Source organism: Lingula anatina, chromosome 1, assembly GCF_051362555.1.
Source record: "Lingula anatina isolate TDL-2025a chromosome 1, LinAna3.0, whole genome shotgun sequence".
NCBI lineage: Eukaryota > Metazoa > Brachiopoda > Lingulata > Lingulida > Lingulidae > Lingula > Lingula anatina.
The window spans coordinates 7800070-8088427 of record NC_141767.1 but is presented as its reverse complement, the minus strand read 5'-3'; the positions used below and the strand labels follow the sequence as shown (position 1 = coordinate 8088427).

General features: G+C 35.8%; 21 protein-coding genes, 1 long non-coding RNA gene and 1 pseudogene across 43 annotated transcripts; 10 read left to right on the top strand and 13 right to left on the bottom strand.

The window, feature by feature from the left end:
- Nucleotides 1-10636: 10636 nt before the first annotated feature.
- Nucleotides 10637-15386, bottom strand: LOC106150477 (uncharacterized). 4 transcript variants are annotated; one of them, XM_087002868.1, is made up of 6 exons: nucleotides 14767-14853; nucleotides 14184-14536; nucleotides 12829-12966; nucleotides 12087-12290; nucleotides 11667-11818; nucleotides 10637-11177 (listed from the first exon to the last, which is right to left on the bottom strand). In XM_087002868.1, the coding sequence occupies exons 1-6, from the start codon at nucleotides 14771-14773 to the stop codon at nucleotides 11174-11176; spliced, it is 858 nt and encodes a 285-aa protein (XP_086858994.1). In that variant the 5' UTR covers nucleotides 14774-14853; the 3' UTR covers nucleotides 10637-11173. The 4 variants fall into 4 exon arrangements, with proteins under 4 accessions (XP_086858994.1, XP_013378785.1, XP_013378784.2 ...); XM_013523331.2 differs by having other exon boundaries at nucleotides 10637-11818; nucleotides 14845-15386; XM_013523330.2 differs by having other exon boundaries at nucleotides 10637-11818.
- Nucleotides 15387-21896: 6510 nt separating this feature from the next.
- On the top strand, nucleotides 21897-25598 carry LOC106168694 (MAM and LDL-receptor class A domain-containing protein 1). The gene is made up of 6 exons (XM_087000049.1): nucleotides 21897-22062; nucleotides 22674-22808; nucleotides 23043-23320; nucleotides 23531-23612; nucleotides 24108-24233; nucleotides 25369-25598. The coding sequence occupies exons 1-6, from the start codon at nucleotides 21990-21992 to the stop codon at nucleotides 25581-25583; spliced, it is 909 nt and encodes a 302-aa protein (XP_086856175.1). The 5' UTR covers nucleotides 21897-21989; the 3' UTR covers nucleotides 25584-25598.
- Nucleotides 25599-26770: 1172 nt separating this feature from the next.
- LOC106168692 (uncharacterized) lies at nucleotides 26771-28458 on the top strand. The gene is made up of 3 exons (XM_087000047.1): nucleotides 26771-27006; nucleotides 27216-27297; nucleotides 27586-28458. Exons 1-3 carry the CDS (start codon nucleotides 26773-26775, stop codon nucleotides 27639-27641), a joined length of 372 nt encoding a protein of 123 aa, XP_086856173.1. The 5' UTR covers nucleotides 26771-26772; the 3' UTR covers nucleotides 27642-28458.
- An 8935-nt stretch (nucleotides 28459-37393) lies between these two features.
- Nucleotides 37394-38051, top strand: LOC147763951 (uncharacterized; annotated as a pseudogene).
- A 3726-nt stretch (nucleotides 38052-41777) lies between these two features.
- Nucleotides 41778-60259, top strand: LOC106150471 (MAM and LDL-receptor class A domain-containing protein 2). The gene is made up of 26 exons (XM_087000046.1): nucleotides 41778-41949; nucleotides 42591-42725; nucleotides 42957-43234; nucleotides 43447-43528; nucleotides 43716-43850; nucleotides 44962-45099; nucleotides 46810-47087; nucleotides 47255-47360; nucleotides 47576-47692; nucleotides 47903-48043; nucleotides 48350-48633; nucleotides 48936-49041; nucleotides 49262-49345; nucleotides 49612-49755; nucleotides 50780-51063; nucleotides 52228-52333; nucleotides 53614-53730; nucleotides 53942-54082; nucleotides 54387-54670; nucleotides 55041-55146; nucleotides 55387-55470; nucleotides 55750-55893; nucleotides 56951-57234; nucleotides 58243-58348; nucleotides 58529-58633; nucleotides 59104-60259. Exons 1-26 carry the CDS (start codon nucleotides 41889-41891, stop codon nucleotides 59499-59501), a joined length of 4248 nt encoding a protein of 1415 aa, XP_086856172.1. The 5' UTR covers nucleotides 41778-41888; the 3' UTR covers nucleotides 59502-60259.
- Nucleotides 60260-63115: 2856 nt separating this feature from the next.
- LOC106173057 (rhodopsin, GQ-coupled-like) lies at nucleotides 63116-69488 on the bottom strand. The gene is made up of 4 exons (XM_013554035.2): nucleotides 69090-69488; nucleotides 66256-66448; nucleotides 64836-64966; nucleotides 63116-64467 (listed from the first exon to the last, which is right to left on the bottom strand). Exons 2-4 carry the CDS (start codon nucleotides 66441-66443, stop codon nucleotides 63683-63685), a joined length of 1104 nt encoding a protein of 367 aa, XP_013409489.1. The 5' UTR covers nucleotides 66444-66448; nucleotides 69090-69488; the 3' UTR covers nucleotides 63116-63682.
- Nucleotides 69489-94224: 24736 nt separating this feature from the next.
- Nucleotides 94225-98040, bottom strand: LOC106173033 (uncharacterized). Of its 2 annotated transcripts, none has more exons than XM_087001734.1 (3): nucleotides 97850-98040; nucleotides 95288-95474; nucleotides 94225-95005 (listed from the first exon to the last, which is right to left on the bottom strand). In XM_087001734.1, exons 1-3 carry the CDS (start codon nucleotides 98023-98025, stop codon nucleotides 94811-94813), a joined length of 558 nt encoding a protein of 185 aa, XP_086857860.1. In that variant the 5' UTR covers nucleotides 98026-98040; the 3' UTR covers nucleotides 94225-94810. The 2 variants fall into 2 exon arrangements, with proteins under 2 accessions (XP_086857860.1, XP_013409467.1); XM_013554013.2 differs by having other exon boundaries at nucleotides 97840-98015.
- A 633-nt stretch (nucleotides 98041-98673) lies between these two features.
- On the bottom strand, nucleotides 98674-106150 carry LOC106173066 (ubiquitin-conjugating enzyme E2 Q2). The gene is made up of 12 exons (XM_087001730.1): nucleotides 105853-106150; nucleotides 105066-105170; nucleotides 104830-104931; nucleotides 104504-104610; nucleotides 104015-104111; nucleotides 103685-103769; nucleotides 103408-103468; nucleotides 102874-102964; nucleotides 102464-102571; nucleotides 102229-102324; nucleotides 100096-100162; nucleotides 98674-99717 (listed from the first exon to the last, which is right to left on the bottom strand). Exons 1-12 carry the CDS (start codon nucleotides 106012-106014, stop codon nucleotides 99686-99688), a joined length of 1113 nt encoding a protein of 370 aa, XP_086857856.1. The 5' UTR covers nucleotides 106015-106150; the 3' UTR covers nucleotides 98674-99685.
- Nucleotides 106151-107790: 1640 nt separating this feature from the next.
- On the bottom strand, nucleotides 107791-109904 carry LOC106173065 (uncharacterized). Its single transcript, XR_001239480.2, has 3 exons — nucleotides 109774-109904; nucleotides 108592-108718; nucleotides 107791-108279 (listed from the first exon to the last, which is right to left on the bottom strand). It is a non-coding gene; the product is annotated as an uncharacterized LOC106173065 (long non-coding RNA).
- On the top strand, nucleotides 109820-127615 carry LOC106173061 (protein RRP5 homolog). 2 transcript variants are annotated; one of them, XM_087001729.1, is made up of 43 exons: nucleotides 109820-109903; nucleotides 110937-111036; nucleotides 111227-111355; nucleotides 111644-111817; nucleotides 112092-112256; nucleotides 112869-112983; nucleotides 113118-113245; nucleotides 113531-113596; nucleotides 113812-113913; nucleotides 114229-114435; nucleotides 114616-114683; nucleotides 114871-114927; nucleotides 115172-115232; nucleotides 115772-115918; nucleotides 116385-116564; nucleotides 116823-116957; nucleotides 117168-117233; nucleotides 117354-117545; nucleotides 117656-117730; nucleotides 118184-118279; nucleotides 118541-118760; nucleotides 118991-119125; nucleotides 119374-119510; nucleotides 119869-119982; nucleotides 120211-120278; nucleotides 120407-120541; nucleotides 120970-121063; nucleotides 121319-121401; nucleotides 121578-121640; nucleotides 121801-121891; nucleotides 122109-122192; nucleotides 122453-122546; nucleotides 122662-122908; nucleotides 123104-123232; nucleotides 123596-123709; nucleotides 123923-124223; nucleotides 124511-124645; nucleotides 124864-124932; nucleotides 125148-125332; nucleotides 125440-125608; nucleotides 126042-126195; nucleotides 126502-126667; nucleotides 126878-127615. In XM_087001729.1, the coding sequence occupies exons 2-43, from the start codon at nucleotides 110947-110949 to the stop codon at nucleotides 127044-127046; spliced, it is 5409 nt and encodes a 1802-aa protein (XP_086857855.1). In that variant the 5' UTR covers nucleotides 109820-109903; nucleotides 110937-110946; the 3' UTR covers nucleotides 127047-127615. The 2 variants fall into 2 exon arrangements, with proteins under 2 accessions (XP_086857855.1, XP_086857854.1); XM_087001728.1 differs by having other exon boundaries at nucleotides 109827-109911.
- Nucleotides 127616-129553: 1938 nt separating this feature from the next.
- On the top strand, nucleotides 129554-134522 carry LOC106173063 (uncharacterized). 2 transcript variants are annotated; one of them, XM_013554050.2, is made up of 5 exons: nucleotides 129554-129718; nucleotides 130377-130462; nucleotides 130864-131117; nucleotides 131450-131585; nucleotides 132177-134522. In XM_013554050.2, the coding sequence occupies exons 1-5, from the start codon at nucleotides 129699-129701 to the stop codon at nucleotides 132302-132304; spliced, it is 624 nt and encodes a 207-aa protein (XP_013409504.2). In that variant the 5' UTR covers nucleotides 129554-129698; the 3' UTR covers nucleotides 132305-134522. The 2 variants fall into 2 exon arrangements, with proteins under 2 accessions (XP_013409504.2, XP_086857861.1); XM_087001735.1 differs by lacking the exon at nucleotides 129554-129718 and adding an exon at nucleotides 130073-130169.
- A 1673-nt stretch (nucleotides 134523-136195) lies between these two features.
- LOC106173060 (uncharacterized) lies at nucleotides 136196-139995 on the bottom strand. Of its 5 annotated transcripts, none has more exons than XM_087001731.1 (3): nucleotides 138884-139141; nucleotides 138345-138574; nucleotides 136196-137530 (listed from the first exon to the last, which is right to left on the bottom strand). In XM_087001731.1, the coding sequence occupies exon 3, from the start codon at nucleotides 137376-137378 to the stop codon at nucleotides 136425-136427; it is 954 nt and encodes a 317-aa protein (XP_086857857.1). In that variant the 5' UTR covers nucleotides 137379-137530; nucleotides 138345-138574; nucleotides 138884-139141; the 3' UTR covers nucleotides 136196-136424. The 5 variants fall into 5 exon arrangements, with proteins under 5 accessions (XP_086857857.1, XP_013409493.1, XP_013409492.1 ...); XM_013554039.2 differs by having other exon boundaries at nucleotides 138345-138487; XM_013554038.2 differs by lacking the exons at nucleotides 138345-138574; nucleotides 138884-139141 and adding an exon at nucleotides 139730-139995.
- A 907-nt stretch (nucleotides 139996-140902) lies between these two features.
- Nucleotides 140903-144216, top strand: LOC106173072 (charged multivesicular body protein 3). Its single transcript, XM_013554058.2, has 6 exons — nucleotides 140903-141064; nucleotides 141189-141249; nucleotides 141497-141676; nucleotides 142053-142174; nucleotides 142538-142649; nucleotides 142955-144216. Exons 1-6 carry the CDS (start codon nucleotides 141020-141022, stop codon nucleotides 143077-143079), a joined length of 645 nt encoding a protein of 214 aa, XP_013409512.1. The 5' UTR covers nucleotides 140903-141019; the 3' UTR covers nucleotides 143080-144216.
- A 667-nt stretch (nucleotides 144217-144883) lies between these two features.
- LOC106173056 (ras-related and estrogen-regulated growth inhibitor) lies at nucleotides 144884-150019 on the bottom strand. Its single transcript, XM_087001733.1, has 5 exons — nucleotides 149644-150019; nucleotides 146819-146875; nucleotides 146016-146095; nucleotides 145658-145865; nucleotides 144884-145440 (listed from the first exon to the last, which is right to left on the bottom strand). Exons 1-5 carry the CDS (start codon nucleotides 149774-149776, stop codon nucleotides 145262-145264), a joined length of 657 nt encoding a protein of 218 aa, XP_086857859.1. The 5' UTR covers nucleotides 149777-150019; the 3' UTR covers nucleotides 144884-145261.
- A 1674-nt stretch (nucleotides 150020-151693) lies between these two features.
- On the bottom strand, nucleotides 151694-157864 carry LOC106173071 (tubulin--tyrosine ligase-like protein 12). Of its 2 annotated transcripts, none has more exons than XM_013554057.2 (13): nucleotides 157694-157864; nucleotides 157278-157411; nucleotides 156826-157027; nucleotides 156188-156347; nucleotides 155836-155969; nucleotides 155336-155526; nucleotides 154887-155105; nucleotides 154383-154494; nucleotides 153998-154149; nucleotides 153534-153615; nucleotides 153174-153242; nucleotides 152515-152653; nucleotides 151694-152123 (listed from the first exon to the last, which is right to left on the bottom strand). In XM_013554057.2, the coding sequence occupies exons 1-13, from the start codon at nucleotides 157826-157828 to the stop codon at nucleotides 151966-151968; spliced, it is 1887 nt and encodes a 628-aa protein (XP_013409511.2). In that variant the 5' UTR covers nucleotides 157829-157864; the 3' UTR covers nucleotides 151694-151965. The 2 variants fall into 2 exon arrangements, with proteins under 2 accessions (XP_013409511.2, XP_086857992.1); XM_087001866.1 differs by having other exon boundaries at nucleotides 157731-157858.
- Nucleotides 157865-158055: 191 nt separating this feature from the next.
- LOC106173067 (CUE domain-containing protein 2) lies at nucleotides 158056-165782 on the top strand. Of its 2 annotated transcripts, none has more exons than XM_013554055.2 (9): nucleotides 158056-158268; nucleotides 158458-158581; nucleotides 159057-159200; nucleotides 159559-159620; nucleotides 159805-160022; nucleotides 160175-160336; nucleotides 161261-161337; nucleotides 161597-161657; nucleotides 161944-165782. In XM_013554055.2, exons 2-9 carry the CDS (start codon nucleotides 158508-158510, stop codon nucleotides 162088-162090), a joined length of 945 nt encoding a protein of 314 aa, XP_013409509.2. In that variant the 5' UTR covers nucleotides 158056-158268; nucleotides 158458-158507; the 3' UTR covers nucleotides 162091-165782. The 2 variants fall into 2 exon arrangements, with proteins under 2 accessions (XP_013409509.2, XP_013409508.2); XM_013554054.3 differs by lacking the exon at nucleotides 158056-158268 and adding an exon at nucleotides 158333-158349.
- Nucleotides 165675-174147, bottom strand: LOC106173070 (isobutyryl-CoA dehydrogenase, mitochondrial-like). Its single transcript, XM_086999773.1, has 11 exons — nucleotides 174015-174147; nucleotides 173428-173528; nucleotides 173017-173186; nucleotides 172551-172660; nucleotides 169190-169266; nucleotides 168820-168957; nucleotides 168458-168593; nucleotides 167874-167971; nucleotides 167550-167702; nucleotides 166789-166891; nucleotides 165675-166429 (listed from the first exon to the last, which is right to left on the bottom strand). Exons 1-11 carry the CDS (start codon nucleotides 174130-174132, stop codon nucleotides 166377-166379), a joined length of 1257 nt encoding a protein of 418 aa, XP_086855899.1. The 5' UTR covers nucleotides 174133-174147; the 3' UTR covers nucleotides 165675-166376.
- A 4089-nt stretch (nucleotides 174148-178236) lies between these two features.
- LOC106181598 (transcription cofactor vestigial-like protein 2) lies at nucleotides 178237-186031 on the bottom strand. Of its 2 annotated transcripts, none has more exons than XM_013566041.2 (4): nucleotides 184611-186031; nucleotides 183886-184183; nucleotides 181321-181812; nucleotides 178237-179623 (listed from the first exon to the last, which is right to left on the bottom strand). In XM_013566041.2, exons 1-4 carry the CDS (start codon nucleotides 184695-184697, stop codon nucleotides 179574-179576), a joined length of 927 nt encoding a protein of 308 aa, XP_013421495.2. In that variant the 5' UTR covers nucleotides 184698-186031; the 3' UTR covers nucleotides 178237-179573. The 2 variants fall into 2 exon arrangements, with proteins under 2 accessions (XP_013421495.2, XP_013421496.2); XM_013566042.2 differs by lacking the exon at nucleotides 184611-186031 and adding an exon at nucleotides 184277-184529.
- Nucleotides 186032-186166: 135 nt separating this feature from the next.
- Nucleotides 186167-206922, bottom strand: LOC106181608 (uncharacterized). Its single transcript, XM_086998657.1, has 10 exons — nucleotides 206609-206922; nucleotides 205619-205788; nucleotides 204632-205259; nucleotides 204230-204432; nucleotides 203675-203841; nucleotides 203364-203460; nucleotides 202018-202107; nucleotides 200683-200949; nucleotides 192938-193000; nucleotides 186167-187004 (listed from the first exon to the last, which is right to left on the bottom strand). Exons 2-10 carry the CDS (start codon nucleotides 205775-205777, stop codon nucleotides 186975-186977), a joined length of 1704 nt encoding a protein of 567 aa, XP_086854783.1. The 5' UTR covers nucleotides 205778-205788; nucleotides 206609-206922; the 3' UTR covers nucleotides 186167-186974.
- A 1384-nt stretch (nucleotides 206923-208306) lies between these two features.
- LOC147763950 (uncharacterized) lies at nucleotides 208307-210551 on the bottom strand. The gene is made up of 4 exons (XM_087001555.1): nucleotides 210523-210551; nucleotides 209848-210041; nucleotides 209423-209615; nucleotides 208307-208983 (listed from the first exon to the last, which is right to left on the bottom strand). Exons 1-4 carry the CDS (start codon nucleotides 210549-210551, stop codon nucleotides 208698-208700), a joined length of 702 nt encoding a protein of 233 aa, XP_086857681.1. The 3' UTR covers nucleotides 208307-208697.
- LOC147763949 (lactadherin-like) lies at nucleotides 210271-216664 on the bottom strand. The gene is made up of 12 exons (XM_087001553.1): nucleotides 216631-216664; nucleotides 216163-216362; nucleotides 215584-215734; nucleotides 215302-215397; nucleotides 214853-215004; nucleotides 214188-214404; nucleotides 213464-213745; nucleotides 212923-213134; nucleotides 212410-212508; nucleotides 211861-212002; nucleotides 211130-211359; nucleotides 210271-210691 (listed from the first exon to the last, which is right to left on the bottom strand). Exons 1-12 carry the CDS (start codon nucleotides 216662-216664, stop codon nucleotides 210566-210568), a joined length of 1941 nt encoding a protein of 646 aa, XP_086857679.1. The 3' UTR covers nucleotides 210271-210565.
- An 8012-nt stretch (nucleotides 216665-224676) lies between these two features.
- Nucleotides 224677-278617, top strand: LOC106181601 (calcium-transporting ATPase sarcoplasmic/endoplasmic reticulum type). 9 transcript variants are annotated; one of them, XM_087002597.1, is made up of 28 exons: nucleotides 225028-225379; nucleotides 225627-225644; nucleotides 225870-225952; nucleotides 234035-234139; nucleotides 239181-239319; nucleotides 240849-240929; nucleotides 241265-241350; nucleotides 241605-241671; nucleotides 244362-244450; nucleotides 248978-249061; nucleotides 250709-250802; nucleotides 253072-253202; nucleotides 253528-253616; nucleotides 254681-254783; nucleotides 255021-255278; nucleotides 255569-255686; nucleotides 260254-260354; nucleotides 260615-260737; nucleotides 260995-261207; nucleotides 261360-261580; nucleotides 261828-262030; nucleotides 262501-262586; nucleotides 267692-267825; nucleotides 270336-270453; nucleotides 270794-270911; nucleotides 274116-274184; nucleotides 274747-274786; nucleotides 276176-278617. In XM_087002597.1, the coding sequence occupies exons 1-26, from the start codon at nucleotides 225262-225264 to the stop codon at nucleotides 274181-274183; spliced, it is 3048 nt and encodes a 1015-aa protein (XP_086858723.1). In that variant the 5' UTR covers nucleotides 225028-225261; the 3' UTR covers nucleotide 274184; nucleotides 274747-274786; nucleotides 276176-278617. The 9 variants fall into 9 exon arrangements, with proteins under 9 accessions (XP_086858721.1, XP_013421500.1, XP_086858722.1 ...); XM_087002598.1 differs by lacking the exon at nucleotides 274747-274786; XM_087002600.1 differs by lacking the exon at nucleotides 274116-274184 and having other exon boundaries at nucleotides 225029-225379.
- A 1153-nt stretch (nucleotides 278618-279770) lies between these two features.
- On the top strand, nucleotides 279771-287939 carry LOC106181603 (uncharacterized). Its single transcript, XM_013566053.2, has 17 exons — nucleotides 279771-280158; nucleotides 281812-281960; nucleotides 282325-282420; nucleotides 282702-282861; nucleotides 283030-283075; nucleotides 283227-283385; nucleotides 283581-283636; nucleotides 283864-284001; nucleotides 284262-284439; nucleotides 284608-284715; nucleotides 284908-285132; nucleotides 285383-285485; nucleotides 285644-285867; nucleotides 286075-286303; nucleotides 286681-286776; nucleotides 287037-287213; nucleotides 287430-287939. The coding sequence occupies exons 1-17, from the start codon at nucleotides 279953-279955 to the stop codon at nucleotides 287549-287551; spliced, it is 2472 nt and encodes an 823-aa protein (XP_013421507.2). The 5' UTR covers nucleotides 279771-279952; the 3' UTR covers nucleotides 287552-287939.
- The last annotated feature ends 419 nt before the right edge of the window (nucleotides 287940-288358 follow it).

The window sequence follows — 288358 nt, the reverse complement described above, 5'->3', positions numbered from 1 at the left end:
AAATCTTGAGGGAGAGATTAGGAGGAGAGAGGTATGGCGTGAAGCTTGGATTTGACCACGCTTTTAGCTTAGTAAAATATATATTCTGTTGAAGTTACACCATGGAGTCTTTTCCGTGTGCAGAGTTTAGGATAAAAAGTACCTGGGAATTTCCGTAGCAGTTTAACAGACCGCGTTATCCGAAGATGGGAGTCCATTTTTCATGTACCCAACTCCTGGGGTTTTATTATAAAGGGTTGTTTTATGTAGTGTGGGGTCGGGGTGGTCATAAAATAGGTCTCTCACAAGTAAGGGAGGACCCTTACAATAGGCTACAGGTCTTCGAGTGGACATGCAGCACATACAGACAATAACTGCTGTAGATAGTTAATACCTGTTTGCGTAAAGAATGTCAGCAAATTGCCTATTGCCCTGATAAATGCGACATAAAATAAGTCAGCAATCAGTTGGAGTGAAATGATTAGACTAGTAAATTGCAGTGACTTACTTATAAGACGTGATTTATGATGTCTCCATGGAATATAGGCCAAATGCCAGTTGCTACCTTGTCTATGATAGAATAACTTGAAAAGCTATCTGGATAGGCAAATTCAACCAAACATTCAGTATATGTGACAATGTCGGTAGCCTCGTGGTTATATTATAAAATTAAAACATAAAGAAGTCAATGAGCAATGTCCAACGCCCCTAAAAATTTGGAAGGAACTCCTGAAATACGTGATGCAGTTGTTCGTATTCACGGATTTGCAGCAGACACGTTATTTGAAAGCAACAACGTAAGAGTAATTCTAAAATCCAGTTAGAATCACAAGTACATATTTGATGGTTCTTTACATAAATAAAGACTGCATCCTTCATATTTCAATCATACTGGTGCTAAGGTGCCTTTTTTTTACACTGCTTAATTGTTAGCCTATGTGATTAGTTTACACTGCGCCGATTGCACCGTATTGGATTGTGCTAGCTGTGCTCTAAAGAGCCCTGACTGCATTTTAGCTTTGTTTACGCTGCCATTTTCTATGTTGTATTTAGTTGTCAAATTGTCCCATGTGATAGAGGACAATTGTCATAACTATTTCTTAATTTAATTAATCATTTAATGTGTTCACTACCGTAGACATTTTAACTGCCTGAATAGATGCAGCTTTGGTTTCTGGCTATTGCAGTTGTTCATGATGATATTTGCCAATTCAACTTTCATGGCGCATGCACCTAAATCAGACAGATTTCTTAGATGGGTCTTCCCGAGAGGAAGTGTTGCAGCTTAATGTTTAAACGCACCTACAGTCTTGTCCTGGGTGTAGGTATTGCCGTCAGACCAACAGATATGAAAATCAATTTGGAATCACATAATGTTTGTTTACCTGATTATACAGATGTCGCCACCGTTCCAGATATCCCCCATCTAAGACAATTTCATTTGATCACTTTGGCGGTGGTCTCTGATTTAATACTACATAATGGTCTCTTATCTGTATGCGTTGTTAGGACAACAGCGATTTAGGTTCATAGTGAAAGTGACTATTTTCCCTTCGAAACATGCCGAAGACGTACCATTTCTTTGTACATGCATGGTGGATATATTTGCTGGCCTTCAGCAAAATTCTGTCAAATAGCATACAGAAAAATTGTTTATACTGTGCACCCATACATACTCGTACTTATACAAGGCATGATATACAACTGATGGTAAATGAAATGGCATCTGGTGGAGAAATGTCCAGCAACTTTAGGAAGATGTCCAGAAATTCGTCAGAAGTTTGTCATGTTTTTACAGGAAGCATGTCACATTTTATATTCCGATTCAATATTAGAATAAAAAAGTTTATAAATGGCCAGAGCTTAATCACATTTTTTAAAAAATTGTTGTCTTTTTATATCATCATCATTATTATCATCATCATCATATCCGTCACTACTTCGTAGATTGAATGCCCGAGGTTCAAATTGCCATTTAATAATTATCATGATAACGTGAAATTGGCTTCAAAAGTATTTAAGTTTAATTTACGGGATACGAGTAAACATCGATGATAATGTGTATATTCATCCACATTTTATTGCTTGCAAAATATATTTGTATGACAAATAAAATAATCGTAAAGATATTCTATATCAGAAAATATCCAATTATGTTATAAATGCAAAATAGTACAAAAATAAAGGATAAAAAGTATAATATTAAATATGAGGTCGTTTGGCAATATAATGTCCCATTTGCAGGTAGTCAGCTTTCCACTAAAGAGTATTCATGAACATGATATCATGGAAGCGTGAAACTATTTGCGTTTTTACACTTAAATGTCAGATAAGACACCTAGATTAAAAATCCACGTTGGCATAATCATCCGACAATTGGAGGCAAAGTGAAACACTTCAGGTGACTCCTTGTGACATGTTGCAGTGCAGTGACAGCTTGAGATAAGGCCACGACCCTCGTGGCAACAGTTTTGCTAAAGACCCCGGCAAGGCTGGTACAACTGGAACGCAGACGTTGTGGCGATATGGTGTTTCTACTAAGACTCTGAAAGAACAACAGTTCTGCTGCTGAGTTGAAATGCACAACTATTTTTTCTTAATTTACCAAAATACAAAATAAAACAGAAGAATATTTTATTAACACCTGCCTTTGCCAGGATAAATGAATCAGCACATCAGTTTATCAACTGAATACTTTGATAAACAATATGCTTAACTCAAGAGTTCCTAAATTAGAAGACAATCAAGGTGATGGATCGCTTAGAATAAAAGAATGCACACAGAACTGAGTAAAAAAATCTGTCACTTCCTTGACCAGTGTGTGCTAACTTAAGATGGAAAAGGGGAAAGTAGAAGCAGGTTGGCGGTTTACAATTTTCCTAACCGAATGTGTGTAGTACCACATGGGACAAACCAATATGTGAATAGAAAAAGTAAGATTGCAAGGAAAAAGAGGAATATCTTAAGAAAAAAAAAAAAAAACAGAAAAAGTTGTGTAACACATTTTAATGTTTTTTAATTAAAATAACAAAAACTGATAGAAAGGTACCGATTTTTTATAGAAACGGATGAAATGAGATCCAAAAATTGATTGAACTGACTAAAATAGTATAATAATGAAAGAAAAGATTGGATGACAAGACACATAATAATTAAATGAGAGGAAAAGAAATGAGATACACACTGTGAACAGGATTATTCATAAAACACTAACACTAAACTCTAAATAAAATTGGGTGATAAGCCTATAGCTATTAGGTCAGTTGTTCAGCCGTGTAGTCACTAGGGACGGAAAGCTAGGGATAAGGACGGGAGGAAGAACAGGAGCGGGTTATTTATAAACTGACCGTTAACAGAGACTGTCAAGGTGATCAAGGAGATTAATGTCAATGAAAGATAGATTGAAGAATGGGAGCAAGGGACTGTGAGAGACCAGAAACAATAAAGTGGAGAAACACAGGATCACACTGGCCTGATGTAATAAATAATCTTATAAATAATCTTCATGTATGAGGATTTCTTTTACCATTATCATTATCATTATTATCACGAAATGTGAATGCACAAGTCCAACAATTAATCTTTTAAATGGTTTTTAAATCAAGCATTACCAAAGGCACAACGAGAGAATAAACCAACTCACTTGTATTTGGTTTTTGTAATTCAACAAGTCGTTCACGACTGTACTGCAAATCCCTACCCGGCAGATCAAACACACGGGGTTTTCTGAACTCGATGCACAGGAGGCATTGTTGAGTGTCATCAATATTGACTGGTAGCACCCTATGTCGTTTACTACGTGCTAAACAGACCGAAAAACATTAATTTTGGTTTGAGTTAACAAATGGCTATGGTAGGTAGTTTAATAGTTCTTGAGCAATTTATTGAACATTTCTTTAAAAAAAATACTGAAAGACATCATGCACAAGTAAAAGGTTATAAAATAGCGCAACTTAAGATTGCGTAGTCATAAAAATATCTGCATTAAACCCATTTCTGGAAATGATGATAGAATTTTTTATCCTGATACATGGAAAAGTCACGTAGTTATTGCAAATACCTGCAACATAACGTCTCCTGATTGGTAGTTACTGCACGATGAAGTTGGAAATCCCACATTGAAATGGTTGTAATTCTCTATCAACTGGAAAAAAGTAGTTAATCAAACACAAGTACATAGTAAATAACTTAAATACACAATAACCATGAAATTGACGTAAAACACAATTACGATAAGTGAGTCGTTTGTCTACGCCATAAAAATGAATTACGTGAAACATTTCGCTAGCGGTCCAACAGGTGCTTTTCACCGCTGTTGCTTGCGGGTTATAGGCACACTGTGTTTCCAGGTAGTGACGGTGACTCGTTTTAACCCATTTATTTTTTCCGTGATTCTGTACGTGATTTCTGAGAATCGCACATTTGTGTCGGCTCAGACAGATTCTGTTGATTAAGGTTAGAATATATTAATAAATCAAGATAATGACAGGGGGAAACTTAGATACGTCCTTACCATTTTGAATTTGTTATCGAGCAACATAGTGTCAATACTATCAATCAAACCTGTTGCCGCTGATCGTATATCTACGATTATATCTTTCTGAACGCTGGATCCCGTTGTTATACTTGCTGGTTTGATTGTCGGTGCCTGGTGTAGCAGTACGCATATAATTGTTAAAAGATCTGGAATAAAGAAAAACATTGAGGTGAAACAATGCACTGAATTAGTCATGGTACAAAACGTTATGGAATAATTGATATATCCACCTTACATGTAGCACTGCACTGATTTGACCTACCTTTGAATCCCATTATGCCTAATGAGTTGCTTGTCAATATCAGTTTTTTTGATTTTTGAATTTGAGAAAAGTGAATATATATATATATATATATATATGGGATTGACTGTATTTTTAGATATGTTTAATTAACATTAATTACCTAATATTCGGACCCATGACCGCTGAGGTATATTTCCTCATTTTTCTAAAACAATTTTATTGGGAATATCCCGTTTCGTTCTTGCAGTATACATACCTCTTCGTCACTGACAATGGATAACAGGTAACTTTACTGTACATTCCAAAATAAACTATTCATAGTAGAAGTAGCTCATTCCATATACGTTCATATCCTGGTATTTCCATTGATAAATGGTTCGAGCATTGATACTGAAATGAACGTATATTTAACTTTACCTATACATGTGGTCAGGATATAATAAGATATCATATGATTACCTATCAAGATTCCTATAATATGGGACCCATGACTTCATGCTGCAATTTGATTACGTTGCGCAATCAAATGTATCACGTTATGCAGGGAATATTCGAAATCGAAACCACAAGGCATGAGATATGACGGTTCTATATTTATGGTTTATATATATTTTATGTATGACTTTCTTGAGTGAACGAATATTCTGTTTACAGTTTACAAACTGAATTAAGAATCTGCACAGCCTGTCCATTCTGATTTAGATTTTGATATAGATGTTTACAAAAGGGAAGGGGAGAGGTTCACGCAGGAGTAGATACCATTCGCCCCAAACCTCCACTAAGATTAGCATTTGTTAATTACGGTGAACTTCTGTCACCTTTCATAGCCTACATTTTGTCACACCGACATATGAGTTCCTTTTGAATAAGAAATGATCATTCTTACACGTTACTACGCGGTACTACCTTACTTTTACTTCCCGTGGGACCTGTTGGTTGCAAATTGAGCCGTCACCGACATACATGGATCCTCTCCACGTTATATCCATACGTGGTTCAGTACCTTGACACCTTAGGTCTCGTGGTGTTTTTTAGGTAAAGGACACACAAAAACGGCGGTTAGAGTGAAATTGAAATTTCTCTAGTGATGCTAAAAGAAAGGTCTTCCTCTTCCTCTCATCAAATTCAGAACCAGTGCAATATACCCAATTTTTGGCCTTTTTTTCTGTCAGGGTTCCTTCTGTGCATAAGTGTGAACCCTTTGGATCTGTTTGAATACCGTCTGTGAGAAATACTTTTTAATTCTTCTAGGTTACAAACCCTGAAATAAATCAAGGTGTGGCCTAATTTGAGTTATTTTCTTTATTTTTTTAGTTATGTAGCAATGTATTATATCTCGCATATTTTAAGTGACTATGCTGATCAACATATCGATTACAGGTAGAAGAGGGCTGTCATTGTACCAAGGTGTTGCCTGAACAGGTACCTGGAAGAATTTTTTTTAACCATAACCCATTTATCCTAATTGGTTGTAGATATATACATGTATCTGTTCGGTGGTTAACTCCATAAACGATTCAGATAATTCGCCAATAAAAGCGTAGTTATGTCAAAGGTGTGAAGAACAATTGGGTAACACCACGCTAGATTATGGATGGCATTTGTTAATGCGGTCTTGTTGACAATGGTCTGTTGAACCTCAGGTACTCATACGAGCTTTTATTATTATTATTATTATTTTTTTATTATTTATGCCCATTCATCTCAAAACCGCTAATATGACATCATCAGCAAAATGACGATAATTTTTCTGAGTACAATTGACGTTCACGAAAATGATCAAAAACCGGGATTTTCTGTTAAATTTGTTCACGAACTATTGTTTTTTCCTCTCAAGCAGTGAAAGGGGACTCAAATAATGTTTTCAGTTTTTGGTTTTTTAAAAAAGAAATGACTCATTTCACTAAACCATCGTTGTCGGCGTTATAACTTATCGACTTATAACTTATCAACTATTAAAATGTGTTATCACAAAGTCCAGCAGAAGTTGCTTGCTTTGCTAATAGTAGTGACCTTTAGTGACATGCAATTTCCGGTTACACAAATGACTCAGCTCCTTGCCTGCTTACCGTTATAACGTTGCCCGTAACAAATAACACAACGAAGGAAAACATATTCTTGTACCAGTACAAATAATATTGTAGATTCACATTACACAATGACGTCAAAAGTTCCTTATATAATATATCAGCCCAAAAGGTTGCAAGAAGCAAGCGCTCCTAGTTGACAGGATATAACCTGTGCTGAGGTGCACAAGACAAATTAGTTGTTGAACGAAACATGACTTAGCATTTTAGTAAACCATGACAAGACATCTGTTTAACTGTTATAACTTTTTTTACATAGCATATTGCAAACCCCGTAGTTCCTGCACTTTTGTAAATCAGAAACAATTCAAACACCATCTTAATCGTTTTCTAAACCTCGGGAGGAAAGCATTCAAAGTTGCACATTTATCTGACAGTAAAAGTACAGAAAATCCTTTCAGGGTTCCTAATCTTATGATTATGTTCTGTGTCAGAGGCAATCGAAAAGCAGAAAGAATTTGTCTTTTTGGCGGTTTCGAAAACGCCTGCACAGTAATGGTATGTGCTAAACAGATAATAGAATTAAAGGACAGCGAATATGCTAGAACCTTTGGGCTGCATTAAAAGTGACATATACCTTTATCTTGAATGTTTTATCACTCATAACCACAGACAGAACAGGTTATTCAATGGAAACAAACATGGTAACAATTATCAAAAGTTTATCAGGTTTATTTTTCGATATCCTTTACCTCTACCTTTAATGTAACGTTAAAGAGGAACCCGTTCGATTCCGATTCGTTTCAGAGAATGTGAGTGACTGGGTGTCGCCGATAATGTCGCAGTGATCGGAAATTGGCAATAAGCATGATAAAAGAAAAGTGTAAATGCATTCTGAAACATCTATTCAGAAACTCCGGTATCACCTCGTAGTAACCCTCTTAGATGGCATGTCAATTCAGGTTGAAGATGTACACAGGAACTTTTATTAGGTCACTGGTACCTTAAAATGGCGAACCTTCCGTCGAACACACACACACACACGCACACTCACACACACACACACACACACACACACTTTATTTTCCGTCCCCGGTGAAGATATGCTTATTACTGCACCTATATTTTTTGTACGACACTTTAAATTATCCAACCTGTAGTATGTTTTATTATCTAGCTCAGGTAGCTAAGCGTTACATGCAACGCACTTTACTTTCATGATATCGTATAGATCATTCAGTTAACGAGGCAGTTTTTCAATGGCCAAGAACTCTGATTAAGTGACCCTATTGCAACATGCACCTATGCTATTGACAATAGAATAGGGACTGAAGTAAAATCACAATCAATAGTCAGTAACACTAGTACATGAGGAGATTTGATGTGGTTTGTTTTCTGATATCTTGTGTTTGTTTTGTAAATACAACCGTAAGGGAGCCTCCGAAATACACTAAGTACCGTTACGTTGTGTCCTTTTTCCTGATTAAAATACTTCTTGCAACTCAGACGCACACGTACTACTTATAAAAATGATGTTGTGAACTCAAAAAGAAGAAAAATAAGAGAAAGTAAAGAGAAAATAAAAAAGAATTAACGAACATCAAGTCATCTCCCCAAGCCATTACATTCCTTTCTCATCTTTACTTGTGCCCATGCAGTCAATTAAAAGCACATCATTAGTGCCAACTTAAAATATTGCGATGCCACATGTAATATGTCGCAGAGTTTCATTGTGATAATTTGCAAGATCATATCTAGAAGCGATACAGGGGTTAGATATGATCGCTTCCTCTTTTATTATCCAGGACCAATTGCACTGGTATCGATTTTGAAACGAGGGTGTGAGTGAGAGAGGATGTTTTGTACGACCCCTTTGCCGTCTTTTCCCTACCGCAGGCGTACAGACGGTACTCCAGATTTATGGTGTGACTGAAACAATTACAAAGATTAGGAAGGGCAATATTTACAGAAACTATGGGAGAGTGAATTCAGCTCAATTTATCGACTGTTTGTTGAATACTATGATTATAAATGCAGGCCGACCAATCATTAGCCACTCCGTATCATTTAAAATATTCAACACAACGAAATTTAAAAGGGAGCCGAGCCAACGTCTACTTCCGTTTCCTCTCCTTAAGTTTCATTGAGGGATATTTCGTCAGACGACAATGAGGAACAGAACTTTTCGTCACGCGTCAGTATACGAAATACTGACCGCCAGTGTTTATTTCCTCTGATTTTAGGCCAACTAAGGAGTGTTTCTGTGTCTCATCTGTTTCTGTGCGCGACGATTTTGCACATGTAATAGACAGCTTTCACTACATTAAAGAACATTTTACTATTAGCCGGAAACTTTGTCATGGCTGTATTGAAATATATATATTTTAATAATTCTAGAAAAATATATATCCACGTATAAAGCTAGTGTAGTTCACAACAAGCTGAACTGTCCTTAGGATACTCATATAAATCACATCTATAGTATTTCTCTATATTTAGACTTCAACATTATAAATAATATACAGTTATCGCCGGTGTTCAACTGGGTATTAGCAGGTATGTCCATTCCAAGCAGACTGTGGTTGATCTTCAGACCGCTGTTCTAAACACTGACCGACCAGTCATAGTGACCTGTAGTGACTTTTTGTGGTTAAGTTTACAGTGAAAACACCATATGTTAAACATATCCACTCTGCTCTGTTCTTCAGTACGTTCTATTTCTTAAGATTAGTGTATTGCTCCTTGTGTAAATCCCCTAAAATTGGTTGGAAATAGACTGAAGTTTCTCAGTGTTAACCTGCGTGTGCTCTTCGGAAATTACGAACTGAGAAAGTTGTTTGATGTGCTCTTTATCTTTCTGTTTTAATTGGTGCTGATGTGGACAATTACAGGTCAATTTTTTGCATATGAATGAATACCTTAACATAAAACACTACATATTTATACAGAAGTGCCAACTTCGAGTTAGATATGTTGATTACGTTTATTTGATCCAGCCGCAATTTCATTGTTAATTTGACAATTTTATCATATGAGACACGAAGTGATCGGACAAAAACCGAATATCCAGTCCCCTTATTTTCGCAGTCAAGCGCATGATTAATATAGAGAATTAGCAGGGCTCATTTTCAGACAGGTGCTTCTTGTATATTGACAACCTCTGCGAAATGGCCATCTCTGTAATTGGTATTTTGCTGTAGATTATGTGCCTAGTGTCCTAAGTGCTCCGCCATACATCAAAAAGAAATGTTGATGTGGTTAGACACGCCAGACATTTAACGGATGGATGCAGTAAAAAAACAGAAAGTCGACAATAGATAAGAAACAATCACTAGAAGCTTTCAGTGGACGTATAATATACTGCAAATACTTGCATAAAAAGCGATCAAAACGTTTATCATTATCATATCACCGAATAAATTTGAACTGATATAAATTGAGCAGAAAACCCGTTAAAATATAGTAGATATAAAAATACAATTATACGCGGTTAACTACTCCCTAAAATTAAACCAGAAAAACAATGTGTCAATGTCCAATAGATTAGGGTAATCAATTATTTATCACCAGTGCAAACACGTGTCAAATGCTCTTGTGGCACCTGGACCTCGCGAAGAAAGTATTGCATTAGTATTGCAAGTGTTGATATAAACACATTTACACCGCTTGTCACGATCATGTAGTAGACCAAATCGTAATCGAGATTTCCCAAGTGTGGTCCCGTAAAATGACATCTTACTGATTAGGGATTTACGGTAAAATGTGCTGGGAGTGTCTCATGTGATTCAATCTATCACAGCTCTCCTGGAGATAAGCCAGATGGCTCAATGACAAGTTTTACACAATCTGTAACATTTTCAACACTTTATTATTGTATTCTCCAGTCAAATTCATAACTTAAATGATACAATATACAGTAAATAAATTAGAATAAATTAGACACAATAAATTACTTATATCATATGAAATCTACTCTAACTATCGCCGCTTTCACTAAAAACACATAAAGAATGATGCAATTAAGTTAAGGAGATTTAAGAGCATGCTTTACACGTTTATCCCTACTCCATGTGAATGAAAGCACGTACTTTGTGATGCCGTCAATACAATATGGCAAGGCATATTACAAAAAAGTGCCTGGTTTTACTTAGTAACCTCTAAACATCCAAGTTAACATTGTTGGCACGCTTGCAAACAGCAGTTGTGGCCGGTTGTATACGATTATTCATATTCAATCAGTAGGAAATGTGTAATTGCATCTGTAAAAGTGGGATCAACCTTGGAAGGGAGGGCCACACGCGAACTTCCTACGACTTCAGTGCCTACCCGCTCGGTAGGAGGTTCCTAATTCATAACTGAATTGCACTTTGTAGGAATTCTCTCTTTTCAGCTAAACCCAACAAGAAGCGAAATGCATTTGGTCAATACAGGTGCAACGAAAGCCATCAACAACAACAAAATAATAATAATAATAATAATAATAATAATAATAATAACACATAGGTTATAGTGTAGAGAACGCAATTTGCATCGAGATCATTACGATATCTAACCAAAATTTCGACAAACACAGTCCTCTCCATAATGTCTTCGTTCTCATATATTAAACAGCGGCAGTCTAAGTGATATACTGTGGTTGTGCGTACCTTCCATAGATATCTAGTTAGAGTAATGGGCATTTGTGCAAATTTGTAAGAATCGCTTCCAGCAATTCTTTCTTTTTTCTCGTATCAGGGGCACTGGCATCTCTCCAACCAATTTTGAATGGCTAACCACTATACTCTCTCAAGCTTAAGTACACCGGTATTATCACATAATGCTGTTTTAAAAATATTTTTAGAATTTGAAGCATTAAACAAGATTGTACAGGTATACAAACATTTCTTGCATTTCCGAAGAGAGCTTCGAGTATTGGTGCAAAGATGCTAGTGTATATTCTTGTCTCGGCGTTGTGGTAACAGGAGATAAAGAGTAACTGTCTAATGTCACTGTATTTCGCTGCTGTTCCACTGGAATCTGCAATGTTGCCATCTGAAACAATAAAAAATACGCATTGAATAAACTTATTCTCTGAATTCTGTATCATAATTGCTGACAAGCACGTATAATAGAGATGGTGAAAGTGGGGCACCTTTTGCATGTACAAGGACTCATTTCATCTCCTACAGAGCTTAGTGCACACTTCATAGCTAGCTAACCATCACAAATATATTACCAATAAATGCTCGAATACAAACAGAAGAGTATATCGTTAAAACGTAATAATTTTCACGCAAAATTCAAAAAGAGAACGACTTACATCATCTTTTAAGTTCGTTATCAGATTGGAAGTGGCATCCATTAAGTCCTCCATGTGGCAATAGAAGGTGTATGCTCCGGAACATTCAAGCTGCGGACAGAACCCACGGTTTCCAGGGCACAGTGCTTCCTGCTCCATCTTGCTGACGTTTGCCATCACAAATCTGTAGCGGGAAACATCCTTGAGCACGCTGTTGAGAGCCACCTAAAAATAAAAAAAAAAATACATGGCAGTCATTAGAATAATAACTGGGAATCTTTAACCTATACCATTGTAGCTAGAACACAGGGTACACGCTTTAAAGTAAACGAATTTTGCATTTTTAAAGAAATCAGTTGTTCAGGAATACATCGATATGTTCAATTGTATATGTCTTGTATTTCTTCCTCTTTAAGCGGATATTTCGGCACATGATGAAGTATAGAACATTTTCACAATCATTAATCAATGACAAAATGTAATATTTTGACCTGTAGTGCATCATAGTATTTTATCTTTTGCAATTTGTTAATCTAACATGTTATTATTACTGTTTCAGATAAGGCAACGTTTATAAAAGTACATTACTGCATGATAAAAGTACATTACTGCCGTCAATTAATAGAGCGACGATGGCATATTTGAGATATATTTGTCCTTGCTTTCTTGTGAGACCATTCAGAAAACATATTTATGGCATACATGATATTCAGTCTGTACATCCTCTCTTACAATCATAAACAGTAAAAAGAGATAAGCTTACCGTAAATGCGTCCTCCTCTTGCATTGGTTCAACGCTGACAGAACCTAGTCTGGGTAGTCCATACTTTCCAACTAAAGTTGATGAAAACTCTGAACAGCTTCTGAAAACCCCTGGGATGCTTTCCCTCACCTTACTACACTGAAAAATATCCAATTTGTATCTGTCTATAACAGTCACTTTCGAAATATACTGTCTCTGTGTTAGGGTTTATGGTAAGGTAATTAGGAATAGCTGAAATCGTTGAAACTGGCCGTACAGTCTCATGGAAGGCACGTGCTCCGTGCCCTTTTGAACGAGAGTAATTTATTCAAGTTTGTAAATTATAGGTACATACGTCTACCAAAATCTGTACCAGAAAGTTTAAATACTAGGGGTGATAAATTAACACTGGTGTCTGAATTCTCTTCGCTTCGATTTATTTTATTTGCCAAGCTGGTTTTGGGACAGCGTTTTAAGCAACGTCCCAAAGGTCTTGGAAACAGCGTAACACATCAACCAAAATGCTTCTATTAAACTTAGGGGATAATGCATCTGTCTGTCCTTTTGTCTGATGACCTACTAATAGTGATACAAATATTTTATACATTACTCAGATTTATTAAATAAATGGTCATTTACACTAAAGTAGCACGTTTTCAAACTGGCCACTTAAAGAATCCTGTCACAGGAACTATATAATGAAGATTAATCATGTGATCAAATTGATTTTTTATATAAACTATGTAATCGAGTTTTACTTTGCTTTACGGGTTTGTAAATTGTTCGTAATATTTCATACAATAACCAAAACTATTATATCATATCAACTTTATCATCACTCGTGCCTATTGGCATGTGCTTACTCACGAAAAAAGAAGAAAAGACCACAGAGATTAACTGGGTGATCATCGGAAGCATTAGCATATATCTCCAACGAATTGACTCTCACCTAACGTCTCTCTTAAAGTCCAAATTGCACGAAGGTAATGCATTTCCAGCAAACATAGAATACCTATTAGCGTCATCTACATTCGGTTTGGATACTTCAAATTAATACAATGTCACAAACGCACATTTCATACTCTACGGAATTAACCTGATATTGTTTTTTTGAAATCAGGCATTTCTTTCAATCTGAAAAGTTTTATCAGCCGTTAAAGTTGAGCTCCACTTAATAATTCTTAACGGCGTGCTGATATAAATAAAGACCCACCCTGGATAGTTTACCTGTTGTTTAATTTTGTAGGGGGTGAGCACCTCTCTAGTAAGTAAAATGAATTATTCATTAACGTATCAAGCTTTCATGATGGATAGCTTATCTTTGTACCATTACTTATATTTATTCCTTAGGTTTTTAAGTGTAAGGACATACTCACGTAATAACTGAATGATTCCTTGCACAACGAACGGACCTCATGTGCCATTTGAGCTAGGTTCTTGATCTTTAACTTCTTCATTTGACGTGCTGTTGGAGCTCTTCGCACCCTAGCTGCCCATGAATCCAGCACAGACTCGCCAACATTATTTGGCCTACTTGCTCCAAAGCTTTGAGAACGAGCTTGAACCCGTTTTAATCTGTCTATCAAATTTCTGAAAGCGTCCCTCTTTGGTAAATTTTCGCTAGGAAACCAAGGGAATGGATTAGTTGAAACCGGGCTTGTTGCACCGGTATCCAACATGAACAGTACAATAAACAAACCACTTAACGCGACAGCATATAACCTTGGCGCTGAAATGGAAAGGTTGAATGTGCTTATATTAGGATACTAGAAAAAACATGGAAGAAGCTGGACTAAAATGAATAATTGTTATATGAAATTTACGGCAAGCAAACCCATTATGTAACAATTACCAACGTGACGCTAAGCGAAATGAAGCAGTGATATCTACTTGAAAATAGTCGACAGAAGCATCCAGATGACAATTTACTTTGTTTTAACAAAAAGTAGAGATATTTACCACACATCCTTTGGTCAACCTTAATAATTCCTTTCCACTGCAAATATACGCTTCAAATTGACAAAGAGCAAAACTCACCTATCTACCATATCATTCTGCATTTTATACCTCCAGAACAGCCACTGGCTTCCGACCATTATCCTCTGATATACGACACGCGCAAAACACATCAAAATAATTAATTAGGATGAAAACGTAAATTCGTTCATTCAGTTTGTCGCTGCTGGACGGCACTTGGAAGTGTTAAAAGAAGGCGTGAGAGAAAGCATGGCCGATCAAAATCGTCTAGGTCAAAGGAGAACACAGATGCCAATGCCTGATTGGATGCTGGCACCACATATTTCGGTTGCGTCACACGAAATAACCAATGGCAGCGGGTCTCCGGAAGGCATACTAATGAATGGGTCTGCGATTTCTAAGAAGGGTTGACCCCAACCTTGACTGTTGACGGGAATAACCACAAACCACCAAGAAAACCAAGTTCATAGGAAAAGTAACGTTATATTTACATGGTTTATAAATGGATTTGAAAAGTGGTATTAAGAAAACCTTAATGTTCCATCGCACAATAAATAAAGATCAATGGTTTTGGGGGAACAACCCACTTGGTACTATTATTTACTCACTTGCCTGGTGGCTGAAAAATTGCGCGATGTAAGATTATTACATATGGATATTTTTGCATAGAAACTCTCCAAATTATTGTTTTCTGTAAATGGCGCGTTATCTTTCATCATTTATCACTATTCACCGCGTCAAAAAATAGATAGTTAAAAATAGTTAATTCAAACTGCCACCCACATGTACAATTATTACTCTATTGTACTCTGTGACGGACATGAAGATTAATATCGTAGGCCAAGATGAATCGTATGGATTATGCACCAAATTACAGCATAGATTAACAATTGTCTTTGCAAGGACCTATGTATGACGCAAAAACGCCGACTTATCAGGAGACACTAATTTCTGGAATAGGCCTACTATGAAGACTGCATGTCCGTCTTGAATACTCTTCTAGCAATTGGACTAAAAGAAGTGTACCAAAAACCCTCTGTATACTATGCCAATGCCCATTATCTAACCGTCAAATGTTTCTTTAAAACACTGTAAATTATTACAATGTTGGTCGAGAAAGGTCACTCCGAACACAAAACAGGTGACGGCAGTATGTAATCTGCAGCCATTCATGTTTCATTTTGAGTTATCTTTGGTCTCTGCTACAGTTTTAACAATGTAAGAAGTAACTATTAAAGTTCATAATATGAAGCGAGTGCATTGGCTAATGGCATATCACGTACAATGTTAAATACTGTAAGTGAGTTGGCAGTTGTACATACATGTGCACTGTAAGAGGAAAAAATGCCATTTTATCATGATCTTGACCCTGATATATATTTACGTAAAGCCTCATGGTTTAACTGGTAGTTTAATGTTTGCATACCGTTAACACTCTGCAGATATCTGTTTAAACCGTGTCTGAAGTCTTACTTTTTATAAGCTGGCGATATTTGGCAGTTTTGTATTGTTGGCCTTTAATTTCCAGTTATCAATTTCAGTTCACGAAGATGCCTTTGGAAACAACACTAATACATATTTCTTTTTTTATTTTACTTGATTTCGATCCTCTTCAGAAATGATCATTGAAAATACTTATAATGCAAGATAATTATTTAGTTTCAATACGAAGCGATTTGTGTGAATTGGAGCAGAAAATGCAAAGAGAAATAACTGGGAAATAAATAAGCATGAGTCTGTGGCAAATGAAGCATTTATAATTTCTAGAATAATAATAATAATAATAATAATAATAATAATAATAATAATAATAATAATAATAATAACAGGTGTCTTTATCCTTAACGGTAAATATTTTGGGCACCATATTTAATTAATTATTATTTTTTTTTTTTTGGGGGGGGGGAGATAATGTCTTTCCTTTTATGACGTATTAATCATTTGTGATAAAACACCTATAAGTGCTTGCCAAGCATCTAATGAAAGCAAGTATACTGGAGCACAGGAAATAGTGGATCAGGACTGATGATTAATATCTATTAGCAAGCACACTGTAAATGTCTCCATCCCATGTAAGAAATTCTCAGTCAACGAACCCCAAGATTACGTAAGTGAATGCGATTCTTGGCAATTAGTTAATTAAAACTGAGTATCCCGGATTTCCTGCCGGTGTGAAACGGGCGACCCTGGGTGAGTACGAGGTGTGCTAGACTATTAATGGTCTGAACAACTTGGGTATGCTGTGATTCTGGGGTGTTTCCGTGCAAAAAACTAATAACCATGCCCATTTTGATAGGTGGATATTATCTATGCGGTTTTCAGACCAATGCTTGGTGGGGAAAGGAGCACGCCGCCTTTGTGGTTTGAAGTCTTTGGTTCGAAACAAGTGTTTTTACAGCAAACGGAGACATAATGTCACAAATGGATTAATGCCACACAAACCATAGTTTGAAGCTTTCGAATCTTTCTTAGGTTACCCTATTGGTCCACCATTCTTCAAAACTTCAAAGAAACCCCTAATCCGCCCACTTTTGGCCCAACCTTAGCTATGGGTTTGGTTCCCAACCAAAATGTTTCTTTAGAATATATGTAAAGTAATTTATTAGTATTTAGGGAAAACATCACACGGCAACACATGTGAAGTTCCTAGAAACATTTGAACAATCTTGTTGTTCCGTTAATGATGCATCTAGAACTCTAGATCTAGTGAGGCAACAGTGCAGTGAATTGGTAATACCCTACTGATAGAAGTGCAAACTGCACGACCAAATGCCCAAGACGAAAAAGCAACTCACTGAATAATAATTAATCATGAAAATACAATTCAAACTCAGTCTAACACATTTGAAAGTACTGCATACATAGTGTATGCTGACACGACTCTTACGACTTTGTTCCAGTGCAAGAGATCCTATTCATCAATGTTAAAGCATTCCAATCATAATTAATGACCCCATTAATCAAGTAAAAGTGATTGCTGCTCAATCTACTATGCATTGACAGAGAGTATACCGCATTGACTAACGTCAATCAGCCACGTGACTCGAATGCACCGGTTCCGTCAAAACAAATAGTTCATTACAATATCTTACTTAACTTTAATTATTGAAGGAACATTTCACTGAGAGAATTTAAAGCACGCCAAGAAATACTTACGGTATGCCTGCGATTTGCGTTTCAAATGATTTATGCAAGTCTGTTAAACCAATTACGTGCTGAATTGACGCGAATGTCAAAAACAGAACAACAGTGTAAAATCAGTCTTTGTATGTATGACTAGAAAGCTAAAAAAATAGAATGATAATAAGCGTTAAGTCGCCTGTCTGTCAAAACTTTACAGGAGTATGAAATTAAGATACGTATTTCTGTCTTTTTAAATGATAACTTTATCATCTTTTACCATAGTCAGTTTTAAATAACAGACATAACAGGCCCGTAGCCAGGGGGGTTCGGGGGGTTCGAAAGAACCGCCCTTTTTGTCAGGAAAATGTCCATTTTGGGTAAAATTTGATCTAGCATAAGGCTGGGTGCCAATTCAAAATTTAGATATGAGTCTTTGAATTTTTCCTGAGATCTGGTTTGCATTACTATTTTATCTGGTTTTGTGAAGTTTTAAATCTGAATATTACATTGTCGGTATAGCTAATTAAGTCCCCGTCAATGTACTCGACAGATGCATAATTTTCACTATATTAATATAACAAAAATACAATGAAGACTTTTCATTGCTTTTTTTCTCATTAAAATCACAGTTAATTAAGGCAAACTCCACGTAAGTACTGTTTCCATTAAAAAAGATTTTTGTAGGTGTTCAGCTATTTCCTTCAGTGCACCACGACTTAGAATGTGACTCTATGCAGGTTACCATGGCACATTTTGTGTGCTGTCTGTCTCACTCTAGAATATCTGGCAAATTAATTGTGGTTCTTAATATACGACAGCACGTGATTTTTTTTACTCACCCCCGGGGGTTCTAATCCGACGGCAGACCTTAGGGTCCTTTATTTTCTCTGTCTTTATCTACATAGGCCTACATGTAGAATTGCAATTGAAAAATAAATAAATAAATAATACTATGTAATACTATGTTATAGAGTTTCTTAGTTGAAATATTTTAGAAATTGCCTCCGATGACTGTAAAGTTTACAAATTTACATGTACATATAAGTCAACACTGGCTACCATAAAGATTAAAAAAACTCAGTTAAATTAAAAGTAACATGTACTTTTAACTAGTAAACCCACTTCCAAAATATTTATAATCACTAAACTAAAATATAAAATTCATCTTTAATAGGTATACCACCGGGAGAACAACACACAGTCGGGATATAGATCTGTAACAAGGTTAAGGTACATGTAGATGAAGAGGAGAGGTCACAGCGGAATACGTGCCCCCGGTCCCCCGACCCATCCTTCCCAGGCATCCCCCTTTTCCCCTCAAGACACAACGCCAAACTGAGCAATTTTAATTCCCTGTGTCCTAGAAGGAGCCCTCGTCAGCTGTGTTCTATTTGCTATTGACTCTGCCCCCTTTCCCTTTACTCAAATTATGGATCCACAAGTGCTTTAGACCGTTATCCTATTGGAGCCGATGGAGCTGTGACAACGAATGCGTTCACGCAATGGAATATACGACTGTGCGAGGAAAAGAAGTGAAAATCGTATCATTTAGTATTGGCTCTCACCTAACACATTGCAGGAGACCATTCTTACTATTTCAGCTTTAGGCGAAGGGGGGATTATATGAAAATATGAAAAATATAGACTCTTCCGTTCTTTCATTTCATTATCTATTATTTCTTTTAAAAATCCGATGAAAATCTGAAAGCTGAAAAGCTGCAGAGTTTGAGCATATTTTCTAAGTACTCCATCATCACCATGCGACGCCATAACTCCGAACGTTGGTGATCGCTTTCGTCCACCTATTCTATATATTTCCAGTCTTTCTTTTCTGGCCACCGACAACTCACACACCTCATCCGCCAACCCCTCTCTGACCTTTCATTTCATTTGTCATTTCCCTTTTCTCACTAGGCCTTCTCACGACATGAACACTCGGTTCCGTTTTCTGTCTTTTTGCTCTCCAAAACGCCTCTGCCCTTCATTCTTCACTTTCCCAACACTTCTCTTTATTATTAATATCATCCCAACTGATCCTGGTCATTGTCCTTTATGTCTCAAAGTACTTAATCATTTACATATATTCTGCTTCCCGGAACCAACCCCTCGCCTTATCTGGAAACTGTCATTATAGAATGTAATAAAATTAGTAAAAGAAACAAAATAATAGATGGTGCGCTCATGCCTGGAAAATGTATATAGAGTATGAAACATACCTGTATAGCACGTGGTTGATGATGTTCAGACACGTGGCGAAGCCATGACAAGCGCGTCAAGTCATGCAACTGCTATATCTATCGTTTGGCGTGGGCTATTTTTTGTGCTATTAATCTGCTCCAAAGAACAAGAAGGAATTAACCAAACACCACACATCTACAAAAATGGAGAATTAACAAATCGCTAAGAAACGGGAGCGGCTTGCAAATATACAGAAAAAAATATCAAAACACATTTAAACTGTTCTACATACAGCAGTTGTGATATGTAGATCATTAATTGTATTACATGTATCTTTTGAGTGACTAAGGTACCGTGGCGTCTTTATTACCACTGCCCCCAGTATATTAAAGGGATAACAACTCTTCACATGAGATTCAAAAGTCCACGATAAATACATTATAAACAACACATAGAAGTATAATAAATTCCATTTTACAACCAAAACCGCGGTTATCGCAAGCATTCTAGAATCTGAGCTTGCCAATGGACCACGTGGACCTTCATAGATGGCAACCTTCCGTAAAATTCTCCAAAATGGTTATTACCACTAACCACACTTAATCGATTCACTTTGAATGTCGAACGGATTCATTAACCCTTGGAAAGTATGGTAAATTGTCTTTACTCCCAGAAATCCGTTTTATGGCACTTTTTCCGCCAAAGTGAAGAGTTGTCATCTCTTTATGTTAAGCATACACCTGTTATCCGCGGGGGTTTGGGGGGACTGGTAGAACACTAGGGGATCCAGGTTATGAGACATTAGGGAAATATATGGACATTTGGGGTATTTAACAGTATTTTTGTGGGTCTCAGACCAGTAGGTCTACTCTTTCGGTAAGGGACACACCCAATTCCGGTATTTGAATGGGAAAAGGGAGTGGGTGGGCTACCCACCCCCTGAATCTTTCAGAAAACAGTGTAGCATCTACTGTTATCGTAAATGACATAGTGTCTTATTGTATGATCACCTTATACACACGCGTTATCATATTGTGCAAGGACAGTGTCTAGGTGGTAGCGCCTAGCACCAACGAGCCCTGCTTTGGCGATAACGACATGGAGATTAGAGCATGAATGCGGTTAGGAGATTATTTGGTGCATTTGAATCCTAGTATAGTAACTTGAATGTATCAACCGCTCCTTCGTAGCTGTCATTATGATGATGGCTTAGTGTATTACAAAATATGGCTTTTAGATCATAATGTTTCTTTCAACACAGGTAAACTACACTACCGGTAGCTGTACATCTGGGTAGAGATTATTCTAACAACCACAGCCTCATTTTGATGATGTCTTGCGAGACCCTGATATAATGAGTGGTCATAACTTTTGTTGAAAAAAACAAAAAATCAAACGCTTATGTTCAGTGCTGGATGGATTTAAAGGGCCTTAGTTACATATATCCTCAAGGTCGCAGTTCCCATTATTTACTGAGACGATGTGTAGGTTTGATCTTTTGAAGTGCACTGATGCTTACTTTATATTAATAATTGACAAACCAGCTAGCCCCCAGATTTAAAAAAAAGCAAGCAAAGTTCCTTTCAAGGATTAAACATATGTGTTGAAATAACACCTTTTCCATAATATCCTGTCAGATTCGCCCTCTCTGAGATTATATTGCTTATAATTTAATAACAAAACACGATATGACATCTCATGAAAAACGATATTTGAGTCCAGTTAGGAAATCTTATAAAATCCCGCCTCTTTATCGTGAAGGTCAACAAAATAAAATATGTACTGCTGAGATAGCTGAGAACCGGGCTCCCCGTGCCACCCCTTGTTGTGTCTAAACTGGGACACTTCGGCAGACCACCACTCCCCTCTGTTCTGGTCTGACAGAGACTGCGCGAGGGAGAATAATGGGGATCAAGATGATTAACACGCTGCTAATAAGCGCTGCGATGGTGCTTTCCTGTGCAAAAAACGCTCTTGGTAAGTATGAGCACTATCGGGGACGATTTGTGACAAGGGCATTTGGACTGATCTCTTAAAATATCGAAGAGATTAGTTGGTTTCGTTCTCTTCGGTGTATTTCACATTTTATATCCCCTTTGCTCACTATGTTATAGCCATCTCTGGTATAATGTCTCTGATGGAAATTATGTGACTTAGCAGTCGTACCGGTCACTCCTTCAGCCTCGCCCTTGCCGTACGCTCGAGTATATGTTTGTTGTCAGTGCGTCTGTTTGTTAATTGTGCTCTATGTCGGATATCTATCTGAACCTATGATTGTGGAGATGCAGTGCATGTGTAACAAGCATTGCTCCTTTGTCTTTAATTGCCAAAAGGTGAATACGTATCAGAAAGAAAGAGTCTAAAGTTTCTTACACATTTTTAAACTGTAATGTTTTCTACATCTGTTTCATAAACGCGTGTTAACAATTGCGTATTTATATTTAAGGCAATACAGTGGGATTCGTCAAAGTCCGCCCACACCCAACCATGCACATGAAATGGTCAAGTTTGATATAGAGGTTAACACAAACGATATACATGTACACACGTAGCTTCAGTCGACGTGAGACCTTTCTTGTAATTTTCAGGTAAAGGAGCCACATGTAATTTTGATGGATCCTTTTGTGGGTACTCGTTGTCTGCAGATGAAGATAGATTTAAATGGCAACAGATTGGAAGAAATAAGGGATTACCAACTGAAGACCACACAGTTGGCACAAAAGGTATTTTTTCTCCCCCTCTCTTTGTGTGTGTGTGTGGGGGGGGGGGGGGGCGCGTCTGTGTGACTGTATGTGAAAAGGTTTAGTGCAAATGTTCTGATACCCTTAGAAATCTGCTCTGTCTATTGGAAACTGCATTGAAATCAAAGGCTGGCTCGAAAGGGTTATTATATAATTTTTCCACACTCCATTGCACGACAACGTTTTATGGATAACATTTTTGTTTTCGTACCCAAGGTCCTAATGGTCAGTTCCTTACAGTCAAGTGGACAAGTGGTGCTGCTGGAAACCAGAAAGCAATTATAACATCACCACGTATTTCTCAGGCAAATGCTCCATGTAGCATAGGATTTTATTATTACATGAACAGTGACCAAATATCATTAACCGCACACTTGAAAACAGCGACAATGCAAGAGACAAAACAAATATGGGCCCACCAAGTAAAAAGGAATATGTGGACATACAGTGGACCAATTAACATCACTTCTTTCTCCAACCTAGGGGACTTTCAGGTATGTGAAAGCGGCCGTATCCGTTTCAGGCTAGCTTTTTATTGTTAATCTTTTTTTCCTTTTTCGGTATCCCTTACTTTCAAAGGACACAAAAGATTTTGATTTCGAAGTATCTCATGAAGTTAATGCAACTTGGAAATCTATAGTCAATCGGGTTATATCTACTGTTGTATACGAGTAGTTTTATGCATCATTATATTTACTATTCAGGTACTGATTCAAGCCCAAATAAAGCCTGGTAATGCTTTTAGTACGATCGTATCCATCGACGATGTAACATTCACTGGCTGTGGTACGTTTTCTTTCTTTGAAATATACACACACTATGATCGCATCCACAACGAGTTGAGCCAGGCTTTACAAATCCTGGGGACTAAATATGGCGGTCGTACATGAAAGAAAAACCGCCTAATCTTTTAATAGTCTCTCCGCCTCTCAACACGCCTCCCCACACGTCCTCCCTGCGGGGGGACAGTCATTATATCTCGGCTCCATTGGGACGACACATGGGGAGGCGTGTACTTAAAATGGGCAGATGTAGAGTAGTGGATATTAATATGAAAAAGGATTATTCTCTGCTGCACAAGTAGAACGGTTTGAATCATATTGATATTTTAACAGAACACGTCAATGCATTACATGGAATTGGTCATCCTTAGGTCGATTCTTTTATATTGGAAAATAAAAGTGTATCTGCTAATAATGATATCACACATTACTAGTACATGTAGTTCCCTAGTCGAGTTCAGTTTATTTGCATTTCATCATCCTGTTGTTGTTTTCCTAGGCAATGGCGCAGGCCCTGTTAATCCAACCTCATCAACAACTCTTAAAACTACGACCACGCCTTCCACCACATCTAGTACGACAAATTCGATGAAAATTACTACCTCGACGCCAACTTCTTTTTCAGGTAATATACTTGTTTCCGATTATGAGTAAATATTAATTTGCTTTCTTTGTTTGACGTAAGTTTTTATGCAAATATCTGCGCTTCTGCTGAATTATGTTTGAAATAAATTGGATTGTAGAACACCCCTTATCTATAAAAAATGAAAAAGTTTAATTATTCTGCGGTTAACGCTATTTTTTTAAGGCCGGATAAGTAGTTAAGGAATCTTCCAGTCCCAACTGTTTAGAGAATCATATTTATAGCAATAAACCTGTTTTTATTACATATCCTCATAGCTTTTTTATCTATGAAGTCAACTGATGTAAAATGTCTCTGTTGGAAATTATCAAAGATATAGCAATTGTACCGGCTACCTATATGGGTCCTGACGCCCCGTCCTTGCTGTCTTGCTAGGTTGTCTGTTTGTGAGCTACAAGTGTGCGTCCATTCGTTAATTGTGCTCTCAATTGAGATATGACAAGCATGTATTAGCCCTTTGTGTTTAACTGCTAAAAGATGAATAGACATCATAAAAAGAGTCTTATCAACATGTTTTAAAGCACTCTCCTGTCAAAAGACAATGGGACGCGCCGTGCTTTATTTCGTGTAAAGTCACGTCATCCACGAATGCATTCCACGCACCAGTGCACAGGGTTAATTACTCGTGCTTTAAGCCAGATAAGGCACTCGGCGCTGAGCTTTACGCTTCGCCTCGCCAATTATCTGCTCTATTTCGCGTAAAGCTCAGCGCCTCGTACTTTATCTATACCTTCTTACCCATTCTAATTGCAATGATTTCTACATTTGTATTACAAACACATATTTTATACATATATGGCCGCATTCTGAACTGGACTAACTAGTCTGCGGGTCAAATATGGCGACCCAATAAATAGCTTGCCGTCTAATCCGCTTATAGACACTGCCCTTTAAATAGATTCCCGTGCGGAAGCATTCAAGTGGGTCGGCCATACACATGTATTTGACTGCGCACACCTCTACCATGCAAATGAAATGGTTAATATTTGAAATGCTTAGTCGTATAGAAGTAATACTTTCCTCCAGATGAATAATAATTTTTACACCTCTCCGAGTAGCATTTTAATGCAAACGATATAGCCTGATCATGGAAGTGAAACTATTGACTTATTTTCAGGTGATGGAGTTACGTGTAATTTTGATGGATCCTTTTGTGGGTACTTGTTGTCTTCAGATGAAGACAGATTTAAATGGCAACAGATTGGATGGAATCAAGGATTACCAACTAAAGATCACACATTTGGCTCAAAAGGTGTTTTTTTTTCTCTACCCCTCTCTCTGTTTGTGTGTGTGTGTGTGTCTGTCTGTCTGCTTGCGTGCGTGTGTGTGTGACTGTATGTGAAATAATACATACCTAGGGATGTTATATGACCGTGGCGATATGATGATCACTGAAGCCTGTCCATTTAGCCAAGCTTCAGTGAAGATCGAAGGCAACCTCGAGCCGCTACCCAAAAAGATCTCGCTTCACTCGACATTTCTGCGTAGCGTCTCTCGGAAAACTCGGATTTAACCTCGATGTAGTCTAGAATTCCACGACTACATCTTGGTTATATCAGTCGAGGTCTCTTAAATGCTGAAAGCCAAATACAGAGTGATCATGCGACCTTCTTGGCATCAAGAGAATAGTTACATTGTACGTTGCTTGCGTTATATAACTACCAGTAGACAAATGTAAAATCTCTCACACTCTTAAAAAATTAGCATAAACTTTTCATGTTTAACAATTATTATTTATAATTTTATTACTAAGTCATATCATATGGGTATGGTTCGAAAACGGGAATTCGTTTACATTTAAGCCACACGTGCATACAAATTATTTGTAAATCTATAACTTTTTAACGAGGGTTGTGTTATTTACCTTTTGTTTTTAAGCTGTTCTTCTTCCTCTTTATCAGATATATCGGTAAAAATCAAATATATTCCCCCTTTGAACTTGCAATTACATGTAGCACATGAATGCTCTGAAAACTAGCACATGCATATTCCGAAACCGGCTCGTAGTAAAAAATGTCACCAAAACGTAAAATTGTTACTCTTGTGGACTCGAAATAAACATCCATTTGATTTTGACTATATACTGTAACCGCCTCGTCGTCAGAAATAACAATAAAAACTAGAATTATTACTCCCGTGAACTTGTAATAAACATCCGTCTGATTTTGACTATATTCCGGAACTGCATCGTTGTCAGAAATATCACCAAAAAGTAAATTTCTTTCTCCTTTGCACTTGTGAAAAATTATAGTCCGGTCCGACGCTCCTTGTTTATTAAATACCTTTCAAGCCAGTTGAACGTCCACGACAAGTATTTAGCAAAAATTGGCCAAATTGGTCAGACATTACCTAAGAATTTGGCGGGAGGTGACCAGAACACGTGGACGAGTTTATTCGTATAACATCTCTAGAGCGTGATATAGGGTCACTTTATTCGATTTTAGGGGTGTTTTAGGATGAAATGACTGTATTTTTTCTCGGTATGTATGTCAAATAATACACTCTCACCCTCTCGCGATATATGCCATTATGGCATGTCATTATAACATCACCACGTATTCCTCAGACAAATGTTCCATGTAGCATAGGATTTTATTATTACATGAACAGTGACCAAATATCATTAACCGCACACTTGAAAACAGGGTCAATGCAACAGACAAAACAAATATGGGCCCACCAAGTAAAAGGAAAAGGTTGGACATACAGTGGGCCAATTGATATCACTTCTCTCTCAAACCTAGGGTACTTTCAGGTTTGTGAAAGCGGCCGTATCCGTTTCAGGCTAGCTTTTTATTGTTCATCATTTTTTTCCTTTTTCGATATCCTTTACTTTCAAAGGACACAAAACATTTTGATTTCGAAGTATCTGATGAAGTTAATGTAACTTTGAAATCTAGTCACTCGGGCTATATCTACTGTTGTATGCGAGTAGTTTTATACATACTTCAATTCATTATTCAGGTTCTGATTCAAGCTCAAATAAAGCCTGGTTTTGCTTTTGGTAAAGTCGTATCCATCGACGATGTAACATTCACTGGCTGTGGTATGTTTTCTTTCTTTTGAAATATACACACACTAAAATTGGTAAATGTAGAGTAGTAGATACGAATATGACTCAGAATTATTATCTGCTGCACAAGTAGAACGGTTTGAATCATATTGATATTTTAACAGAACACGTCAATGCATTACATGTAATTGGTCATCCTTAGATCATTTATTTTTTGGAAAATAAAAGTGTATATGCTAAAAATGATATTACACATTACTAGTAGTTCGCTAGTCGAGTTCAGTTTATTTGCATTTCATCTTCATGTTGTTTTTTCCTCAGGTAATGGCGCAGGCCCTGTTAATCCAACCTCATCAACAACCCAGCAGGCAGAGTGACATTGGATCAACGTTGAAAACAGGTTGGGACGTTGAATCGCCGTTGATCTACCTAATTTCAACGTCAATCAATGTTGATCCAGTCACATCAAAACGCCGTCATAATTTGACGTTGACTCAACGTTGTATATTGGTCATTGACTCAACGTTGTTGTTTGGTCGTCGTAATACAAGACATGGATCGTACTTTATAATATTAATTATTGAAAACGTGATTCTATGTTTATCAATACTGTAACGAACTTTATCAAAATATTAAAAACGGTGCATCCCCAGAAATGCACTGCATGACGTCACGCTTAGCCCACTGCGCATGCGTGCACTTTTAATGAGTTGCTAGATTGCCATAGGAAAATGAATGGGTTCGCGATTCGTGGGTTGTTCGTGATAATTGACAAACTAACGGCCTGATGCCGATCGACAGCAACGCTGTGCTTTGCTTCAAGCAACTCCTGACCAAATATCGCTAGGGTATTAAAAAAAATTCTGTTGTACACACGTACTAAGAAGTTTGCCGTGTATTGCCAAGCCTACCCTCAGCAAAACGCACATATTTTCAGAAATAGTGATTTTAGACGGTAGATTCACTCAGAAACAAAGGCAAAACAATTCGTTGCCGATAGCACCAGCAGATAGCAGCACCATACAGAGTCTGATTAAAAACCTTCATGGCAATTGAAGAACTTTTACCACTGTACAATGGAGTCCAAAAAAAAGCACTTAGCACAAATGTGAAACTGCCCAGTGCAAGGCCAAGAATTCAATCAGTATTTTCAATCATATTATCAGATTCTACATAAATTGACTGACAATATCACTACTCAGTATTTAACTAATCCAAAATTCCTATCATAATTCAATAATAATGCAAAATTCTTCTTTCAGATTGCTATTTATTTTAAATTTTTATGCTGCAACTGTTCCAAAATAATTTTGTTATAAAGGAAAAATGCAAATAACAAGTGGAAGACCAATTTTACCCACATTATTCAATTATTTGAATATAAAAAGAATAAGATCACGATATAACAAATTAAAATAATATTTCATGAACTCTTTCATGAATAACATATTAAACAAAATTAAAGTTATAAATTAGTGGTAATGGCTTATTCTGGAATATGTGACCTCTGCACATCATCAGTACCTGACTTGGTGCAGTATAGTTACTACTTAGATACAGAGTTAGATTTAATAATGTAACAATAAGAACAATATATATTACAATAAACTTCTCTGCACATGTCAGACACTTGTTACCATGAACTAACACTACTTGACAATGGGCTGAGCACTTATCACAGAGTCTGTGTGCGATGCCATTGTTGTGCTGTGATTGGCTAGTTGAGTCACGTGAAGCCCTACTGTAGAGCCCTCGCGTATCGTGTGAATGCTGCGCATTTCTGGCCATGGACAGTTGTTTTGTGTCTTTAGTGAACTAGTGAATTTTCTTATCTTGTTATTCAGAAATACATTCCAATAAACTCCCTTGCAAGGTCAGCTAACACTAGGATGACTAAGTCGCTGTAAATGTGAGGGAGTGAAGTTAACGATGTTGACAGTTCACGGTACCCTGTCATAGACAGACAGGTTGAGGTGACCGTGACTTTCTTATAAATATATATAAAAACCTTGGAAACCCTAACTTAAAGGCCATACATATACACCCTACATATATTTAGCCATAAAGAGCGTCCTACTGCTAAACACATCCAGGCTAAAAGCGTGTAACATGCAAAACATGCTTAGGAGCTAAATGCGTTGAAAAATGAGACAAAGCAGGCACTTATATGTTTTCACAGTGTAAGTTATAATTGTGTACATGTGTTTTGTACCAAAAATAAAAAACATTTCAGGTCATTTTAATGTCTTTTCATACAAGAATTTTGTCTAACAACTGGGGTTGATACAATGTTGTTATCTGACGTTGATACAACGTTGTTATTTGACGTTGATCCAACTTTCCAATCCAATGTTAATCCAACGTCTTGTCAACGTTATAGTTCAACATTGTTTTAACGTTGAAACAACATGATTTTCCCGCTGGGAACTCTTAAAACTACGACCACGCCCTCCACCACATCTAGTACGACAATTTCGATGAAAATTACTACCTCGACGCCAACTTCTTTTTCAGGTAATATACTTGTTTCCGATTATTAGTAAAGATTAATTAGCTTTCTTTGTTTGACGTAAGCTTTTATGCAAATATCTCCGCTTCTGTGAATAATGTTTCAAATAAATTGGATTGTAGAACACCCCTTATCTATAAAAAATGAAAAAGTTTTATTATTCTGCGGTTAACGTTATTTTTCTTAAGGCCGAATCAGTACTTAAGGAATCTTCCAGTCCCGACTGTTAAGATAATCAAATTTATACAACCAAAACACACAAAATTAGTGATTTGTTCTAGGTCAACACGCCATCAACATAATTGAACATAATTGGATTCAAACCTATTTGAATTTTCTGTATGGAAAATCAACACTGCCTCAGTCTCCACATATTAAACCACATCTGTTTAGATGAATCGATCCTTATAAATCGTCAAGTTTGTTAGCTCAAAGATCTCGCATAGCCCGACACTCTTATTTTTTCAGTTTAGGCTTAGGTTGGTAATAGCATATGAGAATTAGACTGTTTGAAATGATTATCATAAGTGTAATTGGTTTAATGTACAGTTGTAAGCTGTTTTTATCTAGAATCTTAATCTTTTTAAAAAGTTATCATTTTAAAAAATTCTATATATTTTGGTAATTTTTTTCTCAGGTACTTGTTTTTATGCAAAGTTTACTGAAAATGTTTAATGGATTTAGACCCTAAATAAAATATAATATCATTATTAATGCATAAGACGTCAAGAGATATTCGGAGAGAGGTGGGATAATTTGGACTAAAAACTACAATTAAGATAATCGATTGTATTTATGTAGGAAATGGTTTGTTTTTAGTGATGGTAATATCTTTGTTAATAATACATCAACATTTTGTTTATAGGAAATTGTCTTAGTTTGGATCTTGTGTCTACACATTTTGACCTTAAGCAGTTGACCAAGACAAGGTGATAACAGATGTCCAGGGTTATAAAATGTCTTAGCTGCTGTGTATCTAGGCACAATCATTTATTTTTAAGATAAGATAAGACTTTATTTAGCCAATTATAAAAATCGGAAATCATTTTCCATTTGGAGCAAGTTTGGTAATTTACATAGCAAAAGTAATACAGTAGATAAATTAAGAATTTGGTTTTGAGATCCAATTAAGCGTTTACTGCCTTAAAAAGTTAAAAGTCTACTATTGCTTGGTAAAAACGTAAAAAGTGATGATTTTTTACGAAAAAGTGATGATGCAGGATGAGAAGTCTTCCATGGTGTTGACGGTTCTTTTTCCCATTCTCTCTTTAAAAATATCATCCAGCTTGGATAGATCCTGCCCGATAATCTTGCTTGCAGCTTTTACAACGTTGGTTAGTTTATTTCTTTCCTTCCCAGTTGTTCCACTATACCATATTATAATTCCGTAAGCCAGGATGCTTTCAATTACACACCTGTAAAAATTGACTAAAATAGGCACGCTATCAGTAAAAGTTTTCGATGATCTTAAAAAATGCATTCTTTGCCGTGCCTTAATTCTTTACACTCTTCGCGGTGTTATCTTTCCAATTCAATTTACTCTTCAGGGCCCGGTTGCACCAACAGGGCATAAATTTACTCGGCTACGACTGTCGTAAACCGCAACGCCTTGCGTCCGTGCGCCACCCAGCAGGCATAGTTGCGTTGGATCAACGTTGAAAACAGGTTGATACGTTGATCTACCTAAATTCAAAGTAAAATCAACGTTGATCCAGCCACGTCGAAACACCGTCATAATGTGACGTTGACTCAACGTTGTATTTTGGTCAATGACACAACCTTGCAGTTATGGATTGTAATTTAAAATATTAATTATTGAAAACGTGATGCTTTGTTTATCAATACTGTAACTAAATTTATCAAAATAATAACAAAAGGGGTTTAAAGTAAAAGTGACAGTTGTTTTGTGTCTTTAGTTAACTAGTGAATTTTCTTAACTTGTTATTCAGAAATACATTCCAATAAACTGAATTCCTTGCAAGGTCAGCTAACACTAGGATGAATAAGTTGCTGTAAATGTGATGGAGTTAACAGTTCTTGGTAACCTGTTATAGATAGGTTGAGGTGACTGTGACTTTGTTGTATATATAAGAAGATAACTACAACCATATATATATATATATATATATATATATATATATATATATATATATATATAAGAAAAGAACTTTATATTTTAATCTAAACCTTGGAAACTTTAACTTAAAGGCCATACATTTATACCCTACATATATATAGCCATCAAACATGTCCTACTGCTAAACACATCCAGGCTAATTTGCCGCTGGGTGGGGTTGATATAACATTGTTTTCTGACGTTGATACAACGTTGTTATCCGAGGTTGACACAACTTTCAAATCCAACGTTTATCCAATGTCTTCTCAACGTTATGGTTTAACGTTGTTTCAACGTTAAAACAACACAATTTGTCCGCTGGGCAGGTTTACTCTCCCTGCTTACGCCCGTTGCACCAAGACAAAAACTGATCGTCTTAACTACGCTCGAGTAACGCCCTGTTGCGTCACTGGCCAACAATACGTGGATGGTATAATTGGGCAAATGAGGAGTTCTCAGCTGCAGTCATAATGAAATGATGACATAAATAAACACAAAAGGAACATTTCAGTGACGGAGAAATTCATAAGCTACATTATTCCATTTTCATTTAGAAATAAGAACGTTAAAATATGTTAACATTGCTGTGGCCTTGGATATATAGCAATAAAATAGTAAATATATTCCGAATCAAAATATTATTATAGTATGCTATTATAGTATGCTGTTGTAAATGAGAAAAAACGCGATGGAGGCAGTACGTATTCCTGTTAATGGATTTGAACACCTTCACATTTGTTACTGAAACTTTTGAGTCTGAAAATAATGCAAAAATTGCACCTTTAACCCCAACATTGCTTTCTTTTCATAATTTTATAACAGTGTCGACAATTTATATATAGTTTTTTAAAAACCAAATTGTCATCAAACTCTCTCTGTGACAGCCTAGCCATAGTGGAAAACGAGCTACGACCGACTTACACCACCTAGCTGACAGGCGTAAATTTACGACTAAGTTAAGACCGACGTAAACACTATTCCAGTATGGTGCAACTGGCTTTTCTCGGGCGTAGAATTTTGCGCCCGGTTTACACCGGTGTGAACGGAATGCAGGTCCGCCCGGAACCGAGGTCCTACGGATCTCGGTTCCTAGGAACGGTGGTCCTACGGACCACCGTTCCTGAGGAATGATAGTCCTAATGGGACCTGCATTCCTGATATAATAAAGGATAGGACTTCTATTCCTGGCGGACCTGCATTACGTTTACATTAGTCAACGGAATGGAGGTCCGCCCTATAACTATGTCCGACCATTTAAAATAGCAACTAGTGGATAATGACTATTGGCAGTAATATTATGCTTTAGTGAGCACATATAAGTGCTCCGTAAAATCGGCGGTTTGCCAGTTCGTCTCCCTGGTGTAGTGGTAGGGCCGTGCAGTATAATGGATACTGTATAGAGTAGTTGTGTAAGTGGATGGTGGTTCGAATTTCGTTTACAGAAATTAAATTGTTTACTTTTCGTGTGAGTTTTTTTCTTTTGTTTTATCCTAGTCGTCATTTTTGCCACGTAGCAAATTTTTTGATTGGTTACAGACATAGCCAGATGTCACACGCTACCTTGTTCTACTATAAATACCGCTCATATATGAATACCACACCCTCACTAGACGTTTGATATGGAAGGGACAAGCAGCATACCGACCAGGCCCGAAGTTGAAGTTATTTTCGAATATCTTCAGGAGGGCACGTATCCTATCGAGACAACACCAACAAAGAAAAGAGTTATTCGGAGAACAAGCAAGTCTAATCATAAAGTAAACTTTCAATTTTAATGATGTTAAATATGCAATATTATTAGAGGTCACACTTCGTTATACGCAGATATACAATTCCAGGGATGTGTGTCCAATGGACCTATGTACCCTGTATAAATGTCCTGCAGGGGGTTACTATTTCATGGGTATTTATGCCCGGGGGACTACCATTTCTGGGATTTTAGGTCCGGGGGACTACCATTTCTAGGATTTTAGGTCCGGGGGACTACCATTTCTAGGATTTTAGGTCCGGGGGACTACCATTTCTAGGATTTTAGGTCCGGGGACTACCATTTCTGGGATTTTAGGTCCAGGGGACTACCATTTCTGGGATTTTAGGTCCTGGGACAGCTGCTTACGATTCCTTTTCTCAGTTTTAAACTCGAACAAAATAACAGTAGTCTAGGTCAATAATTCCTTTAACATCATGAGTACACATATATGCAGATTGAACAAGGCAAGCTCTATTACAGAGTTAGCAAGAGGAAAGTGAGGGACGTAGCAGATGAAGGGCATAATGATAATAATGATAATGATGTTGGTGGAGTATGGCGAAAAGTTGTAAGAAACAGGGAAGATGTGAAAAAAATTTTGGATACACTGCATAAATCACCGCTTGGTAAGTATGTATTAAAAGAATTCCGTATTCACAATACCGCGTATACATACGTTGCTTTATTTAATTGTGTGACGTAATTCTAGACATTAAAAACGTGAAGTGTCTATAAAATGCGATGCATTAATTTCCTTGTTTTTAAATTTAAGGTGGTCACCTAGGACGAGATAAGACACTGGCCAAGGTTGAACAGATATATTATTGGCCAAACATGGTAGAGGACATTATAAAATTAATTTTAAAATGAAGACAAATGTCAGCGTGTCAACAAAAAAAGCAACTACGGCTCTCCACTGCTTAACCCTATTCCCGTGAACAAGCCTGAGGCGTGGAGGATGGTAATCAAGACAACTTATGGTATCTAAATTAATTTTACAGGTACTTACCGTGGGAATAAAAGTGTTGAAAAGAAATTTACGAAGGAGTGACAGAAAGGGGGGCAAACAAGAAAACCCCTGGCTGGGGCCCTACGTTGTGAAGGGACATCCAAATCTGGAGCTTACATCCTCCAGATTGAAGGCGGGTGCATACTGAAAGGCGCCGTAAACAGGGCAAATTTGAAAGTTTATGTTGCAGATGAATAAATAAAATAACTGAAATAAATATATGAAAATGTAACAAGTGTTATTCTTCATATACCTTTTTTATTCCATTGTATTTGTTTAGGTGAAAATTTTTAAAAGTAATTTTAATATTATATTATATTATATTATATTATATTATATTATTTATCCATCTATCTATCTATCACTCACTCACTTTAAGTGCGAGAGAAGAATGGGAGCGGACTTATATTCCTAGTGTTAATCAGGATAACAGGTCCCATCCGGACTTAGATTCCTGGCGGTGGGACATGCATTCCTTGGTAACTGTTGTCCTACGGACGTTAAATCCTAGTAAAGTATGTCCTAGGACCTCCATTCCTAGCAACGCTAGACCTAGGACTTGCGTTCCCAGGACTTAGTGTCCGGTCGGACTTGCGTTACTAGGACTACCATTCCGTTCACACCGGCGCAACTGCTACGCCTCACTTACTACCGGTTGGTGCAACCGGCCCAGGTGCATACCAAGTAGTTTAAATTCTTCTACCCTACTAACTTCAACATTACCAATGGTAAGTGGTGCCTTTACGTTCTGATTCCACTATCATTTATTTGGTTTTAGCTACATTCAAAATAAGATCATTACTCTCGCACCACCTCACCACCGACTCAACAGATTCTCTGTATGTACTCTCCTCATTATCAGTAACTAGCCCCACAAGCGTAGTATCATCCGCAAATTTCAAAAGAAAAGTCCCGTCGCTTACACTAGTACAATCATAGGTTAAAAGGGAGTAAAGACAAGGTGAAAGGACGCATCCCTGTGGTGCACCGGTATTTAAAGCTATTGTTTTTTAGATAAAAGAGCCGACTTTAACAGATTGTTTTCTATCTAAAAGAAAGTCTAAAATCCAGTCACAAATAAAAACGAGTAGCTTAAGATGGTTTAAAAGTTTCAAATATAGTTTTTTTAGCACAATTTATGAAAGATATTTTTGGGAACTATTTCTATCGAGCTTCATTAGTGAGAAGTCATTCAGCCTTTTAGCTGCGGAGATATTTACCCGCAGTTTTAGCAGCTACCCTGTATTATTACTTACGTTTCTTTATTTTTATTTGTACATTGGTTACCAGCCATCAAACTTTTGTGGCTTCAAGATTTGGGGACGGCCATTTTTCTTGTTACTTGGTGACTTTATTTTCTTCTGATATATTCAGTTTTCATCACCAGTTTTGTTATTCAAGTTTCGTTTCCTTTTATTGGGTGACTTCAAGTTCTTGGATCACACACAGGCTAGTATTTCTATATTGTCTTCATTTTTTCCCTTATACATGTGTTCTTATCAACAAATTTATAATTTATTGTGTGTTGCAACTGCAGTTGTTAACTATTTTGTTAAGGTGTCACTTCATCGTGGTATTCTTGATTTTTTTCTTCTTTTGTGTACAGCTATTATATTAATATTGATATTCCTACCGGGCCAGGTGTTTCGCAGTTTTCATATTTCCGATTTTCCGAGCTGTCATTGACATGCCGTAATCTATTTATTTCCATCTCCCATCTCCCGATTGTCTCGATGTCTGCATTACCAGGTGAAGTATTATAATGGGTTTCTGGTCGACTAGGTTATATGTATTTTTGAGTTGTTATGCTCTTTGTTCTGGGTGTACTTCCCAGGTGTTTACCTGCTTGCATAGTAGTGAGAACCCTGTGGTGGTATCTGGTACACTAGGTTCTGGGTGTACTTCCCAGGTGTTTACCTGTTTGCCTAGTAGTGAGAACCCTGTGGTGGTATCTGGTACACTAGGTTCTGGGTGTACTTCCCAGGTGTTTACCTGTTTGCCTAGTAGTGAGAACCCTGTGGTGGTATCTGGTACACTAGGTTCTGGGTGTACTTCCCAGGTGTTTACCTGTTTGCCTAGTAATGAGAACCCTGTGATGCTATCTGGTATACTAGGTTTATATTTTGAGGATTTGTTATGCTCCTATCCTGGGGAGTCACCCAGCTGTTTGTGTGTTTGCCTTGTCGGTTTTACCAGATATCCCTGTGTTTTACGTGCACGGCTAAGCGTAGGCTGTTGCCTGCATGGATTTTCTCTGGCGGCGGACTGGGAGATGTTTTTACACTTTTAATATTAATATGGCTCGTGGCATATCCACCCAGGCTATTCGTAGGGTCTATGCCGGGTGTATATGTTCTCTGTACAAGTGTATATTTTTATTCACATCTCTTATTCCGTTTACTTACTTGAATTACCTGGTCCGAAAAAAATGTATTACTGAATTGTGTTATATGTACATTCAGCTGCCTTTGTGTGGTCTTATTTGTTTCCTTTGTCTTTAAGTTACCGTGCCTCCCAAGACCACTCCGGGAGTAGTAGGCGGTCCAGAAATTCGGGTGTCTCCAATGCGCAGTCATTATCCAACACAAGACGATCGGCTACTGCATCACTGCTACTGGTGGCAAGAAGCCGAGACACACCGCCGCACTTTCTTCTGAGACGGAATCAACCTCCACTTCTCCTGTTATCGACTACGATTTGTTGGCACAGCGTATTATTGCTCATCAAACTGCATCAAACACAGAGATGCCGAGCGCTTCTCCTTCCCCCGACTACTTTCTGCACGAGACCAAAGTTCAACAGCAGATACCCAGTATCAGCAGTCTGGTTGACGATGTTTTCACAGGGGAGAGTCATGTTACTTTAGCTCTACCTTTAGATTTAACCGACGACATTCCTTTATGAGCTTTAATTTCACCCAAACTGAAACAAAAAATTTGGAACAATGAGTTTATAGACTTCCGGCTCCTTCTTCCCTCCAACCATACTGATGATTTCGCCATCAAGGTCCAGCCAATGAAATTTGAAGTGATCCACACGGCCCTCTAAGGGTGCATTCCAAGAGATTTAGATTTAGATCGACCTAACTCCCTGGGGGTTCACGCTAAATTGCAGTCAGCCGAGCGCGCACCATAGTTAATTACCCCCTTACAGCTTTTAGTAGGCGGGACAGACGCTTAAGCCGGCTAAGCTGACAGTAATCTAGTGAGACTCCCCACAGGGATAGATCGATCTAAAATCTATGGGAATGGGGTCTCAGAAATCGCCGATTACCCTTTACCAATGGACTGATGCCTTTTTTGTTTTTTCAGCGATTTTCTTACAAAAATTTCCAAATGATTCTGTTAACTTACTTAAGTACGGTTCAACTATTAGAGAATTAAGTAAACTACCCAATGCTTAGTGTATTTATGATGACGCCTTTCGCAAATTACGAGCAATAACACTGGTCCCGTGGAAAATTATTTTACAGCGACTGATTTATAAGTAAAGTCGGGTCCGTGGACGCTGATGGATCATGAGATTTAATCTTTATCTCGGTATCTCACCCTGAGCATTTAAATGGATACGGACGCACAGACTGATTTTAATGAGGGTCCTAATCCGACGGCAGACCTTGGTGTCTTTTTATCTTCTCAGTCTTTATCTACATACATGTAGAATTTCAATGGATAAATAAATAAATAAATTATTGATGAATAAATAAAACAAAATAAAGTGTCAATAAAATGAAGAACAAAATACCCCAATAAAAATTAATTCTATTGCATTGTATAGTATTGCATTGTATTCGTAGTGAACAATAACGAAGAATGGAGAATGATAGTAAATGATGCAATCATAAAACTCTCGCATCTTATGTCTTAATTTAAGTGCCTGGACATAAAAGGAGCTTAGGGTTATAGTCAATTATAATTTTTCCAAAGATCTCCATGCAACCAATCTGAAGTTCTGAAAGCTGACACTCTAAAAGAACCCAGGGATATATTCTGAAATGGCTATAATGAATACAATTGGTCTCAACCAAGTAATACTATGTTAAAGAGTTTCTTAGTTGAAATACTTTAGAAATTGCCTCTGATGACTGTAAATATAAATCAAAACATGTACTTCTAACTAGTAAACCCCCTTCCAAAATATTTATAATCACTAAAGTTAAATTCATCTTTAATAGTTATACCACCGGGAGAACAACACAGTCGGGACGTAGATCTATAACAAGGTAAAGGTACATGTAGATGAAGGGGAGAGGTTACAGTGGACTAGCTGCCCCCCCCCCCCCCGCCCCATCTTTCCCAGGCACCCCCTTTTTCCCTCAAGACACAACGCCAAACTGAGCAATTTTAATTCCCTGTGTCCTAGAAGGAGCCCTCGTCAGATGTGTTCTATTTGCTATTGACTCTGCCCCCTTTCCCTTTACTCAAATTATGGATCCACAAGTGCTTTAGACCGTTATCCTATTGGAGCCGATGGAGCTGTGACAACGAATGCGTTCACGCATTGGAATATACGACTGTGCGAGGAAAAGAAGTGAAAATCGTATCATTTAGTATTGGCTCTCACCTAACACATTGCAAGAGACCATTTCAGCTTTAGGCGAAGGGGAGATTATATGTAAATATGAATAATAAAGACCATTCCGTTCTTTCTTTTCTTTTTTTTATTTCTTTATTTCTTAAAGAATGAAAGCTGAAAAGCTGCAGAGTTCTAAGTGCTCCATCATCATGCGACGCCTCATCTCCAAACATTGGCGACCGTTTTCCGTTTTCCTCCACCGATTCTATTTCCAATCTACCTTTCCTGGCGACCGACAACTCACACAGCTCATCTGGCTTTTTACTTCATTTGTCATTTCCCTTTTCTCACAAGGCCTGCTCACGAAATAAACACTCGGTTTCATTTTCTGTCTTTTTGCTCTCCAAAACGCCTCTGCCCTTCATTCTTAATTCACTTTCCCAACACTTCTCTTTATTATTAATATCATCCCAAGTGATCATGGTCATTGTCCTTCATGTCTCAAAATACTTAATCATTTCCATATATTCTGCTTCCCGGAACCCACGCCCTCACCTTATCTAGAAACTGCCGTGACACCTCCACTAAGAGCAACCTTATATTTCCTACTGAATACGATAAGATCGATTGCTGAACAAGCTGTATATTATAGTGTTTGACATGCTGGTGCTGATATTGGTTTGAGACAGAATGTAAAAAAATTAGTAAAAGAAACAAAATAATAGATGGGGCGCTCATGCCTGGAAAATTTATATATATATATATATATATATATATATATATATATATAGAGAGAGAGAGAGAGAGAGAGAGAGAGAGAGAGAGAGAGAATGAAACATACCTGTATAGCACGTGGTCGATGATGTTTAGACACGTGGCGAAGCCATGACAAGCGCTTCACGCAACTGCTATTTCTCGTTTGGCGTGGGTTATTTTGTTGTGCTATTAATCTGGTGTGTCAGCTCCAAAGAACAAGAAATTAACCATAAACCACACATCGACAAAAATGGAGAATTTACAAATCGCTAAGAAACGGGATCGACTTGCAAATATACAGAAAACAAATAACAAAACACATTTAAACTGTTCTACATACAGCAGATGTGATATGTAGATCATTAATTGTATTATCTTTCGAGTGACTAAGGTACCGTGGCGTCTTCATTACCACTGTATATTAAAGGGATAACATCTCTTCAAATAAGATTCAAAAGTCCAAGATAAATACATTATAAACAACACATAGAAGTATAATAAATTCCATTTTACCACCAAAACCGCGGCTATCGCAAGCATTCTGGAATCTGTGCTTGCCAATGGACCACGTGGACCTTCATAGATGGCAACCTTCCGTAATATTCTCTAAAATGGTTATTCCCACTAACCACACTTAAAATAATTAATCGATTCACTTTGAATGCCGAACCGGATTCATTAACCCTTGGAAAGTATGATAAATTGTCTTTACCCCCAGAAAATCCGTTTTATGACACTTTTCCCGCCAAAGTGAAGAGTTGTCATCTCTTTATGTTAAGCATACACCTGTTATCCACGGGAGTCTGGGGGGACTGGTAGAACACTAGGGGATCCAGGTTATGAGACATTAGGGAAATATATGGACATTTGAGGTATTTAACAGTATTTTTGTGGGTCTCAGACCAGTGGGTCTACTCTTTCGGTAAGGGACACACCCAAAGGCCGAGTCCGATATTTGAATGGGAAAAGGGGGTGGGTGGGCTACCCACCCCCTGAATCTTTCAGAAAACAGTGTAGCATCTACTGTTATCGTAAATGACATAGTGTCCTATTGTACGATCACCTTATACACACGCGTTATCATATTGTGCAAGGACAGTGTCTAACTGGTAGCACCTAGCACCAACGAGCCCTGCTTTGGCGATAACGACATGGAGATTAGAGCATGAATGCGGTTAGGAGATTATTTGGTGCATTTGAATCTAAGTATAGTAACTTGAATGCATCAACCGCTCCTTCGTAGCCGTCATTATGATGATGGCTTAGTGTATTACAAAATATGGGTTCTAGATCATAATGTTTCTTTCAACACAGGTAAACTACACTACCGGTAGCTGTACATCTGGGTAGAGATTATTCTAACAACCACAGCCTCAATTTGATGATGTCTTGCGAGACCCTGACATAATGAGTGGTCATAACTTTTGTTGAAAAAACATATCATATCAAACGCTGATGTTCAATGCTGGATGGATTTAAAGGGCCTTAGTTACATGTATCCCTCAAGGTCGCAGTTCCCATTATTTACTGAGACGATGTGTAGTTTTGATCTTTTGAAGTGCACTGATGCTTACTTTATATTAATAATTGACAAACCAGTTAGCCCCCAGATTTAAAGAAGCAAGCAAAGTTCCTTTTAAGGATTAAACATAGGTGTTGAAATAACACGTTTTCTATAATCTCCTGTCAGATTCGCCCTCTCTGAGATTATATTGCTTATGATTTAAAAACAAAACACCATATGACGTCTTAAGAAAAACGATATTTGAATCCGGTTAGGAAATCTTATACAACCCCGCCTCTTTATCGTGAAGGTCAACAAAATCAAATATGTACTGCTGAGATAGCTGAGAAGCGGGCTCCCCGTGCCACCCCTTGTTGTGTCTAAACTGGGACACTTCGGCAGGCCACCACTCCCCTCTGTTCCGGTCTGACAGAGACTGCGCGAGGGAGAATAGTGGGGATCAAGATGATTAACACGCTGCTAATAAGTGTTGCGGTGGTGCTTTTCTGTGCAAAAAACGCTCTTGGTAAGTTTCAGCACTATTGGGGACTATTTTTGACTGGAAGATTTAGACTGATCGAAGAGATTAGTTGGTTTCGTTCTCTTCTGTGTGTTTCATATTTTTATATCCCCATAGCTAATTATGTTATAGTCATCTACGGTTAAAATTCCCTGACGGAAATTATGTGAGTTAGCAGTCGTACCGGTCACCCCTTCAGCTTCGTCCTTGCCGTACGCTCGGGTATCTGTTTGTTGTCAGTGCGTCTATTTGTTAATTTTTCTCTATGTCTGATATCTATCTGAACCTATGATTGTGGAGATGCAGTACATGTGGAACAAGCATTGCTCCTTTGTCTTTAATTGCCAAAAGATGAATATGTATCACCTTAACGTTTATTACACATTTTTAAAACTGTAATGTTTTCTAAACGCGTGTTAACAATCACATATTTTATATTTAAGGCAATACAGTGGGATTCTTCAAGGTCCGCCCACACCCAACCATGCACATAAAATGATTAAGATCTGAGATGCTCAGTTCGTAGAGAGGTTATAGGCCTATTTTACTCCAAATGGATGATATTTCTTACCCTTTCGAATCGCATTCTGACACAAACGATATACATGTAGATTCGATCGACGTGAGACCGTTTTTGTTATTTTCAGGGTCTGGAGTCACGTGTAATTTTGATGGACCCTTATGTGGGTACTCGTTGTCTTCAGGTGAAGATAGATTTAAATGGCAACAGATTGGAAAAAATCAAGGATTTCCATATGCAGACCACACAGTTGGCCCAAAAGGTATTTTTTTCTCTCCCCTCTCTCTGTGTGTGTGTGTGTGTGTGTGTGTGTGTGTGTGACTGTATGTGAGAAGGTATAGTGGAAATGTTCCGATACCCTTTGAAATCTGCTCTGGCTATTGCAAAACTGCATTGAAATGAAAGGCTGACTCGAAAGGGTTATTATATAATTTTTCCACACTCCATTGCACGACAACGTTTGGTGGATAACATTTTTGTTTTCGTACCCAAGGTTCTAATGGTCAGTTCCTTACAGTCAAGTGGGGAAGTGGTACTGCAGGAAACCAGAAAGCAATTATAACATCACCACGTATTCCTCAGACAAATGTTCCATGCAGCATAGGATTTTATTATTACATGAACAGTGACAGAATATCATTAACTGCACATGTGAAAACAGTATCAACGCAACAGACAAAACAAATATGGGCCCACCAAGTAAAAGGGACTGATTGGACATACAGCGGACCAATTGACATCACTTCTTTCTCCAACTTAGGAGACTTTCAGGTTTGTGATAGCAAGGATATCAATTTCAGACTAGTATTTTTATTGTGTATCAAGACTTTTTTTCATTTTTCGGTATCCATTACTTTCAGGAAAGAAAACATTTTGATCTTCATGAATCTGATGTAGTTAATGCAACTGAAAAACCCATACATTCCAGTTTTATCTACTGTTGTATACGAGATGTTTAATGCATATTTCCATTCATTATTCAGGTTCTGATTCAAGCCCAAATAAAGCCTGGTTATGCTTTTAGTAAGACTGTATCCATCGACGATGTAACATTCACTGGCTGTGGTACGTTTTCTTACTTTATAATACTTACAATGGGTAGATATAGAGTAGTAGATGTGAATATGAAGCAGTATTATTATCTGTTGTATAAGAAGAACGCCTTGAATCAAATTGATTTGATTTAACAGAACACGTCAATGCATGGTATTGGTCATCCTTAGCTGTACATTTTCGATTTTTATTTCTCTAGGCAATGGCGCAGGCCCTGTAAATCCAACCTCATCAACAACTGTGTCTACTCTCAAAACTACGACCACGTCTTCCACCACATCTAGTACGACAACTTCGATGAAAATTACTACCTCGATGCCAACTTCTCTTTCGGGTAACATACTTATTTTCGATTATTATTAAAGGTTGATTAGCTTTCTTTATTTCTCCTGAGTATTTTTTTTTTCAAATATATGTATCTTCGCTTCTGTTGAATTATGTTTGAAATGAATCAGATTCTGGAATATCCGTTATCTATAAATAATGAAACTATTTTATTCTTCTGCGGTCAACGCTTTTTTTTCTTTTGGTCGAATCATTACTTAAGGAATCTTCCAGTCCCGACTGTTTAGATAACCAAATTTATACCACCAAAACACAAAAAATTAGTGATTTGTCGTACGTCAACTCGCCATCAACATAATTGAACATAATTGGATTCAAACTTATTTGAATTTTCTGTATGGAAAATCAACACTGCCTCAGTCTCCACATATTAGACCACATCTGTGTAAATGAATCGATCCTCATCAAACGTCAAGTTTGTTACAATGTAGCTCAAAGATCTCACATAGCCCGAGTCTCTTATTTTTCCAGTTTAGGCTTAGGTTGGCAATAGCATATGAGAATAAGGCTTTTTTTTTAAAAAAAGGATTATCTTAATTGAAATTGGTTTAATGTAAGAGTTAGGAATCTTAATATTTTTAATTTTTTTTTTTTTTACATATTTTGGTAATTTTTCTTAAGTACTTGTTTTTATGCAAAGTTTACTGAACATTTGAGATTGATTTAGACCTTAAATAAAATATATCATTGTTAATGCATAAGATGCCAAGAGACACTCGGCAAGAGGTGGGATAATTTGGACCAAAATTATTTTACAGCGACTGATTTATATGTAAAGTCGGGTCCGTGGACGCTGATGGATCATGAGATTTAATCTTTATCTCGGTATCTCACCCTGAGCATTTAAATGGATACGGACGCACAGACAGATTTTAATGATAAGTCAGGGAATGAAATGAGCAACTTGATTAAAGGTGTTACTTAGACACGTCTGTTAAAGAAACAATACTTGGACAAAAAACGAACCAATGACACACTTATGCAGTCCTGTACGCAAACGATAACATCAAATGCTTCTAGTTTACTGATTGATATAATTTATTATCTCCTTGGACGTACCCATTGTGTACAACGAATAACACCATGCCAACTTTTTACAGATTATGGGTCACCGTGCAACTTTGATGGCAGCCTGTGTGGTTATTCTTTAACTTCCGATGAAGACAGATTTAAATGGCAGAAGATAGGAAATAACAAAGGATTGCCACACAAAGAACACACACATGGTCTTATATTCGGTATGATTTTGAATAATGAAAAATATGCGTTTGACGCGTTGAATACTTTATGCCTCATAAGGTTGGGGGTATCTTACTTTCACCGAAAATTATGCCTTGGTGTTTTTTTTTCACTCTTTTTGTGTTTAATTAAGAATTATTTGTCATTTGATGATATTTTTATCAAATGAACAAATCAATATTTTTTTCATGACAGTGTATGAAGTCTGCTGCAAATTTAAAGAGAAATTGTACTCTTATCTTTGCAAATGACAAAAATGTACATGATAATTGTCAACATCTGGTTAACGTTAAAAAATATTAATTAACATAACTTAATTGTTTAAGCAAGTTCTGCACCCAAGCAGTGTAAAATTTCTGTTTTCAACGTTTGGAGGGGTGGGGATATCACATTTGTTTCAAGCGTATATCCTTTGTCCCTTGATGTACAAACCTGAACTTGCACTGATTATGTTGAAAAACATGGACTCGTCCCACAGATTTAACCCCTGGAAGAAAAAAAAAATCATTGAAAAATAATTCATTTTACGTTGTAGTTATGCTGCGCGATTAAATATGTGAAAAAAATTCTGGCTCTCTAAAATTGAAATTTGAAATACAGCAAACTCAAGTACACTATGCGTTCAGCGTTCCCGAAAACCTAAGTTCATGCCTATATGATAACTTTATTAACCCGAAACCTGTGTAATAAGCAATAAAAAATTTAAAATAATACATGTACAATCTGACTGAGAGTTATGTCACTGGGACACGGTGATAGTAACAACGATGACACGATATATATAATCCTGAATGACAGGGTTATTTAATAGAAAATGAGAAGCCATTATAAACAATCTTTGGCAGGTCTTTAGAGTTGACTTAGCACTTTTGCACTGAGACTGACATTTACAGCATGTTTTTTCTTATATTACTGCGTGATACACGTGATTTGAAATCCTTAGAAAGCTTTAGTGAGGGGGTAATAAATCCAATAAAGGCCACTCTATAAGTAAATCCGAAAGAAGCCATTAACTAGCAATCTTTGACAAGAGGTCTTTAGAGCTGACTAATAACATTTGCACTGAGAATTAAATGTAGACTGACAACTGTGTTTTGCTTATATCAGTGGAAGTTATACAATCTCGCGTGCATCTCAAAACGATGTCACGATTTATATAATCCTGAAAGACAGGGCAATTTAATAGAAAATGAGAATTAATTCAAAAGAGTCCACTTTAAGAAAACCTGAAAGATGTCATTAACTAGCAATCTTTGACAAGAGGTGTTTAGAGTTGACTAAGTGCGTTTGCATTGACTAACAATTAGACTGACAACTGTGTTTTGCTTATATCACTGCGTGATAGTTATAAAATCTCGGGTGCACCTCAAAAGAAGTTCTTAAAAGCTATAGATACCAACATTTTGCTATAACAATTGCAAGATGATGTCGTAAGAGAGGTTTAAACAGCTGCTCTGGGAACCGAGAAATCTCCAAAAAGCTTATGTCACGTGTTCCAAGTTACTGCAGATAGTGACTGTAATAAAATTCGCCATATTCTGTTAAGTCGTTTGTGTCTCGTAACAGTGGATTTGTAAATGCTTGTAAAGGTATCCTACGTCTTAAACTGCTGTGAAAAATGTCTTGTTTCATACACTACACCACCTTTATTGATTAACCATTGTATAAATCACGTTTAATGCTTAAATCGATATATTTGTCTCACATAGGGTCAAAGGGAGAATTTCTCACAGCCAAATGGACAAGTGGTAATGCTAACGGCCAGAAAGCAACCATATTATCACCGGTTATTTCACAAACCATTACTCCGTGTAGCATGGAGTTTTATTATTACCTTAACAACGACCAAATAACACTAACAGTTTTTGTAAAAACGCTATCAACAAATCAGCAAAACCAGATGTGGGTCAATAAAGGCATGGCGCAATCTTGGACAAGTAGTGGATCTATTGATATCAGTTCTCTTTCTAATAAAGGGGACTTCCAGGTAAGTAAAACCTGGATTATTTATGCTCAAAACATTTTTGTTTGTCTTCCAATTATTTTGACTAACAATTTCTTGAAAAATATCACTTACATTCTCTAAATAAGACAAGCCGACATCGTACATGTATGAAGACTTTTTCTTGAATGGTGTCTTACATTTCTATTTAGGTAATGATTCAAGCCCAACTGGAATCCAAGTATTTGTTTTCCAAGGTTGTATCCATTGACGACGTTTCATTCAGTGGATGCAATTGTGCTATTCCTCCATGTAAAGGTACCATTAATATTTTACTTCTAAGCCTATAGCACATGATGTGGCTTTCTCCCGTTCAAAAGGATGTAGTCAGTGTGAATAAATCCGCAGGCTCTTTATACACCCTTCACCGTACATAACATGAATTGAGTTAAAATACTTATTTAAAAAATGATTGTTTGATGGTTTAGCTACAGGTATATACGCGAACAAACACATCTTGTCTCGTACTATAGGTCCAGTAACTGGTACTTTTTCAACATCTACCACCCCGCCAACACTGACTCCATCAACGACTCCATCAACGGTGCAGCGTATCACTTCATCGACAGGGGCAACTCCTGCGGTAAAAGGTGAGATGGTCTTCTTTTATATTTATATCGCAATGGCAAAAAGACAATTAGCTATACTAGTGCTTTCTTGGTAAAGTTCATTATGCTGTAAATTTTATTTGATGTATGAGAAGATTTAACTTGTCACTTTACGTCATTTGAAATATACTATACAACATGGAAAATATTCGCTAATTTTTGTATTGATTCCAAAATTATCTTGAGCCCCAGGGTTTGGAGCTCCATGTACATTCGATGGAGCCATGTGCGATTACACCGTCACTGCGGACATGCCAGACAGTTTCAAGTGGCTGATGGTCGGTATGAATAAAGGTCTCCCAACAGAAGATCATACCATAGGGAGAGTATTTGGTAAGGACGATTGTCAGTTATTTGCGAATAGTTGCAGATGTGTCAGCATATAGGGAAGTCTTGTCTAGTAGAAAATTTAATTTCGTATGTTTGTTATACCTCATTTCACAAAAAAAAATATAGATTGATTATACGCTTGAAACCTTGTTACCCCTCATACTCAACTTATTTCCTCGTTCTTTGCGACGAATTCCCCTTTGTTTTTAGCTGTAATTATTTTAAAGTTATGCGTTTTAGCATGACTTTTTTCTTGGCACATTGGCATATTGTTAACATTCAAGAAACTTTCACCCTTTTGTACTCCAGGTTCTAAAGGACAATTCATGATGGCAAAGTGGTCGAGGGGAACATCCGGCCAACAAACAACAAGTATGACGTCACCGGTAGTATCTCAGACAAATCGACCTTGTTCCATGTCGTTCTTCTACTATTTCAACAGTGACGACATAAGTCTAGCTGTGTATGTACTAACTTTGAATCTAGTTCAACAAAACAGGATTTGGTACAAACCAGGCAATGGAGCCACCAATGGTTGGGAATCCAGTGGTGTTTTAGATCTTAGTCAGTTCTCTTCTGGGGGACGATTCCAGGTACTCAGCTATTCAGCCGGGTTTTTGTTGTCAAATACATGCTTATAGAATGTATTAAAAATGCATCCAAGTTCAGGTTTAACTGACTAAAATCGTCATTATAATTCAATAAAATGCTGATCTATACAATCCCAAGGGCATTCCTGTGGAAGAACAAAATTTTAAGCTGACAGGTTTTGTAATATCTTTCAGTAAAAAAACACTTCTAAAGAGGATAAGTCTTGTCTTGCCCTGTTGCAATTCGTTAAGCTCCTTAAAGTAATTTATCTAAGTTAAGAAGTCTTTATTTTTTGTCTTAATAGGTCCAGATTCGGGCACAAATGAAACCAGGTTTTACCTTTGGCAAGGTCGTCTCTGTTGATGACGTACTTTTCTACGGATGCGATTGTTCTACTCCACCCTGCACAGGTAACAACAAGACAAATAAATAAATAAATGAATAAAAACAAAGAAACTGAGTATTCAAATGTTTACGTACATGAATTCATATTTGATACTTTTTGCTTTTACCACAGTTAGGGGCTATCAAGCTTACTTTGTGTATCTTGTTCTGTTTACCCTCAAAAATTGAAAAAAGGAATAAGTTTCTCATTTGGTACTTAATTGGTAAAGCTTACATATGTTCCAGTACCAGCAGTGATTAACACGCCCTCCCCAAGCTCTTCAGTGTCCACGACCGTCACATCTGCTGTGCCCGTAGTATCAGAGCCAGGTACGATGTCACTGTTATGCTATATGTATCCCCTGACAACATTAAAATATTATCGACATTTACACTTTAATAATCAAACACACGTCTGAAAATCGGGGACATTGTTCAGAAATTACAGTTTAATAATCGAAGACACGTGTCCTCCAGTGCAAATACCATTCTTTGTTATTCCCGTCGGCAAGTAAACCAATATCTCACTTATGACTGAAACGAAAACCCGATGCCTACAAACGTGCTTAACAACACGCGTTTGTACTTTTTTTTAGATTTAGGATTGGGGGCTCCATGTACATTCGATGGCTTTGATTGTGGTTATTCAGTGGCATGGTCCAGTGCAAATTACAAGTGGCAGAGGACCGGTGCTAATAAAGGCATGCCTAACTATGACCACACAGTTGGGAGTATTGTAGGTATGGCGAAGTGGCCTGTAATTTTGTATTATTATTATTATTATTATTATTATTATTATCAGCGATGAAAGAAAGTATTGTCTATTTCAGTGAAAGAAAACCATTTCTCATCGAGGTTTCCATTTGTTATCACATAAACTGATGCAAGCAGCCATGTTTAGAATCCGTGTTTACGTAATGTTTGCACAGAACAGTTACCTAAAAAAATTTGCGGTATGCTTTTTGCCATGCTATTCGAAAGGTCAGTCCCTAGGGACGCTGTCTGTATTTGCACCATGTATGAAATGTCACTTTTCAGTTGAATGACTTTGCGACTACCATCTGATCTTTCTTTCCATATACGTTTTGCACTCTGTCTCCCTGAAGACCACGTCACGCTTGTCTTTTGTGGTTTCTCATCAAGTGTGATTAATCTTTTAGTCTGTCCAGACAGCATTTCCTTAGAAAAAAAAACCGTTTGAGGGAAATTTTTATAAAAATTTGTCATATATGTTATAAGAAAAGAAAAACCTGAAACTTCGTCAATTTTCTTATAATTATCAATGTAGACAAGTCAGTTGTGAAGATAAATAATAATGATATATTGACAAAATCAACTTCGTAAAAATCCTTTTTTTTTCTTTTCGATGTCTTGCCATTTCTATGTTACAAGAGTTCATTCATTGCATGAATTCAGTCATTAAAGATGCATTTGAAGTCAGATTTTCCTCACAAAACTTCATATGGTTTCAATTAGTATAACATCGAGAAATACTGAAGGACATCATTCCATATTTTCCTATACAGGCAGATTTTGCCTAACATTTTGTCCCATACAGAAAAATTGAAAACGCATATCAAATCATAGGAAGGATATCCTTTAACTCGTGACACATAGACAGTTGTGCTGAACAGATCTTTAAATACATTGTATTCATATTTTTTTTCGAAGCCCATTGAATGATCAATTTTCAGTCCAATGAAGCCTTTTCTTAACCAATTTAGAGAACTTCATGTGCATTATTTTATATTGAACACTTTGCAGGATCACAGGGCCAGTTTATGTATGCTTACTGGGCAAACGGCATGCCAAACAGTGAAAGGACAACCATTCAGTCACCGACTATATCAAGAACCACTGGCCCATGTTATATGAAATTCTACTATTACTTCAATAACGCCGACGGAGTTCAACTGTCAGTATCATTAACAACAATTCCGGTAGGACAGGTGTACCAAGTTTGGTCTTCTACCTCGACTCGTTTCGATACGTGGAAAAGTTCTAATGCGATCGACATTAGTCAATATTCCAGTTTAGGAGATTTTACGGTACGTTTTTTCCACTGAAGTATTGATGTAGTATTGTTATCATTTTATTGAGAATTATGTAAGTAATCTTCTCATAAATATCAAAACATTTTGATTAAGTTTGATTGAGTCGTCCATAAGGCCCCATTCAGAATATGGGACTAACTAGTCCGAGGAACAAATATGGCCGACCCACTTGAATATTTCCCCATGAGCTATCTTTTCAGTGACTATTAGTGGATAAGACGGCAAGCTTTGTAGAGGGTTGCCATATTTGACCCTATTCTGAATGGGGCCTTAGATAAGAATGGACATCATTGTGTCATCATTTAGTGCGCAATTAAACCTTGCAAGTAACCTGTATGCAAGACTTGCTTTAGGACTGTCACATCTAGCGTAAAGAGGTACGATCCAGTATCGTATGTGACGTCGATAATACGCACAACATTGAGTGTAAGAATTCACACTGTTTCCAGCGTACTGAAACGAAGATATAAGCAGGGTATGGAATTCTTTATGAACGCGTGCTCAAAACATTTGATTTCTCTCCGAGCGTCGCTTGCTTGGGTACTCGAGACGTGTACGACGTTAAGTTTATCGAACCTCTTGTCATCGCATGGGCAATTTTTCCCAAACGGTAGCACTATACGCTATATGTGACTTTGCATTTACGTTAATATATTTAAATGTGTGAGACGAACCTTACTATAATTAAACTCACCCAGTTCACTTATTCCAGCTAATTTGGTTCATAATTTCCTACTGCAACATGCATTTCATTTATTCACTTGATTGAACTTCATTCCTATAGTCGAATCAAACTGAACAGTTTGAAATCAATTATATGGTTCATAACAATAATACCACTGACAAGATTTTATTTGTCCTACAATATATTATTTGTGAAATTACAATTTCTCAAAATCAACGCTTGCACATCGTTAGCTTTGAGCCATATCAAAGTGATTGCCCTTCATCAAGCTGATGTAAAGACGCCTTAATGCTAGGTGATTAACATGGGTGTCCAACACTCTAAAAAACATTTACAGTGATGGTTTCAAGTTAACGTTGTGCAAGATTTGTCATCACTGTTTGCTTGTTTTAAGATCATATCTTGTGTTATACAGAACACTTATGATAAGCCTTTTTGTTCAAGCTATTATTTGCACGTTATGTTATCTCTAGGTAACAATAGAAACGACATTACCAGACGTATTTTTACACGGAAAGGCTGTTTCAATTGACGACATTGTCTTTTTGGGATGTCGGTGTAGTTCTCCAGTATGTATTGGTAAGTATTCCATCGCATTACATATGTAACCAGGGCCGTAGCCTCCGGGGGGGCAGGGGGGGCAGCTGCCCCCCCCTGGGATTTAGAAGTTTCTACACTGGTAGGGGGACACCCCCTCCCCCCTCGGGGGCTTCGCCCCCTCGTGTCCGCTTACTGCCCCCCCTGGCATTTTGCTCAGGCTACGGCCCTGGTAACAAATAGTTAGACACCTGGGCCCGGTTGCACCAACAGGGCGTAAATTTACTCGGCTACGACTGTCGTAAACCGCAACGCCTGGCGTTCGTGCGCCAGGTTTACTCTCAAAAGGAGCATTTCAGTGACGGAGAAATTAATGAGCTACATTATTCCATTTTGATTTAGAAATAAGAACGTTAAAATACGTTAACTTTGCTGTTGTCTTGGATATATAGCAATAAAATCGTAAATATATTCCGAATCAAAATATTATTATAGTATGCTATGTATGCTATTATAGTATGCTGTTGTAAATGAGAAAAACGCGTTGGAGGCAGTACATATTTCTATTAATGGATTTGAACACTTTCACATTTGTTATTGGAACATTTGAGTCTGAAAATAATAAAAAAAGCCAGCATTGTTTTCTTTTTATAATTTTACTACAATTTCATGACCTTTTTATCTATGGTTACACCGCGAGGTATCATTTAATTCAATCGAGCTTATATCTCGGAGATTGAGAAATACAAGAGACCTAATACATATTATATGAGCCTTAAAATGTTGATATTTTAAGCTTTCGTCTCTATGTTTATATATAGTAAAATATGAATGATATAAAATGTGAATAAAAAATGTCTATGGTTAGTTATGGTTTGTCAAAAATTGTGAAAAGAATTATAGAAACCGTACTGCTGAGAGCCAAGGCGTGTCGAAACAAACAAATAACAACCCACATAATCTACGTTAACTACGGTAATTGTCATCAAACTCTCTCTGTGCCAGCCTAGCCATAGTGCAAAACGAGCTACGACCGACTTACTCCACCTAGCTAGCAGGCGTAAATTTACGACAAAGTTAAGACCGACGTAAACACTATTCCAGTTTGGTGCAACTGGCTTTTCTCGGGCGTAGCATTTTGCGCCCTGTTTACGCCGGCGCAACTGCTACGCCTCACTTACGACCGGATGGTGCAACCGGGCCCTGGTCATTACAATCTGTATTGACGATCTCACCTCCCTGCTGAGGACACAGCATGATGGTTTTTATGGTTTAGCTACAGGTATTTACGCGTACAAAACACATCTTGTCTCGTACTATAGGTCCAGTAACTGGTACTTTTTCATCATCTACCACCCCGCCAACACTGACTCCATCAACGACGCCATCAACGGTGCAGCGTATCACTTCATCGACAGCAGCAACTCCTGCGGTAAAAGGTGAGATGGTCTTCTTTTATATTTATATCGCAATGGCAAAAAGACAATAAGCTATATTAGTGATTTCTTGGTAAAGTTCAATATGCTGTAAAGTTCATTTGATGTATGAGAAGATTTAACTTGTCATTTTACGTTATTTGAAATATACCATACAATATGAGAAAAAATTCCCTAATTTTTGTATTGATTCCATAATTATCTTGATTTCCAGGGTTTGGAGCTCCATGTACATTCGATGGAGCCATGTGCGATTACACCGTCACTGCGGACATGCCAGACAGTTTCAAGTGGCTGATGGTCGGTATGAATAAAGGTCTCCCAACAGAAGATCATACCATAGGAAGAGTATTTGGTAAAGACGATTGTCAGTTTGCGAATAGTTGCATACATGTCAACATATAAGGAAGTCTTGTCTAGTAGAAAAAATAATTTGGCATGTTTGTTATACCTCATTTCACAAAAAAATATAGATTGGTTATACGCTTGAAACCTTGTTACACCTCATACTCAACTTATTTCCTCGTTCTTTGCGACGAATTCCCCTTTGTTTTTAGCTGTAATTATTTTAAAGTTATGCGTTTTAGCATGACTTGTTTTTTTTTAAAAAAATGGCATATTGTTAACATTCAAGAAACTTACACCCTTTTGTACTCCAGGTTCTAAAGGACAATTCATGATGGCAAAGTGGTCGAGGGGAACATCCGGCCAACAAACCACAAGTATGATGTCACCGGTAGTATCTCAGACAAATCGACCTTGTTCCATGTCGTTCTTCTACTATTTCAACAGTGACGACATAAGTCTGGCTGTGTTTGTACTAACTTTGAATCTAGTTCAAACAAACAGGATTTGGTACAAACCAGGCAATGGAGCCACCAATGGTTGGAAGTCCAGTGGTGTTTTAGATCTTAGTCAGTTCTCTTCTGGGGGACCATTCCAGGTACTCAGCTACTCAGTCGATTTTTTTGTTGTCAAATACATGCTTATGGGGCTTATTAAAATGCATCCAAGTTCAGGTTTAACTGACTAAAATCGTCATTATAATTCAATGAAATGCTGATCTATACAATCCCAAGGGCATTCCTCTGGTAGAAAAAAAATTTAAGCTGACAGATATTTGTAATATCTTTGAGCGATAAAAAAAAAAAAAAAAAAATATATATATATATATATATATATATATATATATATCTTTGAGTAAAAAAAAAACACTTCAAAAGAGGATAAGCTTGCCTTGCCCTGTTGCAATTCGTTAAGCTCCTTAAAGTAATTTATCTAAGTTTAGAAGTCTTTATTTTTTGTCTTAATAGGTCCAGATTCGGGCACAAATGAAACCAGGTTTTGCCTTTGGCAAGGTCGCCTCTGTTGATGACGTACTTTTCTACGGATGCGATTGTTCTACTCCACCCTGCACAGGTAACAACAAGACAATAAATAAATAAATAAATAAATAAATAAATAAATAAATAAATAAAAACAAACACTGAAACTGAGTATTCAAATGTTCACGTACATAAATTCATATTTGATACTTTTACCACAGTTTGGGGCTCTCAAGCTTACTTTGTGTATCTTGTTCTGTTTTTCCTCAAAAATTGAAAAAAGGAATAAGTTTCTCATTTGGTACTTAATTGGTAAAGCTTACATATGTTCCAGTACCAGCAGTAATCAACACGCCCTCCCCAAGCTCTTCAGTGTCCACGACCGTCACATCTGCTGTGCCCGTAGTATCAGAGCCAGGTACGATGTCACTGTTATTCTTTATGTATCCTTGACAACATTAAAATATTATCGATATTTACATTTTAATAATCGAACACACGTCTGATAATCGGAGACATTGTTGAAAGTCACAAACAGAGATTATAGTTCACTAATCGAAGACACGCGCCTTCCAGTGCAAATACCATTCTTTGTTACTCCCGTCGGCAAGTAAACCAATATCTCACTTATGACTGAAACGAAAAACCGATATTGCTTCAAACGTGCCTAACAACACGTGTTTGTACTTTATTTTAGATTTAGGATTGGGGGCTCCATGTACATTCGATGGCTTTGATTGTGGTTATTCAGTGGCATGGTCCAGTGCAAATTACAAGTGGCAGAGGACCGGTGCTAATAAAGGCATGCCTAACTATGACCACACAGTTGGGAGTGTTGTAGGTATGGCGAAGTGGCCTGTAATTTTGTATTATTATTATTATTATTATTATTATCAGCGATGAAAGAAAGTACTGTCTCTTTCAGTGAAAGAAAACCATTTCTCATCGAGGTTTCCATTTGTCATCACATAAACTGATGAAAGCAGCATTGTTCAGAATCCGTGTTTACGTAATGTTTGCACAGTAGCCTACAGTTACCTAAGAAATTTTGCGGCATGCTATTTGAAAATTCAGTCCCTAGGGATGCTGTCTGTATTTGCACCATGTATGAAATGTCACCTTTCAGTTGAATGACTTTGCGACTGCCATCTGATCTTTCCTTCCATATACGTTTTGCACTCTGTCTCCCTGAAGACCACGGCGCGTTTGTCTTGTATGGTTTCTCATCAAATGCGATTAATCTTTTAGTCTGTTCAGACAGCATTTACTTAGAACAAGAAAAAAAACGCTTGAGGGAAATTGTTATAAAAAGTTGGTCATATATGTTATAAGAAATACCTAAACCTTCGTCGATTTTGTTATAAATATCAATGTATACAAATCAGTTGTGAAGATAAATATCAATAAATGATATATTGACAAAATCAACTTCGTAAAAAACGCAGGATCTTTTATCTTCTCAGTGTCTCGCCACTTCTATGTTAAAAGTGTTCATTCATTGCAGGAATTCAGTCATTACAGATGCACTTGAAGTCAGAATTTCCTCACAAAACTCAACCAAATGCCACCATATAGGTTCAATTAGTATAACATCGAGAAATGCCTAAGGGCGCCGTTCCATATTTTCCTACAGGCATTTTGGCCTTACATTTAACATTTAAAAAATGTCTGCATGTCGAATTGTAGGAAAGATATCCTTTAACTCGTGACACACATAGAGAGAGAGACAGTTGCTGAACAGATCTTAAAATGCACTTTACATTGTATTTATCTTTTTCTATTTCATTAAAGGTCGTCGAATGAAAACACGAATTTGATCAATTTTCAGTATAATGAAGCCTTTTCTTAACCAATTTAGATGACCTTTTGTGCATTATTTTATATTGAACACTTTGCAGGATCAAAGGGCCAGTTTATGTATGCTTACTGGGCAAACGGCATGCCAAACAGTGAAAGGACAACCATTCAGTCACCGGCTATATCAGGAACCACTGGCCCATGTTATATGAAATTCTACTATTACTTCAATAACGCCGACGGAGTTCAACTGTCAGTATCATTAACAACAATTCCGGTAGGACAGGTGTACCAAGTTTGGTCTTCTACCTCGACTCGTTTCGATACGTGGAAAAGTTCTAATGCGATCGACATTAGTCAATATTCCAGTTTAGGAGATTTTACGGTACGTTTTTTTTCCCACTGAGGTATTGATGCAGTATTTTTTATCATTTAAGTTAGAATTGTGTAAGTAATTATCTCATAAATATCAAAACATTTTGATTAAGTTTGATTGAGTTGTCAATTAGATAAGAATATAGAGCAGTGTGCAGTTAGTGAGCAATTAAACCTTGCAAGTTATGCAAGACTTGCTTTAAGACTGTCACACCTAGCGTAAAGAAGTACGTATGAGTATCGTATGTGTCATCGATAATACGCACAACATAGAGTGCATGAATTCACACTGTTTCCAGCGTGTTGAAACGAAGATATTAGCATAGCATGGAATTGTTTATGGACGTGCTCAAAACATTTTATTTCTCCCCACCAACGCTTGCTTGCGTACTCGAGACGTCGGTATACGATGTTAAGTTTATCGAACCTCTTGTCATCACATGGGCACTTTTTCTCAAACGGTAACACTATACGTTATATGTGACATTGTATTTATATTAATAGATTTAAATGTGTGAGACGAACATTACTATAATTAAACTCACCCAGGTCACTAATTCTAGCTAATGCGGTTCCTAAATTCCAACCGCAATATGCATTTCATTCATTCACTTGATTGAACATCATACCTACTGTCGAATCAAACTGAACAGTTTGAAATCAATTATATAATAACACTGAAAACATTAATACCGTTGACAAGATTTTATTTGTCCCACAATATCGTATTTGTAAAATTACAATTTCTGAAATACAACGCTTGCAACTTGGAATCATCGCAGTGATTGCCCTTCATCAAATAGACATATATAAAGATGCCTTAAAGCTAGGTGATTAACATGGGTGTCCAACACTCTAAAGAAACCATTTACAGTGATGGTTTCAAGTTAACGTTGTGTACAATCTGTCATCACTGTTTCACTGTTTGATTGTTTTAAGATCCTATCTTGTTTTATACAGAACACTTATGATAAGCCTTTTTGTTCAAGCTATTATTTGCACGTTATGTTATCTCTAGGTAACAATAGAAACGACATTACCAGACGTATTTTTACACGGAAAGGCTGTTTCAATTGACGACATTGTCTTTTTGGGATGTCGGTGTAGTTCTCCAGTATGTATTGGTAAGTATTCCATCGCAAAAATTCATCAAAACATGTATAAGATTACTTCTTTTGTCAGCTTTATGCAATAGACATGCATTCTTTGCGTGACATTGTCGATCAGCTTTGTGTTGGTTTGGATTGTGTATGTAAGGTAGTCTTATTTCTTCTAAAAAAGGAAGAATTTTTTATATGTTACAGGGAAAGTGACACCTACAGTAGATGTTCCAACTACCACACCTAAGGAGACTCTGGTAAAAACCAATTCAACACAAGTGGCTTCGCCCACATTAACAAGCAGCGCAGGTTTGTCCAATGTGCCAAAATATCGCAATTAAATCAAATTTAAGTATAGCAAATAAGAGAAGAACAAACAAATGGAGGGATATCATATATGCATATAAAACAGAATTGTGTCTTTTAGTGATATACAGTAGAACATTTTTTGTTGATTTACAGCCCCCTCATTTGGATCACCTTGACCGCAACACATTTCATCAGCGCATCAGGGCTCCGTATCTCGAAAGGTTCGCTATGTTGCGCACGTGCGCAAGCGTCTCGATTCCATGCCCCGTATCTCGAAAGAATCGGTTATGGAATCGAGACACTTGCACACGTGCGCAACATAGCGAACATTTCGAGATACGTAGCCCAGGTCTGTGTACAAATAACAAACCGATATCGATGATACATGTATATTTATATATTTCTGTGTATCTTACTCATTTTGGAAATCGAATAATTTTCATTGAAATATGACCTTTTTTTCAATTCAGACAAAACACATCGCTCCACAAAGGCACCCGTTCACATAGTCATCAAACCAGGTGCTCGTAGGACTGAAGAAAATGTGGGTCAGGCCCTAGACGTTCCTGTTCCTGCCATAGTTGGAATCGTAATGGGCACTTTGCTATTTGTGATACTCGTTCTAGTAATCGTGATCATCGTTATTAGAAGTAGACTTGTGTTTTACAGCAAAGAAGAACCAATTGTGCATTACAGCAGAGAGGGTGACGACTACGAAAATAATGGAAGGGTGTATGGTGGATTAAATGAACCTCACTTAAATCTGCAAATTGGCAAAGATTATGACCAAGAGAATGGACACGCACCAAAGACCATTGAAAACCAGTTGTATTTTGATGTAAATCTTGCAGATCAATCAATATCGTGAATGTATAGGCCTACTTAATTTAATGCATACAGTAGGATACCCATTTAAAGAATTCAATAAGATAAATTCGCCATTTGCACAAAGATAAGTAAACTTTGCCTTGTATTTACTCATATTTTGTATAATTTGACCAAAACCGGACCAAACAGTTTAAGTTTTAGCAAAAGAACATGACTTGTTAAGATATTATAGACTGTATCACTATTACAGCTCAGCAATGCAAATGTGCTATACACGTTGCTTTTTTTAAAACCGTTATATGTGTATAGCTGTTGCCCAGGAGACAACCTTGAATGTTTTAGTCCCAGGAGTGCACTTGGCTGAGTGTAATAGCTCTTTTCAAATCACCAATTGTTGGCTTGCTCCTCAGAAAGCATTCTTGGATTTGGAATAACACGTTTCACTGGAAATATATGCTATATCTGACATTTGCAAAAGGGTGCTTACATAATTAGAGCATATATCAAGTGACCATAGAAATATGCCATTGCTTTGGACAAGAGCAAAACTCAGTTAGGGTTACTTGAAAGATTCAAAAATAATTCAGACGGATCTGACGAATATAAGCCTGTCCTTAATTCTGTGCTATTGAGCTCTTTCGACTTGCAGGGTAAATTGTCAGCGTGACACACAATATGTTATAACCAGAAATACCGAATGCCGTACGAAGGGTTTTGAAGACTTTGAGAACATCTCTCAGTACTATATTTGTAGAAGTTTTAACAATCTGAGCAAATAAGAGAATAAACTTTATCACGAAAACGCCAGCTCCTGTACAATTTAAGGAATTCTAATAAACACGTGAGGTCTAAAGTGGCACGAGCAGTACTTGTAGTCCATTTATAGGTCCTTTTTAAATCCTTTAAACCACTCTTATTATGTTTACGTAAATTTGGTGTTTGTTGATTACATTTCTTTTTTCATTTGAACATCTTAGTTGTTCTCAACACGCTATACTGATATGTCACTTCCTTTCTGTACGTGCGTTACACATTTGAGACAACGTGTTCATAATATCAGACAAACAAAAAATGATAAATGGCGTTCAGTGATTCTTCGTTGACGTGACAACCCACCATTTGCTAGAAACAACAAACCAGAATAAAAGCTGATATATGGACAGTTAACCTTTTTACACTGTAAATATAAAAGGTTGACAGAACACAGTAATACTTTTATCCGTTTCTAGCCTCCCATTCCCATGCTTTTCCTGAAAATACAGGCCAAAACTAATGAAAGAAATGTTGAAACAAAGGAAAATCTCATCAGGTTGATTTTTGAACTCGAGCGGCATTTTAGTCCTGAGAATCATTCCCGTAAATAATTGTATTAAGTAGCATGGTTTTCCTTTGATGGTATTCACGATACCAGTGCACAAAATGTGTTTTTGTCAACCTGATGCATTATTATATAATGCCTGACACCACCATTTTTATGTACTTTAACTGTAGACATTTAGAACATGTTTACATACGTTTTCATACCCAAGGGACTTCAAGTCCCACCTTGAATACGCAAATTCTCGGAAATTGAATAAATCACTAGAAACTAAATGATTTCAAGAAGAAAGTCATAGAATCTTAGTTCTGATGATCGTTCCAGTAAGTTTTAAAATGATAAGTAAACAATTTTACATTTTTTCTGTGTTATCGAGGAAAATGCACGGGGACGACACAGGCATGTGTTGGCTTTATGTCTAGATACATAAAGTGTCTGCCCAAAACCATTATATTTCATTTTCATGAGGATTTGAGACACGTAAGGACACTTGATTTAAACTGAAATACTAAATATTTTCTTTATATAAAAAAACCCATATTGCTTCATAGTATTATTGGCTATTGTCTCTGGGCAATGCAAAATAAATAAATAAATAAATAAATAAATAAATAAATAAATAAATAAATGAAAATAAAAACATAAAATAAGGAATGACGTACAAAGCCCAGTCGTTGGTTTAAGTTAACAAGTAGGTCCAAGGCAAGGATTTAACACATCTTGGTTGACGATTCATCACAAGCGACAGATGAACAATGTGTGCCAGTGATAAATGCCATTACAGGATGACAAGCTACACGTAGGCTCTTCTGCAGCAAAAACTAAAGCAAGGCGTTAACAAAGTGGTCTGCTCTTCGACACGTGTAACCGTGAGGACATATCCTCGATGATTACCCAGTGCTTCAGACAAATGTCATGACTTATACACATTAACCTTTCTGCAACAGATCAGGTTACAAGTGAGAGGCGCTTTAAAAGAAACCATGACAAAAACATAGAAAACAGAATAGCTAAAAGAAAACAAAGTTATGACTGGTACTAATTCACCAAGATGTAAAGATAGTGTTTTTACTTTTTACGCAGTTATTTGGTTTGGTACGATGTCTCTTGAAAAAAGTATTAATAAGAGCAGCAGAAATATATAAAGGGTTAAAAGTAGGCCTTCTTGACGGCAAAGACTGGAAAACAATATAGGGCTAAGGCTTTATTTCGTTTTCGAGGAATTCCCTTACACTTTTAAACCCGTCTCTTCTAATCAACTTTACCTTTGCAATGTTTTCATTTGTTGATAAATTTATCACTTTTTGCATAACGTATGCGCTTGAAGCATAGGGGAGACCGGGGCTAGTTGGACCCCGGGGTAAGTTGGCCCCCCGTCAATTTATGAAAAAGTAACTACGAGGTAAAAAAATTGGCCACATACTCTTGCAAAGTGACCGTAGCCTACAATGCTAAGGAAGTGTAAGACGTTAAAAAGTTTTACTAAAGCGGTGAGTCGAAATAAACGATTTTTGCACCTAAAAGTAATTTTGTTTAAGAGATTTCAAAATCTATTGTCATAGGCTTTTGATCGAATATAAGATATGTATAGGGCATCAAACTGAAGCTAATCGTTTTAAGTTTCACAGAGATGTATCATCGTTTCTCATTCTAGCACCATAAATGGCTACCATCCTTTAAAATAAATAATGTGCGACCGGGGCTAGTTGGCCCCCTTGACTCGGGGCAAGTTGGACCCTCATATTACCCACAAACCTTTGCGCGCAACGCTGTTTGAAATAAACAAGTTGGTGAAATTGACAAAGCTTGCCGGTGTCTATTACCGTCTGATTGATTTTTTAGAATTTTCTCTCTGGTGTCTTTTTGAAAATTTATATTAGAAATATTCTGTTGATTGTAAGTATTAAAAAGCAAATCCATTGGACTTTCCGTAGAAAAACATTTATTTTGCCTTAATTCATTGTAAGGGGATTCCCTTTGTATTTATAGTGTTATATGTGGCCCCAAGGGGATTTTCAACCCCTCCCTAGCTAGAGACCATTGTTGTAACAAACTCAATGGTTTAAAACTGAATTTGTTACTTTCTTTTAAAAAGAAAATTTATTATTTGTTTTCATTCATTAAAAATCTTCTTTATACCGTTATTTATTTATTCTTAATTCAAACAAAACACATTTTATTGATAGATATTTTGGTTCTTGCAACACATACCCCCCCAACAACGTGACATACGGAAACCTCAATAAATCTGCCTCATTTGAACTGTTTATTCATCAAAGACTCTCAAAAATCAATTAAATACATTAGAAATTCATAAAAATGTATTTCAAGGCGTTTACATGGGATATATACTTCATTTTCGTATAGGGGGGCCAACTTGCCCCGACCCTGGGGCCAACTTGCCCCATGGCGGGGCAAGTTGGCCCCCCTGACGTCAACTGCGTTTTTTGTCAAATTGTGAGCCACCTGGCATTATATTTGAAAAATAATGACGTTGCATACGTAGCTTAGTTCATGGGGCTTACTTTGAAACCGGTTTTGTTACTCTAACCCACTCCTAGTTGGCTCTACAAGGCCAAAAGTGTCTAACTGGGCCAACTAGCCCCGGTCTCCCCTAATCTCTCTTTAAAGTTTATGTCCTACCCGCTGCAATTCCTGTATATACTATTCATGTTGTATTTTTTTATCATGAAGGCTCACGCCTTGCGCACTGTATTTACATCTGCCACGTTAAGATTTGAATAGCTTCACTTAACAAAACTTTTGAAAAGTATTCGAACATAACTCACTTCCAGGTCATTGAAGAAATTGTTTATTTAAACACAATGTTTACCATATCAAATAGATGTGACTTATAAAACAAACAATCTGAATTAACAGGCGATGAATGATTAATCTGCATACTAAACATAGTGATGAGCGGAAGTTTGTTTTGCCAAAGCAGACTGTCTAATCCAGCTTTTTGAGTCACTTTTAGAGCCATAGGACGAATTTTGCGCCGAACTATGTGACGCTGAACTACAAGGGAATATTCCTCTTCTCCTCAGCTCTCCACGAAATCTCCGGTGGTAGTGAATATAAACCAAGGGGTTGTAAATTGCAGATGCCTTGGCCACCATGGCAGGAATAGTGGAGGTTACGCGATCCAGCTGATTAGCTTTTCCAAATATTCCCATAAGAGAAACAACCGCGTAAGGCGTCCAAGCTCCGATATATATCATCAACACCACTAAAATCATTTTCACTATTTTCAGCTCAGATCTTGAAATTCGTTTCTTCCGTTGAGAAGACATCCTATACGTTTTCATGGCATGAGAATTGTTGTGAACGTGAGCAAAGATCCAGATATAACAAACCACGATAACAGAGAGAGGACAGATAAATCCCGCTGCAAATAACGTAACAACAAAGGCTCTGTTTGTAATTGTCTCCGTTATGTAGTCAAAGCAACAAGCTGTTCCCAGTCCTTCTAAAATATATCGACCCCAGCCGAATAAAGGTGGTAGGACCCAGATGATTGAGTTTACCCAAACTATTGCGAGATACTTAAGTGCCAAACGCCATGACACGCGACTGACGACAGTCTGGGACTTCACTATACTGTGGTGTTTCTCCACCGCGATTGCTGCCATTGTATTAATAGTCATCAGTCCGAACCCTCCCATCATCACAGCGTGTAGGTTACAACCTGAAAAGACCAGTGATTTAAGTAACTGAGGACAATAGTATTGATGATGTGTACCTATATGGCGTCCTTAGGTTAAGCAAAGCAATGTGATATATAAACTTTGCGAGGTTTTAGTGTCGCTGTACAGTGTATTATTTGGATAACCAAGCCAAAAAATTATAAAAATGACAGTAGAAATGTACTTTTCGTAAAAAAATTAGCTAAATGCAAGTTTGTAACAGAAGAATTACGTAATGAATCCAAAATACACTTACAAAACTATTATTTGAGACATTGGAATCTCATTTTACATTCTCATGCTGTACCCTCTGTCTTTGACAAAATATATCCTGGGAGGGAAAGTTGCATTCGAGATAGAAAAAACTCACCTATTTCTCCAAATGGCCATTCGCCAAGATAAGAAGCTACTGTAACCATTGGAACAGACACAGACATCAAAACGTTACTTAAAGACAGATTCATAAGAAGAAAGTTAGCTGGAGTCCTAAGGGATTTACACCTAAAATAGCAAAAAAAAAAAGAGAACATTTTAGATATAGGATTTTTTGTTGTTACTAAAGCAAGTTGTAAGATAACAGCATTTCGCCGTATAAAATTAAAAAATGCACATGTTCTCTTTCTATAGCTACCATCGGAATAGCCAGGATTTTTTTCAAATCTTATAGCCGATCAAGGCGATTGCTGCATAAATTGTTCAAATAACAGTTATACCAAAAGTTAGTATATCATTTCAAAAGTGCTACTCTTACTCTCACAGCATACACATTTAAATAAATAACGATTAAGTGGAACTATGAAGATAAAAAATCAATTCCCAAATGCAATCATAATGCTCGAAATCAAGGCATCATTGTTTCAGATAACAACATTGTCCGGGCTTTTTAACAAAACAGTGACGGGTCCTTTGAAAGGTTCATCATTATTCGATATATTCCCACTTAAAACAAGAAAATGGATTGGTATTACACTTTGAAATAAATGTGCTTAGGCGCATTTCCTTGATAACCCGCAAAATCATATTCAGTACATTTACATGCGGCATCTTGGCATCTTATCGATTAAATTCCTGGCGTGTCATTTAAGTATTGAAATATTTCGGGAAGTTTGTCTGATCCCTTTCTTTTTGAACAAATTACGCTAAAACGCAAACTTGACCTTACAAATGTGTGTGGAGTAAAATCTCTTAACAGGTAGGCCTATCTGGGGATACTAGGTGATCTGTTCGAGCAGTTTGATAGAATGTTTACATTATACGGAAGATAAATAAAAGAACAGACGCGATACTGGATAATTTGGACTTACTTTTTCATTGTCGATTACATTTTTACAAGCTATCGTTAGTGGTTTTGGAACTGCTGGGATCTAAACTACTGATTCACAAACCGGGGTTTCCGATGTTACATACAGTGTAACCCCCCTGTGCCAACTGTGTTTCAACTCCAAATACAAAATGGACAACACTGTGCACTCCGTTTAAGGCACAGTGAGTGTGAGACCCTAAGATAGTAGAAAGTTAATTTTCCTGGAAATTCTAACACTTGTTCCCCTAATCACCAAGGTCTGGCTGTCACATCCAAAACCGCTGAAAAATTCCCTTCTGTTACCTTCGTTTTCGAGATCTGATATTTAAATTCTTGAGTTATAATGCAGAAAGAAAAAGGTGAATTGATAGGTAGCGGTAAAAACAGAAATCTAGAACCAATAGATTTGGGTCCACCGACTTAGTGAGGGACTGCTATGTAAACAAAAATAAGTGTCAGTTTTACCATTAAAATGTGTAGTACTCACCTACAGAAGAAACCAATTACGAACGAATTGCCAGCTATGGTGATGAGAGATACTGCTAACACAAATGTCCCCACTATGACATTGACTTCACGAGGTGGCGGAGGATAAGTAGACCAGAACGGATGTTCATAAGGCAACAGTGCCGAGCCATTCAGTTGAAATGTACCATTCCCCCGCATGTTTTCCATGGATTCTAAAATGCATATCACATTTCTCATGTAACTTAAAACAAGACAGATAAAGTATGCAGAGGGAGCAGTACGACAGATGTAAATGTTCCATAAGTATTTGAAATGAAATACAGGTTTACAAATCTCAAAAAAATTCCGTCAGTATAAAGAGACTTACATGTGGGCATACAAATACATCTTTATGTGCGAAGGGAATCTTTAAGAAAGAATTTGTATTCCGGAAAATGAAAGATCTCTATTGTGCTAAAAAAATCGGAAGTTACTTTTGCACGAAATAGGAACTCCCAAATAGAATAAAAAAATTTTCGACACTGTCGAAATTGTGCTTGTACACATATACTATAAACAGCAATTATGCATACAGAATTGTGTTTTAACAAATTTCATTTGTCATTTATATACTCAGTTACATATGTGTAGAAGCAGATAAATAGAGAAGAAACCCTGAAAACTATAAGAAACCAGACACAATAGGAATACGTAACTACCTATAGAGCCTACTTGTGCATCTATCAACTGAATTAACTAAATCAATTATATCCATTCAGATTCTTGACAGCCTTTATCTATTACGTCTATTTCTAGAGCATGAGCGTGTTTTCCTGCTCTTCAAATATCAAGGCAACAAAACCTGTGTTTGCAAATAGGAAAATAACACTTAAAGGCCTTTCGAATTACCGGGGTTTTAAATCCATTATCACTATTATTACCATGATTATTCCTTATTCTCTTTTTTTTTCTTAGACAAACAACAACATTAAACCATCGTTATTCACGTCCAGGGATCACTGTAGTTGTGTGTTTCCAAAAGTTTAGGAACCTCACATTCACATTCACTCATATTCTTTATAGGCGACTTTTTTCCTTTGGACAATTTTGTGCTCCCTCTCGATACTTAAATGGGCGAAATAAGTGCACTGCCTATTGAAATTGCTGTTGATGTTCTAATTTGAGAATACAATATGTAGATCCAATTGAATGAACAATCATACAACATGAATAGACAAATATGAAATAGTCTAACAAAAAGGCATGACTGAACATGTCAAGTTCTTACTATGAGCACATAAGCACAAAAAATCAAGGTTTGAATTACGAATTATTTCCAAACCAAGATATACATGTATGTATCTATAAGCAACTATTAAAATTGCTTTAACAAGCCTTGAATGGTTTTTTTTTCTTAAGTGTTGCGAAGTTTATCGCGTGACTTTCTTTTGATGTTACTTCCATTTCAGGTAAGACACTGAGTTTCAACAGCAATTGTTGGTTTGATGTCAATTGTGCAAAAATGTGGTGGGTGCCGTTGGTAATGACTACAAAGGTTCCTATAAATGCCATACGGTGCTTCAAGAACAATAGCCCAATATGAAACTTTTTAATGCTAGCTGCTTTTGAACACGTAAGAAATTAGTAAGAATGATGTGATGTGAATACCGTTTAGGTCGACTATCATATAACCCTAATAGGTTTTAAGGTTTCAAGGCAAGCCATTCCTTGCAGGATGAAGGGGAGTTGGTTGTATAAGGCCTTTTCTTCAGTCACTTCCGGTAAAAATCTTCCCAGTGTTGATTCGGGGACACCCATTGTTTTTATGCGTTGTCAAGCATTTATAAGATATTAAAATTTGAAAGCAACGGAGAAACGAACCACTGACATACTTGCCTATCGAATATTTTTTCACAGGAAAATTTCCTTGCAGTTTAAAAACTTCCATGCTTATGTAAAGATATATTTAATAACAACACGAACAGAGGATCAAGTAAAGATTGGCATCCATATGTGAAACATATCTGCTTTCATTCCAACCAACAATTGTGGTTTAACTGCTTGATGATAGTATCCATTCCTCCTTAAATGGTTTATGTTTGAACATTGTCCTTTGATACGGCTTTTAAGTCTCTGTTCATGCAAATGATCGCTGAAAGGTTGTACATTACATATCGAATATCCGTCATAAGGGAAGCAATAGAAAGATAGGACAATGGTATTAAACAGAATTGTTACATCATCTAATATGCCTTCATTTGCGAAAGAATACTCATTTGATAACTGATGCGCTGTTCGTTTTGTATATAGACATGCAATATGTTGCTCGAAACAAATAATACTTTTTGTGTGTGTGTTCGAACGCGCGCGTGCGTTTAATTGAACTCAACATTTTGTTACACACGTCAAGGACTCTTAATTAATCTCGCCTTTCTCTATTATTCACTGAAAGTATGTTAATAGTCATTGAAGAAGTCAAATTAAAATTACCATGTATTCAAATCACTAAAACAACAACAAAAAATAGTTCTTGATGTCTGTCGTATGAATTTCTACGACATTTTTTTCAAGTTTATGTTCAGTATCTTCAATTTTTTGCGGACAAATATCCCTGAGTACCACTTCCATCTCTTCGAACGATAGGCTTATGTTGTACATGATATAAATGGTATTGACATAGCAAACAACACACATACACAAACAAGCAAGCAGTTAGACCAACAACACACACACACACACACACACACACACACACACACGCAGCAAAATAGAACGATTAGATATGAGCACGATTTAAAATTAGGATTGATTAATCCTATTTATTTTAATGTCAAAAAATTTCGAATTTTTTTTTTTACGTCAAAAAGAACTTACCGTTTTAACACAGTGCCGAGAGGTGCTGTGTTTCAGAATTTACCGATGTGTATCTCTTCATTGGTTCCCCGCTGCTCTGCAAAGACGACACAGCATGCTGATTAAGGAGTGTTTAACAGAGTAGGCTACGTAACTCAGAATATCTTGGATATCACTTAACAATACCACTGATCGTTCCTCATTATGCAGTGCAGTTTAAGTAGCACTGGTGGCGCCCCTACAACCACTGCACTTAAGTTGTATACAGTCATGCAATGTCATCAAATAGACTGCTCAAAAGAATTGAGGGAACACTTAGAAAGGCAGACATTAAAAAAAGAACTTTTGCTCTTCAATAAATAAAAACGTAAAAATAATACCTGCCACCATCGCTTTATTGAATCTCGCATTATGGTTGGACTTTCCTATCAGGCATCATTATGCAAATGAGCATAAAAGGAAGGGGTGGTATTAAATTATTAAATAAATTTCTCAACTCTAACACTTTTTAGTATAATGCATATCAGCCACTGAAAGCTTCATATGCCTTAAATCCCCTCTCCATCGAGTAACCGAAGTCTGAAACGTGGAATGCAATTTCCTTCTTGGATGAGCCATTGAACTAGATTATTGAGATCTACTGGCATGGGCGTAACTAGGCATACGCACGGAGGCACTGTGCGTACAATTTTTTGGCCAACCATGATATTATTTTATATAAATTTAGTGTATTTTTCGCGGAATATAAAAGAAAATCCTCTGCTTATTAAAGTCACCTGTAAGTAGAAATCCTCTGTATCAATTGTATAGGCACATTGATTGTTCTGACCCCCCCCCCCCCCCCCCCCCCCGTCTTGCATACTTTTATTGAACTGAGGTAAACAATGCCTGTAACCTTAACAAGTCCTATCTTAATCGTCCATCTAACTGGAACTTCCTTTACCTCTTAATTGGAGGGTTCAGTGGCCCTCAACTCTCCTGTAGCCTCTTTCTTGAGAATATCGAAATCATTCTGGCTGGCGATATTAATCTCAGGTAAAAATCTGCCCGAGTGTTATTTTCAAAGAGCAGCTCCCGCAACCCTGGGGGCACTAGATAAAATCTGGACACCAGGTTTAATAACGAGCTAGAGAAAAAAAGGAAGAATTTTTCCTGCAAAGCTTCAAAGAATTTTGACACGGATTTGACCCAGCTTACCCCTCCAAACTAACAGGGTGACATGGGCAATTTTTACAGACAAATAATTAAACTTAGATGTATCACAGATCTGTCGTGTCGTACAATTGGTTGTTTTTGGGAGCCATGCATCCACATTTAAGGTGAATGAAACCGTATGTTAGTTCAACTCAGAGGTGGATCCAGGATTCTTCGAAGGGGGTTCCACATGTGCGAAACTAGCCTCCTTTAAATAAATATACCGTTCTGGGTAATAAGAATATTGAAACTTTTTTAATTGCAAGAATATTTCTGACTAAATGATGATTTTATTATTAATGGAAATTAGGCTGCGATGTGTGGTACATATGCTGTGATTACGCTGTCCTTCATCTGTTGCGTTAGTCTACATTTTGCTGGGAATTTTAAAAATCTGTGCGTACAATTTTTAAAGGTCTGGTTACGCCCCTGACTGGTGTGAGTGATTTTGCTGAAATAGTAGCGCTAAGTGGTCCAATAATGTAGCATAACGGGCAAATAGGCAGACCAGTCCTTTCTGTGCATTTTTGGCATTTCTTGCACGATGAAAACGCCCCAGCAAACACAAAACCGTTAACCGCTCAATCAGACTATGGATTACTGAAAGACTTACATCTTGTCTTCTAGCAGTGTTTTGAATACCAAAACCTGCGTTTTATAAGCTTATATCCCTCCCTCTTTTCTCCAGTGAGAAATAACGGTCTTGAGACACGGCTAGAAAATGTTAGTCAAAGCTTTTGCAGTGTGATTCTCACGGTGGATATTTATATGCAGCATAGCCCCTAGGAGTTTTGAGTCCAAATAATTTTACCTACTTTTTTTGCGAATTTCACTAGCATAAAACCATAATTATTACTTTTAACGAGTGCAAAATCTATTTTATTGCAGCACAGTTTAAGTAGAAATAAAGGATGAGTTTGTCTAAAAGTGGCTAAATGGAATAGTTCAAACTTTTGCATTTTAAATGTCGGGTGCTGCCTAACTTTTTTTGAATAGTATAGGTTGTATTAGTGCTATAATATATATCAAAAGAGGTCAAGTATCCTAATTATCTTAAGGTTATACACCCTTTCACTATTAGCCAAAATCAGGCAAAAAACTACTTTGTATAAAACTAGTTGTTAAAACTACTTTGTATAATGCTAGTCGTTATAATACTATCTTATAATGTTTATGGACACCATTCGTCTTCAAAAAGAGTATGGCAACTTGCTGACGCATCATATCAGCGTTTCAGATGTGAAAGTGCTATTGTCGGTTTCTAAGTATTCCCTACTACCTAGGCTTGTATCAGAAAGTGTTCAGCGTCAAATAGGAGCAGTTCGTGGATGCTGTAGGGCGGTACGACCGCTTTTCTTAAAAACACTGTGTTTAGATTTTATCACTCATAACTTTAAGTTACACCAAGACGGCATAACATCGGATGGAAATATTTTCTCAAAACACTTTTGTCAAGAACTACAACAATCTAGGCCAACATATTTCTAACTACACCCTCTAAAGGTTATTTGATTGTTTTCGAAAAATGCACCCAGGTACCTCTGGTAAAAATGGTACCTTAGTACAACGAAAGTTCTACCAATTATCGATATACATTATGATCAGCATAGTCGCTTGAGATAAGTCAGATATGATAGATTGATTCAAAACTAGCAAAAGAAAGAATTCAAGTCAGGTCATATGGTGATAAATTTCAGGTATATAAATCGGAAATACCTTACCTTAACATACGCATATCTAAATACGAATATGAAAGTAATAGTAACATTGTAAAAAAAAAAAGAAACACAGACGTCTCACATGTAAGAAAACACGACTACGTTCTTTTTGAGCCACCAGCTCTGCATCTTTCATTGTTTATCCTCACTTAAAGTGCGGTATCAAAATAATTGCCAACTTCTGATTTTAGTTACTTTGTGAACAAAACGAATAAAGTCGAAAGCTGACTCCAGCTGTCCCTGCTGTCAGGGCAGAAAACTACAAATCCTTGTTTCAAAAATAATCTAAAAAAGCCACTTACCTTTTGTTTCACTCTTAACACCTTAGAGCAAAATTTATAGTAGCCTAGACGATGATTTAGTCAATTTGGTGACGATAGAGCCTATTAAGCGACTTTGCATTGCTGGTTTTTTTATTTCTCAAACGGTTTGTCTGCTAAACATTGGTTGTCTTCACTTATTGTGCTATGTTACTATAGTTACAAGTTTTCCATTGGCTAATACTTTGCCAGTCATATACACATCTTTTGCAATTATGCTACGGTTTTTCCGCCAGGCCATAGCAGGTTAAACCATTAATAACTTAATCACCTTTAAAAAGTATAGTGTAAGTGGATATTTATCTATTTTTATATTGACACGGCAACTTTATTGGGAATTATAAAAGGGGCTGTACGTAATGATAACGTCACGCGGTTTAATATATGAAAAAAAAATTGTTCTGGTTCTCTACCAGCTTTATTTCTTCAAATACAGAAAACCCAGTTACAAGACTAAGTAACGTCCCCGGACGTCTCGAATGTGTATCAATATGTCTCCCTGAACAGTGATCTTAAAGCTGTACATATACTGTATATATATACTGTTTAGAGAGCCTTTCTATTCAAAACAGTGATTGCATTATTCTAATCATACAACCTTAATTCATTCGTACTCTAATATATAAATGCGGGCCAACAAGTAAACTACTGTGATATCCACTACTGAATACTAAACATTAGCTTTTATTAGGAAAACTAAGTACCTGCCTAAGTACCTGATAACTTCATTAGCCCTAAACCTGTGTAATAAGTAATGGAAAATTAAAAATAAAAAAATGTAAAAACTGACTAGGCGTAAAGAGAGTTCGTCACTGGGAGACAGTGCATATGAAATATCTGTTGAAAGTAACAGCGATGACACGTGATATGTTGTCCTGAATGACAGGGTAATTTAAAAGAGGTTACTTCATGTAATACCAAAAGAAGTCATTAACTAGTAATCTTAGACAAGAGGTCTTTGCAGTTGACTGCGTTCTTTTGCACTGATACTGACAATTGTGTTTTTGCTCATATCACTGCGTGCTACACGTGATCTGTAACCTGTGAATGAGAGGATAATTATTTAAATAGAGGTCTTTTTAAGTAACAGATAGCCTGAAATGACACTATTCTTCTAACCCTTAAAAACAATAGATCATTCTCGAGTCCAGTAGGGGGAGTGGAGTCTCCGCCAATTAGTGATACATCAGCTTCCCATTATACACTTCAATCTGACCCCCAAATCCTATGAAACGATCACATGAAAAATGCGCAATTATGCTTTGCACTGGATTAACTGTCGAATCCACCTGTTGTGGAGCTTATATCATAATTTTGCTTTTAAGGCAATGCACAAATATGGGCTCCGCTGCTTATTTTCAGAGACAGAATGCTAACTACCCAACACAGTGTCAGAGAGGACACGTTATCTACTGTTCGAAGCGTTTATGGATGTCAAACGCTTTTGTATGCACGCATGCTGTAGGTTTTATGATGGCATTACGTCCTTGTTTATTAAATTCAATTTTTTTCAATTCAATTCAATTTATTTCTGTACTGGTACATAGATTGTCATGACCTTGTACAATATGATATACAAATGATGATACAATACAGTTAGTGTGTACATTAAATGTTCTTACGTTTCTTTCACACAGCTAGCCTCAGAATGATATTATATAGTCTAATTCTGTATCACTTTCTACAAATAATAGTGCAAAGACTTTCAATGTTTATAAAAGACGTAGATGAACCTGTTTTGGCTTATATTCTAATACATATGGTGCACTCTGCATTATCCAGGTGTCAAACCAGCTTGTTCTTATTGTTTATTGAGAAAATGCACATTCTGTAGTATTCTGTCAGTATCTGAGGTAGTATGGAGTTCAAGTTTTCCAAGGCAACTTGTTATTCACAAACCACGATAATTTGTGTTCATCTCTTTTGTCGATAGGTAAACTGATGCCTGGATTGCGAGGTTTCAGGGATTTTAAAGTCTTTAAGACAATGTTATAGATATCAATGATCACACCTGATAGGATCCTTCTTTTTAAATATTATTTAGCATATCATACTTCAGGAATTGTTACTGCACAGTTTTCCGTGTACCTTTGTTAATATACAGTATGAACAATTTTATTGTTTTCATTTGGTGATCCTTCAGTTTTAGCCAAATATCATTGTGTAGCCTACACTGCGTGATTGAATTCCAAAGTTTTAACATGTAGAGAGACTTTATTCACAGTAAATTCTCTTTTCTGCTTTCTAACACTTTATTGACCCAATATGTTTCTTAACATGCTGTCATTGTACGTTTCAACTGAAAATACAAGACTGAGGAACCATTTAACCTTAAATCTTTCTTCCTTCCTTTCCTGTCTGTTAAAGGGGAGAGGCTACCAGTATCATCTGAAAAATGATCGTTACTATAGGGATAAGCAAAACTTAATTTTGAATCAATTTTATGAAAATGTCTTTGGGCATTTCCTAGGTTAACTAACCATAAATAAGCATCTTACCTTAAATATCTTAATATCTTCCTATGTGATGCATGTAGTTCCAACTTCGGCCATTTCCGACTCCGAATTTGTACAGGCCCTTAACATGAAGATAAGCCAGCCATATTATTGGACTTTCATGAATTTGTAACATTTGCCGTCAAAATATGGATTTTTTTTAAGCATGGGCACCCTTCAAACTTGAATCGGAACCAAATCATTTGGTTCGTTAAAAGGCTTCTACATTCATTATTCACTTGAAAGGTTTTGTCATATAAAGACATTAATGCCAATGCCTTTGTATTTGCTAAATCACTCACGGGAAACATTAGAGAATAGGTTAAGGCAAATTGGTTTTGCATGGCACTTGCCACATTTAATGGGGTCTAGAGAATATGGTAAGAGAAAGATGTATCTATGTAATACACAACGACCCCGCGAGATATATGTGAGACACTCGAGCTACATATATTTTACTGCTGTCTCGTGGGGTCTCTCACATTTACGGCGGTGGATTAAGAAGACAATAGACAGTGTGATCTATGTGTATGGGAGATACACGAAGTTTGGATATTTTGTTCTCGCCATTCACCGTAAATCAGACTATTTTGTGAGATTTATTGAAAAAAAGAATAAGGTCATTGGTGATTGCCCAATACTGTAAAAGAACTTAATAAAACATGCTTGCATAATTAGGGTTATTTTATATGAAAGATAAAGTAGTAAAATGCCCGATCGTTTGAAACAAATATGATGAAAGCCATAGTTTCACCCTGTTGAATCAAAGTGTACCGCGAATCTAACGCAGTTGACAGACGGGCGTAGGCATACATGTACCTGTATGTGGCACCTGCATATTAGCGTAAGTATTTTGTATAAAAGAAATGGGGAAAAAGGATATTTCCCAATTGCAGACCTTTATAACACATCAAAATCCCTAAAGGTGATTAAGTGTACCATTTAGTACACAAGGGTTTGGCTCTCAGTGGGAGTTTAGGGCTTCGTTCACATGGAAAGTCTATTTTCTAAAAATCTATTTTCTATTCGCGGTATATCTTATGATCACGGTCTGTGCCCTGAATATCCCGCGGCGTAATTACTGGCAGCGCGAGCCAGTTACTTATAGTAACTTATAGTAACTGGCTTTTAGATTTTTAGAAAATAGACTTTCCATGTGAACGAAGCCTAGGACCAAACAAGATCTACCACAGGAGTAAAAGAGTTTGTTGCTTTTGAGCTGTGTCAAGCTTCTTATTAAAACAATTTACAGACATTTGATATTTAGCATAACAAGTGTCTCTATTTTCAACCTAAAGATTATTGTTAAATAAAACAGTCTTTGCACCTGTCCTGAAAACATACAGCAAGTTGGCTAATGTGACCCCCCCCCCTCCATTTCTTTTGTAAAGTATCTTGCATAATGAAATTTACACGTCTTTCCAATGTTTCGTTTTATTCTCTCTCCAAATCTCTCTCCAAATTTATTGACGAAAACCATGTTCTAAAGTCATTAGTTTTAACGTATGATTTAACTTTCACTTTCTTCAGACAGATTTTATTTTACGCAGGCAGATTTCTTGTGAAAACTAATTTTACCTGACATGAATGGTGTTCTTAATGCACGTGTACGGGAAGCGCACATCACTTTGCCTGTGCTAAGACAGGTGGCTACTCCGCTTAATGTTCGTCTACGGTACACCAAGTTTTCGATTATAAATATTTATGTAATCACATGTTCAAGTAAAAATAGAAAGAAAAAAAAAGATTTTCAGATTGTAATTTAAATAAAGGGAATATGGCTTTGAATCGTGAATGTTCGTGGTACTTTACAAAGTGTGTGTTTTTATATGTGAGGTAGAAAAAAATCCACATAGCGCTTATTATGGATGTCAACGATGCCATTAATATTCGTTGATGATATAACGGAAAGGCATGATACTTAACGATCGATTCCCCGTAGTTGTTTTGATCAACGGCTAGGACACAGAGGTCGTAATTAGCGATTCTTACCTCTTAAAGGACAAGATAGCGTCTCGTGAATACTTGCAGGTGACAATAGAAAAGAAATGTGCGTCATTGTCTTCTCAGCTGACGACAGTTTCTATCTGAATATTTTGGGAATCGGAAACGATACGCTAACTGATGAATTAAGCAAGACCTTTCAAATCGTTAACCTTCGCACAAAAAAATTGCAATTTTACGTCGTTTCGAACATAGTAGTGCATATTCGCTGCCTTTTACGCCACGTTTTAATTACAAAGAGTCGCTTTTGCGTGGGGCATAATTCCTTGGCCATCTATTGAGGTCTAGCTCATCAGAAGTCTTTCATGCTTCATTTATACCTGATTCACAGGCTCTCAATATTCCAGCATATTCAAACGGTCACTTCATACCAAACACGTACAAAGCTCTCATAGCTATCTCCATATCTACTCTCATATAAAGAGAAACTTAGAAAGTTAATATGTCTCTCAGTAACCACCCCAACCCGGAAAAAAACATCCCTACCCATCCACCAGTTTTGGCCGATCCATCTCTGTCGATAAGAAGTCTGCACCATCCTATTAAATTAAGTCATCGCCAGCTTATCTTACCTAACATATGACATACTTAAAATATGAAGTCTCACCTGAATTTAAATTATTGTCCATGAAAGGTCGGAACTGTTCTGTAAAAGTTATTCTGAAGAGACTGTATCAAAGCTTATTTTTGTTCGAAATGCTTCAAATGTTCTATTTTCTCGATCCTGTGGTTGATAAAAAAAACGGATTCATCCAAGATGTCGGCATTGTGTGTCGTCATACGAGACTAGCATTATCTATAAAAAATTGGAAATTGGTTTGTATTTCTTTTTTATTTTAGAAACGTAGAACATGTGAAAATGCCTCGCTTCACTTTTTTTAAGTGCGTGATATGCCTATACCTATTTACATGTTTAGAACAGTTTCCAGAGGAGTGGAAGTTGTTTGACATTTGGTATTCATACTGGCAACCTAACTGTATGACTAGATGACAAAACTAACGTGGTAAACAAGTTACATGAAAGGACATTTTGCAGCCCTTCAATATCATTGCCAACAGAGAAAACGATCCTTTCAGAGAGTTATGACAAGCAAATCGATATCATGGGTTTGCGAATCCCACTGCCTTGTTCAATGTTCGTGACATAGATAATCATGACTTTTAAATAGAATTGTTGGGGGTTTGACACCAGAAAGCCTTTTTAAGATATCTTTACTTCTCATTTTTCTGCATATAATTTTCACAATTATCTTAAAACAGGATTCTTCCCACGTCATTAGTCACCTTTCGAAGATCGGTATCATTAGAATGGCAACACAACGATCTATTCCGTGGATATTTTTCATGTTACATTTGTCCTTTTCAGACCAAACAAGAGTAAACCGCCCATGATAAAAATGACAGTAACGAAAAATGGACAAACTCAATCTGCGCAGTGAATTAGCTCGTGAGTAATCACCTCTATTAACTACCATATTATGGTAAAACATCCCTACATACATCTATCACTAACGCCTAGGCATCATCTCACACCAGCCACTGAACTGATTAATCAAGTGTAATCGCTTCATGCCCCCGAGGAATGTACTTTGTGGTCACTAACATATCAAAAATATCTAAAAAAATAGTTTATCATAAAAAGGGATATGGAAGGATATAAAATCCCTGACGAAAGAGAGAGGGGGAAATCACCAATTTGTTTGCAATCTTTAACGAAATTTGCCGAGAACACTACATATCTTTCCTATTTCGACAGAGATGAGAGAAATTAGATATTGAAAGTTTTATTGCCACGAGTAAGTGATCTTAAAAATCCGTCTAGATAGCGTCGGACAGACATTGGCCGTGTTCGGGTTGGCGGGTTAAAAATTTTGGAAACCCATCGAACTTCCCCCCAACTTCAAGAGAGATTATGGTATTGATGTTGACATAAAAAAGCATGACCAATATCAAAGAGGCAAATCGTGAGACCTCAGCAGTGCACGTGCTGGTGCATGTGCCCCCTGTATATTCTTTGAACATGATGAGCATTTTGTAGTGATTATCCGTAAATGTTTTTATGTCACAGAAACGAGATTGTTTTGTAGATTGGGAGATAATAAGCACGAACTTAACACCATAGAGATGGATTCCGTGCCGGTTTCCTGATTCTATGTACAGTCAGGAAACACTCCAGCAATCTTGCAAGGATAAGCTTCGTGAGGGCTTGAATACCAAAGCTAACGATACCATAATATGATTATCACCATAATATAAGAAGACCTTAAATTAATAAAAATTGCTATATCACAAGAATAGTCTGAATGGTTGCCAATTCGGGTAACGGATATTGAAGTGGTGTAAGAAATCAGATTAGGAATCACAAGCAAAAATGTATTTATGAAGTAGCGAGTGAATACAGCTCTGGAATATGGTGATAAGACGCTGAATGTATGACGACATTTCGCTATCTGTCCTCCCGAAGATAGATCAGACAGATTAAATGCAAGGGTAGGGGGCTGTTGTCGTTAAATGTACTGAAACTGACAAGGACGTGAAAGACACACATTTGGCCAATACCTGTGGACTAAAATTATGAACACATTCTTTTCTGTGGTCAGTGATCAGGTGATCTGATTTTACCAGTTAGCATTCCTATTGTAACACTGTATCTGGGTTCAGGCAGACCAGACAAATGCTTTGTCTGGGGTTTCTCTGAATATGTTTTACTTTTAAGGCTGTTCGGGGTATAGGGGTTATTAGAACCACCACCCCACCCCCTCCGTGGCACCGGGTAGTTAGACTCGTCGATTGTCAGCATTTTGTTGCAGGCCAGAATATCTGTTGCCTTCTACCGGTAGTGTATTATGTGATCAAGGAAAGATGTTTGGTTTATTCCACAAAAACGTATGCATTTGAGGCACTTCAGTGCTTCAAAATGTTTTGTAATATTTGAATAATTCGGAGTTTCCCCATTTTTTTCTACACTATAGTACCCTCTAATATTGTAAGAAAAATGACAGTTATTAAAACGAAATTTAAAACGGTTATCTGCAGATATTACATAAAATGTGTGCTCCACTGACGAGACTCGAATGTCCACTTCTTTTTTTGCTTTTTCACGATACCAGTGCGATACATACCAGATAGTAGTGGGAAACAAAGCACAGATGTATCATTAATACAATCGTACAACCAGTTAACAGTATTAATAGGACAATGCCCTGCAGCGTCGATATACTTTAATTTTGTAGAACTTCCATCTTCTAAAATACATGGCGTATAATCTAGAGGGGATATTGGGTCATTTAGTATTGTGCAAATCAAAGGACAGATATTTCAGTAAATAAGGTTTGTACTCCATGAGTTTTTTTCTGTCATCTATTGGCCTGTATGATTAACCTATGCGTTTTATTCATTAGCCAACAGTGGCAATGTTCAATTTGGAATCTCTCGAAGGAAATGTCCAATTTTGCCTTCGAAATTGCCAGTCTGCTCTGTCTGTCTTTTCCATAAGGCGTAAAATAATAAAAAGAAAGGCGGAGGGAGTCCCAACTGACAAATTGCTGTGGCAGGACGTTGCTTTAAATTGCATGTCTGAGCGGGAACACAATTAAAATCACATTGTGTGTATAATGCATATTAGTTCTGGTGTCTGTAGATAGGGATGAGTTGAAAAACAGCCATTAAGAGAATTGGGCCGTAAAACGTGAACATGTAGTTTAACTGTATAGTTTACGGGCACATAAAAAAGTAAACAAAAATATTGGGCTGTAGTTTAAAGTTAAGACCATTGGTTATACAGTGACAACTATAGAGTCTATGTACAACCACCGTTGTTAGAAAAATATATTTCCCTTTGCCAAAATTTGACAACAAAGTTGAATAGAAAACTCCCCAAAGTGAGGCTGTCAGCATTGCGTGACGTCATGCGAGACAAGAAAAACGTGCTACAATCTTTTTGAGGTGTGGTTAACTTTTCAGCGATTAAAGTGAAATCCTATGCGCCAGAAATGTCGTCGTCAAAGGCAATACAAAAGTGACACGCAAATCATTCGTACTGCTGTTCAATAAATAGTTATATTCGACAGAACTATAGAGAAAACAACTAGCAAAATATCCGTAGGACTGTCATCTTTTATTCGTCGCCACACCGCACTCGATAATCTCTCATTATTTCTGATCTTTCTCTCTTCCAAATTCCGCTAAATCTTACTTGATTTGTATTACGTCTTGGGACTCGGGTTTCTTGGATGATTCCCATTAGCGGAGATTACAAAATCCACAAAATGCGACAAAACTAAATGTTATCATCCAGTAACAACAAAAGAGTCTTCACTTACATGCACTACAAAAATTTATCAGTACATTAACTGGTAAACAAATACGTAAAAAATGTACCCCTAACACAAACATGCTTTTTTCATTTCAATACCACTAACACCTACCTATCTTGCTTGTTTGATAAGACACTGCGCAACAATACACCTGATTAAGAAAATTTGCATTTCATTTCACATCCGACCACACAATCTGCGGGATCAGCTCACACTGAGAAAAAATGTTTACCACATGCAATTTGAGTTATTCAACGGTTGACCTTCGAGACATTTTTCGAGAATGCCTTCCTGGCTTGCACTGGTAAACATCGCTAAACCGGCAGTAGGCACGTGGCTGCATCATGTCTTTTAACAGTCGATTCAATTAGTATTTCCAATAACCGGCATTTGATTCAAATAGGGTGCACGTTTCTACTGCCAGTAAAATTTTAGTTTAAAAGTATAAATAAAACCGATACGTTGACAAAATTATTTTTCTGTGCATATGTTAAATCTGTTAATTAATACTCAAGGTAGCAGCTGATATTTTTTCCTTTACCTTTTTCCATCCCTGTGGTTTGTCTTATTTACACCTGGGTACCTCCGTTGGAAAAGTGCACGTTTTAAAGGCCTACAATACATGCAAGCAGGTTATTTGCACCACCTGTGGGACCCGAGTTGCTACTCGTCTAGACGACTGAAGAAAAAGTAAAAGACTTCTGATAAATTAGGAAAGGAAAAGGGCTTACAAACTGTGAATATCCTCTGAAAAATCTATTTATCAATATCCTGGCGTTTCTGGCCCAAATAACACTGATTCAAAGCCGCGGTTACGTCTGGGCTAATCTCCTTGAGTCAGTTAATTAAACACGCACGCAAACAAGCGTTCTGCAGCAAAAAAGACTTGACAAACGCTGTCCACGTTCCTATTAACAAATCAATTCCCAATCCTACAGATCTTTCTCGGAATAACGGAGAATTGCAATTGGTTTTCTCTATCTGTGGTTCCTCAAATTTCAAAACAAGGCAGCAAAGCTGTCAAATGTACAGACAAAAAACAGAAAAAAAAAAGATGCAAAATAGGTCATTATGTCAATTTTGATGCAATAATAAATGCTTATAATAGCACAGTCAGTCAACACTGATTTTTAATCATGCACAACAGGTAACATGGTCAATAACAGGAGCAGATTCAGAGATATTTTCTGACAGTATTCCAAAGTATCTTTGTTGATCCATCCTCCATTTTGATAGTCTTCCAACAGAATAATGCACAAAAACAGGAGACTGCCCAATTCTGATGCAATAATACATTATGTTTAACTGCACAGTCAACATAAAATTTTAATTATGCACAACAGGTAACGCTGATGAAAGTAAAAGCATAAGGCTCCAGGCCCATCAGAGTTCAAGTTTTCAATTAGAAAGTGCCAGAATGAGAAAAATGAAAATTTCACAAAAAATGCATAAATTTAATAAAAATGATGACCCAACTGACCTGGCTTTCTAATTTGAACTGCATGCCAATCCTAAAAATCGTACTTATAAGTTAAATATAATAATAAGTAACACAGTTTTCTTTTCATAATGTTTGCAGTAGCAGTGCAAAAAGATTATTGTCAATTTTGATGTAACATTACATAATAAATTATAGAATAATTATCACCAATTTTTGATTATTGACTATAAATAGCATGGACATGTAGAAAATTTGATTACCATTAGGCTTCATGTCCATGGGAGCTCTCAGTCCCACAATGAATATGCCAAAAAGATAATGAATATTTCACTAAGTGTATAACTTCCAGAAAAAGAAGCCAATTAGACTGCTTTTCCAACTCGGGCTGCATTTTAGTCCTGTGTTTCTTTTTTGAAAGTTTGACAGTAATAAGTAACACCGTTTTCCCATAATGGTCATCATGGCAGCAGCACCAAATATTGTGTTTTCTTCTATTTTGATGCAACATTACATAATGCTTAACAGCATAATGACCATCAATTTTAAATGATAAAATATACGTGTCATGGATTTTCAGAAAATGTGACTAGCAAGGGTCTTCAAGCCCATGGAGGTTCTAAGTCGCACCTTGAAAATGTCAATAAGTGAAAAATTAAATTTTCACAAAAAACTGTTAAATTGCCAGAAAAATTTACCAAACAGACTGCATTGCCTACTGAGGCTGTATGTTAGACCCATGTTTCTTTCTTGTAAGTTTGAGAACAGCAAGTGACATGTTTTCCCTTAAATGGTCATCATAGGAGCAGTGCCCTAAATAGGGGTTTCTTCAAATTTTGATGCAACGTTACATAATGTTTAACAGCATGATAACCATCAAATGTTATTAATAAAATATTAGTAACATGGACATTCAGAAAACATGACAAGCAAAGGTCTTCAGGCCCATGGAACTTCAAAGTCACATCTTGAAAATGCCAAAATGTAAACAAGACAGCACTGTCCTGAAATGGGTTTATTTCCATTTTTAACACTTTTTTAACATAAAACAAAATAAACATTTTACTGCCATTTTTATATGACCAACTAAGAAAATTGATGAGATGGGAAAAGTATCAATAGAACAGTGTTAAATGTCCAATTTCCTCCATTCTGAGATTCTGAACATAGTGGATGATTGAATCTGACAAACTGCAATGATATGAGTTTATTTCCATTTTTGACACTTTATTACACAATACATGATAACAAGTTTACCATGTTTTTTTACATAATCAACTAACAATGTTGTAAAGATGCAGGAAATATCAAACAAATACTTTTACGCATCTAATTAGTTCAATAATGAGACTGTTAACATGCCTAATAATTGAATCTGAGGAAATGTGAAAAAACAGTATAACTTCTAAAATAATGGCCCGATTATGCTGATTTTCGAACTCAACCTGCATTTTAGTAAGATTGACCACTCCTGTGAATATAATGCCAATTGGCCAATCCGTTTTTCTTATATTGTGTTATCAGTGTTGCATTTATATTGAAAAGTGAAAAAACAGCATAAATTCCCTAAAAATGGCCCAATCATGCTGATTTTCGAACTTGACCTGCGTATTAAGAATTTTCATCAGTTCTGTAAGTTTCAAGCCAAAAGGTAAAATGGTTTTCCACTTACTGTGTTATCGGTGCTGCATATATGCTGAAAAAGTGAAAAAACAGCATAAATTCCCTAAAAATGGCCCAATCATGCCAGTTTTCGAACTTGACCTGCATATTATGAATATTCATCAGTTCTGTAAGTTTCAAGTCAAAAGGTACAATGGTTTTCCATTTATCGTGTTATCGGTGCTGCATATATGTTGAAAAAAGTGAAAAAACAGCATAAATTCCCTAAGAGTGACCCGATCATGCTGATTTTCGAACTTGACCTGCGTATTATGAATATTCATCAGTTCTGCAAGTTTCAAATCAAAATGCAAAATGGTTTTCCACTTATCGTGTTATCGGTAAAAGTGCACGGCGACGGCGACGGCGACGACAGCGACGACGGCGACGGCGACGACAGACGCAGATGATGGCTATATGTACAGACACATCTGTGTCTGTACATAAAAAGTCGAACTCTCAAGCAATATCAGACAGAAACAAAACGCCACCCACCGTTCTCTCGTCTCTCCTTTGAGCTCGCATCGACGTTTATCGACACACATTTCGGGTCAATATGAACTTGGACCGATTTTCAATGTCTTTTCAAGATTTTTTCCAAATTTTTGAATATGTCAAAAACCACAATTATTCAATGAAATTTCATTTTATACTGCTGAATAGTAATGTTCCTTGTAACTTCGTTGCGGTACCCAACACAGCATTATGAAAAACAATGGCATTGGCCCATCTCAACTTGATCGCAGAACACAACTATTTTTCAGTGACCTGGACATTGAGCAACTACACTGGTCGTTTTTCCTGCTTTGAATCCCATTGAGCACTGTTGGGATGCTCTAGACCCACTGTGAGATGAGCTGAGGCAGGGGTGGATTAATCTGTGCCAACTAGATCCAGAAACTAGTTAAATCAGTACCAAAAAAAAAAAAAAAAAAAGATGACGGCATCCGGGTTTGGGGCAGCTACATGTACCCGAGATAATGACTCTTTGATCAAATTCTTAATGCTACAGAAATGCCTCCTAACCCATTTTCCTTGAGCATAACACTTGTTTTTCTCTATAAATTACCGATATCAGATGTTTCAGCAAATTTACAATTGCTCACGAGATGATACCCAAACAAATAAATAATCTGAAATATACTGTAACTTTAAGGTAGTGCAAGGAATTATAATAAAACACCAATGATCTGGTTGTAAGTTACATTTTGTCTTCGTTTGAAGTTTAATCGTAGGTGCAATACGCTTTTGGAATATTCCATTAGTTTTAGCTAGGGTGTAGGTGAAAAAGCAGCGTTCATTCAGTTAGAATGACAGTAAAATACTACAGATATTAGACAAAGGTAAAGCACGCATGCATGCGCTCGGGACACACTCTGCATACAATTTTCCCCAAAAAATTGTTTATTTGTGATAGATTTCTCTCAAGATTTTATGTTAAAATAACACTGGGAAACGTCATCTTGACACTGGGTACTGACAGAGACACCTCGGGCGCTGTCAAACCTAGTGTAAAAGAGGAACGCGTGGGTATCGTATGTGAAATCGATTACACGCAAAATTAAGAGCATAAGAAATCGCCCTTTCATTTTTCCATTGTATGAGAAAGAACGAATAAGCAGCGTAGAAATAGCGTATTTATCGATAGCGTATTTAAACCGTATAACTTGTGTTTGAATATCGTATGAATAATCAAGGTGTGCCATCGCAAGTGGTATACTTTACCACAAATGGGTAGGTGATCTGGGGAGAGAACACTAGGGCGTCATCTTCTGCATCCGATGCTGAGGCTACAATATCTGCCCAGATGAACTTGTAATCAGCGGTTACCAGGACCAGGACGACTATGTAGTAAAGCCCCCTAGTTGTAGAAGAGAGAAACACTTTTGGGAAGACACCTGCAGGAAATGAGCTTCCCGTTTATTGCACCACATATTGGGGGAGTTCCACTTCTTCAGGAATCTGTCTGGTATGGCACGCCACCCACCTGGAGTAGTAGGACAGTCCATCACTTCTGGCAAATACTCTTCGACTTGGGCTTGGCAGACTTCTTACACGGCTACTGACTGGGTGTTGCAGAGCACCCCCACCCATACATACATAGATTAAGAACCTCAGTGGTAAGGTGCCTCAAAGTTGTTGCGAGCTTGGGGCCAGGCTCAAGGGGGCTGTATTTAGTATGTTATTTTGTTACCAAAAATCCCCAATTTGTGTAAAATCTCACCAAACATCTCAGTTGGTATCCGCAAAAAGTTCTTGAAGAAACTTTGGTCCTCGTTTCTTAGCTCCACCATCAACTGATCATACAGGCCAAGCTTGCATCGCCTTCAAATTCACGGTGTCACTCAGTTTTGACGTCTTCTCCTACTTTTATTTTGTTGATAATAGTGCAGTGCCGAATGGATCAGGTTCAATTGGTGCTGTAATAGAGCTACATCCACCCTCTCCAACTGGTAGACTAATGATGATAATGTTAAAATGGCACTATACAGCAGATCACGGAGTGTTGGGATACTTTTTCCGAACGTTTATCAAGCGTTAGGTATACTTAAAATACGCTAATAGACCGTTACAGATACGTTATTCGTGAGGTCATTAACAAATTACTGATCGGTCAAATTTGCTGCCATTTCAAACATTGTAAAGGCACCCACGTACTGTAGGACCGAGATGGTGTTCAGATGTCAAGATCGCGAATGCAATTCTCTTTTCCGTTCTCAACATTACCTATACGTTCCCATACTCCGCCGTACCGTTACTCCCCAGCGCAGACACTCCCCCACAGCATAGATTCCCTTAGCTTTGGTAAAAATGTGATATCCATATAAAAAATCTTGATTAAAAACTTTCTGTAATAAGATTTTTTTGTAAAAGTGCACCTTTGTGGAACGAAAAAAGACATTTTATTCGAAATTGTTATTAGGAAACCAACAACGAACATCACTTATCTTTTGTCTTGTACAACCTTGATGTAACTGTCATGTTCCAGAAAACAAATCAAAAGAAGCTGTATACTGGTACTTGTAGACCTTTTGTTAACAAAAACGATGTTTGATAACGGTATAAAAGCTAAAATTTACAATCACTGGTGCGGGACAGAGCACTACTACTTCAGTGGAGGTAATGTACATTAGTACGTAAGAGGAGATAATGATGGTTTCTAAGGCCCTGAAAAATTCATACGTAGCCTGAATAATTGAACACACCCACGAATCTATAGTCAGTTGGAAGTTTAAAAAATATATTTATTCAAAGGAGTTTGCCAAATCCAAAGTTTAAGCGATTTAAAAGCATAAAAGCTACACCATTAAGGGTTTTCCTGTGATAATTTTACAAGGGATCTATAGGTGTGGGATTGTATCGATGCGCATAGAGTAAAAATTTACAAGGGGAGTATCAGTGTGGCCGAGTACCGGTGCGGAAGAGTATCGTTACGGGGACGTATCGGTGAGAGGGCGTATAGACATGACCCCTTGGACACGGGGAAACAGTATCCAATTTAAACTTGGTAGCAACGGGAATGAAACAGGGCCTCGCAACGTCTTTTCAGGGCTTAAATACGACGTGCAAGTTTAGCTAGTAGAATAACAGGTCGATTATATGATATAGGTAGACAAATACCGGTACATGCCCTTTAATCCTGCAAGTGCCCTACTGCAATCAAATAAGTTTGCTGAGTATGAAGGTGTCTATATTATGCTCCAACTCTCAGGCTTTGGGCGCATGGACGATACAAAACGATAACACCACATTTCATAACTCAAAGCAGAAGGCGGAGCGTCGGAGAGGGTTAATATTTCCGTTTGCACAAAGTAAAATCCTCGTAAGTGTGACGATGCTCATCAGGTATTACAACTTAAAGTAATAATAAATAGAAAAACAAGGCAGCAAAGCTGTCAAATGTACAGACAAAAAACAGAAAAAAAAGATGCAAAAGAGGTCATTTTGTCAATTTTGATGCAACAATAAATAATGCTTATAATAGCAGTCAGTCAACACTGATTTTTCATTATGCACAACAGGTAACATGGTCAATAACAGGAGCAGATCCAGAAATATTTTTGACAGTATTCTAAAGTATCTTTATTGATCCATCTTCCATTTTGATGGTCTTCCAAAAGAAAAAAATAGATACCCATCAATATAAAAAATCTAACTGTCTTCCAGGAGACCCAGAAGATGGTCTCAATCCACCCCTTCAATAAGATTATAGTTTCATGACCATGAGAGCTAAAATTCACATGATGAAAGTCCCAATATAAGAAAAATGTTGACAGTGCATAAAATAATATTACTAGTGTTTAAAGACATGAATACCAATACAACTGCTTACGTGGAAATACAGAAATTGTGCAGAGCCTCGGGTGGATGGGAAAGTCACATCTTAAAAATGCCAGTGTTGGAGAAGAAATTAAAAAGAAAACAACAAAAATATAATCTAATGAAGCTGCTATTCAGTGCTTCCTTATTATGGACACTGTTATCTAGCAGAGAGCTTAACCTTTGGGAGTTTACAGGGAAATATCAACAAGTGTGATTTATGAAATCTCATTTAATGGCCACTTAATCAGGCAAATGAGTTTATAGCACTAAACTTAGCCTAGTGAATACCCAAGGGGAATTTACAGACTGACCACACAAATTTGTCCCATAAGACACAGCTTAAGAAAAGCACAAAACAATAATGCACAAAAATAGGAGACTGCCAATTCTGATGCAATAGTACATTATGTTTAACTGCACAGTCAATATCAAATTTTAATTATGCAGAACAGGTACATGTAACAACGACGAAAGTAAAAGCATAAGGCTTCAGGTCCATCAAAGTTCAAATTTACAATTAGAAAGAGCCAGAATGAGAAAAATGAAAATTTAACACAAAATTGCATAAATTCAATAATAAATGATAACCCAATTGAGCTGGCTTTCTAATTTGAACTGCATGCCAATCCTAAAAATCATACTTGTAAGTTAAACATAATAATAAGTAACACAGTTTTCTTTCCATAATGTTTGCAGAAGCAGTACAAAAATATTTTTGTCAATTGTGATGTAACATTACATAATAATTTATAGAATAATGATCACCAATTTTTTATTATTGACTATGAATAGCAAGGACATGTAGAAAATTTGATTACCATTCGGCTTCATGTCCATGGGAGTTCTGAGTCCCACAATGAATATGCCAAAAAGATAATAATGAATATTTCACTAAAATGTATAAATTCCAGAAAAAGAAGCCAATTAGACTGCTTTTCCAACTTTTTTTGAAAGATTGAGTCGTAAGTAACATGATTTTCCCATAATGGTCATCATGGCAGCAACACCAAAAATTATGTTTTCTTCTATTTTGATGCAACATTACATAATGTTTAACAGCATAATGACCATCAATTTTTAATAATAAAATATTAGTATCATGGATATTCAGAAAATGTGACTAGCAAAGGTCTTCAAGCCCGTGGAGGTTCTAAGTCACACCTTGAAAATGCCAATAAATGAATAATTAAATTTTCACAAAAAACTGTTTAATTGCCAGAAAAATTTACCAAACAGACTGCATTGCCTACTGAAGCTATATTTTAGTCCCATGTTTCTTTCCTGTAAGTTTGAGAACAGTGAGTGATATGATTTTCCTTAAATGATCATCATGGGAACAGTGCCCAAAATGGGGGTTTCTTCAAATTTTGATGCAATATTACATAATGTTTAACAGCAAAATGACCATCAATTTTTAATAATAAAATATTAGTATCATGGATATTCAGAAAATGTGACCAGCAAAGGTCTTCAGGACCATGGAACTTCAAAGTCACATCTTGAAAATGCCAAAATGTAAACAAGACAGCACTTTTCTGAAATGGGTTTATTTCCATTTTTAACACTTTTTTAACATAAAACAAAATTAACAATTAACTGCCATTTTTATATGACCAACTAATAAAATTGATGAGATGGGGAAAATATCAATAGAACAGTGTTAAATGTCCAATTTCCTCCATCTAAGATTCTGAACATAGTGGATGATTGAATATGACAAATTGCAATGATATGTGTTTATTTCCAGTTTTGACACTTCATTACACAATACATGATAACAAATTTACCATCATTTTTACATAATCAACTGACAATGTTGTAAAGATGCAGGAAATGTCAAACAAACACTTTTATGTATCTTATTAGTTCAATAATGAGACTATTAACATGCCTAAGAATTGAATCTGAGGAAATGTAAAAAAAAAAAAAAAGAATAACTTCTAAAATAATGGACCGATTATGCTGATTTTCATACTCAACCTATGTTTTAGTAAGATTAAACACTCTTCTGAGTAAAATGACAATTTGCCTATCTGTTTTTCTTATATTGTATTATTAGTGTTGTATATATGCTAAAAAAATGAAAAAACAGCATAACTTCTATAAAAGTGGCTCTATCATGCTGTTTTTCAAACTTGACCTGCGTATTATGAATATTCATCAGTTCTGTAAGTTTCAAGCCAAAAGGTAAAATGGTATTTCACATATCGTGTTATCGGTGCTGCATATATGCTGAGAAGTGAAATAAAGTTGCAAATAAGTGAAAAATTAAATTTTCACAAAAAACTGTTAAATTGCCAGAAAATTTTACCAAACAGACTGCGTTGCCTATTGAAGCTGTATGTTAGACCCATGTTTCTTTCCTGTAAGTTTGAGAACAGTAAGTGACATGATTTCCCTTAAATGGTCATCATAGGAGCAGTGCCCAAAATAGGGGTTTCTTCAAATTTTGATGCAACATTACATAATGTTTAACAGCATAATGACAATCAAATGTTATTAATAAAATATTAGTAACATAGACATTCAGAAAATGTGACAAGCAAAAGTCTTCAGTATCATGGAACTTTAAAGTCACACCTTGAAAATGCCAATATGTGAAAAATTAAATTTTCACAAAAAACTGTTTAACTGCCAAAAAAAAAAAAAAAAAAAAAAAAAAAAAAAAAAAAAAAAAAAAACAGACTGCATTGCCTACTGAAGCTGTATTTTAGTCCCATGTTTCTATCCTGTAAGTTTGAGAACAGTAAGTGACATGATTTTCCTTAAATGGTCATCATGGAAGCAGTGCCCAAAATGGGGGTTTCTTCAAATTTTGATGCAATATTACATAATGTTTAACAGCTTAATGACCATCAATTTTTAATTATAAAATATTTGTATCACAGATATTCAGGAAATGTGACTAGCAAAGGTCTTCAGGCCCATGGAACTTCAAAGTCACGCCTTGATTATGCCAAAATGTAAACAAGACAGCACTGTTCTGAAATGGGTTTATTTCCATTTTTAACACTTTTTTAACATAAAACAAAATAAACATTTTACTGCCATTTTTATATGTCCAACTAAGAAAATTGATGAGATGGGAAAAGTATCAATAGAACAGTGTTAAATGTCCAATTTCCTCCATTCTGAGATTCTGAACATAGTGGATGATTGAATCTGACAAACTGCAATGATATGAGTTTATGTCCATTTTTGACACTTTATTACACAATACATGATAACAAGTTTACCATGTTTTTTACATAATCAACTAACAATGTTGTAAAGATGCAGGAAATATCAAACAAACACTTTTAGGCATCTTATTAGTTAAATAATGAGACTGTTAACATGCCTAATAATTGAATCTGAGGAAATGTGAAAAAACAGTATAACTTCTTATGTAATGGCCCGATTATGCTTATTTTCGAACTCAACCTGCGTTTTAGTAAGATTGACCACTCCTGTGAGTATAATTACAATTGGCCAATCCGTTTTTCTTATATTGTGTTATCAGTGTTGCATTTATACTGAAAATAGTGAAAAAACAGCATAAATTACCTAAAAGTGACCCAATCATGCTGATTTTCGAACTTGACCTGCGTATTATGAATATGCATCAGTTCTGTAAGTTTCAAGTCAAAAGGTAAAATGGTTTTCCACTTATCGTGTTATCGGTGCTGCATATATGCTGAAAAAAGTGAAAAAACTGCATAAATTCTCTAAAAGTGACCCGATCATGCTGATTTTCGAACTTGACCTGCGTATTATGAATATTCATCAGTTCTGTAAGTTTCAAGTCAAAAGGTAAAATGGTTTTCCACTTATCATGTTATCGGTGCTGCATTCATGCTGAAAAAAGTGAAAAAACAGCATAAATTCCCTAAAAGTGACCCGATCATGCTGATTTTCGAACTTGACCTGCGTATTATGAATATTCATCAGTTCTGTAAGTTTCAAGTCAAAAGGTAAAATGGTTTTCCACTTATCGTGTAATCAGTGCTGCATATATGCTGAAAAAAGTGAAAAAACAGCATAAATTCCCTAAAAGTGACCCGATCATGCTGATTTTCAAACTTGACCTGCGTATTATGAATATTCATCAGTTCTGCAAGTTTCAAGTCAAAAGGTAAAATGGTTTTCCACTTATCGTGTTATCGGTAAAAGTGCACGGCGACGGCGACGGCGACGACGGCGACGACAGACGCAGATGATGGCTATATGTACAGACACATCTGTGTCTGTACATAAAAAAGGAAGGACCACGGGTTCTTTGCATTTAATATTATACATAATTTATCCCAAACTGTTTATTCATCCAAGTCCCAACATAATAAATTTCGTTACTTCTGTCGATTTACAAGAGCCAATTCCAGGAATGGAATTTACATGTAAAGGATATTGGACTTAACTTATACGGTTACTTCACTATTCAGTCGTGTTCACCTCGTTTCTCTCTCAATGTCACTTTCGTGTTGAACTTGTTACACGAGTCAAGCGCAGAGAGGGGCAATGCACGCTTGAGGTTACCACTGCCAAGATATTGACTGTGTACAAGGCGGCTTTGGCGTATTCCGCCTGTATAACACACAATGTTGTTGTCCTTAAGAAGAGGAATTAATTGAATTTATCCTTTTTCTTTTTAAATCCAATTTGGAAAATATATTCATTTGATTAAATAATTCGAAGAACAAACGGGTATTATTTGCACTTTTTCAGTTTATGATACACTTTTAATAACAAATTAACTTGAGCTTAAATAGATTTTAGCTATCAATAACAAAATAAGTCCCTTGATGCATGCAATAAGAACAAGCCAGCAAAACTGTCAAATATCCCTTTCGACATAAAGCAGATAGCTATGACAGTGCACAAAATAGGTTGCCAATTTTTATGCAGTATATCAGCATAACCACCACCTGCTTGAACTATGTACCACTGTTAATGAGGACATTCAGAAACAGTTTTCACAAACTGAAGCTGCATTTCTGCCCTCAGAAACAGTTTGGCAATAATAAGTACGGTTTTTCCTTTTGGTCTTCATGATGGTAGTGTACCAGTGAGTATTTTGATGCAGTTATACATAGCAGTTAATACCACCAATTTCAATTGCGGACTACTGTAAATGTGGACATTCAGAAAATAGGTTTTATGCCCAAGTAGGGAGTTCAAAGTGATATCTTAAACATGCCAATGTGTGAAAAAAAGATAACTTCTAGAAAAACGGCTCACTAAAGCTACTTTTGGAACCTGATCCGTAATTTAGTGCTATGAATATTTGAGGAAAATCGGGCACATGGTTACCCACTTATTGTGTAAACAGTGGAAAGCAAAAGGCCATGACAACAGACAGGCGATGGCTATATGTAAATATAGACAGTGCATGTTCATAATTAACATGTACCACTTTCTCTTTTGCACCAGTATATATGCAACATTTGACACATTTAACTTGAAAGATAAACGGGCTTGTGGCACAAAAAATTACTGCAGTTCCAAACAACCAATAAACAAGGTTGGCATACCGATTATCCCCCACCCCTCTTCCTCCCCAAGCTCTAGTGCTTATAAAGGGGGCCTGTTTTGAAGGTCTTTAGGCTATCAAGTGTGCCTTAATTAAGGTGCTGAAGGGCATCTCAGAAAATCCTTGAAATCCAGAAAGGTATGGGAGACTGCGTATGTGGAAAAGACTTGAATTAGGTTATTAAAGAGCAATAAACAAAAAGTTTATTGTTTGGAAGACAATGTCCGAGACACCCAACCCATCATTTTTCTGACACAACAGACCTTTACTTGACTATGTACAAATAGCAGTTGTCTCATTAATTTCAAGTGATACGAAAGTCAGATAGAGTGTAAACAATGTTTTTATAATTCATATGCACCTACTTTAAATCACAATTCCAAAATGATAAGCCATCATTTTCAAAAATAAATAAATAAATAAATCATAAGCCGTCTAGCCGTCTTTGAAAACACTGGCTGCCCAGTGATGCTGGCAGCTGTCCAAATGACAGCTGGACTGTTAACTGTGAAAAGACTTGCTTTTGGTACAATGTTGCCACACCCTTTTTCCAACAAAACTGAATCTGAATAAGTGAACTGTGACCATACTCCCAAATGTGCCATTTTTTAAAAAATCCACTCCAATGACTGTGAAAAAGAGAGATATCCATGGCAAGACATGTAATATTAGGATTATAACTGTCATACATATACAGTAACAAAGGAACAGCTTAAATTAAATGTCTTAAAACATCTTCCAAATTGAACTAATTTAAGAACAGTTATTTTTTTTCTTGTAGCTGCTTTAGTGAGGCCTGTTGGTCTATTGCTAGTTTCCTTTCATGCTGTGATATAACCTGTACAGCCCATGCCAACTTCTCTTGTTCTTTTTTGTCTTCAACAACTGTTTTGCTTCTTTTCTTCATTTGCTTAAAAATTTGGTATCCAATAAAAAGTGCAATAACAGTATATCCCAGCTGAAATAAACAAATAAAAGATGTAATATGTGTTGCACGCCAGTAATGTTATTTGCCAAAAAGAAAAAAATAGTTAATAGTTACTGTAGTAAAGACAAAAACAATGATATCGAAAGTGAAATATTGGATATGGTTAAAAGAAATAATATAAATATAACTTTCTTATCCTTAAATGAAAAAGAAATATTACATACACTTTCTCACAATATTAATATATTTTAAAAAATGAAAGGTCTTTTACAATTAAAATAGTAAAAACAAATTTATTCACATTGGACTTACTCTCAGTTTGCCCTGGTCGCTTTTTGTGTTAATATACGGAGAAAGAATACCACTAATTTTTGCACCAAATGCATAAGTTTGTTGTCCAAGTTTTCCCGCAGACTGCTTTATCCTAGAGGCAGCCTGCTCTCCTTCTGGTCCAGTCAATTTTTCATAGACTTTTGTGCCTTTTTCTGTTACCTTAGCCCTTAAGACAGAAATGACATATTAAATATCTACAAATGAAGCTGAAAAAAATAATCACATAACTGTATGCTTCAGACTGATAACTTCATAAATATATACAAGTTAGTGAGACATTTCTGGTCTTGTTCTTTCTACAGAAATGCTGAATATAGTCATTTTCCAGCAGGACTGATACTTATTCAGTGGTGTCTGGTTTTAACTAGATGGAGGTATGTTCTGCACCTTTTTTTTTTTTTTTTTTTTTTTTTTTTTTTTGAAGAAGTTTTCAAGGAATAAACTCTTCAAGCCCATTTTGTTGCCTTCAATGACCAGGCTAACTTCCCTTTTTTAACATCACTTAATTTTTTCATCCATAATTCTGGATAAAACAGCTTTACAGAATTATTGGTGGTCTTATTTTATATCTCATAATAATTTATTTGGGTGGGGGTGAATAAAAAAAACTTGCCCTGTTGCATGTTTAAATCTAATGATTACACTAGCCATTGGTTATTATGAATATGCCCCCCACTCCCCTGCAAACCTTGAATTTTTGATCGTTTTCTTTTTTGAAATTGAGTTAAATGGTAACTTTGATCCCTGCTGTTCAAATAAATTCCTTTTGCAATCTACTTTCTAGTCTTTGGCTTGTTATTAAGGGAGGCATACTGCTTAAGTCCACATCATTTGGTGTGACTTCATGCCACTTTACATGTCACCCCCTAGTCCTTTAGAAATTAGGATATGCTTATCTGCCTCAATGAGTCTGACGCAAATGCTAATTTACTACTGCTAGTGCTACACTTATTAGTATGCAGTGTTTCCCCTGCACTTAAATGAGCGAGGCGCCCGCCTCGCTGATATTTGCAAGCGCCTCGCTGAAATTTGTCAAAAGCACCGCCTCGCTGGGCTATATGGAACAACAAAGTATATTTTCACTCATGCTAACTGAAAATTATATTTATTTCTAAGCAAATATGGCATTTTCTGTTTACATACGTAATCCCATGCTTCTGAGCACTTGGTTTAGTAGTATCGGAAATACGCATGCGCGTATGCCTAAAAATAACCAGCAGTTACTATCACCCTGTGAGTGCCTCGTTTTCGCAGTTCTGTGCCTTATTTGAAGTATAAGAGACAAAGTGAAACGAGGCAACTGTTCTTGACACCATTTAATCACGTGTCAAGAATGCACTTTCTCTATCACTTCATGTTCCGAAATTCAGACCGCCTGTTGTTTGTTTTTATAGTTTACGAATATTCACTGATAAAAAAGGAGCAAATAAAGTGGACTTCGTTGATTTTATAAACTTGGAGAAGATTTTCTATTGATTTACGGGTGAGTTTTGTGAAAGCAGCAGCGTTGTAAAACTGGGTCACGTCAGTATTTCGCGTGGAAACCTATGCATTGAATATGAATTTCCATGACTGAATAGAACCATAAACATGAATAAATGAAGAACTAAAATTGATGATAAGTGTGATTTTCATCTCCTTAATTCCGAAGAATTCATTTAACGGTGTTTGAAGTTGTTGATTATAAATTACATCTCAAACTACGTATAACTAGTAGCGGGAGTCGCTTTGCGCTGAACGACAAGAGAGAACTTTTTGCGGCAGTTTTATATTAGGATGAAGCGCTCCCACACGCAAAGTCAATTGACCAGTTACTTTCACAAGAATGTGAAAACGGTAAAAACAACATATTTTATCAACTTTTTGGTCAATTTAAAAATAATTCAATGTAGTAAGCCCTTTTTCTCGTTTCTTGTAAGTATTAAAGTAGTTAACTTTTTTTTTTTTTGAAAGTATTAACTTTTTTTTTTTTTTTGAAAGAGTATGTTCTATAAACTGAAAAGGACTAAACTGAGTGAATGCTCAGACTGGAAAATAAATTTTGTCCAAACCTTTGTTATGTTATTACTGAATTTACTCCTCAAAACATCTAAAACAAGACAATGCAGTGCGACATAAAATGTAAAAAAAATCAGTTCTAAATACCCTAAAATGCACCAAATTGCACCTCGGTTTAAAAAATTTTCCGGGGGGGCATGCCCCCGGACCCCCCTAGTATTGCTGGGATCGCGGACTGCCTACCACCTCGCAGAGCTTGAAAGCCAGGGGAAACACTGAGTATGTGTACAGAAATAGTCCGTTTCCTTTTATGGGTTCCTGCACTAATCAATATTTTGTCAAGATGCTTCACCATTGATGATGACGCAAAAAAAGAAGAGTGCACTGTGAAATCGAACAAGTGTCATCAGATTCTATTCGAGGAATCGAGATTTGTGATCACGTTGGCTTTGATCGGTTAGACTTGGATAATTTAATAATATTAAGACCCTTCGACTCAAGACACAGCTCATTTTCATTTAAGTCAGACTTACGTTACATCACCTAGCATCTCCTTTCCTTTGTTGAATTTGTCCATGCCGCAAAATGTTTGCCCTTAGCAGGGAACTTCGACTCCTCTCACGTTTTCTCCTCTTCACTCTTGTAAAGTAAAGTGGGCAATGTTGTGCGTCGATATTATGCAGCCCCAAGAGGCAACCCAATATCGGTAATGAGGGCATTTTCAAGATTTTTAAGATTATTGCTATCGTGCTTTCTTGTAATAAGGTTTTGTCAAGGACACATAACATTCTTAATGCAAATATTTGCACAAACATTCAAAACAAAATAGAAATGGGGAACGTGTTCTTTTTTTTTTTTTACAATCTATGGGGCCATTCAGAATAGAAGATCCGAGTATCAACTGGTCCAAGGTTCAAATATGGCAGACCCTACATGAAAGGAAGACCGTTTAATCCTGTAATGGTCTCTCGGCCATCTGAGAAAATCAACAGGCATTGATAAAATTTTGGGGCAGGTGATTTCAGTTGTAATTTATCTTCAGTGCCGTTTGCTGTATTTTTTTCGAGTTGTACAGGTAATAGTGCTTTGTACATAAAGGTGTTTGCAGCACAGACCTCTTGCTAATAATGGTACAGCAAAATTAAACTTAAATCACATGAAGTTGCCTACTTTATTATTTAAAGATTATGGCGATAACAAGAAATGTACATAGGATCCAGCACCTGCTCCCACTGTGGCTTCAGTAAGATCTGGACATGCACACAATATAATGCATCTTCATTAAAGGGCGAGGTATAATTTCTTCTGCAAGATAAGTGTGCAGGCAGTCATTTTACATGTTGATTATTAAGAAACAAAAGGTTGAATCAGGTTTTAATAAATACACAAATACATTTATTTCACACTAACGTCTACATGAAAGTGGTGGTGGTATCAAAAACTTTGTTGCAAAAATCAAGGGTCATTTTAACTGAATAAAAACTATTAATAACCATTGCTAAATACTAAAATAATGCCATCCCCAATTCAACTATCCGTTGAATGTGTGGACACCTCTTCAGGGTAACATGCAAAGTGTTAAAAAACCACCATTTACCATGACCGATGAAAAAAATCTGCAAAGTCGTTTTAAAGAATATGTATTGTGTTTTTTAACCAAATTACAACTAGAACCCATTCACTTTTAATTTTCTTTACACATCTTATGCTTACTTGATACACTGAAAAATTAATGGACAGAAGATGTGTGTTTAAAGTATATTACACCACCTATTTGTCTGTGATAAAAACAAATAGTCCACTTATATAAAATATTAACCCAAACGTAACATTACTAAAACAGAATTATCCCTTCCTGCTTGATGTGGCTGATGATACTATAGCAAAAATGGGTACAGCATGATGCAAAATGTCTAGGCATTATAAAGGTCAATATTCTGTTAATCAAGCCAACTCATGATACAGCAACAGTATTTGTCATATCATGCATGCAGAAGTCATAGAGGAATTACTGCTGGAAAGCACATTGCAGTTATTCAAGTTACAAGTATTAATTATATCAAAATAATTTCATTTTCAATCAGCGTGGCGACTGCATCAAGCAGTTATCAATAATAAATGGAAGTCCTTCGAATATTTTTCTAAAGTAATACGTAAACAAGGACAAATGTTTCCTGGCCAATTTCACAAAATTTCTGTTCCTTTCCAATGCTGCTCAACAGCCAACTGGTGCAAAATTAGCCATTAGTTCTGCTTATCTTTCTCTTTAGTTTTGAGATCATGAGTTTATCTCATTAAAATGCCTCGAGCTTCAATATTGCTTGATAGGTGTGTTGAATTAAGTTGAAGAATCCCTAGATTTCTATTTTATGGAGAACCTCAACCGTCTTCTTTTGGGGGAGTAAACCAACCTGAAAAGTAACACAAATCATGTGTATTAATGGACATTGATAACAGTCATAGCTGTAACATCATCTTGCAGTCAGTCATCTTACTATCAGTCTGAGGAAGGCTGATTAAAAAAAAAAGAGAAAAAAAAACACAAGTTAACAAAGCCAGATCTAAAACGAACTGTTCAGACAGCATCAGTAACTTACTTTCTGAGATATTTAAATCATAAAATATCTCAGAAAGTAATATTTAAATTAGTTAAATTAGTTTATATATAACTTGATACTGAAAGTCAATGATTACCAACGATATCTGAATATCGTCTTTTGTCTTGTTGTAAAACATTTAAACAATGTTAATTACTAGATACAAAAAGACTATTACGAAAAGGCACCAACCATTTTTTTCATGAATCTTCACTAAAGATTTAAAAGACTGTTGAGCTCTTGCTAAACTGTACTGATTCTGCAAATAAAAATATTGATGTATATCAAATGAATTGCCCTTTGACAGAACTTTCTCCAATTTGTATAATGTCTAAGATAGTATTTAACACATCCATAAAGTACTAATGATAAAATATCCTTTGCAATAACATACTATTACATAACAAGGCAGCAAAGCTGTCAAATGTACAGACAAAAAGCAGGAAATAACAAAATAGGCTACTGTCAATTCTGATGCAAAAGTACATTATGTTAAACTGCAAATTCAACATCAAATTTTAATTATGCTCAACAGGTAATACCAATTTAAGTAAAATGTGAAACAAGCATAAGGCTTCAGGCCCATGGGAGTTCAAGTTCACACTTTGAAAATGTAAAACTTCCAGAAAAAGAAGTCAATTAGACTGCTTTTCCAACTCAGGCTGCATTTTAGTCCTGTATTTCTTTTTTGAAAGTTTGGCAATCATAAGTAACATGGTTTTCCCATAATGGTCATCATGGCAGCAGCACCCAAAATTGTGTTTTCTTCTATTCTGATGCAATATTACATAATGGTTAACAGCAAAATGACAATCAATTTTTAATAACAAAATATATGTATCACGGATTTTCAGAAAATGTGACTAGCCTGGGTCTTCAAGCCTGTGGAACTTCAAAGTCACACCTTGAAAATGCCAATATGTAAAAAATTAAATTTTCACAAAAAAACTGTTTATCTGGCAGATTGCATTGCCTACTGAAGCTGTATTTTAGTCCCATGTTTCTTTCCTGTAAGTTTGAGAACAGTGAGTGACATGGTTTTTCTTAAAAGGTAATCATGGGAGCAGTGCCCAAAATAGTTTTTTTTTCAGATTTTGATGCAATTTTACATAATGTTTAACAGCATAATGACCATCAATTTTTAATAATAAAATATTAGTATCATGGATATTCAGAAAATGTGACTAGCAAAGGTCTTCAGGCCCATGGAACTTCAAAGTCACAACTTGAAAATGCCGAAAGGTAAACAAGACAGCACTGTTCTGAAATGTTTTTTCCCCCATTTTTAACAATTTTTAACATAAAACAAAATTAACAGTTTACTGCCATTTTTATATGATCAACTAAGAAAATTGATGTGATGAGAAAAATATCAATAGAGCAGTGTTAAATGTCCAATTTCTTCCATTCTGAGATTCTGAACATAGTGAATGATTGAATCTGACAAATTGCAATGATATGAGTTTATTTCCATTTTTGAAACTTTATTACACAATACACGATAACATGTTTACCATCATTTTTACAAAATCAACTAACAATGTTGTAAAGATGCAGGAAATGTCAAACAAACACTTTCATGTATCTTATTAGTTTAATAATGAGACTGTTAACATGCCTAAAAATTGAATCTGAGGAAATGTGAAAAAACAGCATACCTTCTAAAATAATGGCACGATTATAATGCTGATTTACGAACTCAACCTGCATTTTAGTAAAATTGACCACTCCTGTGACTTTCATGACAATTAGCCCATCTGTTTTTCTTATATTGTGTTTACAGTGTTGCATATATGCTGAAAAGTGTAAAAAACAGCATAACTAGTAAAATAGTGGCCCGATCATGCTGATTTTCGAACTTGACCTGCGTTTTAGTAAGATTGATTACTCCTGTGAGTTTCATGACAACAGGTCTATCGGTTTTCCTTGAAATGTGTTAACAGTGTTGCATATATGCTAAAAAGTGAAAAAACAGCATAAATCCTACAATAATGGCCCGATCATGCTGATTTTCGAACTTGACCTGCGTTTTATGAATATTAGTCAGCTCTGTAAATATAAAGCCAAAAAGTAAAACTGTCTTCCACTTGTGGTGTTAACGCTGAAAGTGCACGGCGACGGCGACAGCGACGGCGACATGATCGGCGACGGCGACGACAGACGCAGGTGATGGCAATATGTACAGACACATCTGTGTCTGTACATAAAAAGTCACAATAAGAAACAAGTGCCTTCAATCTGAATTGCAATATTTTACTTCAAATGTTACCATCTAATTACAGATTGTAAAAAAAAAAACACACACATATTGAGCAGTAAGCATACCTTATTTGCACCAAACATGATTCTTGCTTTGCCTTTCACCAGAGTGGCAGTTATCTGCATGATGAGAGACTCCAGACTGTAGGCACTGGTCCAGCCCTGTTGGAAAAGGCATTCAATCAATCAATCAATCAATAAAAAAATTTTTACTTTTTCTGCTGTATTCTATACAATTAAAAAAAAAAAACAATTACATAAGACCTATTATCAATTCTGTCAGCTTTAAAGAAGGGGTTACCTGTTTTGTGAGCAGTTCCATACATATGGCACCACCCCCCAGAACATAACCTCCAGATATGATGGGCTGGACCACACGGACAAATGGAGGGTCAAATGGGAAGGAATCCTTTGAAATAAATTTGAGTCAGTTAATTTTGCAACAATGTTCAAATACAAGCTACATTCATACTACTGTAATATATATTTTGTATGCTTATATTTATGTTCAACAGCAATCATCAAGAAAAAAAAATTTCCACATTTCATCTGTTCAAAGATTTCACCTTTCATCTGTTTCTCACTTTACATCCCTTCTTTTCAAACAATATCCCTATGTCCCTTACATCATCTCAAAAAGATGTACAGATTGAAAAAAATAAAATAAACAGCATAACATAAATATTATTTATATCAGACACTATCACATACTTTGAAAAGGAGGTTCATAGTTATGTGTTCCTGTCCTTTTAATTTCTTGAAATCCATGAGATCCTTATGCAATGCACTGTCCGGGTCAACTCTGCAGAATTAAAAAAAAAATGAAAGAAAATTATGTTTTAACACAATATATTCCGAATTTTTTCTTTGTTTTGGTACATGATTAATATAAAGGTCTTCAACAGAATTGTCAAGACTGTTAATACACATTATTATGTGCCATGCTAAAAGCTAGCTGTACCATTGTAGAAATCTACTTTTTTTATCAAGAGTTTGCAAAAAATGGAGCGGTCACAGACAATTCTTGGCAATTTTTTTATATGTAGACACCATAAGATGTTAAGTTAAGAAAGAATGACCTTGGATATTTCATCAGAACATCAATGTTTAGTTTTGGTCATGATTCTGAATGAAAACAAAATACTGGCATTATGAATTAAGTTATACTTTATAATTCTAAACAAAATATGACATGCAGAAAGAAAAAAAATTCATATTTTCAAACTGTCCCTGAAATATACTCACCTATATATTTTCACATTCCATTCATATAAACTATCATTGACTAGCTCTACTGAGTAGGTTCCTAAAAAGGATAAAGTATGAAAAAATCACAAGGTCTACGGCAGTAAGAAATATGTCTTAAATTGTCTAAATGCAACAGTATTGTTTGTAGCTTGACGACGTAAAACTTTTTGACTTTTTTATATCAAACAAAACTTCACGGGAATACAAAAAAAATGTGATATATATAATTGTTACTGTATGACTGTTAAAAAGGTCAAATCAACTCTTTTCTTACCACTCTTGAAGCTGGCTGATCGATAAATTTCCTTTAATTCTTTCATAAGGCGATCTGTAGCTTGAATAGAACCAGTCACTGCACCCTAGAATTTAAACACATAACATTACAAACCTCAAATACACATAACATTAACACTTTTCTTTTGCAAATGAAGTCTCGGCATAAGAGTTTTGTTAATACCGAAACAAAGACACTTTTTCAAAGTGCTAATTCCATTTATATTGATGTACAGAATGCCTATTAACTTTTTCAAAGTGCTAATTCCATTTACATCAATGTACATAATGCCTATAATGACACACCTGCCTTTGGTAGCATTTCTCTCACCTGAAGATAATTTTGTCTCTGGCTTTGTTTTAATTTTTCAAGAGTCACAAGGTTTTCTGTATCTATTCCATCAATATCTTCTTTGGCTTTGCTTTCTCTGGCAATTAAGAAAAGTTAAACTTCAGGCATAACTAGAAGATCACTGCTTTCTGGGTAGGTATCACCAATTAAAAACAGACATTCAATTTGGCACAGATACATTCATTTAATCATTAATTTAATTCAAAGAAACAGATTCAATGATATCTAAGTAAAGAAGATGGTGAAAATTTGAAATTATAAAAGAATATACCTCAACAATTGTATTGGACAGCAGAGACACATCCGCTCATTGCAATTTACAATGATTCTGAGAGTTATTAGCAATAAATATTTCTTTATTCTGTGCTGTAAAATTGAATCAAAACAGACAAATATTCTAACAAAACTAGGCATAAATCCAAACGAAAATACTTTTTCTCCACCTTACACTGATGTAAAAACACTTACTGTTGCTCCTCTTCCATCTCATAATGCAAGTCATCATGATCTTCTATTTCATCTTCATCTTCCTCTTCAAATAACTCTGTGTCTTTAGAAGTAGATGAGTGATGATTCTGAAAGGATATTGAAATTATTATCTTAGAATTTAAATGATGTACACTCAAGCTAACACCTGGCATGGAATTTTAGATTTTTTGCATAGATAAAGTCTTGTAGTGTTCAAAGTGTTAACTTATAGAATGTATTGAACTCAAATCTGTCCTAATTCTGGTATATGATGCATCTTAACACAATACAATAAAATAAATAGGGATCTTTAATTTCTCACTTACTTTAATTGTTGACGTCCTGTCTAGACCTCTGATTTCTTGTGGCAATGGCAAATCTTGCAGCTGACTGAGTATGCTCACCAACATTTGGACCTGTCTTATAATCTGAAAACAAAAGGGATTCCACTTTTCACATCAACTCATGGGATTGGGAAGTGGTGCAAAAAATGAAACTGCAAAGAGGAATTTTGGCTAATTCCACCATGACAACATTATCATAATATAAAAATGAATCTTACAGTGAAATTTTCCGGGGTGGTATCACAGAGTTGTTCTATGGCAGTTGATACTGTAGCATCTTCAGTCTCTGAAAACCAGATCGGTGCTGTCTGAGGATAGGTTTCCTAAAACAAGATATGTATTATATTCATTTGAGAAGTTGAGCAGTGACCCACTCTGAAGGCTGACGGAAATACCCAGCTACCGTTTTCAGCACATACTTACTATATAAATTTCTTTTAAACTCTGTCTTTATCCCATCATCTGTCACCTACTGATTTCATACATGATATAAAGTGTTTGTTTTTTTTTCTGCTACTGAGATAACATTTATTAATTATCAGCTCCAAAAATCCTTGCAAAGCTGCATCCAGTGACTGCAGATGGATTATGACAGGGTCTATTTTGAGGCTGACATCTAAATAATTTTATATGCACCTTCAGTTAATATTGAAAATAGTAAAATAGGTATGCCGGAGATGGAAAAATGATCATGGCAGTTAAACAAAGCCTCCTGGTGGACATAATCTCCTTTCCCACATCTAGAAAAGCGTTCTTGAATAAATGTACATATGAAAGAATATTTACATTTTTACATGTCCCTGTGCATTAGTTAATTTTAAAAGAGGGGGAAAGAGATGGTTAATGTGCAAATGAAGCCTTCCTTCAGACATGTCTTTTCAACTTTCATCAGTTAACCGTGCCAAATGCTTTACATACAATTATATATACCCTACATGATTTCCCTCATTATCTAGGAAGAAATGGAGTATAATGTGGTCCTTTTAATTATCCCAGGATACTCACTGTAATGTTTGCGTGAATTTCCAAACGTTCTCCGCTTTTCGTGATAAATCGACAAGTCAATTCATCAACAGACGCGGAAACGACCTGAAATCGTTCGTGATTCTTCGGAAACGTGGTCTCCAAAAGCTTTATATCCTCCTTCAAAGTCTTGAAACAGGCCATTGTTCGTTTCTTTTCATTTCATCATCTTAGAAAACCCATTTTACTTTCCTATGAAAAAAAATTACACTAAACAAAAAGTTTTTCTTTCTGTGCACTCTCAATATGGCTGCCCTAAAGGCAACACGCATGTGCAGTGACCTCAAAAGAAAATACGGTCACAGGCAAACGCTACTGAATACATGCGTCTAATCGTGTAGTCGGGTAACAAAACATGAGTGGTTCGCCATATAACAGCCTGTGTTTTTTTTTAAATTCAGATTTACCAAGTAAAAACATATCCACATAACAGTATAATTTATTGGAACTAAATACCAGAGTTTACATGTGTAATTTTTAGCTACCTACTCGTACCCAGGAACCTTAGATCTAAGCTTTCGGCTTCAACTGATGCAAATTAAGTAGTACCACGGTACTAGTGAGAGTAGTATTCATAAAGATAAAACGCTACTGGGCTAAAGTTACAGCACAGTTTATTTTCTCAGAAGAAAGCCTGAAGTTGGATCATTTGTTGTGACATAAGTTCATTAGAAAACTTATATTTAGCGAAAGATAGTGGTGTTATCGGACCTTAGCCTCTTTTGAGTTGTTAGATGTGAATGTGAACTGGTTGCAGTTGTTAAGATATGTAGACATTATTAGGGATAGAGTTTCCATTTTGTACCACTTGGAAGAGAAAATATTATTATGTAAATGTAAAGTTCAAAAAGGAGATGTCAAAATCGGATATGTTGAACAAAAATAAGACTACTTTAGATCTATATATTATTAATTTTTGTTATCCATGTGATGTCCACCCATAATTGTTAAACTGTTTTTTTGTTTTACTTTTCCTTTTTTGTGAAAGGAAGACTGAATTTTCTTTTGCTTACAAAAAAATTTTGTATAGTGCTATCATGTTGTTCACTGCCTTCCCTTACTGTAACAGTCTAGCTGAGGAAATTCATTTTCTTAAAACCAGTCAACTGGACTAAGTAAGAATCAATAAGTTGAATAAAAATGTACCTCACTTAAGGCTACTGGAAGTAACCTTTTCTAATCATTTAACTTACATAAATGTGAGTGTCATTCCATATCAGGGAATTTCAGGCAAGTAATTTTGATGATGTTTATGATGATGACGATTTATATTTGCTGGGGTAGCGCTAACACTCGCCAATTTAGCCAAATGCTAAAACTGACTTAAATTGGCTAAAGAAAAAGGGCTTGATTTGACATATTTTAGCCAAATTATAACCATTTTGATAACAAATTGACAAAAATGTGGTGATTTGGCTAAGTGAAAAAAAATTGCTAGCGCTACCCCAGATTTGTGATGTTCATTGAAAAAGGTAGATCTAGGTGTCATTTTAGTCACAATACTGCTGACGAATACTGAATGGAATATTATGATATGGGCTCAAATAATAACAGGGACTGGTTAATCCAAATAAGTAAAACTGGAGACTTTTAATATTTTTTGAAACTAATGTTTGTCCATGTTCATTGTTACGCAACATACCCAACATTTTAGAAATGGGCAAGGGTTGGTAAAAGTGTGATCTCATTCATAACATACAAAAAAACATTTTACCCCTGATGCAAGGAGAAACTTTCTTTTTCATATTTAATTATGTATTAGATTAATTTCTATGCCACAGTATGTCAGCTAGTCCCAGCTTTTACAAAAAATCTCCAGCTCTCTAAACTCCAATAATTAGTTAAACAGCAGCAGATGACATATATCAAATTGTTACAGAAATGTTACCATTTGTAAATTAAGAACCATAAAAAGAGAAATAACGATCAAGGTTTATTTAATTACTGATTCAACTAGAAAACCAAGAAATATGACATTGTTATATTCTCAATATTGAATTTACGCTTTTTTGTACCTAAAGAACTCTTTTTCACATATGCTGTTATGCTCCACTTTCTAAAGTTAACTCTGTGACGCGAGTGTATTTCAACAGTTCAATCAAATCCGTATCCTTATTTAAGTGCAATGTGTCTCTCTTTGTGAATTCCCTCAACAGGTAAACAAACATCAAATATCCACTCAGTATTGTATAGAGTTCTATAAGTAAATTTCAAAGTTCCTAATTTCGAATTTTATTAAATCTTCTGATTATTTGCTATAGCCTGTTCATACTGCCGTACAATATCATAAGCAACTTCTATCTTCTGCTTTTCCATTTCTTCTTTCTCTTTTAATTCTTTCTTTTGCTTGTTCCTCCTTTTAAGGACAAAATATGCAACGACTCCGAGCCAGAAGTATGCATTAACAATCTGAAAATCAAAAGAAAATAGTGATACCATAATATTTAACAACTAAAATAAGTGCTTAGGTTTTTTTCCAACTTACAATATAAATAAAAGTCATTATCATGTAAAAGTTAGCAACAGATAGTACCTATAATATATTTAATAATTATGTTTCGACAATGAAGTAGTTTCTAATTTGTCATTATCACTATATAATAATGCAAATCTAAGTAATCAGCAAGCCTTAACATTTTGGTGAGCTGAGTCATTAACTCCATCTGTGAGACAATTGCCTTGTGTGTATGTGCTTTTAATGGTTGTCTATGTTTCACTTACATTTCCTTTTCCTGTCGCAGTTTTCATACAAAACATTCTGTCAAAGGTACTTTTACATGCCTTGTTGACTTCTCTTTCAGCAGCATTGAACCCATCTGTTGGTTTCACATAAGTGATACCCATGGTTCTAAAATAATAAAAAACTGCACTTATAGTAAAGTCTTACACTTTTATTAACTTTAAAGGAGGCATCATCCATTCTATGCTTTATCTACAATATGCCCAATAAAATTTGCTATAAGATAGACATGCATCCCTATATAAAACAAAAATGAACCACAAAAGACCCTAGAATGAAAATCCATGCATTAGTTTTCCTTCATATGATCTGCTTTATGTACTGTTGTGCTAACAGAACATATCAAAGACTGTCTATATATAGAAGTGTTAACACATGACTTTTCATGCTAACATAAAAAAAGCCCTTGGATCCCCCCCCCCAATAGCTCTGATATATACTTTTAACATTTGCCAAACATTTGTATTAAACAGTAAAAATATCCTGAATTTATATGGCAAATGTAATCTGTACAAGCTCATATTTCTGTTATCATTTTGGCCAGGGATCTATCCCTGAAGATTTCATCTAAGCACATTCTATATATGCTTTCTACACTTTACTAAGGTTATGCTGGCAATACTAGCTGATGGATCTTGCCTGTTCAGACCTGAATTTTGTAAGTGTAAGCAGCCATTTTTTTCGAGATTTTCATCACTGTGCAATTCATGTGAGAGTTTAAGTTCACTAATAGTCTACGGTATCAAACGAGGCATGGGTGAAAATGGGTGAAAATTGGGGTCTTTAAGCTCTGTAGATCGACTTTCATCTGAACTAGTTTACATTATGACTTCAGTATCGATCACTACAGCATATATAAAAAACAAAACAAATCTATGTGCTTATCAACCGCAGAGGACAAAAGATACTGGGGTAGCCGATACCCGGATAATAAAAGAAAAAATTGGGAGCAGATAAGCTGAATGCATCCACAAAATCCGATCACGCTTGTCGGCTTTCTAGTCTCAAGACGCTGATGTTTGCCTTATTATTGTTCCCTTATTTAATGGTTTTGTCTTATGACAGTAAAGCCATTGATAAATTTATGTGCCATATTTCTATTTCAACACAAAAAATGCCCACAAATATGTCGTTGTATGCAAAAAAAGAAAGAAACGGTTTACCTGGAGAAGTTGGTAAAGTCAAGGTCCTACAACTCTATGTCTCGTGAAATCACGTTACATTCGTGACAGTCATCCCGCAGAAAGTTAAACAACGTGAGCAAAGCATGCATGTTGGTGTAACAGCAAATTGGTAAGCATGTGAGTTTCAAGAGATTTCATATTTAGAGATCACGAAGCAGTACACTGAATGTTCCACTGATTATGTGCGGAGTGAAATTATACACAAAACAGAGCTGAGTTTATGAACACTTCTACAGTACACCATATCCTTGCAGGCTGCAGGTCACAAAATCCCAACATTGAAACATGATGAAGAGTCCACACATGATTTTTACTTTTTGATTAAGTTAGAGACTTGCAATTTAAAACGTATATAGCTACTTATCTGATTATGAGCAGAACATCTAAATCTTAGGGCTATATCATATAGGTCAAAAGTTATTTAGCTTTTTAGTGGCACCATGTCAAAAAAAAAAAAAAAAGCCAGTTTGCACACCCATCTTGATGCAGGAGCTCTTAAAATTTTGTCTTCTCTCAAATCTCTTCCACTCGCATACTCCTATAAAACCATCCAGTTTTCCCATTGCCAAAGCAACATGAGTGGATGATGTAAAATAAAAAATTTGAGAGCTCTTGCATCAGGGTTGATATGCAAACTTTAAGTATTTTCAAATTGAATCACTGTACTAGTTAGTATATACCTCATATACCAGTACCCTATAGTGTATAATCTAATTGAAGCTTCTGAAACAAATATGCAGAAAATAGCCTCAATTAATTAATTAATTTAATTATAATTAATAATATAAGAAAAAGACCTTGGATTAACCTCACACTTGGTACACCTACCTTAAATTAAATGGGCTGCATCCTTCCTTATTTTTTGAAATCCAATCCGAAATATGAAAATACCAGAATCGGGTCCATATGCCTCTGTTGAACTTGGAAGTCAAACTAGAGTGCCATCTGATGCTTAGGAAAAGCTGGTTGTGATGTAGGCTCAAAGTAGGGATGAAGTGGGCTTAAAGAAAAAGGAGCCATGCTGTTAGACAGTTCAGATAATTTCTTTTTCATAATCTATAACTATTGGGAGACAGAATTCTGGACACATACAGTACAATTCCTGTCCATTTCTCCCAGTAATCAACTTCCTTTTATTCCAGTTACTAGAAAATGGCTGCAATTGAAGAGGCTTTTCCACGCGGTGGGAAGGAAAAAAGCAAAAACAGTCAGATAACAAATGTAGATGAGGACTTTTTCAAGGTAGGTCCATTTGTCTGATTATTATAGTCAGTTTTCGATTTATACATTTTCTTGAAAGTAAATGCTCAATCTTGCTTTGCATTATTGTTTTTATAAAAATCCATTTGCATTTTTTAAATTATCTGAATCAATTATTTGTTATTGTCTTTTTGTCTTTGTCATTAATTAACCAGCATATTGTATATAACAGACTAAAGAAAATAAATCAAGGAAACGAGGAAGTTCTTCTAAGGATGGTATAAAAAGAAAGAAACTGAAGTCTGATAAAGACCAATCCAGATCAGAAGCCACTTTTGGTTCTGAGACATTAGTATTTAAAGTAAGCAATAATGATTTTGTTTGGTTATTAATTAAGATATAGCTTTGTCTGTAATCCTTATTTTTTTCATGAATATGTTTTGCAATCATAATGTCAAAGGACAGAGATGAGACAGATACTGATATTTTGACATATTTATAAAATTAGTAGACCCTTGTTTTAACTTTTTGTCATCTAATGTACAAAACCCTTTTCAGTATATTATTATAAAAGGTAAAGGAAAAGAGTTACGTTTTATAGCTTGTTGTTTTCTTCCTCAATTCAACCATCTTAAAATGCTTGCTGTAGGCTGTATCTCCAGGAATGCTGATCTTAGGATGTGTGAAAGAGATCCAAGAATATGAGTTGGTTCTCAATCTCCCCAATGGATTGAAGGGGTTTGTCCCCATAACAAGCATAAGTGACACCTATACTAAGCTATTGCAGCAGATGGTGGCAAGTAATAATGGTGAGAAAGAAGAGGTAAGACTTAATGATTCAAAGTTTTTATGGTGTTTTATAACCTTTTACAGTGAAAAGAAGATAGAGGAAAAGAAGTGAACTATAGTGAGGTGAACAAGTACAAGTAGCACCTATCATATCATATCATGGTACAAAGGAGAAGAAAAGTTTTATAAAGTAATTTTCGGTAAAAAGTATTTTTTCAAGTGTTTAACAAATTGATCTTCAAATGTTCATCAAAATTGAGAATTGTATGAATATTGTCCATGCACTTTGACTTTTTTGTTTTTGGAAGGACATACCTAGCCTACATGACCTGTTCACTGTGGGCCAAGTACTGTGCTGCAAGTGTGTTGAGTTAGTAGGAGGGAAAAAAGCAGGGAAGAAAAGGTTGAAGCTAACTATCAACCCAGGCGAGGTGAACAAGTCCCTTCAAGCCTCAGGATTAAAGGGAGGGATGGTAGGTGACCATCTTGAAATTTTCATTTCATTAGATGTGAACACAAGAGAGCCATGTGCATTTCTTGATCTTAGTAAGTAATTTATAATGGAAGTAACATATCACTGTTCCCATTTTGGCTCAAACTTTTATTAATACTTTATTGCCTTACAGTGCAGGTCAAAATTGAAAGTGGGCATAATAAGGGACTCAAAGCTTATATATTGCTGTTTTTAAGCTCAAAGTTTCTATCATGTCATTTTTTATGTTTTAACTGATTTAGGTTGCCTGTATATATGTAAACTCTGACTGACTTTTTCTATGCATGCATGATGTGTTTTGGCAAAATGGTCAGTTGTTTTGACTAACACAGCACTCAGGGATGTCATTCATTTTGGTTTTTTGTTTCGGATTCCTTTTTTTAAACTTAATTTTTAACTTCTATTTTTAAAAACTTTTCTGAGATAATTGTACAGCATCTTCAATTTTCAGTCCCCCCCCCCCCCCAACAACAAATCACATCCTTGAGCAATTTTGAAAAATATAAACTGTTTAGTTTGAATGTCATGTTTTTTAAAATGAATTAATGAAGTATTTGGTGTTATTGGCCTACAATGTACAGTATATTCTCAGGTGATTCCTTGTTCTGTGTCCAGTAAGGAAGACCATGGTTATGTGCTAGATGTTGGAATAAAAGGAGTCCAAGCTTTTCTAGGGAATAAAGATGCTGCTAAAGGATTAGGAAAAGGTACCCCTGACATGCGGGATTGTTCATTATATTTGAATAATAATTTAATATATTTGAAGTGAAGATGATAATTTATCTTTCTTTGTAAAATGTCTTATGAATATGAAAATTAAATGGAAGTGTTTGTTTTAAAGGATGTGTGCTTCACCCAGGACAGCATCTGAAATGTAAAGTAAAGGGAAGCTCATCATTGGGATTGATGAGTGGAGACACCAGGACCATTCAAGTCACTATCAGCCTGAAAGAGTTGAATGATGCTGTGGTAATTGTTGAATTATGTTAATTTGTACCATTAGGTTAGAGCTGTGGCTTGTATGGGTTTGCCCACAGATCACTGCAGCTGCACTTCAATAGAAAAAAGTTGATTTTGTTGAAACAAGGTTACCTTACTTTTTTGAGGATATTTACATAGCTACTGTGCATATGGCATATAATATTATATTAACAGAATTTGTCTGAGACTGTATGTAACTGAAAACCATTCACTCTTTGGGGTTTGTTTTACATATGTTTAATTGTACATGACCATGGTTGCCTACATTTTTAGGTCCCAGATGGAGCAACATTGCAGAATTTGCTACCAGGCATGCTTGTAAATGCAAAGATAAGCAAGGTAAAGTTTTTGATTTATTACATATGGGTTTGTTATCACATAATATATAATGATAGACTTATTATAACTTAATTTTGCTTATATTTCTTCTGATTACAATACAATTTTTATATACAGACACTGATATTCTGATTGGTATGTCTGGCCACATCATGACTGTATATTTGTAAGTTTTGCTGCCTAGTTAAATTATAGTAACTTTGCAACTTTTTCAGTTATATGAGAGTGGTATTGGCGTGAAGTTCCTGACTTATTCTGGCATCATCAACAAATCTCATTTAATGAAAGATCCTCAGAGTTTTCAGAAACAGGAAGAGGTGAGTGTTTGCTCTACTACAAATTGCTTCTTAAAATGAGGCAATTAATGTTATTGTTTTTTTTTTTTTTTTTTCAAATGAAATATGTGTAAACCATCAACTGTAGACCAGTTAAATATCTTTTATCATTTTATGAAAAGTGGTGTGCATAAGCAGTGCAAATAAACAAAAATTGTCGTTGCTTTGAAGTGGCACATTAAAGTGCTTGGTGACCAGCTCCTTTTTGCCTTTTTGAGCATATGTTTGTCTTCAGCTTATTCATATTATATAATTAGTTAATTTATAATTATAACTACTATATATTTCCTTGTCTAGGTCAGAGGCACAATCTTGTATATCCATCCAACAACAAAATCCATATCCTTATCCATGCTTCCATACCTCAAGGAAGTACAACCATCAAACGATTTGCTGGCATCTTTTTCTCCTGGGTCAGTCATAGAGAAGGCTGAGGTGTTAAGTGTGGACAAGACTAAAGGCGTCTACCTCAGACTTGAGAAGAATGTGACAGCTTTTGCACCTGTAAGTGTTATATATGTTTGGAACTCGTTTTAATATGATCATGGCCAGATATTTTAATTTAGTTGATATGATAATGTATTTATATCATTCAAATTGCATTTCAGTTAAATAATTCTTAGATTAAAAAAATGGAGTGTTTTAAATTTCTGATTTATATGTTTATTATTAATCTTCCTCAAGTTAAAAAACCTTAGTGACAAAGAAATCAAAGACATTGCTCAAGTCTTCAGAGCAGGATCCACTCACAGGTATGGGCACCCAGCTATTGCAGACCAACTAGTTAACTAGTTTAAGATCAAAGCATAAAGAACTTTCAGGTAAATCCATTTAATGCAATATTTGATGGTGTATACTTAAGGTGGAAAAATAATGTATAAGTTGGTAAATGTTTGTCTTAGCATGTTACAAATTCATTGTTTTTTTTTTTTAATTTAGGTGTAGGGTACTTGATCATGACTATATGGACAATATAATACTTGTATCATGCAAAGAGTAAGTACAGAATACATGCAATGAAGCACTGAATAATTATCATGTTAAAATATTTTCAGCATTGTTTCAAAGATAAAGTAACATTAACTGTAATGAACTAAAATTGCATTGATAACTAAACTGTGTACAATTTATTCTGCATGTAGCAGTGTTTATAAAACAGATTACCTAAGTTGTAACAGTGCTTTTCATAATCGTATATTAATAGCATATACGCTTTACAAGTTGGCCTTTTATCCTTCAGGAGTGTTTTAAATCAGAAATTCCTTGGCTACCAAGACATTCACCCAGGGATGGTTGTAGAGGTGAGAGTGGGGAAAAAGCATTAATCTTGTTTTTATGTTATACTTTAGATAAGTTTACATGAAATCCAAAGAAGAAGAAACCCTCATTGCATAAGTTCAGTTTCTCTCCTTTGCTTTTGCTAGGAGGGATCTAGAGGACAGTGCTGCAACTATTGGCAATTGAGTAGTAGTAAAAGTAACTTGGCTTAAACAATTGTCGTCATTAAGTTAGGAGTAGTCACACAACTTGTAATTGATTAATAGCATACTCATTTAAAATTACATTTATATTGTCATTTTCATCCATCCAGGTGGATGCCTATGTTACCATGAATAAACTTAAACTTTGTTTTTATGAGACAGTTTTCTACCTAAAATATAATTTCAGAGGAAATTATTTGAAATGGGTGGTTGACATAAAGTTTAATAAGTAATAAATTTGATAAAGAAGTTGATCAACATTTTATTAAGTAACTGAATGATTTCATGGAATGAAGTATTGAAAAATATAGTTTTCTTGCAGAAGTGTGTTTTATAGTCCAGTAATCATCTCTTTTTAGTGCAATGTGCAAGGAATTCACAAGAAGGGCGTGTCTGTGAAGGTTTCCAATCAAATCAGAGGTTTTGTTCCCACCATTCATCTTTTTGATGCAGCACTAAAGCAGCCAGAAAAGAAGTTTAAAGAAAGCCAAAAAATGAAATGCAGAGTAAGGATCATTTTAAAAAGCAGTCCCATTAAATGTGTTCAGAATGCAACATTTTCCCCAATTTTTTTCAAAATATTCTGTGGATTCCTCTCCTCTCACAGGTTTTTTCCGCAACTCTCTGTGATGCTTTTTCTGCTAGGACCAGAGAATAGGCAAAAACACAAGAGGATATAAAAGCTTACCACCTCACTCACCTTTTTAGCCAGGGGAAACTATTGTTTATTGCTAAAATTGATGATATGTCACATTTCATCCATTTAAATTTTGGCCACTGTTCTCTTCTTTGGGCCAGTAGATTCTCAGACCCTGATGGCTTGGAGGATCAGTATGCTAAAATGTTTGCACACAGACTGTGTCAACTTAAATGAGCAGATGATGCGTACTTGTTCATATTTATTTAGCTACTTTTATTATTAGTAACTTGTAAGGTGAAAAAGTATAATTTTATTAAGCTTGATCTTTCCAGGTTTTAAATGTTGATCCTGCGAAACAGAGACTGATCCTCACTCACAAAAGGTCTTTAGTGAACTCTAAACTTCCCATCATAACCCAATATAGTCAGCTGGAGACAGGCATCACAGTGGATGGATTCATTGTCAAAATTATGGATGCAGGAGTATTGGTGGCACTCTATAACAATGTTAAGGTATATACAAGACATTGCTGCAAACTTAATCAATGGAGGAGAACTTTTAATTTATACTATACATAACATTTATGCTGATGTTTGTTTTTAATGTTTTGTACTTTAAAAATTGTTTGATGATGTGTAAAATGAACATGTTAGATTTTTAGTACTGAAGAGTATGCAAGGTGTATGTTCTCTTTTAAGTGCTTTTTGAAAATAACACAGATTGGCTTGTTCTGTATTATTTTCCACATTTCCACATTTTCCACATTTCAGGGGTTTGTCCCAAAGAAAGAGCTGAGTGCAGAGAAGATAGACTATCCTGAGAAAATGTTTTACATAGGTCAAGTTGTAAAGTGTAGGGTGTTGAACTGTTTCCCAGATGAAGAAAGAGCTACCTTGTCGTTTAAGGTATTGGCTAATGAAAACAATTATGTACCATGGGGATCAAATCACTGCTACTCATACGTCCTCTTTAAATAGACATACATTTCATATTTAAAACTGTAAATGGGAATTTTCAGTACTATTAAACTGACATGCATTGGAAAGAATTTTTTCAATCTTTCTCAAAGAAGCAAAGTAAACAGTTTCAATTGTTTCATCTGTTCTGATTTGCAGGTATCTGAAAGGACTCCATTTGGAAGTAAACTGGCAACAGTTCCTGAAGACTTTGAGATTGGAAAGGTACATTATCTTTTGAAATTTAGCAAATGAATAGCAAATGGTATGAGTTTTACTTATCAAGTTATATGACAAGTTCTTGTATCCTTATATTAAATCTTGTGTACTGTATTTTATCCACAGCTGGTTGACTGTAAAATTACGAAGAAGACTGATAGTGGTTTTGATGTGGCACTGTTACCATCCCGACTGCGGGCCTTCATTCCCAAAGCTCATCTATCAGACCATATGGAGAACTGTGAAGTATTATGGGATTCATATAGCGAAGGAAATGTCATCAAGAGTGCAATGTATTTTAATAGAAGCAGTGTGCTTGTATCCTTACACAATATTTCCATAGTCATTTTTAAGGCCGTCATCGTTATCAGTGTATGCATGTAACAATTAAAAAAATTATTTCGAAATATGCCTTAACTCATTCTCAGACTTTGACCAAAAAACCATCTTTTGTTCAGGCTGCGAAAGATGACAACCTTATCACAGAATTTTCCAAGATAAAAGTAGGCATTAAATTTCTTGTGCCTTATATATTTAGACAATTAATGAATCTGCTGTAGTAACCTCATTTTTAGTAGTGATTTTAGTTTTAATTCTTCACAGCTTTGCCCTCCAGTTGTTTATTTACCGTATCTCCAGTGTATGGCAATAGAAAGACCTAGTTGTTCTTTTGTGTGAAGAACAGCCCACTTCATTACTGCATTGGTTGATTTAAAGGTTTTCAGCATGATGGCAGAAGACAAAGGCCATTAAACTGGCTTCAAGACACACACTCTGTTTGATGGAAGTGAACACATTCAGTGGTTTAATCATGGCAGTCAAGTCTCCCTCCTAATGCCACTTTTCTCATTTTAAAGGTAGTTAGAAACATGTATGCGGTTACAGGTGTAATTATACCACAGAGGTTATTTAGCAGATGGACTAATTTTTATGAATTTTTCTGATCTGTTTATTAGCCTGGCCTGTTGTTTCCTGGTGTGATACACAAAGTGATGGAATATGGTGTGTTTGTGGACACATGCAATGCTCTGATAGGCCTTGCTCCAACCAAGGTAGGGAGTATGATCAGTGACAATAGTTATTTTATTATATAAGCAAAGTGGTTTTTAATATTGATCGTTCTTGGTGCTTTCTTTTATCTGACAGTGTATATTTTTCCATGTAATTGTTATGAGTGTAAATTCATATCTTTTTATGCCCTTGTTAAGAAGGGTGTTGTTTGAAATTTTGTCTTATAGGTTTTTCTGCATACCAACTTATGTAATTTCTATTTTCTCTTGTTCTTTAATTTCATATCTTTGTTTTTGGTTTAGTTTATGTCAGACAAGAGGGTAGCAGATGCATCCTCCCTCTACAAAGTGGGTCAATCAGTGATTGCCAAGGTCATTGAAGTGGATGAAGAAAAAAAGCGATTTCTGCTGAGTTTACGAATGTCTGACTGTTATCATGATGACACCAGCATTGGTATTGACCATTTAGAGGATTATTTAGTGGAGAGGGACTTGATGTTATCAAAACTTGAGGGAAAAAAGGGTATGTTGGCAAAAAGCAGAAGGTTTAAGGAACCAAAAAAGGGTGACTCAAGACTGAAATATTAGTTTAATTTCTCTTTTGTCTTTTTCTTAAGATCGTGAGTTCATTTTTTCTCTGCCTTTAAGACATACATACTATCCTTTAATGTGGTTTGCTTTACAATTCAGAATAGATTGTGACTTTCTGTTCTGTTCTGTATTTTTTCTTATATTTAAGGTTATAAATTTTAGGTCAGAAGCACAGACTGTCAGAGATAGCCGTAGGGAGCGTAGTTAGTGTCACTGTTGCTGAGGTTACTGAACATGGAGCACTATGTAATCTGGAGAGCGGACTCAGGGGCGTGGTCACTTATGAAAATATGATTGGTTCGTATCATTCACCAGTAAATGAAATTATGCAGAATGTTTATTTTATTTTATATTATAAAAAGTGAATGCCAATTGTGACAGTGTATTTTCCTTTGGAATTGTATCATTCTTCAGATAAGTTTTTGAATCAGAAAATGGTCTAACCCATAGCAATAAGTTTTGCTTAGTATTGTATGTTTGGTTTACCACTATTTCACATATAAAGTGTACATACAATTCAAGAATGTCATTGACCTCTATCTCAGGTGTGACCTGTCAGCCTGGAGACCACTTGGAGGCTGTGGTCTTACATATAGATGTCCTGGCCAGCTGCTTAGAACTGGCCTTCAACCAGGAACTGGTCAAGGCTATCAAACATAAAAGGGAGAATAAATTTTCACAGGTAGAATAACTTTGCATTAATAATAATAATAGTCTTTATTTCAAGAGGGTAAAACATGTTAGATAACATTTACATTCCACATGGCCCTAATAAACATGTTACTGAGTTGTTTAGGATTCTCTTGATTAAAGGATGCAGAGCATTCTCCTTAGAATTTCATTTTGAATGAATTTTAGATTTTTCACATGATATGATGTCAAGGCTTTGTTTGTATAAACAAGGCTGTACGAGCTGTGAAATGGAAAGAATAGGCCTCAGAAAAATGCACCTACATATATAGTGTTAAGTTTCTTAAAAATTCCATGGATGTGTGTACAATGTACATTTTGTTTTATATACATACATGTTATACTTTAAGGTTAAACCTGGCCAGCATATGAAATGTGATGTGTTACTCATCAAAGATGACTTCATCCTGGTTTCATTAAAGGGGCATGCCCTTGGTAAGCTGGGATACCTACCTGCTAAGAAGGTGAGTTAGGTACTAGTGGGAGAGAGCAGAAAGCCCTCATTAATCAAGGTTTGTTTCACCTTTCCCTAGTGAAGATAATAATTGTTCAGTGTAGGTGTAAACTATAAATACCTGCCTAAAATTCAACTATTTCACTTCAAATAACAAATGTTGTCACCAAATGATTTACCCCTTTACAGTCAGATTGTTTATTCTTCCATATAAGTCCTCTACTCTCTGTGTTTCCAGCATCCAAATGACTTTCTGGAGAAACACCAGTTTAGCATCAACCAAACAAATTCAGTGGTTGTGAAGAGGTACGTAAATAGTTTTCTCTTGCATTTAGCATTTTGATAGGTCCAAGAAATAGATTAAAAGACTGAAACCAACTGTTCTAGTTTAAGGTAGTAAAAAGATGTGAACTGTGAAACATGATCCATTTTAGGATATACATGGACCACATTTTGTTGAGCCTGCAAACACATGAAGAAAAAAATGCCGAGCGGGAGGAGGCTGAGAAAGAAAAATCAAGAGGAGTGCCAGAGCACAAGCTTAAGCTGGGAGCCAGGGTCAAGGCTGTGTGAGTGGGATTTTTAGTGGACTTATATTATACATACATAATTTTCACTCACATAAGTCAAAATAATTCTTTCAACCTATTTCCGGTTTTGGACTGTTAAGTGCAAAAGTTGGGTGTGAGACTTTTAGGACAGCTTTGTGCTTGATATAATTTCCATTTGTATTGTGCAAAGGATATTTATAGATACAAAGGTAATGCTTATGGTTTTCTCATCAACCAAGAGATCTCTTTTTGCAATTAATTGACTGTTTTATACAGTTCAAGTCCAATTTTAGCATAGTTATTGTATGGTTTTTGAAATGATGCCCACTTTTTTGAAAGTAATATTTATTAAGTACTTGGTGATCTAAATTAATGTGTGAATGTGATGCTGTGATTTTTAATTTTTTTATTTTTATGACTTAGATGTGCTATTTCATTTTGAACAGCATCCACAAGTTTCTTGATCTGCAGATAAACATCAGCATTGGAGATGTGCCAGGTAGAATATGTATATCAGAAGTGGTGGATGACATTGAGGAGGTATTGGATCTTTTGGTAAAATTTCCCCAGTGGTCTACTGTGCAGTTAATAGGATTAAACTGTAGTATTGCACTTGTCAATGAATGCCTGATTTTACTGCGTTTTATTTTTCTGCAACAGTGGGAAAATAGTGCCATGAAAAGAAATCTTTTATCTTTAATCTGCTAGGAAGAAGATTTTAGGTAGACAACATTGTAATGAGCCATTTCAGTGAAGCTTCCTTTTTAGTGATAATTTGTCAAAGTAATTTTGCAGGGAAAATCACCATTTGAAGACTATAAAGTGAACCAAGAGGTGAAGGTCAAGATTATTGGGTTCAGAGATTCAAAGTCATACAGGTAAATTAATCAAAATTAATCAAGACCTACCTAAATTAAAAGGGGTAATTTTTATGTACTGACACAGTCCCTATTGTATTTTAGAGAATGTACATACTTATAATGAATTAGAGTATGTTGCATTTTCAACGTCTTCAACCAGCAATGATAAGAAATATCCCAATTCATATTTTCAGGTACCTTCCAATTTCCAATCCAAAATGTTCCAAAGCTATTCCAGAGTGTACACTGAAGCCCAGGTGAGCACTCATATTTTAATAGATGCAGTGTCTGATTATAAAGCATTTCAGGTACTCTTTTCTATAATGTTGTCATTGAGAAAATATTTTGCATAAGTCCATGACTGACATCACTGAAGTTGCCAATATTATGATTTGAAATTGTGATTTGATGTTGTAGTAAGCTGGCAGTGAAAGGATTTAGGGATGATGAAGATGTGTCAGCATCAACATACAAAATAGGAGACAAAGTTACTGCCTTTGCACACACCGTAAGTGGAACATATTAATCTACTGTTTCAAGTTTCAAACAGGACATATTTACCCATGTATGATCATTTGTGTACTAATTAAATAGAAGCATTGTCACAGGCTCTCTTGTCTGTAGAATCGGTATGCAATTTTTTTGAAGAACTTTTTGTGTGTCATTTTTATGCATGTATACATTCACTTGGGTGCAGACACAAGGTAGTCTACAATATATTTCAGTTTGTCAATCACTGCTTGTGGATGCAGGTCAATCCTCTTGTACGTGGAAAAGTGTACATTCTCAACCTGTCAGATAATCAGAAGGTAAATTTGAGTGCATTATTATTTGTTGTTTAATATGCAGTGAAATGCGAAAGACTTGAAAAATGAAAATGATAAAAGGTTGGTCATATCTGTCATATTAACTGGCCTGATAGTTTTTTACAATTTGTTTTAAGGTCAGATATTATTAATACTTGGTTTTAAATAAATTTTAAAATAGTTTAGGACCTTAGAGGTTAAGATCAGTGTGTGACATTGATGATCCAAAATGTAAATTTGTATTCTATGACTTTTCCCCCCAGGTGCTATCCTGCCCAGATCACTACTTCAAGCCTGGTACAGCCTATACTGCCACTGTAATTGGCTTGGGCAAGGAGCTGGAGCTATCATTGGTTGGTAAGTATAAAATGTGAGGAAACGGCTTTAATTTAAAGGGAATTTAAAACTAAAAATATGATTGCAAGATGAAGTCATGTTCTATCAAATTTAATATCATGAATGTAATTTTCAGGTGCTAAAAGTGAGGTCAAGGCAGGAGCTGTTGTCCGAGGACTGGTCACTCAGATCCAGCCACACAGTGGTTTAATGGTTCATCTTAGTGATGGCTACAAGGGCAAGGTGGTGTTCACTGACATAGCAGATACATTCACAGACATGCCATTGAGCTGCTTCAAGGAAAACCAGATTGTGCAGTGTTTTGTGGTCAGCTGTGATAAGAAACAGAGGGACAAATGTGTGCTTTCACTTAGGAAGTCAAGGTATATATATATATATATATATATATATATATATATATATATATATATATATATATATATATATATATATATGCAATACATATTCAGTACATTTTTTTTCCCTTTTTGATAGAAGTTTGATGTTGCAGTGAGTTGCAGTTAAAAGAAAGCATGTGTAATTGTTTAATGGATATTTTTTGTCCTTTCATGTTGAAGATTATCTAAGGAGGGGAATCAAAGAAATAAAGTGAAAGATAAAGAAATTGTCAAGTATGAAGACATCAAGCAAGGACAAGTTCTGTGTGGATTTATTAATAATAGCTCCAGCACTGGCGTGTTTGTCAGGTAAGTATAATTTACGATAGTGGAAAAGATAAGCATTCACACACACACACACACACACACACACACACACACACACACACACACACACGCATGCACGCACGCACGCACGCATGTACACATTAAATGCAAGCACAACAGTATTGCTGGTAAATTTTGTATGTGGGATTTCTTATTTAAATTATTACAAACATTTCTACTGACAGTAATATAGACACATTTGAAAAAATTATCACAGGAGGGGTGGAGTTCTTCATCTAGTGCAATCACTGAAAAAGATTCAGTATCTTATGAATTAGGATAGGTCATTTTGCATTGAAATGTTTTTCTATATTATAAAAATTATTTTTGTTTGTGGTCCTTCAGCCTTGGTAGGAATGTATCTGGAAGAGTGAAGTTTTCTAACCTCTCAGACTACTTTGTTAAGAATATAGAGGAAACGTATCCTCCTGGAAAACTTGTGACTGCTAAGGTTTTAAGGTAAGCCATTAAAATTTCCAGCTTATTCAGACATTCACTGTAGTTGTGTATTTTTACAATGTGTATGCCATATGTTATGTCATATTTGTTCTTGCTAATTTATGAGTTATGAATTTGCTTAAAGTAAATTGAGAAATTAAAATTTTTGAAATTGTAACAGACAACAAACAATGACGGACAGAGTATTATAATATACTACCTTATTATTTGTAGCATTGATGCAAGTAGCCATAAACTTGAGCTGTCACTGTTAGAAAAGGACACTGGAGTCCCAGAGAGTATTCCAAAGACTCTCATGACAAATAAAAGACTTGGCAAACCAACGAAATCAAAGAAGCCAGTTACTGAACAAGAAAGTCAAAAAGAGACAGCAATGAAGGATACAAAACCTGTGAAAAGAAAAGCAGACAAAGAGCCTGAAATTAAGAAGAAAAAGAAGAAACCTGAAGTGGCTGAGGATCAAGACAGTGGGGTGGATACAAATGATAAATCTGATTCTGATACTGAAGTTAAGGTACAAAAAATCATTATTTTTATGATTCACAAGTGTGGTATGTACTGTGAATATACGTATTGTACTGTGTGAGATAAAATGTGTCATGACATGTCAGCAATTTGCAGCTGGCAGGCAGGGTAACTGAATGTAGTCTAGGCACTCTGTTGTCAGTTAATATAGTGTATCAGTTAATACATAATAACATTTGTACTGGACAATATACACCTTAATCACACCATTTGTAAAATTCCAGTTCATATTTATTTGCTCCATTTGCATTTGTAACATTCTCATTTTTTTAACAGGCTGCAACTACTAAGAGACCAGCAGGTGGCACACCCAGGCTAAAACTTTCTACCAGCTTCTCCTGGGACACTAGCTTCAGCTTGCCTGGGAAGCAGGAGAGTGATGAGAGTGAGGATTCAGATGATGAAGAAGAGGTATGATGGCTGACACTGTATTATAATGGATTTGAATGCCTTTACGACCCATTTGATGACTGGATAGTTTAGTATGTTTTTCACTTTTCTTTAGTATATGTGCATATGAAGTGCAGGAACTAAGACTTAGTTTTGCATAATTTTGCATAATTTCTAAAAAAAAAAGTTGACATTTAAAAATTTCAATACTCTGTTAATTGTTTTGTTGCTTGTTCAAGGCTAAACCAAAGAAAACTAAAAAGCAGAAGATTGAAGAACAAAAACAAGAAGAAAAGAAACTTATCGAGGTTTGTTTCATTTTAGTTGCTTATTATGTACCTAACATGACAACTTCAAAATGGTTGTCTTCTCAGTGTTTATGGTGAAATTTTTTACAAAATATGTTTTTTGAGTGCATCATAACACAATTTCTCATGGTGATCCAATCACATTTGATTGATTATATATACCGCAAAAATGAAGATTGCCTGTCCATACATTATCATTTTCTTCTAAATTTCAGCGTGAGGAACGTATGCTAGGCCAGCAGATGGAGCCACAGTCAATAGAAGAGTATGACCGTCTGGTACTTCAGTCCTCTGACAGTTCTGTTGTGTGGCTGGCATACATGGCTTTTCTGTTGAAGACAACAGAGATCGACAAGGCTAGAGCAGTTGCAGAACGTGCTTTGAAAACCATCAGCTTCAGGTATATTGTTTTGAAAAAGATTAATCCTCTTATTTTTATTACTGAAAATTATGTGAAATTCATTTTGCAGTTTTTATCACAAATTTAGTTCCAAGCATTTGTTTTAGGGAAGAACAAGAAAAGCTTAATGTATGGGTAGCATATATGAATCTAGAGAACATGTACGGCAGCCCAGAGCAGTTGAACCAGGTATTTGAAAGGGCCCTCCAGCAAGCAGAGCCTTTCAAGGTCTACCAGAAGCTGATTGATATATATGTGAGATCTGAGAAACATGAGGTGTGTATAATACAACATGCACCTAGTAAACAAATTAAGGAATGCATTTAATAAATGTGTTCCTGTATTTTTCTCCTGCATAGCATAGATTCTTGAAATATAGTTATTAGTTTTGTGAGTTTCTATTAATGATTAAAGCAGAAAAACTGAAGTGCATTTTTGATCTTTTGAAAATATTTATATTTTAAAGATATCCTAATTGGGTTAAAAAAATCATGTTATGGGATAATTTCATTATAGCTCAAGGTATTTTAATGAGAAATGAAAGCAAATCATTATATAATAAACTGTTGGCTATTGAGCAAAACATAGGTAAACTTCAAAAGGTATGAAATTGATCTTTCAAGCATGTTATTATTTAATTTTATTATTTATATTAATTTGTGTGTGTGTGTGTGATTTGCATGTAATGCAGCTCATTCTTATTTTTCAGCTGGCAGAACAGCTTTATAACAAGCTAGTGAAGCGGTTCAGCTTGAGGAAGGATACTTGGATAAGCTTTGGGACATTTTATTTTAGACAGAATAGAGCTGAGTCTGCCAGGAAGCTGCTCCAGAGGAGCTTGAAGAGTCTGGAGAAGAAAGATCGTAAGTGTCAGTTTCAGGAATGTTAAAAAATCAAAGTGATGATTATTAGACATGAATGATCTTTAAATTGTGAGTAGCAGTAATATTCTTTTTTTTTTACTCATTTCATATTTTCACATATATAAATGTCTATAAATGATCATATATGTAAATGATACAATGCTTTCAGATAACAGAGGAAACAGTATGATGATTGACCTTTTTTAGCATGTTTATCTTGCTAGGTTAACTATACATTATAATTAGACACTCATTTTAAGCATAAACAGTTTGGTTTTAACATAAGTTAAAATGGTTTCTATTTAGACATTGAGCTGATTGCCAAATTTGCTCAGATGGAGTTCCAACATGGTGAGGCAGAGCGCGGCAAGACCATGTTTGAGAACATCCTCAGTAACTACCCAAAACGCACTGATCTCTGGTCTGTGTACATTGATATGATGATAAAGGTGGGAGAACTGGAGCCTGTAAGGTGAGAGTTCTATTGTTCTTTATGTAAAACCAATTTTTATCATTTTTTTTAGTTTGATGAAAGTATACTGTAATTTACACTGCACAGATGTGAGGTTTGACTTTATTATGAAGTAGTTTGTATTGTTATCTGCTCTGTGAACGAAAAACATAGGTGATAACTTTTTTCACTTATATCCTTTGAAGTAATTGTAACTTTTCTTTTTTCTAGGCATCTTTTTGAACGGGTGATTAATTTGAATGTCTCAGCCAAGAAGATGAAGTTTTTCTTTAAAAAGTTTCTTGAATTTGAAAAGAAGTATGGCAGTGAAGAAACTGTGGATGCTGTGAAGAGAAAAGCGGTAGATTATGTTGAATTAAAAGCAGGGGAGAGTTCATAATGCAGACTATAACTGACTTGAAAATGAAACTTGAGACCACAGGTTTTTTACTGAGGGCAAGCCACTCCAGTGAGGACTAATGAAATACATTTGAGGGCCATTGTTGACGCAGCACTTTTAACATATTGGGATTTGAGAAACTCTTCATTGTGACATACAGATCTAGACAGTGAAAAACCAACAGTATAGTTTAGATCCTTGAAGTGAGAACAAAATTTAAAAACCAACTTGGTACCTTTTGCTTATAAATGAATAATAAACTTAAAAGAGTAAATAAATTTATATATTTCTATGTTTTAATTTATATATTTTAACTTTTTGTACATTTTAACAGTTAAAGAATTAAATTTCATATCTTATAAACTTCTGTTTGTATAAGTACAGATGATGTACTGATTTAATAGATTTCAATATCTTTTGACCAAGTTACAGCCTTGAATTCAAATGGAATCTTTTGTTAAATTTTTATGGACAAATATGGGTGCCGTTGCCCAAGTATTCAGCAAAAATGAAAGTATTTGAAAATATAGTGCTTACCAGTATACAGATAAAGTGTTTTCATACGTTTACTAAGAGTTTTTTTTTAATCAATAAGCATGCCTTTATGATATTGCTTAAAAGACTTGAATTTATTTCATGTAAATTCTTAGTTTCATGAAGCATTGTTAGACCATTTCCATTTTCATATTGTATAAAATCTTATTAATCAAATTAATCAATCTGGTCATTTGAAAAATGAATGCAGAACGAATCACATTTTTTTCCATTTATTTATTTTATGAAAACACCAACGCCGGGGGGGGGGGGGGTGCTTTGCATTCTCGGACCCCCCTCCTTCCTCTATTCAAATAATCCTAGATCCGCCCCAGAGGTCTGAGCTGTGTAAGTAGATGGTCTGCACAATCTGGCATTGATAACAGGAAAACTGTGACAGTTCTATGTGCTGATGGTGAAATCATGACAGGATGTTCCTCAAGAACTATTGTGAGTTTTGTTTAGAAAAGATTTGACCATCGATAATTCCATTATAATGTTTTGTATTCAGATTTCATATTTACATGTACCATGTTCAACAGTAGTTATTAGATAGCAGACTATGCGTTCCCTGCTGATATAGGTAATTTTCGGTCAGCAGACGGCAACGTTCATACAGAGTCGAGGGTTAGGCTGGCGAAAGAAGTGTCAACCTCAGGAAGTATTAACTGAGTTCGAATCCCCAATATCTATCTATGATATTTTCAAAATGTTCTTGAATCTTGGAGGGATTACAACTGTACGTATGAGATTCATGTTTCACAATAAAAACATTGTAAAAGATTCAGAAATGTAAGAAATTCCGTTTTACCACCAATTAAAACAGCTGGAATCTATGCTTGCCATGCGACCACGTGGACCTTCATACATAGCTGCATGTACCTCCGTAATAATCTCTTGAGAGATTATTACAAATGATAAAATATTTTTAAAAATTGGACTGACTTTGAATGTTGGAATGAATTCATTACCCATTGGTAAGTATGGGGAAATTGTCGTTTAACCCAGGCAAATCTTTTTTTTTTTTTTTTTTGCCAAAACGAGAAGTTGCTACCCCTTTCATTTCTGGTTCATCAAGAGAAAGAACTAGTTCAAGCTTTTATCGTCATTTTATTTTCTAGCAAAAATCCATTTTATAAAGATGTTTTTCGTATTTATTTAGATGTAGAAAGATTTTAATTAGGCCTAACTCTGATTTAAATACTGTATCTCAGTCAATGGTTCTTTTTCTTCAAGCGATGAAGCTGTGATGAGTTTTTTTTTTTTTTTTAATTTTTTTAAATTTTTTTATTTCATAATTTCATACAAAGTTCATCGAGAGTTCTTACTAATCCAGTTGGGAAAATATGTCCGACAATAAAAGACATAATTTTTGCCTGTAGGACTTAAATGGGACATTCATTTCTTTCACAACGGGATTCCTGAGTGTCTATGTGCCGCAAAATGCACAATTTCTACGCGTTTTAAGCGTTAAAACACTATAAGCTGTCAAACCCAAACTGCTGTTAAAAATGAAAGCTTTACGTAATAGGCCTACTAAGAAAATGTCTAACAAACAATTAAATAAACCAAAACTCACAAAAATAGAAATGATACAACGGAAAGAACGACGAAAAATTAAAGAAAAAATGACAGTAGCCTAATGTAGGGGCCTATATATACATTTTATGTTATCAACATACTTTAATTTTATAATAAAAATACATTTAGATTTAAAATGAGCGATGTTCCACTGAATTTGAAATTATAATGGATTGTAAAGGATTGCTTGAGTCTTATGTTGGATCTTAGCTTGAGTGTATGAGAAAGAACATAAAATAATGAAACAATGCATAAACCTGTAGAAATACCAGTGACATGGGCTTAGTTCCCACCTCCCTCCTACTCCTATGCATTATTTTTTTCATATTGGGTGTATTAACTTTTTCCTTTTTGTAAATGTTGAAATCCTGGTTTTAAAATTGTTTTTGTAGAGGAGATGGCACGGTAAGAAAACTCGGCTACCAACATTTAACGGAAGCAACTTAGCCTTTCAAGAATGTTTGTCATAACCAGTAATACTGTCTACTGCATGCGATGTGATTCCCTTTGCCACACCCAAGAAACGGAAATAGCTGTATGAAAATTAGGGTTATAAAGTAAGTTTACAACACTTTCTACAGTAAAATTGGTGGTGTAATTTTGTTGATTCCTTATATATTTCTTTTGTTTAGTTCTTTGTTTTTTAGAATCACAAAAAGTGGATATTTTGCAGATGTCGGTGCGGTCATTTCACAGATAAAACCTGAGTTGATCTTTCGACACCTAATTGAGATAATCGGAATGTTGATAGAGGAAACCACTTTGATTAGATTGTGGTGTTTTATGATAAGCCATGCATTTTATGTGACGATGATATTTCAGTAAAACTGTAAGTCGATATGAAAGTAGGTTAAGGGTCCAGATTGCGTTTTATATATTTATTTATTATAAAACTTTATTGCATTCCACAGTGCACTGCAATCTTGGTTGAGTTGACTGATATAGCAGTTTCATGTCTCACGCTAATTAAAATCGTACGTAGTGTTATCTGCCAACAGGTTTCAGTTGGTAGGTCAGATAATGTTGCTAGTGTTTAAGATGCAATGAAGCTAAGACATTTAAGAAAATTATCTGCTCATATGACTTATTATTGCAGACCTGACCAAATGTTATCTGTTGAGGAATTCATGTACTTAATCTGCAGAACACTGCACTGTATATACTATAAATCCATGTTCCAGTCTGACTGCTTTATATATAATAACTTGTTTTTAGTTTATTTGGGACTATGGAACTGAAGAATTTTCTACTAGTGTTTTTCCTCTGTGACATCCTTCCTCATGGCTTTGCTGTTACCAACTGTAAGTAGCATTCATAATAACAAGAACTGATAAAAGAACATCAAATCCAAGTACAGGGAGCTGGCTGAACAATTATTTTTGTGTGTAAATTTAGATTTAATGGTTTAATCAAAAATATCTTTTCAGAGAGTTGCAAGTTCAAATTTGGCAGTACATTCTGTACAGTTCGGGGTGCACTTCATCCAGTTACTTAGTAATTGCAAATGTCAACCAAATTGAATGATGGCAAATGATCATTGGTTTTATATCCATAGTGATCAATGAAAACCATTCGAAAGACTATTTAAAAATACTAGAAGTTACGTTCATACCTTATATGTGGTCTCAATCTGTGAGCCACCATAGACCCAGCCTTTGTTCTTCACATCAGTCAGTCAGACTCGTATACCTTTGTCTTTAAGATTATATGGACAGTGATTCTGGAAGTGGCCAGTGTCAAAGACAGGCAAGAGATGTCTACAAGGAAGATTCAGTGTTCGTTAATGCTTGGAGAGATAGTGATAACCGTCCAGTGTCACTGGGGGGAATGTGTGAGATTGGCTTTAGGTCCTCCCAAGGTGGTTTTATTATCTCTGTAGAAAATTTGTACATCCCTCAGGATTCTGGAGCTAAATTGACAATCAGGACTGGAAGTGAAGGTCCAAACAATGCATGGGTGAGCTCCTCCCTGATCACATATAAACAGATATGATTGTGTAATTTTTTATAAGTTTATATATGATATTTTTATAAAGATTATTTGAAGGGATGTCAGTGTCATATCCTCAACTCCTTTGTGTTAAAAAAAAATACTTTGATTGAGTTAACTTATAATTTGTGGTTCAAGCTGATATATTTTAGGTACAGTAATTTTTTTCTGTGTGTGTGTGTGTGTGTGTGTGTGTGTGTGTGTGTGTGTGTGTGTGTGTGTGTGTGTGTGTGTGTGTGTGTGTGTGTGTGTAAGGGGTCTTATCTAGCTAATCTTCTATATTTTACTCATTATTTTAGAAAGTGTTCAACCCTGGTTCATCTGTAACGGCACAGTCATACCAGAACATACATGAGTATGTTTTGTTTGTTCTTGAAAGAGAAACTGACTATCGCATCAACTATGACTTCAAAATTAGTGTTCGGTCACTGGAAGGTAAGCACCATGTTATGATTGGTCTGCAAATGGCTCATAAGTTAATAATCAAAATAATAACAGACAGATTTGAGTGATCACTAAGCCTTTTTTAAAATTAATTATTTACTCTTTTCTGAATAATGATGGACAGACATCTGTGATGAGAGATACAACCATCACTTTCCTCTGTCATTGCCATTAGTATTGTCATTGCCTTAAATGCCACAAAACATAATACTTATTATTCTCAGTTTAACTAAAATAATTCATAGCAATAAAATACCATTCAAGTTCAGCTTGGGCTATTTTTTTCAGTATTTATTTCAATAATTTTAGGCCTGAATTTACAGTAAAACTTTGGGGCTGGGCATCAGAGCCCAAAATTTGTATTATTTTGACACTGCCTTATGTTAAAGGTTGCCTGTCCATATCACAGCTTTTGTGGTACATATAATAATTTACACAGTTTTGTTGTTGGTTAATTATATTACTCCATGATTACTAGTAAACAAAATCAAGTATTAACTGGGGAATTAGTTGTAGAGGCTGTAGAGAAGTATAAATGAATCAATGGAATAACTAATTTTTTTCTTGCAAATTTTATTTCAGTTCAACAGTTCACTATTTCAATTGGTGCCATCATTGGTATTGCGATTGGAGCAGTAGCCCTGGTTGCCATTTTAGGTGTTGTAATATACTGCTGCTTCTGTCATGGTGTGAGAGCTCATGGTGTGTAGGTTACAGTGACAGGGAGGTGGCTTTTATCTCGGGAGTATGTTAATAAGATTTCAGAAGTCGCATCATTGTGGTTTGAGATATATTCCAACTACAAAGATGCACTTTTAAAAGTGTTATTTGAATGAGCAGGTTTGATATATGAGGCATTTAAGAAGATGGATGTATTTGACAAGCATGCAGGCACACAAATGCACACACATTCATTGCTGAAGTTCTTAACTTCTAGCGTATGTTTTCTGGTCTTTTTTCTAAAGATCTATATGATAATTGTACAAAGTCACCAGCTCCATTTATGACACCTGCACATTAAAAAAAATGAAAATGCAACATTTTGGTTTTTGCATACACATTAGGTTACTGACAACTGTGATCACTATAACATCAATTACCAGGTTTAACATTTAAATAAATGAATAATTGAATTAAATAATTGGAAAACTGTGTGCGTGTGTGTTTGCCATAGGTTAACAGATGTTACTTCAACTCTAATTTTGGTACAGTACTTTATGCACAGATTCATGTGTTGTACATTTTATCTCTAGCATTTTAGTAACCAAGTTTTATACATATATTGGAGTATTTAGCTATTTTATGAAGTGTAAATATTCCCTGTTATTTTAATGGATTGTTATATATTATTGTTAGATGTACTAGTTATTGTATTTTTAGATATTTCATAATGCTTGAATATTTTCTAGTTTGCTTTCTGTATGTGGAATAAGGAAAAATAGAGTTTAAAAAAGATGGATAATTATGCAAAATACAGACAAATGTTGATGGATGATGCTCCAGATTTTGACTGCAGAAATTGTGGATAACTGCTGTAAGTTTCAAAGAATTGGTTGTGTAGTGGTTCCTAGTTATCATTCCATTCAAAGTACTATTAGACATTTAACTGAACTTAGGAATCATTATGGACTTTCTGTAGGCTTTTATGATTACATTTCTTCTTTGGATCCCTGTGCTTATAGCTCAAAGACAATTGACATTCTTTAAAAGAGATGCAATCAGAAGCCCTTCTCAAAAGTTGCACTTATACACAATGTGAAAACAAAGAGAAAACTTATTAATTATGTGTTATGGGCCAATCATATATATTTGTGACCTATTTCTGTAGCTTAATTTTAAGGTCTGGTAAACTGACACAGCTGTTTTTCATTCTCAGCTTAGAGGGATGGTTTATGATTTCAAGCAAGACCGTTGCTTATTGTTAACTTCAGGATATTGCCCTTGTGATACTTGGAAATTTGCAAATATATGAATATCTCTGTTTCTTTTGTCATTTTGGTACATTGAAATGCAGTTCTTAGTCTACATGTAGTTTGTTGTATGACTAATTATTAGTGTTACTATTTTTTTTGTTGTTATCATGGAAGGTTTTATTTTAGAGTATCTTGTGAACTTAAACAAATCTGTTAGTACTGAATCTTGAGCAAAAAGTTTGCCATATTGCATTACTTGTTTATTTTGTAAAGGTAAAACCTTTATAAATTGTTGAATCTTAGCATATTGCCATTCCTTTGTTCTGCCATTCCTTTGTTCTTGTTATATACATCAAAATGTCTTTCACTGGGTTCCTGATCCATCTGGATCGTCCTAACTCCCTGGGGGTTCATGCTAAATTGCCATCAGCTCAAAGAGGCTTAAATGTCTGTCACACCTACCAAATCAGCTAGGGGTAAAGATAATTACCCCCTAACAGTTTTACTAGGCGTGACAGATGTTTAAGCCGGTTAGTTTGATAGCAATTTAGTGAGACTCCCCAGGGAGATAGATCGATCCAAATATCTGTGGGAATGGTCCCTTTAAGAACAAGAACAGTGTGTTTCTGGACACCATTGACTCTTCTAGGTTGTGATTGTGAATATAATTATTTAAGCCAGTTTATGTTATAAGAATACACTTAGGATCAGGGGCCAAATAAAATGAGGAATCACTTCTATATTTGATATTCACTTATATATATTATTAATATTACCATTATTTAACAACCATTAGATATTATAACATAACATTACTCAGTAGAATGAAGTCTACAAAGCAGGGAAAAGTACAAGTAGCAAGTACAGACTGCTCGTGTGTGATATGACCATAGATTGAAAAGCATATAATGCTGCATTTTTTCAACAAATATTTGATGTGAACCTTTATTTCAAATGTTATTCCAAAATGTTCTCTGCTGAACCTTGAAAATAAAGCATATCAGATACTAACACACTTGGACAAAGGATGACTGTTATTTATTTCACTTAAATTTACCGAATGAATAGCCTATTGTTGATGAAGAATCTTAATGGAAGATATATAAAATAATGGATTCATGCAGTGTTCGTTGTTGATGAAGCCGCAGGCATTGAGATGAGTCTTACATTTTTTTTTTTGAACTAGAACCCAACATATAAATGGAAATATTGTTTTATGTGCAAGGTTGTCAATATAAGACAGCGGGCGTTTGATACGTAATTGTTTTTTATGTACAGACTTTTCTATCATGAAGGTTACCCGAGGCTGTCCATGTCGCCGGAGCGACACCCCTGTTACCGCAATGACTGGGAAGCGATTGTAAACGTTTTGCTAAAACCCACTGGAATTGGGAATTGTCGTTACGTTCCTGTCAATTTCGAAATTGGGTTTGGTCCGATTCTCCTTTTAAATATATTTGCAGTAATTTTCATGGATCGATTTTGGCCTTGCGGATGCTGCGTCTTCTATTCTGAATGGTAACTATCTGTCTAAAGTTGAAACCTTGGTATGCTTCTGGGCCTTTATTCTGGACAAGTGTAAATCTGGGGTGTACGATATTTTTATTTAAATGATGTTTCATTTCTTTATTTCACGTTTACTCATCGATTTTTCAAATTACTGCAGTTTCAATATGATTTCCTCATACCAAGGAGTTTCATACAACCTTTTGGTCATACTAAATGTCTGTTAACACGGAATGTATTTTTATGGAGTAAATTTTCTACAGCGGATGTGTCATCATTTTCTGTATGTTAGACGTGACTATCACTAATATTCTAAAACATTATTAAATGACTTATTGTTGAACAGTGAGCACGTGCATGGGGCAAATCCAGTACTGCGGTATTGCTATTCCAGCTACTGCCAGAAGTTGCGATCGAATACATATAATGGGGATCATCCCAGATAACTTTAATCACTTTCGGCTGACATTATTTGAGACCAAAAAACGTGCGAGAATCGGCGTGAGGTGGGGCTAATTTTTTACGCGAAGGTGATTGTCGGGTATGTCGCCTTAGAAAAAGCAATATTAAAGTGACGTTCAAAACATGGTGAATTACCACTGTCGTACATTAACTGTTAAAAAATAAAGAAAATAAATTGTAGACAGAAACTGAGGGAAAACAATAAGAAAATTATTCGCAGATACCACGTAAATTCCGTTTTATACGTTGACGCACCACAAACATATTCTGTCATTATTTCTGACCCTACTCTTTTCCTTTCTTTTGCGTTAAGTCGAGAGAATTTGGGGTATCTCGGATGATCCAAATTGTTCTGGTACGGACAGTTCACAATGATTGTGTCGACAAACACGCCTCCCTCTGGCGTTGAGTATAATATAGAAAATCTGGTGGATATACAAGTACATTGGAAATTCTGTTCATAAGATTGCATGCAGCAAGAGTCCCTGAGGAGTAAGTGCGCATTAGCTAGGTCGACAAAATGCATTGCGAACAGTCCCGTAGATTCAAGACTGATCACAGTCATGTGAGGTCATCAAACTTTATGGCAAACAAAAGGCAATGTTTACCCGAAAGCCTCATGGCGAGGTTTAAAGGAAAATTCCGAGTTGCTTGTGCATTGAATGGGTCCAAGTTTTGACCATCTTCTTCTTAATAAGTAAGAGCATTGGTGGTCTGGAATAAAAAAGGAAAGAAACAATTTTATTCTCAGACGGATATTTTCTGGCTGATAACACCTAAGACGTACGGAATTTTCCAATCCCACCCTCCAAGCAATTTTTCAGTTCATTTTCATAAATATACAGAGGTGGAGATTTCAAGATGAAATCTGACAATCTGAGACGGCCTAAGAGCCCCTCTATACACAAATATAATTCCAGCACAAACAATCCAGTATGCTCTGCATGTGTCAAGGGCACTTGTTCAAATAGTCTGTGACTGGTGTTTCAACTGCACAGAGAGAATGTGAAGAGGAACCTTCTTCGTGAAAACTAGAGATAAGTTGGCCTTGTTTTGATAACGTGGCTGACAAAAGATTCGGGCTATTTGTGCAGTTGTTTTCAACATGTGATAACTGAAAGTCAACGTTTTCTGTAACTTTGCTACAACAACCTATTATTTCTCCACTGCCCACTTCTGTGCCTTCGTTATCATCCCTTTCAAGCCCGTCTTTAACACCTTTCCCTTGCATGTTTTGCGACTGGGACAAACAATCGGCTTCGCTAAAAGAAACCGATTTAGTCGCAACGTTTTTAAGTTCAGCATTTGTCTGTCCAAAAGTGTCATTTTGAGAACCCTGCACGCTGTCTGTTGCTATGTCCTGCCATGTTTCTCCTGGCATTTCAACAGCTTCGTTCGGTCCCCGGCTAAAGAATACATCCGGTGTAGGGTCAATTGGTTCTATTCCTGCCAACCATTTCCTACAACGGAGGGTATTATCAACAAGATACAACCTCTCGTCCGAATAATTCTTTTGGCGCAGTCCTATGTCCTGTGGTTTTGTGTCGGCCAGATTAATTGCTAAACATTCTCGTGGAATATCTTCCACGGAGATACATTTTTCACTTTGTGTCCTATGAAATTTGGCTCTCGATCTTTTAAATTTGTTGTTAACATTATTCACTCCTTTTTTCTCCTCGCAACTTGAGCAGACTTGCTTGTATAAAACTTGCGTTTGGATTTTTGACAAATCAGTAAATTCCAAGGATTTGCTCCCCTTGGGTAATTTTGGCTGGGATTCTATTGATGACCGTGTTTTCATGGCAACGGTAAAGTCCCGCCACGACGGGGGTTTAGGTGGACTTGAAACGGTTGTAGATTGGAGTGTCATCTGTTGACGACTATGTTTCAGCATCCTTACCATATAAACTAAGGCGAAATTATTGAAAAAAGGTCCGTTCTGCGTTTCAGAACGAGCACTGGAACGTCACCGTCTACACCAATGGTTTAGTCACATGTCTGCGCAATCATCGACATATGTGAACCTGGAAACGCGGGCTGCTCTGCTTTAATCACCTGAAAAAAGATAAAATACCATGAATGTTACCAGGAAATACTTGGATGCACGTGATTTCGATGGTCGATGTGTTTTATATGATGTATTATCTTTTCAGTTTGTTAAGATATTTTTGTTGTTGGCCTATCATGCATAGAGTACAGGCCTATGACGTTACCCATAATAGTAAAGAAACTATTTGTGTATTTCAATAATTATAAAAGGCATTTGAGGTCACTAAGACTACACATCTCACAGGGTTTCATTAGATGGCCTATATCAGGGGCTGAAATAATTGAAGCTCTTCATTTAAAAGATATTTCATGGTATGACCCATCAAAGTAGGTTGAATTGTCCTAATGTACGTAAAATTGCCATGCCGCTACAGAAAGCATCAAGGCAGCAGTACTAGTATTTATACTGTTCAGTTTAATCTTTTAGCTGTTTAGGAATAGAAAGCGAATCTTCTTCCCTCTCCAACCGCAGTGTTAGCACCAAAAGCAGCAATTCTAGGCCACTCCATCTCAGTCATCATTTTGAAAGAACCTTACTCGCATTTCAGAATAGGGATAAATCACCCTAGGGAAGAGTTAGGTATATTCATCAAATTATATTCTCCTGCTTTGCTGTTTCAGTCAAGACTGAACCACCTGACTGCATGCATAGGTATACCGGTAAGGCACATTCTGAGCGACAGTAATGTCGTAGACTATATTAAACTGAATAAACAGTCTATATCATATAGCAGTTTAAACACATAGTAGATACATGTAATATATCAAATTTACTTATCAGTAATGGAAAAGGGGGTTTACGTGGGATATTTGTCCTCACCCTGAATTCCAGTGCCCTTGTTTTAAAGTAACGGCAACCCTATGCTGGTGCATGTATAGAGGAAAGTGTCAGGGTTAACTGTAGGTACAGGGTGCACTTTCATACACGAATCCTTAAATTCTTAGTTGTGCTGCAGAACCTGCCTAGAATAATAGACAGAGCTTTCTAGGATAGTCTGGACATACCCGTACTCTGTACAATGACTGTACTGCGGACAGCTGAAAAGACGGCTGGAAAGACAACGCTTAATTCCTTGGTAATACTAACCCATAGAGTGAATCATAAAAAGAAAGCAACAATCGTACATTTAGAAGGTATTGTGATTCGGTGGTATCGGCAACATATACAGTAGCTCACTGATTCAATAAAGCATACAGCAGAGAGAGAGAGAGAGAGAGCGAGAGAGAGAGAGAGAGAGAGAGAGATTCTAGTAAAGCGATCAGGCTCTTGATATCAAACAGTCAACCTTTTAACAATGACTCATTTGCGAAATACGCTCTGGAGTTATAAAATGCATATAAATCCAGTTCAACAAATACCTGAATCCCTGGTTTAGTACGTCTATAGAACATACATTGCGCTAGACCTCGGCTTGCACTGTATATCCAAAGTATTTTGTTTGACCTCAATCTGTCTGACAACTGCAGTATATATGGAAAACTTAAGCAGCAACTGAGCATTAGCATCAACATCTCAACCTCAGTTAATCATATTTAAGTAGGGTGCACGCTTGGTTTCAATTACTGCGCGTTTCACATTTCACATTTTAGACAGGCTTATGCTTTTGATAATACACCATCTACTTAAACACAACAGCAACTTGATGTATACCTCGCTGCACAAGTGAATTCTCAGAATTTACGTGAAAAAGCTGCAGATGCCACATACGAGTACAGTAAAGGCAGTAAATAAGAGAACGGGATCTACTTGCCTTTCTAAGATTTCCTGACTCAATAATATTTAGAAATAGCAATCTGAAAATTTTCAAATATTCTCTTTAAAAAGAATTGAATGGTCATAGACAGCCGCATTCAATGCCGAACTTCGACATTATCCATAGAGTTCACCTAAAAACGTCAGGTCTGATACAGATACTGTGACCCAGATATATTACCGAGATTGTTTCAGCTTTGAAAATGGATCCCTTGAAATTGTAACAGAGTCCCAATTAGGTTACCAATATTAAGTAAAGTATGGTCAATTTTGTAAAAAAAAAATCGCCACGTTTGACGGATAGATAAGACATGAGGCATTAATGAGATTAAATCATGTATGGCAAATTGAGTAGAACTACCTAATTAGATCTTAAGCTAACGACGTTAACACTCTTTTAAAACTGATAAGAGGTTTCAAAGATAATTGCTAAATATTGTTTTAAAACCCACCTCATAAAGCAGAGTCTCCTTCACCGCACGTTGACCTGACTTGCTGACAAAACTTTGATAATGATGCCGCATACTAGCTTACGTCGGATTGTCCCTCTGTTTGCGCAGTCTCTGTTCAAACGGTCTATAAGTCAATATGTCACTTTATACAGCTAAATCCAGATAAAATATTTGATAATCCTTGACGCTAAGCTCTGTAGATGTGGTACGTGGGATAAAATATGAACAAATATTAGAATAAACTAAGGTTAATAGGTATGCAATGGCTAAGGTAAACACGGCTCAGCACGGACGGTCCATTGTGTTGGGATGTGCCTAGTGGAGAGCGTGGTTCTCAACTCCTTGACAATGAGAGAAAGACAATTTATAATGCGCTCATAGTCCTGATAGTCAGGGCTAGGACGAGGGAGGGGGGATGTGTTTGATGGGGTTTGAACGATCCGCCGGTTTTGTAAGAAAATGTCAATTTAATAGCAGTAGGGGCCTATTTCATTTCGTTTCAATTTCATTCCCATTTTACGTTTGATCTTTGAAGGGGTGAAATGGACTTAAGAGACATGGGAATATAGTTTAATTAATTCTAACCCTGAATGGATCCAAGTTCATAACAGACTACGCCAAGAGATGATTCAGTTGACTGCGCAGTGCACAGTGCTGCCCTTCAAAATATTGCACAATTAAAATTTACAGGTTGGTAATTTTTGCAGATTTTTACAGATAGCTTGTGCAAATGCGACCTCCGCTTTTATTCAACAATGGGACCTAACCATCTCTCAGACTCAGCATATTTATTGTATAAAAGGGTGTATCAAATCGTGTTTTCAGACCATGATCTCGAAATTACATAGGCCTATTATAAATTTGTAAGTGACTCTGCGACAGAAACTCGGTCACTGCCTTTCCACCGGAGAAGAGGGAAATCACTAAACTGTAAAATTGCTTCGATTACTGCCCTGTCGTTTAGGACATTTAGTACACGTGTCAAAGAAAGAGCAGCATCTGTTGTGCCTGTGCATTTGTGTTTTATAGGGTACACAATAACTAACTAACTAACTAACTAACTAAATAAATAAATAAATAAATAAATAAACGTTTTTATTATAAGTTTACTGGAAGATATAAAAAATTAACTTCAATGTGTAAAAAAATATTTTGAATGACAGAGACACGAAATTGATTATGCCATTATTGACTTCTTTCCAATGCATTGGAAGTGGGTTATCTTGTTCTCCTTGCGCCCCCTATAATCTATTTTCCTAAGCCTCGTTCCTGAAAAAGGAAACAAGAACGATGGGTTTGTTTGGGAAAACTCCAGAGAAATCACCCAAAGATATGGTAAGTTAGATTCGTTGTGCTGCCGGTATAAATGCTATATTTATTCTTGGTTGTGGCCTTTTCAATACAGTCTTGACGTATTTGAAAATTAAACGCAGGCATTTTATTTTTGCAATAATTTTAGGTGAAAGAATGGTCATCAAAGCTTAGAAAGGAGGGATACAATATCGATAGACAGATCAGAGGTAGAGTAAAAATAAGATCGCTTTGTTTCTCATAAATCTCCACTTTCCACTTAATGTTGATGTAAACTTCTAGAGTAGTAAAGTGACTATGCATGCTGTTGTTCACTGTTAAGTCAGACTGGACTGTTTACTTGCATTGGAGTTTCAAGAAAATTTTGACACTGGACTGGTTTCACCGTTGTCATTTAATCAAAAAGACGTTTCAGTGAAAAAGAAATAAACATTATATTCAATTTTCATAATTTAGGTATTCAGAGAGAGGAAGAAAAAGTGAAAAGATCCTTAAAGGATGCAGCCAAAAAGGGACAAAAAGACGTGTGTAACATCCTAGCAAAAGAAATCATAAGGTCAAGAAAAGCAATAAGCAGAATGTATGCAGCTAAGGCCCAGATGAACTCTGTTATGATGAGCATGAAGAACCAAGAAGGTATTAAGGATCATAATGCCATTGTGTAAATGGGCAATTTCATGAACAGGTCAACACAAGGTGCAAAAAAGTTAATAAAACAGAATAAAATGTTAATGCAGTTAATGAAAAATGTACTTAACATTTACCATCTTTTAAGTTTCTGTCAAATGAAGGCTTGATGCATTTTAGATTGACATTGCCCAACTATAAGTTGACTTAAGCTGTCAGGTATTTGAAATTATAACATTTAGATTATATATTTTATCAGTATTTTACTGTGACGATCAGCTTCTTTACTTTGAATGATGTGTTTCAGTAAGCAATTTAATTAAATAAAGACAAAAATCTTGATGCAAGTTGTTACTTTTAATTACTGTGCCTTCTTATATTTTAGCCACTGTACGCCTGACAGGTGCCCTAGAAAAGAGCACAGAGGTGATGAATAGTATGCAGCAGCTTGTAAAGTTACCTGAAATACAGGCAACTATGATGGCCATGTCAAAAGAAATGATGAAGGTAAGATATAAGTATGTAAAAAATATGTAGACAATCAGATTAAATACGAACACTTCTTACTTGAATTTAATATTCTTACTTGAATATAATATAGATCGAATCCATTTGGAAAGGATGCCAGCAGGGAGACCTGTGCATATATCTTTTAGCTCTAAAGCTCTAATTATTGGTTTGGATAAGCCAAAACAGTTCTAAGTTTTGTACAAAATATTTGTAAGCAGTGCTGAAATGTTTGTGCAGTGCAGTTTTTAAAAAATTATTATTAACATAAGAATGGATTGCAAGCCATAGACTCAATTTATACAACGTCCCAAGTTCTAACCTTTTGCAACTATGAATTTGTAAGTAATTTTGGTCATTCAGGCTGGCATTCTAGAAGAAATGTTAGATGATACATTTGAATCATTAGAAAGTGATGATCTGGAGGAAGAAGCAGAAGAAGAAGTTGAAAAGGTTTTGTTTGAACTCACATCAGGTGGGTAATGTCCAAACAACTTGGATAGATTCATGTATTTAGTAGAATACTTTTGCGTCTCTTTTCATTTTTTTATTCTTTTTCTGTAAGAAACATATACTTTTAAAGTTGAATAGTCATGTTTACCAAAAGTAGAAATCCATATGAAAAACCAGTATTTCTCCTTACATTATATTTATCAACTCTTTCATAGTTGTGGATATTTTAACTAAATTATATAAAACATTGTTTTATCATGCATCAGTTTTGAATAGTTTTATGGGTCTGAGTAGTGATAACAACAATTATCTTCTAATAATTTTTAGGTGAGTTGGGCAAAGCTCCAGCAGCTGTTAGTGACACATTACCTACACCAGAGGTGGAAGAAGAGGAGGAGGAGGAAGAAGACATTTCAGATATGCAAGCCAGACTGCAGGCTTTAAAAAGTTGACTTCATTGGTTTCACATGCACTATGTAATAGCCAATTGTGTACATAGTTATTTGCAAAGCAGTGTAATGTTAAGATATATTCTAGTGAAGATACTCTGCTGTCAGTTGTGAAACAAAAAGGGTAATATATGGAGCTTTGTACTTGAATATTAAGACTTGTAATATATGGATCTTGCTTTTAATTTCAATATTAAGATTTGGCAAAAGGAAACAAAATTGGCTGTTTCATTTGAATGGGATGAATGTTATCTGTACATATAAATATCTTGTAAATATTTGATTATTTTACCAGCCTGTACTCAAATGTTTTATCAATCGTCTTGCTCTATGGCAATTAGCTAGAGTTCTTATGTTTCATATTCTGGTTAGAAATGTAAAGTAGACAACTGCAGTTCTGCAGCGATGGATCCGCATAGAAGTTGCCTCTTCTTCTACCAACGTTGATGAAATTGAGGTCACATTAAATGGTAATGACATGGGACCAACCTGCAGAACTAACAGCATCAATTTTTCTCCAAAGAATTCAGTTTTCCTGACAAGCTTTAGTCTAGGTGCCTGACTGGTGGAATGCATGTGGCATGCGTGAACGTAGAATCAAACAGCTGCAAAGACTGGCAAAAAAGGTTAGACACTAGCTTTGAACCACATGTTGTATATCCATTGTAGTTCATTTGTGGCATTGGGGCAATAGATAACAAGTGTTCCCAAAATTGACCTAGGTTGTGTCGTTTACACAGTGCAATAAACACTTCCCATATTCCAACAGCTCTAATAATGAAAAAAATGTAATATATCGGAAAAAAATCAGATGTGTATATCCTTGGCATGCACCATCTGCCAGAGTCACTGCACAAAGCGTACCTCCTCCCTATGATTTCATTTTATTACAGTGTTTAAAGGGCCTAAGTGATGTAATTCTACATATTAATTAAATGTTTCTAATACCTTCAGTAAATTTTACCCACTCTTCTCTAATTCATATTTAGGATTTACCTTTGTAATTATCAATTTTGTAAATCCTGCAAGATCGAGTTGCATGGCTGGTCCATTATTTTGTGTATTGAAAGTGGCTGGTTTTTGACAGTAGTGGAGACGGAGTTGTAGAGAGGAGAAAGAAAATAAATTATGAACTGGTCATTCTTTTGTTTTGTATTTTCCTTGTGCGACGTCAAAATAAATACTGAAATGAATCGTCAGATCCCCTTATCGGAATGGTTATCCAAAATTTGCCTCCTATCAGTGTAATCTAAGCCTCCCTGAATGTGGGAGAGATTCTGAACACAACGAATACTCATTTATACATATAAATTAAGCAAAATAAAAATACAAAATTACGTGTGTGTGTCACGTATATGTCTACCTACACGTACTATTTACATGTACATATGCTACGTGAGCATATGCACACATAAATGGAAATTACACTTGTATTATCCAGTTCAGTTCAGTGAAAGCATGTAAAACTACCACAATACATATAGCTGGAGGAGAGCCAAGGTGGATCAGTGACGCCAACCTTTATACCAGCGTAACTAAGAAATCGTTTTAGATGTAAAGACACCAAAGTAACAATTATAATGAGAAAAATATCAATATGCATTAAAATCGAGAGAAAGTGAGATATAGTTGTTGAGATGTTATTGGGATTCTGTTATAAATGTGTGTTGTAAATATTTATCAACATGTACGTTTTCAAATAGTGGTACTGATTTCTTATGCACGTCGTATGTATGAATATTCTCTGTGTATATACTTTGTGCTAACAAAACATACATTCCACAAATCTTTAATAATCATTAATTAATTGATTTGTAGGTTTATTATAAAGTCTGATATTGCACAGTTTTAAGACATTTTCACAGTCTTATAGGCAGCTACGACTTATTTTACAAATAAACAATCTACAGTTTTAAACAATTTATCAGAATATTGTTTAAACCATTGTCACTATTCTTTGGTAATTTAACTCTTCCACCAAAAGAAGAAAATAACAATTACTTTTTCCCTTTTTTTTGTAAAATAGTGTAAGTATATTTTGCCAATTTTGTCCTCGCATTATGCGCCTATTTCGATCCACCTGAGGTTTTACATAGACAAGTTATCTCGTCTGTTTCAATGTTTTGCTGGCGAGTCGAAGCGTCAAGGGATGAAGCGAAATTGTAGATATGATATAAAGATATCCTTAATTTTTCGACTTTGTGCCTAGTGAGCCAAACACCTTATCTAAGAAAGTCCTAGATCTCCTTTTAGAGTTCTGAATTTCTCGGTAAAGATTAAGGAATGCATCGGCAATTTCCGTGGCGTCCTCCGAGGCGGACACCTCGGCAAACAGGCAGTTAAGCTCGTGTGATAGATGTTCACCTGTAGAAGAAATCAGAAGGTAGAAAGGTTAAAGAAATTTGATTAAAACGCCATGAACCCTGGACGTGGATTAAAAGGTCAAAATCGTTTGTGACAGACTCCAGTGATTAAGACATTTGATTCTGTAAAATCGACGATATTCACTCATCTAATTTTCTTTAATCAGTGGTTATAATATAATTAAAATATAAACAATGTGTTTTCTCCTTTAACGTACCTTGAATCTTAGTCACCTGTCTTACATGAGACATATCCCGTTTATTTCCAAGTAATATCATAGGCGTCATGTAGTTACTTCTGCGGTGTTCTTGAAGTCTTTTTGACAACTTTTTAACAAGTTCAAATGTTTTGAAGCTTGTGATGGCATACAAAAGGACTATTCCATCCGCCCATTTCATATGTTCTTCAAACGTATCTTCAGTAATCTAAGTTGAAAAAATCCTTTGAGTGATGATACTCTTAAAGTGCATATAGCGCAATATGTCTAATTCTGATCATAGTATTACTTAACATCAAACGGCGTGTATAAAACAAACCGACAGAAGTAACTTGATAAAAATTAAAGGAGGGCCTACCTTTTCGGAGGAACAGCTGTCTAGAATTTCAAATACAACATTCTCTTGGTCAATTACCACTGTGTGCTTATATTTGATTTCTGAAAAGAAAATTTTCAAAACGAATCCTGATTGACGAATAGACGAAAAGCACCTACGAATGGCCTAGCTTTCTGTTTCAGGCACAAAAAGCTGATGTTTTTTCAAACGGGAAATACATGTATAATCTGCCATTTGTGTACAAGATTGTTACACTCCTAATACGTAGATAACCAAGTTTAATGTCTTTTTCAATTGAAATTTCTCAGGTATTCAAAATGGTCGACTGAAATACTATTGTCAAAGGTGGACCTTAAAAAACGCCTTTGATAATGGCTTTAGAAATAAGGCAGAAATAAGTCATATCGTTAGTTAGGATGGTCTCAGGACTATCATGGTATATTATTTATAAAAAGATATAAAACATTATAAAAATTCTTGTTTATGTTTTGTAGAAAGTATAAGGTTGAGGAAAAGAAATCGTTTTCAACATTAAATCAATCCTTACGGACTAACGAAGAACGCACTTAAATATCGCAGCTATCGCATTCAACATGTTTCTTTACTTTTATCTCATCCAAGCCCTTATAATTTTTGTGCGTTGATATTGTAAAGCGTAGATCTTCTCCAATGAAAAATCTCTCTCTTAGATCCGAACAAAAATTTAACGCTTCAGATATTTGAATATAAATCTCCTGAATTTTCTCTCTTTCTTTTATGTTTGTTTTGTTCTTCCGCTTTGCTATCTGTTAATAGGCATATGCCAATAGCAAAAGTTCACTTACCTGAGGAGTGGTCGTACTCCCCAATAAATCTTTTTGTTAAGAATCTAACAACGACAGCTGAAACAAAAAGTAAAAAAAAAAAACTATAATAATATATGTATCACAACGTGATTCTGCAACAATTATCCACATAAAAATATACATGTAGTAACGTATTCACGCGAAACCCACAAGGAGATTCATTTTTATAGCTGACAGGCTACGAGATGCCTGCTGTTCTCATGTATGAGCTGCCTCCATTGGAACGATCACAGCTACAGGATAATCAGAAACGTGTATTATATATAGCATTATGCTATTTATCATGAAATTATTGTAATGTATACGCCCTCCTTCTCCCTAAAATATAAGAAATTCACTTGTGAGCAAAGCCCCTATACCGCGTCACACTGTGTTTTTAGGATGGGATTCAGTTTATTAGAAAATGAGATGACTGATAGGTGAACTCAACATACCGTATACTTAAAACAGACCGGTAAAAAAACTGGCCAGTTGTGTTACTTATAATATCTCCTTGCTTGAACAAAATGTGGTTTCTTCATTATGCCAATTTCTACATTATATGAACAGACATCTTCCTAAGTGTGTTTTGGGCATTTTAGTGCTTATCAATATTAACTGTGATTGGAACCAGAGCGTTCACAGTAAGGATACATCCGATATACAAGAAGGTAAAAAGTGGTACACAGCATATGCGCATGTATTCATTAACTCAAGTTCGTTTCGTGCAACTTTGATAGAGAAGGATAGATGGATTGATAAGAGGGGGATAAAGAAAGAAAAGGAAAGGTAGATAAGAAAGAAAGAGTGTGTGCCTATTAAAATTCTGCGGTGAGTAGCGGTGTGTACTTGCATGAAAGAGACAACTTGCATGAAAGAGAGTCATTACAAATCGATTGGCTCCATTTTCACTCCGGAAACGAGTATGAAAATATCAGTAATATACTTAACAAGTTTGCGTACATCCGTCTATATTTTTCAACAAACTTTCATCGCAAGGCAAAGCATCTGTCATAATAACATTTATTTTGGGCTCCATACAAGATACACCTGGGAAGTTTCTGAAAAGCTTCGCATCTGTTGGCACATTTATCACGGGTACACCATTTTCATTTTACGCCATCACCAGAACCTGTCATTTACCGATTCTAACTACAATAGTATAGAATGGATCTGAATTGACATATGGCGGTATGATTGCTGGGAGCCTTTGTCGAGAAATTAATTTCACTAACAAGACCAATGTTTGAATGGCCTACAATTAGATTATGTTCAGTTGAACTCAAAAGGTCGGGCAAACTTTAAAAACACGGTAGCCGGACTAGATTAAGCCAAAAAAGAGGTTTGTTTCTTTTTGGGTGGCTAACAACTCCTTGTACTCCTATTTTTTATTGTAAAGATAAAGATATATTTGAGGGGGGGGGGGGCTCTCTTCTCGATATCATGGATGACACATTGCATTTAGACTGCACATTTAAGTCGAGCTCAACTTTATTGCTTACTCCTATGTACTGGACTTCTTTAATATGTTTCAGTTCCAATTATCATAGGGTGTCAAAATGGGAAAGAATATCTCATCGTATTACCGTATAATTTATTCTTCTCATTAGCGTCATTCCTTTCTGTGTGTATGCACGTATGAGCGCGCGAAGGGGACAGAAGTGCGTGCGCGTCTGACTGTGTGATTGATCATATTTCCACAGACACTTTGCAAAACACTTAACGGATCGATCCCCGAAACTCACGAAGTATGAAAATCTCGAACAGATATTTCGATGATCTTGTAGGTATGCTGGCCCCCACATTGGAAACGTAGCTCTTTTCTGTTCATTTTAATTCTGACAAATGTTACTTTCCATCACGCGCTACCTGTACACATCATATGAACTTTCTCAGCAGGACTGGATAACAGAGAGAGAGAGAGGGGGGGGGGCGGGGGTTACAATAAAACTGTATAATCTTCATGTAGAATTTCTTTGATTTGTTGTTATTTCAATGATGTAAAAGTAATGAACACCAGAGAAAGGAACCATGTGATTATGTTGCTTCACATCATTAGTTCCACATTGCAGAACTCTTTGAAGTCTTTAGTTTATATCCAAAGTGTCTAAACAGGAAAATCAGTCCAGGCCAATTCACCGCACGCAAGGTGTATATTTGAGTAAACACGTTTATTTGAGCTTAACTGAAGCATACTGTAACAGAGTGTGACTTAAGTGAAAATTTTAAACAGATGCGTGTAATTAACACGGTAAAAAGGCACGTTTTTGATGTCCTGTTACCCCACTCCTAAATTATCACAGCCAGTTAAACAGAAAATTTGAAACATGTTAGTGACTTCAAAAGTTCCGTATCTTGTTTTACCACATTGATATCGACTACTTATGATTTGAGTACGACATCAAATATATGAATTTCAGATTTGTGCAAGAACATATTCAGCATATACATGTATAATTTTTTTTTAGATTCAATCTTGAACAATTTAAATAAGACTGCCCACTGAAATTGCCGCATTTTGTCAATTTGTGCTTTGGCAAACTGACTACCAAAGTAGGAATCCTAGAGATATGAATTTTAACTAGAATTCCAATTAGAATATCTCATGACTTGCTCATTGTGTGTTTAAGTATAACGCAACGAAATAGACATTACTTGCAAAAAAAGGCTTCATTCCAACAGCTTTGAAATAAGAAATTATCGATATAGAGATGTGAAATAAAGATTTATCCAGTGTTTTCAAAAATGTAGCCCCAAAGGTCAGAGAGAGAGAGAGAGAGAGAGAGAGAGAGAGAGAGAGAGAGAGAGACGCATCACATTCTTACCACTTTTGCCTACCGCAGATGGGCCTAAAACTAATAGCCGGGCGTCTTGAACTGCGGATTTCTTTCTCTTAAGTGTTGAACTTCTGGGAGACGCTTCCCCGGAGTTCCCACTGGAAGCAGCTAGCCAGTCCATCGAATTACCTGGATGAATGAGAACTCTTTCAGTAGATCACCCATATATAAGCCAGACTAGAAGTGACAGCGAGCAAGGGTAGCATACATCTACATCGTTTCGCTTGATATTTAAAAACATGCAGATGCGGTCGATGCACCATCTTTGAGAATACGAAGAACAAACTGATGAACTTCCCTTTAATCTAATTTCCTACGAAAGACTGCACTTTTTGGGTTTGGTTTCAATCTACTGCTAATACTAATAGTAAAGGTAGGGTTATTCACTGCGCTACAGGAGAAATAGCAAAAGCTTGACCTTTGATTTGAACACATCGCGCATATTTCTTCTATTCGTTATGCTCAGTTCACAGGTTGAGATAATGATATTATTATTCCTATAAATGTGTAGGCGCAAAAATGCCTACCGGTGGGTCTCAGCAGTTTGGTAGTTTCCACTTTGCTTTGGCGAATTATCAGTATTAAAATGATCCGACCCAGTTTTTACAAACAAATTAATCAAATGTACCGGCCAAAGAGGATCAATTTGAAATAGAAGACGTCTTGAAGGAAAATGATTAGATATATTAAATGAAAATATGCAAAAATATATACGTATTTAGAATTATATTGAGCGCCAGTTTCATAGAATAATAAAAGGTGTGGCACATCTCATATATATATATATATATTGTTCTTCAAGGCGCTTCATTGATCTTCTTCGTCTCCTCTCAAAGATAGATGACCTTTTTATTCCGATGCCAAAAATAATTTTTTTTTTATCCGTTATAACTTAAGGTATTGATTTGAACAAATCTTGCCTGGTGATTCAAAGTTTTTGATGTATTGATTTAATAAAACAGAAAAAAATACTAATGGCCTGCAATAATGGGCATAAGAAGCTCATAGTTGCGTTTGTGTACAAACAGAATCAAAAAATAAAATGAAGAAACGAGGACCAGGATACGAATCTCCGACTCATCTCATATCTTGTGCCGTTATTTCAAAGCTTTGCACAAGCGTCACAGATTAATAGTGCACGAGATACAAGTTTTCTTCATCGAATGCTGAATAGTCATGTTGCCAAAGCCAAAGAGGAGAAAAACTGTTAAATCTTTTCAAACGGTTTGCCTTGGTGTCAGATTTTCGCGATAAATCTTCCATTCTATCGACCTCGTTACAGACATGCCATCGTAGCGATTTATGGAGCACGCACAGCACTTTCCAATCTACCGTGCAGCGCAGGCTTTCCCTTGGCACCGCGGTTCAATTCCAAACTCACATCCCGCTCATTTTCCTCTAGCTAAATGTTCCAACTTTCATCCAACACTCGCTCGTTTCGCTTGCCTAATGAAGTAAATGCTCTCCCAACGTTGTAATAAATGACCAAGGCAATGAAGTAGACATCCAGTTCCCAGTACTTTATAACTAAAACTATTGAACGCCTGAAGAAATTTGACATAATCAGAGCAGGGAGGCTAAGACTAAGCAAATTCCTTTTCTTCATTTAAGTCCATGTTTCTTTCTTTCTTTCTGCGGTAATTTGCTAATTTTTGTAGACCAGGTTGTTTTATTCTTCACAAATTGCCTGTATGTGTCGCCTGCACCATACGAATAAGGTCATATGATTAGGCCCCTTGTAAAGCCTGTATTTTACAATTTAAGGTTCAAAACATTTTGATGAAGAGCATGAAGGTCTCACAGTGAGGTTCTCTGGGCAAAAGAGGGACAAAATATCAGATCTACTTTGTCTCATTTCAATCTCTCTGATGAGAAAGACACCTGTACGAAACAGTTGCACCCCGTCCCAGTTAAATTTGTAGTCGTATCTACTGGATTCTTTTTACTACCTTTCGTGACTTTCATTTTTTGTGACTGGATTAAATATATCAGTGATAATATTTTGAAGAATCAATAGAAAATATATAAAACTATCAAATGGTTCTAAATGTTTTTATTAACATTAACAACATGATTAGACATTTAATGCACACCAATTTAAAACCTTATAAAAAGTGCCCTGAATTTAAAAATACTGTTTCACTATTTTTTCATGTACATTTTCTCGTGTAAAATAAATTTTAACATTTTAAACACTATTGCACATTTCGTGAACTGAAAATATTTTATAGAGTTTTAGTCCCGTTACCATAAATTATTAGTATATTAACCATGCCCCATCTCGTATTTCTGTCAACATCTTCCAAACAGTCATGAAGTTAAAACTACCAGTGGTTTTCCAATCACATCATCATCCAGAAATGCAACTCCAAACATGTCGTTGTAAAAGTCTGGGTAGTGCTTGCAGACACGTGAACAGTCTGGAGTGAAGTTCACCTCCAGGATTATAGGCTGCATGTAACGTTCACCTGGATAAAAACAGATGTAAAGTTTAGAAAATATTCCCAACAAATTAAGGCTACCTAGCGTAACTCACAGTACAAGGGAATCTTTGTATTCGAGTTAGCACACTTTTTTCAATATTGATTCAAAATTTTCAAAGTAAGTTCTGAATAAGTTATTTGCATTGCTGACAACTCTGTACATGTTTCTGATTTGAGAGTAATAAAAAAGTGAATGACACTGCTCTTTATTTCAACATTAAACAGTATTACATATGATAAAACCTCATTCAATACTTCACGTCTACATCAGAATCTACAATAATATCAGGAAAGGAGGAGTGAAAGTGTACCTTCCTATTCATTTCTATGTACTTTTAAAACATTTTGAAAAAAAAATACATAAATATATAAATACCATTTTGGTCAGTCCTCCATTTCAGCATGATATCTATCCCATATATTGCCCTGGATTGTGGGGAAGGGGCAATGCCTCTTGGGGGAGGGGCACTGTACGCAGCAGTGAACAGTTCTTGGAGTGCCTTCAGGATTTTCTTCTACATTAAAACCATGTAAGGTAAAGATATAATCCATTTTCAAGTGGGCCACACATACATATATCATGAAATTTGGGTTCATACATCAACATGTCATAGACAAAAGATAAAAATTTAACTTTTTGACAAAATGAGAAATGAGCATTAAATTCATCATACCTCTCTTTCAATATAACCTAATGGCCACAGCTGTTTATATTTTGTAAATACTTCCTGGCAATGCCTTGTTTCACTTAAGGGTCATCATCACCATAAATTTCGCTAGTCTACAAAGAGTAGGCTTTTCTCCAGACACCTCCCCTTCATAGTCTGATAGAGTACAAGGTGAAAAGCTTAAAATGCTGACCTTTCCCAGCACATCCCTTGGGGTAAAGATCATCATTATAATAATTTTTCCAAAAGCATACAGAAGGGATTAACCACTCACCCCCACCCCACCCCACCCCACCCCACCCGGGTAAGATTTGCAGACTTGTAAAAATGATAATAAAAATGGAAGCTGTAGGTAATTTAATCCTACCTCCACATCTTCCCAGTGGTGTCCTGGATACTGCTCTTCCAGACGTGAAATGAAATCACTGCGATAAACCTACAATTCAAATAGACAGATGTGTCAAATGGAATTTCAAATATTTAATTTACAGCTCAATTGATACAATACTGATACTTTAATATGCAGACTTTTGTAGATCCTTGACTAAAAGAGCCTCAATAGAAATCCATCATCATATATTATAAGCATGTTCACTATAACAAAATGTTTATATTAATGATTGCAAAGTAAGGAACAAAACAATGCCTTAATATATAAACTCTCTCTAGTACATAGTTTCAAAAACATTATCTAAAATGTTACATTCAAAGAAAATTAAGATGTCACCTCTACTACATTCTGAGGAGACACATATGTCATTGAAGTAAAATGTTTCTCAAAGTCATCCAAGTCATCTAAAGAAAATGGCCTGAAACACGAAACAAGGCAATTGAAACAAAATCATATGGGTATGAAAGTATTTTTTAAAAATAATAATTAAAAAAAGAAAAAAATTACAGACATAAATAACAAGCAACAAAATCAGAAACAAATTTAAGCAACTGTATCAACATTGATGACATTGAACACATCAAATTCTACAGAGTGCTACTTTAGTCCCAAAAACTGTTCTACATATACAAATGAGTAAGAAATGAAATAACTTTAAAAATCAATCACTTTTTAATCAAATAGACAAGTATATGCACTTTTTCTTTAAAATCAATTCTAATTCCAATCAAAAAGACATCAAAAATTTGGGACAACTGAATTCAAAATATGCTTAACACCAAAGTTGTGGTCATGCTTACTTGCATGGAAACCTTGGATAAAATGTTTTGCAGACACTAAGTTTTAATGGCTGAACACCACACAGCATCACAAACCATCTCAGATCAAACTTCACCCCTCCAATTTCTGGGCGGTGAAAGAGGACTGTGTCATCAAGGTATTTACAAGCCACCTGGACAAAAGATAATCTCGGATCCATAAGAAAAATAATGATTGGTTTAAAAAATACACTTGCACATAATAGCACTAACTGGAAAATATTTGAGAAGCACAATGCCTTGAATTCTTTGCAAAAAAGCAAATTAAGAACAAGTCAAGTATATGATGCCCACCATTTTTTTGTTTCTTTCTTGTAAATTTGAGTAAATAACTATTGCCTGTCAATCCATGTAATAACAATGATACCTTTGGCCCAGAATCTGACAATTTTATAATGTAGTTCAGGTTGCTGGTGATGTGAATATCAAGGCCTCTACTAAGATTATAAGGTTTACAGATCCAGTGGTTGTCAAGTCCCCTAAAAGGAAGGTAAAAAAATTATATAACTCACATCTGGTTTATTCTTAAATAAATATCCATAAATGCAATTGCAGTTTTTGATGGAACAATACAAAATGTAATGTGAACTCAAATTGAGAACAATGTGCACAAGACAATGCATATTGTATAATTTAGATACAAATGTGTTGTTTTCAACTCATGCTGACTCTTTTAAGATAAAAAACAATACAATTATACATAGTTGCAATAGTGTGTGGGGGTTTGATTCACATTTCTTTTTATGAGAAATATCTTACTTGTATATAAAGGAGTGTCATTCAGGATGATATAGAATGTATTTTAGTTTACATTACTTTTTCTAATGTGCTTTCAACACTTTTATGGACATTTTTTTTAAATAAAACATACTTAGACTCCCGTTTCTGGAAAAGTGATGCAAACTGGGGAAGTTCAGTACTCAGGTTATAGGTCTGTGATAACCAATATGGCTGACTCTCCAATTCATCTTGCTGTTCAGTTGCTGAAGAAACTCTCCTAGCAACAATAGGCATCAGATCTTTGACAGTCAATACTGCCTCATGAGGAAACTGGTTTATAAACTTCTCTGGCATTTCTTCACTAAATTCTCTAAAAGAAATAAAGTCAAATACCTGAAAAATCTTCTGAACACAGATTAACAATGAAGCTGACATTCCTGTTCAAATGAAAGAATACCAAATTTATTGCCAAACAAGAATTCTGGATTTTATTACAGTTGTCTTTTATAGAGAAGAAATTTTTAAAAGTTTACCATGTTATAGCCTGAAAGGAAAAGGGGCTTACTGTAAATTTCCTATAGCACATTAGTATGTACTTACTTGTGATCAAAAAAATGTTCCATTAGCCACAAGATGTCTGCATCCTTTGCATTGTTAACTAGTTCAAATCTGTCACTAGTTAAATATTGCTGGAGATATTGCTCATCTGTAAACACTTTGATTCTTCTGTCTCCAGGTAATGGTGGAAAGGTCTTGTCTAGATTTGGCAATGGTTCTTCTCTCCTGTATTTCTAAAATTGAAAAGTTCAACCAATTACAAGCAACGCCATGTATTAAGTAAAAGGTACGTTAATGATTGACTTCAAATAGACAGGAAGTTTATACTCACCTTCTTACTAGACTGCCTGCTTTCTTGGCTCTGAACAATATTAAAACACTCTAAAGCTTGACATCCAAACAATAATTCTTCATGGGTAATCAAACGTTATTAACCAGCGTAGCTTTATCAATTCAAGTTAACATTTATCTACAATTGTAACATCTGTAACAGAACAAGATGAAAAAGGAAATATGGATAAAGCTGGCTAGATCAGCCTTACTTCAAAGTACTCCTCTCCTGGCTCTTCCTGCTGGTGGCCAATATATGTCATGTCTGCTGGCACCCAAGGTAACAGCTTGGCTTTCTTTACCAGTGGGTCATCTGTATTTTCTGCATAGTCTCTAGTAATCTCTTCTGTAAAATATCATGGAAGTTCTGTTTAATCTCCTCAGTATGACATTGGTGTATAAAAGACTTAACTAGCACATGTCTATGTAGGTTAATCCAATTCTCATCTTCACCCTAAGTGAAAAAAATTCTCATTCCCTAAATAGTTTGCTTTGCCAAAATTGCTTAGTAAGTTTCTCATCAATGTCTGTTGAAATAGCATAAATAAAGAACTATGACAGTACCTCCTTCCTCTAAATTTTTGACTGGAAATAATATGGAGAATGTTAACTGCATGGGCACATAGAAAAAAGGCACCAATCTACAGCTAGGTTCATATGAGTGCTGTATTCTGGATCCAAACTCGTCCATAATGTACCAAACTGCAAAGGATTCCTCGCTGCCCTGAAAATGATTGAAATGTGTTATTATTTTTATTATTATTTCTGAACTGTTTGCTAGCCTTTTGAAGCTCATCATCTGAAGAATATGATATCTCATGTTTATGTGCGTAAATGTTTGTATTCACTTTGATAAGTCTGAAGGTACATAAGCACATAAACCACTAAAATGGTAATAAGATATGTGGTAAAATGGAGTGTGAACAATCTATTTGACATTCAAGTGTTCACAATGCTCTGTAAATAATGCCACTTACAATAAAGACATATACATGCGGTTTAAATCAACCATTCATTACAAGCTGATATTTCAAATGAAAACCTTACACTGTTCGAAGTTTTCACAAACAGACAATTTCTGTGGAATGGCTCTGGATTTGCTTAACAATGTTTGGTTTCTCTGTATAATAGTGAAATAAGGTGCACAAGTACAAGTGTTTAAATGAACTATTATAGTCATATAAAACTGCACAACTACCCACCTTGGGTGCATTTGCAAAACTATAGGTTTGATTGTACTTCCACATTTCATTAAAAATTTCTTCCACTATTTCTTCCTTGGTTTTCCCCTCAGTTTTCAAGTCCATGATACCAGCCATTCTTTCTGCCAAGCCAGGTACAACACGCAGCTGTGCCCTAGCTTTATCTGCACTGTACGACCAGGCATGGTCTATCAGGTAAATGCTAAAATTATATTAGCCAGAGTTTTGAAAACATATTTTTCTGCACCTGTTCACTTTGCTTTTGCCACAATAACAACTAATGGTCAAGTGAACTTCTTAATTTTGGAAACTTTTACAATATATGCAACATTAATTAGATATTTTAATTTACATCTTAAACACTTCCTTAATAAAGCAGTAAGTAAACTACACAAGTAAAAGGAAGTCTTTCTGATTGCAAGTTCAATCAAAACATTATTGAAACCCCTTACTGTTTCTCATCCAAATAATCAACACCCTCATCATCAGTCACTGCTGCTTTCCATGAATACTTTCCTGTTTCTTCACCATCCTCATCAACATGTTCCACTCTCATAAGACCAAATACACTTCCAGCATCAAACACCTGAAGTGTAAACATAACTGTATCATCGTGCATGGACAAATAATGAACAGCTAGTAAGTTTTGAAGTTAAAACTTACGTGTACAGCTATTACAAATTTATACATGCTTAAAATCTATATAATCTATTTACTGTCTAAAGTATTGGGACTTAACAGTGATGTGCTTTACCAACAGGAAGGTACTACTTCACAAATTTGTTGCGATACAGTTGACTTACTGACAGTTTAAGATGATCCGAAATTTTCTTGTTAATGTAACATAATCAGTTACATATATATATACCTCATCTTTTAATTTGTCATGAAGTTTGTGCCAATACCTCTCTGGAACAGCCGCACTTTCCAGCTGTACCCTGTGTAGCTTTACAAAATCTTCATAAGAAAACTGTACTTGGGGCTCAGCTGTAGCGTGCGGCATCTTGAGTACACGTTGCCACCAATGAGTACGTTAGAGGTGAACGACATCAACAAAGGCAACCATGTATCTTTAGTATCTTTACGTATTAAAAATTAAAAATTAATTATACTAAATCATCATGATGAGTATATAATAATCTTATATGAGCAAAGAACCCGAGATGGGGTGATTTTGTTTCTTAATACACTACATGTCTTGTTGATTGTATGTCGTTCTTTAAAGCTAAACCTATTTTTGGTAGTTTCAATGCAGCGGGTGTTTTGCAAAAAGAAAGCTCGCGAATATGTGTTTAGTTTTAGTATTCTGCAAAATGTGAACTTTATATTGTTTTGCTGCCAAGATAACAAGGGATATTTGTAATTAAGGTGTTCCTTACGTGCAGTTTGGTGCTTTTCTTGAGTGTGGACAACGGATTGTTCCAATACGTACACCTACTGCTGGTAGGTTTGAAATTAAATAAGTACTGTACGTGAGATGTTTTGAAGAAAAGAGTCAAGGGCACTATCTTCGGACTAGTTGAAGTAAGGCAGTTAAATTTAAACTTGCTGCGGCATTTTGTTACAGGTACCACTGAATCTGCTTTATTATTTTTATTTTTATTAACATTAATTAATTATGTTTAATTTCAGATAACTGACTGAGTGTAGTAAAACATAAGGACATTTGGCCAGAAACCGAGATGAGTAAGGAGAAAGTCGTCAAAGATTCTTTATTTACGTTTTTGCAGCAAGAGGCAACGGGTGTTTCAATCAGGTACTGTGCTGGTGTAACATGACAGAGAGTCCCCATGGATAGTCTGCTTCCCAATAATTTGTACAGCTACGCCTCACCCTAGAAATCGACCCCCTGAGGTCTGGCTAACCCTAACCATTATAACTAAATGTAAGGTGGACTTTCTGTTACACGGGCCCTCATTTTCATTACAACGGTTCAGGAGTTACACCTTTGATTTAAAATTTATAAACACATTTCTTGGCCAACTAATTGAAATGTCTGTCATTTTTCAACATGGATGAATGAACACATTTTATGGTGATAATTTATTGATTTGGTTTTAGGGGTGTTTTTCAGTTAAATGTGATTTGCCGTAGGTTCACACGATATGTACATGCATGTCAAGTAATACACTGCAAGATATGCTTTGAACACCACTCACTGACACTTGGGTGTAGTGGCACATGTAGCTCAGTTAAAAGTGTATTATCTATACATAACTCTGATATTTCAGTGCTGTGGATGATATAGTCCTTAATTACATAGTCAGTGTATTAGAGGACTTGGGTACAGAAGGCATTGATGAAGAAGGATTTGATATTGATGAATTCTGTGAAATGATCACTGCATATTTACCAGGATTCGAAGATGTAGATAGGTAAGGTTCATGGTGATCTTTGCTGTATGTTTAGCAGGCATAAATACTTTTTTTGTTCTCACTCCTTGGCGTTTTTCAACTCCTCAGAATTTGTATTTATTAATGGCTACTACTGATTGCCATGAAATCTTGATCGTGCAACTGTACTCGTATCATTCAAATTACCATTTTTACTTGGTCAATTAGATTGTAAGTAACATTGCAAAATCTCAGCTTTGTTTGGCAAATATTAGTCAAACTATACATTAGTATTTTGTATACCATTGATCTCTTTATGGAATCACATGCTACTAATTGGGATATTAATCCAGGTTGCTTTCACACTGTCACATGACTGTCATCTTACTGTTGTTTTCAGTTCCAAGGTTTGTGAATGGATATTCACATTAGCAAAAAGGCTTGCTGAAGTTCAGAATGAAGGTAGGTGATTTATTTTGAGACTGGACTTGTGGGACATGAGGTTATTGTGTTCACAATGCTTTGTCTAATTAAATATGTATTTTTGAAAGATTAGTGAAGTGGGAAAAATTTTGTTTAAATATTTTTCATTCTGTTTCCACACTGTCGTCTTCATATCTGATTGTTTCACATTTGTTCTTTAAAGTGCCCACTACAGCAACATCAACAAATAAAGATGAAGACAAAAACTCCAATTTTCATATACCTGGAAAGCCAAAGGACAAGTCTGTTTCAGCATATTTAGATTCAAGTGAAACCACAACAACATCAACCTTATCACAAAAACGAGCTCACAGTATATCAGAGACATCTGAGGACTCAGTAGATTCAGTTGGAGCTGCTGCTCCAAGTTTGGACTCTCAAGTTCGTACATTTTTTTCTGTCTGTATGTAATCAGCTGAATTATAAAATTTGTACACCTTTTTTTCTTGAACTGTCAGGTTTTCTTAAATTTGAAAATAACATAAATGCATATATTAAATCGTTTTAAATTGCAAATCTATATATATTTTTAGGATCACGTAGAACAAGCTCAGGTGTCATTACTATTAGAAATGTTCCCATCTTCCTGCAGTATAGAGGTCACTCACTGCCTCAAGGTGGCTGAGGGGGACCTTGATAGGGCTGTCCAACTTGTTTTACATAGAATAGAGACAGGGGAACAGCTAACAAAGAAGGTAGAAAACATAATGTGGTCTTTTGGTAGTTTTAACCTTTTGTCTTTCTTGACATTGGTAATATTGTGGAATTGATTGTGGGAGGGGTTTATTTTGATTCTCAGTTAAATGTTTCAAACCCTTTGAATGTAATTTGAAATACCCTCTGACTACTCTTACCCAAGTCAGGAGGAATGTATGGGAGAGTGGAGCTCTGACACTATAGAAAGGGTGCTGTATATCAAAGTGAATGTTTTGATTCATCCTGTTATATTATACTGAGATAATGAGAAAATTTAATCTAATACTGGATCTTAAGTTGACACGGCATTTTGACCATATCACGAGGCCTGTCACCACCTGACACCAGTGACGACTCTAACTCAGTTCACCTGTAGAAGCCTTGTGATAAGGACAAAACGTTATCTCTGTTTAACCATAAGATCCAGTATAAGATTTAATTTTCTCATTATCTTAGCAAATTTGCTATGTGTTATAAATTTAGCTGTGAAACATTGCCTTGTATATTATTTTGAGCAAAGCTAAAATACCAGTGAGCAGGACAATCCAGGTTTGCAATAATGAGACTCTTCAGGGGCGGATTTAGGCCGTCTTCTGGGTCTTCTGGAAGACGGTCAGATTTTCAAGTTTACATTGTCAGCCATGTAATGTTTTCTGTCGGAAGACGGTCAAAAATGGAAGATGGATCAACAAAGATAATTTGGAAGACTGTCAGAAAATATCTCTGGATCCGCCCCTGCTCTTGAATGAACATTGGAAGCTGAGTATGATAGATGATGATCCATGTTTATGGAAGATAATATAGGTCAACTGTCTGTCAAAATTAGTGGATTGAAGAAGTTTGTTTCCTTAATTCACTAAATCTTACTTGAAATATTCCTTATTATGAAATATGTAATAAATTTTGATTTTGTCTATTATCAGACAAATAAGAAGAGTGCTAAAAGAAACCCAACAGTATTAGTAGCTGCCGATGGTATAAAAGATGCAATAGTTTCAAGGTAAGCTAAAACATGATGAAAATGACTTTGAAAAGGTGCTCCAAATCTCGCATTGGCTATAAAACATTTTTGTATCAAGAACATGATTTGAGTCCTTTGTTTACAATTCGGAATAATCTGCTTCTCATAATAATGCTTGTGAAACCATTTATTGATTACTAAACCACAGTTCCTGTGCTACATGTTTTGTGGGGTACCAGATGCTGAATGAAAGGTTATACATAAATATAATTGCTCACTTTGTTTTATGCAAATTTAGGTATGGGTATGTGGATGAAGATGAAGACAAAAGAACCCATCAACCAACATTACCCAAACAGGTGAGTAGGCTGATACTGTGTTTTACTTTATGAAAAATTTAGTGGAAGTAAAAGGATTTGTTTGTGTGTTTCTGGAATATTGTATTTTTGAATGTACCTTGCATGTTGGTAATTTCTATATTAAATACTAGTAAAGCATTGCTAACAAATAAAAAAGATATACAGCAATTTGCCATTACATAATCTTAGTAAATGTAACTGGTAAGATAACGTTCCATTCATGATGGCAAAAATAGGAATTCTTTAAACGCTATACAGAAATCTTTCTTATTAAACAACTTTTTAGGAGCCTAAGAAGCTTGTTATGTACAGAGACAGCCAGGTAGTGAGCAAAAGAGGAGAGAAATTCTCTGAAGTCAAGAGAGATGACTCTGAAGAAATGAAAAAGACTTATGTAAATCTGAAACCAGCCAGGAAATACAGGTTTCATTGACCTCCAGGTGCAACTAATGCAATTTTGTCACTTCTGTCACAATTTTGTCACATCTAACACGTCACTTCCATGGAAAGAATCCATGTGCTAATTGTAATTTTTATAAAGACATTTTGTGTGGTCACATGACACTTGATTGACATTACAAGAATATTTCCATGACTATACAAACTAAAGAAGCAGCAATTTTACATTGTATTCTATATCATTTGTATGTTAGATTTTTTTACTGAATAGTACTATGAAAACCTGTTTTTAAGTGATTTATGATTTGCTCATTCATACAGACTTCAGGTGTACAGTACAGTGCAGTACAGCAGTTTAAAAGTGTATTTATGGATAGGATATTTTTACCAAATGTGAAATTATATCTAATTATATGCATGATTTATAATATGTGAGTCAGGGGATATGACTGAAATTATGTACCAGTACTCAGAGGTGAAGTGAAGAGATTTTTGTGTAGCAATACATATGTATGTGTGATTATTTGTCTAAAAAACAAAACTGAAGCACAACAATAGTGACAGTTCATGATGAGAAACAAGACTTTATAATTAATGAATCAACAAAAAGGTTCCTCTACAGCATTTTGAATTAATTGAAATATGTTTTACTTTTTATGTACAGACACAGATGTGTCTGTACATATAGCCATCATCTGCGTCTGTCGTCGCCGTCGTTGCCGCACTTTTACCGATAACACGATAAGTGGAAAACCATTTTACCTTTTAACTTGAAACTTGCAGAACTGATGAATATTCATAATACGCAGGTCAAGTTCGAAAATCAGCATGATCGGGTCACTTTTAGGGAATTTATGCTGTTTTTTCACTTTTTTCAGCATATATGCAGCACCGATAACACGATAAGTGGAAAACCATTTTACCTTTTGACTTGAAACTTACAGAACTGATGAATATTCATAATACGCAGGTCAAGTTCGAAAATCAGCATGATCGGGTCACTTTTAGGGAATTTATGCTGTTTTTTCACTTTTTTCAGCATATATGCAGCACCGATAACACGATAAGTGGAAAACCATTTTACCTTTTGACTTGAAACTTACAGAACTGATGAATATTCATAATACGCAGGTCAAGTTTGAAAATCAGCATGATCAGGTCACTTTTAGGGAATTTATGCTTTTTTTTCATTTTTTTCAGCATATATGCAGCACCGATAACACGATAAGTGGAAAACCATTTTACCTTTTGACTTGAAACTTACAGAACTGATGAATATTCATAATACGCAGGTCAAGTTCGAAAATCAGCATGATTGGGCCATTTTTAGTGAATTTATGCTGTTTTTTCACTATTTTCAATATAAATACAACACTGATAACACAATATAAGAAAAACGGATTGGCCAATTGTAATTATACTCACAGGAGTGGTCAATCTTACTAAAACGCAGGTTGAGTTCGAAAATCAGCATAATCGGGCCATTATTTTAGAAGTTATACTGTTTTTCACATTTCCTCAGATTCAATTATTAGGCATGTTAACAGTCTCATTATTTAACTAATAAGATGCCTAAAAGTGTTTGTTTGATATTTCCTGCATCTTTACAACATTGTTAGTTGATTATGTAAAAAAACATGGTAAACTTGTTATCATGTATTGTGTAATAAAGTGTCAAAAATGGAAATAAACTCATATCATTGCAGTTTGTCAGATTCAATCATCCACTATGTTCAGAATCTCAGAATGGAGGAAATTGGACATTTAACACTGTTCTATTGATACTTTTCCCATCTCATCAATTTTCTTAGTTGGTCATATAAAATGGCAGTAAAATGTTTATTTTGTTTTATGTTAAAAAAGTGTTAAAAATGGAAATAAACCCATTTCAGAACAGTGCTGTCTTGTTTACATTTGGTCATTTTCAAGGCGTGACTTTGAAGTTCCATGGGCCTGAAGACCTTTGCTAGTCACATTTTCTGAATATCTGTGAAACAAATATTTTATAATTAAAAATTGATGGTCATTAAGCTGTTAAACATTATGTAATATTGCATCAAAATTTGAAGAAACCCCTATTTTGGGCACTGCTTCCATGATGACCATTTAAGGAAAATCATGTCACTTACTGTTCTCAAACTTACAGGAAAGAAACATGGGACTAAAATACAGCTTCAGTAGGCAATGCAGTCTGTTTGGTATTTTTATTTATTTATTTTTTTTTTTGGCAGTTAAACAGTTTTTTGTGAAAATTTAATTTTTCACATATTGGCATTTACAAGGTGTGACTTTAAAGTTCCATGATCTTGAAGACTTTTGCTTGTCACATTTTCTGAATGTCCATGTTACTAATATTTTATTAATAACATTTGATTGTCATTATGCTGTTAAACATTATGTAATGTTGCATCAAAATTTGAAGAAACCCCTATTTTGGGCACTGCTCCTATGATGACCATTTAAGGGAAATCATGTCACTTACTGTTCTCAAACTTACAGGAAAGAAACATGGGTCTAACATACAACTTCAATAGGCAACGCAGTCTGTTTGGTAAATTTTTCTGGCAATTTAACAGTTTTTTGTGAAAATTTAATTTTTCACTTATTTGCATCTTTATTTTCTGTTCTTTGTCTGTACATTTGACAGCTTTGCTGCCTTGTATTGATGTAGAAATGACTGGACCATATCATCATTTTATGCTAGTCTCCAGCAATCCATTGCCTTAGGTGTTGATTTTGCAAGATATCATAGTCATGCTGGTTGTCTTTCAGTTAGACAGTGATGTAATTTTTCCAGTAGTTTTGTATCACAGATGTTATCTCTCAAGCTTCATTTTGATTTTTCAACGTATCTTGATGTTGATTTTTTAACAAAGCTTTATTTTGATTTTAGTAGAACTTTATTTTGATTTTTAAGTCAAAAAGTACACCAGGCTTATTGCTTCATTTATGATTGTTATATATCTTAGTATGGAGACATTTCATCAGATCAGTGCTGTAGGCAAGGTACAAAGAACCATCCCAGAACAGGTCCATTTTGAATGCCAATTGCATTTTAGGTTTGATTCCATTTCTCAGGTTGGGCCAATAAACTGGGTAAGAATGTCCACTTTTTTTATAGAAAAGAACCCTCTTTGAAATTGCAAATAGTCCTGTTGTACATCATTCAATTAATGCCTTATTGGCACCAGTTTCAGTTTTTTGTCAAACATTAATTGAAAGTCATGTTACATTCAAAACATTTTTAAAATTTAATAATGCTGTTTGTCAACATTTATATAACTTGTAATGTCTTTATAGTTTTTAGGATTCTGTTTGTAGTGAAACATGTTATAACTTACAGAATTAAGTTACAGATGTTTAACCATCATATCGTTGTGGAGACGTTGTATGTCAAGGTTAGCAAGTCAATCTGAATTATGTATTTGTAATCCTGGTAAAACCAGTGCCTTGTTGTAGTCACATATTAATATTAGGGCAGTTCCTATCTTTGTGATAAACATAGAGTTCCAAAGTACTTATTCATATAAATGCCAAGTTGTCTGACATGGTCGTTTTTACAATTTTCATAGAAATCAGTACCTTCATCTATGTAATGTAAATTTTGATGACAAATGCTTTATCATTATTAATAGTTTATTTTGCATAGGTATGAAATATTCTCACAATTTGTCATAAAAATGATACCTAAAATTATGGTGGATGATCAATAAATATAATGCTGTAGGCTTTGTTCATTATGACTTTTCCAGTTCCATCCATACGATGGTTCCCCTAACACTTGAACTCCTGTGCTTTTTGAGAAAAGTGGATATTTGACATTTTTAAAATTGATATGGCTTCCCTTTGTAATTAGTGTTGTTTCATTTCAGAGATCATCACTGATGTGATGGTTGTGTGGATTATTGTTAAAAACAAAATTTATTATCATAATCACAGTGAAGCTGTCACCAGTCTTACATAGTACGAGTGTTTGCTTCTGAAAGCCTCAAATTTTTTGTCATGATTTCACAGGTAAGCATTAAAATATCTACTGAGCAAATGACTAGCACTGGTTGAAATGCAAAGCACATTTCAAATACTGAAAACAACCATAGCTGCCTAGGCAATACTTTATGTTCATTTTGACATAAAAATCAGGGGCAGATCCAAAGATATTTTCTGACAGTCTTCCAAATTATCTTTGTTGATCCATCTGTCATATTTGACTGTCTTCCAACAGAAAAAAATCAGAAGCCCATCAATGTAAACTTGAAAAATTCTGAAAGTCTTCTAGAAGACCCATAAGCCAGCCCCTATCTGCCCATGAAAATCTAATGTTTAATCCTTGAGCACATCTCTTGAAACCAACATCTTCATCACTTCATTTGTACCTGAAACGGAAACATCATGCAGATTGGATTACACAAGACCATTACTATATAATTTTTAATGTACTGTGAAAAAATGTTACTATTAAGAGGCACAGTGACAAAATTGCTTGAACTGGAAATGGTCCAACTGATGTCAATTGGCATATTTTAGGTTTTAGCATTCAGAATCGGATGTCAGTTTATATTAAGTTGGACCACATTGGGTTTCAAGTTGGATCAGTTCTTAGCAGGCCTATATTTAGAATTTTCGCAAAATGTTATGTTTGTTTTCTAACACAAATAAGATATTAAAAAACTATAATCAAGGAGTCTAGTAGAGTGAGGAAAAAATCATAACAGAACCAGTGTTGTATTCTTACCCTCTAGTATCCTGTGCACCCTTATATCCCTCATGTACTGTTGCACTGAGTAGTCTTTGAGATAGCCATATCCTCCAAACAGTTGTAATGCTTGGTCGCACACCTTTGGAATGAAAAAAAAAAGATTAACATGTCATTAATTTCTAGCAAAAACGTTCAATAATATATCAAAAAGTGAGAACCCTTTCACACACAAAACTGTTTGAATATGCTGGATGGTGAGTTTGGGATAGTGTCTTGAGTTTTTCTGTACTTACCCAACATTTTACATCTTCGAATAAAATATTTCACTTACACGAACTGTTAGAATTTTGCAATAACATTTTAAAATTAATGAAATGCCTCTGTCATTGTTTTACATTTGACTTTAAAAGGCCAAAATGATGGACCAAAGTTGCTACAAATTATAAAAGAAAATATAAAGTTCAATATGTATCAGTAATATTACTTTTTTTACTGAATATGTCATGTAAGTTATTTGCTAAACATGCAATATCAGATTTAATGACCTCAAATGTCTTTTCAAAAGTTTTTGACATGCAAGTCAGACATGATGGGTCTGCCAAGTCTCTGAGACACTGGCATTTTTAATTGCCTTTACGTCAGCAGTTTCCTGATACGCAAGTGTTTTGAGCATGCGAGGGAACATATCTCACACACTTCTTCAGTTTTGGCAGCCCTGACACTGCCTGTCATCCACAGTCAATGTCAGAATTTGTTGAAATTAGTGTGAGAGTTAAAGCTTGGACTTTACCCCATACCTGAAAGCATTCTTCAGTTGTGTGTAACTTAGCCATGGAGCACAGGGACACAGCCTCAGGGGCATTGTTCTGTAGTGCCACTGCCGCCTGCCGCACCAACAACCTTGAGGTGACCAGGCTGGTGGCCATTTCTGCTATTTTAAACTGAAGGTACTGAAATTGGACAGAATTGTGTTAAAATTAGCATTCAATAGAACAAATATGACTGTTGTGCAGCTGACAGAAAGTATTCACCAGTTTCAAACTGATTTTAGTTAATACAAAGCATAACATGCAATTGCTCTTGACCACAAGTTACATACAGTATTAACTGGATAAAAGTACCTGAAAATCTGCTAATTTCTGTCCAAACTGTTGCCTCACTTTAATGTGGTCCCTGGCAAGTTCCAAACTGGCTTGAGCTGCTCCTAGTGAGCACGAGGCTAAAAAAGAGTCATACATTAACATGTTATGGTGATATGGAGTTTCTTGTAAGCAAAACACATTTTCTATACAAATCCCAGCAATATTAACAAAATGATCGACAAGTTAAAAGTTGAAATAATTTTCCTTATAATTCAAACATTCAAATATCACTGTCTTGTCATATTTTCTTAAAATTGTGTAAGCATACATCCATGGAAACGAGTGTTTTTAAAGAAAATATAACTACGGGAAATGGCACATATATGAATACACTGAACACATACTAAGTTAAAATGCACCAAAAACAAATTTATCATTAAGAAATGTTTTGATTTTAGAGAGCTGGTTTAACAGTTAATTTCAGTCGATCACATTAATCATTCTTGTTAATGAATTTTTTATGTTAACATTGTACCAGAAAATTACTTTCCAAAATATCTACAGAAAAACATAATTTTTAAAAAATCACTCCACATGGATTGGGGAGATGTTGAAAATAATACCTATATTTATCCTCCCACCATTGAGACCTTTCATTGCTATTTTAAACCCATTCCCTTCTCCTCCCAGCAGGTTTTTCCTTGGCACCTTACAGTCTTCAAATATCACAGCACGGGTGGGCTGAGAGTTCCAGCCTAACTGTACACATCAGAAAACAAAGGAATAATACAGAAATCAATGGACAAACTACTCACAATCAACTTTTTGCACACTGCAATTCGCATTATATTTTGTAGCCATCCTATAGAAAATACAAAGCTCCTGGATAAGCACTCATGACGACACTTCAGGGCAAAAAGAACAATCTTTTAACTGAAATAGACAAATGTTAAAATTTACCTATCAGCTAACATCTAAAGATCACCTTTTTCTCCTTTTTACCAAAATGTAGTCCTGGAGAGCCTTTCTCCACCATTACACATGAGATTCCACCAGGTCCTTTATCCCCAGTCCTACACATCACAATGTACACATCTGTGTCTCCTCCACCACTTATAAATACCTGACAATGGGAAACAAAACTTTAATTAATTCACCAATATCACCTAGACTCTTTCTGAATACATAAGGGAAGTGCCACATTTGTAACGTTATAGAATATTATGCTTTTCTGCCTTCAAAGTACATGTAAAAGAATGACAAGGAACACATGACAACTAAGACAAATCCCCTATATAAGCAATGATTAAATTGTCTTTTGTACATATATCATGGGGTAGAAAAAACACCAGTACCTTAGTGCCATTCAAAATAAAATGATCTCCATCCACTTTGGCAGTGGTAGAAAGAGATGCAGCATCACTTCCACTTCCTAGAATTCAACAGAAAATTTTGGTTTGAAACCACATCAAGTAAATACCATAATTCACACAGACAATATTAATATTTAACACTTTTTGGTACATTTTTCATACTTTGCATACGTATTTATATCTTGTCAAATGTACAGGTCTGTAGCCAGTAATTTCAAGGAGGGGGGGGGGGTTCTATTTCTAAAAAAAGTGTAACTTTTTACAACAAAACCCAATAACAACTCAGATGTACTCCTAAATTCAAATTCATGACAGACAGTTTCCCACCCAACTCCACCCATCTACATTGTACAGACCTCTATATAAGAGTAAGAAGTAAAACTGCCTGTGATGTACTAGTGACACTGAAATAACTGAGCTTTTGCATAAAGAATACTGAAATACTTATTTATTTATTTAAAAAGTAAACAAGGCAGCAAAGCTGTCAAATGTACAGACAAAAAGCAGGAAATAACTATGCACAAAATAGGCTACTGTCAATTCTGATGCAAAAGTACATTATGTTAAACTGCAAATTCAACATCAAATTTTAATTATGCTCAACAGGTAATACCAATGTAAGTAAAATGTGTAACAAGCCTAAGGCTTCAGGCCCATGGGAGTTCAAGTTCACACTTTGAAAATGTATAACTTCCAGAAAAAGAAGCCAATTAGACTACTTTTCCAACCCAGGCTGCATTTTAGTCCTGCATTTCTTTTTTGACATTTGGCAATCATAAGTAACATGGTTTTCCCATAATGGTCATCATGGCAGCAGCACCCATAATTGTTTTCTTCTATTCTGATGCAATATTACATATTGGTTAACAGCATAATGACCGTCAATTTTTAATAATAAAATATACGTATCATGGATTTTCAGAAAATGTGACTAACATGGGTCTTCAAGCATGTAGAACTTCAAAGTCACACCTTGAAAATGCCAATATGTGAAATATGCTGAAAAGTGAAAAAAAGCATGACTTCTACAATAATGGCCCAATCATGCTGATTTTCGAACTTGACCTGCGTTTTATGAATATTCATCAGCTCTGTAAATATAAAGCCCAAAAGTAAAACTGCCTTTCACTTATCGTGTTTACAATGAAAGTGCAAGGCGCCGGTGACGGCGGTGACGACGAAGACAGACGCAGGTGATGGCAATATGTACAGACACATTTTTGACACATCTGTACATATTTACTGTACTGTTTGAGAACAGTTAGTGACATGGTTTTTCTTAAATGGTCATCATGGGAGCAGTGCCCAAAGTAGGTTTTTTCAAATTTTGATGCAATATTACATAATGTTTAACAGCATAATGACCATCAATTTTTAATAATAAAATATTAGTATCATGGATATTCAGAAAATGTGACTAGCAAAGGTCTTCAGGCCCATGGAACTTCAAAGTCACAACTTGAAAATGCCAAAATGTAAACAAAGACAGCACTGTTCTGAAATGTTTTTTTTGCCATTTTTAACAATTTTTAACATAAAACAAAATTAACAGCTTACTGCCATTTTTATATGATCAACTAAGAAAATTGATGAGATGTGAAAAATATCAATAGAACAGTGTCAAATGTCCAATTTCCTCCATTCTGAGTTTCTGAACATAGTGAATGATTGAATCTTACAAACTGCAATGATATGAGTTTATTTCCATTTTTGAAACTTAATTACACAATACACGATAACAAATTAACCATCATTTTTACAAAATCAACTAACAATGTTATAAAGATGCAGGAAATGTCAAACAAACACTTTTAATATCTTATTAATTACATAATGAAACTGTAAACATGCCTAAGAATTGAATCTGAGGAAATGTGAAAAAACAACATAACTTCTAAAATAATGGCCTGATTATACTGATTTTTTAACTCAACCTGCGTTTTAGCAGGATTGAGCACTCCTGTGAGTTTAATGACAATTGGCCTATCTGTTTTTCGTATATTGTGTTTACAGTACGTGTTGCATATATGCTGAAAAGTGAAAAAAAAGCATAACTACTAAAATAGTGGCCTGATCATGCTGATTTTCGAACTTGACCTGCGTTTTAGTAAGATAGATTACTCCTGTGAGTTTCATGACAACAGGCCTATCGCTTTTCCTTGGAATGTGTTTACAGTGTTGCATATATGCTGAAAAGTGAAAAAAAAGCATAACTTCTACAATAATGGCCCGATCATGCTGATTTTCGAACTTGAACTGCGTTTTATGAATATTCATCAGCTCTGTGCATATAAAGCCAAAAAGTAAAACTGCCTTCCACTTATCTCGTTACAATAAAAGTGCAAGGCGCCGGTGACGGCGGTGATGGCGACGAAGACAGATGCAGGTGATGGCAATATGTACAGACACATCTATATATATATATTTACTGTATTGTTTGAGAACAGTAAGTGACATGGTTTTCTTAAATGGTCATCATGGGAGCAGTGCCCAAAATAGGTTTTTTTCAAATTTTGATGCAATTTTACATAATGTTTAACAGCATAATGACCATCAATTTTTAATAATAAAATATTAGTATCATGGATATTCAGAAAATGTGACTAGCAAAGGTCTTCAGGCCCATAGAACTTCAAAGTCACAACTTGAAAATGCCAAAATGTAAACAAGACAGCACTGTTCTGAAATGTTTTTTTCCCCATTTTAAACAATTTTTAACATAAAACAAAATTAACAGTTTACTGCCATTTTTATATGATCAACTAAGAAAATTGATGAGATGTGAAAAATATCAATAAAGCAGTGTTAAATGTCCAATTTCTTCCATTCTGAGATTCAGAACATAGTGAATGATTGAATCTGACAAAGTGCAATGATATGAGTTTATTTCCATTTTTGAAACTTTATTACACAATACATGATAACAAGTTTACCATCATTTTTACAAAATCAACTAACAATGTTGTAAAGATGCAGGAAATGTCAAACAAAAACTTTTACATATCTTATTAGTTTAATAATGAGACTGTTAACATGCCTAAGAATTGAATCTGAGGAAATGTGAAAAATATGCTGAAAAGTGAAAAAACAGCATAACTTCTACAATAATGGCCCGATCATGCTGATTTTCGAACTTGACCTGCGTTTTATGAATATTCACCAGCTCTGTAAATATAAAGCCAAAAATTAAAACTGCCCTCCACTTATCGTGTTTACAAGGAAAGTGCACGGCATCGGCATCGGCATCGGCATCGCCATCGCCATCGGCATCGGCATCGGCGACGACAGACGCAGGTGATGGCAATATGTACAGACACATCTGTGTCTGTACATAAAAAGTTACCTGGCTCTGTGAGACAGTATGAAGCTAAGGTTTCCATGGAGGCCATATTTGGCAGCCACTGCTCTCTCTGTGTATCATCTCCAAATGTGTCTACCATCCAGGCACACATGCTGGAACGGAAATTCACTTCAATAGTTTCATACAACATACAAATACTGGCCTTATTATTTTACTTTGGGTCTGATTTTCAACAGTGGATGAAATGTCAAAAATTAAAATCAGATATACAGTAGACTATATTTGTTCATGGACAAAATTACGTTATTATGTCCAAGATTTGTTGCAAGGATGTAGATCTACCTGCAGACTGTCCATACCAAACTAAAATTTACAAATTTCTCATAAAGCTCTCCTAAACAAACAAAAATAAAATCAATATTTAAAGTTTGACTAATGACAAATGAATTTTTAGATTTCATTTATAGAATATCTATCCTTGTGATATATGTGTGTGTTAGTACCCTACTTGTGTATACTGAGGTAAGCTGTTGTGCTGGCACAGCCCTGTGAGAGAGCCTCAAATATTATTGATGCATCCAGACGACTAAGTCCACTTCCTCCAAACTCTTCTTGGCAATAAACAGCACCAAAGCCAAGTGCAGCAGCTTTCTTCAGCACATCTACGGGGAAAATTTCCTGAAAATGTATTCTGCTATCTACATCCTAGTTTTAGAACAGATTTTTGTTTTAAATACAACACATAACACACTATACAGAACATTTCTTTGCAAATGCCAATTTAAAAGTATCAACCAAAGTAGATATTTATAGTGCTGACCAATAACATAATCTCACTAAAGCAAAATGGAGGATGTTACAGGGAATAATTTCAAATATTTCTTCCTTCAATTTTCTAGGTTCAAATACGTTCTCTTACTTCCTGGTCCCACTGAGCCATGTGAGGAGACATCTCATTAGCAGCAAAGTCTTTTGCTAATTTCTGGATCTGCTGCTGTTCTTCATTTAATCCCATAGATGCTATAACATATGAAATAACAATCATCATACATGTACAAAGAGCCAAGAAATTTAAATAAAAAATAATAATTCAATAATAATAATAATCAGACTGCTACACAGAGCTAGCTTATGAGAACGGCACAACCAGGTGCACATAATTATCCCATTGTTCTGACACTATGTATATATAATAATGAACTGCTGTATAAATACATGTAGAACACTCTGACATGAATTAAGGTGCACTTTCAATATTTGAACATTTAATCATGTATCTAAACATAAATGTCACTTAACTGGAAATGTTAATGCCGAGATACAAAAATGGATACGGTAAATGGATACGAAATTTACAGCCATCAACCGCTCCAACAGCTGAAGGAGCCTTCACCCTCAGTGGCAAAGTTAAAGGTGTATTTAATAGTTACACAACACGAACGAAAAGTTGATTAATATTGCATAGCGACTATTCGGTGATATGAACCACGTATAACTAATACTTACGATCTATACAAGAAACCACCGACATGCATCTTCTGTGGAGTGGTAGTTTACCCTGACAACGAGTGTATAAATGGGAGAACCGACCACATAAGCGAAACGACCTTCGCAATGTGGCCATGTTTACAGGCAACGTTATCATAGATGGCGCTTCAATTCACGGTAGCTCGATTGTCTTAAATTTATGAACGTAATGTATGAACGGGTTTGAAAAAATTAAAACAGAACATGGAAAAAGTCTCTCCCGTGGATAACACTTTTTTCTCTCTGACTATTTTCATGTTTATTATCACTGGTGTTTTCCATACGAGGAAAAGCGCAAAACGTTAATTTAAAAAGTTGTTCTTAAACAAATTCGTCAAGAAAAAAAAAGCAGTTTATATATTTTGATAAAAAGTGGAAATATTGTTAAGTAAAATATGGGTGAATTAAAAATAATCAATGAGACAGACTCTGAAAGGCTATGCTAGTATGCAAAAGTCCGCCCCAAAACCTATTATTATTATTATTATTATTATTATTATTATTATTATTATTATTATTATTATTATTATTTAATTCAGCAGTCCCATCTCTAGCCAAAACGTGACATGATATTGACAGTCTTGGATCACGAACATAATTATTTATACCTATTATTGATAATGGATTGATTTTGGAACACAAAGCGCATTTTAATAAAGTACTTAGGGAAAAAATGAGTAAAGTAAAGAAAACACTAGTCATTAAATGTAAGTATTGAAAATTTGATCGAACTAATTTAATGAATAGGGGCTTGGCCTACTTAGCGTCATTAAATCTCCTCTTTTTCTAGAATGTGTTAAATTCAATGCCAAAATTATCTATCAATAAATTCTCTTTATTTTACTGAAAAGTATTAGGCCCCTATGCCTGCATTATAACATGAAACCAGTTTTCCAAATATTTACCAGCTAGGCCTATAGTTCAGATATAATTTAATGTTTGACAAAATTGGTTTTGCACAGAAATTATTTTGCAATTGATTTTACCCAAGAGCAAAATATTGAATAAATTTTACGTATGTCTTTGATAATCTTTACGTGCTTAATTTCAATAAATATAAATGATAATATATGTTTTGGTTTAATTTAGTGTGTTAATCAATGTCTTTCGATTTAACTTAACGTAACCAGTTTGCTTTACTGTTTTGCGTGAAGCCGATTTTTTCTGAAAAACCCTTAGGAAATATTTATAATGCTACCGCAGTTATTATATTATTTTATATTTAAATAAAAGTTAATTAGTCAGCTGGGGCAGTAGAGCTCTTTTAACAAACGGATTTTAAAAAGCGAATTCCAAAACATGTACAGCATGCGCGCTTATTAGTCCTAAAACGTGAACAGAACTAAAATGAATACAGAAATCATTTGGTTCATGAATGTCGAACCTAAGCCTCCATCTTGGGAAAGAACTTTTGTTAGGCAGGTCACCGATCTTTTCGCATGCTTTGTCAGAATATCTGTGATTTTTGCGATTACAGAAATATCTTGTGCGACCTCATATATTAAAAATAGTACTAAACGCATGGAATTAACTGTCCTGATACAATTAAGAAAGAAGTTCAGGTCACAAGGCTGGGTGCCAGGGAATTTGGAGGCAAAGGAAACAATAGCTGTTTGGGTAAACTGAATGCAAAAAAATGACAACAACGACATTAAGAAAATGATTTTTTAAGTACACGGTTTTTGCGTCACAATAATACAGGGACGATATATTTTGCGAGAATTTCAATGTCACAAAATAGTTTTTTCCTGAACTTGCTTTTAATTTGGTTAATATTATGATAGCAATATAAATTTTAGGACCAAAAATAAAATCAATCATGTAAAATGATGAAAATGGATTGTAAAAATGAATACTGGAAAGATGTATTTTACCCCAAAATCAAGGAGTTGTATTATAGGCCTACATTTCCTTAGTAAAATGAAGGAATTTGTTTGCAGATAGGCCATATGCAGAAATATGCAACAATTTCCTATATGGTTTTCGTATCTGTATCTGAATTTTAAAAGAATGCTATTGATCTTATACATTATACAGTATGTGAAATTTAGACCACAGTTCGTGACTAGCATTGGACATTGTTTGGTAATCCAGGGGAAAATTATCTTTATTCTATAATTAGGAACATTTTCGATTTAAATCACCATAATACGCATGAAGAGAAAAACCCATCATGCACGTAAAGTGATGTGACTAGTCTATGGAATCAAAAATTCATGATGGGACTAAAACTCTATCTCATTTTCTCTCTCTCTCTCTCTCTCTCTTTCTCTGTTCGAGTTTTGACGGCTGTCAGTGTGCTGTTCCACTCCAGCACCTCCACCCAGCTGCCAGTGACCTCTCTCGACATCGCTATCAGGTGCAACCAACACAAAATATGCACTTGATGGAGTGAGAATATGGGATTGTCTGTCATCGCTTTTCAGAAAGGCATTTTCTCGTCTGTCGATATAGGATAACTGAAAACAACAAGTGTATATCCTCCTGGTAATTTACCTAAGGAATGTACCAAGGCTCCTTGGATTTCGCGGACCCCGCTTGCAGACAGCGGGTGCTATCTCTTTCCTCTTTTAAAATTACTTTCTTTCAGGTTTTCTTATCATATTATTTATATCAATTATAACATGTATGATATGATATGATACCAATATGAAGCTATAGCTTTCTGTATGGACATAAGTGCTGAAATTGTGCTCGGCTAAGTCGTTTCTATTTTGCTTGGTTCTGCGTTGGAAAATAAATAGCGTTTATACTTAAAATTGACGTTTGTTATGTGACCTGACTGACAATATCCGTTCCTTGAAAGTAACTGCGCGTGCAGATTCAATATATCTAGCACTATTGCTTGAGTTTATTTACTATTGGCTCCGTAACATTTTCCGAAGTGTTGGTCTCTTTTCATTCAACGAGAATTTTGACGTCTCTTTGTTGTTTTTCTCCCGGAATTACTGAATCAAAAATAATTTTGATCGTTGTCAAAGAATTGGATGGCGTATGGAACAATGTAATTTTTGTGATGATGATAAAAAATGTATTAAACTAAGAGTAAAGCTTTTCCTAACTTTATTTGTCATTCTATTAATAATTTTTCTTTAAAAGTTATTTCTTGGATAATATCTATTTTTCATACAATATTACAAAGGTAATTACATCTGATATGACGTCCGCTATTTCAAATACTTGCGTTATATGCACTCTATCTAGGCAATTCTTTAAAGGGTGAGGTAAGATTTACAATCTCAAAAATTAAAAAAAAATTACAAGATATTATTTCGGGAAATATGCACCGTAATACTCACTAGCCATTTGCATAATATAGTTTTCAACTGATCTTTTTTTTTATTTCAGAACACTTCAAACTAGACAAAAAAGGTGTATTTTTGTCAAGAAAAGTTTCACTATAACCGATTTTGCGTTTTTGATTTTTTTGGTTTATATGAAACACGATGCAAACCGATACCTTCCCCCATTTTCGCATTTCGATGCTTTTTGAAAACTAATTAATTTTTTAAAGAAATGTTCCATAATTCATATAACGCTCATCAGTGTCAAGCTTGCTTTATCACAACGAATTAACCTCTTACTTTTAAAAATAACAAAAGGTGTTTGTGCGGCTAGCTCAGAGTTTGTTTATTAGCGGTTTACATTTCGCTTTGAAACAGTGAGAGCGTGTGCATTTCATGTACCACTAGATTAATAAATAAATCCTATCGCAAAATTAATTTGAAAAACGTCATATTTCATTTGAATTTACCATGCTTTTCTTACAAAATACCGTCAACAATATTTTTTCAAATTCCTATTTTCTCATTTCAAATAGAGCGCTCAAATTTATCGAACAAATTTGTGATTGTTTCGATCAATACTAAAGAATGTTTTTAACTATCTTTATCCAAATTCTGGGACAGTCGGTCTACCTATAACTATCGCCATCATCAATTTTAATTAATTTACACAGATCTTTGTCAACTGATCAAGATAATATAGTTTTTCTTTGCTTTTTTAAATAACTGATTGTACCTGTGTCCACTTCACTTGATAAACATAGTAGAATACCAGTAGCACGAAAAACAGAATAAATAGTCGCCTTACAGTGTTTTAGACAAGTAATTTTAATTAATGACATCAAGTTTTTTTTATTGAAGAACGCTGCGCACACTTACGATGGGGACGCGTGTATAAGTAACAAATGATACCACAATCAGCATATTTAAGTATTTTATTGTGTGTATGCACATTTTTCTTTTTCACGATTTCCACACATACATAGAAATATACACAAGTTATAAAACAATAAGTTATTTTAGATTCAAATCTTGGAACCCTTGCATATGATACTGCGTATATCATTGTATACGTCAATTTGTTTGGCACTTCCTGAAACGGTGTTTACATATTAATATATACAAATCCTTAAAATATGTACAAACTTATAATTATTTACAGTTTCGATATATTCCTGCAAGCAGCTAATGAATTTGCTTAATTGGAAAGAGCTTTAATTAAAAATCTATACATCAAGGTATTTTTCTGGGAAGTTCTTGAAAGCTTATCAAGAAACAGTTTTCTGAAACATGTTCCTAACGAAGCATTTACACATTCGGCCACTGCTAAATAATGTGATATTAAATAACAGGATGGTAACTTAATTTTCATACCTCAGTCTTGCTAGCTACAACAGTATATACAATTTAATATCAAAATATAAAAAGGTATTCAGCAAGAAAAAAATCACAATAACTAATTGAGTTATTACGGCTGTTAAACAGTCACATAAACCTTGCATATAAATAAATAAACTTAACATACGCAGAATCTACTTTGCCACCCTATTTTGATTACGTGAAAAGTTGATAATTGAATAATTTGTAGCACGGACAAATTCACTTTAATTCAACATGTCCTTCAGGACGGAATAGCTGATAAAGGATATTGTTAACAATAACATATTTTTGTATATTGCTTTCTTTGATTCGGAAGAGTTTTTTTTTCCAGCCATCAACCCTTCTCTTTTGCGCATGTGACTGTTATATCAGTGAGGAGAGCGTTGAGACATTATGGGACATGATATCAATGTAACTTGTGCTTTATTGTTTTGAGCGTTTAGAAGTTTCACAACAACGATTTTGTGCATCTGTATTATCTGAAACATGGCGTTTTCTGTTTACACGTACCTGATTGTTTTTATGTTAAATAAATTAATATTTTTGTGCTTAGGCGCTGTACTTGCTTTGAGCATGGGTGCGGTTCATATTCGCATATCTTTTCACTGCAGCAACTCGTCTATTGACCGCATATGAGGTGATCTCACTGCAGACGATGGATTATAGTTTCACAAAAATGATTTGAAAATCATATGGTACCTTACATATTATACTCTACCTCTACTTTTTAAAAGCCGTTGACAGAGATGATGCGTTAAACAAATGGAAAAAATCCAAGAACTGTCGACGCTCAAAATAGCGACTTTACCATCACTTCTATGTAATACTATCGATCACATGCGTCCGCATCTGTCAATGTTATTAATATGCTTTCTTAAAACCAGTAAACTTCTTTTCCAGATTCTTGAACTGTTCCATCCAACCCTAAAATATAGAAAAAAAAATGCATAACTGAATACAAAAGAGATTAAAAGACCTGTTATATGTGAAAAGAAAACTTTTTTAATTGTCAAAAACAAATTGGATGACGTGTTAACCGTAGTAAGAAAGACATTAACAAGTAAATGTTACATTGTACTAAGAATTTAAAAAGATATTTTTATCCACCCCTGTTAATCACTTTCAATTTCAGTTTCAAGCAATATATTTTTATTTATAAATACATTTCAGAACAAGAATGCAATGTAATAATATTTTAGGTTCAAACTAAGCAGAAATACAATTCCTTAAAGAAAAACGACGCAATCCCGCACTGGATTGAGACTTATCTTAAATACTGAAGACAATTTGTACCACACCATTTTCACAGAAAACGTTGTAACTTGGACCAATCATGCATGTCCAAGGGCCAAGGTTACAACAGCATAATAAACATAATTATCTTTTAATAAATAAGAAAAGTCGTGATATAAAACTTGTGACCCCATATTATAATATTCTATCAGGGGCCTGTTCTTTGTGGGGGGTTTCGACAAAAGTTGTTTATTTCAAGGCACAATTTAAAGGGGGTTAATTTACAACAGCCAAGCAATTTTTGCCCAACAAAGAAATCCTGTATTTCTGAGGTAATCGTCAAATAGTTTTCTGTCTAAAAACATAATTCTACAGATATGCGCACGTGGCTCCGTTGTTCTCCCGATTTTCCAACAAATCACTCTGACATGTCATACACTTTTAAAATTAAAAAAAAAAGCCAATTCAATTCTCTGCCTTTTTGTCTATTTTTATTTTTATTATATTTTGTGAGTCTATCACTTGATATATTTGGATATAAAATTACAAATTACAAATCACAGCAATACAACAGTGGTAGATGCGCAAAGAATAACCTCTGACGTTTAACTCCGTTCTAAAAATTTTTAATTCTATTTTATCAGTATATTCTATTTACTTCTTTGTCGTTCTTAAGGCGTTCACAAATATGCAAGGAAATCGAAGGTATATAAAACTGAAAGCACTGCATTTTTTCTTTCATCAAAAAAGCGAGTTTTGTAAAATTGATAACCATTATATGACTTTCATATGAAGTGTTTTTAAAAAACGTTTCAATCATAACAATAAAAAGATTCAAAATTTTTATCACGCACGGAAGTATTTTTACGTAGAGAGATTGTAATGAATAAAATTCAAAGAATTATCCGAAAAGCTCGTGTAAAGACCAGAACAAAATGCTTCCAGGGCATCGGTAAAGTTAAATAACCACTGGGGTACAGAGGCAACACAGCCTTAAAAGATATACCAATCAATCTTATGGAATTCATATAATTTATTTCATATATCATTTCAAAGTAACAGTTCGTGGTATTAATTTATTTCTAAAGCCTCATTTTTTCATTAACCTGCATTTATGTCCTCGAGAAACGTAACGTGCTCTCCCAAAATTTGCATTGCCATTAGAATTATGAATATAAGGAATTTACGTAATCGATGAAAAATACTACCATAAAAATATTTAGGTTTTTCAGGTTTATAGGGTGATGGTTGGTAAATACTAGGGATTGCTGAAAACCTGAAAAAATCGAAAAGGTGCTCGATTTAAATAATTTTTTCTAAGATTATTTTCTGACTAAAATCCCAAAGACTTAAAATCTTATTTTATTTGATTCACAGAAATCCCTCACCTGTTACTGTCGGTTCCAGATGCGGGTGTGGGTGTGGCACTGTGTGATGAGAGGACAGGTCGGTGGTCGCTAACGGGTCCGTGTGATATCGACTCCCCCAGGCGGCAGCTTCAGCAGCAGCAGCAGCAGGTTTTGTCAAGTCGCACGTACCCGATGCGTGCATGCCGCTAAACCTTCCCGACGCCCGCATGGACTGCTGCATGAGAAGAGAACTGTAGTGGGGTGTGAGCCGTGACGGACCGGGAGTCATGGAGGAATAGGTGAAATCGTGCATGGACGGTCTGTGAGGATACGTGTGCGTTTGAGAGGAGAACGAATAATGCCACGGGTCTTGTAATCCAGCCATCCCGTGGAAGGATGAACCTGGTATGCTGTATGGGTCTGGATATGCCGCTGCTCCACTGCCCCCTAGCGGGTGGGGAAGGACCGGCGGCTGGTAGGCACTGTTCCAGAATGACGGAGGTAGGTTCCGTTGGCCCATGGTCGACACCTCTGAATGACAAGGAAGACATTATAATCTATGAAATAATTTGTTGTATTTTGGAAACAATGATCGTCTTACCAACACCCGTTGGTGAAAATCTCGTATATTGAATTAATTACCCAGAAAATTGTGGATTGACGAGGAATCATTTTACTCTGCTCGTCCTAATATAATTTTTACGTAGGTCATACAAACGTTATCAGAGGTTCGAGCATTTGATTTACTACACAAAATAAAAACAGAAAATGAATGAAAAATAATGGTATGAATTAGTAGTACGAATTATTTCAAGGAATCCACCAAAGGAGTCATCGGTTGAATTATTACGAAGTATTATACTTAAAATCTCTGAACAATACAATATCGTTGCGGTTGAAAATTTATAATAGTAATGGAACTGTGATCGTTTTCGTCTAACATTTGTGACATTCTCCCAGTTTAATGACGATAACCCTTTGGTAGAAAATCTCACACGTATAGGTTTGCTTCATAAAGTTGTTTGTCTTATGAAATAAGGCGTATTATAAAATATATACTAGTTTGGCAGAACCATACTGAACTCTTGAAGGAACGTAAATAGTTTCTGACAGCTAACTTATTTCCAAATGGGCATTTTTTTAAACAATGTTATAAATGTCTGTCTCAGTAAATGGTTATTTTCGGGTAACAATGGGGAATAATTGCCCGGGAAAACATTTACTCTAATTCCTTCATTGCCTCTGTGACAAATACCACGAAATTTATTTGTACTTGAAGGTTAGAGAATACAAGTCCTCTTCGATCAAACAGCGACCCATGTACCCTATCTCCATTTGGTCTAGTAAAATACCGCTTGAGTAATTTGATTTAACTGTTCCCCTTAATGACTCAGAGAAATTCGACTTCCGTTTGAAAAATCAGAAGGAGTTTTAAGCAAAACAGCACCCTAAGTTAGAAACGTTTTCGCGTTTACAAGACAGAAAAGGAAGTTGTAACAGATAATGAATCTCTTTACAAAATACATGCCAAACCTCACTGGAATACAACTCTGTTTCCATTGCCGTCTTATACACCATGCCACTATTTGAACCGCTATTCTAAGACCACTATATTAATTGCGAAACCCTATTATTATCCTTTCGTCTAAAACCAATACCAAAATTTGGTCTGGGAACAATTTTAATTCATTGCTACAATGTGTGTTTATAGAGGAATGCGTTCATTTCTGTTGAAAACAACTCAATATCAGTTATTTCTAACCATACAGAAAGCAGGAGCAAGAACGGACGTCAGTGGTTATTTATCCAGATTAATTACGACAGCCTCATAATCTATCATGTAGGGAATACAAATAGAACGCCTTACTGATCGTGAAAGTAGCCCCTTCGTCATGTGTTCCACCAGGTAGATGATTTTCTAGCATCGAGTCAGGTAAAGTGGAGAAACCCTAGGTATATTTGATCTTATAGAAAAAAAAACGATCTAAGAGGAGGGTAATAAGGCACATGATGTATTTACAAAGAAGACGCGTTACAGGAGTGTTCTTTAGACAGCGTGTTAGCTGTGTATTTAATTTGTAAGCAATACAAATCGTTGACTTGAGTGGCCTCTACGCTAGATGCTCACAGCGGGAGTCGTCTGACCTCCCAAATGAAACGGTATTACTTGTATGATGTTCGAGCGGAAAGTTGAAAGAAGCACGCTGCGTGATTTTTTTTCGCAGTTTCACGGCAAATACACTACGAAAATAACATGGATTGATACCGTTCTTCACGCAATTCCTCTTATCAGTCAGTGGAGGAGGTAGATGTATAAGGAGGCACTACATTTTGTGTTTTTTTCTTGAAATATTCTATTGTAAAATAAATAATAATTATTATAATTATTGTTATTATTATAATGCCAAACGCTGCACTGATTAAAGAGATTGAATAAGAAGGGAAAAGCAATAAAACACATGCACCTTCAAAAATACATACAGTGCAACGCTCAAATAAAAACAGTATCAATCAGATGAAAATTGAAGGTATAGTTTAACCATACATGAATAACATAACACCTCGTCACAAAGGAGTGTTAAAATAAATCCTTCAAAAACTCACCTTTCCAGTTAACTGCCTTGCCATCTCCCCCTCCAACCTGATTTATCCTTTGGTTATATAGACTCAGTGATTTTGAGAAATGATCGTCAACGTTAGAACTAGGATCTCCCGTAAAGAACGTGTACACGGCGCACTTTGCCGATAAATACTGGGAGGCTTTTGGATGCAGGTCTTCGTCACTCTCTTCCTCTTTGCCTACTAAACCGAAACTTAATCCCGTCGTTGCTGTTGTGGAGTAATTTATGGCATCCATGGGACTATGGCTACTATCGTAAACTTTGTGGAGAGCAGCGAATTTCTGAAACGCAAGGGATAACTGGGGATTATTCATCTTCGTGTATAGAGAAAGTGCAATATATGGCAAGCCCGACATAGTTATACAGTCACTTACCATGGGACTTAACCACGAGAGAATTCCAGTCAAAATCCTTACGAATTCCCTCGCTACTTCGATTTAGCGGATAGAAACGCTGGGATTCCTAGTTATGTTCAAGAATGAGAGGCGCGTGCATGATTCTCGTGCATCTTAGTGAAACAACCAGTCGATGACATCACGACCATGCGTTGCAATCATCTCAAACCAATACAACTGGAAGTTCTACATTAACGCTTCATTTTGGCACCTGCCTTGTTTTGCGGAAGGTTATCTTTGTTAAAATAAGATTTCTTTGAAAATGGTACAATGAAACTGACTAATTGCGCTTTGCACTAAGCTATTACTGTACCTTGTATGTATCATAAGGCTTTTGATAAGCGAGATAGGAACTGTACGGCGTATAAGCAGGATGGTACATCACTTCTGTGCAAGTCATGTTGCTACGCAGTTCCAAGTGAGGTTTTTCAGAATCTCCCTCTTCTAGTCTTCTCTGCCAGCTGATCTGTCTATTTCCAACTGCAGGCTGGCTGCCTGTGGGCGGAGCGAACAGTAATCGCGTTGAAGGGGCCCGTGCATTGGTGTTGACAGAAAGGAACCCGATCCGGAGGCCCTGGTCGGCGCAATCACCTGCTCCACACCAATCAATATGATACTGCTACTGTCGAACGCAGCTACCGTACTTCCCTGCGCTGTCCGTGAGTGCAAGCAACACCAGGGGAACTGGGAGAAAAGAAAAATGTTACCCATCTCTCCTTGTAATATTCTCACACCCTTCTCTCCCTTCCGTTAAATCCTATAGTGAAACTACCGGGCATGCTACGATCAGCAATCAGTTTCGTGTTCCCTTTTGTCCGTGAAACGTATGTACATAAAGGAGACCCAGCATCAAGTTTTTTTCAAAAGAATTACTCTAAATTTGAAATTCCCTGATAATTTATCCCTTCTTACTTTTATAATTCGTCACTTATACAGCATTTTCTGCGCTGTGCATCTTCGTTTTATCACCTTTATTTGGGGGTATTATTTCATTTAAAGGAAAAAAAAAAACAAACACAGGATATTTGCTTCTGACGGCAAATATTACATGACAAATTTAAAGTCACAACTTTCTCGCTAAGGGAAAGATATGTCTAAAACGTCAGATGCTAATACGATCGTCTTAATGAACATATTAGCGGAATTTATGCCTAGATTTCTATTAACGGATAAATGAAACACCAGGGGAAAAAAAGTAAGGAAAAAAAGGAGACTCGACACCGAATGAATTAAAGTGATCCGCACGGAACCACGTTGGTCCACGGATTTCGTGATACCGATGCGTTACTAATCAGTTGATGTTACGCAATGGATGGCCAGCCGTCTGGAACCCTCTCCTTCTATCTTGTGGGGAACATACCGGTGGTTAACTGGAACAAATTGGCAGCACGTGGGAAGACAGGTTCACCCATTAACCACCGCTACATCTTACCTTAGAACATAAAAGACGTGCTGATGTATGTGTCTACTGAGCTGAATTAAGTTTAAATCATTTATATTAGTCGTTTCTGTATTGCTGTTACCGTTACTTTAAAAATGCATCTAATTTCTCGTCTATTGGAATTTTGTGTCAATCTTATCTACGTAAGCGCAAATGTGTTTATCTTAAAAGAGGAGGGACATTCTTTAGCAGTGGCAGTAAACATATACCTTGGACGTATCTATAATTTTCTCATGGTTAACGAAGTCACCTTATGGTACACAATGCAAAAAATCGATTTGTTTTTTCCTCAACAAGCATCACATTATAGTAGTTTAGTTAAGAATATACGTGTCAACAGAATTCAAAATATCCCATTCAATCATATCGTACATACAGAAAATGCTTGGAATATAAAAGTTTCGACTAATATAAACAATTCTGTTGAATCGTTTCGAATCTTTTATTGGCAATATATATATTCTACTTTAAATAATCTAAGGAAATTAGTTATCGTGCATGTAAAATACACGGAAAGGTGAACAATGATCTAAAACGCCATCGGCCTTTAACGTAATTTCTCCTTTTAAATGAACACAAACATGCCCGTTCGTGAAATTTAACATATTAAATTTGACAACTTGATATAAACAATATTCCAAATATTCCAGTCAATTCCAGTTATTGTAGGCCTATTATAGTACCTAAATCACCAAACGACTTCTCCTTCACAAAAACGTAATAGCAACTTAAATCAGTTTCCAATGGGGCAATAAATATATTATAATACAGTCTATCAATGAGACTCGCGTTGGATTTATCCTCAAAACTGACTTAAGACTTTTTGTTAAACAGGTGATAGTTGACTAGATATTGACTAGATATTGCTATATCTATATCGGTCTCTGCAATAATCAGTGCATCCAGGTATTTAGTCCATCATTCCACGACGCTGGAAAAGACATTTAAATCGATGTTCAATCATATGCCCAGGCATAATGTATTTTGATGTCATTTTGCCGTTGAGCAAAGAGAACTGAAAGAAGTTCTGAAAGGTTCTGACCCAACGTTTGGAGTCAATGTCAATACACACTGTATTACATGTCTTATAAACGGTTATCCTCTGAGCAGATGAGATTGACACATTGATAGAAATGCTGCCTGAAGATGTCCTGAAGTATCTGCCAAGTTTTCTACACCTTCTCTACTGCTGTTCTTAACCTGGGTAAGTATGGTGGCTGCAGTATCTACTGTCATTTACGTGTTCTCCTGGGGTTTTGAGGAAGCCTGAAAAAACACAAAGAAATTTTATTCAAACAAAAAGTATTTGCAGAACTTTAGTTTCAGAGGCCTGAAAACTTAGGTATTAATTAACATATGACGCTCTCCTGTTTTTAGCTCAAAAAATGTCAATAATCTCAGTCTTAATTTATCAGGAAAATCAAAATGTTAAAAATAAAATGGGTTGATTTACCATGACATTTTTATCATTTTGAATTTGAAGCATGACAAATACATGCCAAGACCCACCAACAAAAACTGTTAAAAGCCATGTTCTATAGCTACTCAAAAACAATAGTGAAGCACAGATGGAAAAACTACTGTAAGAAATCTGTGTGAGAAAGGGAAAATTGAACTTGAAATGTATTGACCCAGGAGTTTGTGAGGTCTCTTTTTCTGTGTCGTTTAAATCTCCTAACACAAGTTCCAAAAGCAAACTACCAGTGGAGAAGGGTAATGTGAATGTGTTCACCACCTGGTCCCCACAGAGTGTAAGATCAGTGTTACAACAATCAGACCAGCATAATATTTAGATTCTCTCCTCTGAGAAGGGTTGAGATGTCATCACCCTTGTTACACTCCTGGCCAATTCGGTTTCACTCCTTGTCAGATAGCAAGCCTCCTGTTCCCTTTTAAGCCAAACCCCTTTTACTCTTTGTTAATTACAGCCACTTTGGGTATTGTAAATAAACAACTTTGGAAGTAGCAGTAATACAAGGTGCAGCTAAAGGTGTTCAGTGTTGGAGTGTATGATGAACACTTTTCTATTCCTTGGTATGCACAGGTAAACTGAGCCAATCTGGCAATTACAGGCTTTGCAACTAATCTCCTGATACCCTTTAGCTTAATGGATTAGAGGGAATGCTACTGCAACAAAGTAGCTTCCCCCAGTCACAGAGGGGGGGGGGGGGGGGAGGCTTCCCATAATACACCTCTCATGCTTGAGTGTTCTGGTATTGCAGGGATAAGGGGACAGGCAAAACAACACTGTATCAAACTACTTAAAAAAGTAAATTTCATTTGGCAAAACTAGAATGAGCTTCTTTTTTGTTTGAAAAGCACAAGGGGCGCTCAGTCAAAACAGACAAACAACTAGGTCTTCTAATCTATATTTGCTGATAAAACAATCTGTAGGCACTGCTGGGGAATTAAGCATGTGCTTTTGTCCATCAGCAGGTAGACTGCTTTCCAGATTCAAGAGATTAATAGAAATGATCAAAATAAGAAATCTCACTGCAAACATCTATCAACCAACATTTACTAGACTAGAATAGGTACACCAGTGATGATCACTTGATTTTTAAGATCAAAAATCATCAATGATGACAAAATCTATATTGTGTTAATAATGAATTGTTGCTGTAAGCACCCTTTTCTCCTAGTGCAGATAATATATCTTACTTTTTATTCCTCCTCAAGACTTATAAGCTAAAGACACACTTTGAAAGCAAACATATATACTTTGTGACAGTTAAACTATTACATGAAACTACAAGTTAAAACTGTAATCAAGTTTCTGAAATCCAAGACCAATACCAATACAATGGTCAATCTAATCCCCATTAAACCCACTTACCTATATCCCTAGTACATACACATGCATCGACACGCACACACACACATGGGTGCGCAAACACACACACACACACCTGCCCAACATGTAGCAGTGCCCTGTACATAATCTAACCCCTAGACCAGAAATGAAAGTATTTTTTTCTTCTCCATCTATGCAGACTTCTATTATGAGATAAGATCACCTCCTGCAGAGTTCTCTTGTTTCTAACAAACTTCAAACTAATTCTGATCAACTGATAATTTACTGGATTCAGCCATCTCAGACTGACTGTGTGCATACTTATATTAGTTGACTACACTACGTCTGTACATTCATGTGGTTTCTCTGAATAAGAAGCAACAGACATACCTAGCACCTGTCACAGAAGGAAACTGAGGCTTTGGGTATTTGCTCTATTGTTTTTCAACTCAAAATACAACTACTTTAAATGCCTGAATAATTTCATTAAATGGTGAAAAATGCCCTATCCAAACATACTTATTATAAAGAAAAGGAAATTCCTGAGAAAAATAATTTCAATTGGAAGTAAATGTATCCAACTTGCATTTTCAGATGCAATTTCTTCTCATAAACCTGGAAAAGAATCTAATCAAATTATTAGCTCTGTTGGTTTGAGCACATCACACAGCTTGTCTGCAGTCCTTGTTTGACAGAAAGGTATTGAAGGCATCTGTGGTTGCTTTAACCCCCTGACCACCTCAGCGGCAAACACATTCACTGATTTAGTAGCCATGACAAGAGAGCCACTGACCAACATAAAATATGTCCCTCCACTGCCTCTCATACATGCTTATGGTCAGTTCTGGCCCTGACCACTGAAACCAGGGATCGTGGTAATACAACTTCCCTTACCTTTGAGAAGAATAATCTATTTCTTTTTTTTTTTCAAAGGTGTTTTAAAAAGTTCAGAAATTTATATTGCAAGTAAGCCCCTACAGTCCTCTGTGAAGCTCTGCAATGTGTAAATAGTGATTTAGAAAAATAATACCCAATCATCTTATCTGAGATGAGAATGGCCAAAACCAATGACACAGATGGCATTGTGCTTCACTGAAAATCAGAAGTCTGAACTTCATGACAGTATTTCTGAAAAATTATAATTTAAGTCTAAGAAAAAAATCATTACTGTTTTAATAATTTTTTTAAAGGATTTTTTGTATTTTTGGTAAAGAATTGTTCTTTTTTCTTGAGAATTTTGGAAAATTGGCAAGGGATGGATTAAAGGATTGCTCTCACTGATCATAGTAAAGGGTAGAGAGGATGACAGTCTGGTTAATCTGACTTAGCATGGGCATGTGATATCTGTCAAGCTGGAACTCCGAGTTTTCATTTCTATTCAATTAAAGTGTGCATTTCCTGGTTTTGTTAGAGAAGTAACTGTTCCCAGTGCAGCATAGCCAACTGGGAGAACTGAGCTAAGTTCACAATCCATACTTGTCCACACAGTGTACAAGCCAGTAGCCCAGGGGAGGCATTCACCTGCCTTGCTGAGAATGTAAAGCCTGTGCTTCCCACCTCAGGTGTTATTTGTCAGAGGGGAATACAGGTAACTATGCCTTCAGCATACCTGCTGTCTATCCAATTTGCTAGTGAACCTTTAAATATACACATGATTTATGGCAGTTATAAAGAGCGAGTGTGTGTGCATGCATGTGTGGGTGCATGTGATTAACATTCTGAATTCAATTTATTTCCCGTTCTTTAAGATAATTTGGAATAGGTCTTTATTTATGATGGTGCAACAGTTACATACTACATTTAATTTTATTGCTCACATGAACTGCTTTACTGAGCATAGTTTAATATTATTATGCTTGTATAATAAATTTATTGGGAGGAATAGGAATCTTGAGCTGGCCGCATAATTGTCATAAAGGGCTAATAAACTAGGCCCTCTTACCCCGCGGGAATAGTCACGTGACTTACCACTGGCCATCGGGTTTTTTGCAGAACCCACCTTATGCCATGCTAATTATCAGTTTATTCAGTTACTTCAGATGTATATGTTAAAACCAAAAAACAAACGCTTAGGCACGGTCAGCTCACGACTCCTATCTTCCAATTCAGTAACGGTTAACATAAACTGATCCTGGCATAACCGAGCTATTTCGAACAATAAATTAAGTTAATTTGGTGTGATGTGTTTGCATGTGTAAATGAACAACACTTTATACTGCTACCAATAAAATTTGTGAAATATGTGAGACTGTTAATTATTGAGGATTTGTGTAAGGGGCAGATTCGGAGATATTTTCTGACAGTCTTCCAAATTATCTTTCTTGATCCATTCTTCATTTTTGATCGTCTTACGACAGAAAAAATAAATACCCATCAATGTAAACTTGAAAATCTAACCGGCTTCCAAAAGACCCAGAAGACGGCCTAAATCTGCCCGTCTGTGAACAACATGTCATACCCATACCTACAAATTTTTGAAATATGTTAAACTTAATAATTAAGGACTTGTTAATCTTTATTTGATATAATCAGGTGTTGGTGAATATCTGTAACACAAATTAATAAATTTCAAAACAAAATGTTCACTCAGCATATTTTTAAAATAAATAAATAAATATCTTAAGCCAATTTAACCTTCAAACAATCCTATCTGGTATTGCAGAAGCTTTTACAATCTAATATGTTCTTGGTCATCAAAAAAACAATATCTAGTCTGCAATCTTCAGTCACCAATGATAACATCATGACCTCTGGCAGTTTCCCTGGACCAGGGGTTAATTTTCTCCCGAAATAAAGATTAGCTTCCAGCTTGATGTTTTGAACTTCACTCTCAGTCTCTCTAGCCGCAATCTTGAAAGACTGACAGACGGCAACTGTGCACTGCTGTACGAGGTAAGAGGGAGATGATATAAATTGATCTCTCTTCCCTGGCAGACTGGATGTTACAAACCACTTGTTTTTAATGACTACAGGTACACCTGAGGAGTTTACAGGGTGACAGAATCCTTTAAACAAAATGCAGTTACAGCAACCTTCATTCCTCACAGAAAAAAGGTTAGAATTTTCACACTCAGGTTATCCAAATTTGCTAGATATCAGTTAATTCTACTTGGTAAAACAGCACATGAAATATTTTAAATAAAACTGCTAGTCAACTTCTGCTATGGAGTTTTCTTAAAATTGCGTAATCTGAAAAATGTTTATAGAATTATTCAGAACTTAAAAAAAAATTTAGTGTACTGAACAGTTTATTTTAAACCTCCAGAATTTGTATACGACTGCTTTAGGATGTACTGCCAATGTAAGATAATAACGTTTATGCTTTTAAATAAAACTACCTTGCTTTATTGCTGGTCAAAGTTGTAAACTTCAACAAAACACCACTACAAGACCTATTTAAAAGCCATACGCTAGGAAATGGAAACTGCATAGACCCCAAGAATCCTTTTCCATTTATTTCACATCAAACAATCATTTCCCTCTCAAGCCTTTTTTCTTTTGATAAAGAAGATTAGATGAGCCAGATGACAGCAATCTGTCTGAGCCTGCAGACAGAAATGTTAATAGTTGTAGCTGTTGAAAAGAGCATAGCATACACCAACAGACATCAGCAGGCTGTGAATTATTATGATTTAAAAACCATGAACTCAGAGAGAGCAACTGAAAAGGATACAGCTTAACATCAAGGAATAAATCCATTTCATTAATTTCTACTAGGCTTCAAATTTAATTTCTAATTTTATTTTTTTCCCTTTGATTTCATTTTTAGTTACTATTTACCTATAACCTCATTAAAAAAATGCAACATCTATTCAGAATTGACATAACTTTCACTGCAAACATAAATAACCTACACACTACTGTACAAGTAAATGCCACGTCCTGTCTAAAAGCAGGCTATTTTCACTCTATATAAACAAAAATAAATACAAAATGTTAAAGACACACATTCAATAATTAGTAAAAGGATGAACTGATTATGGGTCCAAAAATATGTGCACTAACGTATGTGTGATTTTTTAGACGGGCAGTTTGTGGGTATGAAGATCGAGTAGGGTTGCAAATACTGATCAGGGTTCTGAAACTTCCGTTGCTTTGAAGAATATGAAGATTTGTTTAAATGACAGAAGTGGGTTTACATAACTTCATGTTACTTTGTAAGATAAAATATTGTCTTTAAATAAAAACAATCAGTCTCTACAATGTTATAATAATAAAATTCAAAATGCCATACACAGTACCAAGCTAATACTATGTTTTCAGAAAGAAACAGTTTTTAGGGGCAAGTTTTAGGATTGTCCACTGAGAATATACTTAGTCGGACAGGAAGTTCATTTCCTAAAAAGCAGTCAAGCAAAGCAGCTGGGAAAACATGCTACTGTTCACCGAGTTGTCTGCTGCTCACCTCACTCACACCACTGCCTGCCTCCCCAGCGCCACTTCCTGTCTCTGCTGCTATCGCTGTCGTCTGCAACAAAATGGATATTTTATTCTGATGTGGTAGGACATTTAAAACTGTTAAAGAAAATTGCTTGTAAAATTTTCCTGTGGAAAGAAAAATAGACCACTCAACTTGGTTAATGTGGATGAATATTTATTTCAAGAATGGCCTTCAATATGGGCTTTAAAATTTAATAAATTCCTAATGCTCTCAAAAATAAAAAAGTCAGTGAAAGAAGAAATATAATCTTCCACTTCATTTATCCAGAAGAACTAAATCACCTTATCTAATGTTGAATAGGTGCACTAGAAGTTTAAACTGTATCAAGTTGTTTATAATCTGTTGGCAAATAGTGGCTTTGCAAACAAATTGAAAGTTTGACAACTAACACACAAGGATCTCAATTGTGCTCTCTGTCCACTACTGAAATTTCACATTTATAGAGAAGCACACACACAGAAAAATCCACTCATTTCAACAGGTAAACTAACATTTTTCATCTAATTACACTCATTCTATTTCATCAGGCTGTAACCACATGCACAGAAATTGTCAGAGTACTTGTCAACATCTAATGCCAACATTATCTTTTATAAATAATTAAGATTTTCAGAAAAAGTGAAAATGCACTTAATTGAAATCTTCATTCATTGACAGCAAGCCTGTTTTAGTCAACAGGGTTTAACACTTTACCCACTACAGAAGATATGAGAGAAGAGAAAGTTTTACACCCCTCTTGATTACTTCCTGCAGAATGTATCCGCCTGATTACACCCTGATGGCATCATTTTCCTACATATTTTCACTGCCACGCCTGTCATTGCCTGTCACAGTGTCATAATGTCTTTTTCTCTCTGACCTGTGACAAATATGCTGGACCTTAGAGCCCACAATTACACGGCTAACTGCTTTACACTAAGTATCTGCTCATTGCCATTGCTGTTGACGGCTTTACACCTCATATCTGCTGGTTTCCATTTCTGTCAAGTGGGAGCAACTTGAGCACTCAGATTAACAGAGTGATTGACGGCATCAAAGTCTTGTCAACAACTTAGTGGAAAAGTGACACTTCTATGTATCTGGGAAAGCAACTTACACAGCAATTGCTCAGGGTACTTAATTTACTTTGGCTTATTCGCTAATCAAGGTCAAGGGGTGCGTGGACATTTTTTTATTTCCCCTTCAAGGGACAAAACACATTTGTAACCTCAATTTGCAAAAATAAAATTTCAGGGCTTTTCATTCGTATAACATCCAAAAACTTATGCCAAAAGTCTTACTTTTTAATCTCCATATGAATACCATTAAGTAAATTCCCATTAAATGAAGCCAGTAATTATGTACATAACAATCATTGTGTATCAGCAATAAGTACAACAGAGTACCTGCAAACATCACAGAGATGTACAGGAGTATAAGTGTACATTCATTGGTAATGGGTGCCCCAGGTAGACATATCCCGAGAGCCACAGAATTTTGCTTGGGTTCACAAAATAACTTGCCACATACCAAGGCGGAGAAATAAATGTTGGGAACTTTTCTATGCACACAAAGATCAACACTGAACACATAAACAGTACATCAACCTTAATTGAGGCAAGTAATTACCTCTATGAAACATAAAGAAATAACTCCCTTAATGTTGGCCTCAATCACTCACAATTATTTACTACCCAGTTACCAGGTGCAATAGAAATTATTTTATTTCAAGATCCTATTCATATACGATTTCATTTCTATTATTATTTTTTTATTAGGTGCAACAGAAATCATTTTATTTCAAGATACTATTCATACATGATTTCATATCTATTCTTATTACTTTTATTCATAAAAATTATATAATCAAGACCCCAATAATTCATACCTAACTCCATTTTTTATCTGTGCTATAAGTGCACATTTATAGTTGTTTTAGCGTGTAGGTTTGACTACTATAAATTACAAAACAATCACAAAAAAAAAAAAAAACATCTTTCAGCAGATGCAGTTTAACATGACATATAGAAATAAAAATACGTTCGTTACTCTTGTCAAATGTACTGACAAAAGCCAGAGTTCCTATTAATAGATGGATGTTTTTCCTTTCAATTGTTCTTTCTCTCATTTCCCCCAGACACAGATCTCTGGCTGGCCAACTGGGGTCTTCAATAGGTTTTCAATTAATGCTGTCAACATCTTAAAGCCCAGTGCATCTATTTTCTCATTTTTTCGAGCAAAAATAACTCCCACCATGTGTCCTTTTTTGCTATTATCTACAGAATGGGAAAAAAACATAATTGTAGCAGTTGTTCAGGAAATCCTTCGTTTGGTTGTACATCCAATTGCTGCACATCAATCTTACACTAAACTTATATTGGACAAAGCAATGATAGAAAATACCTGATCAGACTCTAGGGAGTAAATTCTTCTCATTTTCCATTAGTTAGTCAAGGCAGAAAAGTGAGCCTGCTCACATGATGAACAATCTTACCAAATAAACAGAACATGTGCTTCCACAAAAGACTTAATTGATCTACAATTTTTTTAAAATTTCATTTTAAGGTCACCAATTGGACACATCGTTAAATTTCAATCACTATAAATTAGATTACAGAGGCAGTTCAAAGTGAAATTAACATATAAATGTTGTTTTATGCAGACAGCCCCTCTTCCAATGTCCAACTTTCAGAAACTTACGACATCCACCTCCAATTTAAGCAGAGCTCTTACACTAAACCCATAAAATGATTTTCAAAAATTTTGTCACATCTTCTATCAATTGTGTTTTAATGAGTTTTAATACTTGCAAAAAATAAATCTGAATCATTATTAATTAATATCATTTCATCCCTGAGAAGTCAAGAATATTTTGCAAAAAGAACAAAATTTCCATGGTTCATCAGATCAAATGTTCTTAAACCACTTCAGTCTAGCCTTCACTATTGAAACTACAACCATTTTATGATTTGTCACATCATAAGATAGTTGGTAGTATTTTGTTTCTTTCAGGCATCTTAAATTACACAGATGGGGAACGAGCCGTCCAGGCATCTGAAGCCTGTCCTGGCAGAGGCTAGCTGCCCTCTGGTGGAGGCATTCACTCTACATAGTATTCACTCAAACATTTCAAACAGCAGAAACAGCTCATTTATACCAACTCATTTTTAAGTTGGTAATAAAATCATACATCATAATATGAAATCACCTTAAGTTTTCATAATTTTCAAGCCTTCTTTTTCATATATTATTGAAAACACACCAATTTGAGAGACTCACACATAACTGATAAGTTTAGTTTGAAGTGGAGTAAATACCACGTAACCAAACCTCACCTTTCTCACACCTGCAGCACATATACTGTACATGGTGCACTGTGTTCAAATGTAACATAAAGAAATATATCATCTTACAACAATCTTTCATATTCTTCCATGTCCTGAAGTAAAGAACGCTTCAGCCATTTTCATGATTAGTGAGGTATTTTATGTTTGTTGAGCAGACAAAATACCCTGGCTGCTTGCCATACAAGTATAGATACCAAAGAGAAATATGAGAATACCACAGCAACATAAAATGCTCCTGAAAGAACCATATAGTTCCATCCATTTTTACCAACCTGTAGCACCTAATTATATAATATATGACCATTAATAGTTCTATCTATAGTCTTGTAATTTCTGTCACATATACAAAAGCCAGTATATCATAACTGCTGGTTGGGTTCAGCTAACAGTTAACCAGATAATAAGCAACTTTCAGTCCATAATGTTTGTTCCTAAAATGAACCCCTGTATAAAAAAAGCCTCCAGTGCTTCACAATTTGGTACAATCAGACATAAGCCCCATTCACACCTACATGGTTAATCGAGATTAAGGGAATCGCGATTCTAACGCGCTTAGCTAAATTCACTTTTTTGCGTTCACACATGTAAAAACGAAATCGCGATTTACCTAGCTAGATCTGGTAATTGCAACTGCGCTCGCTAGGGGAGTCACGGTATATCCTGTTGATCATGCGCAGTAGCTGCCTTCAAGACCATGCTTTCGGTTTGTACGTTGTTATTTTCCATTTAATACTTTCATCAGCCCAAATATTTAGTTATGCTGCCACTGAGTTTTCAGATCAGAACGTCCTCTTGGCCATTTTGCTGACTGCGAAGAAACTTGAAATTGCGTGGACAGTTTGTTTTCTTTCACTTTCCAGTCGGCGAATAGCTGTATTTAGCTAATGTTTCGTTTCAATTTATACCCGACATGAAATAAAATTTATTGTATTGTATTATATTGTACTTTCGATAGAAACTGTGCACGCCTCTTAAGTCCTCAACTTCCGGTGCTAACATCGATCCCGTTCTCACTAGGAAATTTTATATCGCGATTTAAGTTTACATCGATAGAATCCACCTCTCGAGTAGGATTAATTTGAATCGCGATTTGACGTCTCTACTGCGTTCACACTAGAAGCTTTACATCGATAGAATCGCGATTTGGCACTAATCGCGATTGAAAGTGTCTCGTGTGAATGGGGTTATAAAATGCTTTTACAAAAACAATTTAGTGACTGTCTTATTTAAAAATAGCTTCCACTTTGCCCTTTTTATTTCAGAAAGAACTTGTTCCCAAAAACTACAAATCAATTGGAACAGACAGATCAATTTGTCTCTTACTTCAATCTGCCAAAGTTCCAATTATATTTCCCCACAGTTGTCCTCATGCAGCCCTCTGACACCAGATTACATGGGAAAGCCAAAACAAAAAAATCCACACATAATACTTGATTGTACTCTCTTAGCCATCATGAGAAGAGAAACGTCACAGTTCAATGTTACATGGGCACTCAACAAAACCAAAACAGCCTACTTAATCAGTTGAATTGAATGAGAAGAAAACTTTTTTAAAACATTCATCACATGTACTAATTGTAAGAGACATCCTTTGCCCGACTAAAAGCTACCATGCACAATGTTTCCCTTGACACAACTCTGCTATGATAAATAAAAAAAATTTTGAATAAAAATTAATATTTTTATATATATTTACACATTTTCCATTTGTTTTGAGGCACAGGAGAATGGTAAGCTGTGCAATCACCCTCTCAGCTTGTGCACCCCAAAAAATGCCTCAGTTACAGCACCCTATAATGGCAGTAACTCCCAGCCACCCCCACCAACCACCCAACAGAACCCTGGAAATTATGGGTCACAGAACCATAGAACAGCCAAATTTCTCTAACCTCACCCCCTCCCCTCTCCTCCTAACAGACCCCTCTGAGGTCTGAGTCACAGGACCAGCGGAGTGTGGAGCTATTCAAGTGTTACTTGACAGGCTTGAGAAGAGTGTAAGAGTGACTTCGGATTATTGTTTGTTGAATTAAAACAGCAGCTGGCTGTGACTTGCCCATAGCCCTCATCGGCAGTTGCTGTCAGATTGAGTTTGCACACAGGATTAGTTCTGTTCTGACAGATATTTTTTGGAGTTTTTTAATTCTTTCTTTTTCACAGCTGTATAAAATATTATTCTTCATCTGATTCACTTCCATTAGTTCTCTTTGTCTATTCAATTAGAGTGACTTCCCTTAAAAATAGTATTGCTACTGGCTGAGTCCAATTTTGCAGTGCAACAGCCAACATTTGACATTTAATGTCATGTTATGTGGATTGACCACAATATAGCTCATATTAAATTATTCTCACACCATTTAAAGTTAATAAATATGTTACTTGGCATATAATGTGTTGTGTTAATTCCACATCTAAACCTTTGTTAATGTACAAGACCTTTTCGTTACTTTTAAGATTTAAATAGACCTACTTGAATATATGTGTTACCTTTTAGCACAATTAACATGCTCTATGTTTCACAAATGTTATTAATCCATCCCTGTGTAACTCAAAGTTATATATATACCAACACTGTGTAAGTATAATGTGTTAAGAGCCTTGATTTACAAAACACAATAGGAAACCAAAAGAAACAAGGCAGCAAAGTCTCCACCCAATGCCGTTTCACCCCTAAATTTTCATTCTATAATGATTTAGTTTTTTTATTATTGTTTGATTATTGATCCTGATCACCACCAAAAGCTAATCATCTGTTTCTTGGCCCACTTCTGAAAATTTCACCAAAATTGGTCCATAACTTAGTTTTTTGATTATTGCTTGATTATTGATCCTGATCACCACCAAAAACTAATCATCTATTCCTTGGTCCACTTCTGACAGTTCCTGACAATTTCATCAAAATCGGTCCATAACTTTTTCTGTAATGTTGCTAACAGACAGACAGACGGACAGATAGACAGACAGACAAACTAACGGAACCAAAAACATAACCTCCTTACCGGTGGTAATAAAAATAAGAAAATTAATTATGTTTTGTTAACTGAAACATATAAACCCAAACAATCAGTGATAAACATACAGTATCCAGCTAGACTGGCCAGTATCTAGCCAGACTCGTCAGTATCCAGTCAGAAGGATCAGTATCCAGCCAGACTGGTCATTGTATAGCTAGACTGGTCAGAGCAAGACCAGACAGCAACATTTCAATATGTGATCAGCATGGTCAGCTAGTGCACAGCTTTTAAACAGGTGCTTGTCCAGAAGTGACTGGCCGTAGCAGTGTCCAGCAGGTGTTAGGATGGACACAAGATCAAATCTAGGAGACTGTTCAGTTAATTCACATAGTTTATACACACATTAATTATTTCTTCTTTACATTCTGTAACTCATATTTCTTCAAATACACAATGATAGATGGATCTGGAAGTAGGGGCATCGTGGACCACCTCCTCCCCCCTTCCCTTTCAAAAATGGTAAACAAGCAAAATTAAATAAAACCAAGCACTTGTCCATGCCTGGGCTTTATTTATAGTAAAATTGCCCTGAGCTCATCTTATTTCATATTTATTACTTGTGCCCAATAAAATATCAGATCAGTCAGTGATATACCCTAACAGTAAGGAGAATACCTTCTAGTGGTTACTTATGCTTCATTAATATTGTTTTAAGGTAAACTATAACTGCTAGGGGTATCCCACACAGGAGTCTGGATTTTTTTAGTAGGAATTGAACAAGGGGATCAGAACCCAGTCTCTCCGGCAAATGTTGTTCATTCGCCCTCAGTCAATAATATAGTATATATTCACATGCATTTCCTGTGACATTAAACCTCTTAATATTGAAGTAACCCACTACATCCCACCTGTCAGCTGTCTTGTTTACCCTCTACATATGGAACCTATCAGAAAACCAATCTCATTTCAAGAAATCTGGACTTGATTGATTGCCATGATATTCAAGATTTTAATTTTCATCAGATTTCCTTTCTTGTCAGCTGTTATTTGTGTGCACTTGGCCACCTCTTCTCCATCCCTGTTAAACTTTGGATATAATTCCATTAAAACAGGGCAAAAAGCCCTACTTTAAATGAGTGCTCAAATCTCCCCACTTGAAAGTAGGCAGGGTAGACACAATCAAAGTTTTACACACTTCCACAGTGCAATCTAACTTATGATCCTTATCTAGATCAGAAGACACACCCTCTGAATTGGGAGTGAAAACTGTAACACTATTCCCAGAACAACAAGGTGATATCATTGAATTGTAATGTGCTTACACAATGTAACAGTGATTTAATTTTCATCTGGATTTTTGCAGGGAGCACCAATTTGGTGCTGCTATATAATATTGTTGTATTATTTCAGTAAATAAGAAATCTACACCTACCTCACCCTTTCCTGATGTCTGGTCCCCCGACGCAGCAGATTCTTTGTCTTTGTTCTCCTGATTTCCACCATCCAAGAAATTTTCCCATTTTTTCAACCTGGCCTCTCGCTCTGCTGCTGTTTCTTTCACTTCGTACTTTGTCTTTCCATCCCAAGTTTCAGCCACAAGTTGGCGTTTGGCAAACCAGCGTCCATTGAAGGCTTCAACACAGAGGTCAGCATGTTCTGGGGCATGGAAAGCCACAGTGGCAACTCCCTCAGGATTTCTCTAAAAATGGAATCCTTAACGGTTAACGAAATAAATAAATAAATAATAAACAATTTATGTACAAGTGTGTAATAATCTAAGTATAAATATACAACTTGTATCTCACAATAAGAATTACAATTTGGCTGTCATGGCCAGCATTTACTGGTATATTGTGGAATAATTCTACCAGTTCTAGATAGGAAAGGTATATAAAAACAACATTTTTCCACACAAAAAGGTCTATACTATTTCAAATTTTGAATACAAAATCATCAAGCAAATGACTAACCATGCAGAAAAAGAATTTCCCTCCCTTTCAAAAAATACAAATAGAACCACTACCACACTTTAGACCATGGCTTCGAAAGTCGCCATAGCTATTCTCCATGATCCTCTTTTCTACTAAACTCCTCAAAGTTCTCTTTAGACTAACTCCATCTACTGTCTGCAACCTTCTGGACACATATAACCTGGGTTGGCCTAAGCTTATTTATACACCCAGGGTACATACTGCATTAAATAATCGCTATGCAGTTCATTTGCTTGGAATTCTACACAAACATTTCCTATATGTTAGACAAGCATTTGATATCAGCCAGCCAGAGTTACACTTCAGTTCTCTGGCATTTTATAGAAATACAATAAATACTCCACGGTGACTGCCTTCTTTGCCATAACATGACTGGAATGCATATTACTAATGAACTATATAATTATTACACATACATATCCTCTGTAAATTACTAGGTTTCAGGAACAATGCTACATTTATGCCTACCACTGTATGTTAGATAAACCAGACCTAATTTAGTGTTTTTTGGATTTCATTTCTATATTCTAGTCCGTTTTAAAGAAAAATTTAAAGTAATAATTTTTACTACTGTATGATGCATAGTATTGTATTTTAGGAATTTTAAATTGTGTAGTGCATAAAACTGTCAAGTGCATTTAGAAGTTTATAAAGGAATGCCTTACATAGGAAATGAATATTTTAATTGTGTCCAAATACACAAACAACAGATACAAACTCAAGGTGCTCTCACAACAGTAAAATATACTAAATATTTCATCAATTCACACACTTACATCATAAACTATCACTTTCCTCACTTCTCCATACTTGGAAGCCTCTGTGCGAATGTCGTCTCTTATGTCATTGATGAGGGAAGGATCCGTCTGAAAGGATTAAAATATTCATCAACCTGATTTAACTATTTTTTATCAATTACAAGCAAGTACATGAAACAGGAAAAACTCCATCCCCATTCACCAAAAAATATACTAATGTTTTTTGAATAGTAATAATGGGAGACAAATTTGAAAGGAGTCAAGTGGTTTATGTGGGGAAATAAAAAAATAACTTTCATTTAAACAAAAGAGAAAAAATGTTTTATTTCTGTGAAGAGAACCAAAAATAGGAAAATATAATGCCACAGCACCTGCCACAATCAATAGAAGTATCATATCAATCCCAAACACGAAACCCTTAATCCCTTTTCTGACATTTAGTACAAATATTAGGTGGTGAAATCCAAAGACACCATTTGCAATGTTTGAACAATGCCTGTCTTCTGACAATGATGTTGAGGTATCTTTACTAGGAGCTAAATACTGGAATAATCATAGAACAGACAGTATGTTCTTGATAGAAAATTATTTTTTATACTTTGGCCTTCTTGGCTTTGTTCCAAAATAAAAAAATTAATGAATAACAAAGCTCTCAAGTCAAAAAGTATTTTTCTGTGGGAATATAATGGAGCCCTGCCACTTTCTTGACTTAAAAAATTATGGAAATAAAAACAGATTAATTCCAGCATCAGCATACCAAATGTTGCCAAAGGTTAGGTAAAAAATGATTGGAACTTAAAATATATCGCCTAGGGCCATGTCAAAAACCATGCCAGAGAGAGCAAGTGAGCAGACGAATCAAAGGTCAACAAACCATAACCTCAAAATTTCATTTCTGAAAAAGAATTGTCTGATGGAAAAAACTGAAAGTACACTTAAACATAAAGTTTCTAAAATTTGTACATAGAAAATCATTATTAAGGAAGAAAAAGATTGATGAAATCAAAACCTTGCCTTGAAGGAGCAAATGTTCACTTTCTCTTGTTTCAGACTTTACAACATGATCTGGGCTTTGGCACACCCTACTGCTAGAAGTCACATTGTTGACATTACTATGGACTGTTTCTAAAGTTAAAATCCTCCTTCGGGCAAGCTTACAAAAGCCTTTCAGTAAAGAAACTAAATTCCATCATCAAAAGTCATTGGCTGGTGCTGCATGAGAGGTATCATTTAAACTTTTAAAAAGTATCACTGTGATAATTTACCTCAAACAAGCTTAAGCTATAGGCATTTTAAGTGAATCCCACCTCTTACTGCAATAAATGCTTAATCTAACTGACATCACAATGATATTTTTTTCTTACTTCAAATTCCTTAGGGTCAAACATATGTTTGATGACCACCACTTTTTCATGCTTGCCTCGTGTCCCCAGGGGTTTATCAGGCCTCCAGTCAAACATCCTGTCACAGAGGTGTAAGAAGATCAACATATCATATTACCTCACACAAAACATTCTATTTCAATGTGTGTAATTTTGCTAGATATGCAGTTTCACATCTAACGCAACCAGGAGAAGGTCTCTAGATGGATATTTTACTTACTGTAAACCTAGAGATCAACTCAAAAATGTTTATCAATATATCTGTGGGTAAAAACAAAAAAATTATGACATACTTTTCCTGTTTTTCTTTAATCTTCCGTTTCATCTTGTTGCTGACCTTCTTTTTCTTGGATGGGTCATAATCACCTTTAAGCTGAAACTGGGCTCTCTCTACATGTATTGTATGGTCCTTGTATGAAGATCCATCCAGGATTTTCAGTGCTAAGTCTACAGATTCAACCTGAAGATTTTTCAATAGTATATGGCCATGCCCCAATTCTTAATGAAAAGTCCAGTGTGGTATTTGAAACAAATAATGATATTTAGATTTAGGCAGCTAGATTTACATGATTACAATATAAATTTTATGTAAAATACATTAAATTTCCATTAAATTAAGTTTCAGGATAAACAATGAGAGTATCTTTATTTCCTTACTCCAAAAATATTATTCTGAATATGAATATGAACAGCAAAACTAAAGAATGCACTATTGGATGTGTGCCTACAGTACATAATGACATCAGCAGATCCAGGGGCACACACTTCTTACCCTATCCCACAACAAAATGATAAACCAAAGTCCCTTTAACCTGGAACCTGTGTAATGATATTGTGATTTTACTTACTTTGATATAGCAGCAGCGACCATCTCCTTTCAAGGTCCCATCTTCATTGCGGTATAACTTAATTTTTGGCTTCCTCGTTATGTGGTCATACATTATCATTCCACATTTGCTCATCAGTTCCTGAAATTCCGTCTCCTCCATGTTTGCAGGCAAGCCACTCACATAAACATTGGTATTACGGTTCTGGTCCACCTCAAACCAGGCTGTTAAAAAAAAGAAAAAACATGATTAAATCTAGGAAGAATAAAAAAATAAGCTGAAATATGGTAAGAACAGGAAGCTAAGATTGATACCTGATTTATTAGGTGTTTGCAATTCACACTCATAATCATATTCAAATAAAAACTGTAGATATGGACCCTATAACTACTTATAAATTCAAATCAGTTTTAAATAACTCACTTGGTGGTTCATGATGAGCTGGTGCTTTCCTCTTCTCCCCTTTCTTTCCCTTCCCCTTGTCTTGGCCAGAGTCATCTCCAGTGCTGTCCTTATTCTCTCCATCACCTTGAGCACCACTGTAGTTAGCAAAGTGATTATCATAATAGTCCAGACGTGAGTGTGCATCTGCCCAATCCTTATCATCACTTTTTGCAGATTTTTTTGTTTTCCCTTCTGTCTGACCCGGATGTCCATAGTAATAATAATACCAATATGCATAATTGGGATCACTGGGATCTGGAATTTGACTGTTTACTGATGCACCATCAGCTTCATTTTTTTGTTCTGATTTCTTTTCCTCCACTTGGGCTTGGTCATTTGTGTCAGACTTCAATGAAATTTCAGGATCTCTTGTTTTTTGCTCAGCACCTGATTCACCACATGTCCCTTGTTGGGTCACTGTGGGATAATAATGGTACCAGTACCAGTACTGATAGTTGGGGTCATTAGGGTCTGGTGGGTTTTTAGTGTCCCATGATGGAGCAGTACTAGGTTCAGCCGATGACACGTTCGTTGCATCAGAAGAACCATCCTTGTCTGACGAAACTCCATAGTTCATCTGGTACTGTGCTAAGAAGTCATCATCAATCTGCAAGAGATAAAAAATCTCTTAAACACTGCAAATGCATTTCAAGTCTGTAACTTGGAGCAAACAAGGTTAGCAGTGTATTTTATGTCTAACCTGCTGTAAATCAAATTATTTATTAGCCAACAGCCTACAAAAGGTTCATTAGGAGGCAAAATGAACTAAAATAAAACAAAGTTTTGTCAAGTATTACAGTTTGCAGGTTGTAGTTCCTGACACATTGTATCATTATGATTTTCCATGAACAAACAATAATCACATGGTAATTTACACCTTAATTCCTCAGGTAGATCAACATCAAAATCCATGACATCCATAATATGAAGCAAAATATGGACAATTCACATAGTGAATTTACTAACTTTTGGAAACCAAGCTTTCTTGTCTTCATCCCATTCAAATACAGTGCCATCCTTGTCTGTGTATGTCTGTTCTTTAGCTATAAAGTCTTCTTCTTTTTTCTTGACATATTCTTCCTGGCGTAACTGTTCATCAAAATCTATTTCTTCTGGATCTTCCATTATATTATTGCCTTTAACAAGTAAAAAGGGGAAAGCATTTATTTGTAACTCCTCTACATTGGCAATAATGAATGCAAAATTGCTAAAATTGTTGATAGATAATGATTTGTCTCAATTGTCACAGAAAGAGGGGTTTCAACTATCAACTTTATGAGTTTTCAAGGTATGTATACTGTAGCTGATACAAAAGTTGTTGCTTCAATTTATAGCCTTACCATGCAGGTAGGAGTGCACATAGCTTTTTCGCATTGTGTTTTCTAGTCTTTTTTTTTTTTTTTGGGGGGGGGGGGGGTAACATTGCATCTGACAGGCTACTGGGGTTTTCTCAACCTCTCGTTTTTACTAAGCCTGCCATTAAGCCTTACTGTGGTAATCAGAGGCAGTAGTAGTTCCCTCAGTTTGTAGGGTTTTCATGCTCACCACATGTTAAGCCAAAAACTGAGGTAACTATTTATTTAGTATCAGTATTTGACGATTGTAGATGATGATAGACGTGGTTGTATCTCGATCACTGTGGCTGTTCATGTTCAACGGCAAATTTTCACATAACTCATTCTGAACATCCCTCTGATATTCAACTCCCACCGTCTCTCCAATATAAAATTATACGACACCGTAGGAATGAATTACAACCAGACACAAGCTTTAGTTCGCCTCATAATGCATGTTTAACTGAAACCGTCGTGGTATTCAGATTCTTACGCCTTCATAATTGGTATTTTCCAAACAGTGCAGATTTTGCCCTTTAAACGTATTATTAAGGTTCCCTAGTAGTATATTTGTGAGGGTTTGTCGTTTCAGTGTGCATTTACTAAGTGAGATAAAAATTACCTTTCCCTTGTCGCTCTCCGACAAACCTGCGAGCGTTGTTGGTTCATCGGTTAAGTACCAGTAAACGGTTGTCGATATGAAACTAGTATCTATTGTTGATATCACCCAGTTGTCGTAATTGTCGCCGTGCTGACACTTCTTTGCTGTTAGTGCATTGCATAAGATGCTGATTCAGGAATTTTGTCTGTTTAGTTTTTTTCTTTTTTTCGATAAAGATATCGCCTCTTTTTTACATGTGAGGGTTCAAAGGTATGTCAGTGGATCTGCAGCATGAAAATTCCAAAATTACTCTGCTACACAATGGATCCGTAGATGGAACCTACAGCTGTATATCTTGGATCCTAGGCTACACATATGATTTTTGCTAATTAATTTTCACCCCCTAAATAAATCCATTAGAACTTGAAATTTGCCACATAATAAGAAAAGAAACTAGGCATGAATGCACAGTTTAAATTCTGATTGTAGGATTTTCCAAAGCACAGTTACTGGTATGTTCATTTGAGGTAGGCAAAGAAATTTTAGGTCACGGCTGCGTGCAATATGGGAAATACAAATCAGACAAACTGATATGTACAATGTATCTCCCAAAGCATATGCAGTAGAAGTTGGCTCCTAACTAAACGTCCAACACTGGCTGAATAGGGAACAAAGATATAGGGATGACAAAAATACATAAAATATTTCCTCAATTTTCCCCCAAAATCTGGCATGATCTGACATTCTGTCTAGTCCTTGTCCTACTACATGGCATATATTTCATCTTGCCGCCCTTTGCCGTCTTTAGAGAAAAATTCAGTTCAATGTGGGGGCCTGTTTTTGGATGTTTCCTTTGACTTCCCTCCTAGGCCTACATGTAGCCAATTAATTATTGCTCTCTTACCCGGAGAGAGAGTGGCCTGTTTTAAGACAATGTTCACCCATGGTCCCCCACCCCCAATGTCTAACCAGATCATTCCACCAATTACTTCCCCGAGTGAGAATCGTTCACAGGTCTACCAATACCCAACGACCTGTGGACATTCACCCTGGTGATGCTCTTGTGACAAGAGCTTAGCGTAGCTGTTTTACCATTATTTTTGTTCCAAATTAAGTTATTACTATCACTAAAACATCAGAAAATTCAATTCACCGGAACCATGAACAATCTTATTGACAAAAACTAATCGCCTCACTAAAATTCTAGATCTACCCCAGTAAGTCATTGTGTGACTCAGAATGTTGATAGAATCGTGTCGCGAAGTACCGGGTGCTCGTGTAGCCTAGGGGTAAAAAATCTGTTGTCCCTAAGGGCTTGCAATTGTATTCCACATTTTCCCACATCTGACCTCCTGATCTCGAAAAAAGCGTCACATGACAAGCATTTTACAGAGTACGAATTTTAATTTGAAATTATGAAATGTAAATATATGACTAATGAAAAGACCTTGAAAATCCCTCTGTTAAAAAGCAATCTTCCGACATTTTAAAGTATTCAGCTCGTATTGGAAGATATTCTTCAAATTGTAATAGTCATACAACCACGTTTTTCCCTCACTGATATAAATGTCAGCTAACAGAGAAACATCAAATACTCTGCAGGAACTCACAGCTGCTCCAACATTTGGAAAGATATTCTATATACATGCCGGATGTGTCCTATTATATGTTACATTAGCAAACGCGTAGTTGCAGCGACTAAACGTTTAATTGCAAGGCTTATTTTTATGCGTTTTATTCACAAACAAGCAAGTACACAGTACTAAAAATATATTCTTTTTATACAATTTCAGGCGATTTCACTTCATATCTTACTCTTTATGAAAGAGATGTCAAAATGGAGAAAAGTTGAAAGAGAGTTTACTATATGCTAAGTTTTTTTGACAAGTGTACGCCATGAGCAGGGGGAAATGCTGACGATTGTGACGGAGAGAGAGAGAAAGAGAGTAACTATGGCGAATGTCTTTATAGGTCCACTGATAGATAGATAGAGATGATATAACGTACATGATGTACACTGACCAATGGATCCGCTAGTTGTCTGTAACAAAATTATTGTATACTTTACTTTGGTACACAATACATATATATATAGTAGATGAAGGTCTTTTTAGGTCCACTTATAGACATAGCTATTATAAGTGTATTTTTCAGGATTAGAAGTGGATGACGGATGCTTTAAATTACTCATTAAGAGAAACTGCTCTTTGTCCTGCCTGAAGGGGGTAATCTGTCTTGCGGAACTGCCCGAAATGCCCACGTGGAACTCGAACTGTCCGTTGTTGTACACGTAAATAGGGGAGTTTGTCGTCCAGTCGCCCGAACTAGTTGATGCAACTGGATGAGCATAGAATAGTTTCCCTCCTGCTTTGAAGAAGTTCCCATAGTTGAAGTGTCTGAAATAAATGTGATTTGCGTTTAATATGTTTAAACTCTATTATCAACATGCAGGGCGATACCTGCTATACCAGAAGGCCTGCAGTGGGCCTTCTAGTTGGCAATAAAATGAAATGTTTTATTTTATTACTCTGTTACCGAACTTCTACTTTAAAAGTTTTTCCTTTGTGTGTGCGTGGGTAAAATACTGTATCATAAGACCACCTTTCACTAACATATCCATTGTATAATATAAAAGATGGTAGGAAATATTTCATCTTCGCAACGTTGAATCAATATATCTAATGACCATCATCAATTTTAAGTATGTTGCTCTTGTTTATCCTTATAATCTGTCACGCACTTTCTTATAATTCAACAACACGGAAGAAGCAATCGCATTGCCTGTCCATCTATTTTCTATTGCTTCCAAACATCACCTAATTTGCCCAGCAATACCTGTAGCTGCTCGTTCCGTCAACGTGTTGGACTTGTTCAAAACGGCTATTTGGAAAACTCCATTTCCAAAAGTTTAGTCCATAGTCGTATCTTTGACAGTTTGACGCCAAAAACAGATTGCCTTCAAACCACTGGCTTGTAACGCTGATGGGTGAGCAATTGGTGTCAGATAGATTCTGATATGATTGGAGACCTGGAGTCACAATATGGAAGCACTGAAGCCATTGTTACTTACGGAAACTAGTCACAAAGTCAAGGCAGAATAATTTGTCCTTAAGACCAAATTTAAACATTTTATAGGCAGGTGCACATGCTCAGCTACTGAAGTGGTGACATAAACACAATAACGATGGGTTAAAATTGCCAATTGCGATCCGTTCTTTGAGATAAAAATCGTTCTTGCCGCGGGGATAAAATGACCTTACCTGATCTATACCCATAGACTTCAATCCTCACAGCCGGGTAGTCACTGTTCCAGGCGTGTGTGTATATACGAAGCCCTTTGGCCAAAAAGGGACGAGCAATGGTGTTCTTTACAATAGTATTAGTGTCCGTGTTAGCATTAGAAAATGTCTGAAACAGTACATAAAGAACTTTAGAAGAATGATCAAAGGGATTCCTAAATGTATATTATTATGGTAAGTGAGGCTTATGGGCTATATCCTTGCACTTTATGTGGTGGTCGGTCATAAAATATTTATATTGGGTTTGAGAGCCCATAAACGAAGTTTTTCTTTCTTTTCTTTATTCAAATCCAAATCCAAATCCAAATTTAAAAAGTTAACATTCTCTTTGGAAAAGTGTACAAACTACTGTATGCCGGCGAAGAGGGATTTTAATTTCCGGCTTTATCTTTGCCTTATCTCAGCATTATATCGTCAAACTACTCTTCTAAACATGAAATATTAAACAATGTCGCATGTAAAAATCATCGAAATCCCACATCAGGAATGGCGACAAATTCGAGACTAATTTGTGACCCGAAAGGAAATCAGTCGATCAAAAACTCTTTCAAGGATAAACTTCAGGTCAACAGTAATCCTCCTGTACCTTTAATCTTATGAAGACCTAATATAAGTAACATTAAATTAAAACAGAACGTGGTCAACTGCACGAGATATAGTAACATTATAGCATCGGGAATCAAAAACTTGCCTTGCATCCAGAAAATCTGTCATAGCAATGCCAGTATAGGTAAGTTTGTGTGTGGTACAGTTTAAATTTTATTGTCCACTGGTCGGAATTGTATACATTATCCGAAGACCTTCCCTGCAATGGAGAATAAATTATATATTTCACGGCCGGATGATAAAATAAAAATACGTCACAATATTACATGGGATTTTTGCTGTTACGGTAGGTCTTTGAACACGGTTTTATTGCTGAAATATCACTGCATGTTCAGAACAACGACAACTGCAATGTCCTTCTATTGTAATAAAACAACTGAGTTTTAATGTCGTCTCACATCTGTATTAGTGCACCGCATCCATTACGTTAGCAATGACGGTTATGGTACATTGTGACAGTCCAGTGTTACTTTGAAACAGGGTGCTCTCTCTCTCTCTCTCGCTCGTATATAGAATTCAGAAATGTAATCCTTTCAGCGACGTCAACATAGAGTGCCAAGTGCAAGTCATTATGTAGGGCTTAGTATATAAAAAAAATCATGAGCACATATCTTCGCGTGTTTCACTTTCGTTTTACCTGTGTAGCTACTCCAGTAACGATATAAAACTGTGACAGATCGATCTGAAGGTAGTTATTAGTAGAAGCCGTGGGTACCCATGCATTCCCACCACCAGGTGTCTCAAAGTGTAACCGACCATGCTCCGGTGGGCAGCAACCGTGTGAATTACCATTATCCGACAGTGCCGCATCCGGTATAGCCCCAGAGGCAACGCCCAATGGATACGTCCCAGTAGAAAGAGGCAATCCTGTCAGATGATAAAATATGTCAGTTTGCTTACGGGGCTACGTGTACTTTAAAATGGCTTTAAAGAATGTTCACCACTGCGGTAATCATGCTTTCTTGAGTTTCACACAATAAGCTATGTGAAAGTGATATTTGTTTTAAGGTATCTATACAGGTGGCTTTTGTAAAGGCAGTCCTGGGGGAAAGATGGGGAGGAGATATTTATAAGCAAATGCTGGATAGTTTCTAAAGGGCGATCAAGGGCCCCAATCACGTCTCCCCCTTATATATATATAATTATTATTATAATCATATTCTTTTGGTTTCACTTTTATTCTAATGACCTTTATTGACCTCTAAAGGCAGTTTTTGTGCTGTCTGAGATAGCACCACCTTGCATTCCAAGTGCCCAGGCCTCATCCTTAAAAACAAATCGAAACACACTGCATTCATGCTATTTCTTTTATTTTTAACGCAGCGTAAAATTTGGTCGCCGAACTAGTTTTTCGCTAGTATATCTTACCCTCATTGTAGCCATACACCTCGAACTGCATTGCCACAGCGCCTACCCACTGAGTAGCTACCAGGCGTACGTAACGTGCTGGTACTGCAGACCACAACCACGCACTCTGAACGGTGACACCGTCAGCACTGCCGTTAAACTCCTGATAAAAAACATACAAGGTGAGGATTAATAAGAATCGTAGTTCCTTGGTTTATGGCAAATAATATATTTCTTCAAATGCATTTACTTATTTAGTTTGGAATAATGAGGTTTCCGTCTAATGCCAAGCCCTATTTTTAGTATTTCGATTGCCGTATTCATATTTGAATTCTGTAGTTCAAATGTAAAATTCTAACGAAATTATATATTTCAACAGACTTTATATTAGACATGATGAAGACAGCTTTATATTTTGCATAATAATAATAATAATAATAATAATTATTATTATTATTATTATTATTATTATTATTATTATTATAGCAACCACAACAACACGAAAAAAACAGAAATGCCTGCGAAAATTTAAGATAACTAGTGGGAAAAAGAATAAGACATCAATCCAACCTGACATGTGCCTAATTGTGACATCACACAGGTAAAGCTGCTTCCATCCTCTGATATGTTCACGTTGTATCCTGTCACGTATTCCGTATTGCTTCGTCCCTGTTATAGAAATACAAGTGTGACATCATTAATGCATGTATGCTTTTTGACCAAATCAGTGGTGGAAACATTCTTTCATAACTTTCTTATGTAATTAGCACGGTTACAGCAAATATGAATATAACAAAGACAGACTATACGCATTTAATTTAAAGAACCACTCATTAACTTTTTGTGTATTTTCCATCATCCACTTTTTTAGTACTTACTGACTAACTCTATATCATTTTCTAAACTCGGAAATCCCCTGTACAAATAGGCTACATGTTGTAAGAACACATTCTTTTTCACTTGGTGAATCAATGCTTTTACTGACACGACAAATTCATATAACGACAAATAATAATGATAAAATAAAAAAGGATATATCGAAAAGATATATATAGTTATATATATGACAGTAAGAGAAATTACCAAAGTGTCAATCCTTGTAACCATGCGTGTTGTGCCAAGGTCGACCTGAATGTATTCGTTGGCAGTATTAGACTGTGCACACCACGCCTCCCCTCCGCCAGGGTTGTGATGTAGTCTACCCCAGACTGGGTCACATGCTGCACTGGTGCTACTGGCAGTGATTGAGCTATCGGAAATGGCACCACTTTGCATTCCCAGTGCCCGGTCCTCATCTTTAAAAGCACATGAACGGAACACGCTGTATACGTGCTATTTCTTTTATTTTTAACGCAGCGTCAAAATTTTGTCGCAGAACTAGTTGTTCGTTAATTTTACAATGTCCAGTGATTGCATGGTGATCAAAACGTACGTAAATTCACGATTATCCCACTTAACACTTTTTATGGAACAATTATTCGAATTTTAAAAGTTTATCTAGACAGATAAATTAAACGCCGAAATACGACGTCGTTGATAATACGTAAACGTTAGGAAAACGCTACCAAAACCCATTACATGACGCCTGTAAGCTAATGCCTCCCTCTCTATACTTTGAACCTACTTATGCATCTGTAAGTGACTGTAAGGTACTTCCGGACGTACAGACAGGGGTCGACATTGGAGGCCACAGGCACGGAACAGGTCGGTTTGCCCTCGCAGTAGCCTTGAACATATGCCAGAGAGTCTGGGTCCTCACATGTTGTGCTATTGGCGTTACCGCCAACACAGATTCTTGGGTCTGTTTTCCCGTAGAACGAGTCTTTAACTTGAATCCATGTTCCCTCTGGACAGGTAATGGAGACGGTATCGCCATCGCACACAGGCTGGGTGGTGCTAAAGTCACCTGTAGAGAGAGAACAGTTATGTTTTTCCATTAAAGCGTATGCACAAGCTACTTTCGATTTTTTTTTTTTCACATCTGGTTACTAGTTGCATAGTTAAAACTTAATAGCAGATGGAAATTATATTTAATTTCATTGTTATGTAATTAAACATTGTTGATATTTTTAGGCATTCTCGCTACAGTGTACAAGTTATAAAGTACACCCTTTCCTCTATAGAGGCCGTTGCTTTTAGAAAGTAGTTTTATTTGATATTTATTCGAGTGGTTTTATTCTATATTTATTCGATGCGGTATACTAAATTCAACAATTTAACTTCGTCAATGTTCCAGCTCATCGTATTCTTAAAAGATATACCTCTGTATTGCTGACAGTATATCAATCTTTTTTCCTAATTAGTTAGATAATTAGTTGATTTGAACAGGTCAGGAGATATATACTTACCACCAAATGGCCTCCAAATTGCGCGGAGAGGATATTTTCTTGTACCAAAATCACAAGTTAAAGAATACGTGTTTCCTACAGCTGGCGCTGTTCCCGAGAGGCCACACACGTTTTCACTTCCAGTCATTGTGTACGGTATGGCATTCCCATTGGGCCACGTAAAGCCAAAGTAGTCTCCGCGCATGACTTGAAGGCGTTCGTCTATGTTAATGGGCATCTAAAATGAAACGTTTTCTGTCAACGACATTGGCTTGTGTTCTTAAACCGAGGTGGGTGACAATACATTGCGTTTTTGACCTGAATGATTTTTTTGTAGATTGAGTGTCATTCGGTCATTATAGCAAAAGTACAGTAATTGAGTCATAACTATTATGTGCCAAACATCATAGCATTAAAATAGGTAAAGTGAAATTTCATAGAGACATTTTTGAGTATTCCTAAGTTGGGTGTGTTAACCACCAAATATTTACGGAAGGGAAGGAGGGGAAGGATCAATTAGTGTATCAACCGTATTTAAGTTATTTAAATTTTATTCAGAAATGGACCAACTTTTTCCCCAAACATAGGCCAGTAAGGAAGGAATAACTTAACATGATGTGATAATTACTGGCTTACGAAAAGTCAACCGAAACATATCAAAACATATCAGCAAATTTTGCACTTACAACTTGGCGACCGATAAAGTTGTGCACGTAAATGTTTTGTGCAACTAGTTTGAAGGAGCCAGAGGTTGTCGTCAAGGATTCCGCTCGCCACACTTGGAATCTCAATTCTTTATCACTTACTTCGGAGTAGAACTCCCAGCCTATGATCTCACCTTCATAAAAATACAAAATGATATATTTGAATGGGATACCCTTCTTGATAATATTTTAAATACAAATGTTCCTTATGGCATCTTAGAATTACTATATATCATTATTCCATTATTGAGACTAAGCCTCTGGCTACTAGGCAAATTATCAATATGCACAAAATTGCGAAAACACCAAGGGTTTGAATCTGAGGAATTTACTCCTTAAGATTTGATGCGAACTGAAAACAAACACATATTACTGTCAATATATTTCTCGTTATCATATACTGTATCGACACAGGACTATTGTTAGCGTACCGTCTTCTGGAAAGGTGTAGTCCATGTTGATGATGATATGTTTAGATTCTGTGTTCATTGTCCCACCACCAGAAACACCAGAACCTAATGCTTGAACTGTAAAAAAAAATTTCTAAAATGCGTTAGGTGTGAATTTGTTTTGATATCCCATGGTTTCATTGTAATACATCTCATTACTCAGGAAACCAATGTTACTTCCAAAAATTGGCATCTCCCTCGGCAGTATACAGTATATGCTACATAGTCGTTAGACATGTATTTTTAAAAAGAGATGTCACTAACCTGAGCTGAAATTGAAAGAAGCATTGTCCAATTTGAAGATGCGGGTCTTTCCAGTTTGGTAACTATGGCAACATTTATGAGAGTCACTAGCGACACTAAGTAGCACACTTTCGCTGACTTCACTGAGGTCGCAGCGAAACCCACGTGGTACCTTAGACATATAATCAAATAACAAAATTAATAAATTGGCCAATTATGACATTTATGGTACCATTCTGTCGACAACTTGGGCATGTTATGTAGCAAAAAACAATAACGAATACATTTTTCTATATCTGTACATATAAATTTTATCGTAATTATCGCAATTTACAAAATAATTCTTTCCAGCAGATGTTTTGGATACCCCCACCCCACCCCTAAAAAACTTTGCAGTCGCAAATATAAATTTAATAAAATCCTTAAAATAACGGAAAAACAACCCATATAGACTTGTTTATTCATACATTTGTATAGATGAAGAAAACATATGCATCGCAGTTTTAGTGTGCATTCGTCTACTATATATACAAATTGTCAATATTTCATATATTTTGATTCGGTGTTGAATGTGGCAGTCTGGTGAAATTAATATCCTACCGGTGCTGCTCCAACCCCAAGATAAGCTTGATGGACTGTACTCCAAGCAAAGACGTTGACTTTGCCTTTGTACATTCCGGTGTTCGAGCCATCTATCTTGTAAGACGTCACTGCTATCACTGACTGGCCATTTCTCCGTTTTAAAGCACATGTCCAATGTGTTCCGAAAATTTGAAAGTACTGATACGGCTCAAAGGGGTCTGAAACGTAAAGGTCAAGAATTGAGAGTAGGATTAATTGATGAAACGAAACTTGCTGAATGTTATAATATTCATTTATTAATTAATTCACTCATTTGTTCATCACCCATTCATTTATTAATTTAGCTATGAACCCAAAGACGGGGTTATTCATTATTCATTCATAGATGAATAAACAAATATCTTATTATTATTTCTTTCACTTTTTGTATACCAGTTCCTCATTTCTCAAAAATCAACATGAAGATACCGATAATAGTTTGCGTACTTTTTTGTCGGGTTTCTTCAATGCCTACGACCATTACAATGATTTCCTATGTCAAATTAAGCAAGGTCAACGACGACTTTTTACTAAAAATAAATTATAGATGATTTCTCACCGCGAGTATATATTTCAAACCTCATGGCTATTTTCTGGTGCCACTCCTTTACAACGAACCGAATACGTCTGGCCACTATCTCTGGCTTTAACGTTTGGTTTACCTGTGTGTCCATGTCGTAGTTTGCTCTCATTATCTAAAAAAATCAAAAATGAAAAACAGATGGTAACGACAACAAGAAAAATTGATGGCGATAGGGAATACCACCAAAATTTAATCACTTTCAAGTTTGTGTCATTTGTGTCATATCCTGAAAATTTCATCAAAATCAATCCATAACTTTTTGAGTTAGGCTGGTAATGAACAATCAAACAGACAAACGTGGGTGAAAGCAAAACCTACCTGGCGGGGGGTAAAAAGAATAGGAGTAGAATAGTTGGCGTCATTAAATTATGTCACATTTGTATGAATGTTTCATGCAAAATTCCCTTATGTTGTTTTCATATTTTTAAGAGATAAAACGTGTGCCAGAACACCAAGTCATATAACACCACCATATGACTTTCAAATAGAAGAGCCTCTGATTAAATTTCTCACACTAACTACCATGACGTCATTGATGCCTAGAGTGTCCTGGCAGTAATTTTATTTCAACATCCATTTCAATCTTTTTCCATTATCACTAAAGTAAACCATATCCAAAACTGGTGTTTTCTCCGAAGTTTTTTATTTGGAGCCACTCTAATAAAAATTAAAAATGAGAAATTCTTATATACTCAACGATCTCAAAAATGGGTCCATAAGATCTGAATTCCTTAACCGTAAGTGGTAAAGGTGATAAAGTGATAAAGGGAAAATTGCTCAAATTTACAAGAAAAGTACCTCATTGTTTTACTCAATGAGACCTAACGCCCACTGCACGTCTTTAAACAAAATTAAAAACCCTTAACACATTCTTGTTCAAAAAGACACCATTTCCAATAAAACCTTGCTGCCATTTCACCAAAATCATTAATGTGTCAAGTATTTGGGGTTCTCTCTGTGAGGAAAATGATCGTCATTTAGATATCTGGTGCATTATTCATCGTTTTTGAAATAATAAAAAAACAAAGCAGGGTTGGTTCATAACTATCTGAATGTATATCTGCAAAAAAATAATAATACATTGCAAAATTTTACAAGAAACTATCTTGTCAGTGCTTCCATACCACTGCTGGATAATCATGCGCCATTTTAATTGGAAATTATATCATACTGTTATTACCAGTGTTAACAGAAAGTATAAGTGAGAAAGAAACATTTACTTACCTTGCATTCACTGCCAGGACCCCAGCGGACGCAGCTGTAATCACTGTCACTTCTGGCCGTGTAGTTTAACTGGTATTTTGTCACCCACTGGTTCAAATTGTTGTAAACACGTCCCTGATATTAGAGAAAAAAGGTAGGCTACTACACGCGTTAAACGATTATTTTTTCTCAAAGAAAGAAAAGGGCTTTTGGTGCTATCAAACTATTATCATTGCCAACAAGGGTGAGTAAGTTAAATGATCGCATTTCTTAAAACACTTTACATTATACCACGAATGACTTGCACCTCACTTCAGCTTTTTGAGGGCAAATTTGTAGGAATAGAAGAAACAAAAATTTTATTGTTGGGGGAAAATAATTTCAATTTTTGCAAAATATACCAATATACCTTTGTGGCCACCTTGGTGACTATATATGCTTGCCCCAAGTCCACCTGTAAGTATTGATCAACGGTTTGGCTATCGGAACACCAAGCATTGTCGTGGGTGATGCGCGCATATGACTTATGACATCCGCTCCCAGTAGATGAAACCGCGATACGATTGTTAGAAATATCTCCATTGGTGGCCTTAGCAGTCATAGGCCCTGTGGGAAATCAAATATAATTGTCATGAAGCATTTTACAAATGTGCCCATTCCTCTATTTCATTGGGTTAACATTGCGGCACCAAATATTTACTGAATCTTTTTGGTAAAATAACTGGGATAGAAATTAGATAAAGCTGGTAATTTAAAACAACAATTTGAATTTGATTTGAAAAAAAATTCTCACTGTAAACTCGAAGACAAGTGAGAGTCCACTTGAAGTTATAATGAAATATAAAACAATGCAAGCATTTATTCAACTGCATACCTTTTTCTCCTGCGTATCGAAATGCTTTTGTCGTAACTTTAGTCCCCCAGTTGTCAGTGGCTCGGTCGTAAAACGTGCCAACAAAGTAGAAACGGTTACCATCAGCCGCTGCGGTAACACAGTTGCGATTGTCCAGACCATAATGTAAACGTTGCACGTATTCATAAGAGCCTTTCTCATCAACCCAACGATAGATATCCGTATATCCATTTACCCACTTATTCGAAGAACTATCCCAGCGAAGCCTGTGTTAATAAAAGAAAATTTGTGCTTTGATTTTTGTTAATGTTATTTCACAATGATATCGTAGATAAATTAAAGTGATCTATCTATCAACAAAAATATCATTTTAAATCATTGAAATTATTTAAAATCGATAGCGTCGGTTAGAACGACAAAAATACCAATGATGAACCGGGGAAATTGCTATTACATTACGCATTTCTTGACAATATCTATATAAAATAAGAAAAACATCGACTATACTATCAATAACGCTTGCAGTCTAATACAATTTTCAAAAAAACTAGAATTAAGGTTTTCTGGCCTGTTTTACTTGCTAGATGAATCCTGAACAAAGCATTCAAATCGCGCAGAAAAAAATTAGGTAGCCAATATTACCTATTTGTAGAGATGATATAGTGCTCCCCTTGTATACTCATGGCGCAACTATCGTAGGAATACAATGTAGGAATGTCATGCACTTTTGTAGCCTGGTGAGAAAACACTGAAATACACAACATGAAAATCAAGATTTCACTGTAAAGAACAGCATCGAGAAGGGATCAAAAGAAATGTGGCTGTTCCTGCTGTGAATCTTATTATAAATGGAAAACACTGGCACAAAAATAAATTCTACCAGTAGCCCTGCTTTTTCTCTGTTTCTGCATACATACAGTATAAATATACGAAGTGAACCTACAATTTACTAGGGAAAACATAAAAAGGTGAAAACTTCTGTAGAGTTACATTTTTAAAATTAAATCCTTCCAATCGGATTCAGCAACGATTCTTGCCATATACCCGAAAACAATTTTATACAGGAACGTAATATGTTTACTTAAAATAAATTTTGGAACTGACGGCGGGCATGCAAAATATTTTTCTTGTTAGCTGTAAAGCGGTGTTCACCGTGGACAACAAACGTAACCGGTCGTGCCAAGGAAAGTCGACCTAAGTATTTATGTTTAACTTCATCTTAACTTTTTGTACAGTGATGAAGCAGAGTAAAAATGTGCTTCCAAAGAGCAAGTTCACTAGCCTTTATCACATTCTTTTCCATATTGTGTTTTATTTCGACATTCACATGTGATGCTTCTCTTGTCTAGACAGTCGTCTGCGCAGAATTCGTCCCACTCACACGCACTGTAGTATGGACACACGCCGTGTAAGTCCGCCTAGAAAGATAAAAATGATAGGTCTTCCCAGAAAAGTTTACGCAATAAACAAACATTTTAGAAAAAATTTTGATCAGATAGATTGGTTGATTAATTGTTTTGCAAATAGCTCCGTAAAAATAACATTACCGATGTTTAATACATATTTTGTATGAGATGTACTTCCATACCGTACGCATGTTTTTTGGTTTTTGTATTTTTTATATAAAAATTGATTCATTGGTTTCGACTTCGATTATAATTATAACAAACAAGAATTCAAAATACCATATTTTTCGAATTCAAAAGAATTATTTTCGAATCCAAAGTAGGTTAAATGGACACAAACTCACGTGATTTAACAAATAAAAGCCTCAGAAGAGGAAACCACTACCCTCTACCAGGGCGACAGATTGATTTTAACAAGATATTCACAGATATGTCTCCAGATAAATAGACAGTCATTTGGCTTTCTGGCTTTTTCAAGATTTCCCTGTAATATCTGCCACCCTGGTAGAGGGTACGAAACCAGTGGTTTGAAATTGTGCCTTGGTTCATTCTGCGTTTTATCTGATGCAGGTCACTGCCTATTTGTATTCCAATATCTGTCAATGTTGATCGATAAATTGACACCCTGGCCATGGTTATTTGTGGAGAGAAGTTAAAACATGCTTTCCTGACATAACACAACTCTATATCAGACATTGCTTACAGTTGTCGATAAAAACGATAATTGCAAACGCTTGATGTGGTTCAAATAGGGGTGAAGAAAGTACTTTTCCTTGCGAAATAACGCACATCTCTCCAGTTTGATGGATTCTAAATAATCATAATCTGGATATTGAAGTTCGATATCACTACTTTACACAGGCGTAGGATCCAGGTGAGCTGGGGGAGTGGTTAAAAAATGACTGAAATATTACATATAAATATTATATCAAGACCTGTCATCAGTTATCAACAACTGTCTGCCTTCAAGTGCATAATATTTGTCGTTACCCCTGCTCTCCTTGTCAGACAGTGTTTTCTAAACAGTTATACCCCTCCCCTCCACCTCAACCACCGCTAACATACACAAACACGCTTATAAGTTGCTGCCGGCTTCAGTAATGTGGTTGATAAGTCGTGTGCATGTATTAACCTGAACTACTCTTACCTGAATCAGTTTCTACTTTTATCACAGTTAACTTGACCTGTTGTGTAATTTTTTAATCGCATCAAACACAACGGTAGTTATATAAATACATCAAAATATTGGCATGATAGTTCAAAGTATCTCTGTTTTGTTTCTCAGCTAGCCTAATAACAGTCTGATTTCTTATGGTTCATCCTGCAAACTGTTCTGATCTGTTTCTGATTTTTTAGCATTGGAACTTTAGCGTAATAAAAGAACGGGTAGGACCATCTCCGCACTATAACCAAGAAAATGGAGAAATAACTCAATTTATCGAGCGAGAAAATAAGCGAAATATTAATTGAGCGAAAAATTGCTGGTGAGGCTGTAAAGAAATTATTAGAGAGTGATTGCTCAAAAAAAAAAAAAAAAGGTTCAAGATAGATAACTTCAAAATTGATTTTACTATTAATGTAATTTCTAATATTAATCTATCGTCTTTAAAATAATTGTTTATTACCTTCTATAAAATCAGTTCTTTAGTTAAAAAGGTTTGACATATTTAACACCGATTGAATACATTTCAACGGTATAACAACACGTGTGAGAATTCTTAGTAGGCAGTAATACGAATATCTAAAATGAATTTACTAAAAAGCCTTAAAATAAACGAAGATTACGTTTGATTACAATATTGTAACACTGTCGTACCATGTCGACAGTATTTAATTGAAGTACATTAATTAATTAAATAATTGGGCAAAATAAACATTGAACTTCGAATTCATGATTGTTGTCGCCTTATGGTTCTTCTCACACTCAGTGTACTTAAGGGATACAGTCTGTTCTGGTTCATTTTGACGGGTCCTTTCATGTAAATGATCTCCAAGGGTTTTTCCTTCCTTTCACAAGTTTCCCATAAGTTTGTTCCCTGGTCTCGAGCGCAGGGGGGGGGGGGGGGTCCGTTTCGGTGAAACTCCTACGTTAATAGTTTGAAAATCTTTAAAATTAATTAAATGTGGTCAACCTCTCAAAGTGAACCGGTACAGACAAAATTTCTTATCTATACTGTTCTACATGTATGTGAAAAGGGCCATTGACGGGATTCAGTTTGTCTGGAACGAAATCTCAAATTGAACCTGCAAACGCGTTTGAATGCTTTTCTTTTTTTATTTATGAAAAGGTGAGGCAAATGATTGGCATTAAGAGGAAAGTATCAGAAATGTTATAAAAATCCGTTTAATCATAATATGTCATTTATCTTCCACGGCTTTCAAACAGTATAAAATATAATAAAACAGACAAACTGCTACATATCTCATTGTTGCTAAAACGTATGAAGAATCATCACCTGATTTTCCAAGATTGTTCCATTGACTGCAAAATGTCCCGGCTGTAAAGTGGTGGTTACTGAAGACGGATCTAGCGTAGCCGGGGCGTACAGCGTACAGTTCCCAGTATCGTCCTCGTATGTGTAGTAACGACAGTTTTGCAACTGGGAGCATTTAAAGCTGCAGATGCCCTGCTTCAAGGTATGCGTGCTGTCCAGGTAGTATACCTCCGATGTTGAATATTTTCTGCTAAAACTAGAAAAGATCGTGTTTTGTGACTTGCAAACTTCGTCATTTTTCGTCGCTTCTGTATTCACAATTAATAAAAAGAATCCCAGGAAAAACAAGACCTTGGAGAAAAGCATGTTGGCGGAGGCAAGGTCCCTAGTTATCAGAAGCCAGTGTGAGACAGTCATCTTCCAACTGGAATTAATTTCATGCATCATTGATAGCTCACTTCATTTCAATATTTGAAATGTCACAAATCGAGTTCGATTACGTAATGTGGATATAATATCGGTTTTATTGGGTAGGGGTTATTAGGGCACAAGTACTTTGAACCATGCCCAATACGGACAAGCCCCATTACGAAACATCGATTGAAATTTTCCACGTTGTTGGTAAACTCTTCTTGTACGTCATTCCTTGTTCTAATATTGTCAATGCACACGTTTGACTGATACATAATAATCTTTATGGTTACATCTCACAAGATAGTTGGCAGTCAAAACTGCTACCAAAACACTTGTTAATATATATTAGTTTATTATCAATTTTTATTAGTACTAGTTAAGTATAGGTAATAGATAAGTTATCTTTGATAACAATATGCGTGCGTAGAGGAATGGGACATCGAAATGAATGAATTTGCTTATTTTAGGATAACAAACCATGTCAGAGCGTAATAAGCGAAAAAAAAAAAAAAAAAAAAACGACGATTTCCCCATACTTGCCAATGGTTAATGAATGCATTCCTACATCCAAAGTAACTCCCTGTTTTTTTCCCCTAAATTTTTTGAAATAATCTCATAGAGATTATTGCGGAGGTATAGCCATCTATGAAGGTTCACGTGGTCTAATGGCAAGCACATATTCCAGAATAATTGCGATAACCGCCGTTTTGGTGCTATAATAGAATTTATTATAATTCTGTGAGTTGTTTACAATGTGTTTTTCGTTTAATATGAATTTCATATGAATAATTGTTATCCCTTCAATGTTGGCTGCAGCAGTGGTACATACTGTATTGCCACAATGATAGTGCGCAAATTGTAGGCTACGCTCTGCGATCACCGAAAACCCAACTAACGCAATGCAAGGAGCAAGAAAAAATGTGGATCAATCTCGACGCAGCTTTTTTCTGTGTATTATTTCACAATGTCACTGCTGTGCGGGGATAAACCGCAACCATACTAAACCTTAACAAATTCGACAATCAATTTTTGAAGACATGGTTCGTCCTCAATAATTTTCATTACAGGACAATGTATTTCTGTAATCCTACAGTCACTCACCTCCAGATTGCTTACATGCTTAGGACTAGGCCAACTACATATTTATATGCACTTGACAAGTAAGTTTTTGTTTTTAATTTTTATAAATGCCTAAGGTATGAATTACAAATATATTAAGTTTTAAACAAAGGGGCCATCAACGCTGTTGATTTATGATTTTAGAGGAAAATGGACTGGTGACTACTGAATATGGTGTTTCCTTGAACTACATTGACACGAACATCTAGTTCGCATAACAATCAAAGACTAATTATATCCTGGCATGGTATTTCATGTGATGCCAGTACATATTAACCCAAGGATTGAGAATATTGGATTTTGTTATGCTTGGTAACGCGCAGAAGGTGATAAGATTTCACCGCAACTTTTAAAAATCTCAAGTGCGCTTTTTAAAAAGAATTAAAATTCTGTCTTTGCTCCCTGGTGGCAAACACACATTTAATTCAACATGAAAGTTGGAACACTGCGCAAGAATATGTCATTTGATCCAGGTTCGAGAGGAAATGTTTTCTTTTTATATACCTTAGCCGAGGAGAGGGTTTAAAAATAGAAACGTAAGGATGGCCATTTGTGTATATATCTCAATTGACGTCAACTGGCACGTGATTAATTTTGACCAATCGCATGCAAACACATTACTATCCGCGTGTCTGATGCGGGGAAGTCCACGTCTTACTGGAGAGGTAAGGGTTATATTTATCATAATTTGTTTTACCTAAATATCTTAAAACGCCAAGTATCATAAAAACAAAATTGCTTATGTAAAATTCAGACTATATGGGATGTTATTATGCAAAGCATATGATATTTCTGAAGCAAGCAACTGAATTTATATAATTAACTTGCACCCCTACAGCTGGTCGGCGTGTGATAGCAAGCATACTCTCTCTCTCTCTCTGGAAACAGGTTGTGGGAAATCAGGCTGGAAATCCTCCGTTTCTAGCTTTGATTTTCAATCTCAATTATTTTTCGACTGCTGGGGGTCAGTGATTTAAGGCCACACGGATCTCGGAGAGGTCTGTAGAGGGTACACGACTTAACTTTTAATTCAGATTCCCTATCTGAAGCATTCGTCCTCTCACAATGGAGGCAGCTCACACAAAAACGACGGAGGAGGTCCTCAAGTACTTCGGTGTTGACGAAGAGGTTGGCTTGACCGACGAACAGATTAGGAGAGCAAAGGAGAAATATGGACCTAACGGTAAGATCTCTTGCTCGTTAAATCTCCTGCTTATATTTTGTAATTATTTCATTCATATTTTTGGTGATCAATAAGATTTCACTCAGTTGTCGTTGACTCTGAATTATCTGCACTAAGCTGGTAGCAGTCCATGTTAATTATGTGGTTAACTTTAGTACTAACCTTGGTAACACCGATGCATTACATTTGCTCATATTATATTGAAGTGTCATATGTAACTAATGCCTATGTATTTTCTTCATTGTAGAATTGCCTGCTGAAGAAGGTAATGCTATTTTGTTTTTTAAACTCTTTAATTTAACTGAAACAAAGGAATTAATGAAGTAATATATGATTCATTCTCGGATTTTGACAAAAAACTATTTCTGTCTCACTAACTCTCATGTACCAAATGGATGAACAACTGTAACAGATGTAAGTATATTTGCAATTAACAACTCTTAATTTATACAATTGAAGCTATGTGGTAATTCATGTTCTCTCTTCTTAGGAAAACCACTGTGGGAGCTCATTGTAGAACAGTTTGATGACCTCCTTGTAAAGATCCTGTTACTTGCAGCTGTAATTTCATTTGTAAGTATATGAAAGATTTGATGTTACAAGCAGAGAATGCTGTCACCATTTCTATCAGTATTGTATTTATAACATTATTTCTGTAAGGGATGGAGTTGATAAACCACCTATCTTCGTACCATCACAAATTCTACATGTATGATGCCATTTTTGTACTTTCGGTGAAGGTCAGACGGGGGAGTTAGCTTCCAGTGAGATGCTCTTGGCGGTGCTTCTTGATATGACTCCTGTGGAATGTATGCACTTTGAAAGTCTTCCTGATCCCTCAGACCACTGACCTTTCCTGTAATCTACATATTCATTTGACAACAGGCATTTCTTGAACAGAGATGCTTAATTTTGTCATCTTTTTTAATTCAGCTGCTGAGAAGGAATGGGCTCATGAATGCTGCATACCTTTTTCGAATATGCCATTTTTGTATGTTTCACACAAACATCATAGGTCATGGGATTGCTATTGGAATCATTATTTAAACTGTATTTTATGCTTTAAAACCCAATAAAAAAAGTATATAAACCAAACAAGTGCAGGGCTCACATCACTATTTGCTTTACTCTAAGAAAGACAAATAGTGATTGGGAGGGGATAAATTTTATTTAGTTTTGCATTTTCACAAAGTCCACAATCCAGTTAAAATAACTTTATATGCAATTTCTAATCCTTAGTCGTGTTTCCAGTCAGTTTAGATCTGCCTTACTCTGTATGATCTATCTCAGCAGGCACAATCATTATATGCTGTCTATGATGAGGTAATCGTAAACCTTGTTTCCTGCTGAGATGGGTCCTCCTCAGAGCAGCCAACCCAACTTGACTAGAAATCCACCTTGTTATGTGAATGGCCATGTTTTATCAGGGTTTGTAGTGGGAGAACTGAGGTGCACTTAGTACCCTTTTTGTAATGAAAGTAAAAAAGGAGACTTCTAATCAAAATAGACAAATTCATTTATTTTTAGACCTGACATCTTATCTGTTATATAGAATTGAAAGCATTACTGTCACATTGGTATGGGCATATATGCATAAAATCAATACTGTGGCCTTCATATCACTAGTTACATAAGGATAAAGACGGGCACTGATATGAGAATAATTTGCACCCATTATTGTGATATCTGTCTAAAGTGGTTAGGGTTACAGAGGCATCAGTCTTGACAGAGGAGTTGCATGCACCACAGGTTGACTTCATACTTTATATTGCATAAAATGCAGTGAATGAGGGGAATCCAAACACCACCTTTATACTCTGTTTGTATTCCAGTATTGCTTCTTTTCTTGGCTGGGTTTTTTATGTACCCATGTTGTTGAAGTAAATTGAAACTGATTAACCTATTTCTGAATGACTGTATTATTTCTGGTCTGAAGTTGACTTTTTACTGAAGAAAATAACACATATCCTGAGACCACAATATCACAGCCACTTCGTGTAAACAGATTCTCTGCAAACATGTGCTAAGAATAACAGAAGCTGTTCATGTTTTCCTAGAATGGTGGCTTGATCATGGAGGTGTAATGTTAGCATGAAGGTTGCCAAGAAAAGCTTTGAATTTTATGTCATTGTTTTTTTTTATGAAGGGGGACTTGATGTCAAATAATTTAAGGGAAAACGAATTAAAAAATCCTTTACATGAGGAACTGTGAGTGAGTTTGAGTATATTGATTTACCAACTGCGAACTGGACTATTTGTATCAGAGATTTTTGTCAGCTGAAGTGTTGAAAGAAGTAGGAAACCCATAGATTTAATTCACAAATCATGTGGGTTGGTAATATATTTGATGAGACAAAAGAGGATTCTATGATAAAGAGAAAAAAAAAACTTTTTTCCAAAGCTTAATTAGTTGTACAAGATATGAAGGTATCAGGGTTGCCACGCTGGATGGGTGTATTGAATGTAGTTTAACATGACTGAGAGCTGTAGATATGGCCATTAAGTTTCAACTGACCAGTCAAACAGGTATATTGAGGAAACCCCAAAGTAATTTACTTATCTATTGGTCAGGTAATTGTGCTATCTTTTTCAAGTGATCAAATACACCATTAATTATAGTGGACAGAACCTATCTGCAGAACTTATGATCCTTGAACAGATAAGTAAATAGACAAAGTGTGCTCACTTGCGAAGTGAAGGTGCTTTCTGTATTTTTATTGTAAAAGGCTAACTAAATGCACTTAAGGGCTGGGAAGCATAAACACGATAATAGTTTGGGCTTTATATAGCTATATTCTAATTCTCTGCATGAGTAGCCTTTTTGGTGTGAATATATATTTTGCAGGCTTTTATATATATATATATATATATATTTTTTTTTTTTTTTGCACATGCACGCTTCCATCATACAAGTCTTCATATAATGATTACAATATCTATGTAAAATTTTAGTGCATGGAGACACCTTCATCGATGTACGGTCTTGTTGCAGTACACAAGCAATGTTAATTTTTTTACTCCCCACAAGTCACTGCTGGTGAGCATGGAGTCTGTCATCTACAATAAGCTGTCAAGAGTTTGTTTGTAAAAAATACAGGGTATTTGCTCTCTTTTATCTCTCGATTTCTGTCAAGTAATAAAGGTCGAGAACTTGACATATTATTGAATAATGGTTGTTTAGCAATAAAACACTGTAGAAGAGTTGGAAGAAAATAACTTTTTTTCAAGTCAAAATCTTTCACAGAGTCCCTAATACATTTAAAAGGGTCCATTGAGTTCATTTTATATGAATATATGTTAAACTTAAAAATAAGGATTATGCATGTAAATGGTAGGGGATCTCTCCTGATTGCAACTGCTTACCATCCATGTGATTGAATTTGTGTTATTGGAAAGGTCAATCATGTACCCTTTCCTTTGCCTTAGCAACTGTGGAACAAATTAAGCTTTTACCTGTTTTTACAGGTTATTGAATTGGAGTTGAGCTACATGCAAATGTAAGGAGGATATTTTGATGATAAGCTCCCTGGTTTAGTATTTCGAGTTGTTGATGATGTTAACTTACGTTTATCAAAATGTGATTTGATGAAGGGGATTTTTAAATCCACTTTGGAAAAGGTGACATCATAGGTGTGCTAAATGATTCACATATGATATCACTGCAGACATCGGCTGAAGATTGGACTTTAATTGGGAACTCTGAGAGCTTTAATGCAACCTAGGTGCAAAAAATATTTGGAACATCTTGGTAAATGATGACCATGTGTTAGGCTGCTCTCTACCGACCAGGTATTGACGTAGGATCCAGCAGAGACAAATAACTCCAGTTTAGATTGCAGCAACTTTAAATATTAGCTTAAAGGAACACGAAAGAGATCCAGGCTGAGGAAAGTTTGTTCTTAATAGACTCAAGTAGGAAATCTAATTCCTCCTCAAAAATTCTGGATTGTTGCACAGGTGCTTCTTTCTGGAAATTTTCTATTGAAGTTTGGTGGGATTAAGGGGGTTTGACCTCTTAGGTATTACTGTATGGGAATATTTTTTAAGTGTATTTGTACACTTATATTAATGAAGGCTAGAATGGGTGGATCCTGGGAGGCTATTTTTTATGGTTGTTCACAGGCTATAAATAGATTTGCACTGACGCAAATGTAGATGAAGAGATTGGCCTCTGACTCCAGTTTAATTGAGATTTCATTTTTAATGATGGAAAGTTGTAAACTGATAGGTGGTAAGTATAGTGACACCTTATCCCCCATCCTGTTGAAATATGGTCCTTTGTAATAAGGGCACCATCCAGACCTTGTTGACACATGGCTATCAGTGCATTGATCCAAGGTGATAACAGGACTTGGCCAAATAAGATACCTGCAGGAACTTTCCATCACACCAAGACTGGAAAATTATTATGCACTTTATTGCATATTTTGTCCATAGAAAATTGGTGCAAATTTAAATCTCTGGTAACAACTGAAGTCTGTGACAGGACACACGTATGTTAATTTTTATAGGAAACTTGTATAAGGAAAAGCATTTTAGCACCTTGCTAAAATACATCCATTTTACCTGTCATTTATACTGGTCTCTTCCTTGAGATGCCAGAATACACACCAAGTTTTACACAATCCAGATTATGCAAACAAAAACTGATGCAAATGCTGTTAAAACTGATGCTGGCAGCTGCAGGTTGAATCTTTATCAGCTGAGATAATCTGTTTTATCCAAAGAAAGTATTGCTCGATTTATATGAAACAATTACATATAAATCTTATTTTTAAAATAAAATAACTTTCCTGCACCATATGCCAAATTATTGTGGTGGCATAGTCAAAAGCAGATGCAGGTTGGTGAAGATGTTGTCATATGTAATGGCTAAATAATTTGTAGATCTAGTTCTAAGTTGGTCTGAACTCTGCAGCTCACCTAGGCCAGCATTCCTGGCAAACTATGCCCCAATCAGCCTGGTGTCAGATTTTAGTAGCAGAATGCCTTTTAAAAGACCCCAACAACTGAAGGTGGGATAATTTCAGAACTCGTAAGGTGTTATTTCATGGTCTTGAATCTCCACTGCCCCTATCATTACACCTTGTTGTCTTAGGTAATACTAAATACATGCACCCCAGACGCATTCAATTTCAGTTCATTTAAAAGCCGTCTACTACCAAAAATAGTAGTAAAAAGGCTAGCATCTTGGGTAGCTGGTCAGTTGGTTTCTGCACTCTTGACCATTGGTCTGCCACTTATAGATCCATTTTCTGAACTTGACTGTGGTCTCCTGATGTGATAATACAAATCTATATAGATAATTGCCATTAAAATCAGCCTTCTGCTTTGTTGGGTTAAAGATGATTTAAAGAATGGTAATTGACGTGCAGCATAACTTGCTGAATCTACTTTGAATGGCATCATTAATAATGTCACGTGTATGTAAATCTAATGCCTAATATCCTAAATGATGTATGAAAAAAGCATGTCCATCTTAGATTATATCCAAATACATTTACCATGGCGTGTTCATTGGCAGTATTTTGTGGACAGATCCACTTCTTTTTCATACAAACAGATTAAGTGTGTCACACAACCTATATCCCCAGGTTATTTCTTTCTTTCTGTGTAAAAAAAAATTACATGCAAAGTGGTCATTTCTGCCTCACTTCTTGATGGGAGGTATAATACCTTAATTAATGTATACATGGCGGATGGTAGCCAGTAGATGGTTTAACTGATATCCTTGGTAGTTGATTAAGGGGGAGAGATTCCGAGATGTGATTACATCTTTGAGTTTGCTTGCCTGTTCTGAGGAAGGGGGGGGGTAAGGTTTTTATGATAAAAATAGACATCAATAACATACTCCTGAGTTTGATAATTTGAATTTGCTGAAAGATGAAAAGTTGGTCTGAATGTTGGTAGTTTCCTCACTTCTCTTTATTTGTGGTTAACATATCTATAACTTGTTGTTGCAACCCTTGTTGTCAGTCAGCGCAGTCTGTCTGGGTTTGAAAGACCTGCCAGGTATTTCTACTAATATTCTGACCTTTTATCAGTTCATTTTGGCAGCGGGTAGAAAGCTTGCACACTCCATGCAAGCACATCTTGTCTAATTGCCCGTGATAATGTGAATGACCTGTACTTTTAAGTATGTGCATTGTTAAAAAGAAAAGAAAAGAATATGAATCGGATGCTGTCATGTTTGCTCGTGATGCAAAGGCTGAACACTGATTTCTGCAAACAAAAAGCTGGTCTTGGTGACCTGTTAATTCCAGTTTATGCCATTTGCAAATTTGTTAATCCTTTCAGCATTGTCAATAACAGAAAGTTATTATTAGGTCACTATGTACAGAACGAGTCTGATAACCTTTTACAGTAATGAAATATAGTCCCTTTATGTTTTCTATCTCTTTTCAATTTATACAATCTCCATCAGTTTTATTCAGATTGCATCTCCATTCAATTCATTTTAAATGTGCAGAAATCTCGACTGAAAGATTTAATTGTTGTTATTGACAAGGTTTGAAAAATATCATTCTGTAACTTGATTTCTTTCTTTTTGCATCCTGTTCGTGAGTGCTATTGAAGCCTCATTGTGTACATCATTCAGGTAGTACATTAGGTGAAGGTCATCCAATTAGTTGATGGAAGCTGAGGCGTGTAACATTACACAGATAGCGAAATATGTGTTAGAGTAGCTAGATCTCTTAATGCTTGTATTACCTTGAATGGAAGGTACCCTGCAGAGAAAGTGACACAGGGTAGGATTGCAGAAGCTTGAGATGATTGGAGTGATGTTTGTTGGATTGTATAACTACAGTTTTCAAAGTAGTTTGGTTTAATTGGAAGGCCCAAGTCTTTTAAGTTTTTTTTTTTGTGTTTATTGGCTGGTGTCTTGTGGTTGTTAGTAAATATTTGTCAGCTTCTATTTCCTATCATTGTTTGCTTTAGTAAAGCAAAAAAAAAAAAAAAAGTTCCATATTTCATTTTTTGTCATGGTCTTACACACACTGATACTTTCTCATCTACACATAGGGTTATCACCTGATATACCCTTCACACTTTATTCTTATACACCGGTCACTGGCCACTTGTGTCATATTTCAAACACATCATGGTCAGTCAAACACATGGACAGTAGTATTGTCCTGACCACTTTACATAGTAATTTTCAGCAGTTAACTGACTATATGGTAGGTTGATGCAGATAATGTATATTATTCAAGTTATTTGTATAAATTTACCTTGAAGTTGATTTTTTTTTTTTTTTTTTTTTTTTTTTTGAAAAAAGTTTATGGAAGCTTGTTTTTTATCAGTGTTGAAGAAGTTCTTACAGAAGTTGATTTTTTTGTTAGGTAAGAATGGGGGATTATTTAAATACATTGACTGGTTGATTTTTAAATCAGATACATCAATCTATGTCTTACTTGATTTATCAAAAATGAGTGGCCAACATTTATGTTCTTATGTATTTGTTAATGAAAATGCTCATTTCTTGTGTGTGCTTATTTGAAGATGTACACCTACCAAGTAAAGAGTGGTTGTTATAAGAGTGCCCTTTCACTTCAAAGGGTTTCCAAATACATGTACAAGTTATATTTTGCAAAAATTGACATATTTATGTATCTGGTTTATTTGACATTCAGCAAGGGTGTTGCTAATATTTCCTGATTTACAAAATTAAAGAAAAATATTATTCTCTAAAATATTAAGGAATTTTGGGGGAGAGTACCTTGCCAATTAGTAGCCATTTTTTTTTACAATTTGTCATTGACACAGTGTTTAAAAGACGATCATTGTAACACTGTTATATCTATCACTTCCATAAATAATGTTGTCAGGTACAAGTTTTTAATGAAAATCTAAGGAATGTTTTCTGGGGACTGCTGTTGTATGTTCAACATCTCTCTTCCTCTCCTTGAATCCTCATACATAAATTGGTCCTTTATATCCCACCCCTTGCATGTCATGTCAGGTGCTTCTTAGCAGGAATTTTAAGCTACCAGTCCAAATACTAAGTTTAATAGTACATCAAGAGGTGATCAAGTGCTGATGAAACATCAAACAAATACCATTTCATGAAGCAGATAATTTTTTTGCCAACTAGCCTATCTCTTGGGAAAAACTATGACTGACAAACTCGTAATTTTAGCCTATTCTTTTTAAGGACTTTCCTTCCATGTTCAACCTTGGTGAGTGAGTGGCCAAAGATATATTTCAGTGAAATTCTTTAGTATGAGCCAAGGGGTTAATTCTTATATGATATGACTTTGGCTGCATTCAGAACAGTGGACTAACTAGTCCTAGGATCAAATATGGCAACCCACTACAAAGCTTGCCATCTGATCTGCTAATAGACAATTGATAGATTCCCCGTGGGGAACTTTTGAAGTGGGTTGACCCTCGGACTAGTTAGTCCACTGTTCTAAATGAGGCCTTAGAGAAACCCTATTCATTTCAGGAAAAATGTTAAGAATTATAAAAAAGTTGATTTAATAAGTGGTCATAGATTCTGTGGTTATTTGTTTACTTACCCATATACTTTTGAAGTCATTGATTTTATATTTGCAAAAAAGGAAATGAAGGAGTCATGTTATTGATTGATTCTTAATTTGAATGTGTTCATTAATAATGAATTAATAACTGTGTACTGCTTTGTTTTTACAGATCCTGGCATGGTTTGAAGAATCTGATGATCAAATTACTGCCTTTGTGGAACCATTTGTAATCCTTCTTATCTTGTTTGCCAATGCTACAGTTGGTGTATGGCAGGTAAGTGACCACAGCCTCCTAGCGACAATGTATCGTTTGTGCTCGTCTGTTAGGTGCGATGGTGGACACACACAAACACACACACACACACATTGTGTTAAATGTGAGAGTGTACACATAATTTATGGTGTGACATTGCAGTTGATATGAAATTGCGACTAGGCATTTTTTTTTCAACTAAAATTGAGGGCTAAGGACCAAAGTCTTGCATAAAAGGTTTTAACCTTTTGTCAGATAAAATTCCAAAGCTAATTTTATAACAGACATGAACTTGTTCCGCGGAAACACAGAGTTCCACATTTTTTTATTCAGTTCTGATGGTTCCTGAGATTCGTCAAGATCTGCAATAAATCTTTTTTTTTTTTTAAAGCCTAGGCTCATATCTGTTATAAAGTGTAGAAAAATATTTTGTGTCACTTCAGCCTTAAGCTTGGATACAGCAGAAAGAAGCTCCTGTTGAAAAAAAATGCTACACACCTGCAGTTGAAGAAACACTGGTTACGAATATCAAATCCAGCAAATAAATCTTGAAAATATCATGCGTTTGAATTAAACAGATGTCAAGTTCATGCCTTGTATATTGATCTTTGTAGAATTCACCTTAAATTGTGCTCATGATTCTGAATATTTGTTAGAGATTGATTTTCCTAAACCCCTCAGAGTATTTTGATTTCTCTGAAAGTTGTTAAGAAGATTAAATGCATATTTCAAGGAAGCACTGACTTGCATAATCGATACTTACTTTACATAGATATGACTTTTTTCTTTCTTTTTTTTTTTTTTACAATTTCACTATGATTTAAGCATAAAAGTAATATTTTTCTTACAAAAAGAATATAGAATCATCCAATAATTACTAAATCATCTATTATCTCATGAAGCTTGTGTCTGAAACAAAAAGATTTTGCCAAATAAGGTGTTAGATTCCAACTTTTCCATTAACCCATGTGATTGATAGCAGACCCTCTAATGTAGATGTCAAACTGAGACTTCTAGTGATTGGTTCTGTTTATAGATTGGGTATTAATCCAACCATGACCTAATCAAGACAGCTAATGGCCATTTCCTCTTCTCTTCAGAGGTTAAGGAGCTTCTTTCCAAATGTCAGTACAGGTTCCTGCAGCTGTAACTCCAGCAGTGGCTTTGATTTTTTCATGTGCTTCTCATTCTCGTTCTGATCAATCAGCTCAAATTGGGGGCAGGGCAGTGTTTTCTTCGGTTAGATTTCTCTCTCTGGGAATGTCAAATTGATTCCAATGGGATTTTCTTCTTATTAAAGAATATAATCATTAATATGAAAAAAATAAATAAATGTAGCTATCAGATGTGTAAATAACTGAAATTTTATTTATGTAAATTGTATCTCATTCTTGAAAGATTTAATGGAAATAATCCAGTGCCTTACTTTATTCTAAAAGGTTAAATTCCTTTAGAATTCTAAGTTATGTATTGCCATATACTCCGTTTAGTTATTCATCATACATGTTTTGCAACATAAATATAAAAAGCATTAGTCTAAGAATTAAATTATTATGTAAATTGGCATAGCCTTCGGAAAAGTTAAATTAAGGATGCAAGTTACAGATTCAGCTCCTTGTAAACTAAGTGCTCACTTAAGCATTCCATTTCGCAGCACTCCCAAATCATGCTCATGAATTTGCATTCTCAATTATGTATTAAGGAGCATGCTGGCTTTAATACGTCACTGCTTTAAACACTTAGCAAATCCTTCTAAGCATTCTCATACAGGCATCTGAACTGGTTATTTATTGATAATTTAATACAATATACATCATCAACTTCACAGGCTGATCTCCACAGAGAGGTAGACAGATCCACATGATCATATACCTCCAGTCAAATACCAGGAAGATCAAGGAAAAGTGATTGCGAAATGTTTCACTTTCAGAAAAAGGGCCTTGTATTTTTTTTCGTTTTCTGTACCTGAACAAGGAGGGAAGCAATTTGTACCTGGGTATAATATTCTCTTTGCTTCGGTTTTGTATGCTCTCCAAATTGCTCACTGACGTAAGCGGAGCAGATGAAACGGCCTCCTATTTCCTCACTCACTGCAGCTGTACCTTTGTTGCCAAGTTTATTGTCCTCTTGAAAAACTACACTTTCTTCCATGATATGAGGTTGTTATGATTGAATCTTCCTATAGAGGATGTGTTGTGACAGTATTGGCTGTGTCTTTGTGATTTGGATGACTGCTCTTGTTTGAAAGGACAGTACCACAAATCATCTGTTGTGACCATGGGAATCCTTGACCACTGTAGGGAAAAATAATGTTTTTCTCGCTTTGCATCCACAGAATCTATTACTTCTACTTAAATACCACCAACAGGTTACACAGTGTGTATGGTACATATATCCAGATATTCTTTTATCACCAACTAATGTTTTTTTATGCTCCCAGAAAAGAAATTTGCAATCCTCTATTGCCAAACTGATTTCTTCAACATCAAGTTATATGACACATCTTTGTACTTGTGATTTTGTCTAAAAGCTTCTCATTTTGACATGTAACTTTGTGTCTGGTTTTCTGAAACAAATAATTCCTCAAGGTGAAAAAAGAAATTAATTAGTAATTTGACCTAAGAAGAAAAATAAGGAAATGCTTATATAACTTAAAATAACAAGGCAGCAAAGCTGTCAAATGTACAGACAAAAAGCAGGAAATAACAAAAAAGGCTACTGTCAATTCTGATGCAAAAGTACATTATGTTAAACTGCAAATTCAACATCAAATTTTAATTATGCTCAACAGGTAAAATACATCTGTGTCTGTACATAAAAACGGCATTTCTTTAAAATAAATGGCCCGATTATGCTGATTTTTGAACTCAACCTGCGATTTAGCAGGAATGACCACTCCTGTGAGTTTAATGACAATTGGCCTATCTGTTTTTCTTATATTGTGTTTACAGTGTTGCATATATGCTGAAAAGTGAAAAAAAAAAGCATAACTACTAAAATAGTGGCCCGATCATGCCGATTTTTAACTTGACCTGCGTTATAGTAAGATCGATTACTCCTGTGAGTTTCATGACAACAGGCCTATCGGTTTTCCTTAAAATGTGTTTACAGTGTTGCATATATGCTGAAAAGTGAAAAAACAGCATAACTTCTACAATAATGGCCCGATCATGCTGATTTTCGAACTTGACCTGCGTTTTATGAATATTCATCAGCTCTGTAAATATACAGCCAAAAAGTAAAACTGCCTTCCACTTATCATGTTTACAATGAAAGTGCACGGTGTCGGCGCCGGCGAAGACGGCGACGACAGACGCAGGTGATGGCAATATGTACAGACACATCTGTACATATTTACTGTACTGTTTGAGAACAGTAAGTGACATGGTTTTTCTTAAATGGTCATCATGGGAGCAGTGTCCAAAATAGGTTTTTTTCAAATTTCGATGCAATATTACATAATGTTTAACAGCATAATGACCATCAATTTTTAATAATAAAATATTAGTATCATGGATATTCAGAAAATGTGACTAGCAAAGGTCTTCAGGCCCATGGAACTTCCAAGTCACAACTTGAAAATGCCAGAATGTAAACAAGACAGCACTGTTCTGAAATGTTTTTTTTTTTTCGTTTTTAACAATTTTTTTAACATAAAACAAAATTAACAGGTTACTGCCATTTTTATACGATCAACTAAGAAAATTGATGAGATGGGAAAAATATCAATACAACAGTGTAAAATGTCCAATTTCCTCCATTCTGAGATTCTGAACATAGTGAATGATTGAATCTGACAAACTGCAATGATATGAGTTTATTTCCAATTTTGAAACTTTATTACACAATACACGATAACAAGTTTACCATCATTTTTACAGAATCACATAATAATGTTGTAAAGATGCAGGAAATGTCAACCAAACACTTTTACATGTCTTATTAGTTAAATAATGAGACTGTTAACATGCCTAAGAATTGAATCTGAGGAAATGTGAAACAAGACAGCACTGTTCTGACATGGGTTTATTTCCATTTTTAACACTTTTTTTAACATAAAACAAAATAAACAGTTTACTGCAATTTTTATATGATCAACTAAGAAAATTGATGAGATGGGAAAAATATCAATACAACAGTGTTAAATGTCCAATTTTCTCCATTCTGAGATTCTGAACATAGTGAATGATTGAATCTGACAAACTGCAATGATATGAGTTTATTTCCATTTTTGACACTTTATTACACAATTCACGATAACAAGTTTACCATCATTTTTACATAATCAACTAACAATGTTGTAAAGATGCAGGAAATGTCAAACAAACACTTTTACGTATCTTATTAGTTCAATAATGAGACTGTTAACATGCCTAAGAGTTGAATCTGAGGAAATTTGAAAAAACAGCATAACTTCTAAAATAATGGCCCTGATTATGCTGATTTTCGAACTCAACCTGCGTATTAGTAAGATTGACCACTCCTGTGAGTTAAATGACAATTGGCGTATCTATTTTTCTTATATTGTGTTTACAGTGTTGCATATATGCTGAAAAATGAAAAAACAGCATAAATACTAAAATAGTGGCCCGATCATGCCGATTTTTGAACTTGACCTGCGTTTTAGTAAGATTGATTACTCCTGTGAGTTTCATGACAACAGGCCTAACGGTTTTCCTTAAAATGTGTTTACAGGGTTGCATATATGCTGAAAAGTGAAAAAACAGCATAACTTCTACAATAATGGCCCGATCATGCTGATTTTCGAACTTGACCTGCGTTTTATGAATATTCATCAGCTCTGTAAATATAAAGCCAAAAAGTAAAACTGCCTTCCACTTATCGTGTTTACAAGGAAAGTGCACGGCGCCGGCGCCGGCGACGGCGACGGCGACGACAGACGCAGGTGATGGCAATATGTACAGACACATCTGTGTCTGTACATAAAAATAGAATGTTTTAACTGTGGCATTTGGAAAGTTATGTTCAGTGATTGATTGAAAAAATGTCCTTATCTTATGTGTGTGTACTTGATTAACAATGTTGATATTTTTTGTTTTAGGAAAGAAATGCAGAAAGTGCAATTGAAGCATTAAAAGAATATGAGCCAGAAATAGCTAAAGTTGTCAGAAAGCATAACAAAGGAGTACAAAGAATACGAGCTAGTGAACTAGTACCAGGAGATGTAGTAGAAGTATCTGGTAAGTAGTGCTGGGAATGCATAATGGGGGATTAAGTACCACACTCTGCTTGGTGAATTGTCATAGACCTAATATACATGTGTAACCACATGACAAGATTTCTAGGTGGGGATGTTCCTGTCTGAAGTAGAGAAAGGTCCCTCTTTGAGTCAAAAGTTTAGGTAGCTGATAAAGTTAAATGGTCACTATATTACATTTCTAAGACGCAGAATGTTTGTATTTTTAAGCCAGTCTTTGTTTATGAATATTTTATTGCCAGTCGTAAGAGAAATTGGAAATATTTTCTTAGCCTGGCTACCATTTCAGAGGGAATGGATGTCTTAATATGGCTGTACTCTGGTATCAGTGCTACAGCTTACTAAGAAAAACCAAATTAAGTGAATCTATACATCTTTAAATTTTCTTGTAAGTATCCACATCTCAGTGTGTTGCTTATTTAGATTCCATACAGCCCAGCTGGACACTTTGGATCAGCATCACGTATGACTACATACTGCATAAGAAATGCATTAGGATTGGTTGCGCTGACCCTTTTTTTTATGAAAAAGTGTTTGGAATATTTTCTTTTCATGCAACAGAATTAACTTACAGGTATTGCAGCGATGGAGTATTTGTATTTATTATAGAATTAGGCGTTGCCAGTTACAGCTAAGAAAGCACCATTCACCTTTAGATTGACACCTTGGAAGTATAAGAAGCAACAAATCCCTGCGATTCCCTACTGTTTGCCATATAACATACTGCTTGTCTGTTATGAGAGCCATCAGTTGCCTTGCAGATTTTTTATATACCTTCACATTGACTCACCAGGGCAAATTTTTGCAACGTTCATTTGGGGAGAGGGAGGGGGCTCTTATTCTACAGCTTAATCCGATTCCTGGTTAATTGACTATAAGAAACACAGGTTTTAACAAGCTTGTGAAAGTAATATATATGTTAATGTAATCGAGGCATCTCTGACAGATCTCCAATTTTTTATTTTTCCCGTATTTGCCACAATTGATACATGTGCACACACACTCACACTTTCACACACGCACACTCACTCACTCACACAGGCACACGTGTGTAGGCTCATCAATACACACCATCAGTTAAGGGCTACTTAACTGCTGTTTACCTGTGGTCAGTTTCATTGGTCAGTGATGGACGTGGTGTGGATAATAACCCCTGTCCAGATAACACACTCAATGAGTTACTGGTCTTATGGGGTGATCTGTTCATACTTCAGTCAAGACATCTGCTAGATTATGGTTCTGCTGCCTGGAGGCTTAACATTAGATCAACATAGAATGAGTTTCAGACACATTCCAGACACTACATACATCTGACGTTCATAGGCATTTAAACATCATTAAGGAAATAAAATGGACACTTCTTAAATATAGAAAATGCTGTCTTTTTTTAGTTTGGGATTCTTATCTCTCTCACATACTCCTGATGTATGGTTGATGGCTTACCTAGAAAGGTATGCTTACCAATGTAAACATAAGTTCTGACAGAAATGCAATTTCTAATTTTTTTTTCAGTTGGTGATAAGGTTCCAGCAGATATTCGTATTATCAGGATCCATTCCACAACCATAAGAGTAGATCAGTCTATCCTTACTGGTGAGTTAGCGTTGTTTGGTTTTTAAAATATTTAAAGTGCTCAAATCCTGTGTCAATATATATACCAGCACTCGTACTTGGTGACATCTGGTAAAACTCAAATGAACAGCATGTTGTTGAAGATCTAGCACATTGTGTGAGAGAATTAACTCACTGAAGTAATATGTTCAGGACAGTAGTAGAAATATGATTTTGAATCAATTCCCATTGAGAAATAATATCAAATTTTTTAAACAGTGCTGGGACAAGCAGCATGTAGCATGTGTTTAAGAAATTAATGATTGTTATTCCTTTTTTTTTATATAAATTATTATTGTATTAACTCCTGCTTTCAGGTGAAAGTGTGAGCATCATAAAGCACACTGAACCCATCCCAGATGAAAGAGCTGTCAATCAGGACAAGAAGAACATTCTCTTCTCTGTGAGTATTGCTGTCATGTATGTGCAATTCACTATAAAAGGTCTTCGTGCATGTCTGTGGTATCTAAGCTACAAATACAAAATTTCTTTTTATTTACTGACTTATTCTCATTATGATTTTTCATCTTAATGTTTTGAAATACCAGAGAGTAAATAGAGCAGATAAAGAGCATGTTGGAAAACAAATAATGGACTTTTATTGTTTAGAAAGTAATTAGCCCAATGCTGTAAGAAATTGTGTATGTTCTTTTATAGGGCACCAATATTGCCTCTGGAAAGTGCAGAGGTATTGTCTTTGGAACCGGATTAACTACTGAAATTGGTAGGTGTGGAGTTTTGTGCTGTGTATAAATTACTAGTTTTCATACTGTGTCACTCACTTGCTAAAAATCTATGAGGCAAACACCACTGCCTGGTTTGGAGTTCAAAGGAAACTCTACAATCGTGTCTATTCTTTTGTTCAAAACCCTGATCAAAACTTGGCTCTGTTCGCTTTTTGTGTCCTCTTGAGAATAATGTGATGTTTTATTGATATTTTTGCTTGCAGCTGAAGATATGTCAAATGTGAATTGCTCATCTGTCATGAGAAAAAATTTCATATTAATTTTGCCCAGCAAACGTCCTTACTGTGTTATAAGTTTTAACCTCAGTTATTGATCTGGTCCTGGTGATGGGCTATTCTATCTGTCCAATGTATTTGTGGTGGCAGCAACAGTTGATGGACTTTTCTTATTCATCACTTTTGTGGCAAGGATTTGCCAAGTGTTTTTTGCTTTACCTATGTAATGTTAGAGATTCAAAGAAACCTGCAGCCTTGAGAATATAGAAATATGATCAGATTACCTCAAAACACAGGCATAATATACTGTTGAATTGGAGATTTTTCACTCAGTTGCTGTCACTTCCACCTCCCACTTACTTCAATAAATTAATTGCAGAGAGATCACATAAACATGTGCACTGTACGAGAGAACATCCCCATGTAGAAGATAACACCACTTCAAACAACGGAAAACCAATGTTTTTTCTTTTCAACCTCAGAAAAACAATTGTTTTGCATTTAGTAATTCCACAATGGCAGGTGTTTGATGAATAGCCCTTTTTTTACCTGAGGGCAATCATCCGTTGCTTTCTATTTAAAAGAACTGTTTTATGATCTTATTGGAAAAAGTTGTCAGAACATGATGAATCCAGGCTGATTGGGCTTAGATGTTAATCTTCTGTAGGGTTGAAATAAAACAAGTAAATGCCAAGTGTCAGTAAGATTTACCATAGGCAGCTTTTATTTGTTTGGCTACAAGGCCTCGGGGGTGTTTAATTAACAAAGTCCGAAGAGGCTTTCCAAGATTTGGGGAATGATGCGTGATGTGATGGTTTGTAGTCATCTTTTTGAAATCTTAGATGGAGAAAATGTCATCATTCTGTTCATGGTTGACTAAAGAATAAAAGAGCAACAAAGAACTCTTTCAAGGTTTTTGTCTGTAAAAAAAGGGGGGAGGCATAATTGTATGTGGGGGATTTAGGACCAGATTGGAAAAAAGGAAATTATTAATAGAACCTCAGTTCTCCTTTAGTTTTCCCCTCAGGCGTATCTCACTAAGCATCCTCCCAAAACAGATCTGATCATTCAATGGCTTGTCTGTGGAATGGAGGCATGGTGTAAACCAGCCAGCCCTCACTTCAGTAGACTTCCACACCTGCTATGCTAACAATAAAAAATAAAGGTTGGATTACACAACCATTCAGCATTAAAGCTATACTATTTTTGTGTCCTTTTCTTTCATTAGAGAACACTTTTGTTAGTACGTTATATTCTTTTAAAAAAGCAAGTAAAAAATTTAGATCTTCAATACATTCTTTATATGTTTAGCTCACATGATTGGTTTTTGCGATACAGCTGCTGTATGTCCTAATTAAAAAAAAAAGTGTAACAAGCTCTGCCTATTTGTGGTTGTTAAATTTCAGTGGCACATTTAGATACCTTTTCAGTTCTCTAGCTGTAATGTGACAAAGAACCTCGATGTTAATAATACATCTTCTGTATTGCTCTCCATCTCGACCATGTCAACGATGACTTGATATTGCTCAACTTCGTTCCCATTGGTCATGCCCTTTAAATCACTTTAAATCAAGTGTATTCCCTTAACCTAATGCTTTGATGATCACAGTATAATCCATGTAATGGACTTCTTCCACCTGACCAAACAACTCTCATGAATTGTGGTGAGCATACAGATATGAAGTCCAGAATTATGTCTGTGTAATAAGACTGCAATGGAGAAAAATGAAGGTTATAGATGTATGTTATATCACTGGTAACAGTTGTGAAAAAAGTATGAAAAGGAAAAAAGGTGCACAGTCTTGAAATAAGGAATGCAAACTGATGCTCACAAGCTGATAATGCATCTTAAAAGAGCATGTTAGAAAGGTCCATTACTAAGGCATCTTTACACCAATACATTAGAATGAGTCTAAAGGCCTGAAAACATATAAAGATTAGACAAATGTGGCACTGCAAAGGTTGTTCTTAAGGTTGGTAGTTTTATTACCTGTATCAGATTGACCATGCTGTGTATCTTTGCTGGCACAGCCCTATATCAGGCAACTGTCAAATACATCATACCTACCATTTATTTCATAGGCCTCTATGTTGCCTTGTGATATATAGGGGATGGAGGATATAGATATACCCTTGTTGAGCCCAGGCTATAGACAACTTAAATGCTACCATCTTTTATTTCAGGCATCAAAGCAATTTCATTAGGAAAAAGCATTTTAGAAATGAGAGGAGAAAAAAAGAGAAAGGGAAAACACAATTACATGGATTGAAACTGCTGTAATGAACTACATTGTGTTAACCATTTAGCACAAGCCCTCTGCTTTTGAGCCCAAAGTACCTTGATTTGAATTAATAAAGTGAAGTGCAAATTGTTGGCCTTGTTCTTGATATAGCTGCTTTTTAATGATATAAAATTTATCACTTAAGTTTTGCTTCTTTCACCCTACTTTCAGGTAAAATCAGAAATGAAATGATGGACACAGAAACAGAGAAGACACCATTGCAGCAGAAGTTGGATGAGTTTGGAGAACAGTTGTCAAAGGTAATTGAGGAAAGGGGTGGGGGTGGGTACAACACAATAATGCGGTAGGTGTGACAGGGAGACGGGTAAAAAAAAAAGAATGCTAGATGTCAAGGGCATTCACTTGAAACATTCCAGGAGAGGTGAAGCTTTTACCAAAAATTATGTGAGACATACAAACTGCTTGGCCTGGAAAGTGGATGGCTTGAGTGCCACTTGGTTTACTGCGGCGACTTTAGTGCTGCTGCTCTTCACAGAGGCAGGTCTGCAGCTGCTTCATGGAAGCTTGGAATCTCTCCCTCTCCATGCCAGCAATTAGAGGGTTTATTTAGAGGTAAATGAGAAAGCTGACAAACGGGTGGATTAACATAACTGAGTAATCCGATATCTTTTTCCTTGCTGTGCACAGAGGTCTCAGGTGTGCAAGATTTGCTGCTAAAAGCTTCCAGATAAATTATAGGAGGATCCTGTGTCATCAAAACAAAGTGCTGTGAAGTCATATTGATCTTTTTGATTAGAGAAGTTCAAGTCCAGAAGGTAATTCCTGGATTCCTGGAGAGCCCTCATCTCAACACCACAGTCCTCAAAGTCTCCTGCAATTTAAGTACATGCAACCCCCTTTACTTTCCTCTACAGTGCATCTCTCCGGTATATAAAGATATATGAGACAAAAAGATTATTTTGATTCTCTTTTTATGTAGGTTTGTTATTTATTTATTAACATAATTACCTTCAAAAAATGAATAAAATTAAAAAAAGGAATAGAATAGATAAGACAGAATAAAATGAAAAACAAAATTACATGTGAAAGAAAATAAACTAAAAAGGATAAGGGTAATAGGTAGAAAAAAAAAGAAATCCACACGTTCCCTCCATAGGTATCTGTGATCCCTCGCCCACGCCATGTTAGCTGGCTATATACATCCTGTACCAAGGTGGAAAAAAAGAAGAAAAAGTGAAACTAAGAGTTGCAGTGTTTATAAGATTTCATGTAACACCATCCCTAATGCTGTAAACAAATTTAACAGTGCATAATTGGAGGGTTCCTACTACTTTGGTAAAGCAGGGAGGAAGAAAGATGACTGGGACTCTGAGAGGCCGTGGTAGTTCCTTTCCTCTTTCCTTTTCTCTCTAATTAAGATAGACTGTAAAATTGTCTGTCTAGACATTATCATTTTTCCTAAGACACTAATTACACTATATGAGTATGGATACAAAGCTGATAATATTTTGGTTTTCAAGGGCAGAGGATATCTGCTGCATCTAGGAGCTAGTTCATAACCAGTCTCAACTTGGGCCAGAAATAAGCACTGACTGATATTTCCCGATGATCTTATGTTCATATATACATGTCATGTATATATGAACATAAGATCATGATGATCTCATGTACTTTAGGTTTTCCCATGTTGTATTCAAGTCAAAAACCCCAGCTTAAGCCATTGGTTGTCTGTTGAAATTCTGTTAGACTAGTTCTGGTTCTAAGTTAGACCCACTTTGAACACTGCTCTACTCCTCCTAGGGGTTACACATATTACAGGTATGCTCACAGTGGGGATAATGCTGCATACTACAGGTGTTAGTATTGAACATGAAGACTGTGTATGGGAAAGCTGGAACACTTCCCCAACCAACAGCTGTCGTCTTTCTTTAGCTGGAGAGAAGTCTGATTTATCTGGCAGAATAACGTCAGCTACCAGCTCAAGTCGTGTGTAGTTGGAGATTAAAAGTACCTTTTCATGCGGGCAACCACAGAATGTTGTGTACAAAACCAGAACCCAGCGTAAAGGAACACATTGAAATAATTTTACTGGACAAAATAACTTCTGTGATGTAATTAATTTCAAATGATTGTGTAAAGTTCCATCTAGCCAATGTATGCTTGTTTGATGGTTATGTAGTTTTACATTAAAAAAATGCCATTTAGTCCAGAAGTTGCCTTCATTTGTTGAGTAACTATTTATCTTTGGCAGAGTGGATCATTCTGTTTGGATTTAATGAGAAAAAAGCATATCTATAATGAAAAATGAAAGACCTGTATCATTACCATCTACCATGACAAATGGGTTATGTAGTGCAGTGACATTCTCAGTTTCACTCCGTTAGACTGGCATGGGAAGACATGAATTGATCTGTGTAATCAGCTCACCAAGCTGTGTGTATGATTGGCATTATTCTGATTTCCTCAGTTTTTTCCTGGTTTTGCTGGCCTTCGCTTTTCACATGTTGTACTTCTAATTTTAGCTTCTGAAAGCAAGTTGAAAAGAATACGGACTGTTGCACACATGTTGTAGAAAAACATGTGGCAATGAATTCATTGTGGAAAATCACTTTCACACTATTCCCCTAACCCCCACCCCTGTTCCCATTTGTCAATATGACTATTTACGTTGTGCAATTTCTACCAAAAAACTTAAAAGCAAGATTGGATTTTTTTCATCTAGTTGAAATGTGTCGAGAAATGGTGCTAAGAAAAGCCCAGGAAGGCAAGTGTTAAGTACATAGTAGATGGCTTGGCTGCCCAGCTAGGCTGCCCTGGCATACACAGGTCAACAGGTTCTCCTCGTTACTCAAAGTTCAGCCTCCTGGTAAAACACATTAACTGCTGTGATGAGGAGAGGAAGAAGCTCCACCGAACCCTTCACCTATATCTGAAGCAAGATTTCCCTGTATTGAAAGATGCCCTTAATTGACTTTCTTGTTCTTGACTTAATAACATAATATAGATACTTTTTCGAGTTAACATCCAATTTGCATCAGGATGATTGAATCTGCTTTTGGACATTCTATTGATTTCAAGGTGGTTTTCTGATGGTATTTTCAGGCAAGACTGTTAGACTTGACTCTTGATGTAGGCTTGGGCCCCGTTCCTTCAGACACCATCAGCCTACGTGGATTTACCCCAGCTCTGCGGGACTCACTGACTTCAATCAGCTTAACTGAATGACACACTTCTTTCTGGCGTTAAGTAGAACACAGAAAAGCTGGTTATTATATGACTTTGTTGGGAAACAAAAAGGGGCGTGTCATTCAGTTAAACTGATTGCACTTAGCGAGAGTCTCCATTGAGTTGGATCAATCTATGTAGACCGATAGTTTCATTGGGAATGAGCCCTTAGACTTGACGCGAGATGTAGACTTCGATTATTTATCCCTATATTGGTACCTCCCATGGACAAGGGTGTCTAAGTGCTAGGTAAACTGTGGCTGTTGACTGGGGGCGGGCTAGAGGAACCTCTCCTGCCTCAAAGGGTAAATGTTGAGAGAAAGTCTGGGTATTTTTAGCAAACTCTGCACACCTTATATCACAGTGTATATAGACTTAAACATTATTTTGCCTCAATTAGTCCTCACTTTACACTTGAATATACAGATTTGGATTCCCAATAGAGTGATAAACATTGAAAAGTAATAATCTGCTTAAATGCGGGCTGTAGTATTAACTGTTAAACACTAGGAATATTTGCATTAAGCATCTATATTTCTTTCATTAAAAGCTTGATGTTGTTATGAGTTTTGTTATGGGCTTATAAAACTAAGTTAACAATGAGTATGTTGAGTATATTATCATATCAGTGTTCACAGGTGCATAAAAGGATATTATATTGGTAAAGAACATGGGGGAATATAAGTGTGCAACTTATCACTGATTTGGTAAAAGAAAAATATTGATTTAAGAAAAAGGGAAAAATGCAGTTATTTAATCCTGTAACATCCTCTAAATGAATGGGATTTTTGCATCAATTTATCACAGATTTGACTCAGTCTAAGCCCCATGACACTTTCACTACAGTGCTAATGCCTTCCCAGTGTGCTTCTCACTTTACTTCTCTTTGCATTAAATTTGATGTTTGTGCCAGTGCTGAGAAGTAGGATATTTCACCAAGGTAAAAGGAAGTTGAAATGTCAGGGAATTGTCTACTTTATTTAGAACTGTATTCCACTGGTATTCCCTTTGGCAAAAAAAATATATCATAGGGTTTCAGAAGTGATAAAATGTGTTGAATGCTGTGAATGCTAGCTTATGTATACATGAAGCTCCTTATTTCAAAGTTAACATACAGCCTGAATATACTATTGAATAAACTATGGCTGTACTAAAGCTGATCTCTTTATGACATATAACAAAAAAAAATAGTTAACCAGTCATAAACCTCCTAAAATCTAGACATGGTGTTTTTGCATTATAAAGTACAACACTTCATGCTTCTTTTCTAGTTACATTCCTGCTTTAGCATAAAGGCGTATATTGGTAAAGATTTAGGGAAATTAGTTAACCAGTCATAAACCTCATAAAATCTAGACATGGCATTTTTTTGCAGTATAAAATACAACACCTTATGGTTTTTTCTCGTTACATTCCTGCTTTAGCATAAAGACGTATATTGATAAAGATTTAGGGAAATTAGTTAACCAGTCATAAACCTCATAAAATCTAGACATGGCATTTTTGCATTATAAAGTACAACACTTCATGCTTCTTTTCCAGTTACATTCCTGCTTTAGCATAAAGATGGATATTGATAAAGATTTTGATTTTATTTCCAGGTGATCTCTATTATCTGTGTAGCTGTATGGGCCATCAACATCGGTCACTTCAATGACCCAGCTCATGGAGGCTCCTGGCTCAAGGTAAGGATGCTGAAAGAGAGAAAAAAAGTCATTTGCAACAATCAGTCCATAATATGAATATTCCAAAAATATTATTTTAAATTATAAGTATTAAAACAGTATCTAGTTATAGGTTATATTGCACAGATTGATTTCAGTCCACTCCTGGACTTGTCAAAGGTCTAAGCAAGGACCTTTTTGAAAAAAAAAAATTCTGGCCTTTTTGTCTGTCCTGTAACCGTTCTGTATGATAAATCTTTATACAATTCAACATATGGCAGTTTGTGGGTGGGTTGTCCAGTATTTGACATCTTATGATTTTCTCTTGATACTTTCCTTAAACTGGGGTCTGTCCAAACTTGAGGTATTAAAAGTCAGGAGTGGACTATATAAATACATTCAAGATATTATTTACTTTGGGCTATATAATGTCAGATCTTTGGCCCAAAGATCTTTACAAGGTAAATGTTACTTTACAGATTTTGTGGTAAGTTTATGGATATCTGTATAAATTGTCTTGTTAATTGTTTTGGGGGAAAAACCTTGATATGAGATTTCATATGTTTGAAGTAGATTATTCCATTAAAATTCTCACAATCCCTGCTTCTTCAGAAGATATTCAGTAATTTTTAGTCTACTTAAACTCCCCAAAATATTGGAAAATATGCTTGTCTTGCCAGCATGAACTACAGTAGACTCCCTGAATTCTGCAAAGAAAAGCCAGTAAAAATATAAAAAAAGAGGGCTCCTGTGTCCCAATGATGATATTGGCATGTGACAACTTGGATGCAGCTGGGTTGCACTGTGGGATTTCCACTGCTAAGTTTGATGCTGATTTATTGGCACATTCAATATTTACTGGCTTTTCCTTCCAATCTATGATACTCTGGATACAGATAAGGCATGTCATGTAGTCTAAAGTTTCCATCTATTTTGGTGACCGCATGCGTGTTTCCAAAGAATTGTGATCTATTCACTTAGGATTGCTAATCATTTGAGATCAATCTTGCTTTAGATTTGATATCTTTTCTTAAATCAAAGGTTACCCTGTAATCTGATTTGATCTGAATGCCTTGAAATAGATTACCTTCACTTATTTGACACCCCGATCACACTTATTTTTCACATTATAACAAACACGTACAAATATATAATGGAAATAGGAACATTTCAGCTACATTTTAAATGAAATCCAATTTAAAAAACCACACATGCATGGCATTGTTCAAGTAATTAATTATGAGTACATGAAATATATGAGTTCGTACAGTAATGAAATCTGAACATTAGAATAGGTCTTTGAGCATGATTTTCTAGACTACATATAGTACTTCTAGTACTGCATTTTCTGGGAGATGGTAAGCAGCATTCCTTGTTTGGTATTGCAGTTTTCACCCCCCCCCCCCCCAAAAAAAAAAAAAATCTTTTTGTCTAATTAAGAACAGCAAAATTGTATTTAATTGATGCTCATTATATGAAATGATCCTAATTTTTATAACTATTTGAAATTAATTGCCCCCCCCCCCCAAAAAAAAAAAAAAAAAGAAGAAAAGGAAAAGAAAAATAAATAAAAGAAAAATCAAGGAATGCTGACTATTCTCTCTCTTGTTTGTCTTTTCTGTGCACTTTTCTCCATGTTCCACAATGTCCCACTCCTTTACTTTGCAGGGAGCTATCTACTATTTCAAGATTGCAGTAGCTTTGGCTGTGGCAGCTATACCTGAGGGCCTTCCAGCTGTTATCACTACATGTCTGGCTTTAGGTAATAATAACTGCTCTACTGTATGTGTATACCTACCATACATACAGTTGGCTGGTGGTATATCAGTTATACTGCACAGGTGGAGGGGGATCTGGAAGGAATCATACAATTCTGTAGATAATGATGATGATGGCAGAACAATACAATACAATACAGTGCAAAGCAAAATTTGAAACCTTGTGCATGTTTCTTTCTTGAATGAAATCCTCTTGTCTTTTGTTTAAATGTGAAGTCTTTCTTTTTATAATTGGTGTCCCACAATTTAAAATGTCATGCACACTTCATGCTCACTGAAAATAGCACATTCAAGACTCTGTAATGTTTGCCTGCAGCAGAGTTTAATGTTGTACCATCATTGTCATTGAAGAAATGATTCCACCTTCCATATCACCACAGTGACTGATGACTTGATTGATGTTTTTGCTGTTGTTCCAGTTCATTTTGTGATTTGAAATTAAATCGATTGTGCCTTGTTTTTTTTTACCTGTTGTTCCACTAGGGCGGAATCTACTACTTTAAGATTGCGGTGTCCCTGGCTGTGGCTGCCATCCCTGAGGGGCTCCCAACTGTTATTACGACATGCTTGGCGTTAGGTATACCCATAGCAAAGAACGCTGTGAATTGGGAATATTTTACAATGAGTCTTGAATGCCATGTTGAATACTTTCTTTAGATAATGGAACGGACTGCAGCTTGAAAGCATATAGAATCAGAGTAGTTGCTGCACTAGAAAACAGTATATGGGACCATTCCCAGACCCTCTCGTACTAACTGTGGATTGATATATCTCTGAGAGGATTCTCACTAAGTTGCGATCAACTTAGGTGGCTAAGATGTCTGTCAAGCCTACTGAAGCTGCTAAGGGGTAATTAATTGTTGTTTAGCAGCTTTAGTAGGCGTGCCAGACATCTAAGCCACTTAAGCTGAAAGCAATTTAGTGAGAAACCCCTCAGAGATGGAACGATTCTGTTGGATCGATCTAGGTATGGGAACCCAGTCTATAAGATGCCATAGGAAGTATGAGGACAGCTCCTATAGCTGATGTACACACTTTAGACTGCCATATTTCCTCTATAGTCTTATATTTCAAATTTGCATATCTGCTTTTATTCTGGTAGATAATCATAGAGATGACAGGTTTTTCACAATCAGATATTTTGAGTATTTTTGGATGTTGATTTGCATGTTTAAATGATAAAAGTTTTACCTGTTCATGAATGGAAAGATGTGGAAACTACACAAACTTTTGAATGGGAGGGAATTTTTGCGCCAGAAAATTTATAAGTGCTGGTAATTAATCATGAAAAAGTTTATCACAAAACAACTACTACATCGGGGAGCTTGGGGAAGTAGTTATCCATTTTCACCACAGATATACAGAAATTAGAATCACTTGTTCCATGTAAGAAAAAAAAAGATGAGATGATATTTTGAAGAATGCCTATCTAGAACCGGTAATTTGTTTTGATAGCTGTCTTCTATAATATATAATTTGTTTGGATAGAAACCCTGCTAAAGCTTCAAAACCTTGTTATGTTATGCTTTGGCTTGGTTTGGTTTGGTTTGGAATTTTGTGTGAAGTGTGGTTTACCCAAGCCCTTTTATCCCCTCACCAAAATTGAGATATATTTCTTTTCACAGAGTGGTTTAATTTTGTTTTATAGGAATTTATTTCCGTATGGTTTTGTTTTATAGGGATTTAATTGCATGGCAGATAAATGAAGAAGCAGATGAGAAATATGTTCTTTTCTCTTGTTAAACAGTTAAAACAGTTAACATCCACATTGTACTCACTACAATCAACCAGTCACAGTTTTCAAACAAATTCTTTGTCCATATCCCACTAACCATTAAACATTGAATACAAATTGTAGCATTTTAATTGTATATTTGTGTAATATTATTTTTAATTTGATTTTTATGTATAGTATGTGGTTTAAATTAGGACATTGAAAGCTACCTCATATGGGAACCATGTCAATAGAAAAAATACTTGTAAATGAAATTTTGTTAAGGCCAAATATTCATAATAGTTTAGTGCAAAACAGTAAAGACAGAAATATGTATCTGTACTATAAACACTGGTGTGAAAATTAAACATTGAGATGAAAGTCCAGACTCCTACAGATTCAGTAGAGATGACTAAAAAAAGAGACTGATGATAAAATTGAGAATAGATTACATTGCCACTAACTTATGATAATCTATAATATTGTATGATGCTGTTCTGTTACCTCCCTCTGCATGCTCTTCCACTACCCTCCCACAGGTACAAGGCGTATGGCCAAGAAGAATGCTATTGTGAGAAGCCTGCCCTCTGTGGAGACCCTGGGCTGTACCTCAGTGATCTGCTCTGATAAGACTGGTACCCTCACCACCAACCAGATGTCTGTCTGCAAAGTAAGGAGGATTTCAAGTCGTCATTTAAAAGAAAAAATCCAGACAGTTTAATTTTTAAAAATTCTTAGAAGGGTGAAGAGGTGGCTTCATGTGATCATAGATCTATAGATTTCATTCATCCATATTCTTGTCTTAGCATTTGTTTAATTTTTATTATGTATTTAAGATTGAAAAGAATTCCATTGAGTTACACTGGCTTAACTTGATTTGGATAACGTGAAGTGCTCTTTTGTGATGATGTCTGTCACTTAATATTAATCATAAATTTGTACTTTTAAATCTATTTCACTAAAAGCCATTCATATCACCATTTTGTCTTTTGCAGATGTTCATTTTTGACAAAGCTGATGCTTCAGAAATCTCAACAACCCACTTTGAAATCAGTGGCTCCACATATGAACCAGTAGGAGAAGTGTAAGTGTCATTGAGCTGATTATAAATAGCATGATTCAGTTGTCTGCAGATATGTACTCTTAAAACATGTATTGCATTACTTATACTGGTCTAGCATGAGCATATAAATTCCTCGGTAGCTAACCAGAAGACACATTTGTGTTTCCCTATTAATGTTGGCACCATCTTCATGTGTGCCGCAGTGAAAATAGACCATAAATTGAGACTTCGTAATTTTCTTAGCTTGCTGTCTCACTTAGTTTGATCGACAGTTGGTGTCTCTAAGGGCTTTTATTTTGGATTTATTGCCCATTAAGAAGCAGGTTAGTTAGCAATATGTTTTGACCTAAAAATCAATGTTGAGTGCGCATGGCTTCCTCCTTGTATATATGGACATAATAAATGTTGCTGCTTGCAATTCTGTAGGTGGCATAACATGTGTAAGAGCAGCTAAAGCACTCGTAAATAATGATGATATTTCAATTAGTGACAGTATGTTTTTGTTTTGGTTAACTGAAAGATAGGACTGCTTTAAAAAGACTCACTTTTGCTCTCTCAATTAAATATAATTCCTTTTTTTAGTAGAAATTAAAAAAAAAAAAACATTTAACATTTTTCCACCTGTTCTCATACGCTGTGTATCATGTGCAAGCACCTGTTAGCAGATTCCCTGAAATTAATTAATTGTGGCTGATGGCAGGTGTACCCAACACTCAAATTTTAGTTGCACTCAGTGTAATAATTTAGTGTGACTACAGTATGTGAAAGGTTGGAGTGTGAGTTCAATCTTACTCTTCACATGTTGGGAGTGGCCACTCAGCAAGTTTTAGCTTGTACTCAGCTAGTGATAGGTCTCAAGTGCACCTTGCCAAATAGCATCAATCATTGTGAAAAAGAACATTTGCAGCAAATTACATGATGATCTGATTAAAGCAATCTGAATAAAAGTAGGCTGACAGGTAATATACAAGTGTATTACACATTTTAGAGGATGGACAGGGAGAGTATAATGGGATGAAATTTTGCGTTTGATTCAGCACAGTAATTTATGAAGGTAGATTGATAAAACTTATCTTCATCTTCAGGTACTTAGACAACCGTCCTGTACACTGTGCAGACTACCCAGCCTTGCAGGAGATGGCCACCATCTGTTCTCTGTGCAATGACTCCTCAATTGATTACAATGAAGTAAGTGTCATTTGTGTCTTTTCTCATTTAGCTGTGCTCTGTTAAAAAACCTCTGTTAGATAGTATATGTATATCTACTCTCTCAAAGGAAATGTTATGATAAAAAAAAATTAATAAAGTTAATGTTGGGTGTATAAAATTTTGCCCCCTGGTCACTTTAACCCCCTTAAGGATTACATAGGTGTAAAAACTGAAGTAACCATCAGTTCATTTAAACTACATAATTTCCACCCACAGACTAAACAAGTGTATGAGAAGGTTGGTGAAGCCACAGAGACTGCCCTCAGTGTTCTGGTGGAGAAGATGAACGTGTACGGCACCAACAAAGCTGGACTCTCCAAGAAGGAGGCTGGAATGGCATGTAACCACGTCATCCAGAATGAATGGAAGAAAGAATTTACTCTGGAATTCTCACGTGATCGTAAGTCCATGAGTGCCTACTGCTTCCCCAATAAACCCACAAGACAGCAGGATGGAGCCAAGATGTTTGTCAAGGTGAGTGGCAGTTGTCAGCAGGGTGAATGTGAAGTCAAATGGCAGTGACTGCAGGTGGTCAAGTGGTTTCATCCATAATGGTTGTTCCTATGGAATATCATGGCTTATGTTGATCCGTATGACGATTTGTAGGTCAGTTTTTCTGTTGAAAAGTTACTGAATCTGTCTGATTGAATTTGAATATCAAAGTGAAAGTCATAGGCAGCAATGTAGAATATTAGATATTAATTTGAGAACAATATGTAAAGTAAGTAGAAACTTTTAAACTGATAATTTGCTTTTTATCCCAGGGTGCCCCAGAAGGAATTCTAGAGCGCTGCGAGTATGCTCGTGTTGGCTCAGAGAAGGTTCCAATGACTCCAGCTATCAAAGCAGAAATCATGAAACACTGCAAGACCTATGGCACAGGTGAGTTAGCATGGTGGGATTTACTAATATAAAAAGGTACCTGTGGTAGTTCACTTCAAACATGGAAATATTAGAAGAGAAAAGCATATTTCAGATGAAGATAGATTTTTAACCTTATGGTTCATACACAAAGTCAGTTTGTTTTCACACATTATGTCTGTTCTTTGTGAATCTGTTCAGTCCTGAATTCTTCTCACATTCTTGGGAAGCATACAAACCAAGCTGCTGAAAATGTGGCTCTTGGAGTGGAACTGATGAGGTGTCTGGATAATGCTGCCAAATCGTCTTAAGACGGATTGGCCAAGCAGACATTTTAAATTAAAATGGGGATGATTTGATTTTGAGAACATAGCCAGGAAATCTGTTTAAGAGGCATTCCAAATTGAAGTATCTTCTTCTGGGGGTTGTTTCCCCCTCAGGGCAGTAAGGTATGCAATTTACAGAGAACTTGAAGGTATTAGTTTTGATAAGATAATTTGAACTAAGGCAGGTAGAGCTGCTAAAAATACAGCCAAGACCCTTTGCAGGATATCAAATTGCTTCAAATGTGCTGTTTGGGTGAACATGCAGGGAAAAAAATTAAAGAAAAGATTGTGCATTTCATCAGTGGTGTATTTCACTCACTCTAAGTCACTAGTTTTTTCCCCCCATGAACAGCCTTAATTTACATATATATTATCTAATTATCTTAAGACTTTCAGTCTTTCTGGTAACCTCCTAGTAGTCGAGTAGCCAGAACGCTAACCCTGCAATGTTTTTTCCTGTAAACTTTTTTTGCCGAAATGCATTCTTTAGGTTGAGAGAAGCAAAATTAGCTTGGTTGCTATTTCCGAGACACTGAGCATTTTTCAATATGGCCGTCAATTTATGACAAAAAATAGAAAAACGACCAGAAGTCACCGGGTAAACTTCATTGACAGCTTTTCTAAACGTGTATCCGATCAGGAGAGCACAACAGTACTAGTGAATACAGTTAAGCCAGTTACATATAGCAAAAAAGCCAAAATGGCCGTCAAAACATACGGCAGAATGTGAAAAAAGCTGCAAAATAAGTTCTTTTTTTGGAAATTTAGTCTTATTAAAAACATATCTGCCTTTTCTATTTATATCCATTATGATAATTTGTTAGTCATGACCCTAAACTCTCAGAAACTGCTTATTTGACATCAATCAGATGGTGGCAGACGGTGCCATCTCCTGAGAGTCCATTTGCCACTCCGACGAGCCCCATAGTCAAAGCTTGCTTTGTTATATGTTACAAGCTTTTTAAAAAGAAATCATTTCATCTGGGTTACAAAACTTACAGAAGCTTATAAGCTTGACTTTATTTGCTAGATGATACATACGAGATATTGATATATTTTTTCAAAATTCAAGATGGCCGTCAATTTGTTATATGAAGAGCCATACATTCAAATAAAAAAATTGATGCTTCACTTCATTGTTCATCAATGCATATTTATGTTTATATACATGCAAAGTGCGATCATTTATTTCATTTTTGCAAGTTATTTTAATAAAAATGGCCTCCAAAACATATTGGAAGGGCAAAGAAACAACTGTAAAACTACAAGGCTTTTAACTGAAATAGACTTTAACTGGAACAAATATAAATACATATATAAAGAAAAAACCGATATACCTGCGTTCAAAACATAGCACAAATAAAACATATTTTTAGGTTAAATGATACGAAAAACGAAAACCAATATGTCCGTCAATGCTACTCTATGATCAAACCAAACATTGATTGCGGATATCTCAGTCCTGACAACTAGTTTTTCATTCTAAATCAAAAATTACATCGTGGATGATTTAATGAAAGGCATTATCATTCTAGTATGTGTAAACTAAATGATTTTGAAATAAAAAAATGCGTCAAATAGTTTTTCTTCAGGTTTGATTATTCTAATCCTTTTTTTTTTTTTTTTTTTTGTAAACTTTTTAAATATTTTAACACCTAAGGCATTTTTGTTGTTTAATAATGAATTTTATTATAAATAATCAAGATCCAAGCAGGGGTATACAAATCCAGCGGTAAGGGCCCATGAGGTCAGCTATTCTTGACAACGTGACATGGTTCGGGGATATGCGAGGGCTACCCATCGACATCATGTATTTGAAATGTTGTTTTTGCCAATTTATACTTACAGATAATGGAAGCTTTGAGACAGGAATGTATGCATTTTTATACTTGTAGGGTAGATGTAATTATTCATTGTGGATTTATTGATGACTTAGTGCTCGGGTAGTTAAAATAATGATGAGTTGTAATGGTGACATGGTTCATTGCACATGGGTAAGCCTTTTTTTTTTTTTTTTTTTTTTTTTTTTTTTTTTTTGCAAAAATGGACCAAATACACATTGAGCAATACTCAGTGGGCACCTGCACATTTTGAGGATTGGTTTTGGAGGCCTATAAAGGCCCAAAAAAGGCCACCAATGTTGTTAGTCCAGTGAACGGAATCATGCCATGTCTATCATGTGAACAACGTACATCTCTGGGCACTGGGTGTGAGGGGAGTCTGATTTGAGCTACAATGTAGGGGCTGTTCCCACCCCACAATCAGGAACCTGGTTGAATGCCACAACATGCCAGGCTCTGTTAGCTATATACCGCAACCTGGGCGAGAGAGTCTCAACTCCAGACCAGGATCGCTACATCAAGTTGCATCAGCTGCGGGACCAATTTCGCCAACCGGAGCAGCAGTCCCTCTGTGCGTCGACGCTTGCTGGGGGTCAACCGATGGTGATCGTTGATGGCAACATACCAGTAAGTGCTTGTCACTACATAGATCAGATTCTGCAAAGCCACATGACCTCGTTCATGCAGCAGAAAACTGATACCACCGTTACCCAACAGGACAAGACCCGTTCACATTCGGCACAAATGATCCAAGTGCATCAGGAGTCCCAAGGGTGGATGTCCTACCCCGGCCTGTCTATTCTCCGGATATGAATCCGATTAAACACTTGTGGTACTACATATATCTTGGCCGTCCGTTGGCCAAGGCAGCAGCTGATCCAGGCACTATGACAAGGCTGGAATAGGATTTCGCACGACACCATCCCATTCACACTTATTGTCCGAGCATGCGCCAACCGATCGCCGCCTGCATCGAAGCAAGCGGAGATCGTATCGGCTATTGACTGTTGTAACTTTGTGTTGGGCTGGTGCCATTTTTGTTTTGAAACTATTCATGAAACTTAAGAAATGATTCATATGAAAATAATCCAGTTTAGTGCTTCAAAATAACAATTATTTTGAAGAATATGGCCTGAAAGATTTTAATGGCTGTCAGTATATAACCAAAAGATTTTGGACTCCCTGTGCCCAAATTCCTGCAGAACCTCCTGTTGGCCCTTGATAAACTTTTCATCAGATTGAGACTGTATTAAAAAGAGAACTTACATAATGGTCAGCATTATCAATGATCCTCTTTTATAGAGTCTTAGTTTAACTGTACCTTTCAAGTACACTTTGTCAATAAATAAAAGGGTTTGATATATATTATACGCCGAATTATCAGTTTAAAGCGTAATTTAACAGATTTTTTTTACCTTTTTGGGCATGTTTTAGCGGTCATTTGAAATGCGGAACACCATGCACTTTAAACCCGACTCTTTGCTATGTTACATAATTATTTATTTATTATATAATGATATTATAATATATTTCTTATATCATTGAAGGCCATCTTGAATTTTGAAAATTGATCAATGTTCTGTATGTAGCCACTGCCAAGAAAGCCCAAATCAAATTGGCTTTTATACCCCCCAAGTATTAAATTCTTTTAAAAATTTCAGGGAATAACATTCTAAGTATTTGACTATGGGACCAAGGGAAGTAGCAAACAGACTCTTGGGGGGTTATTGAATTGTCAGATAAGGTGATTCCAAGAGTTTAAGATCATGACTAACAAAATATTATAATTAACATAGATATTAAAAGGGGATATGGTTTTAATAAAACTAAATATGCAAAAAACAAACTGATTCTGCAGCTTTTATCATCTTCTGCCTTATGTTTTGACGGCCATTTTGGTTTTTTTTGCTAAGTAGTACGCGATTAAGCGTATTCACTAGTACTGTTGTGCTCTCCTGATAGGATACACGTTCAAAAAAGTTGTCAATAAAGTTTACCCGGCGACTTCTGGTCGTTTTTCTATTTTTCCTCATAAATTGACGGCCATATTGAAAAAAGCTCAAGGTCTCGGAAATAGCAACCAAGCTAATTTTGCTTCTCTCGACCTGAAGAATGCATTTCAGCAAAAAAAGTTTACAGGAAAGAACATTGCAGGGTTCGACTATTGGGCCTATGGGAGTGGCGACTCGACTACTAGGGGATTGAGGCTACAACAACTGAAAAATAAGATTTAAAACTCTGAGTGAATCACTGTGTTTGAAAATTGGGTTGTTTTGTGTGGTAAATTGACAGTAATGAAGGTATGTACGTGAGGGATTAAGACTTACCTTGTTATCTTTTCTGAGCAAAAAGTTGTTTCAGACTTCTTTTTCTTTGTCAAAGTTGTTTCAGATATAATAAAGGACCATTTATCTATTGCAGGCCGTGACACCCTGCGTTGCCTTGCTCTGGCCACCATTGATAACCCACCACGCAAAGAGAGCATGGACCTGGAGGACTCCAGGAAATTCATTCAGTATGAGGTAGGATGGAACAAAAAATGTCTAAAAAGAGGAAATACATAGTGGTGATATTTGGAAAATGATTATATGAGAAATAAACAACTTCCAGAGCAAAAAATGAATGATTGAATGAATTAATTAATTTAAAAATGCGGTAATTAGTTTAAAAAAATTAATAAATACAAAGGAGATTGAAGTATATTTAAAATAGAAGGACGTGTACTTTTGATAATACAGTGTAAAACGGAGTACTTTGAAAAAAATTTTTTTTCTTTCTCTAGACTAACATCACATTTGTGGGCATTGTTGGTATGTTGGATCCCCCAAGGAAGGAGGTTGTGGATGCCATCAAGAAGTGCAGAATGGCTGGTATCCGTGTCATTGTCATCACTGGTGACAACAAGGTACACATCTTACTGGCAGTGAATGGACAAATAGTGTTTAATTTCAGGATTTATCTGTCATTGTTACAACCAATGTTTTTGTTTATATCAAAATATGATGAAATGCCAATAATTGAAATATATATTACAGTCCAAATATTTTTTTGCAGAAAATAATTTGGCAGAATAGCCTTTACTCACATCTTCACAAGTTGTCTTTATTACATCCTTAAGCATTTGAGTAAAGATAACAAAGCCTATATCTGTCACTTTTCCAGGCCACAGCAGAAGCCATTTGCCGTCGTATCTGCGTGTTTGGAGAGAACGAGTCTACAGAAGGCATGTCATTCACTGGGCGTGAGTTTGACGACATGAGTCCAGAGGAGCAGCGGGAGGCAGTGTTGAGAAGCAGGCTGTTTGCCAGGGTGGAGCCCGCACACAAGAGTAAGATTGTGGAGTACTTGCAGGCAGAGGGAGAAATCTCAGCCATGGTAAGGAGTGAATAATAATAACAGTGACAGCTATCAATATTTCTGTGCTCCATAATAGGTTAATAGAATGGTTGTGTGACCCCACTTTAGGAGCAAAAACAAGAGTTATAAGTACATATTTACAAGTCATCTGCATCTTTGTTTGATTTCAGACAGGTGATGGTGTGAATGATGCCCCAGCTCTGAAGAAGGCAGAGATTGGTATTGCCATGGGCTCCGGAACTGCTGTAGCCAAGTCTGCCTCAGAGATGGTCCTTGCTGACGATAACTTCTCCACCATTGTGGCTGCTGTGGAAGAGGGACGTGCCATCTACAACAACATGAAACAGTTCATTCGTTACCTCATCTCCTCAAACATTGGTGAAGTAGTCAGGTATCAGTCTTGTTTAATGAGAACATTATATCTGATATATATAGGATGCAGACCTCTTTCTGAAAGATCCGTCAGTATTAATAAGTAGTTTACCTTTCACAGAAAACATTTTAAATGATGTGTTCCATAAATATGTGCATGGCCCAGACAAGATCTTATTGTTTTTCCCTGAGTCAGATTTAACCTAGTTCTTGTGATTGGACATTCCAGGTACTTGATTCAATTTGATTATGTTTTCTCATTTCAGCATCTTCCTGACTGCTGCGCTCGGCATGCCTGAAGCTCTGATCCCAGTCCAACTGCTGTGGGTCAACCTGGTCACTGACGGTCTCCCAGCCACTGCCCTTGGCTTCAACCCCCCAGACTTGGACATCATGAACAAAGCGCCAAGAAATCCCAAGGAAGGACTCATCACCAAGTGGTTATTCTTTAGATACATGGCCATTGGAAGTGAGTAATGGCTATTTGCCCCTTTACCTTTTTTTCTCTCCATTTCTTTTGCAACAGTAATTCTGAAAACCAATCCATAGATCTATTATTATCTGGTATTTGTAAAGTTTTATTTCTTTTTGAAAATGAAACATTTATCGAAATCTCAAAAGGCATGACTACTTGTTTTGAATTTGATTTGTTAAATGAGATAAAGGCAATGGCATGTATACATTTCTGTAAATCTTCACTTGCATTACCATTAATAGTCTTCAGGCATATTTTCTCAATAACAGTTTTGATGACTTGTTGCTTTAATGAATCAATGATTTATATGAATGTTGCTCAGAGCTTTAAACTAGCTATAACAATTCATTAGTGCACTTATCAGGCCAGTGTTGTTTGAAACTGATTCTTTTATATAAGCTTTGATGGCTTAATATGTATTGAAAGTGTGTCATGTGTAATGTATGACCACATTTCCCATTCAGTCTATGTTGGAGCAGGCACAGTGATTGCCTCAGGCTGGTGGTTTATGGTTTATGACAAGGGACCCCAACTGAACTGGTACCAGCTGGTAATGACTACATGTTATATTACAAATTATCCATTAACAACCCACACAATGAATGGAGTGCCCCACACTAATGGGAAAAGTACATCTTATCAGTAGGACACGATAATGGTGATGGTGTTTTTTTTCTTCTTTGATTTCTTATTTATTTATTTTATTTATTTTTATCATTTTGTGTCTACAGGAAAAGATGAACAGTAACCCCCGAACTGGGATGGGCAGATGATTCCCAACATAACTAACAAATGCTTTGCCCATATCTGCTTCCAGTTCCTGCAGCATGTATCGAAATCCAAGCATATTAATTCACATCCAAGATGATTCTTCTACTCCCACATCAGGAAACATTCTTGGAAGGTATTAACAGGAATGCATTTTTGCATACCAGTTAATATACCACCCACCATACACTTCATATCTTTTTTTATTTTCTAGTAAACATTGGTAAAGGGGTAATTGCCGGAGATTTCCAGCACCAGATGTCCATAAACATACCTAACACAATGTCACAATCTCAAGCATTTTGTTTTAGTGTTGGTGACAGGGTTTCCACCCAGCAGGTCCCACCCTGGTGACACAAACAAACCATGGAATTCCAAGCACAACATTCCCAATGCCAACCTTCTTGGGTTTATTTTTATCAACCATTCTGTTCTCTCCAGGACAAGGATGAACCAAGCACATCTAACACAATATCACAATCTCAACCTTTTTGATTTTAGTTTATGTGGGTGCTGCCACTGTTGGAGCATCAGCATGGTGGTTCATGGTGTATGACAAGGGTCCTCGTCTCAACTACTATCAACTGGTAATAACACCTCTCTTCTTACTCACCTAGAACTGAAAGCATGCACTAGTTAGTGTAGATGGTTCAGCATTAATTTAGCAGTAATATTATGATAAACAGTAAGGTTATTTCATTGTTAATTGTACCACCAGCGTTAGCGCTGGCGGTACACATGGTTTCGGTCTCGTCCGGATCGCTCCGCCGGCTCCGCCGGCTCCGCCGGACGGCTACCGTTACCGCTTCTCCTCCTAGACGGTAAGGCCCCCCATACCCATCTCATGGATTTAGGTCACCTATAATCTCAACTCGTTCCACGTAAAATTTGGGCTTTGTCGGTATTGGGGTCTGGGTGTGGCACTCATTGCAATGCACCCTTGTCCAAAAATGGCAAAATTAAATGCTAATTATCTACCCTACGGAAGGAGTTACGGGAAAAATTTCTACAGACGGCTTTCCAAAAGTCATATGTGTAGATTTCAAATATACCCTCGGATTTGACCTTTGACCTTTACTTCAAGGTCAAATGGGCCAAAATTTTCAAAAAAATGAAATTTTTTACGAAAAAAAAATTTTTTGCCCTGTTATTCAGACACCACACAGACTTAACCAATAATATTATTGGAAAGTGTTACCCTTCAGGTCATCTTTCATCTCCGTGAATTTGGGGTCAATCGGTGCATTTTCACAGGAGTAGCGGCCATAAGATACCGAAACTGAAAACTGTCTCTAATTCGGGAACCGTTAATGCTAGAGACCCATTCTTTTTTGCATTTTGTAGAGCATGTAAAGCCCAACACTGGAGGTGGTCTCGGTTTTTTTGTATTCCATACGGTTTTCGAGTTACGCTGTATCAAAAAGTACATATTGGTGGTGAAAGAAAAATGTACGGAAGCCCACTGGTGCCATATGTAGAAAAAAAAATTATCTCGAAATTTCGAGATACTATTTTGAAATTTGAACAAAAAAATTTACCACCAGCGTTAGCGCTGGCGGTACACATGGTTTCGGTCCCGTCCGGTCCGTTCCGCCGGCTCCGCCGCCATGTTACCGTTACCGCTTCTCCTCCTAGACGGTAAGGGCCCCCGTACCCATCTCATGGATTTAGGTCACCTATAATCTCAACTCGTTCCACGTAAAATTTGGGCTTTGTCGGTATTGGGGTCTGGGTGTGGCACTCATTGCAATGCACCCTTGTCTAAAAATGGCAAAATTAAATGCTAATTATCTACCCTACAGAAGGAGTTACGGGAAAAATTTCTATAGACGGCTTTCCAAAAGTCATATGTGTAGATTTCAAATATACCCTCGGATTTGACCTTTGACCTTTACTTCAAGGTCAAATGGGTCAAAATTTTCAAAAAAATGAAATTTTTTACGAAAAAAAATTTTTTTGCCCTGTTATTCAGACGCCACACAGACTTAACCAATAATATTATTGGAAAGTGTTACCCTTCAGGTCATCTTTCATCTCCGTGAATTTGGGGTCAATCGGTGCATTTTCACAGGAGTAGCGGCCATAAGATACCGAAACTGAAAACTGTCTCTAATTCGGGAACCGTTAATGCTAGAGACCCATTCTTTTTTTCATTTTGTAGAGCATGTAAAGCCCAACACTGGAGGTGGTCTCGGTTTTTTTGTATTCCATAAGGTTTTCGAGTTACGCTGTATCAGAAAGTACATATTGGTGGTGAAAGGAAAATGTACGGAAGCCGACTGGTGCCATATGTAGAAAAAAAAATTATCTCGAAATTTCGAGATACTATTTTGAAATTTGAACAAAAAAAATTTCGAGATAATTTTTTTTTTCAACATATGGCACCAGTCGGCTTCTGTAAAAATGTGCAGTACGGTAATGGATAATAAATTTTGAACTCCGGAAAAATAAAACATAATGCTTGGCAAAGCAGACAACTTGTGGTCAAAAATGACATTATTTTATCAAATTTTAACTTCTGCAACTTCAGAGAACCTCCCATTTCAAGAACTTTGACCAAAATGACCTTTTCTTTATTTTAATTAATTTTTTCTGTAGGAAATTTATGGCACATTATGGTAACTCCAAAATTATAACATTTAGTCCCTTATATCTCCAAAACTGGCAGAGATAGGTCCATAGTTACTATTGAAGTTGAATAGGAAGTCATATACTGGCAATCTTACTGTGACCTTGAAATTGACCTTTGACCTACTTATCACCATGAACTGAACTTTGCAAATTTTGCTTCCCTTTTATCTCCAAAACTGGCAGAGATAGGTCCATAGTTACTATTGAACTTGAATAGGAAGTCATATACTGGCAATTTTACTGTGACCTTGAAATTGACCTTTGACCTACTTTTCACCTTGAACTGAACTTTGCAAAATTTGCTTCCCTTTTATCTCCAAAACTGGCAGAGATAGGTCCATAGTTACTATTGAACTTGCATAGGAAGTCATATACTGGCAATTTTACTGTGACCTTGAAATTGACCTTTGACCTTCTTTTCACCATGAACTGAACTTTGCAAATTTTGCTTCCCTTTTATCTCCAAAACTGGCAGAGATAGGTCCATAGTTACTATTGAAGTTGAATAGGAAGTCATATACTGGCAATCTAAATGTGACCTTGAAATTGACCTTTGACCTACTTTTCACCATGAACTGAACTTTGCAAATTTTGCTTCCCTTTTATCTCCAAAACTGGCAGAGATAGGTCCATAGTTACTATTGAAGTTGAATAGGAAGTCATATACTGGCAATCTTACTGTGACCTTGAAATTGACCTTTGACCTACTTATCACCATGAACTGAACTTTGCAAATTTTGCTTCCCTTTTATCTCCAAAACTGGCAGAGATAGGTCCATAGTTACTATTGAACTTGAATAGGAAGTCATATACTGGCAATTTTACTGTGACCTTGAAATTGACCTTTGACCTACTTTTCACCTTGAACTGAACTTTGCAAAATTTGCTTCCCTTTTATCTCCAAAACTGGCAGAGATAGGTCCATAGTTACTATTGAACTTGCATAGGAAGTCATATACTGGCAATTTTACTGTGACCTTGAAATTGACCTTTGACCTTCTTTTCACCATGAACTGAACTTTGCAAATTTTGCTTCCCTTTTATCTCCAAAACTGGCAGAGATAGGTCCATAGTTACTATTGAAGTTGAATAGGAAGTCATATACTGGCAATCTAAATGTGACCTTGAAATTGACCTTTGACCTACTTTTCACCATGAACTGAACTTTGCAAATTTTGCTTCCCTTTTATCTCCAAAACTGGCAGAGATAGGTCCATAGTTACTATTGAAGTTGAATAGGAAGTCATATACTGGCAATCTTACTGTGACCTTGAAATTTGCCCTTTGACCTACTTTTCACCATGAACTGAACTTTGCAAATTTTGCTTCCCTTTTATCTCCAAAACTGGCAGAGATAGGTCCATAGTTACTATTGAAGTTGGATAGGAAGTCATATACTGGCAATTTACTGTGACCTTGAAATTGACCTTTGACCTACCTTACAATGAACTTAACTTTGATTGCACCATTTTTAGTTATATATATTTTTTGCATATTTTGAAAATTCTTGTTGATTGCATTTTTACAGCTTGTCAAGCACAAGACTGGTGGCTGCACCCCTTATTTTGTGTATGTGGGGGTATATACGAATGCGCTTGCTCCAGCTGGTGGTACAATATTCGGAGGCGGTATCGCCTCTCTGATCCTCTAGTTTTTAATTTGTTTTTATTGAGGTTCAGAAAAAATGTGTAATATGCGAACAAAATGAATTTTTGGAATTCAGTTTAAAATTCTTAAATCTGCATGGATGAAGAGAAATCTTACGCTCTTATTTGATTTTTAATTTCTGATCTTTTGTAAACGATTTTCTGACCCTCAATCTACTTGATCACTTTTGGTTTGGTGGCTTCTTAAATGATCAGAAGTATTTTATTACATTTTAGTTTTATTTTTGATTCCATAAACATATGTATATCATGCCCATTTGTAGTGATTTGTAGTAATTTCTGTACATCTTGTCTGTTTTGGCTGTAAGAATGCTATGGGTCAAAATTTTCAGAGAATACAAATAGATTTCAAATCCATTTATTGTTGTAAAAGATCTGTAATTCATGGTAAAAAATTCTGGTTTGTTTAGTTGTTGTTTTGAAGAAAAGCCAATTTAAAAATCCACTCAGAAATAAGATAATACAACAGTTTAATCACAGAATCATATCTAAATTGAAGTCTTAGGATTTTATCCCATTTTTGATATCTTCAGCCCATAGCTGTCAAATAACCTTGCAACATTTTTTCTGATTCCATGCCATATTTTAGACCCACCATATGCAATGTCCAGCAGAACCAAAGAACTTTGTAGGCATTGACTGTGAGGTGTTTGAGGACCCCCACCCTAATGCTATGGCACTCTCTGTGCTGGTCACCATTGAAATGTTAAATGCTTTCAACAGGTATTACATAGAACATTGTTAGGAAGTTGTTGATGTAAGTTAGTGCTAAGCCCCAGTGTTGTGTTGTGTGGTATATTATAAAATTTTGAATGGATTACAGGTAGGTGGATCAAACACAACACTGGGGTTTGGTTATATTGTGTGTAAGCTGTGCCGTGGATTTTATCCCACCCAAAATATTTCACCGTGGTTTTTGGTAGGGTTTTGTCCTGCATTTTCTCTGAAGTAAATTCCCCCTCCAAATTATTTTTCTTGCAAGAGAGCTCTCTTTTAAAAAATTTGAAGTCTTGATTGCTCACAGATTTGAGAGTAGTATTTTGGTTGGGAAAGTCCCTACTGTGCAGTTTTTCATGCAGTTTTGCTACAGTAACAATTCAATTTTGATTATAAGGTATGAAGAACTTGGAAAACTTGAAAGTATTCATGAACTGAATACTTACTTTTTGTTAAACATATCATTGTAATAGAAGAGAACATCTTGCCAGTTTTGATTAAAAAATAAGGGATGTGAAATGTCATCTCCTTTAGACTGACGCTGTACTTGTCCAAAACACCAAATTCTTCTCTATACTGTTGAAATCAAACATTGGGTGTCACTGTTGCAAATGATAGGTCTTTTCTGTCAAGATGTCCCTTTTGTTTTGGCAAAAACCTAGTGTTGTCTATATAATTTTTTTGCACACAGACCCACATAGCCCAGTGCCCGGCTCAAGACGCCCTGTTCAAGGGCGTAGATTGTGGTGTCTTCAGTGACCCTAAGCCCATGACCATGGCACTTTCTGTTCTGGTGGTCATTGAGATGTGCAATGCCATAAACAGGTAAGGGGTCAAGACCGGCGGGGGGTGCTGACCAACACTGGACCCAGTAGAGTGTATAAGTCTGCTTATTAAGCAGATGGAAGTATTTGGTCTCAAAGTGAGCCTGAGACTTGCTTCAAGTTTGAAGAGTTGAATTGGTGAATAAAATATGAATAAGTAAATAAATAATAGAATTGGCAACTTGGGATAAGGGTGATGGGTAATAATGGTAAATTAATGTGTGTAACAGTAGTCCAGTATTGGTCAGTACTCACACATAGCAGGAAGTTGAGGCACTGGATGTTTGTTTGAGTATTAGCAGATAACTAGACAGAAACAACAGTAATGTTGTAACTTTTCTACAACTGCGCAGATCTTCAGCAGGTCTTCTCGTAGGCATGGAGAATCTCTCTTTGAATTGATTAATTCCATGATCCATGTGCAGACTAACTTCCTGCATGGTGAACAATGGTTAAGTCAGCAGTAGGGGGCAGGAAAACTCGGGTTCAGTAAAAAGATAAAATATTAAATTATTTTAAGGAAGATTGTGAAAGGCTGTGATTCTATAAGGGGATATTGGTTGAAGGGACGAGGCTTTTGGAGCAGGAAAAGGAACTTGTATCTTGAAGCGTCCTCTTTGAGATGTTCTTTGTTTCTTTATTGTGGAGATGGTGCCACAGAATCTATTGCTGACTTCTCCATTCTTGCCCAACATGACCCTGTACTTGCTTATGCTTTGTTCACTTTCAAGTTTGAAGCTTTTTCCAAAAGTTACTTTGAAATTGGTAGCATTGTTTTGCTTGCTGTTGCATTTAGGTTTTAAAATGATGTATTGCAGGATTTTGTTGCAATTTTCTCAAAGTGTCAAAACTTGTATTTGTGTTGTGAAATATCACATGAGACACTATTTATATTTGTGATTTTTGAGAAAATTGCCCTTAATACCACTGTTTTTTCCCTTTGTTTTGCAGTCAAATAATTTTAGCATTTAATTGTGGTCATTTTGTTGCACGTTTTATTCCACAATTGAACATGTTTTAGATTGGCACATATTTGTATGAATTTTTTCACCAGTGTTTGATAAGATTAAAAACTTCACCCTACTATTTTCATCTCTGTTGAGAAATTAAGAGCATGAATATTTCCATACTCCTTGCACTTCATGCCGTACACTTGTTAAAAAGTTTCTTCTAAGTCTCATGTTCATTCTTGTGTTCAGTGATTTTTTTAACATAACTTGATTGATTTGCACAAAATGACCCCAGTTGTAAGATTTGTTCATTTTGCTTCACAGTTATGTTAAGTTCCATCTTTGAAAATTTAGCATGCACCAAAATGATTTTCATAATGTTATTTCATTTATTTATTTTAGTAATCATTTTCATCAGGTTTTAAACTCTGTACTGTATTGATCCAGTTTGTCAATGCTAAATGACAATTTCTTTTGTCACAATTTTTTCTGAATGAAAATCCTTAAAAAGTACCAATTGTAAGGCCTATAAAAATTAATAATTTCTTTTGTAATACATATTGCATTTACATACTATTCTAGGTAAGAAAGTTTATGCACATTTTCCACTCTACAAAATTATCATTTCTCATAAACAATTTACCCTCTATTCTCCCATGCATTGCTTGCCTGTGTAAATGGTCTGGATGAAAACTTAGTGTTTTCTGTTAATAACTTTATTTCATTTTGCTCCTTTCTACAGCCTAAGTGAGAACCAGTCACTGATGTTGATGCCCCCATGGTGTAACATGTGGCTGATGGGAGCCATTCTTTTATCTATGTCTCTCCACTTTGTAATCTTGGAGGTAGACTTCTTAGCGGTAAGTGAGGTGTACATTGAGATTTATGGTGAAATGCTTCACTTTGGAACACTTTAGAACAAAATAAATGACAGGATGAAAACAAACTTCAGTTTAGGTATGAAAGATACAGAAGGGAGGATGCAACACTTATTTTGTCCTATTTCTGTAGAATTTGCCATGAGATCAATTTTTTGCACAGCCAGTTTTCAAAATATGACACTTAAAAAGTTCATATTCTAGATTATCCTCATGAAGCATATATTTGTTATCCAGAAAAAAATTTAAACACTGATAAATCCTTCTCAAAGGATATTCATGCAAGAAACTCATTCATGCTGATTTTTCCTTTTATTTGCAGACCGTTTTCCAAATCACCCCTCTAACGGTGGAAGAATGGATGGCTGTACTGAAGATATCAATCCCAGTTATTATATTGGACGAAACTCTTAAATTTGTCGCCCGTCGCTTCACTGATGGTAAAAACCCATTGCTTGGCCTGTGTGGGATTGTTGGCGTGTGGGCTGTGTATATAGGACTTGTTATGAAAAGTGTCATATAGTACATCCTCCTGTTCATTTCTACCTCCCAGTCATAGAGCTTGGTAGACTCTTATATCTTTGTGGGGACCAAATTTGTGTTTCTCATTTTATTTTTTTTTTCTTAGTATTTTACAGACTGTAGTAGTGTGCACAATGTTTGAAGTTCAAATCAGTAGATATTTGTAGAACTTGGATGTATAGTTGCATTGTCTTCATTGACTTTATGATTTTAGATATGATTTAATCTAAAGTTTTACCCATCAATTTGATTTAGTCTAAAAGTTTGAGCAATCAAGTTGATTTTGCTTTAGCTGACAAGACACAGATTTGTGCCCCATCTTTCTTTCTGCACTTATCAGGGATTGGTCTTCACCTGAAACAGATTTGTTTTTAATTACATTATATGTTTGTCCCACTGTTTTTGTACTTGTCTTTTGTCGAGCGAACATTGACCAACTAATCTTGCATTGGTACTGTTGGGAAGCATGCTTTCAATAGTTGATTGACACCCAGTGTTCTTAATACTGCACTACTCGGCATTAGAATCGCAAAGTTGACAGGCCTCAGCAGGTGCTTTCCAATTTTTGAAGGTGAAAGCTAACACAAGGAGAAAATTTTATGTATAGTATTTAATCTTTGTACAGTCTTTTTTCTTTCTGAACAACATTATTCATGATTTTTTTGCCATTGTGATAAATTATTATAAAGCTGTAATGATATTTTATACAAACCACAACTGTAAGAAAAGTGATATGTTATTTATTGTGCAACAATGAAGCAACATGGGTTGGTCTAGTCTACTGAGCAAACTGGATATCACAGATTTATTATTGATTTAGGCTTTACAATCATCCTTCTAAAAAGGCTGATATTTCCAAATCTGCTTTATTGTGCAAATGTTATAAAGACTAATGACTGTTTTATCTGTAAGTCGTAGTTTCTGAAGAGCAAAGACAGACATCTTTTATGTGTAGTTTTAAAACTTTCCTGCAGGCTGAAAATATAGGTGGAGAGCCTTTAATTTCTTGTAATAAGCGTTGAAAAGAAAACTTCTGCAAGAGAAAGAAAATTGTCATGTCATTGCATAGTCATGTGGCATGGCCTTACTCGACAAAGGATAATAAGTACAATCAGATATTATTACTCAGATGATAATGCATTAAGTACTACAGCTTTGTCTCTGTGTGTTCCACAAGCTCACAGAAATAGGAGCTAGGATGTTGGATAATACTCCCAAATGTTATCTTCCTAGTCATTCACTCTGCTCACAAGTTCACTATAGTTAAAAGATTTATCTTATATTTTTTTTTCATGGAATGCTTTTGTATCCACTTGGATTTTTAATTAGTATTTTTAAAGGTATATTTAGGTTGAAAGGAGTACATTTTAATGTAATGGCTAAATATCATCAAGCCTATAAGTTATTTGAATCTTTGTATACCTCACTGATTTCATTCAAGTTTTTAGTTTTTAAATGACAAGTTTTGATTTTATATTTATTGGTCACAGGAGGCATTGACATAAAATACTGAGACAATGATAGAGTTTGTAGATACGTTACAATACTTGAAGGCACTTAGAGATTTCACAGTTTCCTACTTGAAACTTTCGACTTTGTTAGGAAATTTAGTGTATGTTATACATGCGAGTGTAATTTAATTTATTCAGGTGGTGCATTATGGATATTTACAATTGTAATCAAGTAATGTTAGACATTATCATGGGAGCATTTAAAATATAGGCAGTACTATGTAGAGAAAAGGTTGTGTTGTGTATCACGGTTGTACAACATGGCAGTTACACATGTCAGTCATGACTTAATTGCACAGCATGTTTAAGGTGGGAGAGTTTCACAGGCACAGTTTTGAGATTAAAGTCACTCAACTGCTATTTTGCACACTTAAAGCATGCTGTAGCACACTTGACTACTGTTATAGTAGTTTATCATGTTAGATTTTCTGTTGTAGGAAAAATAAACCCACTTTTCTTACTAAATCTGACTGAGGCATGTTGTTTGTTAGTGATTCGAACATTATTGTGAAGTTTCCAGTTCAGTGGAGTTAAATGTTTGGACTTTCGCTGATGACCACCCCAAGGTTGTATATCTCCTTGGCTTTGTGAGATTTCCTCAATTAAAAGTGTGCATTGAAGCTAGTTGAAGAAAACCTGTGGATTATTTGTGTTTCACCAAACCACCAAGTTATGTGATGATGCTCTATGGGACCAACATGGGATAATGAACAACTTCAGCACTGCACCTTGCAGAAATTGGACACGGTTTGAGATGTTTGAAGTGGACCCAAATACTTAACATTTGTGCATTTTAACAAGTCTGTTAATGTGAGCTCTAACAAACAGGTACTAAAATTATATGGAGGTGATGAATGTATTGTGTTTCATGGTTGCCACGTGGTTGTTATATGTTACCATTGTTTTACTAATTGATCAATGATTGTTGTAACAATGACATAGATTTAGGTGAATTCTTTCCTTTTTTTCTCTTATTAAAAAGCATTACTAACTCTCCACCAATTGAACTTGCATGTGAACATGTGGCACTATTGTCTTCGTAGAACACTATACTTTATATCACTGTCTGTCATTTCTATAAGGTATGCATTGTTTAATTATTTGCACTTTCTTGTACACTCAAGCTTTCCTTTACTGTTCATTATAATGTATTTATTTGAATTTAGTAGAACATCACTCTTTTTGAACCTAAATGCTTTTTATTACAGAATTATATTGATGATATTAAACATTTAGTGTAATAATGATCATTGTTGATTTATTTTTTTCCATGATTTATCATTTCTAGCTTTGTGAGATAATTATTAGTTGCAGTTAGATTTGCTTTATTTGTGTTGGTTAGAAATTTTCTTTGCATTGGGTAAAGCTTAGTTTTTAACAGGTGTTTGGGTTTGACAGCTTTCATTGCTTTAACTGATGATTATTTAAGGCGTGGTGCCTAATATGGAATGGCTATTTTCTACCTTATATTGTGTAATGAACCATTTGTGTAAAGTAATACCAAGGAGAGTCCCAGTCGAAAGAAAGTAACTGATACCTTGGCTTTGATGTGAAATTGCTGTATTTGATTGAAATGCTTGTAAATTTTGCTTTTTTTTGCTGTGTGAATAGCTGGCAAAGAGGATGTAATCATAACCAAACCTGTCCCCAGTCATATAGCAGGCAAGAAGCACCACTGAGGTAGGGGCTGAAAATCTCTTGCGTAGTTTTGCATTTCTTTAAAATAATCTCTCTTTAAAATAATCAATCTCTCTTTCTCTCTCTTTCTCTCTCTCTCCCTCTCGTGGGTTTTAACAGGTAAGTTTTACATTATCTTTACCCTTTGATTTGCATGTCAGATCTCTTGTATTTCTCAAACATCATGCCCTGTGTAATGTTTAATTCAAATTAAACTTTCCATGTTGTTAACTTTGTCGTAAATTGATTTTCAACCTTCCTTACTTTTGCAGTTTATTACCCAGGTTATTTCTTAAAACAGTGAGGATACTATCATTCAGAATGAAATGGCTTATCCCTTTTGAGACAAAAACTGATGAGAATTATGATTTTGTGTGTGAGATATTTGTTTGCCGTGTGTTACGAGCAGATTGAGATAACAGAGTATTTGGATTTTTTTCGGGTGACAACATGAAAGAATACGAATGTGCTATAATCCAAGCATGTAAAAAAAAATTTTTTTTTAACATGGTGCATTTAGTCATTATTTTGAAATGAAGTTGCATGGTCTTTAATTTACTTTCAGTTGTGGGAGCTGACTGAGTACAGAAGTCACAGGATAAATGGTACTTAATTGTCTCAAATTGTCCATTCTATATCTCACTGTACCTAGCTAGGACCCCCCCCCCCCCCCTCTCCTCACTGTTGAGCACTGTCCTGTATTCCAGTTCCACTATCCAGCTATCCCTGCACCCTAACTATTCCTTCTGGTAATCTTATTGTGTCCAGCTATTTGTGTCCAGTACATGTGGTAATATACTAGAACTGTCCATACTTACTATGTGTTCACGTCTCTACTCCCCTTTTTTGTAGCTGTTACGAGTATGTAAACATGTGTAACCCATATGTTCACTAACCAGACATCACTTTAGAGAAAATGAACTTTTTCAAAAAAAAAAAAAAAAAAAAAAAAAAAAAAAAAATGAAGAGAATCCACAGAATTCTGAGACTTTTAATTCAATTCCAATGAGTTCTGAGAATCTTAAAGATAAACTCACAGTAGATGTCTCAAAGTAGATGTCCAGAATTTTTTTAAAAAGCCAGATTCATGTCTGATGTGGTTTTAAAAAAGATGTAGGTAAATCTGAAGATGCACCATAGCTGTTCATTCCTACCATAATATTATGTTACCATCTCACATGTCCTTGTTATATTGTGTCCTGCACTTCCTTAACCCTTGGTCTGTTGTCTACACCTTGCTGTATCTACTGTAACACCAGTGTTGCAGAAGTGGTATATTTTATTACTTAAAATTTTAATGTATCTTCCCAGTTATTAAAGACAGTATAGCAGTTTCCCTTTGTCTGCTGTTCTTTTTAACTCCCCTGTTAATCCTTTCTTGTATAAATGTCATTGTACTAGGTCACTTTCTGCTCTTTTAACCTGTGGACATGACTCCCCTTCACCTGGTCTCCCCATAGATATTCTAAGGGTGTGCTCCCAATGAAACTTTCATTCTATGTTGAGCAATCCATCTCTGCACGGCTCTCGCTGAATGCAAACAGATTAAATGAATAACATGTCTCCTATAGCAGCTAGGGAGTGATTAACTTTGTGTGCATTCGGTCACAATTAAAACAAAGTGAAAAAGCTTTAAGTAACGGAGTACATGCCATTCACTTAATCTGATTGCATTCAGCAAGAGTCCTCAAGAGTTGAAACAATCCACATAGAACAATAGTTTCATTGGGAACACACTCTATGTGACTTTCTTATTGTTCCTCTTATTTGGTGCATGGCTACACTGTTTAATGTATTGGCATGGTTGTATTTGTATTTTGTTGCTGCTGAAACAATTATTTTATGGTTTTATTTTAAAATATTCAGTTTCAAATTGATATTTTTATTATTGTATATCTACATATGAAGATAATGATCCTTAGAAGCTTAAATTGAGCCATGTATTTGTATATGCGTGTAAAAATCGATGACTTAAGTTCTGTATTGCTTTTCAGTCCCTATTGAAGTCAACTTTGAAAACACTGCACCACCTCCCATGAAGAAGAGATTGTAGTCTAGAGCCATATCAACGTACAGAGAGAGAAAAAAGGAGAGGGATTGGCCAATTTGAGTCAAGACATCTTTAGTTGTGGCCCAGTTTGAGTGATTATAATCTCATCTGCATTTATAGTAAACTACAAACTTTGAAGTATAAAGAAAATTAACAGTGCTACCTCCTCACAGAGCCTACTGCTTCACATTTCCTAACGTGGTCACATTATACTTTATGCCACCTATCTTTTTGTTCATATTTAAACTGAATGATGAAAAAACTTAATTTGTAATGCTCTGGGGGAGTGTTCTCATTACCCTTGATTAATTCTGCTTATACTTGAAGCACTGGTGTGAACTACAATAACCTGAGCAGCATTTATTATTGATGAAACAAATTTCAGTACAAAAAGTATTTTTGGATGTGGACTTTGTAGCGTATAACGATATGCAGCCATCATGGCTTAATTACCAGTATTTTGATAAGCTCTTTGATCTTTATACTCTTCTAGATTGGAAGATTTGTCTGTTGTACAAGACATCACTTTGCTAGGATTGTGTTGAACTGTGTCTGCAGTGCACAGTTGGCCAAGTTGATATCTATGCATATGTACATTTGCAAGGTGCTATATCACTGATCACTTTGACTGCTAGGTGCCCTTTAGTTTGAATAGGACAGAATTATCAGTGCTTCATTTTTTTTTTCAAAACACTTTTATTGTTTCTTTTATGTGGTGATTTTTATATAGTTAGATTTATTTAAGGTGATCTTTAAATTGAATATTATGTCACAGCTCCAACAGAAAGTGAGCAACCAGTCACAACTAATGTAATTGATAGCACTTAGGACAACTAACACAATCATTTTTGACACTTTCTTTTTTAGCAATACCAAATAGTTTTTTAATTGCATCACATGTAATCAATTGCACCTTGGTGGTAATGTAAAAACCCTGCCATAGTGTGACTTAATTTAAGCCATTTAGTTAAGAAAGTAGTCTATTTTATTCCAAGATTTTTGCTTGAATGTGCAATATCACCAGTTGAAAACATGCTACTTTCTAGAAGCCACAGGTTGTTAAAAAATTCTCTTATTAATGCTTTGAAGTAATTGAAAGGAAAAAAGAACAATTCCCAGGTAGGCATGTAAATATTTGGATGACTTCTAGAGGCTGTTTCTTTATTTGATTTTGCTTTTAGTTGATTTTATACAGTTGTGAAAAACTGGAATTAAAATGATCTGTTAGGCAGAAGGTGTTGCGTTTTTGTATTTAATTGGTTATAAGCACTAACAGGAGAGCTCATTTTAAAGTTAGTGTGATATTTATCTTATGCAATTATTTATAGCTGTCTCTCAAGTTTTGTAGAAATCTGTTGATATTCTGTTTCCCATAAACTGAACAGTCTGATGATAGTGCATGAATTTTATGGTTGTGAAAACTATAAACCCTTAAAAGAGAAGCAGGCAAGAGCCAGTTGATCGATATATATAATTACTGTTTGAGATTGATGAACATGACTACATTGTTCAGTAGATAAACACTGTATAGCTGATACTCTATCATTTACACAGATGAAGACAAGGGATAACTAGAAGGCAGAGTTTGGACACAACCTTTTTTCTTTTGATTTTAGACAAATTACATAATCCTTGAGGGGAGAAAGATGTATTGGTCAAGATAATTTGCATTATATACTGTGTACATTGGGAGTTCTTACACAAGTATTCATACTTTATTTGTTCAAGAAGGTGGTTGTATAGTTACTATACTCTTTTTTGACCAAAGTCATCCTTTCTGTACAGTTTGCATCTGTTTTGAAAAGTAAGGCTGTACCTTTGGTTGAACAGCATTAAAACCGAGAAATTATGAAAAAAATCATATATCTAATATGGGCACAAGTAGACTCTGTTACACCAAGCTGTTCACTTCGGGTACACAGCGTACTTCTCAAATAACATACAGTAGGAGAATATTAAAACCATTGTAAGTAAGATTTGTTTGAAGATTTTGTAATTACATTTCTTTATCCCAAAGCACAAACTGTCGGAATGTTCTCGTGTTGACGTAGTAGCGATTTCTGCCATTTGGCCAGCCCCGAGTGATTCCTACCTCATCAGTGCAGTATGATTGGATGTACGGAATCAGCCGAGGTGAACCGAATGGATTTCTGCGTGGTGTGTGGTCTCTGATTGGTTACTGCACTGTAGACTAGGCAGGAAGGTGTTTTTTGATTGGTTACTGCACATATTAATCACCTCTTTTACACGAGTGTCCTAGTTTTTGGACAGTTCAATGTGATAACACTGAAATGTAATATTTTTCTCATCAACATGGTCATGTCTTTGTACACTAATGTCTTGTAGAATTAGTGAAATGAAAATAAAAAATAGATGTTTTCCACAACTATAGTCTTCTTATATCATTTTACAAGGGAGTCGTTTACGGCACGAAGGCCCACCATGGGCTGTACATCGCTTCCATCTCGAAACAAACCAACGTAAATGACAGAGACAGTCATTATGAAGTGGTAATATACGACATCGAGAACTAACCAAAGAAAGGTATTGTCTGTTTTACCCCAATATCTTTAAGACTTCATGATACACCATAATTCAAAGCCCTCTAATATTATATAACAAAAGAACTTTTTTAAATGTGTACTTAACCAGCTAGAATTTCAAAGCACACAACCATTTTTAAAGCTTTAAAAAGAGCTCTTCTTCTTCAAAGCTCCACTTGCGAGGGGGGGGGGGGGGGGGGGGGAACTAGCTCGAGAAGGTCCTGCCTGTAGTACCTACCGTAGTCAGCTAGAAACGCGACCTCTGCCATTTCCTAACGCTGGCGGTGATCGCATCTATTAAAGGGATAATAACTCTTCGTATGAGATCTATATTTCACAATAAAAACATTGTAAACAACTCATAGAAATATAATATATTCTGTTTTACCACAAAAAAGGCAGTTATAGCTGTTATTCTGATATCTGAGCTTGTCTTCAGACCACGTGACCTCCATTGACGGCTATACTCTGTTATAATCTCTTAAGAGATTTAAACAAAAAACCAAACTTTTTAGAAAAAAAAAACCAGGGACTAACTTTGAATGTAAAAATGGATTCATTAACCATTGGTAAGTATGGGAAAATTGTTGTTTACTCCAGGAAAATCCATTTTTTGTCCAAAACGAAGAGTTATTATCCCTTTAACATTTACAGTTTACAGTGACAATTATATTGTTGTGTTGGGGAATACGTGTTGACTGACAAAGCCTAGTTGTATTCAGTTATCATGTCATCAATGTACCCGCACCTGTGCGCAGGTGCTTGTTAATTTGGTTTCAGGCGCGGGTTGATAGCGGGTGATTTTTACGTTGGTTATTAATTTTATGATTCACTGAAATTACACCTTGTCCCTTTGAGTCTGGACTTTATTTAAACCTGTGATATTTGCACCGGTATCAACTACTTTTGTAAAAAAAGTTTAAGAATGACCCAAAACATGGATAGTCTAAACTGGACGAATTACCGGTATAATTCGTCTATGGTACAAAGAAGTCATCTTTCCTGATCCCACGTCAGTCTGTTATGTCACCGTGATTATATGGTCTCTCTAGCTATCTTCGTGCGGAAAATATTGTGGTAGATCCTTAGATTGAAACTGATTTGAGTCCGTTAACATGTAATCAGTCGTCTCTGCCACTGTATATATAAAGCCCTGATCCTGTCGTAACGCTAAATAGATGCCATTCAACACTGAAAACATGACCGTTGTTCGTACATTAGTTGTGTTAGTTTTTATGCACGCATATATTTTTGCTGAAGAACTCATACAGCATGGCGGGTTTGAAGAGGAGGGGTACACGGCGTTTTGGGAGTGTAGAGGGTGCAGTATGACACGTGTACAAGACAGTCACGGAGGAACATATGCACTGAAAGTGGAAAACAGGTACATTTATTTATTTATTTTTTAAACGCAACTAAAATTTTCCAACTCAATAAAAATGTAAAACTACCCTGCTCCACCCGCAGTCTTAAGAATACAGAATCTGCTTTAAATAAAGCCTATATATGGATAAGTCAGAAATGAACGCAATATGTTCTTCAAGACACTAAAAAGATTTTGGTATTTGAGAATATATTTTCTCACGTTGTGAAATTAAACCGTGTTACACTGATAAATATGTTTAAGTTGTATATGTCTGATGTGAAGTTTGATATGTACCTTGGTCCCAGAAATAATACGGAAACTGAGGTCAATGTTCCTAGCACAACTGTTTGATGTGATGGCTCGTTTTGTGAATATGGTACATGTAGGAAATTTTATTTAAAAAAGTGCAAATACCAGGAATTCCAGGATGTGGTATGTTTCTTGGGACGCAAATCAGTAACAAGGTGTATGTGTACGTATAAAATATCAAACTTCTTAAAGAAATAAATTATCAATTTAACGTAAGAAAACACTGGCGTAAAATTTAAAATGGGATCTTCTGAAAGTTCTCGCGTCAGCTTTGAATGCGCTGTATATGTGCGGCTCGGCTCCTCGAGAGAACTATGTAGACACATTAAAAACCTTTAATTTTGAACTGCACCCTCCCCCTCCCCTCCCTTCATATCACTCCATCGGCTTGTTCGAAGCAAACCTATACTATTGGGTTATTAACTAATTTAATTCTGACAAATATTTGATCTCTCACGAAAGAAGACAGAGAACAGGACTGGAGGTAGGTTGCTTTTAGGTGACGAATCGCTCTAGGATACAACAGGGAAGATGGACGCGTTTGTAACAAAATGTACATATAAACACGCATATCGTGAGTGTGTTCCGAAATATATTTTCAGACACTTAATTGAAGACGAGAGTTTATCGTGCAATGGCGACAGGAAAAATGTATAAGGGTTTTGATAACGACATCGGCCACATTTCCATCACTTGCACGTGGTAAAAGCATGATCGCTGGTTTGTGTATCAGCCGTAAAGGATATATCAACGAAGTGACGCCACCGTAAAGATGTAGCAAGATTTTATTTCATAAGTGAACGTCAAGTAATGGTTTTTTCTCGATAGACATGGTTGACGTAGTTTCTGTGTACCTACCCGGACCTCTATTCGCCATTGTCACACTTCAGATAATTTGATTTCTATCTCCAAAACCTAATGGCGTAGTTAAATTAGTATTTAAATGAAATAATTCATATATTTTACTTTTTTAATGCAGTGCCCGTGTCTTATCACTGGATCAAAATAAATTGTCCAATAACACTGGACGTCACTAGTAATAGTGGGGTCTTTGGAGTGCAAAGTGACCATCCCATAGTAACCACTGAGCCACTTTTTGACAAACAGATTTCAAAAAGTTTTATCATTTCTTTCGATTATAATCTTGTCGGCAAAATTGCAAAAGCCAGGTGCCATATTGATTAACCGGACGTATTCATGTCACCGTAGTGCCTCCGTTTTCTCCTTCTTTTTTCAAATTATTGTTGTTTGATATGAAGCATTTCAAAATAAACATGCCAGTTGTCGATATAATAGTATCTTATCTTTATTTGATGCATATTGAACAAAGCCATCTTGAAGTTTATATGAATTTTATAACAGGGTAGCTGAATATGCTGGACCCCGCCAAGCACTAAGTGTTACCAAAAATGCATTTTATGAAGTCGAGTCCTATGTCAAGTTATTGAATGACGAAGAGGGATCAGTTCATACCAGAGTAGAGGTGTGGAGAAATATCATCTTCACAGACGGTAAGATTTGAAGTAACTTCCATCATGACCGGGTTTACTACCCCCTATCAAACATGCACTTTCAGTTACCGTTCTTTATGCTACTATAGTGTGAAATTGTTTTTATTTGTTCTCTGTGGAGTCTGTTGGCTGTGGTTTTATATGTGTGAACCTCATTCTGTTTAGAAAATCAGTGTGATTGATTTAGGTGTGAAAACCTATAAAATGTGATGGAGAAGTACAGTGCTACCTGTTTACGTCACATCTAACACAATTAGAGTAAACCTGTATTCAAATCCTACTTTCACCACACCATTGCTAATTACCATTCTTTTTTTTTTTCTTTTTTTTTCTTTAAAAATAAAACCAACTTTTTCATGTAAAGGGACTAAAAGATGGCACAAGATTGGAAACGGTCCATACTTGACAACGGCAGATGGCTGGAAAAAAGTTGGAGGCTCGTTCAGGGCACCTGACCAAGGTACAGCCAACTAACGAGAATTAGATAATTATTGGATTTTTCGTTATATTGTTATACATTATTAGTCATTTCACAGCACAGTGGCATATACTCGCCCCTACTACCTGACTGATTCATATTGCTATAGCGCTGCTACTATTCACGACAAAAATATTTTTTTCCTTACTTTACTCAAATTCTACTCGAAACTATCCATAGTTTCACGCATAATGTAGTCCTACTGGTACTTCAGTGTCAAGGTTGGAAATTTAGTCACATGTTTTCTTTACCCTTCCTTTCAGATGTGGAGTACTTTGCTATCTACTTCAGAGGCCCTGATCCGGCTGTGTCCTTCCTCGTTGACAGCGTATCTATGAAACTGATCCCAGAAATGAGTGACACTTGGAAAGATGAAGCCGAGGAAAAAATCCAGCAAAACAGAATGGCTGATATCATCCTCGAGTATGGTTATGATTCTAATGGCGATTGTGATTATTTTATTAGTTATCGTGATATTATTTGAATTATTTAGCAGTTGTTTTGAGTATTTCTTAGCAAATTATGACACAGAAATAAAAACTTTATAATTAAAACAAAAGAGGTTTTTTGACACTCTTTTTCTTATTTCAGTACGTTCATTGGGGATGAATACCATTTAAATGACACAGAAATTCAGGTACGAGGAATCTTTGACCTTCTTGAAATTTTATTGCAATATTCAAGGAAATTATGAAAGTCGCTGTCAATGGTAAAGTTAGTCTTGGTAATAGAAAAAAAAACTTGAACGTATCCGTTAGGAACATCAGATGATTGTTCATCTCCTGCAGGTGCAACAAGAAAGCAGTGAGTTTCCATTTGGTGCTATGGTCAAAGCAGATCTTATTCTAGGTGAAAATGAGCAAAAGTATCGTGACTTTGTGAGTGAGATGTGGGACTGGACCACCATATCAAACGCAATGAAATGGAGGATGATGCAGTGGCATAAGGTTGGCAATACCAAAAATAATTAAGTCAAAGAGGAGTACAACTGACAGAAAACAAAGATATATCTTTCATATACTAGAGGCTTATTTCTGTACCGATGGCATGCTCAATGTCTTTTTCGCCTGAACAAAATTGAAATACCCTTAAATAATAAGCTTTGTCCTGCAGTAATAATTAAACCTTATTTCTTTTGCCAGGATTCCCTTGATTACGAAACACCCACACAAACAGTCGCCGAGCTCTTGAAGATGGGGTAAGATCAATTGTTTTCACCCTTGAGCCATGTATTTGTTTCTCGATTTAACGTACAAAAAACTTACAAAAATAAATAAACCAAATATAGTTTTTTGTTTATGTGGTGTATGTACCTTAGTAAAAGTCTCCTTTTAGACAACGGCACCATGAAAACAAAAAGATAATTAATTCCAATCTATTATTGACATTTTTTGTTGTTGTTAATAAGGTTATTTGTTATTCCAGCAAGAAGATACGAGGACATAATGTCGTTTGGGGTGTGGAGAAAAATGTTCCATACTGGCTTAAAGATATGTCAGCAGAGGAGGTTAAGGCAGAGGTAGACACTCGGGTTAAAGGGGTCGTCTCTGCGTTTAAAGGGAGGTGAGTGCCATCGCAATTTGTTATTATTATTATTATTTATTTATTTTGTTATTTATTGGTTATAAGAATTGGCGTTCTATCTTTTTTGTGTTCCAAGTGGGCGCTACACTATTAATTGATTAAGGAGTAAATTCAATTTTGAATTTAATGCAATTTAATTTAAACAATCGTTCCTTAGAAAAATCGTTTAATCGAAGAAGAAATGTCTAATCCGTTTGTAAATGTTAAAAACTTTCGTTATTTATATTCCATCTACGCAGTTTGAGTCACTGGGATGTGAACAATGAGATCATCGCTGGACATGGAGACTGGTTTGAACAAAACACTGGAGACAGGTTTCTCACAGAGACCATGTTTCAGAACATTTCTGCCATTGACCCTGACGTGAAACTATTTTTTAACGAGTTTAACGTAATCAGCAGCGGGACTACCACCGACGTAAGTGGTCAATTGATTCATTCTTTAAGCTTCAATTACTGATATACATTTTACGCATGAGTCCTTTTTTTAACGGCAAATTGTCAACAATACACACATACTGGTAAAATCACTACTAATGTGACACAAGTGAATTCGATAAACGGTGCCGCGTTGAATACTTTTCAGGCATATGTCGACATGGTAGAACTGTACAAGTCTAAAGGACTTCCTCTGCATGGTATCGGAGTACAGGGACATCTTAAACCCGGACCGCCAGACATTTTGAAAATTAAGGTAGTAACGATATTTATTATGCCATAGAGTTTTGTAACAGTCGTGCTGACAAGTTTTTTTGTACGGAAATTCAGACTAGGCTCCATTCAAATGCCTTTTTATAATTTCATATGTCAAACGTTGGTTTCTCAAATTTTACACGGCTTCCATTATGGCACTGAATTACATGTACTACTAACATTACATTGATAGGAAAACTTGGACAAACTAGCCACGACTGGTCTCCCAGTTTGGATCACAGAGCTGGACATAGAGGCCGCCGATATTAACGACAGGGGAGACTATTATGAGGATGTGCTGACGTACCTGTTCAGTCACCCTGCAGTTGAGGGGATAATGCTTTGGGTGTGGCACGATAACGGAAGACCGTGGAGGGAGGACACAAATCTGGCGGCTGGACTCGGAGACGATTTTCAGGTAACGTAGTTTCAGTCTACCCTCTACCAGGGTCGCAGTTATTATTATGGACATTTTTTGCTGAGGCGACATCAGTCCAAAATGACTGTCTATTTATCTTGAGACATATCTGTAAATACCTGTGGAAAATCAATCTGTCGCCCTGGTAGAGGGTCGTTTCAGTCTGCTATCTCACAACTACTGTTGAACATGGCATATCCCCTCGCATTTAACTTCCTAATTTTATTTACTAAACTCTGCTGTTAATCAGGTCAATGAGGCGGGGAACAGGATCCAGCAATTGATAAAGAAGACATGGCGAACGAAGGAAGTTATCAAGCCGACATCTCAGTTCTCTTCCCTAGCTCTTAGGGGTAATGTGACATTTTTGGGATAGGTCAGAAATTAATCAATGGTAAATTTTTAGTTAATTATCTGTCTTGGTCAAGGTCTGCGCTTACTGAGTGCTATTCTGGTTTAGAATAAAGTAAGTCTTTTGCAAACAAAGAACGTGCCAATTTTTATATTATAGGGTTCATGGGGGACTATACCATAAAGGTTTTGCACAATGGAGAAGCGGTTTTGGAGAAAAAGGTCTCAGTTGGAAAGGAAGGTGCAACTGTCAACTTGCAAGCAGGGTCAGGTCTAAGTTGTGTCAGTAGATGGTCTGCAAAATCCGGCATTGGTAACGGGGAAACTATTACAGTTCCATGTGCTGATGGTGAAATCATGACAGGATGTTCCTCAAGAACTATTGTGAGTTTTGTATTAAAAAAATGACCATTAATCAGAAGAATTGCAGTGCTTTTGTCTGAACTATGTTGGTGCTCTCGCATGAAAAGAAAAAAAAACAAAAGCCAAAAAACATTTAAAAGAAAAATAGATATAAAGAAAAACATGTGAATCATGATAGATCATTTTACTAAGATAAATTATATTACATCAGTTTACGTGAAATTGCAGGATAAATCAGAATACAGAGACGGCGAAAGGTTTGGATGGAATTCCTCAACCAAAAAACGCATTTGCAAGGCAATCAACAGTGCTGGTTCCACTGCCCCTGTCCAAGCCATTGCCCGCTGCTGTAAACTACCCGTGGACCTGCAGTGCTCCTACCCCCCAGCACAGGCCTCAGGCACAGGCGAGAACGAACAAATATCAATTCCTTGCCCCACAGGAAAAATACCAGCAGGTACGTTTACGTATATGATATAGTCTATGTTCATCATATTATCTGGAATACATTAACCTGGATTTCAGTTCCGATGAGAGATATTTTCCTTATTTTTCATGCATATATTAGTATATACCCGCTTATGGAGTAAGTGCTATATTGATGTGTCGATTTAAAAATGAAGAATAGAATCTGACACGCATTAAATCTGAAGCTCGGCCCCCGGGCCAACATACATTTTCATATTACAGTATATCAATCGATTTGAAGAATACAATTACTTGCAAGTCACTATATGATTCTTGGGCAAATAAAAGAATTAATTAAAGCAACTCATTTTAATTTTTTTGTGAGTACGTGGTCTTATCAATCGATTTATGATTTGCTAATTTTAGGGTGCACTTGCCTTGCTTACAATATGGCCTTTGATGGATCATTCCCCGATATGAGTGCCTCATCGTGTGTTGCTCAAAATGATGGAATTCGCGGAGGTTGGTTTTATATTCTACTATGTAAAATAAACTTTTTGGAATAACAGAGTAGAGAAAGGTTCAAACTAACCGCAAATGTATGAGAAGACACTGTTGAATGTTTTGTGGAAATATAAGATAAGGTTAAATATACAACTTTTATATTACAGTTTATCTATATAAACTGTGTCTGCGAATCACTCTTAGGGGTAAATTCACTTCCAGACAAATAATGGTAGCAGTGGAAGCATACACATATTTTCCATCTTAATGTTTTTTAGGATCTTATGGGACTGGTGCCTGTTGTCAAGCAAATGGACTGGAGTGTGTCACCAAAATATCGGAGCGCAGTGGAGGCAATCTTGGTGACAAAATTTTTATCAGCTGTGATGCTGGGTATACCATCACAGGATGCAATGTCTACAATGATTTTGGGGGAACAGCAGGGGCATATACAGGTATGCACCTCTAAAAAAACACACAAATAATGCAAACTAGATCACACTGTTGCAAGTTTGTTTTAAACTTATATTGTTACCATAAAGAAAGAAAGGCCTATCAACATTTCAGTTTTATTTCATTGCTTTCATTTGAAATAAGCATGTTTGAAAGCTAATGCAGTTGATAAAATGTAGATCAATGATTTTGTTATCTATAATTCTTTTTCCTTTAAGCCTCCTGGGGTGGCAGTGAGTACTGCATAGGATTTAACGGCAGACGCCGGACCATGTCCAACCAAGGCGTGAAAGCTGTGGTCACATGTTGTAGAATTGCAAATTCTGATGCCAAGAAATGAACATCTCAACCAGAGAGTCACTTCCTTGGAAAAAAACGACTACTCGGGAATGAGGAAATATGGACCAGACCATATGGAAATATGGACCAGTATGGACCAGAAATATCACTTATTTTAACTTTTGTTTATTTTTAACTCTCTTTACTCTCAGAATGAATTTGATTGAGGTGATATTGAGAGAATGATGAGAAAATGGAAACCAAAACTTTTCTGGGCAAGTAAAGCATAAGTATCTTTATGGTTTAATTTGTTTGTTGTCTTTATTTCTGTTACCTACTGGTACACAAACATTAAAATGTCAGCGTCTGTCTACCACTCATGTGGTGACTAATGCATTTGAAAAACGTACTTCAAATGGAACTAAATAAAATTTGCTATTTGAATGCAATTAATCGTCAGCATTATGGTGGGGATTTCAAAACACAGCAGCATAAAGTGCCAGCATCCAAAACGACTAAAGTATAATTTTCATTAGAAACTTAATGGCTATCCGGGTATGTTTTTAACAGTAGATCGAGCCTTCGTTTACTGCATCCATGTTAAAACAGAATATACAGACGAATGCATTCTATTTTGTTAAATTTGACGAAGGTCCGATGCAAATATGAAAATGGACCAAGTCTGACCATGTTTCATTAAACTCAGAATTTACATGAAATAAAATTTAACCCTTTTAAACATGATCATATGGGCATGACTATTGATTTTAAAAACTTTCTTCATTAAAGATACGAAAACACCCAGGGCACTACATTTTCAATGAATCTTTGTTTTTACTGGATGCGTACTTTTATCTGGGCAACGGAA

Excerpts from the sequence above, each read along its gene's own strand:
- LOC106150477 (XM_013523330.2), bottom strand. Across the intron at positions 12,291-12,828 it reads AAGAGGAGGACGCATTTACG|GTGGCTCTCAACAGCGTGCT; the intron begins GTAAGCTTATCT and ends TTTTATTTTTAG. Across the intron at positions 11,819-12,086 it reads TAACGAACTTAAAAGATGAT|ATGGCAACATTGCAGATTCC; the intron begins GTAAGTCGTTCT and ends TTATTGTTTCAG.
- LOC106168694 (XM_087000049.1), top strand. The coding sequence starts at position 21,990 with ATGGGGATCAAGATGATTAACACGCTGCTAATAAGCGCTGCGATGGTG. Across the intron at positions 22,809-23,042 it reads CCACACAGTTGGCACAAAAG|GTCCTAATGGTCAGTTCCTT; the intron begins GTATTTTTTCTC and ends TTCGTACCCAAG. Across the intron at positions 23,613-24,107 it reads TGTAACATTCACTGGCTGTG|GCAATGGCGCAGGCCCTGTT; the intron begins GTACGTTTTCTT and ends TTGTTTTCCTAG.
- LOC106168692 (XM_087000047.1), top strand. The coding sequence starts at position 26,773 with ATGCCATTATGGCATGTCATTATAACATCACCACGTATTCCTCAGACA. Across the intron at positions 27,007-27,215 it reads CAAACCTAGGGTACTTTCAG|GTTCTGATTCAAGCTCAAAT; the intron begins GTTTGTGAAAGC and ends TTCATTATTCAG. Across the intron at positions 27,298-27,585 it reads TGTAACATTCACTGGCTGTG|GTAATGGCGCAGGCCCTGTT; the intron begins GTATGTTTTCTT and ends TTTTTTCCTCAG.
- LOC106150471 (XM_087000046.1), top strand. The coding sequence starts at position 41,889 with ATGATTAACACGCTGCTAATAAGTGTTGCGGTGGTGCTTTTCTGTGCA. Across the intron at positions 47,361-47,575 it reads TGCTATTCCTCCATGTAAAG|GTCCAGTAACTGGTACTTTT; the intron begins GTACCATTAATA and ends CTCGTACTATAG. Across the intron at positions 54,671-55,040 it reads CTTCTGGGGGACCATTCCAG|GTCCAGATTCGGGCACAAAT; the intron begins GTACTCAGCTAC and ends TTGTCTTAATAG.
- LOC106173057 (XM_013554035.2), bottom strand. The coding sequence starts at position 66,443 with ATGGAAAACATGCGGGGGAATGGTACATTTCAACTGAATGGCTCGGCA. Across the intron at positions 64,967-66,255 it reads GTAATTGGTTTCTTCTGTAG|GTGTAAATCCCTTAGGACTC; the intron begins GTGAGTACTACA and ends TTGCTATTTTAG. Across the intron at positions 64,468-64,835 it reads ATGGCCATTTGGAGAAATAG|GTTGTAACCTACACGCTGTG; the intron begins GTGAGTTTTTTC and ends TGGTCTTTTCAG.
- LOC106173033 (XM_087001734.1), bottom strand. The coding sequence starts at position 98,025 with ATGCCCTCATTACCGATATTGGGTTGCCTCTTGGGGCTGCATAATATC. Across the intron at positions 95,475-97,849 it reads CAAAGGAAAGGAGATGCTAG|GGCTAAGGTAACAGAAAAAG; the intron begins GTGATGTAACGT and ends TTCTGTCTTAAG. Across the intron at positions 95,006-95,287 it reads GCGACCAGGGCAAACTGAGA|CTGGGATATACTGTTATTGC; the intron begins GTAAGTCCAATG and ends TGTTTATTTCAG.
- LOC106173066 (XM_087001730.1), bottom strand. The coding sequence starts at position 106,014 with ATGGCCTGTTTCAAGACTTTGAAGGAGGATATAAAGCTTTTGGAGACC. Across the intron at positions 105,171-105,852 it reads AAATTCACGCAAACATTACA|GAAACCTATCCTCAGACAGC; the intron begins GTGAGTATCCTG and ends ATCTTGTTTTAG. Across the intron at positions 103,469-103,684 it reads ATCAGCCAGCTTCAAGAGTG|GAACCTACTCAGTAGAGCTA; the intron begins GTAAGAAAAGAG and ends TATCCTTTTTAG.
- LOC106173061 (XM_087001729.1), top strand. The coding sequence starts at position 110,947 with ATGGCTGCAATTGAAGAGGCTTTTCCACGCGGTGGGAAGGAAAAAAGC. Across the intron at positions 111,037-111,226 it reads TAGATGAGGACTTTTTCAAG|ACTAAAGAAAATAAATCAAG; the intron begins GTAGGTCCATTT and ends TGTATATAACAG. Across the intron at positions 121,892-122,108 it reads TTACTGCCTTTGCACACACC|TTTGTCAATCACTGCTTGTG; the intron begins GTAAGTGGAACA and ends AATATATTTCAG.
- LOC106173063 (XM_013554050.2), top strand. The coding sequence starts at position 129,699 with ATGAAAATTAGGGTTATAAA. Across the intron at positions 129,719-130,376 it reads ATGAAAATTAGGGTTATAAA|TTTATTTGGGACTATGGAAC; the intron begins GTAAGTTTACAA and ends ACTTGTTTTTAG. Across the intron at positions 130,463-130,863 it reads TGGCTTTGCTGTTACCAACT|ATTATATGGACAGTGATTCT; the intron begins GTAAGTAGCATT and ends TTTGTCTTTAAG.
- LOC106173060 (XM_013554038.2), bottom strand. The coding sequence starts at position 137,378 with ATGGTAAGGATGCTGAAACATAGTCGTCAACAGATGACACTCCAATCT.
- LOC106173072 (XM_013554058.2), top strand. The coding sequence starts at position 141,020 with ATGGGTTTGTTTGGGAAAACTCCAGAGAAATCACCCAAAGATATG. Across the intron at positions 141,677-142,052 it reads GAGCATGAAGAACCAAGAAG|CCACTGTACGCCTGACAGGT; the intron begins GTATTAAGGATC and ends CTTATATTTTAG. Across the intron at positions 142,175-142,537 it reads TGTCAAAAGAAATGATGAAG|GCTGGCATTCTAGAAGAAAT; the intron begins GTAAGATATAAG and ends TTGGTCATTCAG.
- LOC106173056 (XM_087001733.1), bottom strand. The coding sequence starts at position 149,776 with ATGGACTGGCTAGCTGCTTCCAGTGGGAACTCCGGGGAAGCGTCTCCC. Across the intron at positions 146,096-146,818 it reads GGAGTACGACCACTCCTCAG|AAATCAAATATAAGCACACA; the intron begins GTAAGTGAACTT and ends TTTTCTTTTCAG. Across the intron at positions 145,866-146,015 it reads ACAGCTGTTCCTCCGAAAAG|ATTACTGAAGATACGTTTGA; the intron begins GTAGGCCCTCCT and ends TTTTCAACTTAG.
- LOC106173071 (XM_013554057.2), bottom strand. The coding sequence starts at position 157,828 with ATGCCGCACGCTACAGCTGAGCCCCAAGTACAGTTTTCTTATGAAGAT. Across the intron at positions 157,028-157,277 it reads GATTATTTGGATGAGAAACA|CATTTACCTGATAGACCATG; the intron begins GTAAGGGGTTTC and ends ATATAATTTTAG. Across the intron at positions 154,495-154,886 it reads TTCCAGAAACGGGAGTCTAA|GGGACTTGACAACCACTGGA; the intron begins GTATGTTTTATT and ends CCTTCCTTTTAG.
- LOC106173067 (XM_013554055.2), top strand. The coding sequence starts at position 158,508 with ATGAGTAAGGAGAAAGTCGTCAAAGATTCTTTATTTACGTTTTTGCAG. Across the intron at positions 159,621-159,804 it reads TGCTGAAGTTCAGAATGAAG|TGCCCACTACAGCAACATCA; the intron begins GTAGGTGATTTA and ends TGTTCTTTAAAG. Across the intron at positions 160,023-160,174 it reads CTCCAAGTTTGGACTCTCAA|GATCACGTAGAACAAGCTCA; the intron begins GTTCGTACATTT and ends ATATATTTTTAG.
- LOC106173070 (XM_086999773.1), bottom strand. The coding sequence starts at position 174,132 with ATGGCCACATTGCGAAGGTCGTTTCGCTTATGTGGTCGGTTCTCCCAT. Across the intron at positions 167,972-168,457 it reads TGGTGGGAGGATAAATATAG|CCTCGTGCTCACTAGGAGCA; the intron begins GTATTATTTTCA and ends ACTCTTTTTTAG. Across the intron at positions 167,703-167,873 it reads AGAAATTAGCAGATTTTCAG|TACCTTCAGTTTAAAATAGC; the intron begins GTACTTTTATCC and ends GTCCAATTTCAG.
- LOC106181598 (XM_013566041.2), bottom strand. The coding sequence starts at position 184,697 with ATGACTTGCACAGAAGTGATGTACCATCCTGCTTATACGCCGTACAGT. Across the intron at positions 181,813-183,885 it reads CAAGGCAGTTAACTGGAAAG|AGGTGTCGACCATGGGCCAA; the intron begins GTGAGTTTTTGA and ends CTTGTCATTCAG. Across the intron at positions 179,624-181,320 it reads TCTGGAACCGACAGTAACAG|GGTTGGATGGAACAGTTCAA; the intron begins GTGAGGGATTTC and ends TCTATATTTTAG.
- LOC106181608 (XM_086998657.1), bottom strand. The coding sequence starts at position 205,777 with ATGGAAGATCCAGAAGAAATAGATTTTGATGAACAGTTACGCCAGGAA. Across the intron at positions 204,433-204,631 it reads AGCTCATCATGAACCACCAA|CCTGGTTTGAGGTGGACCAG; the intron begins GTGAGTTATTTA and ends TTTTTTTAACAG. Across the intron at positions 193,001-200,682 it reads AGACATCAGGAAAGGGTGAG|ACGACAGCGATAGCAGCAGA; the intron begins GTAGGTGTAGAT and ends ATTTTGTTGCAG.
- LOC147763950 (XM_087001555.1), bottom strand. The coding sequence starts at position 210,551 with ATGTTACTATATCTCGTGCAGTTGACCAC. Across the intron at positions 209,616-209,847 it reads AGTCTATGGGTATAGATCAG|GTCTCCAATCATATCAGAAT; the intron begins GTAAGGTCATTT and ends TTGTGACTCCAG. Across the intron at positions 208,984-209,422 it reads GACGGAACGAGCAGCTACAG|ACACTTCAACTATGGGAACT; the intron begins GTATTGCTGGGC and ends CATTTATTTCAG.
- LOC147763949 (XM_087001553.1), bottom strand. The coding sequence starts at position 216,664 with ATGGTCGTAGGCATTGAAGAAACCCGACAAAAAA. Across the intron at positions 212,509-212,922 it reads TTACAAGGATTGACACTTTG|GGACGAAGCAATACGGAATA; the intron begins GTAATTTCTCTT and ends TTTCTATAACAG. Across the intron at positions 212,003-212,409 it reads CACAATTAGGCACATGTCAG|GAGTTTAACGGCAGTGCTGA; the intron begins GTTGGATTGATG and ends GTTTTTTATCAG.
- LOC106181601 (XM_087002595.1), top strand. The coding sequence starts at position 225,262 with ATGGAGGCAGCTCACACAAAAACGACGGAGGAGGTCCTCAAGTACTTC. Across the intron at positions 225,953-234,034 it reads TTGCAGCTGTAATTTCATTT|ATCCTGGCATGGTTTGAAGA; the intron begins GTAAGTATATGA and ends TTGTTTTTACAG. Across the intron at positions 254,784-255,020 it reads CCTCAATTGATTACAATGAA|ACTAAACAAGTGTATGAGAA; the intron begins GTAAGTGTCATT and ends TTCCACCCACAG.
- LOC106181603 (XM_013566053.2), top strand. The coding sequence starts at position 279,953 with ATGCCATTCAACACTGAAAACATGACCGTTGTTCGTACATTAGTTGTG. Across the intron at positions 283,386-283,580 it reads GGATGATGCAGTGGCATAAG|GATTCCCTTGATTACGAAAC; the intron begins GTTGGCAATACC and ends TTCTTTTGCCAG. Across the intron at positions 285,868-286,074 it reads GATGTTCCTCAAGAACTATT|GATAAATCAGAATACAGAGA; the intron begins GTGAGTTTTGTA and ends GTGAAATTGCAG.